Genomic DNA, 278330 nt, shown 5'->3' on the forward strand with positions numbered 1-278330 from the left:
GAGCCTGCTTGGGGCCAGACACAAACTCTTTGCACGAAACTACCTAACCCAATTTAAAGGCACTGCTGACTGAGGCAAACTTTAGTGAAAATGAATTACATGGAAAGAAAGAGAGGGTCCTGCCATCTATTACTGAACAACATCTATCCATCTGCCACTTGGAATCATAACCGCCTTTCCCAAGTTTCCTCTTCAACCAGGTTTCTGCCTTCCTTGCTTCACTCCAAACCCCACTCTCCTTCAACGGAGCTGGCTCTGCTCCTATCCTCCACCTCTCAGGAGCCATCCGGCTCACAGTACGCTCAGCAAAAGCCTCAACGCGAGCCCAAACGTCCGGAACGCTACAGATGGCCCCGCATCCAGCCACTCTCGTTTCCCAGGCCTGTAGGGGGTGGTTACCAGGGCCTGAATCACCCCCATCCTACAGATGAAGAGCCTGAGGTTCAGAGGTGGAGAGTCACAGAAAACTCGGAGATGCTCCCCGGCACCGGGGCCCCACTCCCTCAGTGACTCCTCTGGGTGGCTCCCAGACCGTGGGCCCACCCGAGCCTCCTGCGTGAGAGTATCCGTCACTCCAGCCCCCTTCTCATCAGGGCTCCACTCCTCCCCAGTGGTCTCCAAACTTTAGCCCAGAGGAAGCGTGTCTCGGCACACAGCAAAAGGGAAAGGCAGGCAAGCGACGAGCAGCAACAACTTGCTTTCAAAGGTACAAACATGCCTGCGTCGCTGGGTCACAATCGTAGCACCCAGGAAACACCTTCGTGAGACAAGATCCATGGAACATGGTTACTGTGTGGCAGAAGACGTGTGCATGCTGTCATCGCGACACCTGTGCACAGAATGGACTGTGATTTTGTCCCAATGTGATCTTTCAGCGTCTGGAATTTTATTATCAGTACATCTTTCTTACGTGGACCTTCTCAGGAAACAGTAAGGGGTCAGTGAGCTGTTCATTCACCAGTTGTGCCTGATGGTCTAGTGTTTAGATGGTTCCTTTCTCCTTCTACTCACAGAAGACAGCACTTCCCCACTCTTGCAGGTGGGAGGGGCAGTGGGCCTGAATGGCCAGTGGATGTCAGTGGGGGTGACAGTTGCCGAGGCAGGGAAAGCTGGGGCTCCGTTCTCTAGGCTCTGAGGCTCACTCGTCCTGCTGAGTCAGCCGAGGAAGCCACATGTTCCAGATGTGCAGGCAGAGAGCCTTCTCTGGTGGCCGGGCATGCCATGTCCCGCACAACCACGTTTTGCCTGAGTGAGAAATAAAACATTGGGTTAAACCTCCACCTCAAATATTTTCAACTTCTACTTAGGTATAATATACATATTGTAAAATGCTTAGATGTTAAGCGCATGGCTTAGTGAGTACTGATAAATGTATAAACCATGTAGCCACTATTCCAAGTTTTATTTTCCTGTCCCTTTCCAGCCCCCTTCCTAGACAACAGTGTTTTTTAGTTTCCGGGATACAAGCTTTGTACTTCTTTGGCTAAATCTATGCCTAAGGGTTCTATTGTTTTTGGTGCTATTGTAAGTGGAATTGTTTTCTTAATTTCATTTTTGGATTGCTCATTGTGAGTATATAGAAATAGAACTGATTTTTGTGTATTGTTATTATACCCTGCAACCTTGCTGAATTTGCTTACTAGCTCTGTTGAGTACGTGTGTGTGCGCACGCGTGTGAATTCCTTAGGATTTTTATATACAAGATCATGTCTTCCACAAATAGAGATCATTTTACTTCTTCCTTTCCAATCTTTTATTTCATTTTCTTGTGCAGTGTTGAATAGAAGTCGTGAAAGCAGACATCCTTGTCTCTTTCTTGATCTTACAGGAAAAGCTTCCTTTTGGCTTTTAACATGGACAAAGAAAATTCCTTTTCTGACTTTTCTACTCTATCAGCCCATTTCTTCTTTTCTGCTTCTGGAGGATCCAATTTAAGAGACGCCAGCTCACACAACTCCCCCTCCCCCACGCCCTATACTGGTTGCCAAGTTACTTAAAAAAAAAACAAACTCTCAATAATAATAGCTATTGCTGAATAAGTTCACTAAGTCCAAGCTCTGGGCAAGCACTCCATGTAATGGTAGCACCACTCTTATATCAGGAAACTGAGGGGCACAGGTCTAGCAGGAGGCAGAGCTCAGCCTTGCATCCCATCTCACTGCTCTCTTTAGCACTGACTGCACTGTTCTCCAGGTACCACACTGCTCAAGAGCCTTCTGACCAGATCTAGGTCACACGGTCACCTCCAGCTACAAAGGAGAAGGGAGTCCAGAGAGGGAAGTATTTTTTATTTCCCCAAGTGCAGGATTTTATTTCCTGATTATTATTCCAAAAAATTTCAAACCCATAGAAACAGTGGAAGATATAATGGATTCCAATATACATATTTCACCTAGATTCACCTATTGTTAACATTTTTCCCTGAACCATCTGAGTGCAGGTTGTAGACACTATGACACTCCCCCAATACTTCCAAATGCATCTCCCTAAAACAAGAAAATTAACTTTAATTCAATAACGTCACCTAGGACACTATTCCATATATAAAACTTTCCCAATTGTTCCAAGTACCTTTTTATAGCTTTGTTGCTGTTACTATCATTTTAATCCAGGATATAATCAAGATTCACGGCTGTGTCTCATTGTTATGCTTCTTTCATGTTCTGAAACTTGTTTTTTCACGATGTTAGCCTTCTGGAAGAGTCCAGGACAGCTGTCTTGTAGGAGCTCACATTCTGGATTCGTCTGATTGTTTCCTCACGATTGGATTCAGGTCACGCATTTTTGGCCACAACACTCCAAAGGGGACACTGTGTGTCCCTTACATCTCCTGGGGAGGGGCATCACGTCATGCTGTCCCACTCTCTGTGATGCTAAGTCCAGCCACTTAGTTAAGTAAGTGACCTCCAGGCCTCATCAATGTGATGGTTTTCTCTTTATGAGTGTTCAGAAATCTGTGGGAGACTTGGGAGTTGTCACTCAGCAGCTTAGGATCCACTGATTTCTGTGATTCAGTTAATTCACTGAGGGTCACAAAGTGGCGATTTTTAAATCTCACACTGATTTGCTGTCATTCTTTTGTAAAGAAGACCCCCCCCCTTTTTTACATCCCCTCTCTTTTAACGCATGGAGTATTGCATTTTTTAAAAAGTTAAATATGTTACAGGTTCAAACTGTCAAACTGCTATAATGCTCAAGTTGTCCCAAGTTTGGCCAGTGGGAACTTAGGCAGCAATTCTTCTAACCAGACACATTGTTACACCTAAGGAAGCTGGGTTGTGTCATAAGGAAGGAGAGAATGGGTACTGGGCAGCAAATAGTGGGCCTGTCTTAACACCTTACCTCCCCAGAGTCTCCATTTCCTGGGCCTTAGACCGGGGTAATACTCTCTCAGGATGGTTTCCAGGACTAAATGAGTTGGTCATGGATTAACTGCATGCAAAGCATGTATGCCTGCATCATAGAGCCCAGTGCCACGAAGGTGCTCAAAAACCATGAACTTCTCTTCCCTTTCTCTCCTCTGCCACTGCTTTTATTAAAATCCTCACCCTTGGGCTTCCCTGGTGGTGCAGTGGTTGGGAGTCCGCCTGCTGATGCAGGGGACGCAGGTTTGTGCCCCGGTCCAGGAGGATCCCGCATGCCGCAGAGCAGCTGGGCCCGTGAGCCATGGCCGCTGGGCCTGAGTGTCCGGAGCCTGTGCTCCGCAGCAAGAGAGGCCGCGGCAGTGGGAGGCCTGCGTTCCGCAAAAAAAAAAAAAAAAAAAAAAAAATCCGCACCCTTGTTTGGATTTATAACGTCATTATCTTCACCTTTTTGCACTTTGGTTTTCTTTTCAGGGAAGTAGGGACTTGCTGGGTTGTCATAAGGCTTAGCTATGCTGGTGTCAGTGTAACCCCACTCTCAGTCTTGTGGGATTCCAATTCTCTCCCAGGAGTTTGCACATGGTGGGAGCAGGGGAGACCACACACAGTCTCATAGTCACCTGTGGCCCTGACTCTTGTTTTGATGAATTAGTCCAGTGGTTAATTATTTCATCAACTCAGAAGTGAAATCCATCCCTTTCCTCAATTTTTATAACCCCTTCCACAGTCATAGGGTATTCAGGAGACCTTGAAAAACGTGAGGAACGTGAAGTAGATGCTAAAATTGCCCCGTCCAGCTCGTGAGGCCATCCCCTGGCTGCTGTGGGTGTGGACTGCTGAGAGCTCACAGATGCCCGCTTCACTGGGCTGCCAATGACCGAATGCTGTGGGGAACAGAAGGCCAGTCCCCTTGCCTTCGAGCCGGGCCCACTCTAGACATAATTTGTGCTCCAGAGCCCAGTTCTGACGGCATCTCAGCTTTCTCCTGAGGCACTCCCCCAGTAAACCATTTGCACCAGAATCCCCTACTCAGGCTCTACTTATAGGGAAGAGATGGAGGAAGATCTCCAAATCTAAGTATTTTGAAGGAATCTGGCAGATGTTCTTGTTATCCTAGAGGATAAAAATCCTCTAGCGCCCCCCCTGCCATCCTCCCCCCCCACTCCCGGTGTCCACCGTCTTCTTCACCCAAGCTGGTCTCATCTCAGAGCATCTCACTTTCTCTTCCACCCTCTGCTCCTCCCCGCTTCCCTTCCAGGTTCGAAAAGGCTCCAAATGACCCTTACTATTTCATGGAGCAGCCGGGGGTTCCCCAGTTCCAGATCCCAAACTCAGCTCCGGGCCTACTGTGGCAGATCAACGCGAGTCAGCAGCTCAGAGAACAAAAGGGGGCTGGGTTCAGGTGGCCGAGGCTGTGAGCCGCAGTCACCGCGTCCATCACACGTGTGAGCCCGCGAGACAGGCGTGAACACGACGCTGGATACACGGTGCGTGTCTCCTCAACGCCGAGGGCCGTTCACTGTCCTCCCCGGACCTTTAGAACAAGCTCTGGCCCCGCCGACAAGCCCTCTCCACTCTGACCTTCAGCCCGCCTCCGGGTCTGCTCTGCACCCTCCCGCACTCGGGGCCCGCGCTGGGCCCTCGCTCTCCTCCTGCCTCAGGGCCTTTGCACGAAGTTCTTCCTCCACCGCCTCCCCCACAGAGGGGCGCCTCCCGCCAGCTTCTCTCCTGGCACCGCGACGTCGCTGTCTTCCTCAGCGCCTTCACGCTCTCCGTCTTTTCACCGCAAACCTGCAGCGCCTCCGCCCGCCCAGCGCGGCCTCCTCGATGGTGGTGTCGCGGTCACCGCGGCTACGCTCCTCGGCCAGCCATCTGGCCACGCGCCGTCTGGGCGCTGCGCCTCGTGCTCCTGGTCCAGTGGGCGGCCACCGCGAGACTACAGCCCCCACAATGCCGCGCGGCCCGCGCCGCGATTGGCTGAGCCTCGAGCTTCGGCCAATAGGACGCGGCCTTGTTGGCAGGTGGCGCCGGTCCCGTAAACGCCGGCGCACCGGAGCCCCCTCCCGCCATGGGCATCACCGAGAGCCGCGAGGGCCGAAGGGCGTCCCTCGGGATGGACCAGGAGGAGCGGGTCCGGGTGCTGCAGGGCATCCGGGTGAGCGGGCGGCCGGCGGGCGGGCGTGGAGGCGTCTGCCGGCGCTCGCCGCGAGAGGGCCGCGAGTTCGGAGGGCGCCGCAGGCCTGGCCTCCTCAGGGTGGGAGGACGGACGGAGACCGGGGGGCGGGGCCTCGTTACCTGGACCCCTGCCCGGGTGCGCTTTGGACGTTTGATCCTGTGCCCTCGCCGCCCGCGGACGCCCAAGCGTGTACGAGGACAACGAGCCGCCCCCCCTTGGGTTCCGGAGCCGCGCTGCTGACCTGACTGACCACCTCCCGTGCCAGTCGCCCCCAAGCCCCCGCTCCCTGTTCGCTGGCCTCAGGGCCTCCTTGTCCCTCGAGGTGCCGGCCTGCTCGGCTCGCGATCTCCGCACGGGTTGTGTTCGCGCCCCCAGTTTGCCTTATATCCGCTCTTGCGTTCTTGTAGTTCAGGTCTCACGTGAGGGTCCTTTCCTGATGACCATTCAGTCCGCAGTGCCTGCCCATCCCCGCGGTCGCACACTGGTTTTTGCCGTAGCGCTCGCTCATCTCCATTTGAAACCTCTGTTGATGCTTTACTTCTTCGTGTGTTTCCGACCGCAGTGTAAGCTGCTTGAGGCCAAGGCTCTTGTGTGACTGCAGACTCTATCCCCAGACTCTAGAGGAAGAATAAAAGCAGCTCACGCTTGAGTGTTTAGTGGGGGCCATGGGTTGTGCTAAACCCTTGACGGGTACCCTGTTGTTCAGTTCTCAGCAGCTCTCCGAGAGGTCGGATTCTGTTCGCCCATTTTATGGATGGGGGACAGGGTAGGCATTGAGACATGAGGTACTTATCCAGGGTCACCTAGGTAACAAGCCGGCGAGCTGGGATTGCGCTCAGCGGGACTCCAGGGACTCTTCATTGAGTGCTCTGCTTGCTCCTGCACCTCTGCCTTGCACGTAGTGGGTGCTTTGTAAACCTTTGCTGAGTGATTAAATGGACGAACCCCAGTGAAGCAGGCACCAGGTGTCCATGGGATGCACAGAGCCGGGCATAGGTGAATTAGTTAATTAGGGAGCTGGCTCAGAAAAGGACATCAGGGCACTTCCCTGGCGGTCCAGTGGTTAAGACTCTGTGCTTCCACTGCAGGGGGCAAGGGTTCGATCCCTGCTTGGGGAAGTTCCACATGCCACGTGGTGTGGCCAAAAAGAAAAAAAAGAAATGGACATCAGGAGGTGTGACTTCTAGATAGTTGCTCATTAGCTGTGTGACCTGGGGTGAACAGCTTATCTGCTGAGTCTATCACCACATCTTTTACAAAACGGGGGCAGGCTGTGATAATCCTAGGTGCTGCCTTGGATAAGATGATGTGTGTGCACGTGTTTACAAAAAGTACAGAGTGTTTTGTGGGAGCCTCTATTCTTAGCATGCCCACGTAGCATATTTGGTACTTGCTAGGTGTTATCCAGTCTTGACCTGGCTTGGGGCAAAGTCAAAATGGAGAGAAGACGGCTCCGCTCCCGTTGGAAGGTGAGAGGCCGTAGCCGAATCGGAATTTAGGAAGATGCCCCAAGCTCTGTGTGGGCGCTCTCCCGCTGTTGTCACCTGCCTTGGAGAGTGTTGGAAAGTTCAGTCAGTCAGGGTCTTCTAAGGGAACGTCTTCTTTTTTTTTTTTTTTAACATCTTTATTGGAGTAGAATTGCTTTACAATGGTGGGAACGTCTTCTAAGTGGACAGAGGAGCATCATCTCTTTTGGGTTTTATATCAGACAGACACGTTTTATTTCTAGTTCTCTTAGCAGTTCTGCAAAGTACAAATTCTCTTTAAAAATGGAGAATCAGGCTTAGAGAGGTTAAGGAGTTTGCCCAAGGTGTTACTTCTGGGACTTTAACCCAGATCTTTTTGGGTACAAGAAATAGCCTTTTCTCACGGCTCCAACCTACCCTGCATGCTCCCAGTGATATGCAAGGCAGTGTGAAAATTCTGTGACAGCCTCTAGCTGTCCTGACAGGGTGCTTAGTTCTACCAGAGATAGTTAAAACTAGAGGGCGCTTTGGGCAAACTCATCAGAGAGAATAAAGAACTTGTCTAGAGGCATACAGTTGGGGGCACTGCCCCATGTTCTGAGACCCCTTCCTTCCTTCCTTCCTTCCATCCTTCCATCCTTTCACCCTTTCATCCTTCCATCCTTCTTTCCATCCACTCGTGTGCCTGTTTTGAGACAGGGAGACCAGAGAAAGGAGGTGATGGCAGTGCAGTGTTTGATGTAAGGTTTTTCCTGCTAGCAAAGTGACTCGAGGGTTGGGAAGTCCACCTTGTCTTTAAGCAGGTGAGTGAAAATCACTAGAAAAGATCATTGGTTGAACCAAACGAGAAGTTAATTTAATAGAAGGTATAGGAGGTGTGTGCCAAAGAAGAACATCTGCCTGCTCCTTCAGAGAAAGTTAAATATTCTTTTTTATTTTTTAAAAATAAATTTATTTATTTATGGCTGCGTTGGGTCTTTGTTACTGCGTACGGGCTTTCTCTAGTTGTGGAGAGCGGGGGCTATTCTTCATTGCGGTACATGGACTTCTCATTGTGGTGGCTTCTCTTGATGCAGAGCATGGGCTCTAGGAGCCCTGGCTTCGGTAGTTGTGGCTCGTGGGCTCTAGAGCACAGACTCAGTAGTTGTGGCGCACGGGCTTAGTCGCTCCGCGGCATGTGGGATCTTCCCGGACCAGGGATCGAACCCGTGACCCTGCATTGGCAGGCGGATTCTTAACCACTGTGCCACCAGGGAAGTCCAAAAGTTAAATATTCTTAAAGACCTCTTGTATTTAATCCCCCCGACCTGGTCCTGGAAAGCATTCTAGTTTCCTTAAAATGAAACGCCAGGACCTTGCTAGTTTGCACACTCATTTGCATAAGTTTACATGGTGAGTTCAAGCCCTAATTCCGAGGAAGGTAAAAGAAATTTAATTAATGCAAAAAGCTGCAATTATATTCACCTCTGTTTTTCAGAGCAAGCATGTGTGAAATACATAAAGATTTCATTTCAACCAGTGTGTTTCATTTCATCCTCCAGTAAGAGGAGGTACACACGTAGCCACAACATCCCGTGTGTGACTGTCCCCTCTGCCCCTGCACAGCCATCTTTGGTGACTCAGCTGAAGTTGGTTGCATGTCAACCTGCAGACCCCTGGCTGTTCTCCAGCCTTTGCCTCTTCCATCCACTCGGTTCCCGCTCCCCTTCCCAGGTCGCTTCCCGAGGCTGCTGCTCTAGCTGTGTCCCCAGGCTCGTTTCACCCTCAGGGCTATACCACCTTTACCATCATTCATTGCCACGGGAGGCAAGTCGGGACCACTGCTGAAGGGAAGATCTCGGAGGAGGTCGAGGGACACAAGGGACAGCTCCCCGTGTGCCCACACCAGAGAGGCCAGGCGTCCCCGACGTGTGGGTACCGCTTCACCGCCACCTCAGCAAGCGCTCACTGTGAACTGGGCCTGGCCTGGCAGAGACTACAGGGGACAATGCACAGGGCCCTGCCTCACGGAAGCCTCATCCCAGGAGGGGGAACTGACCAAGAGAAAGAAAGACGAGGCAGAGGAATAAGAATTGCAAGCGCCACGAAGAAAACAAAAAGGATGCGGAGAGTGATGGGGCTTCTTGTGCAGGTGGGCTGGTCAGACACTGCTGCTTGGATGAGCTGACGGTGACGACGGGCCTGGGCCAGCGGGGAAAGGCTGCTCTGCTCTGGGCTGAGTAGTTTCAGGGCACTGTGTCACCTGGGCCCCAGGCTGACCTTGGGAGATTTCATCCTCATGCAGAGGTGAGGAAGCAGGTTCCTCACCCGGTCACAGCGAGTTGGTGGTAGAGCAGGAAGCTCAAACTTTCCGGCTCCATAGCTGTGTGCTTGGCAGCTGCACAGAGGTTGGGATGGTGGAGGAAGTTGGCCAGGTGATGAGACTAGACGGGTGATGCAGGGCTGTTCACACGTTTCTCTGGAGGCGACATTGTGGTTCTCTATTCAGGGGTGGAGCTTTGGAAAGATTTTATCTGATGATAGTGACTTTTTAAAAAATGGCTTTATTGAAAAGTATTTTACATGTAAAATTCACCATTTCAGGGTTTTTTTAAAGCAAATTTACAGAGTTGCTGTAAATCTTTTAAAGCAAATTTACAGAGTTGAGCACAGTGGGATTTTAGAACATTTACGAGGCCTGAAAAGTTCCCTTGTTCCTATTTGCAGTCACTCCCCACTCCCACTCCCGGCCCCAGGTAACCACTAAGCCCTCTGCCTCTGTGTGGTTTGCCTTTTCTGGGCATTTCATGGAAGTACGTCGTGCGTCTTTCATGTCCAGTTCCCTTCACTTAGCACCATGTTCTTGGCGTTGGCTCCTGGACGTTGTGGTCTGTATCAGGAGTTCCTTTTTATTGCCGAATAGCATCTCATCGTAAGGCTATTCTGCACTTCGTGTATTCAGTCAGACTGATGGGTATTGGAGTTGTTTCCAGTTCTTGACTATTATGAGTAATGCTGCTGTGAGCATTTGTACATAAGGTTTTTTGTGGTCATTTGTTTTCATTTCTCTCGGGTAGATAACGTAAGAGTAGCATTGATGGGTCATTCTGCTTATGACTTCGGTGAATTATTAGGTTTAACTTTTTGAGACGCTGCCAAACTGTTTTCTGAAGTGGCTGTACCGTTTTACATCCCCCTCAGCAGGATAGGAGGCTTCCGGTTTCTCCACACCCTCACCAACACTTGTTATCATCTTTTTGACTATAGCAATTCCAGTGAGTGTGAAGTGGTACCTCATTGTGGTTTGAATTTGTGTTTCCCTAATAACTATTCATGTTGAATGTTTTTTCATGTGCTTATTTCCTGCCCAGATATATTTGTTTTTTGGTGAAATGCGTATTCAAATCTCTTGCCCACTTTTAGTAGCTTTTGATGGGGTTGTTTGTCCTTTTTATTGAGTTATCAGCCCTTTACCGTATTACGATTTGCAGATATTTTCTCCCAATCTGTGGCTTGTCTTTTCATTTTCTTAATGGTGTCTTTGAAGTGCAAACATTTGTCATTTTGATGATGTTTAACTTATTTTTTTTCTTTTAGTGTTTGGGCTTTGGCATCATATCCCAGTAATCTTTGCCTAACCCAAGGTTATAGAAATTTTCTCATATGTTTTCATCTAAGAGTTTTGGCTTTTATACTTAAGTCTGTGATCCATTTTTAGTTAATTTTTGTGTATGATGTGAAGTAAGGCTCTAAATCGGGTTGGCAAATCACTCTGCCATTTTTGGGTGAAAGCAGCCGTAGACAATATGTAAATGAATGGGTGTGGCTATGTTCCAGTAAAACTTTATTTATAAAATCAAGTGTTGAGTTGGATTTGGCTCGAGCACTAGAGCTTGGTGAAGTCTGCTCTAAATCCATCTTTTTTGTGTGAAATATTTAATTTTCTCAAACTACATTTGTTGAAAAGACCGTCCTTTCCCCATTTGAATTACCTTGGGACCTTGGTGAACATCAGTTGATCATAAACATAAGGGTCTTGGACCCGGTGGGTTCCACCCTGGAGAGAGGTCACCGCATGTCTTCCACAGCAGCCCTGGTCTCCAGGATCCCACCTGCCGTCTCTGCAAAAGCGTTGCCTGGTTCCACCCTCTTGCCCTCCTGCACTCCACCCCGGTCATCTCTTTTGTCCTCATTTGTGAGCTGTTGACCTCCGGGTTTTAAACACCCAGACCATAGGTGTCCCCATGCTGCTGGCCATGTCCCCCTGCAAGTCTCCTGGGCGCCTGTGATTCACTGCATCCCCGCACTGCCTCTCCCACTCTCCCTGTTCCTGACGTGTGAAGGTCCATCCAGCTGGTCCCCACGCAGGAAGCTGATCCCACGTGCCCTTTTTCTCTGCATCTAATGTCAACTCTTGTGTCTTCCCTTCCAGCTGCTTCTGTTTCATCCTCTCCTTTTTACCCTCAGGAACTCTTGATCTCAGCCAGGCCCGCCCCACCTTCCCCTTGCCCATCTGACAAGTTGTTCTTTCTCCCAACATGCTTGCCTGCCACAAATCTGTACTTCCTGGCACTAGCAGGGTAATGTGTTTTTAAAAGGTACATTTTACTTTTGAGCAGCTCTCAGGCAGTGGAGATAAAATCCAGACAGTCCCAGTGGAGGTCCCTCCCTTCCAGGCCCAGCGGCCTCGCTCTCAGAGACGGCCCCCCCAGCTGGTGGTGTCAGTGATCGTTCAGGGTTAGAGCTGAGGTGCGACCCGCTTACTTCCCACCCATCCGCGCTTCCCGCTGTCTCCAGGTTCAATGCAGATCCCTGGGCCTGGCCCCCGAGGCCCTCTGTGTGCTGGTGCCACCTTCTCCTGTCGCCGCCCGTCTCCCGGGGAGGACACATGCTGCCGTGCTGTTTCGAGCTGTGCGCCTCTGTCTGCAGGGCTCTCTCTCCCTTCCTTGGCTAAATTCCTCCTTGGCCTTGCGACCAGTGCAGGGGTTCCCTCTGTGCTGTCGCTGGTCACCGTCCTGGGTGGGGGGAGCTCTGCCCTGTGAGCAGGACCTCGTCTCCTGGTCTGTGGCCCCAGCATGTGACCCGGAACCGGGCTCAAGTCAGCAAGATCCTCGCTGGGCAGAGGTTTAAGCTACTGGCTCCATATTTCTTGGATGAAACCATCAGCTCAGAAACTTTGTGGTATTAATCGACAACATTTAAAACTTGGAGGCGTTAACATCAGTTCAATTTTCAGTTTTTTGGGGAAGAATTGAAAGTCTGGTCCACGTTTCCAGGGGGCGCCCCTTGGCTGGAGCTATGAAGTAGCCACCCTCTGCGGGGCTGTGCTGTCTCCTGTCCTCGCCACGTTGTCCTGGCACTCCCGCTTTGCTGCCAGGCCCGCCTCGTTTGTTTGTCACCTGCCTGGCCCCGTGGGCGTCGGTGGTTGCCACCTTTCTAGGGGGGCCTCCAGGACTCTTCTCGTCCAGATACTCGGATTTAAATCTGTGGATCTAATTTCAGCTCACAGAAAACTGGAGGACTAGCCAGCAAAATCTCCACAGCAACAGCCGCAGGCAAAGCAGAGGAATCTTCTTAGAGTCACAGGAGGGCAGCGCCTCCCCGGGGTCAGTGTCTGGGCCCCAGGGGCCGCTGACAGACCCAGCTCGTCTGGAACATGCCGGTGCTCAGCCTGCGCGGGGGAGCCGTGGGCCAGGAAGCGCGAGAGCAGCAGGGTGCGCTCAGAGGGTGCTCGGAAGGCGGTGCGTGAGTGGCCGCAGCGGTGGCCGTGGAGGGCTAGCTGGCTGCTGACTCGGGCCAGCGCCTTCCGTCGCCCTTGGGTCACGTTTGGGCGTGAGATCTCGGTGTGCCTCTCCGGCCTGGTCATCTGGTGCAGCCTCTCTCACACACGCCCTTGTCAGGCCCTCGGACAGGCCAGACTCGGCCCCTCTCAGAGGCTGTGCACTCATCCTCCCCTCTGCTCGGAACCAGATCCTTTTTTCTTGGATCTCAAGATGGGATTGTGGCGGGGCCTCCTCCCTGCAGGGCGGTGGTCTCCTGTTAGTGCCATCTCCTCTGAGGGGTCTTCCTGCCACCCCGTGTGCACCCGGCCCTGCCGGACTGTGTTTTATTCTCTCCCAGCGCTTAACCACTAACATGCCTCACAGATTTTGAAGACACATATTTTTGAAATAGAGATCCCCTGTAATATTGATAGGTGGAGAAATCCACCTCTCACCCTTTGCCGTTAGTCCCCGTTTCCCCCCTCCCCCAAACCCCAGGCAGCCCATCTAGTGTCTGTCTCTAGAGATTTGCCTGTTCTGGGCGTTTCACACATGTATGCGGCCTTTTGTGTCTGGCTTCCTTCACTGAGCACGATGGTGTGGCCTGTGTTAGTAGTTCATCCCTTTCTATGGCTAATGTTCCATTATTTTCATTCACCTGCCCATCAGTTGATGGTTATTTGGGTTGTTTCCACCTTTGGCCATCACAGATAATGCTGACGTGAATGTGCACGTGCAACCCGCTGTGAATGTGTATTTGCATTTGTCTTGAGTGGGTACCCGGGAGTGGGATTGCTGGGCCTAATGGTGACTCTGTGTTGAACTTCTGAGGAACTCCCAGGCTCTTCTCCACTGTGGCTGCACCATTTATTTGCCACCAGCAGTGTATCAGGGTTCCAGCTTCTCCGTGTCCTTGCCGGCACTTGTCCCTATCTGACTTCTTGGTTATAGACATTCTAGTGGGTGTGAAGTGGTATCTCATTGTGGTTTGAATTTGCATTTCTCTCATGAGAATGAGAGCATCTTTTCATTTGCTTATGGGCCATTTGTGTATCTTCTTTGGGGAAATGACTATTCTGATTCTTTGCCCATTTTTAAATTCGGTTGTTTTTCTTTGTATTATCGAGTTGTGGGAGTTCTTTGTATATTCTAGATACATGTCCCTTGTCAGATATATGATTTGCAGATTCTGTGGGCTGTCTTTTCAGCTTACTTGATTGTGTCTTTTGAAAAACGAAACTCTAATTTTGATGAAGTTCAGTATATGTTTTCTCTTTGATTGCTCATGCTGTTGGTGGCATATCTACAAATTCACTGCCAAAGCCAAGGTCAAGAAGATTTACGCCTGTGTTTTCTTCCAAGAGTTTCATTGTTTTCACTCCTGCATTTAGGCCTCTGATCCCTTTTGAGTCAGATTTTGTATATGGTGTGAAGTAGGGGTCTAACTTCATCCTTTTGCACATGGATGTCCAGCTCTCCCAGCACCCTTTGCTGACGAGACTATTCTTTCCCCATTAAATGGTCCTGGCACCCTTGTCAGTCAGTTGAGCACAGATGTATAGGTTTATTTGTGGGTTCTCAATGCTCTTCCACTGCTGTGTGTGCTTGGTCTTCTTTTGTTCTATAATCATTAATTAGCTATTTGATTTGTATCTGTCTTAAATACTAGAGGGACTCAGTTATTATTATTATAATCTTTACTTGCTGAAAGAAACGTTCATGGTAAAAAACTGAAACACAGAAGTGCCGAAGGTGAACGTCCTGGCCCGGCCGCTCCTGTCCCGTGTGCAGGACACGCCCCGGGACGTCTGGTGTGTGCCCCGAGTGGATGCGTACATGGGGAATGTGTGTGTGCCAAGGTCAACGTGTATATATCGCAGGTCTGCGTCTTTATAATTGTGTATCTGTTTTACAAAGTGTCCTCTGACTCCCGGGTCAGCGGTGGCATCCTTCCATGGCAGGCACATGTCTCTCCTGTCCTTTCTTGACAAGTCCGCGGTGTTTCATAGGAGGCGGACCATCATTTCTCTCACCACTGCCCGTCGTTGCTAGTATGTTGTTTCCTTTTCCTGTGCGAGTCCAGCGCTGCTGTGCACACGTGGGAGCACTTTCCTCGCCTGGATCCCTGAAGTGGAGCTGCGGATGGTGGACTCGGTCCTCAAGTCATCTTAACGTCTCCCCTCGCTGTGCTTTGCGATGCCTTGCACATACTGGGCACTTAATAAATATTTATTGATGTCAACTCTTAGGGGCTTTTATTCTGGATTCATCCCTCGCTGGCTGTTTCATTTCAGTCAAGTGTTTTATGACACCCTCGTACCCATTTCACTTCCTCTACAATGAGGGAAAGATTTGATCATCCGGTCGTCACTGGGGGAGCCAGGGTGAAATGAGCCAGGCCGTGCTGGATTTTCTGCTGTGACGGTGGCCCTGGTGGGACTCAAGACGGGAGGGAGAGGCGGCCCCGGCCCTCAGGGTGTTTACAGGCCATTAGACGAGGCCCATAGAATGTGAGACGCTTCCTAAGAGGTGCGCCTGTTATAACAGGCAAAGGATTGGGAGAAATGGTCCTTAACTCGGGTGCTGTCTGGAAGAGCCCACCGTAGAGGCACCCTGGGACGCCCACAGGGAAGGGTGAGGTTTGCACAGCTGGAGGCGTCCACCCTCTGTACAGGGTGGGGCTGCAGTGGTTCTCAGCAGAACGGATTCAGGGCAGGAGAGAAGAAGGGGAACTCGGGGTCCCCTGAGTGTGTGGGAGCAGAAGGTGCAGCCGGGAAGCCAGTGGGGGACACGCTGTGGCCCGTGGAGCCCAGGCTGGGCGTGGCGTTGACCTGGCGGGTGCCAGGCCAGCACGAGAGGTTTCTGTGTGGAATTCCTTACGTTATTGGAGTTGGTCTTGCAGAATTAGTCTGCTCAGAAATCTGGGGCATGGGTAGAGGGGAGTCTTCACTTCCAGAGGGTTCTGTCATTTAACTGTTCCCCTCGATCCTTCCCACAGCTCTCTGAAAACGTGGTCAACCGCATGAAAGATCCTGGCCAGCCTTCCAGAGTGGGGCCGCTGACCCCTGCAGCTGCCGCCCTTGTCTCCTCTGAAGGCCGGGAGAAAGGTAGGCCGGGTGGCAGTTCTGCGTGGGGACGGAGTGGGCGCTCCTACTGGAGATGAGCTGCCGGCTGAGCCCGCGGGTGGTGCATGACGTGAGCGCTTCCCACGAGAGAGTGGCCCCCGAACCGGGTGCTGTCCTGTTCAAGGACTGCAGCGCCGTGTAGTCAGAGCCTCTGTGACCATGACCAGGGCTGGAAGTTCCCCACTGTTCCAGCTTCTCCGCACGTAAGCAGTGAGTGGGTGACCTTGGCGCCAGCCCCAGAGCTCTGACCTGCCCTCACGCTCCGGGGTCCTGGCCCAGCTCCTGGGACGGTGCTCGTGGGGCTTCCAGGAGGGTCGCCACCCCATGCCCCCGGCTCCTTCCCCAGCTCGCTGTGGAGCTGCTGCCTGAGCCGGACCGGAAGCGCTTTTGTTCCCCACGGTCGTGTCCGTCACAGGTGAAGAAACCTGTGCTTTTCTCCAAGTGACTCCTGTTAACAAACACCAAGGAACACTAGCGTTTGAGTGGAGAACGTGTGGTGCGGAAATATTAAGATACTACAAACAGGAAAAGTCCTCGTGACAGCTGATTAATGAGAAGAGCTCGTTGATGAGAATCTGGGTCCCCCTGCTGTAACCTGAGGTGTGAGCTGTACGCTGATGGGCTGGAGGGGCCTGGCCGTGTGGGGCATGGATGCCGTCCCGACCCACAGTGAGTGACTGCGGCCTCACGTTGGAGCTGTCTTCTCCGCCCATCGGCCCCGTTCGGGTGCAAGCGCATAGGAGGCCGCACCTTGCTTGTCCACCCGGCATGTCCTGAGCGCCGGCCAGGGATGCGGTCACGAGGCACACGCTGGTACACGTAGGCAGGGAGACAGGGACCCTCCCCCGGGCAGCCCAGCCCCCGTCAGGAGCCGCGTGCGCACGCCTGTGGCTTACAGTGTCGCGCGACAGTGCGACACGCCGCAGAAGCCCACAGAAGACGCCCTCGTCCTTTTCTGGGGGGTCATCCTCACCGTCTCTCCGGCCGGCTGGAGAGAGGGTTGAAGAGGCCTCACGTGCGTGAGTGAGCTGTAGGAAGGGGAGAGGCAGAGGGCGAGAATGGCTGCAATATGTCAGGCCACGTCAGGTTCAGCCTTGGAAGAGAAAAGAAGCATTTGTTTCAGTCTTGCTACATTTGAGCAGTTTAAAAAGCAAGGAGAGTGGTTCATCTATCATTCGGTTTTGGTTTAACAAAGTATTTTGCTGTTTGAGGGTGAGTGAGTTTGGAGGTTCTGAGGGCTGGATTTGTCAGCATGGGCGGAATGCCCTGAAGTGGATGAATTTTAAAACACTTTTACTTTTAAAATCCAGTGTCTGCTTTTACTTTAGTGATAGAACAAGATAGAAAAAGAAGTTAAAATTAAACCCTTGTGCCAAACCATACGCCAAATGCGTGTCAGAGGAAGTCACAAGTTGAACTGGGAGAGGTGCAGTCATACAGCGAGAGCGGCAGGCAGCCTCTTAACCCCGTGTCAGGCGAAGAGACCTTAAATGAAGAGGAGGAGTGGGGGCTGTGACTGAACGATTGGAGACAGTTTAGAAGAAATGAATGAACAAAGGGTGACAAACTAGGGAGTAGAACCAACAGGGAGGGGGCAGTGTTCATATGTAAAGAGTCCTTGAAGCCCTCTGACGGCTGCATGGAGAATGTGTACAAACGGTCAGAGAGGTGACGAGAGCCAGCTCCATGGAGGGTTGACACACTTGAACCTGCAGGCTGCCGCGGAGCGTGGGCGCGGGGGTCCGGCCACAGGCTCTGCGGTGGGTGCACGCATTACTTTTGTAGTCGTGAAAAAGGAAAACTGTATAGAAAGCAGAAATAAATGTGATAGACCTTACGTCAGTAGAGTTGTTGTAAGTCAGGCCCTAAGCCCAGGAGCGTTCACGTCACATCCACACCAGGCAGCGGTGCCTCCTGCACGTTCCCGGCCGAGGACCTGGTGCGGCCCCGAGGGCTGCCCTCCCCGGCCCAGCGCGCCTGCCTGGCCTTCCGGGAGAGGCGTGGGCCTGGGTGAGTCCCGGGGCGCTGCGCGGCTGAGCCCCCCAGCCTCCGAGGTCAGCAGCTGAAAAGGTCTTGGGAGAAGCACCCCCTCCCGTCTGCCTCCCAAAGCCTGGTTCCCCGGCCGGGTCTCGTGTGGCCCGAGTGGCTGAGCGTGGAGGCCTGCGATGGGGTGGAGGGCATGTGACCGAGGCCTCAGCGGAGCGGGGACGCCGAAGCCTGGGGCAGTGGGAAGGAACAGAACCTCAGTGTCACCGCGTGGTGGGAGAGGAGAGTGAATTGGGTTTGCTCGGAGATCCCCACGTTCTCGGCCATGGGAAGGTAGACCTACTGCGACAGCTTAAAGGGCCCAGTGACACTAGAGGTGAAGCAGGTGAAAGGTGACATAGATGTCCTTAAGTGGGGTGTTGGCCACATTCAGGATCGGAACCCTTTAGAAAGGGGTCTGAGAGAAACCAGGCACGAGGAGTCTCCCCCCATGGCCCCCGCCCTGCCAAGCCAGCCGACACCCCGGGGCTGTGCTCTCAGCTCGGACAGAGCAGAGCTTCCCTCAGCCAGTCTGGCCTCTGGGGAAGGTGACCTGGATTCCCAGTGGCCGCAGAGGGAGGAAGGGGGATTTGGACCACCGCACTCAGGTGTCCACGCTGACCCAGCGACCAAGCCGTCCTATGCGGGAGACGGGCAGAGGGGCCTTCGGGCCACCCCCTCCTAACCACAGAGTAAGGCTGTGTTCTGTGTCTGCCTGGGGCACATCCGTCCCTGGGGTGACGTCCTGGGCCCTTTCCTGGGTGACACTGTGCCTCTGTCCGTCCATGGGTTGCTGCTGATGGACTGACCTTCTCTTCTCCCCCTTTGCAGAGTCTAAGTCGCCCAGGCCGGAGAGTGGCGGTGGCCGGCGGCCCTCGGGGGCGGAGGTGGATGTCCTCAAGAGGTGAGCCGAGGGCCCACTCACCCCGGCCCTGCGCCCCGGCCCAACGCGCCTTCCTCGCCGGGTACCTTCTCCTCCTAAAGGCCGGAGTGTTTGCGTCACAAATGCCATCTTATTTAGGTGGGATGCCAAGCCTGTGATTTAGGTGGCACTAGTCCCAGTGTTCAGATGAAGACACTCCCGGGTGTGGGAGGGCCAGGACTAAATGGCGAGTGGCCGCGCTGCTAGCCTGTGCGTGCCGCTGTGTTTGCAGGAGCTGCCTCCATGGACTGGCTCCAGGGTGTGGGTGGCCTCTCCCAGCACAGGCCACAGCCCAAGAGCTTCCCTGCCCGGGGGCTGGTAGGCCAGTGGCCGGGCCCAGAGGTCCCCAGAGTGTACCGTGAGACTCCAGGCCTCGGGGAAGGCGGAGCTGAGCGCCCCTCTCCCTGGGGTGTGGTCCGCGGGGCCCACGCGGGGCGTGGAGTTGTCACAGCACTGACTCAGTGAGCTGTGGGCTGGTACTGAGGGACCTCGTCTGCAGCCTCCAGGCCGTGGCCTCTGTAACAGGGACTCAGAGTTAGCTTAGGGGCCCCCGGTCAACCACGGCTGGACGGCTCCCTCTGCAGGTCAGCCCAGCCATGGCTGTTCCGTGGTCAGGAGTCAAGACCCCACCTTCTGAGAATTTCCAGTCCTTAATCCCAAGAGACCTCCCGAAAATAAACGACCAGAACCTTTTTTAAAAAATGCTTTTAAACATTTTAAAAATGTTGAAGTAACACATGCTAATGGAAGACTTAGGATAATATATATGAAAGGAAAAAACCGCCCATAGAGTCATCATCCCTTGTTAGTATTTTGGACTATTTCTTTCAAATGTCTTCTTTCCTCTAGTTTAGGGTTATTTTTTCAAAGTCATGTAAACTTTTGTATCTTGCTGTTTTTACCAGTCTTCTAATTATCTTCCATTTGTTGCACCTCGTCGTAAGCGTTTTTATTGCTGAAGGCGCCGTATGTGGGTGCTCAGTTTTAAAGCCACACATGGCATGGTGGGCAGCGTGGCGCGGAGGGCCTCACGTCTGTCACGTGCCCCCAGGCCGACCTGCTGCGGCCCCTTCACTGTCTGTGTTTTCTACACCCTAATAAATAACACTTCTGAGAACATCTCAGGGCCAGTGACTTTTTTCTTTCTCTAAGATGATTTTATTAGGAAGACTGGAAACAGGCCCAAGGATAGGGACGCGTTCAGGATGGAGAGTTGAATGTTCAAAAGCAAGGCTGCTGCTTCTGAACCTTTCCGCCCGCAGGTGGGGGAGGTGGGCTCCCCCCCTGCCCCGCCCCTCTAAAGGAGCGGCTCGAGTGAGGGTTGATCCCGTGCCCCGAGGATCTCTCACTTGGCGTTTGGCTGTCTGATTCCTCAGCTGGTTGTCAGGCCTTCTGCTCCCAATCTGTATTGTTCTGGCTGAGAAAGTGTCACACTGTCCCTGCACATGCCACTCCCAGGGGACTGTCACTGGTGCCTGATCCTCTCTGGCGCCGCAGCGTTCCACCAGCCTTCACGTCCCTGGCCCCTGGCAGATGAAGCGAGCTGCGTCTGCATCTGCGTCTCCTGTCTCTCCCTGGCCCAGGTGTGACAGGGGGCAGGCCGTGGTCCAGGACGAGCTGCTCCAGGTGGTGACGAGGGACACAGAGGCGGCTGCCAAGCCCCGGAGCGCGTCCCTGCGGCAGGGGGAGGGCGGCATGGACCCGGAGACGCATCGGTCCGCCCAGCTGGTGAGTGTGGGTCCCTGGCTGGCCTCCTGGCTCAGTGGCTCTGGGAAGCAGAGGTTGGCCCTGGAACCTGATGGGTCCGAAGTCCCAGCTTCTCCTCTGTGGAAAGGGTGTCTTTCTAGGGACCAGGAGCAGGGGGGGTTCTTATAGCCCCGGCTCTGTCATTGATTTGCTTTGTGGCCTGTGGCCTCAGGTCTGCACAGTGAGAGCTGGATCATTGGGTGCTGGGTCCCGGAACCTCATAGGTGTAAGTGCTGTGAGGACATGTGTTCCAGGAGGCTGCAGAGGGAGAGTACTGTGGGCTTGGGGCCTTGCAACAAGCCAGAAACAGAAGGAGAAGTCACCCTGGGTGCGGAGCCGAGCTGTCTGCCCACTGGCTGGGGCGCATCCTCCGGCCCCAGGGAGCGTCTCGGACTGTCCTGGTGGTCACACTTGGGCTTGCGCGCGGCTCGAGAGGAGGTGGTGAGTCCGGGCCCAGCAGTGCTGGCAGATCGCGGAAGCACACCGCGTTGGCTGTTGCCATTCTGGGTACATTTAACCGATGGGAGGTACCATCAGGTCTTTCTGCTGTGGGTGCAGGCTGCGTGTCACAGCAAGAGAGGTCACAGTGCCCCAGGGGCCACCACGTCATCACGGCCCGGGTACCCTCTCCTGCAGACCCAGTCACACTTAGCAGCAGGAGAAGGATGTTCCGGAAGCCCCAGCACAAGTCCTCTGACATCCCTCTGCCTGGACAGCACCAGGGCCTGTGGCTGGGCCAGCCCTCGGCACAGGGAACCGGGAGCACTCCCTTGGCTGGACCTGGGGCTCTTTTCTAATCACGTTTGCGGGGAGGTGGGGGTGGGCGTCCGGAGAGAGCTAGGACTGTCAGGAAGTATTAATTCTCTCAGTGGTGGAGTGTGGGGTGTTCCCACACGTCCAAGGAATTCTCCACACCAGCCGCGTGTCCTACAGTTCAGCTCAGTTGTGACACTGTCTACCCGCGGTGGCATCAGATCCCCAGGTTAAGGGCTTGGTTCCATTGGGCTGCCCCCCCCACCTCTCCCCCAACTTCAGATGCCAGTTGAAGCCAGGTTGTCACGTGTGCTTCTGACCCACCGGCTGTAGATGAGAGGTTCCCACGGCCCCCTCCTCAGGTTGGATTAACTTGCTAGAGCAGCTCAGAGAACTCACAGGAACACTTGACTTACTAGATCTTGGCTTCTGATAAGAGGCGTGGCTCAGGGGCAACCAGATGGAAGAGACGCTCTGGGGAGGGTGTGGGGAAGGCCCCCGAGCTTCCACGCCCCTCCCCGCACCCCCCCCACCCCCGCCAGCCTCCACGCCTTCCCAGCCTGGGCGCTCTCTGAACCCGCTCCTTCGGGGTTTCTATGGAGGGTTCCTTACGCGGGCGTGATTGACTACATCACGGCCACTGGCGACTGATTCCGCCTCCAGCCCCCCCGCCCTCCCGGAAGGTCAGGGGCTGGGACCCACGTTCCAGGCCTCTGATCACACGGCGGCTCCACTGGCATCCATCCTTGGGTGGTTTCCCAGAGTCAGCTCATCAGCATAAGGAAAGACACCTTCATCCCTCTCAGCAGAGGAATTTCCAAGGGTTTTGGGAGCTCCGTGCCAGGAACGGTGGGCAAAGACCAAATACGTCTTTCTTGTTGTAAACCGTGATGTCATGTCACGAATGGGGGCGGGAACAGCTGTAGCAGCGTCTGACACCATGTGCTCCCGGGGCCACGGCCGGGACACCAGGAGCTCCCCGAGCTCCACAGAAGGAAGCTGGATGGTGTGAGGGCTCTGCTTGGACGCCCCTCCCGGGAGGGGGGCCTCTGCCCAGGTGTGCGGATCACGCAGCAAGCATGTGAGACAACGCAGGTTGAACTGGGCCCTCGGGAAGGAGCAGCCACGTAGGATCCTCGCCCCTGGGACACGTCCAGTCTAGTGGGAAGACAGACTGGAACCAGAAACTGAAAACGGCCAAACCGTTACAGTGAATGTGAGACGGAGGCAAAGAGAATGTGCCTGGGATGCAGAGGCCGTGGTGTCGGCCGAGGGAGCAGCTGGGCTGAGCCGGGCGGGCGGGAGGCGGCACTGGACGTGGTGAGGATGAGCGAGCCGCGTGCACGCGCCGCAGGAGGCCGTGGACCAGGGGCCTGCCCAGCGACGCCGAAACTGAGACGGAGCCCCAGGAGCTGTAGGGATGGGTGCTGTGCTCTGACCTGTGGCCGTCTGGTGGAGCATCGTGACTCAGGGAGACCCCTGGTGAGGACAGGCAGGCAGCCCGACAACCTGGTGGGAAGGACCCTGGCTGGCGACGTGCAGGGTTAATCGGTGTGGATGGAGCAAAAGCGTTGGCGCCTGGGACAGTTACCCAGTAGGCACGGCAGCCTGCAGGGGTGGACTGTCACCTGGAATGTGGTCACCACAGCGAAAGGGATTCACAGCCTCCCTCCCTCCTGCCTCCGGTCCCGGTGGGTTTCTTGGCAGGAAGGGTATCTTTAGAGGGAAGCAGACACATCCTGCCTGGATTTGCCCGGACGTCTGGGGGGACGGTGCCCCCTGCCAGAGCTCTGAGGACCCACGGGGCCCGTGGCTGCCTTCACATTGCAGGTGTCCATGACTCCTTGTTGGGGCCCTGCTTTTGATCAGTGCCCACTTGCTCGTGCAGTTGGCGCCGCCATTCCCTTTTAGGAACTCACCTGCTTCCTGTTGTGTGTCCCTGGGTGGGATTGCAGTGGCCTCTTTCCCTGCTCTGGTCCAGGCAGGGTCTGGGCACGTGGCCCAGGCAGCCAGTCGCGCCCTGGCGCAGGACCTGCAGTGCTGGGTGAGTGGGAGGCCGCTGACCGGGAGAACCGCGCCCCACACCTCCACGTGCCCTGGGCATGGGCTGAGCAGACACAGACAGACACGTGGCTGGTGTGGAAGGCGAGGTGAGGCCGATCGGGCCTGCTCTGCGCGTTGCCCGGGCAGAGGTGAGCGAGGCCGCCGCCGTCACCTTCGCTTGGTCGGTGTGGTCGCAGCTTCTTTAGTGGAGGTAGCCTCAGAACTGTGCTTTGGAGGGTTTAAAGTAAGAGCAGAAAGACGGCGAGAAGAACCTGAGGGGAGCAGAGCGGCTTCTCCCTCCTCCCCTGAGTGCCCGCCAGGCGGGACGAGGGAGCCTGCTGGGCGGAGTGCTGAGGCTGGGTCCAGCCTGGGCCCCGGGCTCGTGCCCCGACCCTGCACCTGCAGCCTCGTCTAGAGGGTGCTGAGCGCGCTGACATTTAGCACGCTCTTTGCTCTGACGTTTACAGTATGGACTTTTCAGTCCTCTTCTGCACGAGGGAATAATTGAGCTCATTACTGGGAAAAGTTCATAAAACTAATAACAAGGAAAGGTAATAATTTTTATAACCTACTCCTGAGGACCGAAGCGTTCCCGTTGCCTGCCCAGCGGCGCTGCGGTGAGCTGCCGAGTGTTGATGCGTGTTCCTGCGCGTGCGTGTGTCTGACCCCGAGTTCCTGTGCCCGAGCACAGTGAGGCCGAGCAAACAGCGGAGCTGGGAGCGGAGAAAGGTTTCTTGCAAGGAGACAGATGGCTCAACCACAATCTCCTGAACTCCCCGAAGGGTTTCAGCAAAGTGCTTTTCAAGGCCAGGTGAGGGAGGGGAGTCGCAGGGTGTGTGATCAGCGGGTGCGCAGTTCTCTGATGGAACACTGGCTGATGGTGGGTAGCAGGGTGGGGTCACGGGCTAATATCGTCAGTCCTCAGGCTCCAGGAGGCCTGGGGGCTGCTCGTCATCAAGTAGTTACCGTGTTCCATTTGGTGGGGATTTTCACATCTGTAAAACAACTCAGGAGTGTGCAATAGACACTGTTTTCTGGGTGCTTCTGAGAGGAACTAGAGCAGAGGAAGGGGAGGGCCTGCCCTGGGAAGGCCCCGTAGAGTCCTGCTCGGGTGCAGGAGGGCTGCGGAGCCTCAGGTGTAGTTGGAGGTGGAGGCCTGGGTGTCAGCGGGGCCTGTGTGACGTGTGCTTCCCTCTGAATCGGGGAGGACATTTGGAGCCCAGATCCCACGTTCCAGAGAGGAATATGAAAGAACAGAGCGGTTTCTTGGCCTCGGTCTTCTGGTGCGAGAGCTTTACAAACCCAGGGGATGGAGCAGCGAAGGCCTGGCACAGCCTTCCTTTAGGGAGAGTGAGACTTACGACCCTGCCTGTTGGATTCCTGACCGTATTATTAGGAGTGTGAAACTGCAGTACACCTGATAGAAAGTAAAAACTTCCATCTCTTTTCTTTTCCAGTGAGCGATTCTTTTATGACGTTATATATATGTTCTCTGGGTGCCTGTCGTATGTCAGGCATTGGGTTAGTTTATTGATACAGCTGCTGTCCCCGAGAGGCTCTGTGCTTAGGGTAGTTCAGTGTTCTCACGAGTGGCCACACAGAAGACCACGTGATCCCAGCACAGTGCCTCCCCTTCGGGAGCTGATCATCTAAGGAACAAGACGCACAGAGGTGCAGGAGGGGAGAAGTAGAAAGAAAGGCTGCTGCTGAGGTCAGACCAAAAGGAATCTGCCCAGGCCCAGGGGGCTCCTGGTGTTCAGGGCCGTCCCTCCGCAGGCAGGCGGGGCCTCCACAGGCCTGGTGTAAGGGCCGCCCCGCCCTGCCCCTGGCCACCCCCGCCCCTCCCACAGTCACATCTGCTCAGAGGGCGGTGGCTGAGCTGGTGTGGGGGGGGTGGCGGTGCACTTCATTCTTTTAGGGAATTGGAGCAGTCAGTTAGAAGGGGTAGCGTGAGGCCTCCTGGGTTCCTACTTTCCTTGTTCAGGTCGAAGTTAAAATCACTCGGCCTGTGGTTAAAGGATGTGACAATTTTTAGAGAAAGGAAAACTATAGGTAGGCTCCTGTGAAAACTGGTTCAACCATATTTTAAGCTGGTTACACACCAAAAAAAACCTTTGGTTTTATTTCTCATATACTTTATACAAACTGGGGGTGGAGGGAGGGCGTGAACCCAGACGCGGGCTAAGAGCTGGCGCCAGGTTCATGGCTGGCCCTCGGCACATCAGGCCTGTGTCATGACGCTGCAGGGGTCGCGGGGACTGAGGAGGGAGCCTGGCACGAGTGGGGGCCCGTCTGGGCTCCCCCGATCCCCGGGCACTCTGTGCGTTGCTGGAAAAGTTAAAATTTATTCTTCTCTGCTTCACCTCCACCCGGGGACCAGGACACGGAGTCCACGGAACTGACCTTAGGACAGACCTGCGCATTTCCTGCCTTCCATACGTCCATTTATTTGGGGGCAGATGCCTTGGGCCTTCCGAACGGGTGGTGTGGGCGTGGCGGGCGGGGCGCGGAACGAGGGAGGGCTCCCGGTTCAGCCTGGCCTTGGGCAGATGCCCACCCGCACCCTCTGCTCTCTGCGCCTTTGGCCCGGCTGCCCAATGCTGTGTGCCAGGACCACCTGGGGACTCAGTAAAAAGATACGTACTTGGAGCTTCGGCTGGAAACAGTGGATTTGACGCCAGAATCCACATTGCTAACAGCCCCCGTGGTGCTGGTGCAGCAGGCCTGGAGCCGGCTCCTGGACCGGCGTTGGGAGCCCGGGCACCCCCTAGTTCTCGGCCCTTTTTGCTGCTGTGCCCCGCGAGATGTGGTGTATCCCACGGGTGACGCGGCTCCCGTGGTCCTAGAGGGCAGGGGCTGTGCTGTGTGACACGAGCTCCAGGTGACCGGTCCTGATGCAGCTCCTGCCCAGATGGACGCCTTGGTCAGACTTCCCGGCCTCAAAGGGAATCGGGAGCCCCTCGCTAAGGAGAGCAAGGAAAGAGGCCGCTCTGTGCTGGAGCCAGGCCTGGAGGAGCTGGGCGAGCAGGGCTCCGCGCTGGGGGGCGGGCGAGCGTAGACTGTGGCCGGAGCCGGGCAGAGATGGCCAGGTGCACCCCCGGGCCCCCGCAGGGACCTGACATGTGTGCAGCCGGACCCTGGGGCCTGGCCGTGTGAGGTTGGAGGCACGTGGCGGGAGCGGAAGGAAACCCCGTCCAGGCACGTTGGACTCACTGTCCGGCCCGAGCGTGGAGGCTGCTGCCCGTCTAGGCGCCTCCCCATCGCCGGGAGCCCCGTGGGCCCTGCAGAGCTGAGGGCGGGCCAGCGGCGTCACCCGGGAAGCTCGTTGGGCTCTTGTTTCCTGTCCGGCTGTCCAGCCCACAGGGGCACCGTGGTGCGTCCTTAGGTGGAAAAGTCCTGTTTTCCCTCAGCTGTTGTGCACATTTTCACCACCTGGAAGGCGAGGTGGCGGGCGGGGCACGAGCAGGGAGGAGGGGGCACCTGTGGCGAGTGGACAGCGGGTGGCCCTTCCCTCTGAAGTGGGGCCGACGCTCTGGGTGCCCAGCAAGGTGCCTTTGGGTGAGAGGCTGGGGCTCCAGGGGCTTCATAGCCCGGCCATCTACCGGGTCTGAGGGGCCTCTGCTTGTGACGCCAGAGGCTGGAGACCCTCCTTAGTGCTGACCTCGTGGGGCAGATGGCTGACGCGGTGCCTTCCTGGTGCCACTGCTTCTTAGTAGCAGGGCATGCATCGCCGGGCACGTCCGTTAGCGCCGGGGATGAGCGCCGAGCCAGTGGTGGGCTGGATCCAGGGCGCTGAGGGCAGGCTTCCCTCCTAGGCCTCTCCAGGGACTCGGCTGCTGGCCTCAGCCAGGCTCCTGGGCACCTGCGTGCCTGATGGGCCCCCAGGGCCCGGGACGCAGCCTCCCTTGGGGAAACGCAGCCCTGGAGGCTGACCTGGGCCGTCTGATGGGCACTGGGGCTGAGGTGGCAACTTACTGACCTCCCGCGTCGTCCCTCGTGAGGCCCAGGGCCTGGCTGAGTCTGGGGCCTCCCTGTCTTGAGTGGGTCTCTTGCGGCCTGGGCGAGCCTGACAGCGGGGGAGACCCGGCACCCCTGCGTGCACTCCGTGCCCGTGGGTTCTGAGGGGCCGGCCCTCCACCTGAGCCCCGTGGGTCCTGAGGGGCCGTCCGTCCGCCTGGCCTGTGGGTCCTGAGGGGCCGGCCCTCCACCTGGCCCATCCTGGCAGCAGCCTGTGTCCCTTTTCTGCCCCTGGGGTGGAGCTGGGCCGGCGCCTGCCTGCTTCTACGCCTGCTCCAGGATGCCAGCAGGCTGGGGAGAGGGGAAGGCCATGGGTTATTTTCAGTGTATTGATGTGGTTTTTTCACATAGTCTTTGGGGAGCTACCATTCTGCCTGCTCCTTTCTGTTTCAGATTTGTCAATTAGCAGACCGTGTTTGCCTCGCGGGTAGATGCCATTGCTGGCTACTGGCAGGGTAAAGAATGGGAAAGAGGTTACTTGGCTGACAAACCCAGCAGTGGGACAGGGGAGAGTCCCAGGTCTTCACTAACCCCCATGTCTGCTCAGTGGCCAAGCCAGGTCCCCGTCTTGTATGAGTGTCTGGGTCAGCACGGCATGTGCGCCCATCGGGACAAGTTTGGCTGTAACAGAAGCCCGGGTGCGGTGGGGGTGTGTTTATTTCAAGGACAAGTCGTTGGGCAGAAGGCCTGGCAGGCGCTGTGGCTCGGAGCAGGGTCCCTGTCCTCCTTCCCTCTTGATCCGGCGACCTCCTCAGGGCTGCAGGGTGGCTACTGTGCCTCCAGGCATCACGGCAGTTTTCCAGTTGGGAAGAAGGAAGGGCCCAAAGCCTTTCCTAGTGAGGTTTGGTTGTTTTATGTGGGAGGGGCAGCCTCCCTAGGGGCCTCGTCGGCAGAACGGGGTCCTAGGGCCACCTCTGGCTGGAAGCGGGGTTGCGATGGTGATTTTAGGTGGACATTTGACACCCCCAGATCAAGGAAGGGGCTGGGCACTGGTCGGGCGGTGGGCTGGAAGGCCCCCTGCTGCGGGACCTGGGGGCCTGGGTGCAGAGTCTCTATGGACACGGCACAGCCTGCGCCAGCCTCATTTCCTCCCGTGTCCAGTGGGAGCGTCTGGAGCTGCTGGGAGCAGGCGCAGCGTCCAGCTCGCCGTCTGGCTGGTGGGGGCAGGGGTGCCCGCACCCTCTGCGTCCGGCCCGCCTCCCCCAGGATGAGGGGAGGAGGAGCTGCGTCTGGAGGCGGCAGTGGGGGTGATTCTGCGCGGAGGGGATGCTGCACGGGGGCTGAGGTCCCGTCCTCCGTCCCGAGGAGTTGGCACCCCTCACCTGGGCTCCTTCGTTCTGAAGCTGACCTAGGCTCCCACGGGGCCCTGCGCTCTCCTGACTGCCAAGGGTGTGGGGTGGGGGGGCCGTGCTCTCATCGAAGCCCAGGTGGGAGTGCTTCCTGGGCCCCAGGCTCTCGAGAGGCTGAGGGAGCCCGCCGCCTGCGTTCTTCCCCACGGCAGGCAGCGTCTCCCGCTGCTGGACGAGTCAGTAGGCTTTCTAAGGGAGGATTCCGGCGCCCTGTGCTTTGCTAGGACCGGGGGGTCGGGGGGGTGGTTACTGTGTGAGGCCTTTCCATGATGCCCCGGGGCCACCCGGCCTTGCCGCCCTCTAGCCTGGGCTTGGCCCCTTGTCCCTTTGCTCCTGCTAACTCTGCCCTCTGGGCCCTCCCCTGACGCACCTGGTGGCCCCTGCCCACAGGCCTGCACCCTTGCCGCACGGCCGCTCTGTCCTTCCCCTCCTGTCCCTGGGCTGTCGGTGTGCAGCCATGGATGGCGGCACGGATAGGCTCTGGGTGTCAGACGGTGTGCAGCACAGCCGTTTGTGGCCAGCCGGTGGGCTCAGGGCCGCCCTCGTCTTCCCACTGCCACGCTGGCCATAAATAGAAGCACATTGTGGGCGCCCTGGGCAATGTCAAGCAGCTGCGGGCTGGCACGGGGGCCCGTCGTGTGCTTACCCTCCTCGGGGAGGGTTCCTGAGCCTGGAGTAGCTGGTCTGTGGCGGGTGCCCCGCCTTCCTTTGTCCCTTAGACTGCCTGCGGGGCTGCCTTGGTGTTCGCTCCAGAGCGGAGGGCTTTGCACCTCAGGGTTCCCAGCCCCAGCCGCTGCTGGGCCCCTCGACTGGGGCCGGGCTGGCCTGGGGGCCGTCGGGGGCCAGGTACCTGCCCGAGAGCCTCACCTCAGGCCAGGTCGCTTGGCCCAGTTTCTGGCCCTGGTCCCAGCCCGAGTGGAAGCCCCTTCATGACTGCAGGGGGCCACTGGGACCACTGGCTCATCTTCTAAGGCGGTCTAAGCTTCCGGAGCCGTTTTCTTTTTTCGCTTTCACCTTGTCTCCTTCTTCTCCTTGAGACCAGCTGGTGCTGCCCCGGGTTTCATGACTGGGGTCTGAAGCCCGGGAGCAGATGACTCACCAGAAGGTCTGGGTCTTGCTCTGGTCAGGGGTGGTACTGCAGCAATCGCTGGAGGCTTGGGTCGGCTGCGTTCTCTGCTCCGTGTCTGGGGTCTTCCTGCACCTCAGTTTCCCCCCCATACGGTGGTGGTGAGGATGCCCGCAGCTCAGAGGTGTAGTGGGGATTAAACGAGGTGTATTTTAGCCTCTAGGAAGATGTCCGCGCTTAGTCGGTCCTCAGCAAAAACCACACCTGGCCGTTTCTCAGCCAGGCGTGAGCTGAAAGCCTTCCTCGCCGTCGGTGTGAGGCTTATGCTCCGCAGCTCCCCAGCCGTTGTTACTGCTCTGCTGTCTCGTGGCTCTCCTGACCTTGACCTTGACCCCAGGCGTCTGCCCGACCCGGAAGGATTCGGCCCCTCCTTCCCTTTGTCCTCCTGTCTGGCCCCACACCCGCTTCCTGTGCACCTGGGCCTGGGCTCCCAGGGCCACCGCAGGGGGTCACGCTGGGCCGGAGGGTCTTGGGCTCTGACTCCGTCACTGCTGCTGGCTCGCCCCTCTCTTCGCCCTGTTCCAGGGGCCCCTGTGCCCCCCACCCGGCGCTGTGCTGAGCCCTGTCCGCACCTGCTGGCCCAGTCCTGGCTGGGCTTTCTTCGTCCTGGCCTCGCCTCCCTCTCTTCCCCTTGGAGCTGCTCTGTCCCCTCCGCCTGCTGTCTGAAGTGCCCCCGCCCTCTGCTGCAGTGTCTTGAGATCAGAGTTTGCTTCTCAAACTCCTTGAAGTTTGCTTTTCACGGCCATTGATACTTCGTTCTCAGAAACAGCAGATCTGGTGACTCTCCTTCACGTTTCCTCTGTGGGGTCAGCGAGGGCTTCTCCGGGGGGCAGGCCTGGGAGTCAAGGCCTGGAGGAACAGGAGGGGCGGGGCCCGGGGCCTGGGGCCGGGGGTCGGTGAGCTGGGGCACTGCCAACGCAGTGTGGGGACGGGGCCGGGCCACCGTGGAGGGGCTTGTGGGCCTGGGGGGCGTGCAGCTTGGATGCAGTAGGGGCCCCCAGGAAGGTTTTCACAAGGTGCTGCTGTATGGGGAACAGTCCTGCTGAGAGGCCATGGCGGCCTGGACAACGGACGGCGGCCAGTGGGTGGGAGGAATGGTGGGGGGAGGAGTGGACAGGTGGGGGAGGGAGAGGAAGAAGGAAGGCTAGTGCGGGGGTCTCAGTGCTGCCAGGGGGGCCGGGGAGTGCGCCCTCTCTGGCCTCCTGCCTGTCCCCATTCCCAAATAGGCGAACTGTCCAGGGGGGTCCCGGTGTGCAGGAGGGCAGAGAGCAGCTACGTGAGGAGGAGGCCCCCAGGGGCATGTGCTCCTCCCGGTAACAGTGCAGGGTGGGGGGTGGTCTGGCGGTTCCTTGTCCCAGGAGGGGGAAGGGACCATAGTGCACGTGCCCACTCAGTAGTTTGAGGGCCAGATCCAGGCGCCCTCCTGGACGAGCCTTGTTGCCCAGGGTGGCCGCGTGGCCGTGCCTAGCTGCAGGCTGGGGACAGCGGGAGACCTTCTCTGGGGTCCCCACAGAGCTCCCCCTCATCTGCTTGTGCCCTGCCCTCTGCTCAGGGCCTAACGGCTGTGGGTACTGCCCAGACGGAGCCCTCCAGCAGAGCATGCGCAGAGCAGCCGTCTTCGCCTTGGCCCTGGGCCCTCGGTCACTCGCTGTCACTGTGCTGCTGTGACAGCACTCTGTTCTGCACATCCGGCAGCGCCTGCGGCAGGCCCGTGCCCCCAGCTCCGCCCGGACTCCACACGGCTGTGCGGGAGCAGAGGTGTCCCCGAAGAGTGCACTGTTTTTGGCTGTCCTTCCCAGTGGCCATTGGCCGTCCAGGCAGCTGCCTGGGGGCTTCTGCAGAGGCCTGTTGTGAAGAGGCCCCGTCGGGAGGCTGAGTGTGCTGTGGCCCGCGGCTGTTCCCGGGCCACCTGCCCACAGTTGGGCCCCGGCCAGGTCTCAAAGAGGAACGGTGATTTCCAGCAGGTCAGGTGGAGTCAGACAGGGGAAGTCCTCCTGGGCTGGAGTGGGATGCGAGGGGCGGGACTGAGGTCGCGTCCGAGCTGGCCTGGCTGAGGACGGCAGCCTCTGCAGTGCGAGGCCCTGGCTCAGCCCCTCGTTCCCTCCCAGGCCCTCTGCTGAGCGAGTAGAGCCGCGGGCTTTCGTGCTAACTCTCCTGCCCTACCCTGAGCCTCGTGCGCCCCGGTTAGCGCTGCCCCGCCTGTCGCCACAAGCGGAAAGCCCTGTGGCAGGTGCTCAGCCCCCTCCCATGCTCACGCGGGCTCTGGCGGCAGTGTCCAGGCCCAGGCTTCCCCCTCCTCCTGGGAAGACGCAGCTGACAGGGCGGCTGCTGCTCTGCTGACCCCAGCACAGCCCTCTTGACCTCCAGAGGCTCTGGAAGGCTGGCAGAGAGAGGTGGACATGGAGGGTGGCCTCGTCTTTCTTGCCCTCTGGTTTTCCCTGGAGCCCCCAGGACTGCAGAAGGGATCGTGGTTCTCCCTTTCGTCCACCCTGCGGCCCCGTGGGGCTGGTGTTTGCCCCCGGCCTGTCCTGGCACTCCCTTGCTCTTTCTCCCTGAGAAGAATTTGCCTGTGTTGCCCTAACTTGATTCCTGTCTCTGCTCCCTTGGGGGCGCTGGGGATTCTGCTCCTTTGCTGGGCTCTCTGGCCAGAACAGTCCTGAGCGTCTAGGATCTGAGTGTGGAGCATTTTTAATTGTTTGGTTACGTCCAGCAGCTGACATTGGAGGCTGTGGCCTGGCCTGGGCTCCGGCGCCAGACTGCCTGGGACAAGTCCTGCGTCCTGGCTGTGCTCCTTGGTCGTCACTTAATCTCTCGTGTCCCTTCTCTTAAAGGGGGGCAGTGGTCGTGCCTGGTCAGTCCCTAGGTTTTCTGCAGTCTCGAGATAATGCACGGAAGGTGCCGGGGGGTGCTTGGCACACAGCAGACTGAACGTTGCTCTCGCGCGGCTCAGTGGGGGCAGGGGTGGGGGCTCATGAGTTCCTGCTGTCCCCCCCGCCGCAGATGCGCCCCTCACGCCTCATGAAGCTCTCTCCTTTGAGGCCCTGGAAAGGGGTTTCTGTTCTGAAGAGTTCACGGCAGGCTTTGGACCAGACAGATCTGGTTCTTGGTACCTGGTACCTGCCGTCGCATTGCCTGTGCTGCTGGGGCTGGGGGTTCAGGTCGGTGCTGCTTGTGCGGGTTTGGTAAGGTGGGGAAGAACCCAGCGACCCCATTCTGCTTCTCATCCGTCACTGGAGCAGGCGGAATGACTGTGGTGGTTACCACAGCCAGCATCCTAGTGCCCTTGGTGATGGGAGCCCGAGGCCGAGTCCTGGAGCCTCTTCCTGTCGTGCATGTTCGGCCCACAAGGTGGCAGTCCTGGGCCGCGCTGGCTGGGAGGACGATTGCGGGGAGCAGGCCTGGGCAGGGGGAGGGCCTGGATCTAGCTGAGGGGCTTGAAAGGCCCCTCGTCCTGCCTGACCTTCCCCTGCCCCCTTCACCTTCTGCCAGGAGAGCTAGGCCTTGGCCTCTGTCCGTCCCCGGGCCTCCCTTTGTTGTGCTGCTCTGGGGGTGGGTCCCGATCCCCCAGTGGGGCTGCCCAGAGGGACAGGGGTGCAACCTGTCTTCCCTCCCAGTGGGGCTGCCCGGGGGAGGGCTCCCCTCTTCTCCTGCTGTATTCTCACCCAGAAAGTCGCTGGCGTCCTGTAGAGGAGGGACAGTGGGGACCAGATGAGGGATGGGAAGTGTTGGGGTTCCCCGCTGGGCTGAACTGTGCTCCAGCTCGCAGCTGCCCGCCGCTTTGCTCCTGGAGCAGCTGAGTCACTGCTTTCCTGGCCACATACTGAGGTTGGGGCTAGAGAAGAGTCTGCGGTCCTCGTCCCGGTGCTCTTCCCAGCCGGCATTCGGGGGCGACGTGGGGCTCCCTCCACAAGCGCCTCCTGCAGGGCCAGGCCACCGCACGTGCCTTCTTCTCAGCTCCCTTTTGCAAAACGAGCAGATTCTGACTTTGCTGTGGGTGGACAGATGCTGCGGTTTTGGCAGCCCTGGGATTTTTCAAGGCCCAGGGAAGTCAGCTAACAGCAACGACTGGAACTTCCCACGGCGAATAGCTGTTGGGTTTCAGGACCCTCCAGCTGGCCTCCGAACGTCGACTTCCCTGCTGAAACCAAGATCTTGATGGCTCCTGACGCCCTTTCCCAGAGGCCAAAGAGGAGGGGTCTGCAGGCGCTCAGCTGGGGGGCTGTGGCCCCTGCTCACCTGCCGTAGCTCCTTCCAGGCCACTGGCCGCCGGGGTGGGTCCTGGGCGAACACTGCAGAGCTTGTGAGTCGGGGCCTTGTCGGGCCTGGAGACCAGCAGCTCCTGCCTCTCTCCCACCTCCCCTGCCCCCCAGCAGGCAGGCACTCTGCCCAGAGCCTTCGTGGGCCGCCTTCCACACCGGTGCGGAATCAGGGCCTTTGGGCTTTCTTCTCTCCCCAGCACTCCAGCGTGCATCTCGAGTCTGAGCCCCCAGACCTGGGGCCACCCGAGAGACCCAGCGGGGAGTCTTCCCTGGGGGTGGGGGATGGTGTCCCCGTTCTGGGTGGGGAGTTCCTGGCAGCACAGACGTCCCTGTGGCCCTGGGCTTTAATCTCCATCTACAGGGACACGAAGACAGGGACCTAGGCCATGTCCGTCCGTAGAAGAGTCACAGCTGACACAGCGACAGGTCTCTGAGCCACAGTCTGCCCGGACCGGAGAGGGGGTGCTGAGCCACAGAAAAGCCCAGAACAGCCACCTGTGTTACTCAGACCAGCTGTGCGGCCTTGGTGCCGTGTCTGCGGGCGTCAGTGTCCCCACCTGTGCCGGGGCAGGGCGCCCCTTCAGAGCCTCCCTCAGGAGACGGGCCAGCAGCCGGCTCAGGGTCAGGCCCGCACAGCGTCTCCTTCGCGGCCCGTGGAGGGTGTTCAGACCCCTGTGCGCGTTGTGCCGGAACACCCCGTGGCCCCCCTGGGCTGAGCTCCTTCCGAGGTGCTGGCTGTTGGCGGAGGAGGGAGCTGGGGCAGGAGGCCAGCCCGTCCAGGAACATTCTTCCTGGCGTTTCCTCTCCAGAGTGGGCAGCTTCGAGCGGCTCAGCTGCCAGGTGACAATCCTGTGTGCTCTCCCTAATTGGTGTCCAGGGGAGATTGATTTTTGCCTGTGTCACTGCTGCTGGAGCCCCGATGCCTCTCTCCTCAGGGACTACGTACCTCCAGATGAATTTTGTTTTAAGCCACCGCAGCATCCGTCCTCCACTTTTCTAGAAGGACGCGTTTAGGAGAGATGAGGGTAGGTACCTTCTGCCAATTGATCTTGGAGGCTGTCCCTTGAAGGGGTCCCAGGAGAGAAGCTGACGGTGGACGAGCAGATGGCCACCGGGAGGAAGTGAGTCTGTGGCCAGCCTCCCTGGGTCTGACAAGTGGTCATCTTCTAGACTCCTGGGGAAGGGAGCCTGCAGGAAAGTGGAGCCCCTGAGCAGACGTACGACACCCTGCCAAAGGGGGAGCCAGGGCAAGCGCAGGCGGACGTCAGGCGCAGAGGGCACCAGGAGGGGACGGGGGAGGGGAAGGGTACAGGAAGCTCCAGCTCTCTGCACGGCCGCCCTGGCTGGCTCACGGTGGATGGACCTTGGCGGGGGTGTGTGTGCAACTGCAGACCATCGGAGCTGGGAGCAGGTTCCCAGCCTGTCACTGGGTAGGGGACTGAGGCCCAGACGAGGTGTTGCTCCTGTCCAAGGACCTGAGCTGGTGCCCGTGTCCGAAAGCCCCTGGCCTGTGTCTTGGGCTCTGGGCTGGCCACGCCGGCTGGGGTCATCTCTGAGGCTGGGCTGCACGCGTGGCCTCAGGAAGTGTCTCTCGCACCGTTCCTTGAAGTCTGGTAGTTTCCCTGAGCTCCCCAAGAACTCTGCAGTATATCTGTATTTGAGTCACTGTGGCTCTGTTTTTTGGCAGCCCGATCATTTAGACCTGACAGGTGGGCACAACTGTCTCATTAAATGCAGATGTATTTGTGTGGCTTGGGAAAAAAAGGAACATTCCATTAGTCTAAAGCAAGAATACCGGTCGTTCCTTTTATTCGTGAACTCAGCGTATTAGAATTTGCTGTCATTACATGTATGAAGTGGGAACGAAGCCTCTCTGGTCCCTTGTTGCTGTGATGTGCTCAGGTGCTGGGTGCTGTGGCGCGTCCCGGCGGGTGTGTGTGCAGACCCTCCTGTTGCCGGGGTAGGGACGGGCTCTGCAGACGCCCCAAGGCTCAAGGGCCCCTTGCGCAGAGCTCTGCAGCAGGGCTGGGCTCTAGGCGACATCCCCCTGGCCGTGTCACAAAGAAGGAGTGCAGGGCGTTGGGTTGGAGAGTGGAGGACAGGTGTGCTTTTCTCTCTTCTGAGGTGGAATTCAGGTCACACGTTTTAAAGTTAATTCACTGCATTTGCTGCCTTCACATTCTTGTGCGACCATCACCTCTACGTAGTTGCAGAACACTTCCGTCACCCTTGCGCGGCTCTTGGGTGTGCTGTTTCCTATGGGACGTAGCCTATGAGCAGGGGCGGGCACGAAGCGAGGAAGCCACCGGGGAGCACCTGGGGCAGAGCTTGCCCGGTGGAGGGGACAGCGAGTGGGGCGGAGCTGCTCTGGGGACTCAGAGGACTCACCGGGAGGCCAGGAGCTGGGCACCGAGCGGGGGAGGGGGCACTGGAGGCAGGGTGGGGGCCTGCTGCAGGCACTCAGTAGGTGCTGCGTCCTCCCCGGCTGCCCCGCTGGGTCCCATCATAGCTCCTTGTTTATCTCAGTCTGGTTACCTGCGTGCATCCTGTTAAGCGAGGCAAGAAGGCGTGACGTGTGTTTCGTTTGTGTCGTCCTGCTCCTGCAGACTGGCTAGTGGTTACACGTCTCTACTTCTTCCTCCCATTTGTTTCCTCATGGATAAAAATCTAAAAAAACATCAAACAGTATTTATGATTTCCTTGATAAAATTGCAGTTCTACTTTTCTTGAGGGCATTGCCTCAAGAAAAAAGAGATATGACCTATCTGGAGAAGATCCAGGGAAAGAGACCTAACTTAGTAAAGCAGGGCTGAGGTGGTGGGGTGAGAAGGAAGCAGGGCTTCTGTGGGGACAGTGCTGACAGTGGGGCAGGCAGGCCTGTGCCCTGGCAGGCCAAGGCTGCGTTGTTTACAACGCACGGACTCCTTCACCAAACTCAGACCAGGGCCAGAAGCGGTTTCTCCAAGATGGAATGGGAAATGCTGGTCTTACTGAGCACAGGGCATCTTGGGGGGGACACCATGAGGTGGCACACGCCAGAAACCTGAGCCAATTTTAAGGAAAGTTTAGATCAGAAGTGGCTGAGCAGGCTGCAGAAACAAGTGAGAATTGGCAACGGGACACAGCAGGGTGCGGTGAGGACTCCCAGGGCCCCTCCCAGCCGCCCGCTGCCCCGAGTGTGGGCCCAGGGGTGCCGAGCTGGAGATGCGGGACTTATGGGAACTTTTAAATGTCAGCAAGTATTCAGACTGAAAAAGAGAAGAGGAAGGAGTTGGAGGAGAAAGAAACTGTGGTATAAACAGGACCAGCCTAGAGGCTGATTATGGGCCAAGGCCCTCTGACTTCCCAACTCCGGTTCGGATGAGCCTCCCATCAGGTCTTTCGGGGGAAGACAGGCTGTCAGTAAGTTGAGGAGCTGCAGTGCAGGACTGGGTGGACTCTTCCAAAAGCCATCCGTGGCCCCGTTGTAACCTTAAGTTTGTCATCAGTAAAACAGGCCGCCAGCAGCTGCTGCTTCACGTCCACCAGGAGCCTTCTAACGTTGATTAAAAGGCGCGGTTAGATAGAGGAGACCCTCGGCGCGTTGCCAGATCGTCCTGTGGCCGTCCGTGCCCGTCAGCGGCGCCGCCCGGGGTCCCCTCCAGCCTGCAGCCGTCTGCTATCTTTAGCTCTTCTGTAGCTCCGTTAAACCACACTCACCTCCCCGGGCCACTGTATGTTTAATTATGTAAATGGCATCACAAATCACTGTGGTGTTGAACTGCATCTCATTTCTCAGAGCAAATCAAAGCACGTTCCACCGTGTCTTGTCGATCATCCCGCCCCGGAAGTAGGCGCAGGGCAGGGCGGCGGCTTTCTTCTCAGGAAACAAGTCGGGAAGAGGGTGGTGTGTGGGGAAGGGCCTCACGGGATGGATGCAGGATTGCTCTGATGGTGACTTTCCTCTCTTAACTCAAGGTGTGCGTTTCGTGTCTCTGTGAAGCCAGCTCCTGGCAGACATATTTACTTCACTTGGCTTTAATTCTCCAGCCACTGTGCAAGGTGGTGTCTGGGCGAGGAGGCGGCTGTCTGTGGAGGCGAGCTGGCGCGCTGTGCCCTGGAGGCCCCCGAGGGAGCCCGCTCCGACCCTGGCTCAGGTTGGGGCCGGGCGCCTTCTCCCGGCAAGGCCACCCTCTGTCTGGCCTGAGTCACTGACATTGGAGTTCAAGCTTCTTTTCTTGTGATGGGTCTTCAATAAAGAAGAAGGAGCAAGACAGGAATAAAGGCACAGACCTACTAGAGAACGGACTTGAGGACACGGGGAGGGGGAAGGGTGAGCTGTGACAAAGCGAGAGAGAGGCATGGACGTATATACGCTACCAAACGTAAGGTAGGTAGCTAGTGGGAAGCAGCCGCACAGCACAGGGAGATCAGCTCAGTGCTTTGTGACCGCCTGGAGGGGTGGGATAGGGAGGGTGGGAGGGAGGGAGACGCAAGAGGGAGGAGATACAGGAACATATGTATAACTGATTCACTTTGTTATAAAGCAGAAACTAACACACCATTGTAAAGCAATTATCCTCCAATAAAGATTTAAAAAAAAAAAAAAAGAAGAGCGAGCTCCCTTCTTGCCTCCGTCGTGGTCTCAGGTGCTCTGTGGAGTTCTCTGCTCATCCTCTTAGCTCTGCAGCTGCTTAGCTCCTCCGTCCCGCAGCCCAGCCCTGCTGCCGGCTCCCGCATCCTGCTTCTCCCTGGGCCAGGGCTTTGGTTCTGGCCGCTCCCTGCGGCGATTCTCTCGGGGGCCGTGTCTCACAACACGATTCTCTTCCTGCCGGGCTGGTGCTGGGTCTCCCTGCACCGCTGTGCTGACGGCTGAGCTGACCGCTGGGTCCTGTGAGGTCCTTGCAGGCACTGTCCTCTCATCCGTATCATCAGGGACCTCATCTCCCGAGAATGAGAACATTCTTCTCCCCAACAGCAGCGAGGTGACCGTGCTTCGTACCTGACACGGAAGCGGGGGGCATGTTTCCTGGGCAGCCCAGTCACGTCCTTGAAGACCGGCTCCTGAAACCCAGGGTCGGGTCAAGGGGCCTGCGTTACGTGTGCCTGTGCCTCCGCGGTGTCCCTCCATCTGTAGAACGGCCTCCAGGCACTGGGCAATCTCTCGTGACGCTGGCAGTGCCGAGGCATCCAAGCCGTGGTTTTCTAGCGCGTCCCTGAACTTGGTGCAACTGGTCATTGCCTCACGATTAGGTTCAGGTCAGAGCTCGTGTTCCTCTTGGCGAATCAGCTCAGGGGCACGTGATGCCACCTCGCCTCAACGTGTGGGTGATGTTAAGTTTGATTGTTGGTTGAGATGGGTGGACCAGATTTCTCTGTTTCACAGCACCTTCTCCCCTGAGGTGAGCTAGCAGTCTTGGGAGTCACGCTTTGGGACTCTGGAATATGCTGCTTCCAGCCTTTTATCCAGTGATTTTCTATCCATTCTATTCATAACATTCTTCACATTTTTAAATCATTCTTTTACTCTGGTAAAGTATACATAACATAAAATTTGCCATCGTAACCATTTTAAGTGTACAATTCAGTGACATTAAGATTATTCACAATACTATACAACTGTCACCACCATACGTCTGAAGAACTTTTTCATCTTTCTAAACAGAAACTCTGTCCCCATGAAACACCTGCTCCCCAGTCCCTCCCCCAGCCCCTGGCAACTCCCCCTCCACGTCCTGTGTCTATGAATCTCACTGCTCGAGGGGCCTCAGTGAGTGGAATCACACAGGATCTGTCCTTCTGTGACGGGCTCGCTTCATGTGGCGTAACGTCCTCAAGGTTCATCCATGTGGTAGCAGGTGTCAGAACTGTCTCCCTTTTAAAGGCAGAATCATATTCCATTGCATGCGTAGCCCACATTTTGTTTATTCATCCACCTGTCACAGGCACCTGGTCGCTTCCACCTTTCGGCTATTGTGAATAATGCTGCTGTGAACGTGGGTGTACAGATCTCTCTTCCAGACTCTGCTTTCAGTTCTTTTGGTATATACCCAGAAGTGGAATTGCTGGATCATATGGGAATTCTATTTTTAGTATTTTGAGCATGGAACTGCCATGCTGTTTTCTATAGCAGCTGCAGCATTTTCCATTCTTACCAGCAATGTATAAGGGTTCCAATTTCTCCGCTTCCTCACCAACATTTATTCTTTGCCGTTTCTGTTTTGTTTTGTTTTTTTATAGCCATCCTAGTAGGTGTGAAGTGGTATCTCGTCGTGGTTTTGAGTTGCATTTCTCTTATAACTAATGATGTTGAGCATCTTTTAATATACTTCTTGGGCATTTATATATTTTCTTTGGAGGAATATCTCTTTAGATTCTTTTGCCCATTTTTAAATTGGGTTTTTTAAAAATTATTATTGGGTTGTAGGAGTTCTTTATATATTTTAGATACAAGTTCCTAATCAGATATATGATTTGCAAACATTTTTTGTTTTTTGTTTGAAGCTTCTTGATAATGTCCTTTGATACAGAAAGTTTTTAATTTCAGTGAAGTTCAACTTATCATTTTTTCTTTTGTTGCTCATGCCTTTAGTGTTACATCTAAATCTGTTTCCACTTAAAAGGTCATGAAGTGTTACCCCTGTGTTTTCTTCTAAAAATTTTATGGTCTTGATCCTTGGTCCATTTTGAGTTAGTTTTTTATATGGTGTGAGGTAGGGGGTCCAACTTCATCCTTTTGCAGGTGGACGTCCAGCTGGCCCAGCACCATCTGTTGAAGGGACCGTTCTTTCTCCATTGGATGGTCTTTGCACCCTTGCCCAACATCAATGGCCACACGTATATGGGTTTATTTCTGGACTGTCAGTTCTCTTCCGTTGGCCTACCATCTATCCTTATGCCACTACCACACTCTTTTGATTGCAGTAGCTTTGTAGGAAGTTTTGAAATTGCAAAGTGTGAGTCTTTTTATGTTGTTCTTCTTTATCAAGATTGTTTTGGCTATTCAGTCCCCACTGCAATTCCATGTGAATTGAAGGATTGATTTTCCATTAATAGGCAATAAAAGATGTTAGAATTTTGGTAGGGATCGCATTGAATTCGAAGATTGCTTTGGGTGGTTTATTAGTTTCCTAATGCTGCCGTAACAAAGTACCACAAACTGGGATGGCTTAAAAAACAAATAAAGGAGTTCTCAGGGCCATGCTGTGTCTGAAAGAACTCCGGAGGAATCTGTTCCATGCCTTTCTCTTGCCTTCTGGTGTTTGCTAGAAATCCTTAATGTTCCGTGGCTTGCAGCTACATAACTTCAATCCCTGTCTCTCTCTTCACATGACAATCTTCTCTCTGTGTCTCTGTCTCGATGCCCATATTTCTCTCTTCTTGTAAGGACACCAGTCATACTCGATTTAGGTCCCACCCTGATCCATTGTGACTTCATCATAACTAATTACATCTTTCCAAGTAAGGCTGCATTCTAAAGTTTTGGTGAATGTTAATTTTTGGAGGATACTATTAAATTGTTAGTATTGATATCTTTTTCTTTTTCTTGATTTTTTTGATGTGGACCATTCTTTTAAAGTCTTTATTAAATTTGTTACAACACTGCCTCTTGTTCCATGTTTTGCTTTTTTAGCTGCGAGGCATACGGGATCCCAGCTCCCCGACCAGGGATTGAACCCCCTCACACACACACACACACATACACACACATTGGAAGCCAAAGTCCCAAGCACTGGACTGCCAGGGAAGTCCTGGTATTGACATCATAACGATATTAATTTTTTCTAACCATGAACATGAGGTGCTTTTCCGTTTATTGAAGTCATTTAAATTTCAGCACTGTTTTGTAGTTTTCAGTGTATAATTCTTTCATATTCTTGTTAAATTTATTCCTAGGTATTTTATTCTTTTATATGCTCTTGTAAATGAAATTGCTCTCAATTTTATTTTTGGATTGTTCATTCCTGGCCTATAGAAATACAGGTGATATTTGAGTGTTGGTCCTGTACCCTACAATTTTGCTGAAATCATTTTATTAGTTTTAATAGCTTTAGAACTAATAATAGCTTTAGCTATTGGAACTACTAGCAAATGGAAGTGTCCTTCTATTCCTAACTTAGGATTCTGAGAGTTTTTATTATGAAAAATACCTTTTCATAATAAAAACTGTTGGATTTTGTCAGATGCCTTTTCTGCATCAATTGAGATGATTACATGTTTTTTTCCCTTTTGTTCTATTATTATGATGTATTATATTGATTGATTTTTCTCATGTTGAACCATCCTTGCATTTCTGGTATAAATCCATTTGATCATGGTGTATAATCCTTAGACTGTGACGTTGGGTTTGGCTTGCTAGTGTTTTGTTGAGGATTTTGCCTCTGTGTTCATAAGGGATATTAGCCTATATCTTTCTGTGTGTGTGTGGTACACGGACCTCTCACTGTTGTGGCCTCTCCCGTTGCGGAGCACAGGCTCCGGACGCGCAGGCCCAGCAGCCATGGCTCACGGGCCCAGCTGCTCCGCTAGCCTATATCTTTTTTTGTGATGTTGTTATCTGGCTTTGGTGTCAGAGTTATGCTGGCCTCATAGAATGAGTTAGGAAGTGTTTCCTCCTCTTCAGTTTTTTGGAAGAGTTTGAGAAGGATTGGAGTTAATTCTTTCAATGTTTGGTAGAATTCACCTGTGAAGCTATCTGGCCCTGGCTTTTCTATGTTGGGAAGTTTTTGATTACTGACAGAATCTCTCTTCTTGTGATAGGTCTTTTGAGATTTTCTATTTATTTTTGACTCAGTTTAAGCAATTCGTGTGTTTCTAGGAATTTGTCCATTTCCTCTAGGTTATCTGAGTTGTTGGCATACAGTTGTTTATAATACTTTCTTATAATTCCTTTAAATTTTGTAGTCAGGCCCCACTTTCATTTCTTGTTTTAGTTATTTGTATCTACATCCTTTTTTCTTTGTCAGTGTAGCTAAAGGTTTGTCCATTTTGTTCATCTTTTCCAAGAACTGACTTTTAGTTAATTATCTATTTTTTTTTCCATTCTCCATTTTGTTTACCTCTACTTTTTTTTTTAATTGAAGTATAGTTGATTTACAGTGTCACGTTAGTTTCAGGTGTACAACACAGTGATTCAGTTATTTATGTATATATATGTGTGTGTGTGTGTGTGTGTGTGTGTCTGTATATATATGTGTGTATATGTGTATATAGATAGATAGATAGATATAAACACATATATATATAGAGAGAGAGAGAGGGAGGGGGGGAGAGAGAGAGAGAGAGAGAGAGAGAGAGAGAGAGAGAGGGAATCTTTTTCAGGTTTTTTTCCGTTATACGTTATTACAAAATATTGAATATAGTTCCCTGTGCTACACAGTAGGTCCTTGTTGGTTATCTGTCTTATATATAGTAGTGTGTATATGTTAATCCCATCTTCCTAATTTATCCCTCCCCCCTCTTCCCCTTTGGTAACCATAAGTTTATTTTCTATGTCTGTGGGTCTATTTCTGTTTTGTAAATAAGTTCATTTGTGTCTTCTTTTCCAGATTCTACATATAAACAATATCTTATCATATTTGGCTTTGGCTTTGGCTTACTTCTTTTTTATGGCTGAATAATATTCCATTATATATATATTATATACATATATATACACCCCACATTTTCTTTATCCATTCAACTGTTGATGGACATTTAAGTTGCTTGCATGTCTTGGCTATTGTAAATAGTTCTTTAATGAATATTGGCTGCATGTATCTTTTTTTAAATAACTTTATTTTTATTTATTTATGGCTGCATTGGATCTTCGTTGCTGTGTGCGGGCTTTCTCTAGTTACAGCGAGCGGGGGGCTACTCTTCTTTGCGGTGCACTGGCTTCTCATTGCAGTGGCTTCTCTTGTTGTGGAGCACGGGCTCTAGGCACGTGGGCTTCAGTAGTTGTGGCACGTGGGCTGAGTAGTTGTGGTTCGCGAGTTCTAGGGCGCAGGCTCAGTAGTTGTGGCTCATGGGCTTAGTTGCTCTGTGGCATGTGGGATCTTCCCGGACCAGGGCTTGAACCCATGTCCCCTGCATTGGCAAGTGGATTCTTAACCACTGCACCACCAGGGAAGTCCCATGCATGTATCTCTTTTGAATTATAGTTTTCTCCAGATATATGCCCAGGAGTGGGATTTCTGGATCATAGTAGTGTTTACCTCTCCTTCTAACCTTTACTGGTTCCTTCCTCCTGTTAGCTTTGGGTTTAGTTTGCTCTCCTATTTCTAGTTCCTCAAGGTGTAAAGTTGGATTATTGATTTGAGACCTTTCTTCTTTACTAATGTAAGCATGTATGCTATAAATCTCTCTCTGAGCAGTACCTTCACTACATTCCATAAGTTTTGGTGTGTTGTGTTTTTATTTTCATTCATATCAAAGTATTTTCTAATTTCCCTTCTTTTTTCTTCTTTGACCCATTGGTTAAGAGTGTGTTATTTAATTTCCACATATTTGGGCATTTTTTCAGTTTTCCTTCTCTTATAGATTTCTGGCTTCATTCCATTGTGGTCAGAGAAGATACTTTCTATGATTTCAGTCTTTCAGAATTTGTTGAGATTTGTTTTGTGGCCTAATATAAGGTCTGCAGTAGAGTGTTCTACATACATCTATAAGGTCTAATTGTTTTACAGTGTTGTTCAAACCCTCTATTGTCTTATTGATGTGCTGTCTAAATGTTCCATTCATTATTGAAAGTGAGGTGTTGAAATCTCCAACTATTACTATAGATCTTTGTATTTTTCCCTTTTATTTTGTTGATATTTGCTTCATATACTTTGGGCTTTTGTTATTTGATGCATATATGTTTATAATTGCTATCTATTCTTGATGGATTGACCCTTTTATCAATAAGGGTCAATTATTTATATCCTTCTTTGTTTCTTGTGACTATTTTTGACTCAAAGTCTATTTATTTCTGATATTATTATAGCCATCCAGTTTCTTACTTTTGCATGTTGTATCTTTTTTCATTCTTTCAGTTTCAACCCATGTGTCTTTGGATTTAAAGTAATTCTCTTGTATACAGTGTATAGTTGGATCGTGTTTTTCATCTATTTTGCCAGTCTCTGCCTTTCGACTGGAGTGTACATTTACATGTAAGGCAATTACCGAGAAGGAAGAAGTTAATTCTGCCACTTTGCTATTTGTTTTCTGTATGATTTATTGCTGTTTTTGATCCCGATTTCTTCCATTATTGCCTTTTTTGCGGTTTATTGATTTTTTAATGTAGTGAGCCATTTTGATTTCTTTCTCATTTCTTTTTATGTTTATTCTTTAGATATTTTCTTTGTTGTTTCCATGGAGATTGCATTTAACATCCTAAATTTATAACAGTCTAATTGAATTGATGCCAACTTAACTTCAATAGCATATAAAAACTCTGCTCCTACTCACGGAAAGTAAAACAGAGGTTACCAAGGCCTGGGGGAATGGAAGAGGAGGAGTTATCACTTAATCAATATAGAGCTTTTCTTTGGGATGGTGAAAAAGTTCTGGAAATGGATAGGATGATAGTTGTACACCATTTTGAATGTACTTACTGCCCCTGAAATTGTGCAGTTAAATCTGGTTAAAGGTTAAATATTATGTATATTTTATTGCAATAAAATAGTTTAAAAAAACTGCTCCTATACAGCTCTATCCCCCCTTTATATTATTGTTTTCACATTTATATTTTTATACGTTCTATACCCAATAACAGACTTATAATAATTTTTAAAGACATTTGCTTTTTAAATCACTTAGGAAACGGAATTACAAACCAGAAACATGATAGTACTGGCTTTTATATTCGCCCATGTATTTACCTTAATTGGAGGTCTTATTTCTTCATACAGCTTCAAGTTACCCTCTAGTGTCCCTCATTGTAACCTGAAGGGCTCCCTGCAGCATTTCTTGTAGGGTAAGTCTAGTGATAATGAACTGGCTCAGATTTTGTTAATCTAAGACCGTCTTAATTTCTCCTTCATTTTTGAAGGACAGTTTTGATGGATATAGAATTCTTGGTTGAAAGCTTTTTTCCCCCCCTAATACTTTGAATGTGTGTTTCACATTGTCTTTTGGCCTTTATGGTTTCTGATAAAAAATTAGCTGTGAATCTTTCTGAGGATCCCTTGTGTATAACAAGTCTCTTCTCTTTTGCTGCTTTCAAGATTTTCTCTTTGTTTCTTCAGTAGTTTTATTATAATGTAACTTGGTGTGGGTGTCTTTGAGTTTATCATACTTGAAGCTTTTTGGATTTGTAGATTCATGTATTTCATCAATTTTGGGGTGTTTTAGCCATTACTTTTTCACATATTCTTTCTGCCCCTTTGTCTGTTTCTTTTCCTACTGAGACTCACACAATGCAGATGTTAGCATTCAACAGGCTCCTCAGATTTTATTTACTTTTCTTCCTTCTTTTTTCTTCCTGCTTCCCAAACTCAGTACTTTCATTTGTCCTATCTTTACATTTGCTGATTCTTTCTTCTACTTGCTCAGACCTGCTGTTGAACCCTTCTCATGAATTTCATTTCAGCCCCAGAGTTTTTGGTTGGTTCTTTTTTATAGTTCCTGTATCTTTTATTGATATTCTCATTTTGTTTATATATCATCTTCCTGATTTCCTTTTTTAGATGTCCATGTTTTCCTTTATCTCTTTGAACATATTTAAATGATTTTTGTTTAATAAGTCTGATGTCTGGGTTTTCTTGGGGATGGTTTCTGTCAGTTAATTTTTTTCCTTTGAATGGGCTGTACTTTCTTATTTCTTTGTATGCCTTTTGACTTTTTTTTTGGACATTTGAATATGATAATCTCGTAACTCTGGAAATCAGATTCTTCCTCTTTCCTGGGGTTTGCATTATTTTTTTTATTTTTTTAAGGCCATAGTAATCTATTTGTTTAGTGACTTTTCTAAATTATTTTTGGAAGACTGTATCCTTGTGTGTAGTCACTGAAACCTTTATTCCTTTATTCCTTATTCCATTTGTTCAGCAAATGTTTTGATAGAAATTTCCTTTTATGACAAGGGATTAAAACAGAAACAAAATACACCAGAAAAAAAGAAAAGGAAAACAAAACCTAAGCCCTTTCCCACTCTTTGCAGATTGGCTCTGTGCCAGGGAACCCTTTCAGCAGTCAACCAACTTGTACTGAGCCTAGAGATCAGCCCAGGGTAAAAGGTTAGAGGCTTCTCAAGTCTTTCCTGAGCATGTGTCTTATCACTGGCCCAGATATTTCTGTGCACATGGTTGCTTTTAAACGTCCTAATGTTTCAAAGACTCTCCTCCAAGTCTTCCTCCCAGGTGGTGGTTGTCTGTCTGAACTGTACTCTTTTCCCCAGCAACGCCTTTCCCTTTCCAGCCTGAGTTCTGAGTTAGGCGAAGAGAGATGTGTCTCCCATCAGCCCTTCAGGCAGCCCCAGACAGGGTTAGAACAAATGTACCCAATAGTTTACAAATAAGATCTGCTCCCTCTGGAACCTGGGTCCAGGGCCCCATGTTGGAAACGTGGGCTGCTATACCTGCCACGGGAGGGGCAGGGAAGGGCACTTGAGAATGCCACAGAGCTTTGCTACTGTTTTCACATTGTCTTTTTCTTGATTCAGCGTTCACTTGGTTGCTGTCAACCTTTGGCTGTTTTTCAGAGTTCTGACAAAGCTGGTTCTGAGAGTTTCTGTGTATTTTTCAGAGTTTTTGTGGGAAGATGAGAGCTTGGAGTTGCTTACTCCACCACTGTCCTCGCCATTGACGATTCTTGTCTGAATCAATATGCTGGTGGTTGCAAAATTGTCATTTTGCATTTCTGCAATTTCCTCTACATTTATTAGTTGGCATTGTTCTAGAAAAAGAGCTTTATATTCTGTCTCTTCTGTTTATTTTATTAGTATTGATAGGGATTTAGATATTTAAATAGCTCGTTATTTTAGATAACTTTAGTGAGGTGTAATTTATATACAGTAAAGCCCATACACGTTAAGTATCAGCTTGATGACCTTGGCAAACGTAACATGTAACAACCACCTAACAGTCACCTCAGTCAGCTTATAGGACGTGTCCTTTTCCCCAGAAAGTTCTCCCATGCTTTTTTGCAGTGGCTTTTTTGTTTTTACCATTTATTTTGAAGTAATTATAGATTCACAGGAAGTTGCACAGATAATGGGGAGGTTCCCCATGTACCCTTCATGGAGTTTTCCCCGAAGATTACATCTTGTGTAGCTGTAGTGCGGTATCGACACTGGGAAGCGGATACATTGTGTAAGTGTAGTTCTGTGTCATTTTATCTGGATTCCTGCAACCAGGTCTCTGTGACAGCTGGCGGGGTGGGGGTGTGTGGAGATCAGCCTCCCCACCTGGTCTTCTCTGATCGCCTCCCCCCGCACCTCCTGCAGCTGGAGGTGGGGGGGCCCAGCCTGGCGAGGGTGGGGCTGGAGCTGGGCAGTTACCGTCGGAAAGTTTCTGTCTTGCCTGGCTGCTGCTTTCCTGGTCCTTTGGTAGAAAGAACAGGCTTTCCTGGGGGCTTTCGGACACTCCCACTGGCATCCCCTTGAGCACCAGTCCAGGATATGTGGGGCAGAAAGGACACAGGAGGGCTTCCCTGGTGGCGCGGTGGTTGAGAGTCCGCCTGCCGATGCAGGGGACACGGGTTCGTGCCCCGGTCCAGGAAGATCCCACATGCTGCGGAGCGGCTGGGCCCGTGAGCCATGGCCGCTGAGCCTGCGCGTCCGGAGCCTGTGCTCCGCAACGGGAGAGGCCACGACAGTGAGAGGCCCGCGTACCACAAAAAAAAAAAAAAAAAGGACACAGGAAACGCACTGCTGGGTGCGTGTGAGTGTCCTGAGGCCCCAGCCACATGCCCCCTTCTCTCCACCTCTCAGGGTCCTGTCATGTTTGTTTTGTGTGGAATGTTCAGAGTCCTTAGCTGTCTTACCAGAAGGAAGAGGAAGAACCCTGTCTCCTCCTGCAGTGTCTTACTTTTTAAGCTTCAGATGGTAAAAATTCTTGACGCCTGCTGTGAACTCCTGTCCACAGGGTGGTGGTGCCCGTCTGCATCCTGCCCGCGGTGTGGGAGGGTCACATGCCAGCCCTGGGGATTATCGGCCTGCGTAACACGTGTTGCTGTGAGACGCAGAAATGGGTGTCTTGTAGTGTTATTTTTTGTTTCTTTGGTTTCCAGTGGAGACTGAATATTCTTCACGTTTGTTGGCCTAAGTCTTTCTTCTCTCGTGATTTGCCTCTTCGTGTCCTCTGAGCGAGAGAGAACAGAAAACTGAGTGGGTGATCAGCTGCTGTGTTGGTCACGGTCCAGCCAGGAGACGGAAACCACAGGCCTCATTTGAACAGAGAACGGATATCAAGAATTGGTGTGTAGGTTATTGAAAGGGTGTGACGGCAACACGGAGGTGTAAGGAGGCAGCTCCTGCCGCTCGGGCTGGGGTCGGGGAGAGGCCTCTGTCACCAAAACGGGGCCCCGCGAGAACCCAGCGTTTCGGGGAGGGTGCTGCTCGGCTGGGGCTTCTGTGTCCGGCGGAGGGGGTGCGGGAAGTCTGTCCTGCAGGTTTGGGGAAAGCTGCAGACCAGCGTCAACTGCTGCTATAGGAAGTGCTGTGCTGCTGGTGGAGGGGCACAGTGATGGGGGAGGGGCAGGGCAGCGGAGAACAGAGCAGGGGGCGCGCCCTCCCCTCCGTACTTCCACGTATACTGGGATACTCCTCCTGGTGTCCCCCGATGGAGACGCGCGCAGCGGGCAGCTGGCCAGGCCTAGCATCAGAGGCGGGTGGGAGGGCGGGCTGGGACCTGAGACCCCTGTGGGCAGGGCCTCTGCTGAGTGTGGGTGGAAGACCCGGCTCTGCTGTGCCCGCCGTCTCAGTCCTTCTGCTCCGTCTGTAGTTCGAACATGTTGCGATAGTGACGAATTTTGGTGTTAACGCGTTTTGGTGTAGTGTGGCCCCCGCTCAGTTTTGGCATATGAACGCTGTACTGTGCGCCGCGCGTGTGCCACACGTGTGCTGTCATACAGGATCAGATGTGAAGACACGCATGCATCTCACAGGGGATGAAGGAGGTTTTCAAGGGTAATTTTAATCCCATTTGCTTCTCCCTTTGCTTTAGGACCTGTCTCCCCGTCACCTCCCAGTCCTGGAGGGTGAGACTTTATGTTCCGGTCAGACCGAGACGCCCGTGGCTGGAGCGGGCACACACGTCTCCTCCTGTCCCCACATCCGTGCATCCTACTTGGGTAGATTGTGAATTTGTAAGGACTGGACCATGTTGGTTACCCACAGGGCTGAGGCACTTGGTAGTGGCTCAGTAATTTGTGTTAAGTTAATGTTGATAGCAGCAGCAGCAGTATTTCTTTTATATATAATTACTCATTAAATCTCACATCAACTTTGTGAGAAGTTATCATTACCATCTGTCATCAATTCTGAGGTGAAAATTTGTTTCACATTTCATCTCTGAATTGGGGATGCATTTTATCATCAGTGATATCTTATCACTCCCCTTTTTTCTTGGCGATAATAGAATATGGTTCCTCTTACAGTTGCAGGTGTTTTAGGTTCAGTTAAATCTGGTATTATTCCCATTTTATGGATCAGGAAGCTGGCACTCCAGGAGGCTGGGCTTGGGAGCCTGGCTCTAGCCCATGGTCCTGGCCCCTCCTGGCCCTTCCTCTCTGAGCCTCCCCGCCACCCCCCTGCCTGGTCTGGAGCAGACTCTGCGGCCTGGCCGGCCTTCCCCTGCCCAGGCCCCTCGCAGGTCAGCTGAGGAATGTCTATGACTTCCATTTAGTGGAGCTGCATTTTCCAGTCTAGACTCCAACTCAGCTCACGGGGTGAAAACCACACATGGTCAAAAATCCCTCCGTGGGGAGGGCGGCCTGGGCTGGGCGTGGGGCTGCACTTGGGTTTCCTGCCACACGAGGCGAATCGCTGTTCTTTAGCTCCGCACCAGGTGAAATGGTGGCTGGGGTTTGGGGATCTTCTTGTCGGAAGGATACTGACCTTCAGCCCTAGACTTGCATTTGTGAGTGTAACGAGACAGTCATCCTCCAAGAGACACATGGCAGCTGAGGTGGCCTGACGGAGGTAGGTCTTCTGCTTACACAGGGCTACCCCACAGCTGGTGTCCACGGCAGGGCTCAGCCGTGTGGCGGATGTGGCGGCCCCACAGCAGGCTCGCCTGGCTCCTCTCCCAGGCGGTTGTGTGCTGGGGAGAGTGGCGATCTCAACACCTTTATTGAGATGCGACTCACATGCCATACAGTTCTCTCTTAAAGTGTCCAATTCTGTGATTTTCAGTATGTTCCTAGAGTTGGGTAACCACCGCCACAGTCAATTTCAGAACATTTTCATCACCCCCTAAAGAATCTCTTCCCATTAGCAGTCACTTCCTGCTTCCTGTCCGTGGGGTCTTCCTGTTCTGGGCATGTCAGGATGTGGGCGTAATGTCTGCCTTGGTTTCAGGGTTCACGTATGCCGAGGCACGTGTCGGTACTGCATTCCTTCTTATTGCTAAAAAATATTCTGTTTGTGGTTATGCCACATTTTATGTATCCATTAATCAGTTGCTGGACATTTGGGTTGTTTCTTAGCTTCTTGCCTAGCTGTTACGAGTAACGTACATTTGCGTACAAGTTCTTCTGTGGACGTGTTTTCATGTCTCTTGGGTGTGTACCTAGGGCTGGAATTGCTGAGTCAAAGGGTAACTCTGTGTTGAACCTTTTCAGGACTGGCCAGACTGTCTTCCGAAGTGGCCTCCTGCACTGTGTTACATCTCCCAGCAGTGTAGGAGGGTTCCAGTTTCTGCACATGCTCAGCAATACTTGTTGTCATGTTGTTTTGAGTACAGCCGTCCTGGTGGGTGTGAACTCGTATCTCATTGTGGTTTTGATTTGCATCTTCTTAATGGCTAATGGTGTTGAATATCTTTTCACATGCTTATTGGCTATTTGTGTGTCTTCTTTGGAGAAATGCCTATTCAGATCCTTTGCCCATTTTAAATTGGGCTCCTTGTTTTCTGTTGTCCAATTGTAGGAGTTCTTTGTATATTCTGAATAGTGATCTTTTATGAGATATATGATCTTCAGAATTTTTCTCCCATTCTGTGGATGTCATTTCACTTAGTTGATGGAGTCCTTTGAAGCACAGTAGTTTTAAATTTTGATGAAGTCCAGTTTGTCTATTTTTTTCTTCATTGCTTTTGATGTCACATCTAAGAAACCCCACTGCCTAATCCAAAGTCCCGAATATTCACACCAGTGTTTCTTCTAAGAGATTTATAATTTGAGTTCTTACATTTAGGTCTGTGATCCACTTGGGTGAGGAATGGGTCTAACTCCACTCTTCCCAGACAGGAGTCTGGGTGTCCAGTTGTCCCAGACCTTTTTTCAACCGTTTGTTGAAAAGAGTATTCTTTCCCTTGTTGAAGTGTCCTGGCATCTTGCTGAAAATAAAACGACTTAGTTTTTGCTGGGCATGTATAGTTGATTTCATACTAGATAAATGTGGGTATGAAGCACTTCTACGTTTATCTTATCTCTGCCCCACTAGGTTATAAACTCCTCAGGGCAAGAAGTCACATCTTCTTTATCTTTGATTCCTTCCACATCCAGGCGGTGTCTGATGTACGCTGGACTCCCATGGGAGGGGTGCAGGCAGTAAGGGCCTGATAATGAGAGTGCAAGGGAATATTCCTCTCTGTGCGGTCCGGTCCCGCCAGAGCCCACGGCGCTGAGGCTGCAGTCAGACAGCCACGTAGGGACTGGGATTTTCCTTTTCACTTTTATTTTAACGTCTGATTATTTAAAAAACAAAATCTTGATATGCTGCTCGTGTTGGTACACAGGTGCCCCTTTTCATGGTGTGCGTGTCAGGCCCGAGAACCCGAGGATGTCTCCTCATTCTGTCTGCGCTATGGCTTCCGTCCAGGGCGAGGGATCGTGATTTCCCATTTTTGCTAGTTACATAAAGTTTTAAAACCAACGTAAGCGAAAAACTGGAGGTAGATTTTAAGAAGAGCACTAAATAAGGTGCTGCGCAGATGTTGCAGGAATCACCAGGGAACACCTGAATGATGAGAGTTAGGGAAACAGTTAAGGGGGGGCTTTTATTTTTTCTATTCACTTTTTCACCTATAATTTTGGTTTTGAATAGATAATACAGTGACATAGCTCAAAAGTCAAAAAGTACAAAAGGCCCCTTCAGCCATTCCTCTGGCCGCCTGGTCCCCCGTCTTGGGGTAGAACTTACTGATTTCTTGTGGGGTCATTGACTAGTATACCGGAAGAAGCACCCGTGGTCCCCTACCTCTTGCCTGGTTCCTTCTTGCACTGGAGGGTCATCCTCGACCCAGACTGGCAGTCTAGACGTGCGGTGGCCTCACGTGCCGGGGCCCTTGACTGTCCTGTATCTGTGCGGACGTTTCAGCCCTTCTGGGCTCGTTAGGCACGTGGGGAGGCTGTGCTCCGGGGCACAGTCGTGCAGTCAGGGCTGCTGCTGGCTGCAGGGGACAGGTGACTGCGGGAGACTGGGCGGCCCAGGCGCGTGTTGTCGTCCCGCACAGAAGATGGGGCAGCTTCTGCACGGCTGTAGGCCGTGGCACCTCCGCGGTCACATGGGGCGCGAGTCCTCACGCCGCTGTCTCAAGCAGGACGGGGCAGGGGCATCGATCTGTCTCTTGATTCTGGCGGGACAGCTGTCCATCGATTTACGTGCGCATCTCCTTGGCTGGACCTGGGACCTGGGACCCCCTCAGACCATCACTGGCAGGGGACAGTGGGTGACCATGGCTGGTTGAGGTCGTCACAGTTGTCTCCAAGGCTGACAGAGGGCTTGCGTTTCCTGAGATCAGCTGCGGGCCTTTGCCGGGACGTGGGGGATGAAGCTGGGGCAGGTATTCCTGCTCTGAGACGTTTCCAGCTGGCGTGGCCACCTCTGAGCTCAGGGACGGGAAGCAGTAAGTTCTGATGTGGCCCGAGGCAGGCAGAGGTCGCTTCAGACACAAGTTCCGTGCAGTAGAGCTGGATCCCTGGGGCTTTTGCTTCAAAGATTCGTCCCCCAGGAGTGCGTCCTTTGGGAGAACTCCATGTCCCAGTCTGCCCGTGAGAAGAAAGCAGAAATGCCTCTGCCCGGGTCTGTGGAGTCTGCCTGAGCGTCTGGGCACCACGGAGGGTTGGGGCGGCCAGGGTGACTCGGGTGGACAGCAGGTGCCCCCTGCCCGGTGCTCCCCCTGCCTTCCGTCCTTGCCCCCATCCCCTGCTCTGCCCACGCCTGCCCTGGCCCCTTAGATCGCTGCGTGCAGGCTGGGAAAGGGCGTGCTTTTGTCTGCACGGGGATGGGGCGGCGGAGGGGGAGGGGGACTCGGGAGGCAGGTGTGGAGACCCCTCCTGGTCCGGCTGGGGCTGCCGGGAGGGGCCGGGGAGGCCGGCCGGGCCATGCTCATCTGCGTGTTGGTTCTCCCATGGCTGTGCCAGTGCCCACGAGCCAGCGGCTCCCGGCGAGGCAGGGAACAAGCCGGCGATTAACTGCCCTTTTTAAACTGTAATTATGTCACTCACCAGAACCCGTGAACATTAATTCTCGATCCACAGAGTGCGTAATTGAATAATGAAGGGGCTGCCTGCTTGCTGTGCTGTTCCTGCCCTTGCCTGCGGTGACGCCGGGCCCTCCGTCTCTCCTGGTCTTTGGACGGTGCCCACTCCCCTGGAGACCTGGTGCCACTTCTGCCTTCTGACTGCGGGCTGCTGGCCTCACCTTTCCTTGGCGTCGTCACCTGCTCTGGAGACGGGGACACCAGCCATTTCTGACTCCAGCCTGATGCTGCTTTTGACTCAGTCCTCTTCCAGCAACAGAAGGCTGCCTTGGCTAACTGCGGCAAGAGCCTGAATTTACTGGAAGGATCCTGGAAGGGTTTTGGGAGGCTCACAGAGGCAAAGGGGAAGCTGAAGAAGGGGGAGGCCTGAAAGAAGAGAGTGGACCCGGGGCGGGCGGGGCACCGTCAGGTGGTTAGTCCTGTGAGACGCAGGCAGGGGCTCTGCGCCCCCCGGCCAGGCTGCCCCCTCACGTTCCAGCAGCTCACATTCTGAGCCAGTGGCACCCTCGGCAGCGGAGGGCGGCGCCTTGGGCTGACTGTGTCCCCTCCTCCCCCGTCCTCATCCGCCAGCTCTTACCCAGGGCGGCAGCTGGGCAGGCCCATGCAGTAGAGGCCCGCCTTCAGCCCTGGGCTGTCACAGCAGGGAGTGCCCGAGCGGGCACCGCGTGTGTGCCCCTCCGGCCTCTGGCCTCCGTCCTCACAGAAACCACCGTGCATGTCCGTGTGGGGCTTCGCAGGCTCCGCGTCCCTGACACGGGCTGCTCCTGGGTGTCCCGTTACGTCACGCCGTTCGCAGCATTTGGCGCTCCTGGGCGGGCTCATTGCATTTTGGACGAGGAGTGTCAGAAAGACCTTGTGTTTTAAGAAACCCTTAGACCGGGTGCGCGCCTCCAACACCCCTGCCCCAGGACAGTCCCACGTCCTGTTGGTTTGGCTCTTCCAGTGAAGATGCGTCGTGTGGAGCCACGGCTTCCTTTCGGTCAACAAGTGTCACGTGTGAGATATCGGGGGGCTGGGGTGCAGGCTGGGGCCCCCGTCAGCTGTGCTGGCCGGCCTCTTGGGTACACACTGGGGTCAAATTCACAAGCTTGGCTGTGTCGTTGAGGAACCGAATCTGGGTTTGTGGTTCGCGGAGGGCGGGGCCCCGTGACTCAGCGCTCGCGTGCCCTCCCTTCCCACGCTGCCTGTGACTCTGCGCTCAGCCGGCCCCTTGACCTGTGATCTTTTTTTTTTTTCCTTTTTTTTTTTTTTTTGCCTCTCCCGTTGCGAAGCACAGGCTCCGGACGCTCAGGCTCAGCGGCCATGGCTCATGGGCCCAGCCGCTCCGCAGCATGTGGGATCTTCCCGGACCGGGGCACGAACCCGTGTCCCCTGCATCGGCAGGCGGACTCTCAACCACTGCGCCACCAGGGAAGCCCTGACCTGTGATCTTGATGGGCTCCTAGGGAAGGTCTCTCCTGGGACTTTCATCCGCCAGTGTCCTTATTCTTGCTTATATATATATATTTTTTTGAATTTTTAATTCAATTTTTAAAGGTTACTTTCCATTTACAGTTATTATGAAATATTGGCTCTCGTCCCCTGTTGTACAGCACGTCCTTGAGCCTGTCCTACACCCAATACTTTGTGCCTCAGCCTCCCCACCCTATACTGCCCCTCCCCCTCACCGCCAGTAACCTCTAGTCTGTTGTCTGGATCTGTGAGTCTGCTTCTTTTTTGTCTTATTCACTAGTTTGTTGTATTTTTTAGATTCCACATGTAAGTGAGATCGTACAGTATTTGTCTTTCTCTGTCTGATTTATTTCACTTAGCACAGTGCCCTCCAAGTCCATCCATTGCATCCATGTTGCAAATGGAAGAATTTTGTTCTGTTTTATGGCTGAGTAGTATTCTATTGGATATATACCACATCTTCTTTATCCGTCATCTGTTGATGGACACTTGGGTTGCTTCCATATCTGGCAATTGTAAATAATGCTGCTGTGAACGTGGGATGTGTGTATCTTTTCAAATCAGGGTCTTTTATATATATATATATATATATATGTACACACACACACACACACACACACACACACACACACACCCGTGAGTGGGATTGCTGGATCATATGGAAGTTCTATTTTTAGTTTTTTGAGAAGCCTCCATACTGTCTTCGCCAGTGGATGCACCAGTACATTTCCCATCAACAGTGTACAAGGTTTTCCCTTTCTCCACACCCCCTCCAACATTTGTTATTTGTGTTCTTTTTAATGATGGCCATTCTGACCAGTGTGAGGTGATAGCTCGTTGTCATTTTGATTTGCATTTCCCTGATTAGCGATGCTGAGCATCTTTTCACATGCCTGTTGGCCATGTGCATTTCCTCTTTGGAAACCTGTCTATTGAGTTCTGCCTATTTTTAAACCAGGTTGTTTGTTTTTTTGATGTTGAGTTGTATGAGCTGGTTATATATGTTGGATATTAATTCCTTATTGGTCATATCACTTGCAGATATCTTCTCCCATTCAGTAGGTTGTCTTTTTGTTTTGTCATTTTGTCGATGGTTCCCTTTGCTGTGCAAAAGGTTTTAAGTTTAATTAGGTCCCATTTGTTTATTTTTGCTTTTATTTCCTTTACTTTAGGAAACAGATCCAAAAAAATATTGCTTCGATTTATGTCAAAGAGTGCTCTGCCTATGTTTTCCTCTAGGAGTTTTAGAGTATCTGGTCTTATATTTAGGTCTCTAATCCATTTTGAGTTTATTTTTGTGTTTGGTGTTAGAGAATGTTCTAATTTCATTCTTTGACATGTACCTGTCCAGTTTTCCCAGCACCACTTATTGAAGAGACTGTCTTTTCTCCATTGTATATTCTTGCCCCCTTTGTGGTAGATTAACTGACCATGAGTGCATGGGTTTATTTCTGGGCTTTCTATCCTGTTCCATTGATCTATATGTCTGTTTTTGTGCCAGTACCATACTGTTTTGATTACTGTAGCTTTGTAGTATAGTTTGAAGTCAAGGAGCATGATTCCTTCAGCTCCGTTCTTCTTTCTCAAGATTGTTTTGGTTGTTCAGGGTCTTTTGTGTTTTTATACAAATTTTAAAATTATTTGTTCTAGTTCTGTGAAAAATGCCAATGGTATATTGATAGGGATTACATTGAATCTGTAGATTGCCTTGGGCAGTATGGTCATTTTAATAATATTGATTCTTGCAACCCAAGAACATGGTGTATCTCTCCATCTGTTTGTGTGGTCTTCAGTTTCTTTCATTAGTGTCTTGCTTATGTTTTTAATTTTTTCCTCTCTGTTGACTCCTTCCCCTTAGCTTATATTTGCCCAAGATTCCCAAAGCACTTTATTTTTTTACCTACTTCCAGTGGTGTGGAAGCTGTGCCTCCTTCTGTTGTCCTTGTGATTATGTCTATATTTAAGTTAAAAAATTTAAAATTTTGCAACAATTTTAGGCTCACACAGAAGTTGCAGAAACTGTGCAGAGATCCCCATGTACCCTCCCCCAGTGATGACACCTTACATGCATCACAGTACAGGGTCGGTCAACCTCAGCACAGTGACACTTGGGACTGGACATGCCTTTGTTGGGGAGGGGGTCTGTCCTGTGCCCTGTGTGATGTGTAGCAGCACCGCTGGCTTCTACTAGATGCCAGTGGCGCCCCCACAAGGTGTGACAAACAAAATTGTCTCTGGATGTTGCCAAAAGTCCCCAAAGCATCCCGGTTGAAAATCTCTGTATTGAGTTTTCTGTTACTGTTCTAAAAAGTCACCACTCACTTCCTGGCTGGAAACAGCACTGCTGCTCTGTTGCTCAGAAGTCCGACGTGGTGGCCAGACTCTCTGCTTCGAGTCCACTGGGCCAAAACCAAGGTGTCGTCCGGAGCCTTGGTGCTCGCTGGAGGCTCTGGGGAAGGAAAATGCTCCCAAGCTACTCTGGTTGTTGGCAGAATCCAGCTCCTCCCCACAAGGCCCGTTCTTCTCAAGCCAGCAGCAGACATCCACTTCTTCTCGTGCTTTGATCTCCGATCCTCTTTTCTACCACCAGCTGGTAAAAGTTGTCTGCTTTTCCTGAAAGCAGTGTCTCGTGTGGTGACACTGGGCCCACTGGATAATCCAGGATAATCTCATCTCATTCACAGACATCATTGATGGGCCCACCCGCTGGATACTGCCATAGTGCAGAGATCACAGCCGGGAAGTTACAGCGGCAGTAAAACCTCAGCCAACCGCAGACCTCCTTCAGAATCATCAGCTTTCATATGTACTCATTGTTTACCAGTATTACTGTTCTTTTGGTGTGTAGAGCTGTCAGATTTTATCATAAATTCTTATCATATACATACACGCATACACACATATATTTTTTCACGTAACCACCCCCACAGTCAAGGACACGGAGCTGTCCCATCAACCCCACAAAATCCCCCTTCCTTCAACCCTGACCTAGCAACCTTTGTCTCTTCTCTGTGAGCATAATTTTGTCATTTTGAGGCTGTTATGTAAGTGGAATTATATATGTGTCACCTTTTGAGATTGGCTTTTTATTTCACTCAGCATAACGCCTCTGAGATCCATCCAAGTTGCTGTCGTGCATCAATAACTTGGTCCGTTTTATTGCCGAGTAGTGGTCCATTTTATGGATATAGCAGATTGGGTACCTGTTCACCTGTTTGAAAGCCATCTGAGTTGTTTCCAGTTTTTGACTGTTACAGATAAAGCCACCATCTACATATATACATGCCCAGGCTTTTGTGTAAACCTGACTTTCACTTCTCTGCCATAAATACGCAGGAGGGGGATTGCTGGGTCATCTGGTGAGTGTATGTTTAACATTATAAAACACGGCCAAACTCTTTTGCGGAGTGGCTGTCCTATCTTACATTCCTAACAGCTGTGTGTGAGTGAGCCAGTCTCCATATATCTTTCCCATGTTTGGTACCGGCAGTATTTAAAATAAAAAATGTCAGTAAATAAAATGATTAGCTATTCTAGTCGATGTGAAGGGGTAGCTCACTGTGCTTTAACTGGAGCTTCTGTAATCGCTAATGACATTGTGTAGTTTTTCATGTGCTCCTTTAGCATTTGTAGATCCTCTTTGGTAAGGTGTGTTTTCAAGTCTTTTGTCTGTTTCCTAATTGGGTGGTTTGTTTCCTCACTGTTCAGTTTACAGAGTCCTCTGTATATTGTCCCTTATCAGATATGTGATTTGCAAATATTTCCTCGCAGTCTGTGCCTCACCTTTTCATTCTCTCACCAGTGTCTTTGCAGAACAAACTTTTTAACTTTGAGGAAGTTCAGTTCATCAGTTCTTTTCTTTTATGGATCATGCTTTTGATGTCATGTGTAAGAGCTCTTCGTCTAACTCTAGGCCATGAAGATTTTTCTCCTATATCTTCATTTAAAAGGTTTATGGTTTTACGTTTTACATTTAGATCTATAATCTGTTTTGAGTTCATTTTTGTATAAGGAATGGTTTCATTTGAGTTTCATTTCTTTGTTCTAACGCTGTTGAAAAGACTATTCTTTCTTTATCAAATTGTTTTTGAACCTTAATCAAAAGTCAGTTGATCGTATTTGCTTCAGCTGTTTCTTCAGTTCTATTGATCTGTGTTTATTCATCTGCCTATACGACACTGTCTTGATCACTTTAGCTATGTGGTGAATCTTCAACTTGGATACTTTGATTCAACTGTATTGTTCTTTTTCAAAATTACTTTAGCTCTTTGATTTGCTTTGCCTTTCCATAGACATTTTAGAATTTGTCTATATCTGCAAAAAGTTCTAGTGAGACTTTGATAGGAATTGCGTTAAGCTTATAGATAATTTTGGGGAGAGTTGGGATCTTTATAATGTTAGGTCTTCCAATCATGAACACAGAATATCTCTTTCAATTGTAAAATCATGTTTGATGTTTATCAGTGCCTTGAGGTTTTCAGCATACACATCCACATGCATTTTGTGTGTGGGGGGGTGTGTGTGTGTCTGTCGCGGGAAGGGGGGAGCTGTTGTAACTGCTATTGAGTTTGAAATTTTGGTCTCCAGTTGTTCATTGCTAGTATTTGGAAATAAGATTGTTTTTTTTTCTTTGTTTTTTTGGCTGTGTCGGGTCTTAGTTGCAGCATGTGGGATCTTCGTTGAGGCGTGTGGGATCTTTCACTGTAGCACGGGCTCTTTGTTGTGGTGTGCAGGCTTCTCTCTAGTTGCAGTGTGTGGACTTCTCTCTAGTTGCGGCGTTTGGGCTTCTCTCTAGTTGTGGCACAGAGGCTCCAGAGCATGTGGGCTCTCTAGTTGCAGCCCTTGGGCTCTCTAGTTGAGGCACATGAGCTCAGTAGTTGTGGCACGTGGGCTTAGTTGCCCCACGGCACGTGAGATCTTAGTTCCCCGACCAGGTATAGAACTGGGTGTCCCCTGCATTAGAAGGTGGATTCTTTACCACTGGACCACCAGGGAAGTCTCAAATAAGATTGATTTTTATGTGACGGCCTTGTATGTTATCCTGTGACCTTGCTAACCCAGGAGTTGTTCTGTTAAGTCCTTAGGTTTTTCTGCTTAGATGGGCATATCTGCAAATAGGCATAGCTTGTTATTTCTTCTTTTAACAATCTATTTGCTTTTAATTTTTCTTGCCTTGTTGCATTGGTTAAAGCTTCCAGTGCTATGATGAATAGGGGTGGTGAGAGTGGTGGACCCCCTTGCCTTGTTCCTGATCTTTGGGGGAAAGCATTCAGTCTTTTCATTATGACTTTAGCTGAAGATTTTTTATAGATGCTATTCATTAGATTGAGGAAGTTCCCTTTTATTCCTAGTTTGCTGAGAGTTTTTATGATGAAGGGGTATTGAATTTTGTCAAATGCTTTTTCATCAATTGATATGATCATGTGGTTTTTTTCCTTTAGACCTTTTTTTTTTTTTTTTTTTTTTTTTGTGGCACGCGGCCTCTCACTGTTGTGGCCTCTCCTGTTGCGGAGCACAGGCTCCGGATGCGCGGGCTCAGCGGCCATGGCTCACAGGCCCAGCCGCTCTGCGGCATGTGGGATCTTCCCAGACCGGGGCACGAACCCGTGTCCCCTGCATCGGCAGGCGGACTCTCAACCACTGTGCCACCAGGGAAGCCCTCCTTTAGACTTTTAATGTGGTTGTTTACATTGATTTTTGTGATTATTGAACCCGTATTGCATTTCTAGAATAAACCCCACTTGGTCATGCCGTGTGTGTGTGTGTGTGTGTGTGTGTGTGTGTGTGTGTGTGTGTGTACACATATATCTATGTACACACATGTGCTGAATTTGATATGCTAATATTTTGTTGAGGATTTTTACATCTGTTTTCATTGTTATTAATTATTGGTAGCCTTTCTTTCTTTTCTTTCTTCTTTTCTTTCTTTCTTTGTAAATTTTAATCTGGTTTTAGTATCAGGGTAATGGTGACCTCATAAAATGATTTAGGAAGTATGCCTCCTATTTTCTGGAAAAGAATTTATAGAATTGGTGATGTTTCTTTTTTTCAATGCTTGGAAGAATTTGCCAGTGAAACTATTCAGGCCTGAGATTTATTTTTCAAAAGGTTAACTATGAGTTCAATTCTTTAATAGTTCCTGGACTATTGAGATTATCTGTATCATCTTGGATGAATTTTGGTTGTTTGTAGTTTTTGAAGAATTGGTCCATTTCATCTAAGTTGTTGAATTTATATGTATAGAGCTGTTATTGTATTATTTTATCCTCTTAATGTCTCAGGGGTCTGTTGTGATATCTCCTCTTTGTTCTTCATATTGGTAATTTGTTCTTCTCTTTTTTCCTTTGTAGTTTTGTTAGAGGTTTATCAATTTTATTAATCTTTTCAAACATCAGCTTTTGGCTTGATGGTTTCTCAGTTTTCAATTCCACTGATTGCTGTTTTTAGTCTGTTTCTTTCTGTCCGCTTACTTTGAGCTTTTTTGTCTTTTTTTTCTACTTTTTGAAATTAGAGTATAGAGTATTGATTTGAGACCATTCCTCTATTTCAATATAAGCATTTAGTGCTGTGTTAGTTACAAATTATCCCCAAACTTAATGGATTAAAATGACATTTACTATTTCGGTTTCTGTGGTCAAGAAACTTGATGTAGTTTAGCTGGGTCCTTTGCTTCAGGATTTCTCCCAAGGCTGCATTTAGGGTGTTGGCTAGGGCTGTAGGCATCCCAAGACTAGCTTAGGAGGACCCACTTGCAGGCTCACTCATGCAGGAGTCAGTGCCTTGGTGGCTGCTGGCCAGAAGCTGCCCTCAGTTTCCTGGCACGTGGCCTCTCCACTGGGGTGGTGACAACACGGCAGCCTGCTTCAGGAGAGCGAGCGAGCGAGAAGAGCCAGAGTGAGTCACAGCTCTTGTAACCTGATCAGGAAAGTAACACTCGTCACTTTTGTTGTGTGCTCTTCGTGAGAAGCAAGCCACTCAGTCCAGCCCATGTCTAGCGAGGGGAGGGCCTTACACGATGCTGTGAATATCGTAAGACGGGGTCGCTGGGTGCTGCCTGTCGCAGAGGGTGTAGCTTTCTCCCTGAGCTCTACTTTAGCTGCAGCCCACAGAGTTTTAAAAAATATGGTAAAATATACATTTACCGTGTTAACCATTTTTTTAATAAATTTATTTTTAAATTTTATTCATTTATTGTTTTTTGCTGTGTTGGGTCTTCATTGCTGCGCATGGGCTTTCTCTAGTTGCAGGGAGCGGGGGTTACTCTTCCTTGCGGTGCATGGGCTTCTCATTGTGGTGGCTTCTCGTTGCGGACCACGGGCTCTAGGCGCGCGGGCTTCAATAGTTGTGGCACATGGGCTCAGTAGTTGTGGCTCGTGGGCTCTAGAGCGCAGACTCAGCAGTTGTGGCGCACGGGCTTAGTTGCTCCGCGGCATGTGGGATCTTCCCAGACCAGGGCTCAAACCTGTGTCCCCTGCATTGACAGGCGGATTCTTAACCACTGTGCCACCAGGGAAGCCCTGGTTAACCATTTTTGATTGTGTAATTCAATGGCATTAAGTATGTTTACCGTGTGGTACAACGATCACCAGTGTCCATTTCCAGATCTTCTCATCACCCCAAACAGAAACTCTGTTCCCATCAAATAGTAACTCTCCATTCCTCCTCCCCCAGCCCCTGGTAACCTCTATTCTACTTTCTGTCTCTATGAATTTGCATATTCTAGACACCTTATAAAGATGGAATCATACAATATCTGTCCTTTTTTATCTGACTTGTTTCACTAAACATAATGTTTTCAAAGTTTGTCCATGTTGTAGCAGGTGTCAGAGTTTCATTTTTTTTTAAAGGCTGAATGATACTCCATTGTATGTATTGAACACATTTCATTTATCCATCCTGGTGTTGGTGGACATGTGGGTTGTTTCTGTCTTTCGGCTACTGTAATGCTGTTACGAGCATTTGTGTGAAAGTGTCTCAGTCCCTGCTTTCAGATCTTTTGGGAGTATATCTAGAAGTGAAATTGCTGAATCATACGGTAGTTTTATGTTTAAGCTTTTGAGAAACCACAAGGCTGTTTTCCACAGTAGTTATACCATTTTTCGTTCTCACCAGAAATGCACAAGAGTTCTAACATCTTCATGTAGCCTACAGATTTTGATGTGTTGTCATTTTGTTTTTCTTAGGTTCTGTATAAACACTGCATCATTAAAAAATTTTTTTGTGTCCCATGGTTTTTTAGAAGTGTGGTGCTTAATTTCCAAGTTTTTGAAGATTTCCCTGTTATCTTCTATTATTGAAATCTGATGTAATATATTATGGTCAGAGAACATATTTTGTATGATATCAGTTAATTTGAATTTGTTAAGCTTAGTTTTATGATCTAAAGATGAAGGCTCCACGTATTCTTGAAACTAGTGTTTATTGTTTTGTTAGGTGAAGTGTTCGGTACATTTTAGATGGGTCCTGTTGGTTTGTGGTGTTGCTGACTCTTCTGTGTTGTTGCTCATTTTCTGCCTAGTGGTTGTTTTCAGTTTCTTAGAGAGTTGTGTTGAAGTCCCTGACTGTAATTCCAGAATCGGCTATTTCTGTGTTCAGTTCTGTTATATCTGCTTCATGTGTTTGGAGCTCTCTTTTGTGTACACACGTAGGATTGTTATGCCTTCTTAATGAATTGACCCTTTTATCATTATGTAATAACCGCTTTTTCTCTGGTAATGTTCTTTGCTCTGAAATCTCTTTGTTCAATGTTAATATAGCCTGTTTAGCTTTTTTGGATTACTATTTGCATGATACATCTTTTTCATGCTTGATCTTTTTCTTTAATATATAGTTTTTTTCATTGCTCTTTTTTTTAGTAAATGTATTTATTTTTGGCTGCGTTTGGTCTTCGTCTGCGCACAGGCTTTCTCTAGTTGCGGCGAGCAGGGGCTACTCTCTGTTGCGGTGCGCGGGTGTCTCATTGCGGTGGCTTCTCTTGTTGCGGAGCACGGGCTCTAGGTGCCCGGGCTTCAGTAGTTGTGGTGTGTGGGCTCAGTAGTTGTGGCTTGCGGGCTCTAGAGCGCAGGCTCAGTAGTTGTGGCGCACGGGCTTAGTTGCTCCACGGCATGTGGGATCTTCACGGAGCAGGGCTCGAACCCGTGTCCCCTGCATTGGCAGGCGAATTCTTAACCACTGAGCCACCAGGGAAGCCCCCGTACTTGAACTTTTAATCTACCTACACAAAATTCTTTGCTAGCATGTAGTTTGGTCATTTTTAAAGCTGTTCTGAATTCTCTTATTTTAATTGGTGTGTTTAGATCATTTAAATTTAATATAATTAATGATATATCAGGATTTAAGTTTATAGTTTTTTGTCTGTATCCGCCGTGTTTCATTTCCATGTTTTTCCTTTCCTATCTTCTTGTAGGTTACCTGAACATTTTATAGTACCTCATTGTAATTCGTCTAAAGCAGTTTTGAGTATGTCTTTTTCCTTTTTTGTTTTAGTGACTGCTCTATGGATTCCATAGACTCCTTGCCACAGTCTGTCTACTGGTATCAACATTGTAGCACTTCAAGCGGGATGTAGAGGCGTTACCACATTTATGTCCCTTCTCCCTCCCCCTTTAATGAAATGGTTGTCTTAAATATTACTTTTGTGTATACTGAGAACCACATCAGTGTTACAGTTTTTTACTCTCAAATGTCAAACATAAGAGGAGAAGCATCCCTGTCCTGTTTACTTTTCCATTACTCTTTCTTCATTCCTGAAGTTCCAAGTTTCTCCCAACTTTTCCTCCCTTCCGCCCTCACTCCCCTTCCCTTTCTCTCTTTCTTTCAAACTTATTTCTTTGCCTTTTGAAAAACTTCCTTTAACAATTAGAGCAGATGTGCTGGGAACAGATTCTTTTCATTTTTCTTTACTGATTAGGTCTGTTTTTCCTTTACTCAGAAGTTATTTTGATGTGGACTTTTGGGTTAACAGCTTCCTTTCTCTCGGCATTTGGAAAATATGCCACTCCTTTCTGGCCCCCACCGTTTCTGGTGAGAAACCCACTGTTGCTTGAATCATTCTCCTGTAGGTAACGTCATTTATCTGTGGCTACTTTCAAGATTTCTTTCTTTGTCGTCAGTCTTCAAAAATTTGGTTATGATTTATCTGGGAGGGGATTTTTTTAGGTTCACCCTGTTTGGGATTCACTCAGCTTCTTGAAACGATAGGTTTTTTCCCACAAACTTTGGCAAGTTTTTAACCATTATTTCTGCAAATCTTTTTCTGAATCACAAGTTTTCTCCTTTCTTTCTTGGACTCTAATGGTTTTTTGTGTTTTGTGTGTTTTTTCCCCAATTTTTACTCTAAACCATACTTTTAAAAGTTATAATTTTAAAACTTTTTCATGTGAAAGACTTGAAAGGATAAAGTTCATAGCATCCAGACTTTTCCTGAAAGAATTACTTGAGGAAGCATTCCAGCAAAATTAGTAATGAACCCCATAAGAAATAAACGGGGAAAAAATGGTAGTGATTCTTTAATAGATAATGTAAACTTATATGAATAATTTGTATATATATATACACGCGCGGCACCCACACACATATATATGCTGTGAAACTCTTTCTCCTCTGTGTTCTGGAATCACCAGTGAGATCTGACAGCTCTTATGCTTCCTACTATTGTAGTTTCCACAGCAAACTTGTTTTAGGCTAGCTGTGCTCACCTTTGGTTTCCCAACTGCAGTGTCATGGAAGAGGCGTTGTCCTGTTAACCTCCATAAATCTGGTCCCTATTGCAGTGCTTGGTGAATTAGACATCAGCGAGTCTGATTGGGTTGAAATGTGGAGAACAGGTAAGTCAGGAGAGGCACGTCAGCTAATGTATTTGGTCCTCTGGTCTTATTATTATTATTTTTCAACTGAAAGTATTCCAGTCGTGCTTAGCTCCAGAGCCGTGTGCCCATCCTGAGGGGCCGAGGGCCGTGGCCCCCACAGTGACCCTTGGCTGTGTGTCCTGCCCACCGGGAGCTCACAGTCCGGCGGGGCCTGCACGGGAATTACCGCAGCACAGGAGGACCTGGGTGTGAGCCCCGGTTCTGCCGCTTGTGAGGCGCCATCCCCGATGAAAGCATCAGCCAGGAAAGTGTGTGGAAAGCACTTGATGTGTACTCGGCACTCAGCGAACCTTCATCTTTTCAACTCGTGTTTCAGGAAGCTGGAGAACTTTCCCCCGGCTGGTTTAAGGATCGGGCATATCAAACGTGCTCATCTCTTGAGACCATTTCTGGAGTAGTTGCGCACAGAGGCAGGGGAGAATGGCAAAGCCTTGAAGATCCAGCTTGGTTCGGGAGTCCAGTGTTGGGAAGTTTCATTTCTGCTTTAGCTCTGGGAAAGCTGTGTCCTCTTTCAGGCAGAGGTTGGGGGTTCTTTGGTTTGAAGTCATCTTATCTTGAGGGGGGAGGGGAGGGGACTTGAGTCCCTTGAGGGATGAATAATGGTTCTCAGCCTGATGGGGTGAGTGGCAAGCAGGCGTGAGGCCTCCTGGGCCCAAGGGATTGGGTCCTGAGTTCTGTCCTGGGAGCAGACGGGTGGCATGTGGCCTCGGCTGCGTGCAGCCCCGGGGTGGACCCGGTGCCCCAGCTCAGGTCGCCCGCGCGCCCCCTCACCTGTCGGGTCAGTGGGCGAAAGCCAGAAGCGGCAGCTTCCGTGGAGAGCAGTTCTCTTTTCTCTTTGCAGTCCTGTACCTTGGGGTTTTGCCAGATAGATTTTCCTCTGGCTTTGTTTTTTTTTTTTTTTTTTTTTTTTCTTTGCGTTATGTGGGCCTCTCACCGCCGTGGCCTCTCCCGCTGCGGAGCACAGGCTCCGGACGCGCAGGCCCAGCGGCCATGGCCCACGGGCCCAGCCGCTCCGCGGCACGTGGGATCCTCCCAGACCGGGGCACGAACCCGTGGGCCCCGCACCGGCAGGCAGACTCCCAACCACTGCACCACCAGGGAAGCCCAATGGCTTTGTTTTTTTTTAATGAACAGTTTTCCAGGCAGATGTCGGAAAGCCACTTCTAGGGCATTGAGAATTACCAAAAAAGGCCCAGGCTTCCTCTCCCCGTCAGCTGACTGCGATTCCACATCTGTGCTGCTCGCAGAGGAGGAGAGCCTCCCGGCCTGGCCGCGTGCAGCCCCTCCCGCCCCGCACGCCCCCTCCCCTGGGCCGGGTCAGTGCCGCCAGGTGGCCGTGGCGCACGCTGAGGTTGGTCATCCAGGCCTGGGCTCTGTCCTTGGGCCGTTTGCCTCCTAGCGGGGCTTCCCCTGCCCAGCAGGTGGCCTGCGGAGCCCGGTGCCAGCCCTAACCCATGTCAGCGTGGGTGGGCCGGCCTGGGGAGCCCGGCTGGCAGAGGGCGGGGTTCCAGCTTGTGCTCCTCTTGTTTTCCATGGAGCCCTTTCCTGACCCTCCTGACTCAGGGATCTTCTCCCCTGGAGTCGTGTGCATGTGGGAGGCCCTTTGCCATGGGGATCATGGACGAGTTTCTCCTGTCCGCGAATAGGTGCTTTGGGGCGTTTGACACCGGCCCCTCTTGGGCTCCGTGGATGCCTGCCCAGGGCGTGTGCGTCCCTGGAGACTCCACGTCGGTCTTGCACAGGTGACCGGTACCCTCGGTACGGCTCGCCTGCCTTTCACCATGTTTATTACCTGTACTGGTTGTGACTCTATACTGAATGTAGTTTCTAAGAGGAAAAATACGAAGGCATATGAAGTGATAGCCTATCCATGTGGGCCCAGTGTTCTCGGATGCAAGTCACCATGGCAACCTGGTGGCCTTCACGTCTCACCAGTTAGGAAGATGAACTCTCCTGCCTGCAGATGTGAGCAGATTGGCCATTGTTGTTCAGTGCTCCGTGCCGGCAGGCCTCATGACCTGGAGCTTCCTGGACGGGGAGGGAGGGCAGCAGACGGAGGCCTGGCCCCACCGTCCCCCGTGCCTACCTGTTGTCTGAATCCGTTCTCTGTGACAGCCTGGCCCTCCTGCAGCGGGCTCGGCATCGCCAGTGGGTCTGAGGAGGCCTCTGTGAGTGCAGACTGGGATGCTGGCCTTGCGGCTGTGGTGTGTCTGCTCCCAGGCCCCTGGGGAGGCCGGGCAGGTGCGAGGATGGATTTTTAAGGTTCAGTTTGGCAGGTCAGCTTGCAGCTGCTGGTGTGGTCCAGGTAGCTCTGCTGTCTCTCAGCCTCCGTTTCCGCTGGCTCAGCCCTTTCTGTAAAGCCCGCCTGTCCTCTGAGCCACACCCCATCCCCCCACCCCGCCCCACCGCATCATAATGGGAAGGTGGGCTTGCAGGCTCCGGGTTTAGGCTCTTTTTCCAGAACACATTGAGATCAGGTGTGGGGACGTGGGCCTGGGCTCTGACAGCTGCCCAGAGGGTGATCTCTGAGCCCTTGTCTGAGAATAGGCCAGGCCCGTTCCTGGGCAGCTTGGCTTCCCTGGTCCACCGTCTGAGGCCAAAGGGCCAGGCTCTGTGTGCTGCCTGAGGGCGGTTCCAGCAGAGAACAAGGCATGCTCGCCCCTCAGGTCCCTCCTGTGAAGAGGCCATGCAGGCAGCAGCGACATGGTCTCGCCTGCCCCTGTGCCCCCGCCCAGGCTGCAGCCTGTAGCCAGGCGGTGACCGGCGGGGTCGCATGGAGGCCGGCTGGCCGTGCCTTCGCGGTCTGTGTTCCTCAGCCCTTGCCTCCGAGTGTCCTGAGATCACAGTGGCCACCCCTGATCGAGGCCTCTTGGGGCAGACACGTGTCTAAACGGACGCCCGCGTGCGTGTTGGAGGCCGCTTGCCTGTGAGTGTGTGCACAGGGCATGTGCGCTCCAGCAGCCCCAGAGCCCCACACAGGGAGCCCCTCAGGCCCAGACCCCGGCCGTGGCCCTGAGGGGCGTAAGGGCCTCGCGGGCCTGGCTCTGGAGGAGGACTCGCCGCCTAGAGGGAGACACGAGGAAAAGCCAATGGAAGGAGCCTTTCTAGGCCGGCCGCTGGCCTTCCTTCGTCACGAGAGGCCGTGTGGCTTAGTGGAAAGAGCCAGCTTGGAGGCCGGCCTGGGTTCCAGTCCCGGCCCTGCCACTTGCCAGCTGTGTTCTTGGGGTGGTGGGCAACCCTGGCAGCACCACTATCCTGTCTGTGCCTGGGACCCCTTCTCCAGGGAGCCGCCCTTCCTCTGCTGGAAGCTCTTACTTCTAATGAGCGGGCCGCCTTCTTACTTGGTCAGGGTATTTAAAAACATATATATATTTTATTGAGGCATAGTAAGAAGTGCAGCGGCCTTAAGTCAGCACACGTCTCTCCCCAGGTGTGGTAGCACCTGCATGAAGACCCGGCTCACTTCTGTATCACAGACGGCCCCTCGGCCCCCTCCCGGTCAGCTCTCCCCACAGATGACACTGGCCAGCCTCGGCCACCATGGGTCGGCCTGCCCTCCCTCCCTGGGTGCCCTTTCTCCCGTCTGCTGTGCTCAGCTGTGCTTTCCCTGTTCCGTGGCTGGGTAACATTTGTCTGTGGAAACCACAGCTCACTGACCAGGCTGCATGTGGACATTTAGTTGTTTCCAGTTTGGGACCTTGATGAGTGATGCATTTTCATACGTGTGCTTTGTGGACATAGGCACTCGTTTCTGTGGAGTCTTTAAGTGTAGTGGAGCTGCCACGCAGTTTTCTCAAGTGCTTCTGTGTATGGATTTCCGTTCCCTCCAACAGCGCCTGAGAGTTCCGGGGCTCCGGTCCCCACCCCCCTTTCTTACTGTCAGTTGTTTTAGTTTGAACTATTCTGGTGGAGAAGCAGTGGTTGTGATTTGCATTTCCCGACGATTGTGGAGGTTGAGTACCTTTTAAAATGTTTATTGGCCATATAGATAGCCTCTTTTGTGAAATGTCAGTCATATCTTTTACTTATTTTAAAGAAAATTGTTTTTTTTTCTATCAGTTTGTAGGAGTTCTTTATATATTTTGAATCTAGTCCTTTGTTGAAAATATATAATGTGCATATATCTTCTCCCAATCTGGGGCCTGCCTCTTCACTTTCTTAATAATCTCTTTTGTTAAGTCCCATTTGTCACACTTTTTTTTTTTTTTTTTTGCGGTATGTGGGCCTCTCACTGTTGCGGCCTCTCCCGTGGCGACGCACAGGCTCCAGATGCGCAGGCTCAGCAGCCATGGCTCACGGGCCCAACTGCTCCGTGGCATGTGGGATCCTCCCGGACCGGGGCACGAACCCGTGTCCCCTGCATCGGCAGGCGGACTCTCAACCACTGCACCACCAGGGAAGCCCCCCTTTGCCCTTTTTAAGTTAGGTTGTTTGCCTTCGTATTTTTGAGTTGTAAGAGTTCTGCGTACAAGCCACTTGTGAGATAAATGATTTGCAAATATTTCCATCCATTCTATGGGTATCTTTTCACTTTCTTGGTGATGTCCTTTGAAACACAAAAGTTTTAAATTTTGATGAAGCTCAACTGATCTATTTTTTCTTTAGTTATTTGTGTGTTTGCTGTCATATCTAAGAATCTGTTGCCAAATTCAAAGTCCTGAAGATTTATCCCTATATTTTCTTCTAAGAGTATAAAGTTTCAGCTCTTAAATGTAGGTCTTTGATCCATTTTAAGTTTTTCTGTATGGTGTGAGGTAGGAGTCCAGCTTCTTTCTTTTGCATGTGGATGTCCTGTTGTGTTAGCATCATCTGTTGAAGGACTGTTATTTCTCCATTGTATGGACTTGGCACCCTCATTGAAATCGGTTGACTGTAAATATAAGGGTTTATTTCTGGCCTCTGAATTCCTCCCATTAATTTACACATCTGTCCTCATGTCAGTAGCACACTGTCTTATTACTGAGCTTTGTGGTAAGTTTTGAAATCAAGAGGAGTGAATCCTCTACCTTTGTTCTTTTTCCTGACTCTTTTGACTGTTCAGGGTCCCTTGAGATTCTGTATGAATTTTAGGATGGATTTTTATGTTTCTGCAAAAGAAAGAAGTCAGCTGAGATCTTGGTAGGGATTGTACTGATGCTACCTTTCAATTTTTAAAAATCTTTCTCATTTAGGTCTCTAATCCAGTGTGAATTAAAGTTTGTATAAGGTACAGGTAGGGATATGCATTTATTACAAAGGTGACTCTTCCCTCCCTGGATTGCAAGAGAAACCTCTGTTATTCATCAGTTACCTTTCTGTGTGATGGCTGTTTCTGGACTCTGTTCAGTTCAATCAGTGTCTTTCCTTTTATAGTAGGTCTGATTATCTTGTGTATTAGTCCTACAGTTTTGTTGTTTTCAAGATTATTTGGCCTTTCTAGGTTCCTTGCATTTCTGTATCAGTTTCAGAATCAGTTTGTCAGATTAACATCTGCAGATTAATTTGGAGAGAGTTGAAATCTTAGCATTCTCGAGTCTTCAGTTTCTCCCCCCCACCATCTCTCTCTCTCTCTCTGTGTTTAGGCCTTCTCAGCAATGCTTCTTAGATTTCTGTGCAGTGATCTTAGATTCTCTTTTGTTAGATTTACTCCTGGGTGTTTTATATATTTGGATGCTAATGAAAATGGTATTGCTTTTCATTTTAATTATGTTTATTTATTACTAGTATATAGAAATGTGATTACTTTTTATTTAATTTTTATGACATCGTATCCTGCGACTTTGATACACTTACTTATTAGTCCACGTATTGTTGTGTAGTTTCCTTAGGTTTTTCTACATACAGTCATGTCATCTGAGTGTCATGGCAATTCTACTTTTTCCTTTCCAGTTCAAGGATGGGAATTTTTTAAAATTTCATTTATTTTCTTACCTTGTTGCACTGGCTGGACCTCCAGTACAATTTAGGATAGAAATTATTATCTGGGTGCTGTTCTCTTAGTTGTGGACATAGGCGGAGATGATCAGTATTTCACCGTTAAGTCTGGTGTTAGTGCAGGTTTTATAGATACTCTTTGTCAGATTTCTGGGCTAAGTTGCTGAGTTTATCATGGGTATGTGTTGAATTTTATCAAATACTTTTCTGAATCTGCTCAGGCCCATGTGTTTTTCCCCTTTGTTCCATTAATGTGGTGAATTATAACTGATCGTTTTAAAGGAGAGATTATTGAGGTATAATTTACATACAGTAGCCTCTGTCCTTGCTGTCCAGCTCGGTGACGCCCCGGCAGGGCGTGGCCCAGCTTCTGCTCCCACCCTGGGGCCAGTTTGTGCAGAAAAGCCCAGATGGGATCCAGTCAGTGAGTAACGGTGGGGGAATCCTGGAGTTCTTGGGAGTCCATAGGGAAGGACTCCTGGGCTCAGGGGATCAGGGAAGGATGGTACCCAGGCTGGGCTTGAACTTCTGCCGCCCTCTGCCTGCCTGATGATGAGAGATCCACCGTTCTCGTAGCTGAACGGCGGGCTTGTGAGCAGGGGTGTGGTTTATGCGCAGAGCACGGGCTTAGAGCCTGCAGAGGAGAAAGCAAGGAGGCTGCTGAGCCAGGAGTCAGGCCTGCCCTCCCCTTGAAGCCGAGGCTCCCTGTGCTGGCTCCCGTGAGACCCTCGGTTCCCCAGGCCGCCTGGGGATGGGCAAAGGCGGGAGCGCTCGCCTCCCCAGATGCTCCTTTTGGGAGAGCACCTCCTTGCCAGGAAGGGTTGCTGTGTCCAGCCCAGAGCCTCCGGGCAGCGCCTTGGCCCAAGAGATTTCTTGTTGCCGCCTCTCCTGTCATTTCTGGCTCTGGCCTGCCCGCCTCTCCGGATGCCTGGGCTCTGGGGGCTGAGGGGAAGGACTGGTCTGAGTTGGGGCGCAGGTGCCACTGCGTCAGGGCCGCCTCTGGCGTCGGCTCCTGGTGTCCCTCCTCCTGTCGGAGTTGCTGGTCCCTGTCCCCTGGCTGCCGTGTCATCCCCTGTGTCTTAACCGGGTGCCTGTGGCCCTGGTAACAGTCAGGATTCTTTGGTTGGAGACCAGCTCTGGCCTAAATAAAAGGATGTGTGTTGGAAGGGTGTGGTGGCCCCGGACCTGTCAGTCTGGAGCCTGGATGGGACATGACACCAGCGTCTTCTCCTTTGGGGCCTCTGCTCAGGGTGGTCCCCGCCGGGCCATGTGTGGTCCTTCCGAGAAGACGGAGTGTTCAGTCTTGGGGGGAGCCGGTGGGGGTCCGCCGGCCTGCTCTGCACCCTTGGCGACGCCCTCCTGCATCCCAGGGACCTGTCACCACACGCCCGCTTCTCGGGTTCCAGCCAGGAACTTACCAGTTTTATTGATCTTTTCCCAAAACCCACTCTTGACTTGGTTGATTTTCTCTACTGTTTGCTTTCTGTTTCCTCGATTTCCACTCCTGTTCTCTTATCTCCTCTCTTCTACTTACGTTGGGTCTGATTAGCTGGTTCGTGTTTGTTTTCCAGCTTTGTGGGCTGGACAGTGGACCGTGGACATTTCGGTCCCCCTTTGCTGAAACAGGTGTTTAAACCTCAAGTTCCCTCTAACGAGCGTTCGCTGCACAGCACGGGCAGGTCAGGGTCAACCTGAGCTCGGGCAGAGTTCATGTGCAGGGCTCGGGGCTCTCCTCACTCTCTAGCGCGGCCCCGCACTCAGATTCCTCGTTTTCTCTTCGGTTTCTCGGCTCCCAGTGTGGCACCAGTGGGACCAGTTCTTGAAAACTCGTGGGAATGGCGGCCCCTCCTGCCGTGTCCTCCTCCCACATGACGACGACCCTCCTCCCGCATGAAACCGTGTCCAGGCCCTCGTGTCCTTGTCTATTGAAGTAAATGCTGACTGAGGAGTGAATGATGGGAAATGTGAAAATGGAGAAACAAAGAGTAGCTGTTGGGCTGGGGAACTGGGAACAGCTGAGACTACAATCCTGCCACATCACAGAATCACCGAACTCCCAGTTCCCTGACGGATGCAGACAAAAAGGCCTGACGCACGTTCCTAAGTTGCTTTTGCAGGAAGCTGACCCACCAGATGAAAGATGCTGACCACAAGCACATAGACCCCCAGACGTGCTGAAAGCAGAAGGCTGATGACGCTTCATCAAGGTGAAACTTCACCTTGATGCCAGCCGACCCCAGGACTGTCCACGAGCGGAGCACGCCCTGCTCCTCGCTCCCGCTCCGGGAGGGGCACGCAGTCTTGAGGGCATCAGCCCGCTGTGGCCCCCTTTGCTCCTTCACCCAGAGCTCTGTCTCCACGTTTCTGTCTGGCACTGGTGCACAGAGGCAGAACTTCAGCAGCAGCCTCCTGGCTGTGCTTGCTCTTCTCCAGGCCCTTCAGACGGTTGCCTCTTCTGTTTGGTCCAGAGCTTGTCAGGGCGCTTGGTCCGGGAGGAGCAGTTCTGCCACGTGGGCCGTGGGCCGTCTGTGTCCGCAGACGCTGTAGGGCTCCCGCCGCAGGTGGGGACTGGAAGGGGGCCTGCCAAGACAGGCGTGCGGGCAGCTTTAGTCGGGCCCCCCCGACAGCTGCTCCCATGAGCTGAACCCCCATCTCCATCTTTGTGCAGGGGCCATCGCCCCAGCGACCTGGAGGCCGCGCGCCGGGCCCTCCCCTCCCCTCGCGGCCCCCGGATGAGACTTGTCCTTCCCTGTCTGTAGTCTTTTCTCACGGAGGCCAGGTCAGGGACACGCCCTGGGTCCCGGCCTCCTCACTGGTTGGCTAAACAGGATGTTGGCCACAGGGTTTTCCTCTTCTTTGCGATCGGCTTCCAGCACCGCCGGAGACTGGCCTTCGCAACGGGCGATTCTGAGTATTAATGTCCCTTGTTGAAACTCTCAGTGCCTCCCCATTGCCGAGACCCTCACCATGGCGCGGGCGGGGTCCCTTGGGCCCCATTCCTGGTCCCTCCTTCCCCTCCCCCTGCTGCTCCTTCGCTGAGAGGAGGGAACAGGACGACTGAGGGTCTCCGGCTCCTGGAGTCGCTGAGCTCCCCACAAGGGCACTGGCTTGTTCCCTCTGCTTCCCGGGTCCCTGGGAACAGGACTCGAGCGGCAGTCTGACCCGGTAGGGGGGCTGGTGTGGGACCAGGTGAGCAGAGCCACCGCAGGCCCGTGAGAGGATGATGGGCCGGGCGGGGCAGGCCCGCGGAGTGCGGTGCTGGGAGGGTGGGGGGCCCACGTCGTCACTGTGGGTCGAGCAGCTTACCGACCCAGCCCTCGAGTCACGCTTTCCCGGGCTTAGAGGTTAGTGGGACAGACAAGGCCCAGAGACACAGTCCCCATGGGGGAGCCGGGGGTGTGATGGGAGGCTCATGCACACAGGTGTACACGCGTGCACGTGTGGACACACACCGCACCCCTTCAGCACTCAGCGGGGCGGAAACCCCGCACTTGCCCCCGGAGCAGGGAGGTTCCCCCTGGGGTCGGGGTGCCCACTGCACACTCTGTGGCTGGGTCTGCCCCCACCTTGGGACAGCTCACCTCCGTCCTTGGCCCCGGTACCGAAACCTTCTGGCTCTTTCCAGAAACTCAGTACCTCTCTTAAGGAGGCCCAGAGCGTGGCTGTGCGACCAGAGGCCCTGGGCTCCAGGCCAGCCCTGCCGTCGGCATCCACGCGTGGACAGTGGCAATCATGGCATGAGCTGTTTGTTGGACAGCAAGTAGATAACCTCCCAGGAGATTCTTGAAGGTTTGGCCCTTGTGTAAGGGCCTGAGTTACGCTTCTGGTAATGTGAACGTGTAAGTTCAGTTCTGAGGACGAATGGCCAGTGCCTGCATGCTAGGTGCGCTGCCGGAGGGACAGAGGGGCTTGCGGCTTCCCCCACAAAGCGCGGATGTTTGCGGGGGTCAGTAGATCGCTTGGCGTAACGATAATTGGAATAACCATAAAATCTATTTAAGCGCCCCGGGAGCACGGATGGGAGAAGCCGTCGCGTTTGGATGCCGAGGGAAGAGAAGATACGACAGTCAGATCTTGACTGCAGCCACAGAAACCAGCCCCGCTGTTGTGAGCAGGGAGGGAGGCTGGGGGCCCGGATTCAGGGGACGGTGACTGTCGGGGCCCGATCCAGTGCCCGCCCCGACGAGTCATCCCCAGCACACCTGCCCCACGTAGAAGTAGGACGGCACACCCCTGCCCACACACCCCACGGCGGGAGTTTACGGGGGGCTGGGGAGTCCAAGAAGAAAGAGCATGTGGGCAGGGCCTGGAGAGTCGGCCAGGCTGGCAGGCAGGACGCAGAAAGAGGCGTTCTGGCGTGGAGCAGGAGGGCGAGAGCAGAGCCGTGGAAAGCCTGGCGCCGTGAAGGGGGCGCGCTTGCAGGTGGTCGAGTCGAGGTCACAGAAGAGTGGTCCTTCAGTGCCGCCTCCCCATCGTCCACGACGTGGCCAGGCAGAGGCTGTGGGCGGGACTGCAGGGTCTGAGCAGACCTCGGGTTGGCCCCGAACCATCGTGTGTCTCGAAGGCCATCCGGGTGGCCGCCGCCGTCCCCCGTAGCCTGGCCTCTGGGCTGTGCCACGGAGGCCCCACGCCAGCGCTGGGGCGGCTCTTCCAAGTTCTCGCGTCCTTGTGGCCTCAGCCCAGGTCGTGGGAGCCGCGGGGCTGGTGGGACAGTGCTGCACGGAGCCCGGATCCCTCTGGCGGGTTAGGAGCTTGGCCCGCCTGCCTGCTGACAGCCACGTGCTCAGGGTGTGACCAGGCCCCTGGCCACCCGTTCCTGGTGAGTCAGGGGCTGCTGCCCCCGACCCGTTCACCTCTGAGAATGTCTTCAGTTCACGTCAGGCCAGGAGGATGCTCTGGACACCTCGGCACGGGGTGGCCGGCTCTGCCCGGTGCACGCGGCGCCTCTGCCCGTGGCCTGGTTCTGTGCGAGAGCCATGGCCCAGGCACCGTTGTGTTGAGGCCGTGTCTCTGAGCTCTGATACCTGCAGCCGTGTGGAGCGGCGAATGCGGCCCCCTCCCCCCGCCAATCTTTTCAGCCTGCAGATCTGAGCGCAGGCACTCCTCTGCCCGACGGGCTTATTTCAAGCGGCGTGTTGTTACCCTGCGCTGAAAGACAGCCCCTGCCTCGCTCCCAGGCGGGGGTTTATTCTCCATCATTACTTTCTAAAAGGTGTTCGGCTAGAAGATTGCCTGTTATTTCCTCTGTGAGCCTCTCCTCACTGCCCTTGTGTGGCGACAGCTGACACAGCCGCAGGGGATGCTCTGTGCGCCTGCCCGCGAGTCACCATGCGCGACAAGAGGGAATCAGGACGTCTTCCTGGGCAGCAGCCTTCCGGTTCGGCTTTTATGAGCTGGGTTTAAAAAATAAATGTCAGATCGTATCGGTCTCCTGCTTAGAGCTCTTGGGTGCCCCCTTCCTTTCAGCACAGCTGACCTCTCTCCTCTCCCCGGGCCCGAGCGCAGCAGCCTGTTCCCCCGGGAAGCCTTCGCGTTTGTGTCGCCTCCTCAGAGGCCTGAGTGGTCACCACCCCCCTCTCTGGCTGCCCCTGTCCTCACAGCCCTTCCCCAGGTCCGTCCGGCATCCTAGCCGCTCATCAGCATGTCCTCAGCCTGCCATCCCCCTGGTGTGTGCCTCGCTCCGGGAGGGCTCCGGACACACGAGCCGCCGGGACGCTGTGGTGGCCGATAGTCTGAACAGGCAGAGACTGGGAAGCAGCGGGGCCTTGGTGTGGCGAGAAGCAAGGCCAGAGAGGGTCGTGCAGTGCCGGGGAGGGGAGGGCACCTGCAGACGGGCCCAGCGCTTGGCTCTGGGAAGGAGGACACACGGCCCCGGGCAGAACTGCTGTCCACGCTGCATTCATGACCTGTTTTCCAGTTTCTCGTAGGGAAGTCCAGATGTTTTTCTGTAAAAATCCCAGTTTGGTAAACGCTGGTGACCAATTCAATTGAAAACCAAACCAAACCAACACCACCCAGTAGACCAGAGGAGGACCAGGCAGTTCATGGCCATGAGCGGGCCTCTCCTTCCTTCCCTCCCTCCCTCCCATCTTTCATCCTCTCAGCAGTGACCCTCGCTGACTTCACAGCTTCAGTCCCGTCCTCCGTGCCGCGTGGAGAGGTCAGGACTGTGACCCAGTGGCCCCCGCTGGGCGGCCTTCCCGGAGGAGGCTGGGCAGTCCTGGGCTTTCCCCAGCAGGAGCCCCACGCGGCCTGTCGCTCTGCCCAGCCCCCTAGGCAGCCACCGTAAGCGGAGTCGTGCACGTGGTTACATTTAGTTTCCTGACCTTTCCCCTCCCAGGCCGGAGCCCTCCTAGAAACCTCGGGGATGGGAGCACCTTCCAGGACGGTTTGCGTGGAGACCCACGCGTGCTGGGACTCTGTCCCTCTGGGGACAGCTAAAGTCTTTGACTTCAGCATCTCAGCTCTGCGTGACCTCACTGTGTGGCTCTGGGTGACTGCATCACTCTGTGCCTCGGTTTTCTTGCCTTTTAAGTGGGTTTAATGGTTCCCTCCTCACCGGACGGTTGGGTGAGTTGAAGGAGCACTTGAGTCATTGTTTATAAACCATTGCTACGTGGTCACTGCTGTTCTTACTGACTCGGCCCTGTCGTTCAGGAGTCGTCTCTGATCGCTGTTTCTGCTACAATCGAGGTGGTACCTTCCGCCCAGCACCTGGGTGCTGCTGAGGGGAAGTGAGGGTGCAGAGCGCGGGGCCGACAGATCAGACGCGGTGGACGCGCAGGGACGCGGCGGCCTCGCCTTTTCCTGGTCATGTTCTCTTCTTACTCTGCTGCCTTGGAACCCACCTGCCCTGTGAGCCCTCCCTGTTTAGTTGTTCTGTCAGTATCTTGAGAGACGTTAAATTCTCTGACTATGTTCGTGGATCTATTTATGTTCTTCTTTAATCTGTCCAATTTGTTCTATGTATTTGGGATTTTTGTTACCAGGCGCATACACGTTTATAATTGTTATCTCTTCTTGACTAATTGTCTCTTATGATTGTGAGCTGCCCTTCTTTATATCTGGTAATATTTTTTGTCTTGAATTCTCCTTTATCTGATATTAATATAGCTATACCAGCTTTCTTATACAGCAAGTTCACTGCATGCAAATGAGTTCTGTTCCGAGAGCACATTCCTAAGTCCAATTTGTTCGTAAGTCCAACAAAGTTAGCCTTAGTTAGTTAGGTACCCAACTAACACAATCGGCTACATAATAATGTACTGTAATAGGTTTATAATACTTTTCACACAAATAATACATAAAAAAACACAAAAAGTAAAGAAAACATTTTTAATCTTGCAGTACCTTGAAAAGTACAGCAGTGCAGTACGACAGGTGGCACACAGGGGCTGGCATCAAGTGAACAGGCAAGAAAAGTTACTGACTGGAGGAGGGAGAGGAGGTGGAAGATGGTAGAGCTGAAGGATTGCTGGCAATAGGAGACAGAGGGCGAGCTGCAATTTCACTCAGGCCTGACGTTGATGGAAGGCACGTTCGCATCTTTGAAAGTTCGCAACTTGAAGGATCATGTGTAGGGGACTTACTGTGCTTGGTGTGCACGATACACCTTCTCCCATTTTTTAAAACCTGTTTGTATTATTTTTTATCAATAACATATAGCTGGGGTTTTGCCTTTGCATTGGTGTGTATGGTAAGCAGAATAACGGCCCCCCAGAGACGTCCACCTCCCAGCCCCCAGGACCTGTGAATGTACTCTCTTGCATGGTAAACAGGGCTCTTCAGATGTCACTAAGTTAAGAATATGTGGTGGGGAGACTATCCTGTATTATCCAAGGATGCCCGGTGTGATCTCAAGTGTCAGGGAGATTAGGAGAAAGGGGAATCAGGGAACGACCAGGGAAAGAAGGAGACAGGAGGGTCAGAGAAGGAGACGTGATGACAGTAGCAGAGGTCAGGGCGACGTGGGGCCGTGAGCCGAGAAATGCAGGCGACCCCTAGACGCTGGGAAGGGCGAGGAAACGGGTTCTTCTCCAGAGCTTCCAGAAGGACACAGCCCTGCTGACCCCACGCCTGTAGCCAAAGAAGACCCATTCGAGACTTCTGATCTCTAGAACTGTAAGAGAATAAATGTGTAGTATTTTAAGCCACTACGTTTTTGGTAAGTTCTTACAACAGCAAGAGGGAACTAATACAGGGGTAAGTCTGTTTCTATTCAATGTCATTGTTGGTGTGAGCGCATTTAAATTGACCGTTTGTTATTTGTTTGTTCCGTCTGTTCTTTGTTCCTCTGTTGCTGCTTTCTTGTAGATGTTTTTTGAGGGAGAGTGTGGAGACGAATCAGTACATTTTAGCATTTCGTTTTATCTCCTCTACTGACTCTTTACTTGTGCTTTCTTTGGTTACATTTTTAGTAGTTATTCTGGAAATTACTTTTAAAAAAATCTGTGCTCAAGAAGGATTCTTTTACTTCAGGAATTATTTAGGAACTTCACAAAAGCACCCTGCTTGGGAGTTTTCCGAGCTTCTCAGATCTATTTGTGGTCTTTAATTAATTTTGGAATATTCTTGGCCTTTATCTCTTGCCTTTTTTTGCCCCATCTTTCTCTTTTCCTACTAGGACTTCAGTTAAAGGTACGCTCTGTCGTTTAATATTGTCCTGTAGGTCTTGGGGGCCCTGTTTCGTTCTATTTTTCATGCTTCGTCTGCTTGGGTTTCAATGTGAGTAATCTCTAACCATCTGTTTCCAGGTGCATCGCCTCTTTCCTCTGCTCTGTCCCATTTGCTAAGGAGCCCACGATTCCTTGCGTCTTTGTTTGGTTCTGTTCTAGTTCGGGTGGTGTCAGTGAAGGTGGAGGAGGGACCTCTGAAGACCCTCTCTTCCATAAAAGCAATGAAAACGGACAGAGCCTATTTTTTCAGAACTGAAAGTTAACCAAAGACTGGGGCCATCCAGGGGCATTTGTTCAGGAAAATTGGGTGAATCTCAGTAAGGAGCGTGAGGTTTGTGGCATTTCAAATTGTCCTTATTCCCACCCTCCTTTCCCCAACCTAAGCAGTAACCTTGAAAGCCAGCAGACACAATCTTGGTAAAACCCAGCAGCCTGGCAACCAGTGCACGGGGTGGAAAAGGACTGGAGTCCTTCAAAGCCCCGTTCCCAGAGGTCGTCCTTCTTCTTCCTGTCTAGGGGTTCCCTGGAGGACCCCACTCGCAAGGCTGACTTCATTTCACATGACTCGTGACTCAGGGATGCCCTGGGGTCGTTTGCCGTAAACCATCAGAGGCCATTGTTGAACGTGTGGAGGACAGTTGGGTGCAGACAGTGGGGGAACCCAAGCGCTAGGCAAGCAGAGCTACAGAAAAGAGGAATGTGGGAGGCTTTGAAAACTCCGGCGTTTTGCTGGGAAGCTGGAGGCCACATTCTGGCTAGGGCTGTGCACGGGGAGATCTCCGGACACCCACACTGAGACGCGTCACAGCCAGACTGTCAGAGGCCACAGTCAAAGAGAGAATCTTGAAACCAGCAGGAGAAGCCACTCATCACATGCAAGGGACTCTGTGAGACTAGCGGCTGGCGTCTCCTCAGGAGTAATGTAGGAAGTCTCCACGACTTCCCATGCGGTGCCCACCCTTTCCTGCTAGAGTCTCCGCCGTGTTAACCCTGGTGACTTTGAAGTCCCTCTGGGCTAACTCCGGGCCTTTGTTGCATCTGGCTCTATTGAGTATTTCCTCTCTATGGTACATCTTTATTTTCGTGTGTGTGTGTGTGTGTGTGTGTGTTTAAATGTTTGATTGAATGCTGAACCTTTTGGGTAAACAAAACAGAACAATGGGCACTGCAGTATACATTTGTGCCAGGGAGGGTTTTCCTTTGTTCTGTGAGACCCTTAGTGTGGGGACTGGGTCCCTTGTGAGTGGCATGCAGTTGGATTTCCTTTTTCTTCCTTTTACCCAAAGTGGTAATCTTTTTCCTTTAAGGCTGAGGTTATTTGGTTCGTGGTCTATATTCATTATCTGTTGCTAAATAACAAGTTACGCATCTAGTGGTTTAAAGCAGTAACCACGTATGACCTCACGGTGTCCGCGGACACCTCACGCTGGACACCTCACGGGTCCTTGGGGCTGGGACTGGGCTTGGCTGGGCCTCTGCCCCTGGCTTCTCATGGCTGCGGTCCCGTCCCAAGGCCCTCGGGCCATTGGGCTGAGGCCCCTCAGCTCCGTGCCACAGGGGCATCTCCGGAGGGCAGCCCACAACACCAGGGAAGCTGGCTCCATGGGTGTGGACAAGCGGGTGGGCGCCAGACCGAAAGCACGACCTTTGCCCCTGGAACTGCCCCCTCTCGCTCCAGTCATAGCTGCTCATCAGGATCTGGGTGTCACTCCAGGGCCCGAGCCCGGGGACGTGGGATCCCGGGGGACCATCTCAAAAGCTGTGATCCCTGATTACTTATACTGATTCCCGCAACCTTGCCTGGTCTTTTCTGTTCTGTCCTCTCCTCCCCTCATTCTCCTCCGCCCCCGCCTCCTCCGCTCGGGCCTCTCCCTCCTCCCCCTGCCGTCCCTGTGCGTCCCCGTCCCCCAAGCAGCCACAAGGCAGTTGGACTCCGGCCCGTGCTCTGCCCTCGAGTTTTCTGGCTCCTCTGTTACTGTGCGTCCTTGTCCCCGTTGCAGGGCCAAATCTCTCTACTGCATCCCCATTTCCTAATTTCCCCCTGACTGCCCTCAGCTTGGGGCTTGTCTCATGCATTTGATTCCTTGTTCCTTGAAGAAATCGACATTTATAATATTTACCTACTTGGGGGCTTGCCTGTTTCAGGTTCATTGCTTCTTTTAAAATCAGAAGTTCATTTATCTTTTTGAGCACCTTAAACTTACGTGTTGAAAATCCTTTATCAATTGGAAATTTGAACACTGGCTGAATATTTGATGGTGTTAAGGAATTCATTTTTTTTGGTATGCAATGCTACTGGTTCTGATTAGGAAAATAAAAGTCTCTATCTTTTAGAGAAATATATTGAAGTACGTGCAGATGAAATGACCTGCTGTAAGGAATCTGGGGGGAGGGAGGGGTGGGCGCTGTAGGTGAAACAGAATTCCCGTTAATCATTTTTTAATATTTCCTTTTTTTTAAAGTTAATTAATTAATTAACTTTATTTTTGGCTACATCGGGTCTTAGTTGCAGTGTTACAGGATCTTCGTTGTGGCATGTGGGATCTTTCACTGTGGTGTGTGGACTTCTCTCTCTAGTTGTGGTGCACAGGCTCAGTAGTTGCAGCGTGCAGGCTTAGTTGCCCTGTGGCACGTGGGACCTTAGTTCCCCAACCAGGGATCGAACCCATGTCCCCTGCATTAGAAGGCGGATTCTTAACTGCTGGACCGCCAGGGAAGTCCTTAGTTTATCATTTTGAAGCTTAGTGATGGCTATCTGGGTTTTTTAAAATTTTATTATAAGTTTATATTTATTTCACATTATTTAATATATATTATAATATTATAATATCCATGTTTATTTAGTATTATTTTAGTACAGTAATACAATTTTGCATAATAAAGTTTTAAAAAGCCGTGTCATAACGTCCCATCGTGTGAATTTTGTCTGGAGCGAATTCGCATCAGCTGCTGGTTTGACGGGCAGCCTTTCTAAGCTTACGCTTCCTCGCCGTATTTGGTTTGCAGGCTTGTTTTGAGCACAAGTTTTGGTTTTGGTCTTGTTGGCTTTGTTTCTCTCCTATTTCCTTGTCTGCCTGCCGAGCATTTTCGTGGCAGCCTACAGCTGCCCCAAGTGCCAGCCAGTCCCCGCGCCACCCAGCTGTGGCCTGGGGTTCATGGCGCTGGAGCTGTGGCCTCTGGGCTGAACCCAGCTTCTGACAGATTGAGAACCACGGCCCGACATGGGGTCCTCAGGATTCTCAGGTTGGCTTCTTATTCTGGGGGAGCCCTGGGCTCCGGGGGCGAAGCTGGCCCCACGCCCGCCTCTGCCCAAGGCTGTGGCTTTGGCCTTACCTGCCTCTGTGCCCGTCTGTTCTGTTGGACGTTTGCATCTTGTTATCTGCCTTGTGTTTGGAGCAGGGCAGGTGCATCGAGCGTGCTCATCTGACAGTTCCCTTCACTTCCCCCTTCAAAGACTGTGACCCGAGAGCGGGCATGCATAATGGTGACATTTTACCTTTGTGTTGGAGACAGTGTGCTTTATGCAGTGTTTTTCCCCAGAAGGCCGCCTGGGAAATGTCTTAGGGAGAACGACGGTCGCTACCCTGCAAGCTGTCCGTCTGTGGTTCCCCAGCCCGTGTCCATCTGCAGTTGTCCTATTTTTATGTCTCTTCTGCTGGGATCTAAGCTCCATGAGGACAGGAGCTCCCCCTCACCCCCAGTGCCCCAGCCCCCTTACAGGCGTGTGTGTCATGTGGCAACACCCGCTAACGTCTGGCTCTGACCTGAGGGCCACCTGTCTGCTGTGTGCCAGGCAAGGGCCGGACGGTGGCCGCTCTGCAGAGTGGGTACCTCCGTCCGCCAAACCTGCGTCACCGGCACGGCCTCTGGTCCAGGCGCCAACACCGGGCGTTTGCGTTGCACGCACTTTCTACAGCTCCTGCGCCAGACCAGCCCTCCTTTTTCTCAGGCAGAGGCAGGCCAGGGGCCCTGACTCAGGGAGGTTCCAAGGGCTCCGGGGACATGGGCCTCCGCGTCAGGAGGACGTGAATTCCTGCTTCGTCTGATGCAGCATCATTGTGCGTGGGCCTACCGTGACCCTGGCTTTGCCGTTGGGGTTTCCTTTGACCCGTGCACAGCCCGTGGGGGGAGTCATTCCAGGTTTACGTGTCACACATGCGTGGGCTGGCGCTTGGGGTCAGGGACTTGTTGAAGGACCCCCGGCTGGTTGAGGGCGGGGAGGGGGCTGGCCCTCTGTGACCTTGTGGGGGTCCTCGGCCGTGTGCTCCCGTCAGGAGGCCGAGGGGCAGCTGTCCCGCGAGGCCTAGGATTCTGGGTTCCAAGGCTGCTCACCTTTCAGCTCCCTGGCCCTTGGAGACAGGTGGTCTGCTCAGCAGAAGGAGGACATCTGGGCGTGCCTGCCGCTCAGAGCTCAGGCAGTGAGTCGGCGGCGCGTGTGCTATGGGGACGGCGCAGGGCTTCTGGCCTGCGCGCCTTGAGGCTGCACAGCTTCCGTCCAGGCCCTTCTCTGCCCAGGCTCCACCCCAGCTCCGCTCGTGGCTTTGAGCTTCGGGGCCGTCACCTAAGCCGCCCTGTTTCTGCGTTGTGATGGGGCCCTAGTCATCCTGCCTGCCTTTGGAGACCGTGGGGCGCGTGTGCACACGCTTGCCCTGGTCAGTGCTGCAGGGTTCCCCCTTAACGGCGGTAGCGACGTGGCACTGCGTGGGCTTCCATTCGTAGGTCGCCAATGGCTGACTGGACTCTGCTCTCCTTGCAGGCCAGGGAGCTGGAGAGCCGAGAGGCGGAGCTGAGACGCCGCGACGCCTTATACAAGGAGCAGCTCGGGCGCCTGGAGAAGCAGGTGAGCGGTCCGGCGGGAGGGCGGCCGGGCCCCGAGCTCCGGGCGGGCTCAGGAAACTGACCCCGTGCGCTGGGAAGAGGTAGTGATAGTGCGACCATCGCAGTACCAATACACGAGCGCCGTTACTGATTTTCTCCTGGGGGTCAGGGATCAGAGGGCCCGTCTCAACTTTTCTGAAGATGAGCCTTTGAAACGAACGCGTTTCAGAGGCACATCATCTGCCCTTTTCCAGTCTGCAACAACGAAAATTCATTTGGTGACTTTGTAACTTGCTTCCTGTTTGGGGGGCTTAGTTTGTTGATCATGAAGGAGTTTTCAAAGAGACCCTGAAAACGTGGGAGGCGATGGTTGGCAGGTTAACACTGGCTCTCCCTATGCCTGAGACCGTGGCCAAGCCACCGAGTGCCTGCTGTCCCCGCGGGTCCTGGGGTCCCTTGTCTCGGTTTGGAGCTTTGAGGTTGGGGGTGTCTTGCAGGCTTGATGGCAGCCTGCCGTGGGGACAGAAGGGGGTCACCCGTTGGTGTCTGGGGGACGCCAGGCGTGTGAGGCGTGCAGCCCGGAGGGTGACTCTCCTCTGGTTCTCCGCCTTACGGCCCGTGCTCTGCTTCTTTCCCACCGCCCTCCCGCTCGTCCTGGGTCAGGTCCAGACTCCTCACATAGGCAGATGGGCCCCTTCTTTTAAGTGAGGTTTGCCTGCGTGCTTGTGAGCATTACTGAAAGCTTCCAGAAGAGGTGTGCAGATGCTTAAACGCTAGCATTTTGCAAAACAGGAGCTGGGTCCCTGGAGGGAGGTGGGGCAGAGGGGGAGAGAGGCTGGGCCGGCCCAGTGGGCCTTCTCCGGGGACAGATCTGCTCCTGTAATTGCTGGGACCACGGAGAATCTTCTCCAGCTGCCGTTGCTATTGTATTTTTATATAAATTCTGCCTCCGTTTTTGAATGCTCAGACTTTGACATTTTCAGCTTCTGCACCTTCCAATCATCAAGCTCCTTTTTCTTTTCTTTTTTTTTTTTGGTTTCCTTTTACGCTTGGAAATTGATGGTGGAAAGCTGTTCGGGGCAGACTTGGAACAGCGGCTGGATCATCCTCGACCCCTCAGCAGCTGGGAGCCAGTCGGGGTGGGGAAGGTCGGGGTGGGAGGCGCAGAGGCCCGTTGCCCGGAGGACGCCGTCTGGACCCAGCCGTGTGATCGGCGTCGACGGGCAGGAGAGCCCGCGGAGTCCAGACCAGTGTTCAGGGGCGGGGACTTCGTGACCCTTCTGTGCCCGTGACGGTTATTCCTGAGTGAGGGGAGCATTTTTGATTGGGCGCCTGTGCCTCGTGATCTTTCTGAGCAGCTGTTCCCGGTGCCCAGGTCGCCAGGCTGGAGCGAGGAGGGTTTTCCTTTTCCCGCGGAGAGAGGTGAGCTGCCGCGTTCACAGCGGCCTTGCCAGGGTCTTGGCCCAGGAAGCAAAGCTGGCGTGATGTCCGTTCAGGCGGCAGGCAGGGGGCGGCGTGCACTGACGGCGGGTGGCTGGACACCAGCTCCGCCGTCCTCTCCGTGTTCTCTCCCCTGCAGGATGCAGGCTGCGCTCCAGCAGCAGCGGGTGTGTCTGAGGCAGTCTCATCTCCAGGGATGGCCTCTTCTCCAGGCCTCGCTGGGCCCGGGGCCAGGCGGGTGGGGCGGGCATCTCTGGGGTCCAGCAGAGCTCAGCCCGGGTTCCGCCTCAGCAGCACAGCAGCCTGGGACTTGGAGCAAGTTGTCTGAATTCCGGAGCCTCCGTTTCCTCGTCTTTGAAATGGGAATTTCAAACCCGAGCTGCCAGCTGTCTGGGGGATGTGTGCTTGTTTGCGTAAAGCAGCCCCCGGAGCGCCTGGAGGACGCACCCGGTCATCCCGCGTTAGTTGGGCTGTGTTCAACGCTGGGCAGTGGTGCTTCCTGCCACACGGAGCCCACAGTCCAGGGTGGGAGGGGAGGGGACGCTGAGGGCTAGGGCCCCAGACGAGGGACGCCTGAGACCGTCCTGTGACCCGTGGGCCTGCCAGCTCCATCAGTAGAGTCTTACTTTTCCAGACTCAGCAGCTGCAAGTGGAGAGGGCACTTTTGGGGTGTAGTTTCAAAGAGTGGGGCAGGGAGAAAGGGAGGACCTCGGATTCCAGGCTCCCTCCCCTAGAGGTTCCCCCAGTCCCCGCCGTCCCAGCCCCTGCCTGTGAGCAGGTGGTGCTTCTCCTGGCTTCTGGGTTTTCTGCCTGGGCTTTGCTTTTCCTAAGGAGCGGCCGTGCCGTGACCCTGCCACGCCTGCAGCCTTCTCAGTGCGGCACGAAGCAGCCCCGCCTGGAGTCCCTGAGTCTCTCCAGGAAAACAGAGGGAAGTCCACTTCACAAGACAAGGTGGCTGCTGGTCAGGGCTGCAGGAAGAGGGCCCAGCCTCACGCTTTGGGGAACTGAGTTACAGCCCAAGGCGACCCTGTCACACACTCAGTGGAGCGGCCACCGTGGGGAGGATGGGTACCAAGGATGGTGGTTCAGCCTGTGCTCCCAGGGGGCCGCCTGGCCAGGCCGCCTTGGGAAGCTGTCACCCAGGGACCCTGGAGCTGAGCACAGCTATGCCCTGAGGCCTGGCCTTTCTTAGCAAGAATGGGCTGCTTATCCCTGGGCTCGTGGGACCACTGCCTCCGATAAGGCGAGACAGGAGGACCCTTGATCCAATCCGATGCTTTTCACGTGTAGGAAAGTGGCCCTAAGGCAGCTCAGTGGTTTGAGAGTCAACTGGTACAGCGGTGAGTGCTGTGCTCTTAGACCTAGAAGGACCTGGGCCCTGTCCCCGGCACTTACGACCGCAGTGGAGAAGTGGGTCAGCCTGCCTTGTGTTCCATCTGTGGCCACCCTGGTTGCCTGCGCTTCTGTTTCTAAGACTCAGACGTTAGAATCCCGTCGGGGGTGTGACTGGCCAGCAACCTTAGGTTTCCCCAAATCCACCTTTTCTCCCTTTGCTAAAGTGGACATGGTCTTGTCTGGTATCTTCCCATTTTCTCTGAATTCTGAGTTGCCAGAGCAACAGGAGTCTCCGTCAGGGAATTCAGAGCTAGCGGGACTCGCCTGGGTGGGGACGGGAATTCATCTCGCAGGCCGAGGCTGCCTGCGGCCGACCCCAGGTATCCGTGCTGGGTTCACTCTTTTCCGTCCCCTGGGTGGAGGCTGGGAGTTCAGGGCTCTTTCTCTCCGCCCTCTGCTGACTGCACACGTCCTCAGCAGCGCGGGCCTGTCCTCCTGGTCCCCGTCTCTCCTAATGAAATTCTAAAGCCCTGGCTTTGTGCTCGGCGTTTTCCAGCAGCTCAGCCCGCCGGGGTCTCAGCCCTCCTGGCCCTACTCCCCGGCCCTGGCCATCCGTCCCATGGCCCCTGTGCCCTGTCGGGAGCACAGGGCAGAGGTCGCCTTTGTGCCCTTCCCGGGAGATATGAGGATCGGTGTGACTGTAGCTCTCGGAAGAGTGTTTTTAGAGACCTTACCGCTGAAGCTGTCCTCCTGCCGTGGAGGTGTCTGGCGTCCTGGCCGGCCGCTGCAGTCGGTCCCCGGCCGCTGGCACTGCTCTCACCCTGGCTTTTCAGTGCCCGCGCACAGCTGCTACCTGTGCCCGGGGGGCAGGCGCCTCCCAAGGCTTTGTCTGTCTCCTGCAGGCCCCGTGTGTGGACGTGGCCCTTCCCGCTGCGTCTCAGGGACCACGTGCAGCTTGCACGCGGCCCCACGGCCTCCTAAGTGGTGGACGTGGGGTGTACGTCTGGGGCTGGCTGACTCCAGAACCCTGGTCCGGGCGCCCTGTTCATGCTTGCATTTATCTTTTTAACGGGCAGGCAGATATGCTCCAGAAAGGAAATGGCCACGTGGCCCTGCCTACTCTGCATCCAGACTGCGTCCTCCTGGACAGTCTGATGCCACGTCCTGCACGTGGAGGTGACTGTCCAAGGAGCTGTCCCCTCAAGGCAGCCTGTGGCGCTAAGTGCCCAGGTTGGTGTTACACCTGCTACAGTAGAGGGTCTGCCTGCACGTCGTCCTTCCGTCAGGGTCAGTGATGGCGGTCACAGTGCAGTCGAGCTGGGGGGAGCCTTAGGAAGGAGCGTGGTCACTGAGTCAGGGGGAAGCGGTCGCAGAGCTGAGTGGCAGGGACGGTGCAGTGGCCGAGCGCATAGGATGGCCAGGCACGCGAGGCGGTGGCGGGTGTGAGGGCCACGCGAGGCCACCGCAGCGGCTCTGTGTGCAGGGCTTAACGTCTCCACGTGGACCGTCTTCCTGTGAGCTCGCCCCCCAACTGGGAAAGCCGAGGTCTTCCGGGCTCTTTCCTCTCCCTGTCTGTGTGTTTCCTACACTCCATCCATCCCCACACTTCCCCTCCTCTGCATCCACGTCTCTGTCATCTGTCACCCACACGAGGGCATCGTCCCTGATGGTCTCCAGGCCTTAGTGACCGTCCCTCTGTCCCGTCCAGATTTCTCGTTGGCGTGTCTGCACCGTGCTTCCTCACCCGGCCCTGAACGTCACCTGGTCGGGCCCTGCACGCCCTTCAGACTCCACTCCACCATCTGCTGGCCCAGCTCAGCGTCCCCAGCCTCTGATGGGGGTCGGCCTCTTGCCCCAGCCTGAGCTCCAGGTCGGGAGGTGATTCTTACACATGCAGCAGCAAACCTGCAAATCCAGAGCAGAGAAAGCAGGGGAGGGAAGGGTCCTCTGTGGACACACGCCCAGCACAGGTCCTGGGGCTGTGGCCTGTGTGCCTACCCACCCGAAGCCAGCCCGCAGGTCCCTGCAGAGCGAAGGCCTTCCCACCTCCGTCAGCGGCAACTCGGGCCCATCGCCAGACACGGAGGACGTGGGGCTGGGCAGGCGCAGCTCCCACTGCAGGGCAGCCAGGCCGGGGCCATCCCGGGCACTCGGAACCCGGGGATCATGTGGGAAGGGTGTGGAATGTAAAGATTCTGGGGCTCTTGGTGGCCTCTTACCTGGTGCCTTCTGAAATACACCAGAGTCAGTTTGGAGGGGTCTTGGCGCTCTTAGGGTCTCACAATACCAGCCTCTAAACTCAAGCAGAGGGAGGTTAGGTTATTTACCCGAGTTAAATGGCTCAAGAAAGGACTTCATGTCTTACTTGAAATGCTTTGGGACGTAAAGATTCCGGCCCATCACTGTCTCCGCGAGGGCTGTCCGTGTGGACCCCGTGGAGCCGGGTTCCTGCCATCGTCCCAGGAGGAACACAGGCCGTCCCATCTCTTGTTCAGAGGGTCACACTTGGCAAGTGTTGTGGACGTGCTCATGGCCTCTGTCGAGAACGCCAGGCGTCACTGAAACAAACAGACGACGTTGCGGCACCTGGTTGTTGGTTACCAGCTGGCAGCTTTGCCTAGAACAGCGGTACCTGCGGACACCTGCCCCGGGCGTCCCTGGGGCACCTGCTCCCACGGCCCACTTCCCTGTCGACGCCCAGGAACACGTGTCATCTGGCTGAGAAGCCGATCGGAGGGCGCTGCCAGTGGTCCTGAGTGGAACCCCTTCCCATCAGGTTTCCGGTAACCCCTGGAGCCAGGAGCGGCGTTGCTGACCTTGTGGCTGGGGCGCTTGGGAGGGGCCTGGGGAGCTCTAGCGATACGAAGCAGCAGTAGGTGCTTGGGGGAGAGTTGGTGTGAAGCGTGAGTTTGGTGAGAAGCCGCTGAGCTGACCTGCCGGGACTGTGGGGCTCTGTGAGGCAGCGGGGCCCCCGCCAGATGACGTGCGGTCGCCAACGTTCCGTTTCATCAACAGCGTTGCCGACAACACCCCTCTGCCCTGAGCACGTGACCTTGAGCACACAGGCGGCTCTGTCCAGGCTGCTCTTGATACTCTCCTGTGACTCCCCTTCCCCAGGGCGCCCAAGGGGAGGGGCTTCCTGCGGAACAGGATTCGCTTGGCAGAAATCATCTCACTGCAAACTCCCATCAAGGCAGCGCCTTGTTTCTTTGAGATCGCCTCTCAGATGTGTTAATGAGGGAAGAAAGAATGAGAACTATGAGGAAAGTCTGGAGGAAAGTGGATCAGTAAGATGTGAAGAGGGAAAGTAGACAAATGACTCAACAGCTGGAGGAGCTGAGCAGAAAGGACGGAGGGGGTTTACGTGGAATCAGAGAGGCATCTGAAGGGGGTTTGAAAGGGAAGCACAGAGATTCCGAAGACTTTTTAAGTTGCTGGGCTCTGAATGATTAACTGCTGACTGAGGTTCTGAGGCCAAAATCATGCCTGTATTGAAATGAGAAGAAAAGACAGAAGTGTACGAATCTCCTTAGTTTTCAAAATGAACCTCAAGAAGGATAAACCAGAAACTAACGAGATTTTTACCTACAGCTGGGAGTGGGAGTGGGCTGGCAAGACAGGGAGGGTGTGGGACATCTCTGAGTATGTTCTTTATAAATAGTTTGACTTTTGAACCGTGTTAATGTTTTGCTTATTTGAAAAGTAAATCGACAGAGATGGTGTTAAAAATTAATACAAGCAGAAATAAATGAACCCAGCCATCTATCAGACAGATACCGCCCCACAGAGAGGGACTTCCAGAGGGAAGACGTCTGGGCTCCCCTCTCCCTGCTCTCCCCACCAAGCACAGCTGGGAACCCTGGAATAAGTTGAGAGGCACCACAGGTCTCTGAAAGGAAGGGAGAGGGAGAGCTGGCAAGGGACCCTGGGATGGAGGAACAGCGCGGTGGCCCACGTGCTCACAGCCCCCTCCCGGTGACAGAAGGCAAACAGGGCCAGTGTCTTTGGCCCCAGCCTGGTGGCAGATGGCTTCGCAGGTCGGCTCAGAGTCCTCCAGATTGAGACAGAGCCCCTCCCAGCCACACTGGGGGTCAGGTGAGAGCCCCTGGCATGCCTCCCCAACAAGTGTTCCTCATCCCTGGGGCCAGAGACTCCCTCCTTCCCCCGAGACCCCAAATGGCTCGACGGCACACCAGGGGGATCCTGCCACAGCAGGGCTGGGGGCAGCCAGGGAGCACTGGCCTGGGAAGAACACTTTGTCCTGTGGACCAGAGGGTCCTGGCTCCCACCCAGATCATTGGTGAGCTGCTGGCCGGCAGGAGATGTCCTGCCCACAAGTGGCTGGGGCAGTGCTCCTTGGGTCCTGTAGGCAAGAGATGCCTGACAGTGGCAGGGGGACCCCTCCCCAACAAGTGGCTGGCGGGGGAGCACAGCCTGGGGAAGCACTTCCTGCTCCGCAGGCAACCCCGCAGGGTCAGCAGGAGCCCCAGTGCCTTGGAGGAACCAAGTGGGCACGATAGTGCGGTAAAGGCTTTGAATCCAGATGCTGAGCAACTCCCAGAGGTAAAGCCACACTTAGACTCACAATCATGAAACTTCTGGAAACTGAAGACAAAACTGGAAAGCCGTCAGAGAAAACCAGCGTTATGTACGCGGTGATGCCGATTTTATCGACGGTGGAATCTCATCTAAAATCACGGAGGCCAGAGGAAGTGGCGTATTTCCTGAGTCCTGAAAGAAAAACTCTGTTAACCATGAATTCTACACCCAGCAAAACTATCCTTCAGGAACAAAGAGGAAATGAAGACGTTCTCGGATTACAGAGAGCTAAGAGAATTTGTGGCTGCCCAGTGTACCCGTAAGGAATGGCAAAGTAAGTTATTCAAACAGAAGGAAATGATAAAAGAAATAATTTGGGAATATGAACAAGAAAGAAAGAACAAAGGAGAAATAAAAATGCAGATAAATACAACAGATTATCCTTCTTCACATGAATTTTTAAAATCATATTTGATTGTTGAAACAAAAAATATAACATCGTATGATGTGAGGCAAATGCATGTGCAAAAAATGCTCAAAGTAGACTTTAAAAAGTGGAGAGGCTGGAGGAACCTAAGTGGAAGTGAGGCTTGCAGACTTGACCCTGAGCGGTAGAGCGTCAGCAGCAGCAGGTTGTACATAACATGTGTGTATTGTAATGCTCAGTGCAGCCACTGAGAAAGTTAGGTGAAGCAGTGACTCAGACACACTATTAATAAATCAACATGGAATCTGATGAAATGTTTAACTGACAGGAAGACAAGAAAAGAGAAATGGAGGAGCAACAGAGGGGACAAACAGAAAACATGTAACAAGATGGAAGACTTAAGCTCTAACTGTCAGTAATCACCTTAAAGGTAAATGGTCTAAATATACCAGTGAAAAGGCCGAGGTTGCCACACAAACACACACACACACACACCTCTGCTGTCTATAAGAAAATTCAAATACGGTGACATAGATGGAAAGTAAAAGGGTGAAAAAAAGATGTGTCGGGCTTCCCTGGTGGCGCAGTGGTTGAGAGTCCGCCTGCCGATGATGGGGACACGGGTTCGTGCCCCGGTTCGGGAATATCCCACATGCCGCAGAGAGGCTGGGCCTGTGAGCCATGGCCACTGAGCCTGTGCGTCCGGAGCCTGTGCTCCGCAACGGGAGAGGCCACAACGGTGAGAGGCCCGCGTACCGCAAAAAAAAAAAAGAAAAAAAAAAAATGTGTCATGTAAACATCGATCCAGAAAAACATAGGCGTGGTCATTAATATCAGATAAAGTACTTCAGAGCAAAGGAAATTACTAGACACAAAGAAGGGTGTTATATGATGATAAAAGGATCAGTCTACCAGGAAGGCATAGTAATCCTAAATGTGTATGCACCGAAGAAGAGAGGCCTAAAACATGTGAAGCCAAAACTGATGGGGCAGAAAGAAACACACAAACCTAAAATAATAGTTTGGGGACCTCAATATCCCCTTTTCTCAGCAACTGATAGAAGTACTAGACAGAAGGTTGTCGAGGATATAAAGGGTCTAAATGATACAACCAACCAGCAGGATCTAACTGACATATAAAGGATACTCCAACAATAGCAAAATGCATATATTTTTAAAGCACCTGTGGGACCAAGATAGTCTATATCCTGGGCCCTAAAACTAACCTTAACAAATTTGAAAGAATGGAAACCACATATCAAAATATATAGGATATAGCTTAAGCAGGGTTGAATGGGAAATTTATACCAGTGAATCCCTAAATTAGAAAAGAGGAAAAGTTTCAAATTAAAAGCTCAAGAAATTAGAAAAAGAACAGCAAAATAAACCCAAAGCAAGCAGAAGGAAGGAAATAATAAAAGATAAGAACAGAAAATATAATCATAATAGGAAAACACTGAAGAGAATTAATGAAACAAAATGCTGGTTCTCGGAACAATTGGATAAAATTGATAAACCTCCAGCAAGACTGACAAAGGTGTAGAGAAGACGCAGGTCACCCCCGTCACAGTGAAGCAGGCTGGACCCCCACAGATTCCATGGCCACTGGGAGGGAATGAAGTGACACCACTTTATGCTCATAAATTCCACAGCATAGAAGAAATGGACCAGTTCTTCGAAAACCACAAACTGCTAAAACTCAGCCAAGATGAAACTGATAAACAGAAAAGTCCTGTAACTACGGAAGAAATGGACTTCATGACTTTAAGACTCCAGGAGAAGAAATCTCGAGGCCCAAACGGTACCTCTGGAGATTTCTACCAAACAGTTAAAAAGAATTAAAACCAATTTTACGCAATCTCTTCTAGAAAATAGAAGCTCAGGGGAAACTTCCCAACTCATTTTATGAGGCCAGTATTATTCAGTACTTTGTCAGACAAGCAGTGTTACCAAACCAAAGACAAGAGAAAACTACAATGTCTCTCGTGAAGTTAGACACAAAAATCCTCAACAAAATATTTGCAAACCAAATCCAGCAATGTATGAAAAGAATTACACACTATGTGTGTATACACCATGTTATGCAAAGTGGGGTTTATTCTGGGTGTGCAAGGCTGGGTCAGTGTCTGAAAATCAATGAAATCCGTTATATCAACATGCTAAGGGAAAAAACATATGATCATACTAATTGATACAGAGAAGTATTTGACAGAAATCTCCTCCCATTCATGATAAACACTCTTGGAAAAACAGGAATAGAAGGGAACTACCTTAACTTGTTAAAGAGCATGTACCAGAACCGCCGACACCAGAGATACGGATGAGATTCTGAACGCCCCCCCGCCCCACCATGGCAACAAGGTGGCTGTCACCACTTTCACTTAAAGTAGGGTTAGAGTTACGCCACCAGTGAGACACTAGCCTCTGCAGTAAGAGAAGAAAGAGAAGTGAAAGGCTGTGGATTAGAAAGGAAGAAATAAAACCGTCCCTGTTTGCATAGGATACGATCATCTGCATAGATGACCTAAGGAATCCAAGAAAAAAGAAAAGGAAACCCTAGGACTAATAAAGACTTTTAGCAAGGTCACCAGACACGAGACCCGCACACGAAAATCAACTGCATTACAGATTGCTATGTACTAACAACATCTGGTACTGAGATTAAAAGCACCAAAAGCAGGATCCATAAAAGGAAAAAACGTTACAATGGACCTCGTCAAAATTAAAGACTTTCGTTCTGTGGACGGCCCTGTGAGGAAGATGAAAGGAGGAGCTACAGACGGGGAAAGAAATATCTACAAACCACACACCAAGCAAAGGACTGGTGTCTAGAACATAGAAAATACTGTCACAATGCACCAGCAAAACATAAGTAAGTAAAAACCGACAATCCAATTAGAAAAATCCACCAAGGGGATATACAGATGGCAGATAAGCACATGAGAAGACATTCACCATCATTAGCTATTGGATATGCAAATTAGACCTGCAGTTAGACGTCGCTGCGTACCTGCTGGGGTGGCTAACATCTTATCTTGTGAAAAAGTGAGGAGTGTTCAGAACATGGTGAGGGCATGTGCGTCTATACGGGACCCAGGAGACGGCCTGAAAGAGGTCCCACGAGCCGAGTTCGGACACCTTGTCTGCGCGACACAATATTGATGACAGAAACGGATTATAACACGTTGGATTTTAAAAAGAGAATCTAAATCCAAACTGACATAAAAACATACAGGGTCAAAAGGAGGAAAGGAGAGGAAAACTGTCTTTACGAAGGAACAACAACTAATAAATGTGGTGAGAACGATAGACAGTCACCCATTTGCCACTGTTGTAATAATAATCAATTCAGCAAAAACCGTGACTGTTGGGAAGCAGGGTAATCATGCTCTTACAGCATCGCTCTTCAGGTCACGTGTTTGTTGTCGAGGGAAAGGGTGTGGTCTCAGGTCTACGTTCCTACATAGCAAATCACCTCGAAACTCAGAGGCATCAAGCAGCCGTTGGTTAGGGTCACGGGCTCTGAGCGTCGGGGGCTCAGACAGGACACGGGAACAGCTCGGCTTTGTTTCCTGAAGTCAGGGGCCTTGCCGGGGCCATATGGTGGCTGGGGGCTGGAACCATCTGGAACCTTCTCCCCACCCCTGGCAGTTGATGTGGCCGTGCTGGGGCTTCGCTGGACTGTTGGCCGAATCTTTTTTTTTTTTTTTTTTTTTTTTTTGGCTGTACGCGGGCCTCTCCCGTTGCGGAGCACAGGCTCCGGACGCGCAGGCTCAGCGGCCATCGCTCACGGGCCCAGCTGCTCCGCGGCATGTGGGATCCTCCCGGACCGGGGCACGAACCTGTGTCCCCCGCATCGGCAGGCGGACTCTCAACCACTGCGCCACCAGGGAAGCCCTGGCCGAATCATTTACGTGTCCCTTCCGGGTGGGCCGTTCCAGGCTTCCTCCCAGAGAGCGAGGCACCAGTGTGCCAGGTGTTCACAATCCCACCTCCAAAGCCACGTGATGTCACTCTGAAGCAGCCGCAAAGTAACCAGGGTCAGAGGAGGAGTGTCGATGGGGGACACGGCTGCACGGCTGCCTCACCTCTGCCGTTTCTCCGCCAGGAATTTTAACCTGAATCTAATCATGACAAAACAAGTGTTCCAACTGAGGGACATTCTCTGAAACAACTGTCCTGGCTTCGTGAAACATATCAATGTCCTGAAAGGCCGAGCGAGGGTGGGAGCAGGTTAGACTGAAGGGCAGGCAGGGCCATGTCGGCCAGGCATGACCTGTGACCCTCGCCTGCGTCCCGGATTGGGGGCGTTTCCTGGGGCAGTTGGAAACAGTCAGATACAGATTATGTATTAGAAAATTATCCTGTTGATGTGAAGGGTCCCGACTGTGGTAGTTGTTTAGCGTTTACTCAGAGTATCAGAGTTAATTTGCTCTTGGGAGATGCAGCTGAAGTGTTCGGGAGCCAAAGGTCATGATGACTAAAATGTCGATAGGTCAAGTGGCTTCAGCCAGAAAGAGCGTGTGAGTGGGTGGATGGGCAGAGCCCCAGCGAGCGGTGAGTCCAGGTGATGCGCACCTGGTGACTGTCACACTCTTCTCCAAGGTGCGAGGTTTGAACGCAGGGCTGGAATAAGCCTGTGCCACACTCTCCCCCTGAGCAGCAGAAGTAAGGTTTCCAGGAGGATGGAAGGAAACAGGAGGATGTTAAAGGAAGAAGGGGAAGAAAAGGCAGCTGCAGGGCTGCTCTTTGCAGGAGGGTCGAGGTTCCTTCAGGTGCAAAACTTCACCCTTTCAGCAGAGCGGCCTGGGCGGGATCAGCGGGCGGGAAGGAGTGGCTGCGTGGCATCTTCCAGAAGGGCGGTCCTGGGGGAAGCAGAGGGCATCAGGCTGGACCGAAGGGCCCTGGGCATGGCCCCGGAGGCCGGGCATCAGTGCTGAGTCAGAGCAGAGAAGGAGGGCAGCGGGGCCTGCCCTGGGCTCCATGCCCCCCTGCTCCCCCCACGGTGCCTGCGGGTGGCGGGAAGGGACGTGACCTGGCTTGGCCACCCCAGCCCGAGGCTTGGGGTTGGTGGGGGGACAAGAGCCGCCCCTGCCGCCTGCCAGCCGCTGGCCTGGGGCCGTTCTACCTTCTGCGCCCGGAGCTCGTGCCGGGAGCTGCCGGCCCCCAGGGCTGTGGCCGGTGGACTCAGCTCCCTGGGAGAACAGAGTGCCTGGGGGTCCAGGTCCTGGAGCCCCCCCCATCAGCTGCCGCCGCCTTGGGGTCCTGCAGCCTTGGGGTCCCGCTGCCGTGAACACTGACCCCCCCCTTGCTCCCGATCCATGGTTCCAGAAGCTGGTAGGTTAATTTCCTCAACAGATCACTTGTTGGTAATAATAGTGGTCACGACAGCTCCCGTTCCCTCAGCACTGACTGCTGCCCCCGAGGGTGGCACGTCAGGAATTGTCCCCCCCGGTGGTTGTGAGGGGGTGTCGCTCCCCCCCACGCAGCAGCAAATGTCCCCAGTAGCTGTGCTGGCCTCTGTCCCTCCTCGTGCAGATGGCCCCCTGACCCCCGAGGGCGGCTGCCGCGTGCGGCTCAGGCCAGAGGACGATCTTTTTAAATGCACCTTACTTATTTCTGGTGTTTTTATTCGTTTATTCTTGGTCTTCTCCCACTCCTCCGAGCACAGCCCAGCACCACCCGACTCCAAGCCTGTTTCATTTAGGAGCTCGTGCTTACGAGCTGTCTCTACAGCCCATAAGCTGTTGGGCTCTATTTGCGGGTATGAGAATAGGACCTTTTAGAAAATACCCTTTTGCAGCCCCCAGACTTTAGGCTTCCGTGAGAACCTGTGTGGATTTCTTCGGTGCTGTGACATTTCCTGTCTGCATTTGCACAGCCCGGAGAGCAAACACATACCGGTGGTTCAGGTGTGTGTTCGTTCGTGTCTCAGCTCATCAAGGTATTCGTTCTGTAGAAGGACCAAAACCCTCATTTGCATCTGTTCGTCTCTTTGTGTCAAGCGCCTGGACTAATCCTTCCATGGAGGAGGCTCTGGGCAGACACGCCTGCTGGGTCCAGCTCCCAGCCTCAGACTCTGCCTGCAGAACAAACAACGTGAACTGTGTAACAGCACTTGGGGACTGGCGTGCAGTAGGGGCTCGTCACAGGCGAATTCCCTCTCCTGTAGGTGAAGTCAAAAAGAAAAGAACTCTCTTCCCAGAGTCTCTTAGAACCTTTAGTAAGCACTTAGCAAGAACCTTTACGGTACTTGAGTTGAGTTAGTCATTTTTGCAATAAAGGAGAGAATTATTTTTAACTTAGGTAATTTGTACCTCATATACATTGAGCTATATTATCCCCGCAAAGCCTGCTGTCTACCAACATTTTGAAACTGTTCTAAAATTAGAAGTTGGAATCAGAGGAGGTGACAACCATGAAGAAAAGTCACCTGTGTTTAGGAGAAGCAAAAGGTCTGGCGTTTCCGCAGGACTGACAACGGGGCCGAACGTGTTTCCAATTACTTTGGAAGCCAAGGGGGCCCGTGAGACGGGGGCGCGAAGGTCGCCAGACTTCCCCTTTTCCTCTTCCTTTTTCTCAGCCCTCTTTCCTCCTTTGATTTTCTTTGAAAACTTCTCAAACCACGAAGTATCAAGCAGCTAGGACACTTAATACGAAGGACCACGTTTGAGTGTCCCGCTGTAGTTTCTAATTTTGAAATAAAAGATTTCCCAGCTCTTTGTGGGGCAGGGGCCACAGGCGGAGGCACAGGCTGGTCAGTGACAAAGCAGGCGTAACCTCAGGGTTTCCGGGACCTGGAGCAGCGTTTCCCACCTTGGGTGCCCAGGGAACCCCCGGATCTTCCTTAAACACCGACGCTGGGGCCCCACCCCAGACCACCCAGCAGCCTACGGGCTGGGCTCAGGCGGCCCCGTGGCTCCAGGGTTGAGGGCCACAGCGAGCTGCCCGCGGGTGCGAGGCCTCGGGGACGGGTGAGGACAGCGGGAGCCGCGGAGGGATTTTAGGAGACGGCTGTGGTGCCCGTGGGGGCCCTGCTTCCGTGCACCTGCGCCCCCCAGGTGTCCCAGGCACTCAGGTCCCCCGGGAGCCTGTGCTCGGTGGCGCCGGTGAGGCCTGGAGCGGTCCGCCCGTGCCGGACGAGCCGGCGGTGCTGCCGCCGCGGGTCCCCAGATGGGCCGGGCCTCGTGGGCCGCACGCCCGACTGGCCAGAGGGCGGGGAGGCTTTCAGCTTTCGGGGGCGGGGGTGGGGGACGAGGTTCTGGGAAGCGGGGCGTCCAGCCTGTAGCTTCCTCCGGGAGCGCCCCCTGGTCCCAGGGCCGAGTCTCAGTGCTGAGGACCTGTGCGTGCGGAGCCTGCCTCCCGGGGGGCGCCTGGTCAGCACACCTGTGGCCTGAGTCACTGCCCGCGGGGGGCGGTCCTGAGACCTTGACTCTGGGGCCCTTTGCTCGGGATCGGGTTACCAGTAAGCCACAAAGGTGGAGTTAAAATTCATGTCCCTTCATTTTTAAAATTCCTTTCTGTTTTCTATTGTGCTCTGTATTTTGTTTTCACACTCTTTAGATATTCAAGTAGCCAAACGTGTGTCTGGAAGAGTAAACACCAGCTAACCAGCGCACAAGGCCTGGCTGGCTGCCTTGTGAGGGCTGTGCTGCCCACCTGGCCCCTTCCTCTGCACTCTCAGCAGCCCCCCCTCCCCCGCCCCCCCAGGAGCTGACCCCGGTCCTGACCCCCCGACTCTGAGGGCGCAGTCAGTGGTCCCTCCAGAATGGAGATCAGACCGCATTGTCCCCTGTCCAGCCCCCGGCTTCCTGCCAGCCCTGAAGCAGGCCCTGTGTGAGGTGGCCGGGCCCCGGTCCAGCCATCAGCTGACCGACTTCCAGCCACACTGCCCTGCTTTTCCAAGAGCGCGCCGCGGTGGTCCCAGCCTAAGCCTCCCCCGAACCTCGTTTCCCTCTTCATGTCCTTCAGGTATCCACCCACGCTGTCCGCAGCGCGGCCTCCCTGGCTGTGCCTTACCCCTACCCTGCCGTGTCTTTTTGGCACTGGTTCCTGAGTAGAATTGTTGTTTTGCCGGAACCTGGCGGCTAGCTCTGCGAAGGCCAGGACTGCACCTCTCTCGTTTACTGCTGTAAACAGTAGGCACTCATAAATGAGAGGAAGAAACAGAGGAGCCACGGCCTGCTGGTCACTGCCTCCTCGGAGCCCCAGAGATGGCCCATCGCTGCCCGAGGGACCCGGGGCCTGGCGGGGGTGGGCGAAGGCAGAGGCACCCTGGCCCTGGGGAAAGACTCCTGTTTGTGCCCGGCTGCAGCCTCCGACGTCTCTGGGGTCGAGAAGCGGCCATCTGCCCACGGCAGGAGCTCAGGCTGGGAAACAGGCCTGGTGGGGGTAGCTGTCCTGGAATTTCAAGAATTACAGGCTGTGGGGAAGGTTCACCTGAGGTTGGAGCCTAAGTTCGTTGTGGGGTCTCCTGGGCCTAGGGGCGGACACGGCAGGTGGGTTGGATCAGCCAGGCCTGGAGTGTGACCGGGTGCAGAGGTACCTGGGTGAGAGCTGAGGGTCGCAGGGTGTGATGGGAGGGGCTGGAAGCAGGGCCCAGGGAGGGCAAAGCAGGGGACCCGGGAGGGAGCGGAAGTGAGGACAGGAGGGTGTGGGAGGGGTGGAGGGTAAAGGCGTGGTCAGTGGGGTTAGAGGGCAGGCGTGCCACGTGGGGCCTTCCGGGGGGGTGGGGTAGAGGGGGGCTCACAGGCGGGACTGTCCTGGATGCTTGAGGACCCTAGGTAGGGCTGTCAGGTTGCAGTTGGGATCCCAGGTAAGGCTCTCCTGGAGGGTGGGAAGCCCTGGGCGTGGCCCTGGGGAAGGTGGCCGTGGATGAGTTTGGACGGTGTGCCTGGGGATGAGGAAACGGTGGAGGGAAGGGACCCCGGGGTTGAAAGGATCTCAGTGGGCATCCCTGAGGGCAGGCAGCGGGGGCAGGATTGACCCTTACCCATCCTGGGTGAGTGCCGGAGCAAGTCTGGAAAGGGGTGTCTTCTCCACTCAGCAGAGTAGGGCATAGCCGGCCAGCTTCACTTGGTCATTTTTAGCAATAACACTGGCTGAAAGGGCAGCGCCAGGGGGTCGGGGGAGGGAGCAGAGCGAGGGAGGAGTGGGGTCGGGGTGGGGTCTGGCGACTGGGGAGGGGGCCGGCACCAACGCGCGGGAGGGGCACAGATGCTGAACCGGCTTCACGAAGAGCCAGCTGTTCAGTCCCTCAACAAAATGGAATTTCTGTCCCTTCACCTACTGTGTCACCGACTGCACGCCCAGCAGCTTTCAAAGCTTTATGTTGACTGTTGGGACTTCTTACAATTCTCCACGTGCCCTTGCGTTCCCGTGGGCTTGGAGAGCCTTTGGTAACTAGGCTGGTGAGTGTTCCGTACCCCCGATGACTGCCTGGACGTGTTGAAGCGCCGCAGGGTCTGGGGTCTCCCGTCCTCACTCTGCTCCCTGCAGATTCTGGTGCTTCCTTGAGCCCCGGCCCCGGCTCCGACAGCTGCACTGATTTTGCTGGAACTCTCCCGGCTCTGGGCCTTCAGGTGCCTCTAGGCACAACCGTGTGTCTGCTCTGAGCCCGGTCTGCGTGGCCCTCGGTTCGTTGGATCCCTTGCCGGAGGCATGCGCCTATGGGAAGCTGATGGGTCGGCTCTGGGGCCTGCCTCTTTCCCTCGAGGTTCTGGCCCCTGGGCGGGATCGTCTGCCTCTGACCATCTGTCTGCACCCGGCAGAGGGATAGACATTCCTACCGGAAGCATAGCTCTGGGTGTGAAGGGCCAGTCTGGTGACTGGTCCCAGCCACAGCGCCTGGCATGGGGGTCCACTTGAACCCCGTGGGCCCTGGGTCCCCGGTTGATGGTTCAGTGCTCACGGCCGCAGAGCGCAACCAGTGACCGTCTCTCTCACACTCTCCCGAAGTGTTTGCTGAGCTGCTCTCACTTGGGGGAGGGGTCCAAGCTCGCGATCCTCACGTGGCCCCTGCGGCCTCTCTGGGCCTGGCCCCCAGCCTGCTCTTCGTCCCCGCCCGGTCTGCGAGCTCCCGGTGGGGCTGCGGCCACGGAGCGGCAGCTCAGAGACTTCCATTGACCAGACAGACGCCGCGTCCTGCTCACGCTTTTGATGTGCCCTAGCGGATCTGCGCCTGCCCCCCTTTTCAGCCACTCCTGGTGGCGGCTCTGTGCCGGCAGCGCCGGCGGCTCTGGGGATAGGTCAGGCAAAGGGGCTGAGAACCCCTCCCGTGGTGGAGCTCGCCTCTCTTTCCCTTGGCTGACGCGCATTTGGGCGTTAAGCTTTTAAGACATCTTTTGTTTCCTCTGTACCAGACCCCACCAGCTCTAAGCGTTTTATATGCGCCATTTCAGCGGCATTTTGTAGCAATTCCCACGACGCTGTATGGAGGACGCTCTGGGACCGTCTTTATTTCACACAGAAGCCAGGGAGCCAGACGCGCCCCCACGGCCTGCACCCACCCTCATGGCCCGGCGGCCTCTCACCGTTCCTGGGGCTCCCCTCCGGGCCGGCAGACCGAGCTCTGCCTTAGGGGCCCCCCGTCCTGGCTGCGGTGGGGACGGACAGCCCGCCTCGGTCCCCAGCCTCCCTCCTCCCCCTGCCCTCTCTTTTGATCTCCAGAATCCAGGCCCTTGGAGAAATCAGACAGTATGAAATATGAAAACTGCTGGGAAGTAATTGAAGAAACACTGGGACTCTTGAAGCCTGTTGAGATAAGGCTCACACCTTCTCGCTCACGTTATTTAATTTTTAATGGCAGGCTTAATTAATCGAGATCGGGTCTTCTGGTTTCAGACTCGCTCGCAGCAGCTGGAGGGGGAGGAGGGGCCCTGAAATCGTGGGGTCTGAATCTAGGGGAGGAGAGATCACCGGTTGGGGGGAGCAGGGGGCAGCGGGGCTGCGGGGGTCACTGTGTCGTCCACGCGGCCGCCCCACGACTCCTCACACCCTGAAGAGTGGAGCCTTGCTCGGCCCCATTGCCTGCGGCCGGGCTGCCGTGGGACCTTCAGCGCTCAGCAGGGTCTTGGTGGGGGGCCCCCGGTCCTTCCAGAAGCCCCTTGGTGGAGTCTGCGAGGGCCCTGCTCTCACTGGCTGAGGCCTTCCAACGGCCCCGGGAAGCCGGGTGGACGCGTGCGGGGGGCATTGGGGGCAGGGGGTCGCTGGCGGTGCCTGACCTGCTCAGCCTGGTTAGATGCGCAGAGGGCGCAGCGGGGGCTGTCCTCTGAGTCATCCTGAGGCTGTAGAGGAAGCCGCGCTGGGGTTACCACCACTTCTTGGCCCGCGGGCACTTCCTGCGACTAGCCTCACCGACCACAGGTTCAGGCTGAGGTCGCAGTCAGTGCAGCCACTGACGCAGGTCTCCCCAGCCGGGCGGTGCGTGGAGGTGCAGGGTCCCATCTGGGCTGCGGGTGCTCCCCGGGAAGGGACGCTCGGCTGCTCTCCCAGGAGGGCAGGCCTCAGCCGCGAGGCTGTCTGCGGGAGGGGACGGGCAGCGTGGCTGGGGGCTGTGACTTCAGAAGAGGCAGTGGTGGCGTGTGGGTGGTACGCTCGTCCCGTGAGCCCGCCCCTCTCGGCGCCCCGCGGGGAGGGCTGCCCGCCTGATGGCTAGGAGACAGGGTTCGAGGGAGGAAGTGACCCAAAGAGCAGACGCCGCGTGCAGAGAGCGTTAAAACATGGACATCCCAGGAGAGCGTCTGCTCAGCGGAGAGGGCCGGGCCTGATTCACCTGTGTCCTTACTCCCTCCCCAGGGTCAGTGTTGGTTGACCATCCACTGGTTGAGGTGGAGTTGGAATCTCTTGGCTGGATCGTCAGGGCTGGATGGCTGGGCGTCAGCACGTCCCTGTGGAGGGGGGCAGCCGGGCTGGGTGGGGAGAGCCCCCGTTTATTTCATGCCTGTTGTGCGCTGGGTGTTCGCAGCTCCCATTGACCATCAGAGGGGCGTCGGCTGTCTCCCTGGTTCAGGGGTGGGGAACATGCCAGGGAGCGGCGGGGTGGCCTCAGTCTGCAGCTGGGGGTGGCAGCCCGGCAGCGGGCTCACCCCAGCACAGCCCAGAGCAGAACCCCTGCCCTTCGTGGGCTGAGCTGCGCCTCGGAACACCCTTCCGCGTCCCTCCCAGCTGGCCCTTCCCAGAGGCTGTGGTACCAGGATAGGGCTGCTGGCCTGGTTCCGCCCCCCCAACCCGGGTACAGACTCCGCCTTCGATGCCCTGCAGGTGCTTCGGGGACGTGCTCCCCGCGCCTGCCGTGGTTACCTTCCCTGCAGGTGGATGATGGGGCCCATGGGGTACGGCGCTTGTCCCGCGCGGCTCTGATCTGGGCACCTGTCACCTGTTCTGGTCCGACTGGTTCGTTCCTTTTGGGCCAGGCTCCCTGTGTACTCAGTGGAGGTGGAGTGGGAGAGCCGGGCTTGGAGGCCGACAGGCCGTGGGGTCTCCACTTCCGCGGGTCCCTTCACCTGCCTCACTGGCTGCTTGCAGGGCCTGACTGACTGGCCCCCGCGGGAGCCCTGAAGCTGCGTTTGCCCATCTGTGGTGGGAAGGGGCTACCCCAGGCTTGTGTGGGCCCAGCAGCTCCACAGGGCATCTTGCTGGGGTGTCCGACGCCAGCCCCGTGTCGGGCTTCCTCTGGGCGGTTTCGTCCTCGAGCCTGCGTCCTTGGAGATGTTGGGTCCACCCGTGAGCCTCACGGGGCTCGGCCAGGAGCTGGTGTTGGGGGGCAGCTGTGTTTACGTTGGTCTCCTCTGGAGACGTGGCATGCGGGGTGCTGGGCCTGGGTGGCCTGAAGCCACTCGCCTTGGGGCACAAAGAAGTGGCGTGACTGACTGGAAGGATGCTGCGGTGGCCCCAGGCTCCAGCCCAGCTCTGTCCTGCTGCCGTCCCCACACTGCCGGCCCTGAGCACACACGGGGTGCCCTCGGAAGGAGGGCAGCACGTGCCTCTGGGACTGCCTGGCAGTGCTGGTGAGTGCGTGGGTCCTGGGCTGTGGTCCCGGCACCGCTGCCTGCTCTGTGGCTTCGGGCAAGTTGCTTCACATCTCTGGGCAGCAGAGTCCACGTAAAGATGGGGTTGGACCAGACGAAGGAACGGCAAACTTCTTCTTTAAGATAGTGAGTGTCTTAGGCTGTGTGGGCCTCGCTGCCTCTGTGGACACTGTCGTAGCCCAGGAGCTGCCACAGCCGTGCGGTCACAAATCGTGGGCCTGGCCGTGTGCCCGTAAACCTTTATTTACACGGTGGGCAGGCGGGCCGGGCCTCGCTCGCGGCGGGGGTGTGGCCCCTGAGCCAGGGGCTCCATGTGTCCTGGCGGCCGCGGCTGGTCCATGAGGAGCCGGGCCCTCCCTGCGATCCTGGTCAGGAAGTCGGCATGTGTGGACTCAGCACGGCTGTGGGTGGGGTTGCGGCCGGAGAGAAGCTTCCGTCTGGTAACCCGTCGGGTCCATTTTCTCGTTGCAGAATGTCGAGACGTACAGACAGTCTTCACAGCAGTTCCACAAGGCAGCCTCGAAGATGGAGGGTGCGATCAAGTAAGAGCTTCCTCCCCCTGAACTCCGCCTGCGTCTGTAAAATCTCCCTGCCCGAGGCCCGGCTGCAAGCTTCTCGAGGGGCTCAGAGCCCCGCGCCGGGGGTCGGGGCGGAGCCAGCCACTCCAGGACCAGGTCCTGCGTGTCCTGTGAGCGGGCTGGGCGCTGCGCCCAGGCCCCTGAGGGCGTCAAGAAGGGGTGCTGCTGGCCCCCCCGCCCCGGGCGGGTTCCGGAGTGGCCTGGCCCTGAGCCTAGAGCCTCTGCGTGACACTCGGTCGGGGGCTGTCTTGCCTCCGGAAGGACAGGGTCGGGCGGCACAGGGCTGAGCACCAGCGTTCTGTCCGCCTGTCCTGTTCCTGCGCTGGGGGCCTGGGAGCCGAGCGTCAGGAACAGGGGTGCGGCAGCCTGTCCGCTGCAGACGCGCCTGTTGCTTCGGATGCAGGTCCAGGAAGGTCTGCAGGGGCCCCGTGGGGAAGGGAGAGCCGGTCCCTTGTGTGCAGGTGTCCCTGGGGACCCGTCGGCCTTTGTCAATCAGCTGGGGCCCCCGTGCCTGCCCCTCCCCCCGCGGCCCAGTGCAGGAGGGACCAGCTTGGCTCTGCCACCTCGAGGTGACGGCGTATGGAGGTTTGGGGGACCAGGGGTGAGAGGCCGCTGCTGAAAGCCCTGGGGGCGCCCGGAGGGGGCACATCCCGTCCAGACCTGGCGCCGCAGGGACCCCCGAAGCCGGGGAGGTGCTGCGGGTCCTGGTCGAGCTGACTGAAGGGAGGGTGTGGGGAGGAGAATCTTCTCTTGCAGTTCAGCCCTGGGGCAGTGACGGGAGCTGGGGAGCGGGACCCTCCCACTCCCCGGGGAGCGACGGAGACCTGGGACCCCGAGGACGGAGCGTTCTCGCTGCCCCGGTGGGGTCCCCACCTCTCCCAGGTAAGATTCCGGCTCACCGGAATCACAGGCAGTGGGTGACAGGGAGAGGTTGGGTGACAGCCACCCAGGAATGTGACCCCCAGAAGTGGGCAGCGCCCGCCCTCTTTCCCTGGATCTCGACCTACCTGCAGGGGAAGGAGCTGGAGAGCTGCCAGGGCTCTGCCGTCAGTGCTGCCGCGTTGTGTCACCCACCATGTGGCCCCATCCTGAGGGGGGACTCGGGTGGATTTGACTGTCACCTCCTTTTTCATTCTCGTGCCCTCTGAAGGCAGAGGCGGGTGGCGTGTGTGGTGCAGGGGGGACTCTGTCTGCTCACGGCATCCTGGACGGCGCTCCCTGTAGAGCGTGTGACTGAAGGGTCGGTGCCCCTCGTCTGCTGTCGGTGGTTCCATGGCGTGTGTGGTGCAGGGGGGACTCTGTCTGCTCACGGCATCTTGGACGACGCTCCCTGTAGAGCGTGTGACTGAAGGGTCAGTGCCCCTCGTCTGCTGTCGGTTCTATGGCGTGTGTGGTGCAGGGGGGACTCTGTCTGCTCACGGCATCCTGGACGGCGCTCCCTGTAGAGCGTGTGACTGAAGGGTCGGTGCCCCTCGTCTGCTGTCGGGCGGCTCCCTCCCCTGCCCACAGCCGCGCCTGGACGTGGGGGGCCAAGCCCAGCTTGGACAGCTTCGGGGCCTCTGGGCCTCACTGTCTGTCTCAGCGGCTTTGCTGTCCCGTGGAGGCCCCTGTGGACACACCTGGACTCAGACCTCAGCCCTGCCTCCTGCTGGGTTTCCTGTCCGCAGGTGAGACCCCCGTGGACGGTGGACCTGGGGGTGGGCCCAGGTCCACGGTGGGCCGTCAGCGGCTGCTGCCGTGCCTGCGTGACAGTGGTTAGCGATGGTGGTCGTTTATTCAGTCGTCCCTTCACCACACCTAGCATGGCATGGCGTGGAACAGATTTAGTATGTAGATTGAGTTCACTAAGAAAGCTGTTGTGGGCTTCCCTGGGGGCACAGTGGTTGAGAGTCCGCCTGCCGATGCAGGGGATGCAGGTTCGTGCCCCGGTCCGGGAAGATCCCACATGCCGCGGAGCAGCTGGGCCCGTGAGCCATGGCCGCTGAGCCTGCGCGTCCGGAGCCTGTGCTCCGCAATGGGAGAGGCCACAACAGTGAGAGGCCCGCGCACCGCGATGAAGAGTGGCCCCCACCCACCACAACTAGAGAAAGCCCTCGCACAGAAACGAAGACCCAACACAGCCAAAAGTAAATAAATAAATTCATTTAAAAAAACAAAACAAAACAAAAAACTAACTGCACAGAAACCATTTGCCCAAACAATGGCTGATGACGGTGATGAGCCGTGAGAGACAGCGAGTGAAGAAGCCCAGTCTGAGGCCCCGACCCAGACCCCAGACCCGGGCGGGCATGGGGTGGGGGTGTCCTACACTGAAACTGACTCCTCAGGACCCGAGACGCGGGCCAGAGCAAGCAAGGCGGGAGAGAGGGCTTCTCCAAAGAAGGTCAGCAGGTGCGGAGGCCCCGGGCAGGAAGCGATTAGCATGTTCAGGGCCTTGACGCTGGGCTGCTGGAGGAGTGGATGAGGGGACTGGGCAGAAGCCAGAGCCCGGAACGTTGTAGCCAGGTCCAGCCTGCTCTCTCTCCCGATATATGCATTTGAACTATGAATTCTTGAACGTATTAATTGTAGCTATTTTGAAGTCATCTGCAGGTCTGTTTCTGTTGCCTGTTTTTTCTCGTGGTTCTGTTTCTCCGTGTGCCTGGTAATTCTTGATCGAATGCCAGGCATTATAGAGAAGGTACAGAGGCTTCCCCAGAGGTGCTCACCCCCTTCCTGGATGGGCCAGTGTCAAGGCAGGTCACGTAAACCCTGATGGACTGAGCTGACTGGGTCCTGCCTGCAGTCTTGGTGGAGCTCAGGCTTCTTGACTGACCCCTGTCCCTAGGGTCTGGCTGTCCAGGGCTCCTTGTTCTTGGCGAGCTCGAAAGCCCTATGTTTGCCTCCTCAACTCTATGAAACTTCTGAGAATTCTGCTCTGCCCTTCAGTGGCTTTTTACTTAGGTTCTGAGTTTCCTGCCATGAGGCATCCTGAGCTCAAGGATCTGAAGAATGCTTTAAAGGAGGAAGACCCCTGAGTGTGCCTCCCTTCTCCCTGGAGTCCCAGCCATGCTGTGCCTCTACCGTCCCGAGAGAGCTCCAGAGACCCTGCTGGCTTCTCTGCCTTTTAGCAGAAGCTGTTTGCCCAACATCAAGAATTGGCGAAAACTCAGGGGGATGGCGGGGCGGCAGCTCCAGGAATGAACGCTCACCTCCAGGTTCCCTTCTCCTCATAGCCTTGGCCATCGAGTCCTGCTTCGTCTTGTCCTTAGAAGCCTTCACACAGATGTTTAAAGTCCAACTTTAAATTTTTTTTCCTGGAGGAGAGCGTAGTTCTTCCACCAGCTACTCCCCCATGGCTGGGGGAGGAAGGGGTTAGAGTTTGCCAAGCAGCAAACAGCGCCGTGGGTCACATTGGCCGTGTTAGACGCTGATGGACGGTGACCCTCCCAACTTCACGCTGGCCTCTCGAGCTTTCCTGAGGCTGCCAGGCCCAGTGTACCCTCGGGGGTCAGCAAGCACTTGGCCTTAGGAGGAGCATATGGGCGGCGAGGCCAACACCACAGGCTGGGGCTCTGGCTTCGGAAGGATTCCATCGTTGGGGCAGAAGCAGGTAACCCAGGACGCACGCACGCACGCACGCACCCTCTACCTCACACAGCACGGAAGGCGGAATTGCTCAGGTTTCCTGAAGGAAGAGATTAAGACCCCGGGGAACATCCTGCATTTATTGTCACGTCTAGTTTTTATGATAACCTCTGTCCTCTTCCTGGGGGAGTCGTCCAGAGCTGCTCTCGGCTCGCCCCTGGCAGGAAACTCGTACGGCCCCCGGCCCCGCAGAGGGCGGCCCTCAAAGAGGCCAGCACAGGGGAGCCGAAAGACACAGGCTATTAACTGTTTCCTGGGACCGAGCCACCGTGCTGCAGGGACTGCGACCAGAGAGGTGTGGTCCGCGAGGACACAGCTGCTGGGCTGCCCACCTCACCTGGGCCGGGCTCCTGCCTGACGTGGGCCCAGCTGAGGGAGGGGCTGGTGTTCAGGTGTGTGAGCTTCCCCGTCTGCATCTGTCAGGGACCTAATGATGGAACGGTGATTGTCTATGGAGAGGGTGCTTGTGGGCTTGAATCCTGAATGAGACGGGTTCAAACATCCTCTAATGCAGGTGCTGCTGTAGTAGCCTGAATTCAGAGGATGCTTCTGTCTCTGACTTCCTTACCTTACCTAACCTGTCAAAAGGAGCGTTGCCTGTTCAGAAATTTACCAAAACACGTGGTTTAAACGGGTGTACCTGGCTCTTTGAGAGGTTGACAAATCAAAACCCATTGAATAATTCATTCACAAGACAAAGTGCAGGTAATCCGTTTCTTTAAGGGTATCACATGCGGCGGCTGTGCTGGAGCCTGTGTGGTTCAGGGTCTCCTGGTGTGAAGCGCGTGGCAGGGGCCGAAGCCGCGTCCGGCGCCTTGCGGGCTCGCTTCCTGGACTGGGAAACGGGGCGGGGATGGTGCCTCTTTTGCTCAGGCTCCTGCGAGGGCCGAGTGGTCCCCACGGGTGCTCAGGACCCACGGCAGGGGTAGCGTGGGATCCGAACCAGGTCCGATGGGGCCCAGACCTGCTCCTTCCTCCTGGGCCACGGTGCCCACTCACAGACGGCCGGCAGAGACGTCGCTGCAGGCTGGCAGCCTGACTGGCTCCCATGGCCCGCGGACAGTGGCCACCAGGCTTCTCCGGGCAGAGCCTCCTTGTGATCTGCTCGTGACTGGCCTCGAGCGGGGGGGCTCCCCCTTCAGGGCCTCTCCCCGTGGCCTGCCCCGGCCCGGGCCACGTCCACAGAGGCGGCTGGGTGTGTTTGCCATGTGACTCGCTGCCCCCGTAGGGCTCTCCGTCGTCCCTTCTCTCTACAGACAGGACTAGGTGGCGGTGACCTGGGCCCTCTCCCATGGCTGGTGCCACGTGGCAGGGCGCACGGACACATCTCCCCAGGCGGCACCGCCCTCTGGGATCGCCGGGGTGGACCTGGGGCCGAGACCCCTGCTGGGCGCCCCTTCTGTCCCTGCACCATGCTCCACTGGCCCTCAGGCTTCTGCGGACAGGAGCCGTGTTTGCCGCTTTGTGTCCCAGGCCCCGGACCGTAGCACCCGCGTGGTATATTCGGTGTGAGCATTGCTTTACCACCGCGTGAATGACGCCCTCCCGGGCAGAGGCCGCGGGGCTTCCCGGCTGATTCGGCTCTGCCGTCAGGGCCGTGTGGGCAGAGACCCGGGCGCGGTGCCGGAGAAAGCAGGGACCTGCGTGGGGGGAAGCAGGTGTCAAGGGGTGCGGCTGAAAGGGCGGCCTGGTCGCAGGTGTGAAGGGCCTTCTGTGCGTGTGAGAGAATTGGAATGCGTCCTGCAGGCAGCGGCAAGCCGTGAGAAAGCTTGTAAGGGATTCGTGTTTTAGAAAGATGCCTGGCAGCATCTGGGAGAGGCTGAGACGGCGCCAGTGCTGAGGTGGAGGTGGGGAGCCCATGTGGGACCCGCTTTGGCACCGCCAGCCGGTGACTCTCCCTCTTGGCAGACACACGAGGCCCCTGCACATGAGCTGGGCCCCCGGCCTGCAAACGGTCAGTTATGCAACGCGTTGCGAGGGGGACACAGTAGGACAGCGGGCGGAGGGGGGCTGAGACTCTGGGGACTGTCCCTGACTCTGGAGCAGAACCGAGAGATGAGAAGGGGCTGTGCAGACCCCCAGGCTAGGGCGCCACGTGGGAGGCCGGGGTCCAGCAGGAAGGAGGGAGGCTCCTGGCCGGGGACCCCGGCCAGGAGGGGCAGGGGAGCCTCCTGAGGACCGCAGGTGGTGGGCTCAGAGCCTGTCCTGCGGGGTGAGAGGTCCCTGGCGGACTCCACCCCACGTGGCCGCAGCCCCCAGGGGCCGCTGGCCTCCGCCCGGTGCCTTCTTACTGCTCAGAGACCTGTGGCTCAGGAAACTGGGCTCAGAGACGACGGTCTGTTAATCCCTCCCCTCGACAAAGACGAGACGGCCCTGCATCCCAGCTCTGTTAATGACTCGCTTCGGCACTAAAGCCACCGTCCCGAAAGGCTCCGTTCTTTGTGCCACGTTCGTTTTTCTCGGAGTGTCACGTTTTAGATCAGCTTCTGGGGATTAGATGCTGTTACAGTGGAGGAATCTTCCCTTTTCAGTCAGCGAAGGGGTTACCACTGAGCGGCGTCACCCTTGGGCTTATTCTTCCAATTGGGTCTGTTGCCTCCCTGTTCCGCCTCCCGACAGAAAGCCCTGCTTAGGGCCCCGCGTGGCCATCCGCGCCAGCACCGCACGCCCTGTCCTCGCGAGAGGCAGCCCTGCCGAGGGCTCGGGACAGTCGAGCGGGTATTGTGTAGGTCTCAGAGCCCCTCAGATCCGGGCCCCGTGGACCGGGCTCCCGTCCCTCGGCGGCGACAAGGGCAGGGCTCTGCTGACCTCCCGGGACGCCGCACCGTCTCCAGGTGCCAAGTGCTGCAGGACCAGGGCGGGGGCTCCAGGAAGGGTGATCTCTGCAGCCTCTGCCAGCACATCCGTGAGAGGTTCGTGGTTACGTGTTAGCATCCCGGCAGCCTCCAGACCCCTGGAGGAAAGGCTGCAGGGTCTGAAGGGGCGGGGGCTCCACCCACCCCACCCAGGAGCTCTCTGTCCTGAGGGTCCACCTCCGGAGAAGCGGCGTGTGTGGTACGGGCTGGCCACGTGCCACCCTGGGGCTTCCCTTGCCCTCACTGCACGGCTGTGGGTCCAGGCTGGAGTGGATCCTGGTTGTATCGTCCAGGACAGGCCCTGTGTTCCTGGTGGGGTCAGACCGCAGAGAATCGAGAGCCCTACCCCAAGGCTTCTTCACAGTCCAGTCTCCGGGAAGCTGAGGGTGCAGACCCTGGGCCGTGATTCCTAGGAACTCTTTAAAGTGTCCCCAAGCCGTCACTCCCGCTGTTGCCCCCTGCCCCCACCCAACACACGCACAAATGAGGGGAGGCCGTGAGCCACCGTGTGGAGGCACCCCCGAAACCACAGGGCCCGTGGGCAGCGCCTCGCTGGCCGCAGCGCCGTCCTAGCTCGCTGCCACCGCCTGGGCAGCTGGACCGCACTGACCGTCCATGCCGCGCTTCCGGCAGACCGAGCCCCAGCTCCTGCGAGGCGCTCCTGGCGGGGTCGTGGCGCTCTGACTCCGGCTGTCCCAGTCTTCTGTGAATTTCCCGCGGTGGATGGACCGCCTTTCAGGCGTCTCGTGAGGACATTGTCCCACTGCCCAGGAGTTTCGCTTGTGACACACGGCTTCCCTCCCCACCTGTCCTGCAGGCGGCCCGACCGGTGAATTGGCTCATAGCCGTCACCTCGGGGTCCTTGGCCCCGGCAGGGCTGGCGCTGTCCCCTAGGGCGTCACTGTCACAGCCCTGCTTTTGTCAGAGCTGCGCTGAGGGAGTGTGCTGCCCCCTTCTTTCCTTTGACATTGTCTCCTTCGTCAGGTGAACGAGCTTCTACCTCAGGCAGGTACAAATTTCTAAATATGGGTTAGAAATATAAAATGGTTTAAAAGTAAAAAATACGGTCACCTCGGTCCTAGATGAGAAAAATGTGTTTATGACACATGGTTCCTTGTTTGAAGGACACGACTGCTCAGATCTGGGAGTCGTTTTGGGAAGAGCGTGTATCTTGAACGTGGCTCTGGGGTTCCCAGGTGACTGCGTGTCCCCCACCGTGTCCTGGGTGATGCAGGATGCTAGCCGCAGCCGTCGGCGCTGTTTCCGCCTGGATCTTGGTTTCTGGTGGCAGGACGGCAGTGTTGGCGTGAAGCAGAGGGGCCCCTGGTCTCCCTGTGATGCCCCTTCCTCTGTGCCTCTCACTCTTCAGAGCCCACCTCCGTCCGTCCAGGGACCGGGCATCGAGGCCCAGCACAGCCTGTGCCACGCTGACCACTAGGTGATCTTGAGCCAGGTATGAGCACTCCCGGGCAGGCAGCCCCATCCGCCCTGACCCAGTCTCACGATGTCAAGTCCTCCAGACGCTGACCTACAGGGTAACTAGTCCTCAGGGCCCCGGCTGAGATCCCAGAAGGAGGGCAACACCGTGCGGTGAAACAAGGTGTGGCCACGTCTGGGGCCTGGCTGGAGGGTGTGGGGTGGGAACCATGGTGACAAAAGGCTCTTTGCTCTCAGGGTTTGTTGCTGTAGCTTCTGTGTATCAGCTCAAAACCATGTGCAGCTCAGTCCAAATGCCTATTTAAGCAAAGGCCAAACGTCTGGTTGAAGCTATAACAGGAAAAATAGGGTTTTTATAATACAAAGCTTGCCATTTGTCTTGGATATAAAATTTATGACCTTTCCGTATGGTACAAATGAGCAGGGAAGCTGTGTTCATTTCTTCAAAGGTAGCAGAACGCATCTTGAGGAATTGAGAAAAATTACGAAGGGTGATTGTGCAGCATAGCACATCTCTAACACAGATTAAACGGAGCTGTTTGGGAGGTCAAATGCATTCCAGAGAGGGCCAAGCAGTGCTGGGTCGGGTGGGGACACTGGGCTCCGGCTTTCGCTTGGGGCCGATGTGGCAGGAAGTTGCCGGTGCTAGGCCCGGGAGCCCACGTAGATTCCACATCAGGAAGGCCTGGGCCCCTCCCGTGCGGTGTGTGTGTGTGCTTGGCCTGTGCAGAGTGGGTCACACACGACACCTCGCACGGTGAGCCCAGCCGGAGCGGGGACCGCAGCTCCTGTGGGCTTGCGAGGCAGACGGGAGGGAGGCCCTGGCACTCAGCGGATGCTGCCTGTGGCCCAGGCACCTGGACGATGTCACCTCACTCGTTCTGTGGACAGGATCATGGGGAGTCGTGCTGTGAACGGGCTTCCCAAGGGGACAGCGTCAGTGGTCAGGAGAGGCCCGTTGCCCAGGCTGGTCCTGCCAGTCTCCCGCGTCCGCTGAGTCCACCCGAGGCGAGAGGGCATGGGTGCCGGGGTCTGGGCCCTTTCTGAAGGCTTGGGAAGCTCTGAACTGATGGGAGTGGACGTGCTTCAGGATGATGGCTCTGGCGGTAGCAGATGAAGTGTGCCGAGCTCAGGCTGCCGTCCTGTCCTTGTGCAGCTGATTGCTGTTACAGCCGAGTGTCTCTGCCCTGATTCACGCTCGTTTCAGCCTGTTGTACCAGCCTGTCTCTCAGTGTGTGTGCTTGCGTGTGCGCGGCGGGGCGGGTGCATGCGCCAGGGGCAAGGAGAGCGGGTGCCCGTGACACCTGTGAAGGCAAGGGTCCCATCCTTCCCATTCCTGAGCAGCGATGGGACAGGTGGGGAGCCGGAGCCCTACGGCTGGTCCCGTAGCAGACCCACCAGGACAGGCGTGCATTCCTTTGACGCTGTGAGCATCTTGATTTCTATTTCAGACTTTTCAGAGAGAAGCATTTCTTTATTTGCTCCTAATTCAACAAAGAGTTAGCTCCTACTCTGTGCACGTACCCATTTGCTGTGCACTCCACACCCACCTGTCTTCGTCCCCTCTGATTATGTGTGTGTGTGTTCAGATATACGTAATAACTTGCAGTGCACTTGTAGAGTCCATCCAGATCTATAACGTGTGGATGTGGTGTCTGCACATTGTTGGATTTGCTGTTTACTGTAGCATCTTGAAGTCATCAGTGATGAAAGTATCCAGACGATTATGTCTCTTTACAGTTTTTCAAAATGAAAAATAGTTTTGTCTTCTGCTTAGAAAAACGAGACGTGAATATTGTAAAAAATCAAACGAGGCAGAAAAGTATTAAAAAGTTAAAAAAGCCCAGATTTCGCCCTGCTTAAGTTGTGGGGACGTCGCTCTGAGCTGAGCACACACACAGTTGGACCTAAGTGGGCTCGCGGAAACACACGTCACCTCCCTCGTCCGCATTCTGTGGGCCTGTGTCCATGTCGGTAAATCTGCATTTACATGTTCACTTTTAATACCACATTGTTATTCTGGAGGGTCAGAATTTATGTAATCGATCACTTATTGATGAATCCTGGGGAGTTTTCTGATCTTTTTTTACCAATGTAATGATAACTGCCACAAATAGGTTTATCTGTCGTCGTGCACTTATTTAAATGCTTGTAGAGGGAATTGTTGGGTCAGAGAACACAAACACACACTCACACACACACACACACACACACACACACACACACACAGTGTATTTATATGTGTATATTTATGTGTTCACATTTTACTTACTGGCTCTCCAGAACAGTGGAGGTCCTGTACCAATTTTCACTCCGAACAGTGATGCTGGACGGTGTCCGTTTCCCCAAGCACAGGATTTTAACAATATTTCTAAAAAACATCTTTGCCAATCTCACAACCAAAACCAAACAAACAAAACCTCTTTTTTTTTTTTTTTTTTGCGGTACGCGGGCCTCTTACTGCTGTGGCCTCTCCCATTGCGGAGCACAGGCTCCAGACGCGCAGGCTCAGCGGCCATGGCTCACGGGCCCAGCCGCTCCGCGGCATGTGGGATCTTCCCGGACCAGGGCACAAACCCGTGTCCCCTGCATCGGCAGGTGGGCTCTCAACCACTGCACCACCAGGGAAGCCCCAAAACCTCTCTTTTTTAAACTTCCTCATTTCTTCCAGGATCAGTGAGGTTAAACCCTTCCAGAAATTACTAGCTGTTTGCATTTCTTCTTTTGTGAATTACTTACTTATGGCCTTCGCCCTTTTTTCCTTATTAATTCTTTTTAAAAGGTCTTTGTGTAACAGTGTTATTAACCTTTTATTTCTGTTGTGACTCTTTTTTGAGTTTAATTTTTGCCCTTTGGAAGTTGATGGGGGGATAGGGACCCAGTGCATTTTTGTTGTTGTTAATGTTTCTGTTTGTGACTTAGGTTATATCACAAAGGCCCTCCTTCCCACCATACCCATATTTTTAGGATGAGTACCGCTATGAGTTACTCCCCACTAAGGCGTGCTCCACATGACCCCACTGTGGTTTCTTAGGTGTGGGGTGTGACATACAGGTCCACCTTGGTTCTCTCCCAAATGGGGAGCCCTCCGTCCCATCAGCAGTGATGTAGAAGTCCACCCAATCCTGCGCTAACGTCCTCGGGCCTGTTTCTGGACTCTTTTCTGGGGCCAAGCCTGCACGTTTTAGATATGTATAAAACATATTATGCAGCTGCACTAATTTAAAATATTAAATATCCATCAGAGCAAGTTCTTCTACCTTGGTTGGTGATCATTTTCCAACTTGCTTTTTCAAATGAATTTAGAATCACTTTGTCAAACTTTCCCTCTCCTACTCCCAGCTAGAAAAAAAAAAGGAAAACCCGGTGGGCTCTTTTTTGGGATAAATACATCCTTTTGAATACATTCAGTCCTCTCAAACTGCCATCCTTATTTTGAAATAATTTCAAACCCATAGAAAGGTCACAAGAATAAGAACACTTGCCTTAAGCCAGGTACCCGATCGGCCACACTAGAGCCTGCCGCGTCCTCACTGCCTCCCTCTAGACAAAAACACTGTCTTTTCCTGACATGGTGACCTGCTGCCGCTAAGTATTCTAGACCACCGTGTACCTCCCAGGACCATGCTCCGTGACCACACACAGCTCTTCCGGTCGGGAAACCCTCGCTGACTCAGCCGCAGGCCACAGGCACCCCCCCCCCTCCCCGGCTGCCCGCCACAGCCCTTTCCTTTCTGGCCCAGGAGTTTGTGCTGCACCTCCGTGACCATCAGTCTCCAGTGGGGACAGTTCCTTTGTCTTTCTCTGTCTCTCGTGACCTTGACAGTCTAAAAGGGTACAGGCCTCTCCTTCTGAAGGGTGACCCCAGCTTGGGTCCGCCCGATGTTTCCTCATGGCCAGCCTCAGGCCGTGCGTTCCTGGCAGGAAGGCCCCCCAAATGGTGCCGTGCCCTTCCTGGTGGGTCCCATCCCTCCACTAGGGATGTGGACCGTGCCCCGGTCACGGTGGGCCTGCCTGGTCTCTCTGCACAGGCTGTGTCCCCTTGTGCTTGATCCCTGCTCTGTGGGAGCTTCTCCAGGGTGTGTCCAGATCCTGATGCCTCAGCCTCGGCCTCCAGGGACTACTGTCCCCTGAACCAGCCACCACAGTCGGGGTGGCCCATGACGGCTGTTCACTTCCATCGTTTCCTCTACGCTTATGAATCGAATTAAAGGGAGAGTTTCCCTTCTCCCCCGCTGAGGTGTTCGTGTGTTTGTTTGTCAGGAAAGAGTCAGGGAGTCACAGTGCCTTGTTGGGTTGTAATAAATTCCCGCGCTTATGTTGTTGTTCACGTGGCCCAGGATTCTGCCTCCGACGCGCTTCTGTCCTCCGAGGTGTGGCTTCACGCTCCGGGCGGCCTTCCCTCTCTGGTACAGGTGCTCCGGCCCCAGCCCTGGGATCAGCCGTCTCCACTCTGCTCTGTTTACTGCGGAGCGGTGCTTAGAAACCAAGGTCTGGGCGCTGGGCGTGCTCGCTGCTGGGCTGTCCGTGTTCCCAGGTGCTCCCGCACAGGCACGCACGTTTCCGTGTGTGAGTTCCCGCACGCTCGCGTACGTGTGTCTGAGCACGTGAAGTCCACACGGCTTCCCCGGGTTCCGGCACTCGGGTTCTTGCGGCTGCTCCATGTGTGGAGCTCCCTCCTCAGCGGGCCTGGCTCCCTTGTCCTCACGTGCTACACCCTCACTTGCTCAATCACCGACCTTTTGTGCTTAGTGTGAACCGCCCTCACCACTGCTCTGGCCGCCTCCCCGCCCTGGGCTGCACCGCCCACTCCCTGCGGCCCCTCCGGCAGGAGGGCAGGAGGGCAGGAGGGCGCCCACCCTCGTGCTCTGTGCTCGGTGACTCCAGGCTGACGGGCAGCACAGCCAGCCCAGCACTGCACGGCTGGGGGCCGCGTCCGCCGCCTCCTGGCTTTGTCTCCCTCTCCTCGGGTCTGGTGGCGCCAGGGTCTTGCTGGCCTCCGGGGACTGCAAGCGACTCTGATGCTGCTGAGGGTCAGCTGTGGTTGAGAGCGCAGATTGGGGTTAGGAGGGGGCTGACCGTCCCGGTGCTTCCTGCATGGAGACTCCGGCCCCTCCCCGCCCTCGGCGACGTGTGAGGTGCATGGATGGGTGACGCCCTGAGGCCCTTTGCACCTCTTGCGTCGGCGACAGTGGACGGGGGTGTGGTCCACAGAGCAAATCAGCCCCAGCGTCCGGAGACGCCCCTCAGAACACCCCGGGTCAGCCAGGAAGAGGCCCCTGCGGTTTCCAAATGTGCTGGGACACCGTAGCGTGGGGGACGGACCTGCGAAGACCGCACCGCGCCAGCTCTGCACTAATCTGTTTCTTCACTGAGATTACGTGTCAGGCTTCAGCCGAGGACACGTCTCTGCAGGCTGAGCGGGGGAAGCTGCGTGGGGCGGAGGGATAAGGTCTGCTGGGCCGGCGGCGGCCAGGACTTCGGGAAGGGTCTGAGTCAGTGGACGCAGGGGCCGGGTGGGAGGGGGCCCCGGGGAGGCAGTTCCCGTGAGGACAGGAGGCCTGTGGGGGCCGGACGCAAGGGCGGGGCAGGACCGGGGGGGGGGGGGGGAGTGCCCAGGGGCTCCAGGCTTCGGCTTCGGTCCCGTCACAGCAGGGACGAGGGACAGCCCAGCCTCAGAGTCACTGCAGGGAAGGCCCAGGGAGGAGCAGCCGTACCTGCTCACATCACCAGGGGGTATTTCTGCCTGAGTCTCACCCGACGGCATCGGAGCCCGACGGCGTCAGAGCCTGACGCGTTCCTGCCTCTGTCCCCATGTCCCCTGTCACCAGAGCACACCACACCACACGCAAACCTCTTCGGGGGGGAAATGCTCCCGTCCTGCACCGAGGCTCATGCCCTCCGCCAACCTAACTGCCGCGTGTGGAGGGCTGTGTGGTCCGGCCCAGCCCAGAGGGAAGCTCCTTGGTTTGTTGGTTTCCAGTCAACCCTGAGCTCCTGGCTGCTGTGAGGGCCCCACCCCCGGGGCTGGGCACGGGGAGGCTCCCCCAGGAAGTGGAGTCCAGAGGCAGCTGGAGAGCAGGCCCAGGGCCCACCCACAGGCCACAGAGGCAACAGGCTGGACCAGGCAGACATCTGGACGGTCAGGGGGACACGGTCTCCCTGGGCTGGGTCATCTGCTGAGCTCGGCGTCGGCGGGGACCCTGGACGCAGAGGTAGTAAGCTGGTCCCTGCCCGCGGGGCACTCCCAGTCCAATGGGGCCGCTCCGCGCAGGTTTGACCCCAGCCGCTGGGGTGGGCGCTGGGCGCCCTTGTAGGTGTGAGCCGTGCCAGCCCTTCGTGGGTGAGCAGAGGTGACAGTCGATCGGGGACACTTGGCTCCAGTCAGAGGGGCCGGGAGGACGGAGGCTGGCAGGGAGTGCACGCAGGACCTCGGCTCACGGTGCCGTTGATGGCAGCCTGCCACCGGGACACCAGCCAGCACCCCCCCAGAAGTGGCCCTGTGCGGCGCCTTGAAAGGCGGCCACATCCTGGGGGCTTGGGAGCCAAGGAGCAGCCTGGGGGGTTGCCCCTGCCGTGTCACCCCTGCCGCAGGCGAAGCCTCAGTGTGGTCTCGGCCGCTCCGTGTACTGTGGACCGACAGGCAGGCGTGGACAGGCAGGAGGCCTGAGCCAGTGTTTGTGGCACCGCGCTCTTCCTGGGGCCAGGGCTCTGCAGCAGAGGGACGTGGGCCGGGGTCCCTGCGGGGTCTGGGCCTCGGTGAGAACTTACATGAGAGCAGGAGGTGCCGGCCCGTCCCTGGGCAGCAGGCAAGCGGCCGGGGCTGCACGGGGAGGAGGGGGCACAGCAGGGCTTGGAGAGGCCCCCCAGGTGTGTCACAAGGAGGTAGGGGAGGCAGACCAGGGGGGACACCCGCCAGCAGGTGCTGTTGCCCAGGAGACAGGGAGGCCTCGGGGAAGGGAAACCAGAGGATGCCGGCAGACGGGGTCCTGGGGGTCCTCAGGCGCTGCGGCTGCCGCTCCCTCCCCGGAGCCTCCAGTGCCCCGGCCGCTGAGAGACTGTGAGGGGTGGCTCTGCGGCTCCAGTGGTCCTGGTGTGGATCCCCAAGACCCCCGCGACCCACGCCTCCTTGGGCTGCGTCCACCCCACACGTCTGGTGAACCGGGAGGCTCCTCGGGGGGGACGTGTGCTTCCCCTGTGGCTTTCTCACAAAGGACCAAAGCCAGGAGCAGCCTCCCTGTTCCGTGCACCTGTGCACGTGTGCACGTGTGCATGTGTGCGTGCAGTGGCAGTCCCAGGGAGGAATCCTGTCACTGGCTAAGCAGCCGTGGGGGCCAGTTTGCGCTTCGTTTCCTCGGGAGCAGAGCTCTGCTAGGCCTGGGCTCCCAGAATAGCTCCCCCCCCGGGGGGTCCCGTGTGGCCTCTAGCGACGGCATGTCTCTGGGCCCCACCCGCCCGGGCTGAGTGGCACGTGGTCGGCAGCGGCCAGCGAAGCGGGTCCTCAGCGAGCAGCTGGTCTCGTCAGCCCCTGGGCCCTGGCCAGGCCGCCGCGGAGCCCGCCCCATGGCTCAGCTGGTCCTGACAGAGACGGATGTGCAGCTCCGTGGCACCCGCGCACCTCGCCTCCGAGCCGTGATGGAAAGCCTGCTCTGTGCATTCACCCCGCCAGCGCGTCTCTGAGATGAAGTGTCAGGAAGATGTCTAATGGCCCAGTTCCACACCAGCGGTGGTAATGGGAGAAGGCTGAGGTGATGAGATGTCGGTCAGAAGCAGGGCCCACAGAGGGACGTGCTCGACGTCGCGCTCGGGCCTGTGCGCAGCCGGGCTTGCGTGAGCTCGGAGGGGGCCCGGCCCCGCGCTGGCCGGTGTCGGCCCTTCCAGTTGGCAGACTTCTGGCTCCCCTGGGAGCCTGAATCCCATGTGTCTTTTGCTTCTTTTCTGTACCCTTGGTGCTTTCTTCCTTGGAATTTTGGGGGAATTTTCCAAACTTGGCGTGGAGTTAAATGGACGCAGCGTGGAGCCAGATAACCGGGCTCTTATGCTGGCTCTGTGTCTCGCTGTGTGGCCTTGGGCAAGTCACCTAACCCCTCTGACACTGGTGTCCCCACCTGCAGGATGGGCTGCTGTGCCGGGTTAGGACCTGGCAGGGACTGGTCCTCAGAATGACCTGGACCTCAGGCCCGGCCTGAGATGCAACCTGGGACGAAAGGCCTCCCACCTGAGCCATTTACCGCGGAGCCTCTGTCACACAAGATGCGTGTTTCTGTCTGTCAGAAGGTGACTGGTGAGCCGTCTGCCTCCCACTAACTTCTGCCCGTCGGCACTGAGCGCTTTCCTGCATGACCAGCTGCCTGTTTCCTGGGGCTGCTGTGGCCCACAGCCGGCTCTCTCTGAAGCTGGAGGGCTCCCGGGCGTTCGCTCAGCTTCTGGTGTTGCCGGGAGGCTTGGCGTCCTTGGCCTGTAGGCGCATCACTGCAGCCTCTGCCTCCGGCGTCACGTGGCTTCTCCTCTGGTCTGTGTCCGTGGTCAGTGTCTCTCCTCCTCTTAGGAGGACACCAGCCACGTTGGATCAGGGGCCTCCCTGCCCGACCGTGACCCCATGCTGACTAACTGTACCTGCCAGGACCCCATCTCCAATCAAGGTCACATTCTGAGTCTCCAGGAAGGGCGTGTTTTGGGGGAGGTGCCCCTACCCGCTGGCCTTCACGTGCACAGCGGGTTCCCAGGGCCTTGTCTCCACACCTTGCCGCAGACGCCCCTTCTGGGCCGGCACAGACGAGCGTCTCAGCTCTGCCACAGGAGCGCTGAGAGCAGTTCCCAGCCGCGGACCGAGAACTTCAGACGGTGTGAGGGTCCGATTCCCTGGGGCCAGGGCCATGGCCGTGTCTTCCCTGCAGGGGTGTGGTTTCAGCCCTGTCCCTTTCACTGGGCTCCCCCGCCCCCGGGGGTAAGGAGGGCAGAGCCGGGAGCGAAGGGGAGATGCTGGGGGCTGCAGAGGGCAGGTCCCTCCCCAGTGGCCTTGGTGGCCTTGCTGTGTGACTCGGGTGAATGACGGGTGAGCCTGTGCAGTTGCTGTCTCACGAAGCTGTGTCCCCCTCCGTCCTGGTGCCCTCGCGGCAAGGTGGCAGGGTGGTCCTCCAGGCCACACCCATCATGGGCTCCCCTGCAGCTCCGAGCCGCCCCGGGCCCTGCGCCCTCGTGGGGACAGACTGGCCGCGGACAGGGGACCTCCCGAGTTCAGGATGGGGAGAGCAGGGCCGGAGAGAAGGGACAGACGCGGACAGGAGGGACTGCTTAGCACAGGGTCCAGCAAGCTGTAATCACCCCAGAAATGGGTTTGTTAACCTCCTTGGAGTTGCAGAAACCCGTGGGCTGCTTTATGTTCTAGGACAATCAGTGCTCGCAGTGGAGAGGGTGGGCTATGGGGATGTCGGGGACAACGTGCCCAGTGTACGAGGTGCAGGAGGATGAGGGTGTCGGGCCCCTGTGGGCACCCGCTGGGCCGCTCGTCCCGCAGTGACCACACCGGCCGTGAGTCTGGCGCAGAACTGTGGGAATAGTGGGGGCCCCACGTGGGGCTCGGGGGCACGCGTGGCGGGAGAGCGCTAGCGGAGCGGAGTCAGGACGAGGCCTCCAGCCTCCAGGGACAGGTGGGCTGCGATGGGCCCCTGAGCAGGAAGAACCTGTGAGGCTGGACCGGGCAGTGGGAGCAGAGCCCCGGGCAGGGCTTCCGGGAGAGGAGAGCGGGCTGGGGGTGGGAGGGCCATGAGTAGAAGTGGTTTGGGTTTGCGGTCTTCCTAGACTCTGCAGAGATGAGTGTGTCTTCAGCAGAGAGTGGAATAGCGAAGGTACGAGAGAGAAGGGCCACTGGGACAGACCACCCAGGTTCTGGGGGAGAGAAGGGGTGGCTGATGGGGGTGGCCTTGGCCCTGCAGAAGGACCCCTTCTCTAGGTAGGAGGCAGGGGTAGTGAGGCTGGGATGCCGAGGAGGGGTGTCTGTGCCCTTAGGGTGCTGGTGGCCCTTGGGGGGACAGGGGGACGAGGAAGCAGACCCCAGACTGAGTGGGGAGTGGCACGGAGAGCTCAGGAGAGCTGGGCCCCAAAGGCCTGAGCACCAGAGGGGGAGGGGGCCCTTCTGGAAGGGTCACTGTGGCCCGGGGGTGGCGCTCTGGGAACCACGCAGAGCTGCAGCCGGCAGGGGGGCAGAGGAGGCAGGACACGGGCGGGTTTGGCCTCCGCAGGCCTGAGCCAGGGGCCAAGAGGAGCGAGCGAGCGTCCGCGGGGACTGAAGGCCTCGGGGAGGGGGGACGCAGGAGGGGGAGGCAGGAGGACGAGCAGTGGCCTCGAGAGCCACCCAGGTGGGGTGGGTCAGGCCCAGGGGGAGAGAGGGCGACCGCCCTGCTGTTTGGGAGCTGCAGGGGATACATCTGCGGTTTTCGGTTAGATAGCAGGGAAGCAGGAACGTTATAGTTAGAAGGTAAGAGGGAGGCGTCTATGGGGGGGGGCGCGTCTAGAGCGGCCCCCGGTTTCTGGCTAGGCAGGTCACTGGAGTGACAGGGACTCCACTCACCAAGATGGAAACTAGGCGGGAAGTGGGTTCCCTGGCGCTTGCTGGTGAACGTGGTGAGGAATCGGCGGGTTGGGGGTGACGTGCTAGGCTGGAAGTCTCCAGGGAACCGGGGGTGGGGGGTCCAAGCGTTGGAGTTTGGGGTGTGTGTTGTTGGGATTGACTGGGGTTGGCCCTGGGGGAGAAGTTTAGGGTGTTTGGGACAAAGGAAAGGGAAGAGGGCCCTCTGTGCCCGCGCAGGTGGGGGGCCGGGTTCCCAGCGCGGGGTGCCTGTCAGTGAGAGCGGCATGGCCGGTCTCCCGAAGCTGGCAGGGGCAGGGGCAGTGGTCCGGAGCGCCCAGGCCAGCTCTTCCCTCTGCCTGGTTGCTGGGCAGTGCTGGTTCCTGGACGGACGGAGGAGAGGGTTGATTCCTGGCTCGTGTGAGCCTTTTATCACAACTCTCCTTCTGGAAACGTGTCACTCCCACCAGCGGGTAGAGCTCGGTTCACAGGTGGCACTGGGGTCACGGTTTCCATTCCCAGAGGTGGCCACGGTGCCAAGGCCAGCTGGCCCGTGTGAGACCCTCACTCCCCACAGCGCCTGATGGTCTCTGGGCCGTCGGAGAGGAGGGCCGGAAGCTGGGTCCCTGAGTACCTGTGACACCGCCAGATGGCGGCCGTGTGGGTGTTGAGAACTGACCCCACGAGCCGGTCCTGGTCTGCTGTGCACAGTGGGCCCCTCCTCGCCCCCAGACACTGAACTCGCAGCAGCACGTGACAAAGCCCCCCAAACCTGTGTGCCCCCCACTGGCCCCCAGGGCACCTGCTTGGGGTCTCTTGGCTCCTTGGAGAAGGGACCCCACGATGGGTGCCTTAAGGTTCCTGGGAAAGGAGCACCGTCGGGCCTGGGTGAGCCGTGAGCTGTGAAGCACCGCACCTGGGCCCAGCCCCAAAGCCTCCCGTCGTCACTCCTCTCTGCCAAAGGCCTGCCCCGCTCTCCGCCCCCCTCACCCTGCAGGCTCGTGTCTGGCGTCTCAGCCCCTCGTGCAGAGGAGGAGAGGCTGGCAAGCAAAGGGAGCTGACCTCTGAGTGGGCCAGAGCCTCCCAGCCGGGAATCCTAACATGTCCCTCAGCTGGGGGCGCGGGGGGGGGGGGGGGCGGGGCAGGGCTTCTCTCCCTCCCTGGAGAGGTCACTGCCCTGGGTACCTTCCAGGCAGCCGATGAAGCCTGAGCTGTTCTGCATGCAGTGGACGGGCTTGCCGCGGCCCCAGCTGTGTGACCCAGCCTCGCCTGCTCCCTGCCCCGTGCCGTTCACGGCCCGTCTGCAGGCAGACAGGTGAAATTTCTCGCGATTGACGTTTTCCTGACACCCTGTCTCCTCGTGTTGTGGCTGACAAACGCCAGCGCAGAGGCGTCCGCAGGCCCACGGGTGACCCTGGTGTGAGGGGCTGGATTCTGCTCGGCCCCTCCCTCTGTTTCTCCTGAACTGGGAGCCCCCTGGGTGCTCTGCGAGGTTTGCCCTCAGAACGCACAGGGGCCCTGGTCCAGGGACCTGAAGACAGAAGGTGGGGGGCAGAGTTAAGAAGCCGCTGCTCTGCCCACTTACAGCCAGCGGGTGAGTCGCTTCCGCCGTCGGTCTGGAGAGGGTGCGGCTCCAGGACGAGCCCCACATCACTGGCCAGGCTGCCGGCCGTCCTGCCCCCGGACGCCTCTTTCCATGAGATCTGCGGCTCCGACAGCTCTGCTGGCCGCACCCTCAAGGGGCGCGGGTGGGGGGCTGTTCGTCGGGAGCGGGGCTGGATGGGAGCTGCTGCTCCAGGGGCCCCAGGGCCGGGCGAGCAGGAGGTCTGTGTGGGAGGACGGCCGGCGGGTGCCAGGACAGAGCCCGAAAGATGCGGCCTCGGGGGCTCCCCGCCAAGGGCAGGTGGGACGGAGGAGCCCGGAGGGAAATGCAGAGGGAGCTATTTCCAGGCGAGGGCAGCAGAGAGGAGATGCCCGTCCAGAGGCATTTAGAAGGCCCACCATTGGACGTGTCCGTGGCAGAAGGGTCTTCAGTGCGGAGGGAGGGGCATCCTGCAAGCACTGGGCAGCCAGGAGGCCACCCCACTACAGCGGCAGACGGAACCCAGTGAGGGGACCCCAGGGCCCGGGAGGAGAGGGTGAGCCTGGGAGCCCGTCTGTTCTCCCGTGCGAAGGTCAGCGCCCAGGAGAGACACGTGTCCTCCTCAGGTAGGAAGCCTCCGAGCCCGTGTGCGCCGTGCAGACAGGAGCAGGGCCGTGTGGCGCTGTAGGGCCGTTGCGTCCCCTGGCTGTGCCCTCAGGACCCAGTGGAATCCTGGGTGGTGGGCAGGGCCTTCGGGGAAAGGGGCCGTTTCTCCCAGCACAGCCTTGACCTTTGGAGCCGTGGACCTGAGCGCGGGCGTGGCGGCTGCTCCCCACCCCGCCTCCTGCCTGTTCAGCTTGTAAACCCTCAGTTCCGTCCACGCCATGGATCTTGGCTGATCAGGGATTGTCTGGGCGTGGGGGGCGGCGGTGGGAAGGGAGGGGGCTGCAGTGTGTGGTCAGCAGGCCTGAGGACCAAGCCCACGCAGGGCCCGGAGTCCCGTGGGCATCGCTGCCTGGATGGTGGCGCTGGGCGTGTCAGCCGCAGCTGGCTAACGAGAGCCGCTGAGCCCTCTGTTCCTGGTCCTGACGGATGGATGTGGGAGGCTGAGCTGTGTTAAAACCAGCATTCCAGCCCAGCACCTGCTGCAAGGCTGGACTTTTGAAAGTAGATCCGGGGCCAGGGAGCTGTCGACCTGCAGGCCCCGGGTGACAGGAGCAGGGGTCCTTCCGCTGCCGAGGCCTCCCCGGCGCCCGAGCCTGGGAGGGCAACACGGGGCCCAGGCTTAGCCGCGGCTCCGAGGTTCCTGGTGGACCTGCCAGAAACCACGGAAACCCTGTGAGTGTGTGTCCCGGCACCTCTGCATCCTAGTGTGGGACCTGGGCCGGCCACCTGCCTCCTCGTCCTCTGCTGCCTGGTTTGGGGTCGGGGCGGGCGGTGAGAGACGGCAACCCCGCCCAGAGCCGCGGGGAGCAGGGGCCTGAACCCGTGAACGCAGGAGCTCGGGGGCGTGAGTGCATGTGCGTGTGTATATGTGCACGTGTATGAGTGAGTGTACAGCTGTGTGCACGCGTGTGAGTGTGAGAGGGTGCGTGTACAGGGGAGCATGTGTGAGGTCCGGAGAGAGGGGAGGGCGGGAGGGGCAGCGGGCGAGGCGTCAGGAAGAAGACCCTGGTGACCGATGAGAATAAGCTTTATTTCCCTTTTTCATCTTTGTTTCGTATTTTTAAAAAGAGAACATAAAATCATTCTTCAGATGAATACGTTTAGAGTCTAGCTTTAGGTTCTAAACCTACATTGATGAACAAAGAAAGAAAAAATAGTAAATTCCTCTAAAATGCTGCAGTGATATTCTCTAGGAAGTGAGAGTCTGAACACCTTAGTTTTTTTTTAAACATTTTGTGTTTTTCCAGTTTTCCTCATCGTGCATGTATTAGTTTTGAAATCAGAAAAACAGCTTTGGGGGAGACGATGGTGGCCCACACCCGGGCGGGAGGCGCCCTGGAGGCCTTGGGTGGGGGGGGGTCCCCCGAGGGCCACCTCGGCCCCTCTCTGGGGGGCGACCGGACGCCGCGGCCCCCGTGCCTGGCCCGTGGCGCTGCCCCAGACTGCCTCCTCCTCTCCGCAGGCCCCGCAGGGTGGAGCCCGTGTGCTCGGGGCTGCAGGCCCAGATCCTGCGCTGCTACCGTGAGCACCTGCAGGAGGTGCTGCTGTGTGCGGACCTGGCCAAGGCCTACCAGCACTGCGTCGGCTCAGCGCACAAGGTAGGCGTCAGCTGCGGCCTCCCACCCCCCTGGGCTCCGCGGCGGTGGGCGGGGAGGGGTCTGTGGGCGCCGCTAGGCCATGTCCGAGGTCAGCACTGGGTGAAGTCAGGCCCTGCTGTCCAGGGGGGCCACCCGTCCTGACCTCTGCTCAGTGAGGGGTGGAGAGGCCAGGGTGCAGGGTAGGGGTCGTGGAAAGGGCCGGGCTGCCCTGTGGAAGGGGGAGAGCTGAGGGGGCAGAGGGCAGCCACTCCTGTGCTGGCCTGACGGGGCCCGGCCTTTGGTGAGTGGAGGTGGTCATGGTGGTCCGGGTGCCACACGCTCCCCAGCCCCACGTTGGGGGCACTGCAGGCTGTCCTAGAGGCCCTGCCCTGAGGCGTGGACCTCCTTCCTGACCCTCCCTGCCAGCTCCCCAAGGTCCCAGGTCCCGCCAGTCTCACCTCAGGAGCCTCCGGCTTTAAAGGGTCCCTGAGAGCACTTTGCTCCTGGGAGCTGCCGGGCAGCAGGGAGGGAGCAGGTCTTAGATGCAAGGCTCCTCCCCAGGGCTGCGGGGCGAGCTCCAGCCCCACGAGGTGCTGTGTCCCACGGGCCAGCGCCTGGGTGTGAGGGCTCTCCAGGCGGTTTCACTCTGAGCTGAGAAGGGAACAGAGGGGAGACCTCGAGGGGTGGAGGAGAGCTGCGTCTCCGGGCAAGACCGTGTGCACAGGGTGCAGGCGGGAGGCCGGCGGGAGGCCACGGGCACGTGCAGTGTGGGCACCAGGCATGGAGGTGAGGAGGCCGCGTCCAGGCCTGGGGACCCACGGGGTAGGACCCTCTCCATGAAACGGGCCCTCGTGGAGCAGAGCCTGGGGGACACGCATGCTCCTGGGGGCCTGAACCCTGTTCTCCTTTGTAGGGTTGACGCAGGCCCACTCCGGGCCTGGCAGTGACTTGGGGCCTGAAGAGGGGACGCGCCGTGGGACGGCAGTGCAGAGACCGCAGGCGCCGGATGCCCCCGTGCTAGAGAAGTAGCGTGTGTGCCCCTGTCCGCAGACAAATAAAGCAGGCGTCCTCGTCTTCAGTTGTGTCTGGGCTGCCAGGCGGGCCTGCTGCCGCCTCCGTGCCCGGAGCGCGGCCCCAGGTCAGGCTGGAGGACGGGCACCCGCCGGCGCCAGTGGGGCAGGCGGGTGCGGGCCTGGCCGCGCCCAGAGCAGGCGGAGGTGCGCGAGGGGAGCAGGTCCTCGTCGGGACGCAGCAGGGGAGCGGGCCAGCTTCCTGACAGGCGGAGCTTGAGTCCAGCGCCGGGTGGAGGGCTCCGGGGCAGCCAGAGGCTGGGAGAGAGGGAGCCCAGATGGGGGCCGGGGGCGGGGCACAGACCGTGCACAGAGAGTACAGCTGGGGCGCAGGGCCGGGGGTGGGTGCCAGGCCGGGAGGAGGTGCTCCTGAGGGACCAGCGCAGTCCAGTCCCTCTGAGGGGTGTCGCCTTGGCCTTGGGGGTAGGTGGGCTCAAGTGGAGAGGCTTGCAGACACCTGGGGTCCTGAGTGACCCTCGGGGTCCGGCGGTGGGTCCGGGGCCAGAGCAGGCCGAGCCTCAGGCGCTGGAGCTGGCAGGACTGGACCTCACTGGGCAAGGGGAGGACCTGGGTGGTTTCTGGGTGTTTGGCTTGGGTGCTGGTGATTCTGCAGACTGAGCAAGGGATGCGGCTCGAGAAGGGCAGGTGACGGGATGCGGCTCGAGAAGGGCGGGTGACGGCGGGGCTGGGGTGCGCTCTGCTCGGTCAGCGCCCACCTGCCCGTCCTGAGGCGCCCTGCCCGCACGGCTGCACCCGCCCGCCCAGCGCTGTGTGGGCAGCAGGAGGGGGACGCCCGGCTGGTGAGCCTGGTTTCCTGCCGCAGTTCTCTGGAGCTGCGAGCCGGCGGTCCTGATGCCGGCCTTGCAGCCCCGGCGCATCCCCCGGTTCTCACGTGTGGAGCTGGAGGTCCGTGGGGCTTGTCGGTGTCCAGGGGCTGGACAAGCTGCCCACAGCCGAGTCAGCCCGACTGCACGTCGGCCAAGGAGATGCCCCCCCAGAGGTCCTGGTCAGCTTCCCCAGCACACCGGGGAACAGTCAGAAACACACAGCAGCCCGGTGGGTGGCAGGGCGCCCAGCGAGCGGCCCTCTGCGAGGTCATGGCTCATTGACCCTAAGTGACATCAGAGCCACCCTGCAGCCGGAAGCTGCCGAGGCCCTTCTGAGACTCGGTCGGAGCCCGTGGCGTCCAGGGCCGCGTCCAGCTTCCTAGTCTCAGGCCCTGTTCTCCCACCCAGGAGGCAGCCTCGGAGCGCCTGCGTGTGCACCTGTGCCTGTGTGTGTGTAGGTCCCTGTGTGTGGGCAGACGTGTGCGCTTGTGCCTGTGTCTCTCACAGGCAGCCAGCCGTGCTGTCCACTTGCTCGTGCCCCTGGCTCCCTCCTGGACCTCAGCTCGTTCCCCGGACTCCCCTGGCGCCGGAGCCAAGCTTCCGTGGCCTCCCCTACTGTGGCCGTAGGGCTGTGTGTCCGAGCGTCACTTTGGTGGGGGGTTGCGTGTGCTCAGGGTGCGGGCTCTGTGTGCACGTGTGTGGGCCTTCGTGCGCGACGTGCCCACGTGTGGGCCCGTGGTTCCAGCCCCTGCACGTGGCCATACGTGGCAGGAAGTGGGGCCTGAGAGAGCGTGGCACAGGTGAGGCTGTGTCCAGTGGGTGTGGACCTCGAGGCGGGCATTCTGGGCCCAGGCCCCGGCTGTGTGACTGTTGGGGAGTTATACCCATCCTACCCCGGGGCTGGGGATTAAATGTCATGACGTTGGCTGTGACATCCAGGGTCCAACCAGGAGCCAGAAAGCACTGAGTCTCTAAACAGAGGAGTTGAGTCCAGGGTGTTGGCCCCAGAAGAGGTAGAGGAGCTAAAACCTCGGCTGGGATGCTGTGATAACCCAGAACTTAGCAGAGCATGAGGCTCCCGTCGCCCAGGGCCGGAGGGACAGAGGGAGGGCACAGGCCACCCAGCGGAAGCGGCTCAGGGAGCTGGAACCACAGCGATGTGGCCGCGGCCCATGCCCCCTCCTCCCGCCCTGCAGCCTTCACAGGCGCTTCTCCCGGGGCCGTGTGGCAAGCGGCCCGCGGCCAGTGCTTAGCAAGTGTGAGAGCAGAGGGCCCGCCACCCAGAACCCCGCCGGCGCCGAGCCTTTGACCCGAGTCCGCTCCCCCTGGGAAGTCGCTGTGCTCAGGAACCACCTGGCCCGAGTCACACTGGAGGGCCAGAGCCGCATCCAGCGACCGCCTGGGGGAGCGGCCCGAAGGCCGGGCTGCCGCGCCGCGGCCCAGAGCAGCCCAGCTGCGCCTCCGCCCTCCGCTCCCTCCCCTGACGGGCAGGTGCCGACCCCAAGGTCAGTCCCTCATGGAAGTCCTGCAGGCTCCTCTCTGCCTGGGAGGCCCGAGGAGCTGACCCTGCCGTCCTCCCCACATCCGGGTGCTGGGAAGCGACGTCGACACCTGGTCGGTGCCCCAGGCCTTGGTGCAGCGGGAGAGCCGACCTCGGACGTCAGTTGGCGAGGCCCTCGGGAGAGGCCCGGGCAGCGGCCGGAGGGGGCTCCTCCGGGGAGCTGGGCCCCACTGGGTGTATCATAGTGTCAGTGACATCGGCAACACGCTGGAAGTAACGAGGTGCCTAGCAGCAGAGGACGTGTTAAATAAAACGTGCTCCGCCCGCCAGCTGCGTGGCCACTGACGGCGATTCAGCCTGGAGCGTGAGTCCGTTTCAAAACCCGGTCATGGCAGCTGCGTGAGCCCGCTGTCTGGAGGGACAAACACCACCTGTACACACGTGGAGATAAGGGGCGAGGCCAGGGCGTGCCCACCGAGACGTTCCCGTGCTTTCCTCGGGGGTTTAGGATCACGGTGTGTTTTGTTAGGGCTTTCGTAATCCACTGTATTTTCTGTTGTTCCACACGGACCAGAACGTTGTTCTAACACCACCGCCCCCCGCCCCGCCCCGCCGGCTCGGAGCCTCCCAAGGCAGGTGGCGGGTGCAGCCTCGCGCCTGGGCGTGGGTCCAGGGTGCCGGCCCTCGCTTCCCGCCGGCTGTCGGGCCCAGGGGCGACCCCTCAGCAGAGCCTGGATCTCCCTGAGCAAAGAGCTTCCCGCCTGCTAAGGGGGCAGTGGGGGTGTGAAGCCTGCCGGAGGGACGTGGGGAGACCAGGCAGGGTCCAGGGTACGTCGGGGTTGGGGGGCGGGGAACCGAGGCGGCAGGAGGGGTCTTGAAGCTACTCAGACGAGCGTTGGCCGCGAGTCATGGCCCTGGCACGGGAGGTGCAGCGCTGAGCAGACGGGAGACCCTCCCCCGGGGGGCCCGGAGGTCGCTGGGGAGACGGACCGGATGAAATCCAGGCTAGAGGGTGTCACGCAGTGGAGAAGACGTGGGGCCGGGGGGCCAGGAGCGAGGGCTGCCCGCACACACCCACGCCGCTGCCTGTCTGCCCGCACCCAGACCAGGAGCTCCGCGCGGCCCCGGCCCGGGACCCCGCCCTGCCAAGCCCGGGTCGCGCTTAAGGAAGACACTTCCGCTTCGTACCTGACAACCTGCCTCATTAAATTTAATGGGCCGGTTGTTCCCGTTAAATAAACATCAACTAATTAGGAAAAACATATTTGCTGAGGTTTGGCTGTGGAACGGATAAACCAATTACACGGTTATTCCGCCTCAAAACACACGCGGCCATGAGGAGGGTGCACACCACAGCAGGGAGGGCTGGTGGAGCCCGGGGACTCGGAGGCTCCCCACCGCAGTCCACCTCCTCCCCAGGGCTTGGTGGGCCCCCAGAACGTCACCCTGGAATGACACTCCAGGCTCCTGGAGCGCAGGGGTCCGGGCAGGGTGGACCCAGACGGGCGCCGACTCCTGCCCTGCACGAGCCAGGACCCTGCAGCACGAGGGACAAACCCCTACTCGACTTGACAAGCGAGAAGAGTGCTGGCTTGTGTGACAGAAGGGTCCAGAGGACGGTTCAGGCATAGCTGGATCAAGGAGCCTAGACAGAGGCACCAGGATCCGGCCGGTCTCCTTCCACCTCAGCCCTGCTCTCTGCCCTCGTCCTCGGGCTCCAGGAAGGGCCCAGGGACTCTTGCCTTCCAAAGAGTTTCTCTTTCCCTCTAGGTCCAGCTTGGGGGTTACGGGCAGACAACAGACCCCCCTCGAGCTGACACAGGAATGTCAGAAACCTCTGGGGAGCCCGGGAAACATGAAAAAGTGCCCCACAGCCTGGATGCATCAGGGAATTGCAGAGAAATACCCACGCGATGGCTGGAGTTGGAGGCCAGACAGCGCAGCTGTGGGTGCTTCTGCTGGGTCGACACCCCGAGATGAGGGCGTATGTCGCCGTGAGGGTGACGTAGGGTTGTTGGCACGGCGGCAGCCTCGGCGTTGGAACCACCCAGGTGTCCAGGGCCAGCGATGGGTGCCCTGAGGTCCGTGCTTCCACGAAGAAGCACAAACCGGAGCTCCCGGAACTGCCTGGACACACCTTAGGCATCTTGTCAGCACGAGAAGCCGGGTGGAGAGGACTTCCCACCTGACCCTGGCAGCTCGCAGCCAGGGCCTGGGTGCAGCCCAGCAGGTCCCCCGCTCAGCGTCCCACAAGGCTGCCGTCAGGCTGTGGCCAGGTGGGCTCCCCTCCCGCAGCAGGGCCAGCGGCGGAGCCTCTTGGAGACCTACAGGAGTCCAGCAGTATCCTCCCCCTCTGCTGTCCTATCAGAGTCACACAGCAGAGTGACTCACGGGGCACCTGGCGTGTCTGCCTCGGAACTGGGTGCTTCCACTTGTGTGACCTCCGAGAGGGAGAGGGAGGGGTCCCGAGGCGGCTCTTGTGGGATGGCCTGCAAACCCTGTTAGTGAGAAAAGAAGACGTGCAAAGGCGGTTCGGAGCAGGTGTACAGGTGCCTCTTTCAGCAGACAGAGAGGCGAGAATGTCCTTGTGCATGTTGCTGCCAGGACGCAGGAAACTGGGGACAATTTTCCCTCCCAGGAGGTGACCTGGGGGCCCAGCAGGGGGACATACCTTTTCACTAGGGGTCCTTTCGTGCACCACTTGGATTTTTCTTTTTACCATGAGCATAATATTTTAATAATTAAAAGGCCTGTTTTAATTGTTTAAAAACCCCGAAAGGCCAGACCTCTTGGAAGGTAAAGGACTCTGGAGCAGCTGTCGCACCAGAGGGCTTGCCCCCTCCTGGCCCTAACGTTACAGTGAGCAAGGGGGAGGGGCGTTCAGTCACACGACTCCAGGAGATCCAGCGAGCTGCCAGGGTTGTCTTGGCCAACAGGTAGGGAGAGCACACCTGAGAATTGCAGAGGCAGGCAGAGCTGAGAGAGATGCCTGGTGACGTGTCTGGGCCTGTGGATCCAACCATGCCTGAAGCTCAGACCTCCTTGGACCTTTCAGAGAAGCGAGTCAGTGAATGTGCTGCTGGATGAAGCAAAGCTAGGTTTTCATCAAGGCTTGTCCTGTCCTCTGTCTATGTCTGGTGTCCACTCTGGCTGTTAAACATTTTGAATGTCACCTCTGGTGTTTGTCCCAGAACAGCCCTGCCGGCCCTGGAGGAGGTTTCCAGTGAGCCAGCCTATTTGTTCAGGGCCCAGCCCCCGACCGGCCCCTCTCTGCTGCCCCCTGCTCCTTGCAAGGCCTGTGCCCAGGATGGGGAAGCAGCATGGCTGACTGTTGCCCTCCCCACCAAGGACACAGAAGATACGGGCTGGCTCTGTCACACTCCCTGCCAGGGGCCCTGTGACGGCTCTCTGTGGAGGAGACCCAGGCCCAGAAACAGATGGTGATGTCCACGCTGAGGTCCAGAGCCCACGAGCCCAGGGCTGCTGCCGACCAGGCGGTGGGCTGGTGCTTCAGGAAGGCTTCCCTAGAGAGGAGGGGCTGCCCCGGGGCCACGGGCAAGGTCAGCAGGGTGACCTCGTGGGCGCCGAGGAACAGCATCACATGCAGAGCTCGTGGTAGATTGGGGAAATCAGAGATTCCATCTGTGACAGAGCGGGGCGGGTGCAGGAAGGGGGTGCCCAGCGGGCTCAGCATGTCCCCTGGGCACGGGTTCCTGTGCCTGGGTTCCTCGCTGTGAAAAGGGACGGTAACAGCCCCCCCCCGGCCGGCGGGTTGGGCTGGGGATGGAAGAGCTGTCGGGAGAGCTCCCTGCCCCGTGTTTCTGTGGTTCCCACAGCGACCCTGGGGGCGATGCCATCTGCCCCGTGACCCAGAAAGCGCACTGAGGGGTGGGCACGTGATGGGAGCGGAGCCCGTGTCTCTGCCCCGGAAGGCTGTGCTCTTCTGAATGGGGCCCTAGTGGCACAGGGACGTCCTCCAGGGGAGGGTTTTGCCAGAAGGGGTGACACCGAGGGGACCGTGGGTGGTTTCAAAGCCTCCCCAGAAATTCCAACTTACCTCTCCATTGCTGTGCTCACCCCGAGGCCGACTGTGCCCACGGGGCAGGCAGCCACCGAGGGGCACGTGGGACGGGGCAGGAGGCGGGTCTGTGGCTGAATGCTGGGGAGGCTCTGTCCAGCCGACTGGAGGGCCGGGCCTGCCCTGCTGCATCCCCACGTCCCCGCAGAGACCCTCAGAGGCGGTACACGGTGCTGTTTGAAGCTACCGGATTCAGGGCGATCTGTCGTGCGGCAGAGTGAATACGCAGACTGGTACCTTGTGTCCCCACCCTGAGATGAGGCCCTGGCTTCCTGGGATCTCCCCGCCCCAGCCCACGCTGGAAATACCAGGGCGTTGGTGCTGTCGTGACTGAGTGGGTGGGGCCAGCCTACAGGGAGCCGGTAGTGTCCCTGAGGAGGTGACATGAGCTCTGAGCCTGGAGACCAGGAGACGAGGGCGGCTGGAGGCAGGGGGGCGGCGGCAGGGCAGCCCCAGGACACCTGCGGGGTCTCTGCCGGTGGGACATCTGCCGTCTAACCTGCTCGTCCACGGGGCCAGCTCTGCTTCCGGAGGTGGTGGCGGCAGCAGAGCTGGGCCTGGGTCAGAGCAACAGCAGGGGTACCCTCTTACCTTCTGATTGTGAAATCATCATCATCTACAGTAACAGTAGCTTCACGAGAAGTTGGGAAGATAGTGCGGAGGCCCCATACGCTCTCCTGGCCTCCAGCATTCACATCTCAGGAGGCTGTCGTACAACGTGGAAACCAGGACGCCGACGTCCACACCAGGTGTGTGTGAGCTCTGGGTCCCTCATCACAAGTGGATTCCTGGAACGGTCACCGCGAAGGAGATACAGAACCAGCCTTCCCCGCCCCCCAAGCCACGAATGTGTTCAGCACCACCAGTCTGTCGTTTCAGAGATATTCCAAAAGGGTGGATTGTGAAGCGTTGGGTCGACTCTGCCCTCTCATCTGTGTTGTTTGCTGCCTCCCGTGGCTGGAGCGCGTGCAGGGTGGCACGTAGGTCAGCGCGTGTCTGATGCTCAGCGGTAGCTGTGGGCTGTAGGCTCCGCTCCGCAGGAGAGGGGCCCAGTCCCGCGCGCAGCCTTTCCCTATTCCCCTGTCTGCACGTCTGCGCCCACGTCGCAGCTGTCCCAGGTGCGCCGTCTTCTGCGCTGGGACCTCCGATGGCGGGAGTGGCGGCGGCTTCAGCGCAGCCCCGGTTCTCCGACCCTCTCCCCCGTTGCTTCCTGGGGGGAGGGCTCCTGCCAGCCATTCCCTCTGCGTCACCTGCGCGTTGGCATCTGTCGGTCCTGCGGCCCCAGGCAGGCTCCATGGTGCTTGCTCTGACGGTGACTCTGGATGGGGTCCCGCACATTTGGGGGCCACGTGCTGAGCTCCTCAGCTGCATCTCCATCTGGGGTTCGCAGCTGGCCTCCTCTGACCCCGCGTGGGTGGGCAGACTGGGGGCTGCCCGTTACTTTGGGTGGGAGTCCAGCCTCCCGCTTCAGCCCACGGTGTTTCGCAGAGTGAGAAGGCCTGGGCTGCTTCCCCGTCCCCAGGTTCTCACTCCTGGGGCTGCGGGTCGCGAGGGCCACTGTGTCCCAGGGAGGGGGGAGGGGTGGCTTTTCCAGAGGCCACGGCCCTGCCGAGGGCATCCGTCCTCGGGAACATCTGTGAGCTGACTGTGAGCCCCAAGGCGACAAGCACCCACTCTGGACCTCCTGGGCGTGGCGTGCGCTGCACCAACTACAGACCCCTGGCCGGGCTCTTCCCGCTGGTGCACCTTGTTCCCTCCGCCCTGCCTGATAGCACGTCCACGCTGCTATCCGCGGGGCAGGTGCCCTCCAGCCAGCCCCTCGGTCCGGCCTGTCTCACTGTTTACATCCCTCACCTGATTGGCCCCTGAAGTCATCTCAGTTTGCAGCCCCGGGACAAGGTGAAGCTGAGGCCTCCAGGGCTCCGTGTAGTGGTGGGCAGGAGCTCTGCTACTGTCTTCTATACAGTGTAGTGCTGACAGTGACCTGGCTCTGTCCCCAGGGTCGGGACTCTCAGCCCAGGCTGGCCACCGCTGGTACTGAGTGGGGCAGAAAGCCCAAAGAGGGCTCACGGGTGGGGAGGGAGCTGTGGTCAGGGAGGCTTCCTGGAGGAGTGGGGGAGGGAACTTGGGCCTTGAGAGATGAAAGGTTGCAGTGGGGGCACTCCTGGTCAAGGGCACAGCATGGGCACAGGCCTGAGGCGTGAAGGCATCTTTGGAGCAAGAATGCTGGGCACGTGGGGGAGAAGGTAGGCAGGCGGTGGTCCGCTGACACCACGGGGTCCTGGGTGCCCTGCCTGTCCTGCTTTGGCCTACTTGTTTTAACACCTGCACCTGGACTTTCTCTGGGGGACCACCCCCGGCTCTGGAGAGCTCCCCGTGCCAGCCAGCCCAGCGTCAGGTTCTACCCCCAGCCAAGGTGACTGGCTCAGGGGGGCCCTGTGATCCAGCCCACTTCATGAGGGTCCATTCTGGGAATATTCTGGACCTATTGGAAAGAAGCACCTGGGGCTACAAAGGCCACTGGGCACAGAGGCTGGGTGGGGGGGGGCCCTGCAGAGCCCACAGACGGGGAGGCAGCACCATGACCACGCTTCCCTGCTACTCACCTGAGCGGCCCTGGGAGCTCGGGCCCAGGTGAGGCTTGTCTCCTGGACCACAGCACCCGCTGGGGAGGGCGGGGTGGGTGGGGATGCGCCTCCGGGCTGAGCCCCATCCTGCTCTAGGGGACCGCTCTGTGTACATCCCTCCATCGGCCTCACTGCGACGCCGGCCCCCGACAGACCCCCGCTCCCATCTCCACCCAGCGGCCGGCGTGGGCTTCCCAGAATGCGGCAGTGACTGCGGCCGCCCCGTATGCACGGCAGCTGCCGGGGGGCTGAGGCTGGCGGCACCCACCCCACGGGGTGGGCAAGGGTAGGCCACGGGGACCCAGGGCGCTGCACACGCAGGGCTAGCCCCGGGTGTGCATTCGCACACACGCACGTGTCCGTGCGTGCACACGCCATGGGTGCAGGGTGGCGGGCTCCGTGTGTGAAGCAAGCCCCTGGAGGGTCTGCCCAGGGGGGGCCCCACCCTGCGTCCTCCCTCCTCGCAGACCCTCCTCCAGCCGCATCCCTCTCCATTTGTGTGGAAAGCTGCGTGGGGAGGGGCGGGCGTGAGCCGGCGCATCTTCGGGGCAGGAGGTGACAGGTGGGGGTGAAGGCCAGGCAGGAGTCAGGGCCACCCCCAAGGGGCTGAGGCTACCCCGAGCCTCTTCCTCCTGCCACATCAGCGGTGGGGTTCTGCCTCGAGGAGGGGAGAGGCCCCCCAAGTCTACTTCTGCACAAAGCTCTGAGTCACAGAAACGCAGAAACGGCCCTGGCATGGCTCCAGAGGCAGGAACACTAGAGGTTCGGAAAGGCCCTCCTCCCCCGCCCTCCCCCCGCCCCCCCCATGTTTCTGGTTCTAGGAATTGTTTTCCCTGCCTCGCCACACACTGCCTGCCCTCCTGGAGGGTGACAGAAGCGAAACCCACACAGGAAACCCAAGGAGGAAGAGCCCAGTGCCCGCTGACTCATTTCCCTCCTTGTGAGGTGGGATGGGGGGGCGCCTGAGCTGCAGTCCCCACCCCCCATGAGCCCCCGCTGTGGTTCCCCCTCCATCTGCACCCGGCCGGCCTCCTCAGGGGCAGGGACCCACTGTGCAAGGCTTTTAGGAGCAACAATTTGCCATCTTTGCTCCAACCAACTGCGGTGCTGGGGTCTCAGCCCTGTGTCCCTGTTGGACTGTGGGCTTTCCTTGTCGATCCTTGGCAATTTCTCATAAATCCTGGATACGCAGCTTTTGTCAAGTGTACGTGTGTTGCAGATGTGTTTTCCTGAGTCCTGGCTTATCTTGATATTTCCTTTCCTAACTTTTAATGAACAAAAATAACCAACATTAAGGTAGTCAAATTGACCCGTATTCTCTTTTATATATCTTTGATCTGGGGTTGAAGAGCTCCTTCCCTGGCCCAGGGTCACGAAGACAGTCTGCTCCACTGTCTGGAGTGCCTTTGCAGGGCCCACCTGGATTGATAGTGCTGCGTGGTGCGGAGCGTTGCCTCATCAGGTCTCCTCTGGGGAGCGGACCACAGGTGAGGAGCAGGGGTGGAGGAAGCCGTGTAACCTGGGACGTCTTCAGAGACACTCCTGGGGCTGGAGCTGGCGGGTGCGGGCCCCGCGGAGGCTCTGAGAACCGGTGGGACTGCTGTGCTTAACCAGCCACGCTGGGATCCGCGCACCTTCGGGGGACGCCGCAGAGCAGAGCGAACGGCCCGCCTGCCCGTCGGCCACTCGGCCGCGTCCCCACGTCCCCACGTCCCCAGACGAGCGCGGCGTCCCGACAAGCCAGCCACGCCGGAGCCACAGGAAATGGAGAACGACCAGCTCAGAAACCGGGACGCGGCTGCGTGAGGCGGGGAGGGGCGGGGGCTCACCCGGGCCTGCGGGGGTCCCTCTCCTAAGGGGTGACCTCCCGGCTCGTGGCCACCCCCGCGGCCCTCGCTGCGCCCCAGCTCGTCCTCCCGCACGGGCCCCCGGCCCTTTGGTTGTTTCCATGGCTCCGGCCGCCTCGCCTCCCCTCGGCCAGGTGCCCCTGTGGCCTCACCTTCGGGCGGCTCTGGGGCGCGCGAACCGCTGCGGGAGCGCGGCCACGGGGATCGCGTCTGCCCAGCCGCCCAGGCGAGCTCGGACCCGCGCCTCCCGGACCCACTGTCCGCCCCGCGTCGCCCCGCCGCCCGGCCCCGTGCCAGCCCGCCGGCCTCGTCCCGGACCGCGCGCCCCACGCCCCGCCGCCCCCTGAGGACCCCGAGCCGTAACCGCCGTCCTCGGCCGTATCTGGACCAGGTTCCGGCAGCTCCTGGCAGCGGCGTTGCCCTTTGAAGCGAGCGATGGGCTAGGGCGGTCGGCGGGGATCGAGCGCCCCCTGGAGGCCCCCGAGAGCCCCGCCCCGCGCAGGCCCCGCCCCCGCGCAGGCCCCGCCCCGGCCCGGCCCGCCCGGGCGGCGCATGCGCGCGACGCTCCGCGGGCAGTGAGAGCGAGGCCGGTCCGCATCCGCGCGGCTGGCGCCCCATTCATGCTGGGCAGCGGCGGCGGCCACGCAGTGGATCCCGGGCGCGGCGGCCTCGGCCTGGGTGGCCTGCGAGGCTTCGGCGGCCCCGCGGCGGGGCGGGGCGGACGGCGGCGCGGGCGGCGGGCGGCGATGGCCGGCGGCGGGCGCGCCCCGGGGCAGCCCGTGAGTAGGGGTGCAACTTTCCCCGCAGCGGGGCGGGCGGGGGTCCGGCGGGGGTCCCACGGTGGTCTGGGCGCGGGGCGGCCTCGAGCCGGGGTCCGGGCGCGGGGCGGCCTCCGCGGGGTTGCGGGCGGGCGGGGGTCGCGCGGGGGGCGGCGGCGCGCGTGTCCGCGCCCCCGCGTGTCCGCGCCCCGCGTGTCCCTGCGTCTCTGGCCCGGTTCACGCGTGTCCGGGCGCGGCCGCGGCGCCGAGCCCGCGCGTCCCCGCCGGGCCGGGATGGGACCCTGCCCGCCGCGCTCGCGGGGCCGCGCCGCCTCCTCCGGGCCGGGCAGGGAGAAAGTTCGCGGCGGCGCCGCCGAGAGGGCTCTGCGGCCGGACCGGGCCGGCGGAGTGCGCTGGATCTCCGGCGCCGGCAGGCCCGCGCGGCCGGAGTGGGCTCCGGTCCGCCCAGGCCCGCAGGCCCGCGCCGGCTGGGAGGGGCGGTGCGCCAGCCGCGCGCCCGGCCTCCTCGCCGCCCCGCGCGGGGCCTCTCCAGGGTCAGCCGCTTCCCGCGGCCGCTCCGAGGGCTGCTGCGCAGCCCCGGGCCTGGTGGGCGGCGGGGCTGGCGGCGACGGGGCGCGATCGAGCGGCCTCGGGGTGGGGATTGCGGCTCCGGGTACCCCCGCCCGTTCCGAGACCCTAGGGGATCCCGGGAAGGGGGCGAGAGGGCCAGAGGGGCTCCGGTGGCTGCCTAGAGCCGGGAGCTGCCCCTGGCTCATCTGTGGGGTGCTGGGGCCACGCCCCTTGAAAGAAAGAGGGGTGTGTGTTGGGGGACGTGGACCGAGCCTCTGCCCGTGAGCCTGGGCTCCGGTAGCGCGGCCGTCCGCGCTGCTCCACCTCCTTCCGAGCTGAGGCTGGTTCTCTGGGTCTGCGCGGGGGTGGGCTCAGCCTTTGCTCCTCCGGCCCTCTGGAGGCCCTGGGCCCTCGGGAGCTCACCCCAGGCAGGTCCCCTGGCTCCCTGCTGGTTTGGGGTGTGCAGGAGAGACCAGGTGCTGCGCCAGGCAGCCCAGAGCATGCCCGGTCCTGTGCCAGAGGCGGACTTGGAAGCCAGTGATTCCCTTCAGGGCCGGGCAGCACGTGGGCCTGGGAGGGGGCCCTGGAGGCCCCAGAAGGGCATTTCAGGCAGGGGAGACAGCTCTGCCGAGGCCTGGCCCGCCCCGGTGTGGCTGAGGTGTGTGCTTGGGGGTGGGAGCGGATGAGGGCTCTGGACAAAGCAGACAGCCCTTTGCTGGCTCCTGGCTGTGGCTTGTGTGTTTTAAGCTCCCCCGCACCCCTGAAGGTCCCAGCGTCTAGAGTATGGCGTCAGGAGGAGAGGACCCTCAGGGAAACCCGAGGGCAGGTGCTTTTTCTGTGAAGCAGGACTCCAGTGGCCCTGGATCCTGGTCCTGTGCATGCTGGTCCCATAGGGCAGGCCTAGAGGGGGAGCGGGCGGCTGGGGACCACCTCCCGGGGCCTCTGCTGGGGGAGGTGGGGTGACTGGGCAGCTCTTGGTCCCAGTTGCTGACAAGGTACCTTTGGGTAGGAGGGCCGTGTCTTCTCGGTCCCCCACATCTCAACCTGTCCGTGCCCCGGAAGAATCCAGATCTGGTGGGGCGGGGGGCGGGGGGGGCGCAAGATTGGGGCCGCCCCTCCGTGAAGAGGCCTCTGAGGGCCTTTGTTTCTCAGGGCGAGGAGTGGTGGTGGCCGCTGGGCCCGGGAGAGAGCAGGGGATGACGCTCGCTCCACGCTCTGCTGGGCAGCTGAGCCCGTCCTGTGCAGGAGTGGAGGCCACTGTGCCGGCCCGTCTGGCCTTTCCCTGCCCTGCGCACCTCCAGTCGGCACACCCGGCACCAGGCCGCTTCTCCTTCCCGGTCTGCTTCTCACTGGCCAGGCCCAGCCCGCTTCCTGTGCCGGGCGCTGCGGTCACTCTCACCACCCTCTGCGTGGTCCAGCAGGTTCCACCCCCGGCCTCTGCTCTGGCTCCTCTGTGCCCAGGATGCCCCTCCCCCGCCAGCTCTGGGGCCTGGTCCTTCTGGGGCAGGTGGAAGGGGCTCCCCAGACCCCAGCGCTGCTGCTGCTTCACCACCCCCCCCACCCCAGCCCGGAGCGTGCATCTGTTGCTGCTCCCCTCCCCCAGCCCAGCATGGAGTGAATGCATTTTCTCCTGGGCAGACCGGAGGCCTGTGGGAGTCCAGGTCCCTGTAGGAGTGCTGAGAACTAGCTGGGTGACCTTGGGTGTATCTGAGCTGCGGGCCCGTCCCTCTTGGGTAGGGGCAGTCACCCAAAGTCTTCAGTGGCCCCTGTGAGGTGGTGGCCGGGAGGACTCAGCCCCAGGCCTGGTGCCCCTTTCCTGGCTGCAGCCCCGTGCCTCTGGCTGGTCCTTTCGGGCAGCTCTGTTGGGGGAGGGGCAGCAGGCCCCCGGCCAGGCTGGAGTTTGGATGGTGCTTCTTCAGCTGGGTTCCTCCCGTTTAATATAAAAAGTAGGGTCCGTAAATGCGTTAAGACGCATATAATTACCCCAGAGGAGGGGAGAGCCCAGCCCTTGGTAATTGCAGGCCTTCTTTGAACTGATAAACGGTGAGTGATTCATGCTTTCTTTGGAGTTCCCAGGCTGTCAGCCCAGGCCTCACCGCCACCGGGAGGAGCCACCAGGTCTGCCCTGGGCTCCTGAGCTGGGGGCAGGGGCCGCCTGCGAGGTACCGGGCGGCCATAGTTCCTGGGCGGCCATAGTTCCTGGGCTGTCTGGGCGGAGATCTGCAGGAAGGCAGCTGACAGCCTGCTGGGGGGGCCCCTGCGGGCAGCACAGCCCTGTCCCCCTACTGCGGGATCCTGGCCAAAGGCCCGCATTTCCTAAGCCTCAGCATCCCCCTCCCCACCACCTGAGCAGAGGTGTAGGTTTTCAGTGGCATCCGGTGAGTGGGGAGTGAGGACACAGGGAGGGAGCAGGTCCTGCTTTGCAGGACCCAGTCGTTCACTCTTTCATTCACAAGTGCTGGGTCCTGGGCCGGTCTCTGGGGTTCAGCGGGAAACCACAGAGCCAGGCCCTGCTCTCGTGGAGCTGCCACTCTGGTGGGGAGAGCATCGGGGAACAATACGTGACAAAACCGTTAGCAAGCACCATGTCACAAATTAAACTGGGTGACTGAGAGGGACGGCTGCTGCCTTCGGCCAGCAGGTCGAGGGCTGTGGGCAGGAGGCCAGAGGAGCCCTGTGCTGCAGGGGCAGACGTGGGGGCCCGGAGACCCACAGGCTCTGGGGCCAGTTCCCAGCCTGGACTTGGCAGGAGGCACCTATCCTTTGGGCCTCGGCTTCCCCACCTGTAAAACGAGAGGCGTTGTCTGGGGGCAAAGAGCATGTGCTGCGCGCGCCAGTGCCTGCCTGCAGTGGGGACCCGGCGTTGCTGTGGTCGGTTTCCATCCAGGAGTGGGGTGAGGCCCCTGCAAGCCCGTCTGGGGGTGTGACCAGCAGAGCCAGGGCGGGACCCCTGCTGGCCCTGAGCGGGCACCCCCCCTCATCCGGGAGAGGAGCTGTCGTCATTACCATTGCACGGATCGGGAGACCGAGGCTGGCAGAGAGGAGTGGCCCCCAGCGGGGCCACGTGGCCGCAGAGCAGCAGGGTCTAGGTTTACCCTGGTGCCCGACTGCCAACTTCCAGGCTGCGGGGAGCTGAGGCTTTCCGAGAGGAAGTAGGGCCAGGGCAGGATTCGGGGGCCTCACGCACGGGGCGGGGCGCCGGTGGGCTGGGGGTGGGGATGGTGGGTGGGAGGTGCAGGGCTGGGGGCTGGGCCGGGGTCAGCAGGGAGCGGCCCTGGGGTCAGTGTGACCGGCCCCCCCTTCTGCGGGCCCCGCCCGAGCGTCCTTGTCTAGCTGAGAGCAGGACTGCCCAGGGCCTCGGGCAGAGAGGTGGTCACCCACCTTGGGAGCTTGGGGCTGGGGGTCTTGTTCCCTAAGGCGTGGGGAGGCTTGAGTCAGGGGGTGATGGCCCCCAGGTTTGGGTGTCGGTGGGGCTCCCGATCTAGACCCTGAGCCCTTGTCACCCGCCTTCTTGTTCTGGGTTCATTTTTCTCCTCCACCCGGCCACGGTGGCCCAGGCAGCGATGGAGCGTGTGTGGCCCGTGCTGCCCGCAGGTCCTAGGCTCGGTGTAGCCGCTTGCAGGGTTCCAGGCGGGGAGGTGTGCTTCCTGCACCTCGGGCTTTTCCTGGAGGGGTGGGTCACGCCCCAGAAGTGGGATGTCCCAGGGGAGGACGGGCGCGTGGAGCTCGGTGACGGCACGTGTGTGCGTGTGGGGGGGCACGCGAGGGCTGCTACCGCTTACACACTTTGTCCCCCGTTCTCCCCGCAGGGCTGAGGCTCCCGGCCCCGTGATGCGCATCCCTGCAGGACCTGAGCGCCGCAGCCCGAGGCCGCAGCCCGTCATGCTGCCGCCACGTCTGAGCCCACGGGCGCTGCCGCCGCCACTGCTTCTGCTGCCGCTGCTGCTGCTGCTGGGGGCCGCGCCCCGGGCGGGCGGGGGTCCACAGCCCCCTTTCCGCAACTTCACGGCCGGTGAATGGGCCCTCACCCACCTGGTGGTCCACGAGCAGACGGGCGAGGTGTACGTGGGCGCCGTGAACCGCATCTACAAGCTGTCGGGGAACCTGACGCTGCTGCGGGCGCACGTGACGGGCCCCGTGGAAGACAACGAGAAGTGCTACCCTCCGCCCAGCGTGCAGTCCTGCCCGCACGGCTTGGGCAGCACCGACAACGTCAATAAGCTGCTGCTGCTGGACCAGGCCGCCAACCGCCTGCTGGCCTGCGGCAGCGCCTCGCAGGGCATCTGCCAGTTCCTGCGGCTGGACGACCTCTTCAAGCTGGGCGAGCCGCACCACCGCAAGGAGCACTACCTGTCGGGCGTGCGCGAGGCGGGCAGCATGGCGGGCGTGCTGATCGCCGGGCCTCCCGGCCAGGCGCAGGCCAAGCTCTTCGTGGGCACGCCCATCGACGGCAAGTCCGAGTACTTCCCCACGCTGTCCAGCCGCCGGCTCATGGCCAACGAGGAGGATGCCGAGATGTTCGGCTTCGTGTACCAGGACGAGTTCGTGTCCTCGCAGCTGAAGATCCCCTCGGACACGCTGTCCAAGTTCCCGGCCTTCGACATCTACTACGTGTACAGCTTCCGCAGCGAGCACTTCGTCTACTACCTCACCCTGCAGCTAGACACGCAGCTGACCTCGCCCGACGCCGCCGGCGAGCACTTCTTCACGTCCAAGATCGTGCGGCTGTGCGTGGACGACCCCAAGTTCTACTCCTACGTCGAGTTCCCCATCGGCTGCGAGCAGGCGGGCGTGGAGTACCGCCTGGTGCAGGACGCCTACCTGAGCCGGCCTGGCCGCGCCCTGGCCCGCCAGCTGGGCCTGGCCGAGGACGAGGATGTGCTGTTCACCGTGTTTGCCCAGGGCCAGAAGAACCGCGTGAAGCCGCCCCGGGAGTCGGTGCTGTGCCTGTTCACCCTCAGGGCCATCAAGGAGAAGATCAAGGAGCGCATCCAGTCCTGCTACCGCGGCGAGGGCAAGCTCTCGCTGCCCTGGCTGCTCAACAAGGAGCTGGGCTGCATCAACTCGGTGAGCGTCCCGCGGTCCCGGAACGAGGCGCCGACCGCTCGTTGCGTGGTGCTCACCCTGCGCTGGGGGCCGCTGTTGGCCCGTCTCCCAGGGTCAGGGCTGCACCTGGGCTGCGGCTGTCCTGCCTGTTAGAAGACGGGGTGGCGTGACCGCGTGCACGAGCCCACGAGCCCCCGCGGCCGTTGGACGGAGCCCCTCTGACCGCGCGCCTGGTGCCCTTGTGGGTGCTTTTGCGGGCCCCATCTTGTCTCCATTTCAGAGACAGGGTTGCCCGGGGCGGGGTGACTTGCCCAGGGTACACGGCCAGTAAGGGGCAAGCTGGGGCCACACCAGGGTCAGGTGGACACCAGACACCGTCCTCCTTCTGGGTCCTGTTGATAGGCTCTTCTGACTCTTGCGCTGGGCGCCTGGCCATGCACCTGACCTGGGAGCGGCCCGAATGCCCGGGGGCTGGGCGCTCAGGAGCCGGCAGTCCCATCTCTAGGCCCTGACGGGGTCCTCTAGGGGCCAGCTGCTTTTTGAGGGGTGTCTCTTGCACACCCCCAGGCAGTAGGACCCCTTGTTTCTCTGAGTAAGGTCCCAGGCTCAGAGGGGCTAAGGGACTTGTTCAGGGTCGCTGGGTAGAGGACCTCCAGTGCCAGGCCTTAGACCCTCTGATGCCGCTGCCTGGGACGCGCTGGTGGCCTGGGGACAGCCCGGCCCCTCCCTGGCCTCAGTTTTCCCATTTCCGTCCTGGTTTGTCTTCAGGGCAGTGTGGGTTGGCCCTTCTTTCTCACATCTGTTGCTGTGTGCGGCGGGGCCCCATCGTAGCAGGGCTGCCCTCCAGACCTCGGCCTCGGGTGCACAAGGCTGGTGCATCACCCATCCTCCCCTCGGCCTCTCGAGGAAGGTGTTTGATCTCCATCGTATAGGTGGAGAGACCGAGGCTCGGAGGGCCAGCGCTTGCCGAGATCGCCGTGTGCTCTGCGCGCCCTGTGCCACGGCTGGTCCCCCCTGCCTGGGCCTGGTCCCCACGGCCCCCCGCATCTCCCCTGGCCCCTCTTCCCCTGGCCCAGCCCTGACCCCGCCTCCTGTGCTCCTTCTGCATTGGTGACCTCGCGCACTGCAAACCTCAGACCCCCAGCCTGCTGCAGGGGAGCCGCGCAGACTCCCTCCCCCAGCCCCCGGCGTCCGCCCTGCCCTCCCAGGCCCTTCTCCGGAACCTCACTGCTATCGATTGTTTCCTCTCTGACCGTAGCCATCTCCTTTCAGCCAGCCCCTCCCTTTGTCTTTTAGGTGTAACGCTGTGTCCTGTCTTGAATAAGCCGTCCTAGTGCCCCACCAGTCCCCGGCCACTGCCTGTGCGGCCTCACTGTGCAGCAGGCCTGGCCCCTCCCTGCCCACACCCAAGGCTGCCTCTTGCCTGCTCCCCACTCAGCGGTGGACGCAGGGCCTGTGCCTGGTGTGTGTGAGAGGTGCCCACCCCCGGCGCCTGCTCCTGGGCCTCGAGCGGCTTCCAGGGCCTCAGTTTCCCCATCTGTCAAGTGGGTCCAGGAGTCCCTGACCCGTGCCCCCCCCCCCGCCCAGGCCGCTGCCCCACGTGTGGCCTGTGCAGGCCTTGGAGAGCGGCCCCTGAGCCCCCGCCCCAGCCTGGTGAGGGGAGCCGGCCGGTGCTGGCTGCGCCGCCCCGCAGGGCCCCAGGCGCCTGGCCTCACCCCTGACCCTCCCCCGCTCCCGCAGCCCCTCCAGATCGACGACGACTTCTGCGGGCAGGACTTCAACCAGCCGCTGGGCGGCACGGTCACCATCGAGGGGACGCCCCTGTTCGTGGACAAGGACGACGGCCTGACCGCGGTGGCCGCCTACGACTACCGGGGCCGCACCGTGGTGTTCGTGGGCACACGCAGCGGCCGCATCCGCAAGGTCAGCCCGGGCCGGCGAGCGAGCTGCCCCGCTCTGTGCCGTGGACGGGGCGGGGACCTCCAGGGGCTCACGGGTCCGGGCCTGAGCGCTCCCTGTGGGCTGCTTCCGCGTCCGGCCCGAGGCCCTGGCTGGGCGTCGGGGCCTGGTGACGCCGGAGCTGCCGGAGCTGCTGGCCTTGCTCCCCACGGGTGTGGGCGGCGGGGGCGGGGCAGGCCTGTGGGGCCCCCTCCCCTCCCGGATCCGGTGTCTGCTGAGGCAGCACTCTGCCCTGGAGGGAGGCCGCATCCTGCAGGGAGACGGCAGGGCCGAGGGCAGGGCAAGGGGGCGCCCCGCCCCCGCTGGAGCGCCAGTGTTGGGGTGCTCTGGGGTGGAGGTCAGCTCCTGGGCCCCTCGTGGGCCCCTGGGACGGGCCGGTCCCGTGCTTCCAGGTCTCTGTCCCCGCCGGCAGGTGCTGGGCTGAGCTGGGCAGGGGCGGGCTTCCTGGGGCAGCAGCCCCCCACGGCTCGGCTGCTACCTGGTGGGTGGTTAGGGACCAGGCCAGGGGAGGGCCGCCCGGCTGTGGAGGAAGTTCCTGGGGCCCAGCGGGGTGGGGGTGCCTGGGAGCCCCAAGGATCAGCGCAGGGGCGGGGCCTCGTGAATGAAATAACAGCCCTGCGGAGGCTGCTGCTGACACAGCTCCCCAGCCGGCGTGCGCCCGGGGGTGGGCCTGGGCCCGGGGCCAGCCAGAGCCTTGCCTGCTCGCAGAGCGTGCGGGGTGGGGTGTCTCCCGTCCCTGCCATGCTGGGTGCCCTGGGAATCACGTCCCACCGCCCGCTGGCTCTGTGGCCTCTGGGAAGGGCCCTGCCCGCAGCCTCAGCTTCTCCATCTGTGAAACAAGCCTGAAGCAAGGGCTTCGGGCAGTGGGGGCCGTGCTGACCGAGGGCCCCCCGGGCCGGGTGCTGCGGAGTTCTGCTCACAGGACTTGGGGCCCCTGGGGTGGTGGCAGCCCAGCTCGGGCCCCTGCCACCCTCCGGGCCAGCCCCTGTGCCCCCCGTCCCGGCCCTGGTGTCGCATCCTGCCTGCGCCCTGGCTGAAGGGCACTCTCCCTTCCTAGGGGTGGGGCCTCACCCAGCTCACAGCTCGCTGCTGCCGCCCCAGGGCTGGGGGAGCAGAGGAGAGGGACCGTGGACCCCCGTGGGTGTGCGCTGGTGGGCTGTGCCTGGCGGGGCCTGCCCCACTGCGGCAAGAGCCCCCGTGGGGTTCGGCTGTAGGTGAAACACTTGGAGACCTTCCTGCGGGGCCCTAGAGCCTGTCACCTGGCTGCAGGCCGGACTCCAGGGGCTGGGAGGGGCCCTCTTGATGGCGGGTGGGCTGGCGGGCAGCTGGCCGGGCACCGTCTTGTCCCACGGGAGCCAGCCACCCTGTGAGGCTGGGGGAAGGCGTGAGTCCAGCGCAGCCTCCCTCTGCTGCCTGCCGGTCTCGCTCCCTGCTGCAGTCCCACCGAGGGGAAACTGAGGCCCCGAGAGTGGACCACGGGGGTGGCCTGGGCCCGCCTGTGAGAAGAGGCTGCTTCGGGAGTGAGGAAGCCACAGCTGCGGTCCCCTCGCCCCTCCGCACCTCCCCCGCACCTGCCTACCAGGGCACCGTCCACCCTGGTGCGTCCAGCTGGGCACCACACACCGTGTGAGTGGACGGCGCCCTTTCCGGGTGTGTGGGGTCGGCCACGCCCGGGGCGGCGCTGGCTTGAGGCTCTGCCCCCTCGCCCGCAGACCGGCCCCCTGCACCCCTCCTCCCTGCGCGCCCCTGCCCCGTGGGCACCAGGTCTCGTGGGTGGCCCAGTCCTCTTCTCTCCGGGCCTCCCTGTCCCGCGCTGGGGCCTGGGGTGGTGTGAGGGCCGGGGGGAGGGGTGTCCCCTCTCTGCCCGTAGGCCTGGGCTCCCTTCCCCTCGGCCCACCGGTTTCTGGACCTCCTGAGGTCCCCAGGCGAGGCCTCTGGCCTTGGCCCGCTAGAAGGACGCTGCTCCCTGCGGGCGCCCACGTCTCCCTGGCCGGGCCTGGCCTTCGGCAGCAGAATTCCCACCCCTGCCTCGTCCCTCTCGTGTCATCCTGACCCAGCCCGGGGGTGGGTGCAGCCGTGGTCCGGGGGCCGGAGCCGGGGCAGGGGGCGCTGCAGCCGGCACGGTGCCCCCTCCCTGCTGGCCCGCCTGGCTGCCTCCTCCGAGCCTGGGGCGGGCTGGGCCCTCGGCTCTGTCTCCGGGGTTGAAATCCAGGCCCTTCCTGCCCGGGCCTGGCCCCACCACGTGAGCCGCGAGCCCTGGCTCCCTGTCTCGTGTCCTTTGTCTGCCCCGAGCGGGAGCCTGGGCCTGAGGGCTCGCCTGCACCCAGGGACAGGCCCGCTGCGCTGACACACCCCATCCTCCCCACGTCCGGTCTTTCCCGGGCTTTAAAAAGCGACTGGGCAGCCCTAGGGACGTGGCTGGCGCTGGGCCATCTCCAAACGGTGCTGTGTAAAATTGTAGCTGATTAATTTAAGCGCTGCCCGCTTGAGCCGCTGAGGGCTGGCTGGGGTGCCCCGAGTCCGCTGCCCTTCCCCAGAGGCCCCGCCCGCCACCTGCCCCTCCGACCCCAACCGAGGCCGTCATCCTCCTGTGCTGACACCCCCAGACCTCCGCCCTGCCTGTCCCCTCCTGCGCCTCCGCTGCCCGGTGGCCTCCGGGTCCTTGGGTGCCCGCGGGGGAGTGGGGGGTTGGAGAACAGTCTGTGGACTCCTGCCGGGGCGCCTGCCCCGCGACTCCACAGCTGGCGGCATGGGCCTGGTGAGAGCGGTTGTCCGGCCACTGCTGCGGGGCCGGACTGCGCTGGGGACACAGCTGGCCCTGCCGCTTGGTGGCCGTGCCAGGCAGGCACGTGGCCCCGTCCCCCCAGTTAGCCGTTTTCCGAGAGAACCTGAAGATCTGTGTTGTGTGACGTCTCGATGGTTAAGTGTCGGCAGCTAATCTACGTCTTAAGACAGCATCGTGGGCCGGCCTGAGCGGCGGGGGTGCATCACGGGCCCAGGGGGCACCGGGCCGCGGGGTGGGCCCCGGGGCCGCACAGCTGGACTCCCAGGCTGGGCCCACCAGTGGGTTCACAGTGCTTGCTGCCTGTGCGGTGATCCCGTAGGGAGGAGAGACCACGGGCTGCGGTCTCAGTGCTCTGTCCCCACAGCGGGCCTGGTCGGGCCTGGTCTCCGGCCCCTCGGGCATCAGTGCTCCGCGGGCCTGCCGAGTGCAGCGCTCTGGGCCTGGGTTGCCGGGAGGGGAACGTCCCTTACCCTCCAGAGATCTCGGTCTTAGAAGCTGCCTCCTGGCAGCCCCTCCCTTCACGCACCCCCCCGCCCCCGCCCCAGGATTCTGAAACTCAGAGGCCCTGGAAGCCGAGTGGCTGTGGGTAGGTCTCTGCGTCAGGGCGGCCAGGGCGGCCTGTCCACAGGGTCCCTGCTGCGCCCCCGTCCCGGGCCGACGTCCTGCTTGGTGCGTCTGTGGAGACCCCTGCTCCCCAAAGCCCAGGCCTGTGCGGGGGTGGGGGGTGGGGGAGGCCCCGCGGCGCTGGGGACGCTGACCTGTTGAGAGATGTTGGCAGGGCCTGGCTGGGCCGCCTCCCCGGCCTGCTGCCTGCACCCCCTTGGGGCTCGTCTCGGGGGTCTGGAGGACGCGTAGATTTCCAGCATCCGCTCTGAAGGTTACTCACCCTCAGGAAAGCGCCCGGCCCGGGAGGTGTCACAGGAGAGCACGGCGGGCGCCTACTCGGGCGCTGCCCTTCCCGTGGGTCCCCTCAAGGCCTGACCATCCGTCCCTGGGCCTGGCTGTGGCCTGAGTCCCCCGGGACGTCGTCTGTCTTCCTCTGCTCAGCACCCTGCGAGACTCACCTGTGCTGTGCAGTCAGTCCTGTGCCGTGGGGGCGTCCTGTGCTCCAGACACTCTTGACGACGTCGCCTTCTTCTGGGTGGACGTGACGTTGTTTCTGTCCGTGTTGCCGTTTCCAGCACCCGGCGGTGGGTGGGTCAGCGGTCAGCACGCAGCCCACCTTGTGGACAGTTTTTGGGTCCCTGCGGCGCTCCCTGCCCGAGGAGTCATCGGTGGGGAGTGGAGGGGCTTCAGCCGCCTGCTTCCTGCGTGTCTCAGCTGCTGTGCCCGTGGGGCCCCGTGGGTGCACTGCCCCTGCCCACCCAGGGCGGGGGTCCCCGGAACCCGCGGGTGGCATCGCATGGTGCCCCGCGATGTTGCTGTGTCCTGGGGGACGTGATGTGGTCTCTGGCTCTCGAGGCTGGCTGGCTGCGGCAGCCTGAGCCAGCGGGCACAGGGACCTGTTGGTCACCCTGTGGGTCTGTCCGACCCACCTCAGCCCTCACCCCAGAGCCAGTGTTGCACCAGGGCACATGCAGTGACGGCCAGCGGGGTTGCCCACAGGGGTCTTGCCCCAGGTCCACCTCCCTGCAGGGTCTGGCTGGTCAGGCTTAGGCCCGGCGTCAGCACCGGGGCACCTTTGGAAAGAACGATGCCCTTGGGTGCAGGCCGGCAGTGGCCTTCCTGTGCCCGGTCCCCCGAGTGCCCAGGCTCAGGGCCAGCCTGGTGGGGGTGGCCTCACACGGCCCAAGGTTACCACCCACAAAGTGCAGGACCCCTGCCCCCTGGGCAGACAGGGCTCTGCCCTCCAGGGCCCATCTGCAGTGGGGTGTGGGAGCCCCTGGCAGCCCAGGAGATGGGTACGGAGGCCGGAACAGGCCAAGGAGCTGTGCAGTGCGCGGGAAGGGTGTTCTGGGTGTGGTGGACACGTCACTGGTGACCCTGCAGTGGTCATCAGAGGCTGCAGAGGTCAGGCCTGGGGACGGAGCTGGAGGACAGTGGTGGTTTTGGGAAAGTGGAGGAGGTGCGTCAGCTGCTGGTGCAGGTGGGGTAGAGTGGATGGGGGGGGTCTCGGGTTTGAGACAAGGACGTCTGGCCGGGTGGTCACTGCTGCCTGCTGCGGCACCCTGGCCGTGTCACTGCCGTGTGACGGAAGGCTGTACGATTGCTGCTGCCTCCTGGCCCAACTTTCTGCAGCCTCCAGAAGCAGGGGGACAGACTCCCCAGGACAGCTGTCACCTCCTCCCCCCTGGCAGGGCTCAGCTGTGGGGGCCCCCCTCCAAGCACCTCCCAATTGGGCTGGCCCTTCTGTGTTTAGGAGCCGTGAGTTTCTTAATTCTCACAGCTCCGTGAGTGGGGTGTCTGTGGGCAAATGAGGAAACTGAGGGTCAGGGAGGACCACTGCTTGCGTTGGTTGGTCCCTGCTCTCCCGTCTGCGTGTTGAGGGTTGAGAATAGGAAGGATGAGATTCCTGGGCCCCCACGCCCCAACCTTACCAGGTGTATCTGGCCCAATTACAACCATCAGGCCTCCTGCAAATCATGTTTTAATTACCTAATTACTGCCAAGAGGAAATTGCTAATTGCTTTTCCAGTATCAAATTCTTCCTGGCCTTTCTGAGGACGGACCCAGGAAGGGGCCTGGAACCTGCCCCCCGTCAGAGAAGGGGGGATGCTGTGGTGGCCTGTGAGGGGGTGGGGAGGGGTCTGGGAGCTGGACCCATCGGGCGGCCTCAGCCCCGTCCGGGAAGGAAGGGGTGGCAGGGGCTCCCGTCCCTTGTAGCCCCTCCCGGGACCACGCTGTCTCCTGGGGGCTGGGAGCAGGTTTGGCCGCTGCATCTACAGGAGGAGGGGGTGCCCGTGAAGTCCCAGCACCGCGGTGGCCTGCTGGCCGCTGCCCGTTCTCTGCCTGTCCCCCCACCCAAGGGCCTGTCCTACTCCTACCCTCATCCTCGTCCAGAGACCAGGAGTCTCGCTCAGCCAGGGCAGCCCCACTTTGCAGATAGACAGGGGTGGGCAGGACAGGGAACTTGCCCTTCCCGGTAGGGGCCGAGCTGGGCAGCCCCCTGCCTCCGGGGGCTAGGGCGCGTGCCGGCCTTGGCATGCAGCCTGGACGGCCCAGACATCCTCCCTGGTGCCCACACCCGCCCTCGGCCCAGAGAATGGACCCTTTGTTGGCTCTGGGCTGGACAGACAGCTGACCTGGCCGGGCCATCAGCTGCCTGCCCGCAGCCGTTGGCCAGGGCTTCGCAGTGGTGGGCATGGGTCAGCCAGCTGGCCCAGCCTAGGGCTGGGGCCTCCAGGGCCAGGGGCCCCTGTGCAGAACTTCCTGTCTGCTGGGCCCTGGGCCCCAGGGTCCTGCTGGCCTGGGGATGCTGAGGGGAACCCATTCCCTGGCCTGTCTGTGGGGTGCAGTGGGCCCGTGGTGGCGGTAGGTACACAGCCCGTGGTCAGTGCCTTGCCTGACCCTGGCTCCCAGAGGCTGCTGGGGCCCAAACCCTTCGTGGGGGCACTGACAGCCCTTGTGCCTCAGCTCAGAATCCAGGGGACTCCCCCTTGTACAGAGAGATAGGGACGACCCCGGTGGAGAAGGGAGCAGGTCCAAGGGTCTGGGTCAGAGCCGGGCTGGGTGGGTTTCTGGGCCGGCAGGCATGCCAGGGCGGCTGGACGGCTCCGCTCAAGCCGGGGGACCGAGCTGGGTTTGGGGAGGGAGAGCTCTCAGCTGGTAGTGGAGAGTTCTGGTGGTCGTGGGGGGAAGGTTTGCAGAGCACAGAGGTGACAGCTGGAGGTCAGGGAGGACACCAGGGAATGAGGAGTCTCCTGCCCAGGGTGGGCCGCCCCAGGTGGGTGGCCCTCGAGTGACCGCTGTGGGCAGGGGTGTGGCGTCAGCACGCGCGCTGCCAGTGGTGTGTGTCCCGCTGTCCTGCCAGCTGCTGGGCCCCGTACCCGCCCTGCGCGCCCCTTCTCCCCGGAGTGCCCTCCTGCTGGCCTGCCGCATCCCTCCTCCCACTTTTGGAGCAGACTCCGCGTCCCCAGCTGCAGCGGGCGGTCTGGAGCCCGGGGTTTCTCTGGCAGGTCCTTGTGGGCCTTCGTTTACCTCGGTGCTGCCTGGGCCCTGCAGCCCGAAAACCAGGCTCCGTGGCAGGTGTGTCCCGAGGACTGGCCGAAAGCCGGTCTGTCATGTGTGTGTGCGGGGCTCCTGCGGAGCCTGGACGGGGCTGCACGGCGCACAGAACGGGGCATGTCCACCCACTGGCCTGTGGGCCGGGCCTCCTCCCCCCCCTTGTTCTGTGCCCTCCGGAAATGGGAGCCTTGCGAGTGTAAGGGCTGGGGCCGCCCAGTGGAGGGCAGGTGGGTGGTAGAGGGGTGCGTAGCGGATGGACAGCTGGACGAGCACACTCCTGCCGCAGCTGTTGGGAGCCACCTGTCGAGTCGCGGCACTTGGCGGGCCTGGGGGCGGGGGCACTCTAGAGACGGGCTGGCCGCCCTCCCACCTTGCCCGGGACTGTGCCTTCCCCTGGGTGCCCCCTTCCCTGAACTGTCCCCCTTGTCCCCTACGGGGTGGTGGGGGCACCGCTGATGCGGCGGCCACGCCCCAGCCTGCACCCTCGGCCCTGAGCGGGTGGGAGAGGCCGGGCCCCGGGGGGGTCAGGTCTGGGCTCCAGGGGGGCTGCAGCGGGTGGAGGCGCCTGCAGGGAAGAGGCGCAAAGGACCCTGGTTGGGGCCATTTGTGTTGAGATGAGTCTGGAGCTCTGGGTCCCCACTGGTGCCCTGCCCTGCCCTCTGGCCATCCAGTGCCCATTCCCTGGCTGTGGTCCAGCCTGGCCTTGCTGCGCCTCTGTGGCCGGCCCTTGGGTTTTGGGGGTTGCCTCGGGGCCTGGCCCCCCGGGCACCCTCTGCTGGGTCATTTAGTCCCCGCAGTGGCTCTGGTGTTGGGGGAGGCTCCCGTCGCCCGGGGTGCGTGGGGGACCCTGAGGCAGAGGCCCCGCAGCCGGGACGCGCCTGAACAGGGCTTGGGCCCAGGTGGTGTGGGTGCAGAGGCCAGCCTCCCGGCCTCCCGGCCTCTGTGGCCAGGGCCCAGTCAGCTCCCTGTGAGAGCAGGGCAGCAGGCTCTGGGGTTGGGGGGTGCAGGCTGGGTGCGTGGCGGATGGACAGCTGGACGGGCACACTCCTCCAGGCCCTACCCGGGGGGCTGAGGCTGGGCTGCTGCACGCCCCCTGCCCCCCTCCTCCCTCCCGGCCCAGTCCTGGCTTCCTCCCCTGCCGGCAGGCGCTGGACTCGGCTCTTCCGGGTCTGGTTTGACTTAAGCCTGCCTGCCCGGCGGGGCGGCAGCTGAGCGGAAGTGGGGGGGTGGCCGCGGGCGCTCAGGAATGCGGCCCTCCCCTCCCCCTCCCCCTGGCCTCCCCGGCCGGCCGCCCTCTCCCAGCCGCCATGGAGCTGGCCCGAGCCGGGGGTGTTCGCCTGGCCGGTCAGGCCTGCCCTGCCCTGTCCAGTCAGCGTGAGGCGCCAGGGAGGGGCGCTGGGCCGAGGTGGAGGTGGGCTGGCGGCCCCGGGAGCCTGCCTGCGGGCTGAGCCAGCCGCCCCACGAGTCCTGTCTCTGGAAAGCCCCCCGGCTCTCGCTGCTAATTAAATACTTTTGTTTGGTAAGAGCAGCTAAAGATACTTGCAGCGTGGCGCGCAGCGGGCGAGAGCTGGCTGAGTGAGCCCCCGCGTGTCTGGGACGTAGACCGTGTATTTCCTCATGCCTGCGCCGTCCGCCCCCCTCCCGCCTTCGTGCTGGCGGTGCCCGCTCTCTCGGCCCCGGCCCCCCCGCCTCCCACTTGGGAGGATCCTGGTCTCTCTCCTCAGTTGCACTGGACGTCCCTGCGGGCCCGCCGCCCCTCGTGCCCCCTCCCCTCTGCACAAACAGCCCCCCCTCGGCGATGGGGATGCCCAGCCTGGCCCCAGGGAAGGCCGCTCCGGGCTCCTGCCGCCTCTGCCCTGGACGTGGCTGTGCGGCTCGGGACGGGTGGTGGCTGGAGGGCTGTGGTTTTCTCCAGCCCCCAGAGACCCCCACGCCCGGCGAAGGGGCTGGGCCGGGACCAGCCTGCCAGCTGCAGTTGGTCCTGCACCGGCTCCTGGGCGTGGGGGGGGGGGGCTCGGCCTTATTCTTCAAGGGCTTGGGGGGGGTTGTTGGGGCGCTCCCAACCCCACACCTGGGCTGGGGGTGGGCAGCGGCTGGAAGGCACTGAGGCAGCACCACGTGGCTCTCGCTGCCACAGATGCTGGTGGACCTGGCGAACCCCGGCGTCTGGCCGGCCCTGGCCTACGAGAGCGTGGTGGCCCAGGAGGGCAGCCCCATCCTGCGTGACCTGGTCCTCAGCCCCGACCGCCAGTACCTGTACGCCATGACGGAGAAGCAGGTGGGTGCCCCGGAGAGCGGGCGGGGCCGTCACTGTGCAGTCAGCGTCCAGGCTTGCCCCTCGTCCCTGGACGACTGCACACCCGCGGGAGCAGATGCCCAGCGAGAGCGTTTTCAGGGGAGTGGTGTTGGGGGGTTTGGGGTGTCCGTTGGGGCCCCCGCGTTCCCGGTCTCTGGCCTGGCCGGCTCGTCAAGGTCGCGTACCGTGTTTCTGGTCCAGCCTGCTTGGAGCCAGCCTCTGCTCTTCTGCTCCACCTGGTGACCCCGTGGCTGCCGGAGGGGTGCAGGTGGGGCCGGGCCTCCCTTCTCTCCTGGTGGCTCCCTTCCCCTTTGCCCCCTCCCGCCATCGGGTTATTACTCAGTCGCACTGTGTCTCGGGCCAAGCCGGCGAGGTTGGGGTAAGCGGTGCCCTGCCGGCCTCCGGGCTCAGGATTGGGGCTCCCCTGGGAAGCTCGGGGTGCAGCAGAGCGAGAGGGACTGGCCAGAGCTGTCGCCCGCACCGACTCGCGCCCTGGAGACTGGTCCGGTCTGCTTGGCCTGGCTCGGCCGGGTCAGGGTCACCGAGGACTGGCCCTTGGATAGACAAAGCGTGAGGAAGGCCCGAGACGGGGCTGCCTGGTGTGGGGGACAGGGACAGGCCCGAGAGGACCTGATGCCGAGGCCCCTCCTGCCAGGTGACTCGGGTGCCCGTGGAGAGCTGTGTGCAGTACACGTCGTGTGAGCTGTGTCTGGGGTCACGGGACCCCCACTGCGGCTGGTGTGTCCTGCACAGCACGTGAGTCCGCGCAGGCCGTGGGGGTGGCAGGGGGCCCGGCGACCTCACTGGGAGCCTGGGGTCCCGGCTCCCGTGACCCGCTGAGTGACAGGAGCCCAGCTTCCCGGGTCTGGATGGGGTGCAGGGTGGGCCAGGGGCTCCGCTGGCCTCCCGCCCGAGCCCGCCCCACGCCTCTGCCCACAGCTGCTCCCGCCGGGACGCCTGCGAGCGGGCGGCTGAGCCCCAGCGCTTCGCCGCGGACCTGCTACAGTGCGTACAGCTGACAGTGCAGCCCCGCAACGTGTCCGTGACCACGTTTCAGGTTCCGGTGAGCGCGGCTGCTGGGGCCGGGGTGGGGCAGCGCGGGGGCGCAGGGGGATTGGCCAGTCACCCTTTTCCCCTGCCACCCAGCTCGTGCTGCAGGCCTGGAATGTGCCCGACCTCTCGGCCGGGGTCAACTGCTCCTTTGAGGACTTCACCGAGTCTGAGGGCGTCCTGGAGGATGGCCGGATTCACTGCCACTCCCCCTCCGCGCGGGAGGTGGCGCCCATCACGCGGGGCCAGGGTGAGGCCGAGTGGGCCGGCCTGGGCAGCGTGGGGGCCTCCTGTCGGGGGTAGACGGTCACTGGGACAGTGGGCGGGCGTCCCGTGGTGACCGCGGAGGGCGTCAGGGGAAGGCGGGGCGGGGGTGGGGGCGGGGGCGGTGCCCTTGGCCGTTGGGAGGGTCCTCGGCGAGGCCTTTTTTCTGCGCGGGCCTCCTGGGTTCGGCTGCCCCGGGGCCCTGGTGACGGAACCTGTGCCACTGTTACAGGAGACCAGCGGGTGGTCAAGCTCTACCTGAAGTCCAAGGAGACGGGCAAGAAGTTCGCGTCTGTGGACTTCGTTTTCTACAACTGCAGCGTCCACCAGTCGTGAGTGTCTCTGGCCTCCTGCACAGAGTCCCGCGGGGCAGCACTTGGTGGGGTCGCAGGAGCCAGGACGGGGCCTCGAGGGGGAGGCCTGAGGCCGGGTGGCGGGAGCGGCAGCTGGGGTGCGACATGTGCTGATTCCCCTCGAGTGGGGAATGGGCCGCGGGCACCAGAGCAAGGCAGGGAACTGGGGGCGCTGCCGCGTCGTCCAGGCAGGGCACGGCCAGCCGGGGCTCGGGCATTGGATACCTGCTGCTCTGGGGCAGGAGGGGTCCGGGTCCCCTCTGGGTCGGGCAGCCCCTGGGGCACGGACAGCTGGGTGTGGGCGCTCTCCCTGGGCCTCTGGTCTTCTGCGAGCGCGCCAGCCTCAGAGGAAGAGCAGGAATTGCTGAGGGCCCCCTGCCGTCCCGCAGCGGCCAGAGCCCTGGGCCGGGAGGGGGTCAGCCTCGAGCCGAGGCGCTTAATTTTTCAATCGTGTTTTCGTTTGTCAACCGACTTGCAGGCTGACGCACTCCTGGCTGTTCGTGGGGCGCCCACCGTGGGCCTGGGTGTTTTTGGCACTGGGGTCCAGCCCCCCCGTGCTGGGCGGGCTGGAATCCTTGGGGCAGGGGCTGTGCTCCGAGGCTTGGAGGGGTCGAAGGTCTCTGTAGAGGCAGGGCGGTGGGTTATGTGGAGCTACAGGGACGGTGAGGTGAGGTGAGGTGCGGGCTGTGCGGCCCGTCCAGGCCCTGGAGACACGTTGGAACGAATCAGGCCCTTGCCAGGCGAGCCTGCTTTCTGGTCGGGGAGGCGACGTCTACCACGGCCGTCCAGCCTGCAGCGCCACTCAACACCTACGTTTAAATGTTAGCGAATTAGAACAAGGTGGACTTTAAAACGTGCTCCTCGGCTGCACTAACGCGTTTCCAGCGCTGATGGTCACGCGTGGCCTGGCACCGGCTTTACACGTGTGCTTCTCTGAGAGGTTCTGTTGGCTGGCGCCGGGGTGGACTGTCAGGCAATGGAGGGAGGAGGGAGGGGAGCCCCGGCAGGCAGAAGCAGACCAGCTCTGAGCAGTGAGGAGCGGCCTGTGCAAAGGCCCTGGGGCGGCTCCCTGATCAGCAGCAAGGTGGGGGCCCGGGCTGCGGCCTCACCACGCGCCCTCTGCCTGCAGCTGCCTGTCCTGCGTCAGCGGCTCCTTCCCCTGCCACTGGTGCAAGTACCGCCACGTGTGCACACACAACGCCGCCGATTGTGCCTTCCTGGAGGGCCGCGTCAACGTGTCCGAGGTAAGGCGTCCCGTGGGCTGGGTTTGGAGGTGTGGAGGAGTTGGGTGCCGCCTGGGGTGGTGGGGATGCTGGCCGGAAGGTATAGGGGGATGCCCTCTGGGGCTGTATCGGCCTGGGGACCTCACACCCAGGGCACGTCCGGGGACGATGGGGGCAGGGACCGTCCTCCCAGTGCGCCGGGAGCTAGCTGGGAGCGTGTCTGGTTGGGTCCACGTGGACGGAGCTGGCTGGGCGAGGTGCAGGCGGCTGGTCTTTCCCGGAGTCGCTTGCAGGGCTGCGTGGTCGTCAGTAGCCATCAGGTAGCCGTTGCTTCGGAGCCGAGCGAGCAGTGGGGCTGAGCACCAGGCCTGAGCCAGGCCTGCCCGGCAGGGGGTGGGGGCAGGGCTCCCCGTGTCCAGCCTTCGGGTGCGGAGCCAGGCCTTGATGCCAGGCCTTGCCTCTCCGGTAGATAGCGCGTCTGTTGGCTGGATGGGGTAGGAGGGTGTGAGTCCCACCAGCCATGGGGCGCTTGGGGGCTGCATCTGGGCTGGACTTGCCCGTCACAGAACCTGCCCTGGCTGCCCCGCCCCCTTCCCTCGGGCCTTGGTTCTTCCACTCCCTGGTGACGACGTACGTACGGGACAGATATACGGGACAAGACGGCAATGGCGGGGGCGGGCCAAGAGCAGGCGGGGACATGGGGTGGGCAGGTGGGCTTCCCAGGTGTGCGGCCTGCTTGAGGAGCTGGCCCAGGGGTCCTGGGGGTGGGGCAGGGGGCGGGGGGGCAGCAGAATGGACGTGTGAGCTGGGGGCCCGGTCTTCCCTGGCCGTCTCTGAGCTCTGTGCCCATTCGAGCCGTTCCAGCGGAGCAGGCCGCCCGGCGGGACCCTCGGGGAGGGCTGGCGTGGGCGTCCCGGGAGCGGCAGGGGGGTGGACCCTGCTCAGGAGCTCGCCTGCGCCAGGCGGGGCCGGGGAGCTGGTCGGGGTCAAGGGGGGCTGTCTGGGGATGGGCTTCACAGACGGTCTCTCCTCAGCCAGTCCCAGGTCGCGTGGGGACGCCCCTAAGGAGCGTGGCGTTTCCACAGTCCCCCCATCCCTGGTTCAGGTTTGGTCCCCGGGGCGACCCCTCCCCAGCTCGTGCTCAGGCCGCAGGGTCCCAGTCCCAGCGTTTCTCTGCTTCCCGCCCGGGATGGGATGGGGTCCCTGTGCTCCCGCGTCTGCCCGGTCGGCTTTGGCTGGGGTGGCCACCAGAGCACGGTGGGGACGGGGTGGCCCAGCAGGGGTCCCGCGTGGAGCACCCCCAGAGCAGAGCAGCCCCGGGGGGTGGCCTGCACCCAGACCCGGCCTCCCCAGGATCAGGAGTGAGGGGTCGCGTGCTCCCCCTGGCAGCCTTGTCACCAGGAGGCTCTGGGCCTGAGGCCGGTGCCCCTGCGAGCGGAATGGAGGTCAGTCTTCCAGACACTTCCTTGAATTGTGTGAGAGGAGGGGTTCTAGGTTAGGAGAACCTAACTTGAGTTATGGAAACAGAGTCGCGGGCCCTCGTTCGCTCATAGGCCCCGAATTCTTGGACGGCGGAGCCTCTGCGTCCACACTGCTTATCAGCTCCCTGCTGCGTCTGGCTCAGCCTGGTCTCCAGCCACTCGAGGAGGCTGGGGCCAGGCCCGGGCTGACGCCCGTCCACGGCTGGGATCATGAGGTGCCGAGGCCCAGCCACAGGGAGGCTATGGCCCGACAGGGGCGTGGAGCCTGCACCCCGAGACCCACAGGGGGACAGACAGCGGTGCTGGCCTCCCGGCAGCAGAGCTGGTGTCAGTGGAGAGGGAAGGCGCGAGGTTGGGGGACAGTGGGAGCGGGGCCTGGTGGCCAGGACGAGTTGGGGCTGCTGAGGGATGTGGAGGGGCAGCAGGGGCGTCCCTGGGCTGGGGGCTGGCACGGGTGCCCTTTCAGGTGGCCACCGTCCACACCGGCAGCTCCCACAGGGCTGCAGCCTGAGCTCCAAACGCAGCCCACGTGCCGGTCAGTGCCCCGTGTGCAGGTGGCCGTCAGGGCAGCCGCAGACCCGGTGGTCAGTAGTCAGCCTGCCAGTCCTGCCCTGCTAGCTCTGCTCCCCCAGTGCCCCCAGGGGCCCCCAGAACCTCTGCAGAGCCGGCCCGTGGTGCCTCGGGAGCTGCCGTGGGGCGTGGGGATCGCAGTCTGTTTTCAGCGTCTCTATTTAAAGCACCTTTCGCAGGGTTCCCGCGGGCCGGCTCCTCCACGGTCGCTGCAGCCCTGCTGCAGGGAAGCCGGGCCGTTGCATCAGTTAGTGTTGCTGAAGCGCTGGGCCCGGGGGCCGGGCTGTTTCTGTGCTCGCTCCGGCTATTTTTACCTACTCCCCGGGCCCCCAGCTGAGAGCTTGCTCCTGCTTCTGCCTCAGGGGCCTCTCGGCTGCTTCCAGATGGGGCCCCTCTGGTGGGGTCCTAGGACCCTGGGGCAGGGCACTCGGGCCCCGGGGCGGGCCTGCCCAGCTCACAGTGTGCAGCCCGGAACCCGGGCCCGGCTGGCCGTCATCGACGTCCTCAGTGTGCCGGCGTGTAAAATGGGCGCAGGGCTCTTGTCTTGGAGGAGCTCGGGCTCCGCGCAGCCCGCCCGCCAGCCTCCACCCCGGCTCAGCTGAAGCCTTGTCCCCCAGGACTGCCCGCAGATCCTGCCCTCCACCCAGATCTACGTGCCGGTGGGTGTGGTGAAGCCCATCACCCTGGCCGCCCGGAACCTGCCGCAGCCGCAGTCGGGCCAGCGGGGCTATGAGTGCCTGTTCCACCTCCCGGCGGGCCCGGCCCGCGTCGCCGCCCTGCGCTTCAACAGCTCCAGCCTGCAGTGCCAGAACTCCTCGGTGGGTCCGTGTTTCCGCTTTAGCAGAAGGGCTGCGCGCGGCCGGGGCTGTGCGCGCGGCCGGGGCTGTGCGCGCGGCCGGGGCTGCGCGCGGCCGGGGCTGTGCGCGCGGCCGGGGCTGCGCGCGCGGCCGGGGCTGCGCGCGGCCGGGGCTGCGCGCGCGGCCGGGGCTGCGCGCGGCCGGGGCTGTGCGCGCGGCCGGGGCTGCGCGCGCGGCCGGGGCTGCCACGCCCTGTTCAGGGGGCACCTCTGGCCCCAGGCCATGCCAGCCCCTCAGCCGGGCCGGTGAGCAGGCTGCAGGGACCACGCCCAGAGCCACGCCCGCGTTTGGAGGGAGCGTGTGCGTGCCGTCTTGGGGACCTGGGTGCGGGGGCTGGGGTTGCGGGCGCGGGGGGGTGACCCTGGGGGCCGAGGTCAGGGTGACGGCACCGGCTCCTTTAAGGCGTACTGTGTCTGGACACAGAAGCCGTGCACGGTGGCCGGTGCATTCCCCCGACCCAGACGTGCCAAGAGGCAGTCACCGTCGGACCCTCAAATCTGATTCGTCCCACGAATTAGGGATGGTGGTCTTTGCAGGGCCAGAACCTCCTGGTGGGCGAGGGGAGAGGGCCCAGTTGGTGGTCCTGAGGCCGGCTTGTGTCTCGCTCCCCCGGCTTGCCCCGTGACTGCCAGCAGGCCTCAGTCTGCCTATCTGTCCAGGAGAGCAGTGGGTTTCCCGGGGCTAGCCAAGGCCCTGAGTGGGGAGTGGGTACCTCTGGGCCACCTGCAAGGCCCCCAGAACCCTGGGGAGGGGCATAAGGTTAGAGGTCAGGCTCCATTCCAGAGGCAGTGGACCCTTGGCCCACCAGCTCTGTGCTGGCGGGGGGGCTGGGGTCCAGCGGTCGCCACAGTCTCCCAGCACAGGTCGGCCCCTTGGCTGGGCCCGAGGCTCCCCGAGCCTGCCGGCCTGTCCAGTCCTGCCTCCTCTCCACTGCACCCTCCGCCTGCGCCTCACTCTGGCTCCCCTGGCCTGACTGCCTGCACCCTCTCCTTCCTTTCTGCGCGTCCCCGAGGCCAGCTGTCTCTCGGTTTCTCCCCCATCCCCGAGCCTCTGTCACCTCTGTCCCTGTGCCCCCGCCCCCCCCCCAGGCCCACATTTATCTTTCTTGCAGCCCTTGTGCAAAGGGAAAAGGGAGCGTCAGAGAGTTTGATAGGATCCAATTACATTCCTGCAGATAAGATGATGATGAATTGCCCTGGGGTGGAGCGCAAGTCTTCAACTGCAGAAAGTGGGACACAGCTGGGCGTCCGGGCCTGGGCTCTCCGGGGAGGGCTGAGACCCTGAGCCCAGCCCAGCCTGGGGTCAGGGGTGCCAGGGCACAGGGGACACACGTCTCGCACCTCAGGGCAGTCCCGGAGGAGGGCTCGTTGAGCCCGTTTGGAGACGAAGCCGAGGTTCACAGAGCAACCCTGACGTGTGTCCAAGGGGTACGGGGAGTCCTGGCTTCCTGGCGGGGGCTCACCCTGGAGGCTGTGCCCCTGTAGCCGCTGGAGGTTGAGGGCCGTGGCCGTCCTTGTGCAGAGGGGGACCCGGGTGGGGCCCCCTCCGCGGGCCCACAGGCGGGCAGCACTGTGGGGAGCCTGCCTCCAGACTGGCCCCCAGACCCCGCCCTGCTGAGCCCGGGCCCCCAGCGGCCAGTCCCACAGGTGGCCACACAGGACACACAGGTCCTGGGCAGCGGCCGGGGCTCGGCCCGTGTGGCCTGACCACTCCTCCTGCTGCCGCAGTACTCCTACGAGGGCAACGACGTCAGTGACCTGCCCGTGAACCTGTCCGTGGTGTGGAACGGCCACTTCGTCATCGACAACCCGCAGAACATCCAGGGTAAGCTGGGTGGGGCGGCTGGGGGGCGGAGCCGAGGGTGGCCGCTGATGCCCAGCCCCTCCCCCTCCCTGCAGCCCACCTGTACAAGTGCCCGGCCCTGCGGGAGAGCTGCGGTCTCTGCCTCAAGGCCGACCCTCGCTTCGAGTGCGGCTGGTGTGTGGCCGAGCGCCGCTGTTCCCTGCGCCCCCACTGCCCCGCGGACTCGCCCGCCGCCTGGATGCACGCCCGCCACGGCAGCAGCCGCTGCGCCGACCCCAAGATCCTCAAGGTGGGCAGGCTACCGGACCTGGGGGGCGTCGGGGGGCGCTCCGAGCGCCCGGCCCGCATCCCAGCCTCTGCCTCCACAGCTGTCCCCTGAGACGGGCCCGCGGCAGGGAGGCACGCGGCTCACCATCACGGGCGAGAACCTGGGGTTGCGCTTTGAGGACGTGCGGCTGGGCGTGCGCGTGGGCAAGGTGCTGTGCAGCCCCGTGGAGAGCGAGTACATCAGCGCCGAGCAGTGAGTGCGGCCGGCGGAGCGGCGGGGGGGGGGGGGGGGGCGGGGCTGGCCGGGGGGGCGGGGCTGGAGGTGGCCCGGCGCCCACGGCTGCTGAGGCCCCCTGTGCCCGCAGGATTGTCTGCGAGATCGGGGACGCCAGCGCGCTGCGGGCCCACGATGCCTTGGTGGAGGTGTGCGTGCGGGACTGCTCCCCCCACTACCGCGCCCTGTCGCCCAAGCGCTTCACCTTTGTGGTAAGCCCGCCCGCCTGGCCCTCTGCTCCCGCGGCCACGGGGGCCCTGAGGGCTCGCTTGTGGGGCTGGCCCGGGCCACGGGCAGCCTCGAGTGATGGGACCCCGCCCCCTCCCCCTCGCCCCCAGGCCTGATGCCGGCCCCCTGCGGCCGTGGCCCCGCCCATGGGCGGTGTCTCACACCCAGTGAGCGCGGGCCTGGGCTGGCTGGAGACCTCGCCCCCAGGCCTGATGCCGGCCCCCTTGCGCCGTGGCCCCGCCCATGGGCGATGTCTCGCACCCAGTGAGCGCGGAGATGCTGGAGATGCAGGCATTTCCCTGGGGCTCCAGAAGGTCCCTTCTCCCCCTAGACGCCGACCTTCTACCGTGTGAGCCCTGCGCGCGGGCCCCTTTCGGGGGGCACCTGGATCGGCATCGAGGGTAGCCACCTGAACGCAGGCAGCGATGTGGCTGTGTCTGTCGGCGGCCGGCCCTGCTCATTCTCTTGGTACGGGGTGTGGACGGACGGGCAGTGGGGACCCCAGGCACAGGCTGCCTTCCCCTTGTGGTCGTGGGTTCAGCTGGCTGGTGCCCCCTCCCATTGCCTGGGAAGCTGGAGGGCTGTGGAGAGCTGGGCTAGGGTGATCGCTATGGAAACCTAGAGGCGGAGAAGGTTACCATGGAGACAGGCAGGCTACCCCGGAGCGGGGAGGGCAGGGTGGTGGGTGGGGCCTGGGTCTGAGGGGCGGGCACAGCCGCTCTGTCCTGGGTTTTGGGGGAGTCCTGTGGACCGTGAGAAGGGCGTTTAGAAAAATTCTTAAGAGGGAAAGAGGAAAACTTGACAAAGGCTCGGAGCCCTGAAGTGGATAATTTTAGATTAGGGATGATAATGGAGCGGACCTTTAAATATTTTCCTGCGGTAATTACCTGTTATCAGACTAATTATTGGTGTTTGCAGCCTGCTGTGCGCGGGCCTGGCGGCTGTGGTGAAGGCACTGAGGGGATGGGGCAGGTGCCGGCGCTGACTGGCCGCTGCCCTGGGGGGGGACCCAGCGCCCCCAGCCCCGCCAGCTCGTTTCATCCACTCACGGCCCAGGCCCACGATTAGCCTGTTTTCAGATCAGGGATGATGGGGGCGGGGGGTGCGTGTGTCGTGTGCGTCCCTCCGCGGAGCGGCAGTTGGCGCCGAGCGTGGTACTCCAGCCCTCCCAGGACATGGAAGCCGTGGGCCCCGCCCGTGGAGGAGCCCCGCCCGTGGAGGGGCCCTGCGGCTGCCCGGGTGACTGATGGGGCCGCTGCGGGACTGCTGTGAGGCCCGCGAGCCCTTTCCCGCCCGGCAGGCCTGCTCTCGGCACCCGTGGGCCAGGCTCTCGCAAGCTGGGGCGTGGGCAGGCTTGCCGGTTGACGCTGCCGAGGAGGCGGAGCTGGGGGTGGGGCCACCTGGACAGCAAGCCGGTGAGGCAGGACCCGCCCCTCAGCCTGGGAGGCTGCCACGCTGAGCTTAGGACAGCCTCCCGCCCACGCAGGGCAGCATGGGGGAGAGGGCCAGGCTGCGGCCCAGGTAGGCACAGACAGCACCCGGCCCCTCGCAGGGGCTGACGGGAAGGGGCCCCGCCTGGAGACGGGCCCGCCGTGGCCTGTGCCATAGGTAGGCAGATGCAGCGGGCAGGCTGGTGACTCGCGCTCAGCCTGTTGGTGGTGGAGCCTGGACGCTCGGTGGCCTCGGAGGTGAGCTCCAGCACCTGCGTCCTCAGGAGGAATTCCCGGGAGATCCGATGCCTGACGCCCCCCGGGCAGAGCCCCGGCAGTGCCCCCATTGTCATCAACATCAACCGCGCTCAGCTCACCAACCCCGAGGTTAAATATAACTACACCGAGGACCCCACCATCCTGAGGATCGACCCCGAGTGGAGCATCAACAGGTGGGAGCCCGCCTGGGCCCCCGTCCTGCCCGCCCTGAACCCCACGACCCCCATCCGAGGTTTCCTGAGCCCCCCCGAACCCCGTCCCGCCCACCCTGAGCCCCACGCCCCTGTCCTGAGCCACCGAAGACCAGCACCAGGTGTGGGGCTCCTGCACCAGGCCCTCCGCTCCCCCCGCTGTGGCCCTGCCGCCAAACGTGGTGCTGAGAGACTAACCTGCTCGCTGTCTTGCCGCGAGCCGGGTGGTGTGTCCGGTCCCTCCCATTTGTGCCGGGCCGGGGCAGAGAGCCCCGGAACTTCCACCCCTGACTTCCATCTCCCTCATCTCTTAGCGGAGGGACCCTGCTAACGGTCACGGGCACCAACCTGGCCACCGTCCGGGAACCCCGCATCCGGGCCAAGTACGGAGGCGTCGAGAGGGAGAACGTGAGTCCCCCTGGGCCCTGCCCCCGCAGCTCCTGCCATCCCAGCTGCACTTGGAGGCCCTGGGAGGGGTGGGGACCGTGTGCGGGTGTGGCCGCAGCCCCGCGGTGTCACAGCCTGGATTTGCACGGGTCAGCCAGCCCAGTGTCCCTGTCTCGCATCCCCAGAGCTGCCAGGTGTACAACGACACCACCATGGTGTGCCGGGCCCCGTCGGTGGACAACCCTGCCCGCAGCCCGCCCGAGCTGGGCGAGCGGCCAGACGAGCTGGGCTTCGTCATGGACGACGTCCGGGCCTTGCTGGTGCTCAACACCTCGACCTTCCTCTACTACCCGGACCCTGTGCTCGAGCCGCTCAGCCCCACCGGCCTGCTGGAGCTGAAGCCCAGCTCCCCCCTCATCCTCAAGGTGGGCTGCTCGGCGGGGCGGGGCTTGTGCGGGGGGCCGGCATGGGGGCCGGCGAAGCCCCCGCTCACCCCACGCTGCCCCGCAGGGCCGCAACCTCCTGCCACCAGCGCCCGGCAACTCTCGGCTCAACTACACGGTGCTCATCGGCTCCACTCCCTGCGTCCTCACCGTGTCGGAGACGCAGCTGCTCTGCGAGTCGCCCAACCTCACCGGGCAGCACAAGGTCACGGTGCGTCCACGGGTCCTGGCAGCTCCAGCCTCCTGGGCCCCACGTAGGGCAGCCCCGCTCTGAGCAAGCCCCAGACTTGCCTCCCACCCGGAGGGAGCCCCTCCCTGGTGCCCCTGGCGGGCCTAGCGTCTGCCCTGGGTGCCCGCGCCCCCACCTCGCCGACCGTACCTGAGTGGCCTGCGCCCCCAGGTCCGGGCCGGCGGCTTCGAGTTCTCGCCGGGGGTGCTGCAGGTGTACTCGGACAGCCTGCTGACGCTGCCCGCCATCGTGGGCATCGGCGGGGGCGGGGGCCTCCTGCTGCTCGTCATCGTGGCCGTGCTCATCGCGTACAAGCGCAAGTCGCGGGACGCCGACCGCACCCTCAAGCGCCTGCAGCTGCAGATGGACAACCTGGAGTCCCGCGTGGCCCTCGAGTGCAAGGAAGGTGGGTGGGGGCCGCGGGGAGGGGGCGGGGTGGGCGCCGGGGGCTGGGCAGGGGCCCGACGGGGCGCGATCACGGGGCGCTGCTTGAAACGCAGGCTCTGTCCAGAGAGCCCCCTTTGCGTCCCAGCCTGTCCGTGGGACCCCGGATGGGCACACGGCGTTTCTGTGCCTCAGTCTCCTCTGTCGGACGGACGTACCACCGGGCGCGGGGACGCTGGGCCTGCCTGCTCCGGGCGGGGGGCCATTTCCCCAGGTGCTGTGGGCCGTGCTCGTGCACGTGCTGGCGTGGCTCGTTCCCTCCGGCGGCCGGTGGGGGCACTGAGGGAGGGGCCCTGTCTTCAGCCTCCCTGTGCGCACCTAGACCGGGCCTGGGCTGCCTCTGCCCTCGGGGTGCTTGCTCAGGCGTGTCTGTCTCACCCTGGGGTGCACGTGACGCAAACCAGCTCAGGCCGCTCCGGCGGGGAGGCTTCTCCGGGGTCTGGGGCCCAGCCAGGCCCCCACTCCGCTCTCAGGACCCCCTTCCTCTGTGGCTCCCCCTCCCCGTGGTGCTAGGACGGCCACGGGGACAGGCTCGGCGTCCCCACACCTGGTCACATGCCCCCTTCCCCAAAGCCTGCTCCCCCGGGAGCTCCCGACTGAGGGGGGACCCCAAGGGCAGGTAGGGGCGGCCCAGGGAGTGAGAAGGGCAGGGGCCGCAGGCGGCATCGGAAATCTGAACGGTGGGCCGGCGGGTCGGCGGGAAGGGCCAGGTTGGTGGCCTCCAGCTGGAACAGAGCTGTTCCCGGGGACCGATGTGTCCGGGAGACCCATAGGCCCAGGGCTGGTCCCCATGGAGCAGGTGCTGCTGTACCCGCCGGTACTGAGTACTGGGGTCGCGGCTGCTGGGAGGCCAGTGGGTAGGCACTGAGTGGTGGGCACCCAGGCCGGGGCCGCGGGGGCCCTGGGGGTTCAGCTCCTGTGTGCCCGTGTGGGCTCCAGGCAGCAGCCCGCGCCCGTGCTGGTCTCTGTCGAGCCCGGCTGGCCCTTCTGGCTGGCGTGAGATGGGCCTCAGGGCTGGGTGTCCCCAGCCAGCTGGAGGCAGGGGGCTCTAGTTGAGCCCCAGCTCACTTGTGCCTCTGGGAGCCCCGTCTGGGTCCAGGGCCGTCACGAGGGGTGAACAGGGCGGCGCGGGTGGTGCCTGGCGGTCTCTCGCGTGTCAGGAGCCGGGGTAGGGGAGGCCTTGAGTGTCCTGCAGGGTCCGTGAGTGAACGCTGGCAGCCCTGGGGCAGACGACAGGCATCGTCCCGCCCGGGGATGAGGGCAGGGGGCTGGGCAGGGTCGGAAACCTCGCCTGGGGGGCCTCATGCCTAACAGGCCTTGTTCTGGGTGGTCACTAATTCCACTGGCCTGGGGTGTCCGGTCTGCCCGGGACCCTGGCCCGTCTTAAGACAAAGGCCCGTGTCCCAGCGCCCCCTCAGTCCCTGGCAGACTGCCGCCCTGAGGGGCTCCGGCACGTGTTGGGGGCTTGGGTGGGAGGCGGCGGCCTGGGCCTTCCTGGGACAAGGACAACCGTCTGCCCGTCCTGTCTGGACCGACCTGTGATGCCCGTGTCTGGCAGCGTGTGTGCGGGCCCCCAGGGCCAGCCAGGTGGAGGTGACCAGACTCCAGGCAGCAGTGCCGGGGTTGGGGGGGGGAGGGGGAAGGGCCGGCTCCTGACCAGACAGCGCATCCTTGGGCTGCCGCAGGGCTCACGCCTCACGGCTCAGGAATGTTCTGAAGGCAGCGGGCGGGCGTGTCAGGGGCCCCTGGCCTGAGCCGGGAGGGCTTGCTTGTTGGCACGCAGGGCTCTACCCCTTCCCAGCCGGCCTCATCCCCGCTCGTCTCCTGTGGCTGGAGCCAGGGGGCCACAGTTGCTCTGCCCCATCGGGACGTGGAGGCCCCTTCCAGCCCCATCCCGGCACCGCCTCTGCTCTCGTCTTGGTGAATTCTGCAGCAGGTCAGGGGTGGAGGGCTCAGCCTCTGTGTCAGGACTGGGGAAACGGAGGCACAGGAACTTCCTCAAGTTCACCCAGCTGGCGAGTGGCAGAGTCAGGGGCTGGCCCAACCCTGAGTGTGTTGGGGGAGTGGGGGGTGCTGCGGGGGCCGGGGCAGCTGCCGTGACACCTCGTCTGGCCGCAGCCTTTGCGGAGCTGCAGACGGACATCCACGAGCTGACCAACGACCTGGACGGTGCCGGCATCCCGTTCCTTGACTACCGCACGTACGCCATGCGGGTCCTCTTCCCCGGCATCGAGGACCACCCAGTGCTCAAGGAGATGGAGGTGGGCTGCTGGCTGGGGTTCCAGAGGCGCTGCCTCTGCCTGCGGGGGCTCCTTGGGTGCTGGGGCGGCAGGGCCCTGAGGGCGGGCTCGAGACTGCTGGGAGGGGGGCCGGGTGTGGGGGGCCTCACCCCAGCAAACCACCCTTAGCCTGGGCTCCCCAGGGCCCAGCTCTGTTTCGTTGGGCCCCTAGCCTACTGTGTACCACCTGCAGCTCGTCCGGCCTGACTCCTGGGTGGGCCTGGGTGCCAAGCTTCACTGGGCCAGGGGGGCTGCTGCCATGAGTGTCGGGAGGTGCGGGCGCTCAGCTGGGCTCTGTGCGGCCGACGCGGCCCCCGAGCCTGCCGAGGGGAAGCCGCCTGGCACCCACGTCCTCCTGGGCTGCCCAGTAGCGGCCAGACGCCCAGGGCCCCCAGCTCGGAACGGCTAGGGGCTCAGCGAGCCTGCTCTGTTGCGCTCTGTGGGGGGCGTGTGTGTCGCGTCCTGCACCCCGCGGATGTTGGGGAGCCAGCCCCCTCACGTGGCTGTGTTGGTGGGACATTCCCTCTCGAGCTGCACCTCGGCGGGCCTTCCTGTCGCACTGGCTCGGGCCCAGGACGCCCTGGGCTGCTCACTGCCTGCTTGTCTGCTGGGGTGTCTGCCGTGCTGGGGGTTCCCCATCCGCCATCAGGTGTCCCTCCCGGCGTTGCCGTCTGCCGGGCCGGTCTGACGGTTCTCTTAGCTGTGACTGTGTGTCCTCTCTGGTACCTGTCACCTGTCTTGCCTGGGCTGGGCGCCTCGTGTCATGCTATGACAAGCCTCGGGGCAGATAAGAGTGAGCAGGGACCTGGAACCAGCCGTGCCTGGCATTCCATCGGCCCTTTCCCACCTCTATGCTGTGTGGCTGCAACGCGCTGCTCCCCTCTCTGGACTTGAGTGTCCTCTGTGAAGGGGGAGGGTGGTTTCTGCATTGGTGCCGGCTGGGAGGGACTGTCGGGCACTCCTGGTGCCCGGTGGACGAGCTGGGCCACACAGAGGGTGGCTGGAGCAGGCCTCCGTTCTGCCCCCGCACGCTGCTGTGCCCCGGGCCTCTGCCTGCTGTGGCTTCTCACGCAGCTGCCAGGCCCCGTCCATTCTGCTAGGACAGTTGCAGCTCAGGGACCCGCCCTTTGTACCGGGGCCTAGACGGGCCCTCGGCCAGCAGGGGCCGGTGCTCTCTGAGGTCTGAGCAGGCCCGCGGCCCCCCAGGTGCAGGCTAACGTGGAGAAGTCTCTGACCCTGTTCGGGCAGCTGCTGACCAAGAAGCACTTCCTGCTGACCTTCATCCGTACGCTGGAGGCCCAGCGCAGCTTCTCCATGCGGGACCGCGGCAACGTGGCCTCGCTCGTCATGACGGCCCTGCAGGGCGAGATGGAGTACGCCACGGGCGTGCTCAAGCAGCTGCTGTCCGACCTCATCGAGAAGAACCTGGAAAGCAAGAACCACCCGAAGTTGTTGCTGCGGCGGTGAGTCGGCGCCCTGTGCCTGCCCCCGCGGCAGCGCGCCCACCAGCGCAGCCCAGGCGCCGCCACTGCAGTTCCGGGGACCCACTCCGGGGCTTGCCTCGTCTGGGACCCCTCGGCGCAAGGCGACACCTGCTCTGAGGCCGAGGCCTGACCTTTGGCCCCAGGGAGGGTGGGGTGGCCTGGCGGTAGGACTGAGGTCGCCCCTGCATGTGTTCTGTTCCCAGGACTGAGTCGGTGGCAGAGAAGATGCTGACCAACTGGTTCACCTTCCTTCTGTACAAATTCCTCAAGGTGGGTGGGCCGCGGGGGGCCCCAGGTGGGGGTGGGAGGCCAGGGGTGACTGGTGGGCTCTCAGCCGAGACCCCAAGGGGCCAGGGCCTCGGCAGGACCCCCCCGGCTTGCGGCTGTCCCTTCGCTTCTTCCCTGCCCCTCCTGGAGGCCGTCCTGTCCTCACTCAGCCGCCGGGGCAGAAGTGGATGCCGGGGTCCGACGTGGGTCCCGCAGCTGCACGTGACTGAGCTGGGGCGTGCGTCCAGGCTCCGGTGGGGCTCACGCAGTGCCCGTGGCCCAGACCTGAGGTCGGAGGGAGCTCCCGGGCAGGGGCATGTGTGTGGGCCAGCCTGAGGAGGCGCCCGGGGGCGGCGGGTCCTGTTGGCCCTGCTGTGAGGAGGCGGGCAGCTGCCTGGGCTTCCGCTGTTGTTGCCCAGACAGTTCCCTCTCGGGCTGGGAGAGCCCCTACCCCAAGACAGACCCTGGGGAGCCAGGCTGTTCTTGGAACGGGTACAGCCTGCAGGCCGGCTAGACGTGGGTCCAGGTGGACTTTGTCAGGGCCGTGAGCAGCTAGCTGGGTCGCCTGCATTTTAGAACTGGGAGGTCATCAGACCCAGATGTCTGTCTGGCTTCCCTTGAAAAACCCGAAGGCTTGGCAGCCGGGCCCGGTGCTCGCATGGTGGCCCCTGGTTAGCGCTCCACGGTGGGTGAGGGAGCGGGCCGTGGAGCCTCGTGACGCAGGCGGCCTGGGTCTGCTCTCCGTGTGGCTCTGCAGGCTCCGCTCGCTGCAGTGCCCGAGGTGGGGATGGCGGTGGGGCTTTCCATCCTCCAGGGAGGATATGCTGAGCCCAGCTGCTGCGGCGCAGAGTGCTCAGGACAGAGTCCTGGCTGGGCTGAGGGACGCAGATGGCGAAAGGGGCGGGGTGTCCACAGGGGCGTGAAAGCGTGGATGGGGTGGTGAGATGTGAGCATGAGGAGGGGCAGGAGGTAGCCAGATGGGGACCAAAGGCCCTGAGGTGGGCGCGAGGTCCAGAGGGGAGGGGGTTGGGCTGGGTGGGGCTCGCCCGGTGGGTGGTGGCCCTGTGATGCCCAGAGTACGACGACGTTGTTGTCGTGTAGGACAGGTGGCAGTAACAGAGCTGTGCCTTTCCTGTAAAGCACACCTGTTTGCAGACCGCGTGACTTGGTCACGTGCTCATTAAGTCGTCTCTGGGAACCTGGAGGAGGGGGTTCAGAGGAGGCCCGCTTTCTTTGAAAAAAGAAGTTTAAAAGAAATTTTTTTACGAGAATTTTTTTTAAGTCATTGTTGAATTTGTTATAGAATTGTTTCTGTTTTATGTTTTGCTTTTTTGGCCTTGGGGCATGTGGGATCTTAGCTCCCCGACCAGGGATCGAACCCGCACCCCCTGCACTGGAAGGTGAAGTCTTAACCACTGGACCGCCAGGGAAGTCCCAAGAGAATGTTGAACTTTTCTGTCGTTTACAGCTCTCGTGTCACGCCGAGGAATGTTTTCTGTTAGTACATGGTGTGAGGCAGGGATCTCACTCGATTTTCTTTCCCGATTGGAGAAGGGCTTGTTCTAACATTTATCGAACAGCCTGTCCTCGTGTCACCTTTTCACTTGGAGACTCACTGGCAGTCTCTGCACATCTCTTCCGGCTGGGCCTGAGAGTCACCGAGGTCGCCCTCCTCCCTGGGCAGGAAGTGGGCCCAGCAGGGAAGGGCTGGGTTCTGGGCCTTCCCAGTCTCAGAGCCTTTCTGCTCCTTGGTTCCTGCTTCCCGGCATCTGGGCGGGCCTGTGGGAGTGGGTCAGAGCCTGCCAGCCAGGCTGGGAGTGAACACCCTGCTCAGCCTGCATGTTCTGTAAGGACGCTTGGCTTTTAAGGACCAGCTGCTTTAGCGGTAGATTGTCTGGGTTCGAATCCTGGCTTCTCGTGATTTGCTGTGTAACCTCACCCTCTGACCTCCTGAGGTGCCCCTTTTCTTCTGAGAGGAGTAAGTCTCGTGGCGTCTGCAGGGAGAGGCAGCTGTTAACGGCTGGGCCTCTGTCCTAGCTGATGTAATGCAGCCAAGTTTGCAGATGAAACGATTTCAGAGATGGGCGTGTGGCTGGAGGGTCTCCGGATGACCTGCGCTCACTGCCACTCCCTGGCAGCTGTCTCTTTAATCACCGCAGATGCTAACGAGCTGCCTGGAGCATCTGGTTCCGGGCAGAGCCACTCTTGGTGGGCCAGGGAGCAGGCCGGCAGCTGCCTGCTAGGGCCACACTCGCTCCCAGCTGCGTTGGGGGGGCCGAGACGCGAGGGGCCTGTGTCCGGCTGAGGTGGGGACTCAGCTGTGCAGGGCACGCAGCAGCTTGGTCACTGCAGTCGGGGCAGCCCTCTGGCAGGGGCGGGACGGGAGCCCTCCTTCCGCAGCTGTTCGTTAACGGTGTTTGTTGTCCATCAGCGTCCGTAGAGCCCCCCACGCGCCCGCTCCGTGCTGGGCACTGGGGATGTAGCGGGAGGGGCCAGGCACGCCCTGGGCTGCGGCAGGCAGCTTCCACTCCAGAGGGGAAATGGCAGGGAAGCAAACAAGACCATCGAAGAGGGCTGGCTCTGTGTGATGGCAGTGAGGGCCAGCGGGCTCGGCCCAGGGCCCGGGAGAGCCTTTCTGACAAAGGGATGTCGGGTGGGGTCTGGAAGGGGCAGTGAAGACCTGAGGGGGACAGTTCTGGTTGTAGGGGGAGCAGGTGCAAAGGCCCTGAGGTGGGGACACGCCCAGTGGCTGCAGTGGGGGCAGGAGGTGGCACGCGGTCAGAGATGGGCAGCGCAGACCTTCCCCGAGTGCCCGGACAGCCGCCCTGCCAGCCTCCTGCCCTGGGTTGGTGCGTTTGCACCTGAGTGCGTCGGCCACGTGCTCTGGAGGGAGGGGCGGCCCTCTCCTGCAGGCGAGTCCTAGCTGAGGGGGCCCCCCCCATCTGATAGATGATGGTCACACCTGTTGTAGTCCCCTGGGCCGAGGGGGCGGCGCCGGAGCCTGCGCCTCAACCACATGCAACACTGGCTGCTTTGGGCAGAGTGGCGCCGGGGCCGTGGTCCTGCCGAGGCCTGAACCGGGCGAGGCTTCAGCCGGGGTTGACTGGCCTTGGTCCTCCCCGCTTGGCCCCTTTGCTGAGGTCGTTTTCCGGGATTTTCATGCCCGTCTCCGCGGGGGGGGGGGGGGGGCCGGGGCAGCGGCTGGGGCGGAGCCTGACGCCGCCCGCCCGCCCACAGGAGTGCGCCGGGGAGCCGCTCTTCCTGCTGTTCTGCGCCATCAAGCAGCAGATGGAGAAGGGCCCCATCGACGCCATCACGGGCGAGGCGCGCTACTCCCTGAGCGAGGACAAGCTCATCCGCCAGCAGATCGACTACAAGACGCTGGTGAGCGCTGCCCACCCGCCAGGGAGGGGGAGGGGGCTGACTGGTGAGCGCCGCCCACCCGCCGGGGAGGGGGAGGGGGCTGACGCCCTGCGCTCCCACCTGCAGACCCTGAACTGCGTGAACCCCGAGAATGAGAACGCGCCCGAGGTGCCGGTGAAGGGTCTGAACTGCGACACGGTGACGCAGGTCAAGGAGAAGCTGCTGGACGCCGTGTACAAGGGCGTGCCCTATTCCCAGCGGCCCAAGGCCGGGGACATGGACCTGGGTGAGCCCGGCAGGGGCTCTGTCGCGTCGTCCAAGCACTGGGCGCTGGCCCGGAGGGTTGGAGGGAAGGGGTGTGTGACCCAGGCTGGGTCTATAGGCTGCTCCCCGGGGTGGTAGAAGCAGGGTGGCACTGCGAGGGCTGCGCCCCTGCTGGTGGGGGCAGGGGTGGGGTCCCCGTGTGCTCTAGGAAGCAGGTGGGCCCTTGGAGCTGGGTGGGGGCTCTCAAGATGGCTCACGAGCGGCGTGTGGGCAGGGGCACCTGCTAAGTGGGAAGGGCCTGGGGAGCAGAGCCGGGCTGGACCGGGCTGGTCCCTTGGTGGGTGAGGCTGGGGCCGCGATGGAGGGAGGCCTTGAGTGCCAGGCTAGGAGCTCCGGGAGGCTGGGCTGCCCAGGGTTGGGCGGGTGGGGGGCTGCCAGAGGGGCTGGGCAGCAGCAGGGGTGCGGGGCTTCTGCTCTGGGCTGGGCCTGTCCCTCTGCTGCCCAGCCTTCACTCAGGGCCCCTGGGACCCTGCCCCCGGGCCTGTCCTGATGGAGGGCGCAAGGAGCAGGGCAGCGCTCCAGCGTTCCCCTCCCCCGCAGAGTGGCGTCAGGGCCGCATGGCCCGCATCATCCTGCAGGATGAGGACGTCACCACCAAGATCGATAACGACTGGAAGAGGCTGAACACGCTGGCGCACTACCAGGTGACCCCCACCTGCGGCCCCGGCTCGGGCCCCTCTCTCCACGATGGGGCGCAGGGCTGGGGGCCACGCTCCAGGAGGAGAGGGCATGGTCACACGTGGGGGTCGCCCAGGGTTGGGGGGCAGGCTGAGGCCCAGGTGAGAGGCCAGCCGCGGGTGGTGGGTCATACATCACCCGGCCCCCTGCCCGTAGGTGACGGATGGGTCCTCGGTGGCCCTGGTGCCCAAGCAGACGTCTGCCTACAATATCTCCAACTCGTCCACCTTCACCAAGTCCCTCAGCAGATATGGTGAGCGCCGGCAGGGGCAGAGGGCCGGCGGGGGCAACGGGCAGACCACCGACCTGGACAGAATGCCGCTCTGGGCGCCGCTGCGGCAGCCTGGGACGGCTTGGTTACAGCCTGTCCCGGGGACCCTCGGCCTTTCCCCGGGCAGCACCGTCCCTAGAAACCCAGGGAGGTGGGGGCGGACGACCCCAGCTGTCAGGGGGGAGCTGAGGCTCACACAGGGGAGCCGCCTGCCCAGCAACCTGGTGCCAGGCGGGGGGGGGGGGCGGGACGCAGCAGCTGACGGCACGGTGCCCGCAGAGAGCATGCTGCGCACCGCCAGCAGCCCCGACAGCCTGCGCTCGCGCACGCCCATGATCACGCCCGACCTGGAGAGCGGCACCAAGCTGTGGCACCTGGTCAAGAACCACGACCACCTGGACCAGCGAGAGGGCGACCGGGGCAGCAAGATGGTTTCCGAGATCTACCTGACGCGGCTGCTGGCCACCAAGGTGGGCGGAGGGGGGGGGCCCGGGCGGGCCACACGGGGCCGGGGCAGCCGCTGGAGCTGTGCGCCGCCCCCCCACAGGGCACGCTGCAGAAGTTCGTGGATGACCTCTTCGAGACCATCTTCAGCACGGCGCACCGGGGCTCGGCCCTGCCGCTGGCCATCAAGTACATGTTCGACTTCCTGGACGAGCAGGCCGACCAGCACCAGATCCACGACGCGGACGTGCGCCACACCTGGAAGAGCAACTGGTACCGGCCTGGGGTGGGGGCGGGGCGGGGGCGGGGCCGAGGTCCCTGGTGGAGCAGGAAGCCTGGGACCTGGGGGCAGCCCGGCTCAGCTGGGGGCTGCAGTGCCAGGGGGCTGGTCCCTCCCCGTCTGGGCCTCTCTGACTCAGCCATCGGGGGCATCCGCTGACCCACCTGTGGGACCGGATGTGGGTGGGGCGGGTGTGTGTGCACAGGTGTATCTGTGCGTGTCTCTGGGCGTGCGCGGCTGCGTGCAGGTATGTAGGCTTCTGCGTGAGAAACGGGCTCAGTGGGACAGGCCCGTCCTATGCTGGCTACAGCGACGAGGGTGACAGTGACAGCAAACACTCCTGGGGCTCTCAGTCCCGTCGCCCCCTCGCTGCCGGTCTGGCTTTTGCCTCCAGAGCTGCCCGGGTCCCTGGCAGGGCCTGCCTGGTCCTCACAAGCGTTGTGCCTCTGGCCTCTTCCTCCCCGTGACCCGACTCCTCCCTGTGCACTGCTGCCCCCCCAGCCTGGGATGCAGCCCAGGTCCTCTCCAAGCAAACCCACCCTGGGCCTGCAGCTCCACCTGCGCTGCCCGCGGCCCTTGAGGGGGTCCACCGGGCACCAAGGGGAGGCAGTGTAGGTCAGCACTGTCCAGGGGACCTTTCTGGGGTGATAGAAAGTTCTAGGTCTGTGCCACGCACGTGGCCACGTGTGACCAGGGGTATCTGACGTAACCGGTGCAGCCGAGCCCCTGAATCTTTAACTTTATTTAAGTTTAAACAGCGACACGTGGCCAGAGGCTCTTGCTGGCCCAGCTGAGGGTGGTCGTAGAGGTGGCCTTCTGGGTCGGGGTCAGCTGTAGTGGGGCTGCGTCTGCTGGCCCCCTTCCCGGTCTTGTCACCAAGACTCGAGGGGAGCCGGCCCAGCCGTGAGCAGGCACTCAGGCCTGGAGGACTGCCGCCGGGCACAGTGGGTGCCCAAGGGCGAGAGAGCCTGTGGGTGTGCACACCCTCCCCTGGGCCCGTGGGGAGGGGCTGGCCAGCAGGAGCAGCCCTCGCTCACGGCCCAGCTCTCTGGGCCTGTCTCCCCGGCTGCATGGAAATCCACGGTCACCGTGAAGGCCAGAGCCGGGAGGACGGTGAGGCCACAGGTCAGCCGCCGAGGCCCGTCCGACCGTGCGCCCGCCTGCCCGCAGCCTGCCCCTGCGCTTCTGGGTGAACGTGATCAAGAACCCGCAGTTCGTCTTCGACATCCACAAGAGCAGCATCACGGACGCCTGCCTGTCGGTGGTGGCCCAGACCTTCATGGACTCCTGCTCGACGTCCGAGCACAAGCTGGGCAAGGACTCGCCCTCCAACAAGCTGCTCTATGCCAAGGACATCCCCAACTACAAGAGCTGGGTGGAGAGGTGGGGGCGTGGGCCCGGGGCTGGGCGGGGGAGGGGCCGGGACCCAGCTCATGCGCCCGCCCACCGCAGGTACTACGCGGACATCGCCAAGATGCCCGCCATCAGCGACCAGGACATGAGCGCGTACCTGGCTGAACAGTCGCGGCTGCACCTGAGCCAGTTCAACAGCATGAGTGCCCTGCACGAGATCTACTCCTACATCAGCAAGTACAAGGACGAGGTAAGCTCGCCAGCCTCACCGAGCGTGCTCCCGCCCCGGCCCGGGCTGCCTGATGGGTCTGGGCGCGTCTCCAGGGCAGGGCACGGGCCATCCTCGACCCACGGCACCCGATCTGCTTCTGGAGCCGGGCCTCCCTGAGACGTCAGGACGGGCGACTGACTCGTGGGCTGCACTGGATGGACGGAGCGCAGGGCCGGAGGGGCAGGGCGGGCCTGGCCAGAGCCCAGGCCCTGAGGCCAGAGCAGGCCGGATGCTGAACGGCAGAGGCCCTGCGAGGCTGAATCAGAATGTCCTGGGAGGAGGGGGAGGGGGAGGCGGGGCCGTCGCCGGTGTGCAGGCTGTAGGGTCTTGGGCTGCTCCCGAGGGAGACGGCCTTTGGGGTTCAGAGACGGAGCCTGACTGCCAGGTGCGGGGAGCGGGGGAGCAGGGGCTGTGGCCGGGCTGCCCGGCTGCAGGGACCACGTCAGGAGCTGGAGGGCTCAGGTGCCAGCTCCAAGTTTTGAGTGGGTTTGAGAGGATGGGGCGGTGAGCGCAGGGGACCTGGCGGCAGGTCAGAGGATGGGGGTGCGGGCTGCGGTGCTTCCCGAGGGGCTGTGCTATGAGGGGTGCAGAGACGCGGGGCGATGGGGCTGTGGAGGGAGACGGCAGCACGGCCACGTGCTGGGGGCTGACTGGCCGCCGCGGGAGACCGGGGTGTGAGCACAGAGCCCAGCAGGACCCGCGGGTGCAGGGGGCAGGCCCTGGGGCTCGGGGGCCTGGAGGGCTGGCAGGGACCCGAGCCCTGTTCGGGTGGTTTTGGGGGATGAGGGGCGGCTGGAGACCCCGGGGTCGCGGGGTCTGGGGGTCCCGGCTCCAGGCCCAGGTCCCTCAGCTGAGAGTGGGTGGGACAAAGTGGCCTCAGCCTGGAGCCCACTCTGGACACAGCCGCTGTGTGCTACCCCGAGCCCCGGACAGGCCTGATGCCCGCCTCCCACCTCCACAGATCCTGACGGCCCTGGAGAAGGACGAGCAGGCACGGCGGCAGCGGCTCCGGAGCAAGTTGGAGCAGGTGGTGGACACCATGGCCCTGAGCAGCTGAGCCATCGGCCGTGACTGCCTGGCCAGCAGGAGAGTGAGAGGGCCCTCGGGGGCGGCCCTGTGCAGCAGCCGGAGCTGGGAGGTCCACGGAGGCAGCCTCGCCCCAACCGTACCAGGTGCCCTGCGCTGGGGGCCGGGTGTGCAGTCCTGGCCCCCCTCGCCGCCCCCGTCCCCTTCCCGCCTGCGGGGGTCCCGGTTCTTAATTGGTGTTGGTGAGACAGTGCCCTGCAGCACCTTCCACGCCCAGAGCTGCTCGCCGTGGGGCTGGGGAGCCCAGGTGTGGCCGGGGGCCTTCTCAGGACAGTGGGTGACTGCTGCTGAGGCCCCGGGGGTGAGGCAGGAGTTCTCCTGTAGGGAGTGGTTGGGCTGCCGAGGCCAGGAGGGCCAGGCCCAGGGGCTGGGAGGGGGTCAGCTGTGCCCGGCTCCCTAGGCAGAGTCTGAGGGCTGGGGCGTGGCTGGCGGCCGGGCGGGGAGGCTGAATGCCCAGGGCCCAGCCACAGCGAGCTGAAGTCGGTCCAGACGTCACCACCCACCTGCCACGTTCCGGCAACACCACACGCACCAGTGCACCGCCGCCACCATCCTCCGATTCACCGCGTGCTCTCCGCGGCCGAGGCCAGAGCGCCACGTCGACCTCGCCCAGAGAGAGGCCCCCGGCTCCCTCCCATGGAGGGGCTGCAGGACGGCTCCACGCGGGGCCCAAGTGACTTCCAGAAGGACTCGGATCCCGTTCCGTCCTCAGGGCTGTTCCTCTGGGAGCCGCTGGGGCCTGGGGCTCCGGGTCATGCGTGCACGTTCCCCTTATTTATTCCCCCCACCGCGCCCGCCCCCGTCCCGGGCTGAGCTCTTGGCTGTGGAGGTCCCGGGAGCAGCCCCGAGCACCCTCCTCCCCCCTCCCCGGCCCCCACCCGCCTCCCAGCGGCGTCAGTCTGGCCCCTCAGCAGCATGCTGGTCCCTCGGAGTGGAGGGATATCTGGGGGCTGTTGCTCGTCTTTTGGGGGAGCAAGGGGGTCCTGCTGTGCTCTGCTTGGGCAGCGGGGCCACGGGGGCCTCGGACCACACCCCCTGGCCTGGCCGGGAGCAGGACGCAGTGACCGGGGGGCCTGCAGAGCCGGTCTGCCCGTCCTGCTCTCAGCGAGCAAAACAGCACGTTTTTAATTAAAAAATCTGTACATATATATCCATATATATATATACATATATATGTGGTTCTAGCCTGTCTCCAGCCCCAGTGGGGTCCTGTATAGTTACCTGGAGGAGGAGAAATTTTACACTTTAGAATAAGAGAATTAAGGTAGCGGGAAAGCGATACCAAATGGTCGTGGAGAACGTGGCCAGAGCTTCCCCGCTGCAGCACCCCCGAGGCCTCCGCCCTCGACCTGCGGGTCGTCCTGTTTTCGTTTTGACGTGAGAAGGAGAGGACTTCTCGGGCCGAGAGCTTCCCGGACGCGGGCCGTGGATTCCTGCATGACTGTGCTAGCGTTTAGTCTGACTTGATCTTTTTAAAACTGCAAGTGTTGAATACTAGAGGTGGTTAGGCCCTTTTTTCATGTTTTTTAATTAATCAGTCACTTGTGAAGGCAGTGGCCTGTCCCCTTTTCAATTCACTTTTTCGACGGTACTACAGATTCCCGCGGACTTTAAGGGACAGCTAGCTGTGGCCGGCCCCACGCCCCCGGCCGCCCGTCTTGGGTACCCCCCCAAGCAGCGTGAGCCAGACCGCACACCTCCGTCAGCTGAGGAGCTGCTCCCTCGCGGGAGGAGGGGTGAAATCCGCCCCCTCCTGACTCAGGAAGCTCCTGGAACCGGGGTGCAGGGGTCCCTGGGCCCCGTGGGCACTGAGCAGGGCTCGGGCCCCCCGCGTGGCGGGTGTCCAGCGGGAGCTCAGGCCGGGCGGGCGCTGGCCGGGGCCGGGTTCTGTCCGGGTGCGGGTCTCGCTCCCCCCGAGTCTTCCCTGAAGCTGCTTCTGATCGAAGCCCCCGTTCTTCCAGCCCCGCTCGGGTCAGGGGGCTCCTGGGCCGCTGCGCCGCCGTCCAGAATCCAATCCCAGCCCCCCTTCCTCGGGCCTCCCCGGCCCCGTGCTTGCCCCACGGGCGGCGGGCTGGGCGGTGGTGACGCAGGAGGGGAGCCGGCCCTGCGGGCGCGAGGCCTCATGGAGTGCGTGCGCAAGCACTTTAGCGCCGTCTGTTTACACACGAGCCGATCGCTGATCTACGCCTGCAGCCCACCCCGCAGCACGGCCGCACCTTCCTCTCCCGGGGCTGGAGTCGGGCCAAGTCCTCCTCCTGGCTCGTCTCCAGGGTCCTGCTGGCTCCACGGCGCCTTCGGCACTGGGCCCAGGCGCCTGCCGTCACATCCCCGTCCTCCTGCCGGGCACTCGGACCCCGAGCTCCGGCTCTGGCCTGAGGGTGGCTGGAGTGTGGCATGGGAGCGCTGCTCTGTGCAGGTGGGTGGCCCCCAAGGCCCCTCTGCAGCCCCAGGGCCGGGGCTCTGGACTGTGGTGTGGGGCGGTGTGCCAGGAAGCCTGCCCGCCCCGACACTGCTGCTACTGCCCGCCGCCCCGGGCCCCCTCCCGCCCTCGCTCACACGCGTCTCAGGAGCGCCAGGGACAGCTCGGCCTCGGTCGGGAGCCTGGCCTCTCCATATACCTCGAGCTTGCCCGCACTCCCCGACCCGGGCCCCAGGCCCCAGGCCCCAGGCCCACGGGAGAGGTCCCCCCGCCCTCCCCGCTTTGCCCTTGCTGAGCGAGCCCCGCCTGGCTCTGCCGCCAGTGCTGGAGCTGAGGGCTCACGCCGTTGGTGCTACACAAGCTAGAATAGATATATTTAGAGAGAGAGAGATATTTTTAAGACGAAGCCCACGATTAGCTGTCCTTTGACGCCGCAAACCCTCACCCAAAAGAAGAGCGATGGCTCGGCAGCCTGAGCGGCCCCTCTGCCGCTGCCTCTCCCGGGGGCGGCGTGGCTCGCAGGCTGTGTAAATACACGGCCGTTTCCTAGTTTACTGTCTCAGATTTAGTACTTGTAAAGACACACACATTAAGGAGAGAATAAACATTTTTGCTAAAACTCGTGGCTCTGGGCTCTCCTTACTCGGGTGGGGGAGGGGGAGTCCTGGGCTGGGGCCACGCGGCCAGCAGAGCTGCGGGCACAGCCCGGCCGCCCCCCACCCGCGGCCGCATTGCCCGAGATGCCGGGACTCCTGCCCTCGGGGCGTGGCCAGTGCAGCAGGGCCTCCCCAGGACCTGGCATCACAGAGCTCCTGTGCTCCGGGCCCCCGGCCCACCGGGGAACCATCAGCTGAGACTGAAAACACAGGGCCCGAGCCCCCCCAGGGGGTCCTGTTGACCTGGGCCCACACGGTGTTCTCAGGTCCCCTGGGTGTTCTGCCTCGGCTCAGAGCAGTCGGTCCCTGGAGACCGTGTTAAAGTCCAGAGGGCCTGGGGAAGCCTGGACATTGGCCTGGGTCCCCGCCCTGAGCAGCAGCGTTGGAGCTGCGCATGCCAGATTTTCTCAGCTGGGAGCACCCCACTCAGAACCTTGCAGCTGAGGGGCCCAGTTTGGGCAGTGCTGGCCCTCCCAGCACAGGCCCATCGATCCGTCCCATGAAGGTTCTGGTAGGTGGTTTCCTGCCCTGACGGAGAAGGTGTCGGTGCAGGCTCTCCCAGCGTGTGGCTCTGGGCAGCACCCCGTCTGTCCCTGGCTGTTTCCTCCAGGGCCCAGTAGGCTCAGCCGTTCCTGCCCGGGGTGGGGCGTGGCTATCAGAGGTGACACCTGGGAGAGGCAGGCCCGGGTGTGGACGGGAGGAGCGTGATGGATCCCGAAGGGCGACCTGCACGTTTGCTTGTGCCTGATCTGCAGGCGGACACAGGCGGCTACAGTGATGAGGCTGACGGCCCGCTCGTGGTTCAGCCACTCTTGTGGCCAGTGAACTTGTGTGGACCTCACAGTGACCCAGACAGACAGGAAGCTGAGGGGCATGGTGGGGAGTGGCCTCGCGGGACTGGAAGCCGGCCACCACCTCACAGGAGAGAGGTCCCCAGAGAAGCCCAGCGGCACTCCAGCCTGCCTTCCTGCAGTATCTCCGACCCAAGAGCTCTGACAGTGGGCCATAAATCATCGTCAGTACCTCCTGCTCCAGAGTGGGCCCATCCTGACAGCCGGGGCTGCAGGCGGTGAGCTCGGCACCAGGCTCAATCACTAAGGAAATCAGTGTAATCAGCATGACATTGCATCGGAAACAGATTTAGCAAACACGGACCTGTTTGGGGTGTGACGCAGCCTGTCCCCACAGCTCTGTCCCCTCCGGCTTTCCGGCACAATCAGCCCTGCCTCAATTACCCTCATTAGGCTGCCGAGGGCCCCAGCCCCACCAGCCTGAGAGCAGGCGCCGTCTCTGGGCGCAATCAGCACTCACGGTGATCAAGTGTGATTATGCAGGGAGCGCCACGCGGCAGGGCGGGTGGCGCCTTCTGATTGCCGTGCACGTGGGCTCCTCCCGGCTGTTAGTCATCGGCTGTCAAGGCCGGGGCTCGCCAGCCGCTCTGGGCAGGGCACGGGGTGGGAGTGTCCGGGCGGCAGCGGTGAGGCTGGCTGACGGTCCAGCATGTCGGGCTGAGCCCTTCTGGGTGCCAAGCTCTGCGCTAAGCCCTGGTGATGGGGTGGCTGGCGGAGCAGGGACTCTGAGCAAGGCTAGGTAGCACCCAGGTGACTGCAGAGGGGGCATGTGGTGGCAGCCAGCTGGACAGACAGGGAGAGCCATCTGGGGAGGGGCAGTAGCGTGGAGACCCGAGAGGGAACACTGTCCCCTGGGCGGGGGCGACCCAGGCGTGCTCCATCAGGCAGCAGAGCCTGGGGGGTGGGCAGCGTGCGAGGCCAAGGATCGTCCCCGCTGAGAGGGGGCCTCAGGCCCAAGAGGGGCAGAGGCTGTTCTAGGCTCTTTGGGAAGCAAGGAGGGCAGGCTCTGATTCGCATCTGGAGGCTGTGTGTCTCCGGGGGCCTTGGCCCTGCTGCACCCCTCCGGGTCCTCCTGGAGACCCCGTAGCCTGTCAGGTGATGTTGCTTCACGGCATGTGTGGCGTTTCTGAAAATGGCTGGGTGGGGCCTTGGGACTCGTTCTGACCATGGGGGTGTCAGTGGAAGATGCTCGGGTCACATCTGCGCCGGACATCTCTCTCCTGGAGTGAGGGTTCCAGAGAGCAGGGCCGCCAGCCAGCATGCATTGGGGGAATGGCGTGAGCTTGTGCAGGACATAGACATTTGGAGAACTGTTGTTTCTGCAGCACAGCCCAGACCACACCGACTATTATAAGCTGGTAGCATTCAGGACACAGGAGGACCTGGGGACAGAGCTGTCTGTCCACCGGCTTGCTTGGGGTCTAATTAGTTTCAGAAATCGGCTGTTAGGCATCATTGCTGCGCCCAGCTGAAGATCCCCCCACCCCCCAGCACGTGTTCCTTGACCTGTTTACTTTTAGTGGATAAACACTTTTTCCTTATATAACCCCGTGACATTGTCAAAATTAGTATTTGCATATTTGAATCTCCTCAGTTGTCTCAAAACTGAGTTTTCCCAGGTGGTGTGCTGAATGAGGCCCCATGGCTTTGTGTCCTCCTCATCTAAGGCCCTGGGTCCGAGGCTCCGGTTACCGCCCTCCTTGGCCCTCGAGGCCTCGGCTGGCGGCCCCGCCCCCACCCCGGCGGCCTCTCCCTTCGCGGGTCCTTCAAACCGCCTCCTCTAAACACACTTGTCCCGTTTTAACTCGAAGACATTTTTTAAACGGAAACTTTATGGCGCTGTCATCACTGGATGACCGGTATCGCCTGCCCTCGATAGAAAATGGCCATAAAAATAATACGATGAAAGTGAAACTAATATGAAATTCTAACAACCAGCAGCTGTCTGCGGGAAGTTACCACGTGCCGGCCCCGCCCTCCTCCGCCCCGCTCCCCGAGTCCCCACCCTGCACTTCCGCTTCCGGTCAGGTTCTGCGCCACGGCCCTCCGGCCTCTCGTTCCCGACAGGAGGACGGCGCAGCCTCCTGGATGGCAGGTCTGTGCCCCGAAGCCCCCTGCAACCTCCTCCCCGCCGCCCTCAGGCGTCCGCCCCGCGGCCCAAGGGCCTTTCCTGCCTCGTCCATCCCGTCCCCGCCCCTTGCCTGTATCTCCCTGTGGGCTGGTCTCTCCTGCGACATCACACACACAGGTGTGACACCGCGGAGGGGACGCGGGGGAGGGCGCGGAGCAGCTTTTAGGGCAAGAAAGAGCCTCTTTTCTCTTCCTTGAATGAATTTCTCAAATAGAGTTTCTCAGACACACATTCCTCTAAAATGATCAGTCCGCCCTCCTGGCTTGGAAGCCGGGTCTCCTACCGAGTGCCGTGCGACCGCGAGCAGGTGTGTGTCTCGGCCTCAGCCTCCTGGTCGGTAAAGGGGGAGAACAGCTCTAGCAGACCCTGCGGGCCGACGGTTCGAGTCGTTACCCTGGAGGGTGGAGGCCGCCTCGAGCCAAGGAATCCCCTCCTCGCTCCGCCGCAGCCTGAAGGGAGGGGCCCTAAACCCCGTAGGCCTCCTCACGTGCCACAAGCAGAGTTTCAGTGTGCAGAGGACTCAGGGTCCCTGCCGCAGGCGCGGGCCTGGGGGCCGGCCGACTGAGGCCCCTGCTCCACCCCGTGAGGAAAGGGTAGGATGAAGGTCTGAGGGACAGCGGCCTGGGTCACAGAGGTGCTGAGGGGCCCAGCAGCAGCAGCAGGAAGGAGCCTGCAGTCAGCAAGAGGAGGCTGCTGGGCGGGGGCGGGGACCAGAGCCACATCCGGAGCCACTACAGAGGAGCACCTGCCCGCAGGCCTCGGTGTTCAGTGAGGACTGAGGTCGAGGACCAGAGGTGAGCGGGATCAGGGCTGCTGCCCACACAATTACAGGAAGACCTGTATGCACTCTAGTCTGAGCTGACGGTTCCCCATGGAGTTGTGCAGTGCACAACCTGTGCAGCTGTACAGGGAGGCCCTGAGTGCGTGAGACACTTGCACTGGAGGCCGGCAGAGGAACAGACCTCCCCTTCCTAGTGTCAGGAAGCCCTGTCAGCTTTGCGTCAGACCCCACCACTCTCCTGGGAAGAAGCAAAAAGGAGGGAGGGCCTGTTAGGGAGTTGAACTGTGACCTGGACTTGCCATTTTCCCAAAAGACACCGTTTAAATACCACAGATTGAGATATTTGAACGTTTAAGGTTTGTTTCTATTTCTCAGTAGGGCAGAAGCTTGGGGGCAAGATTAGATAAGTTACGGACAATTAAGAAATTACATTAACAAAACAGCAGCAGAGCTGTGTGCGTTTTCAACCCCAGAGGCTGCACTGGGCTGCGATTCAGGGCGCGGGTGTTGGACTCTGCCTGTGGCCTGAGTCCTTGGTCTTTGGAGCTGCTCCTCGCTTCTCACCTGGGGGGATGCTCCAGTGGGGCTGCCACGCCTCTGATGGGCACATGACCCCGACTGGCCAGTAAGAGCATCCCTGCTGGTCAGGCTCAGCATGTCACCTGATAGGAATGACGTTTTTCCCTGAGACTGTTAAAAAGGGAGAATACTCCTTAATGTGGGGTGTTCTGGGGGCAGGGGGTGCAGAATTCATGAACTTGCCTAAGAGTGACACCAACTCAAAAACATGGACCCAAGAGACGAGGGAGAGGGAGACAAACCTCCTGGACCCAGCCCCACCTGTAGACAGATCTGCGTGGCCTTCAGTTACATTAGCCAACACGTTCTTTTTTACGGCTTTGCCCAAATGGATCTGTCACGTGGGATGTAGGGAACGAGCCCCACGCTGCTTGACGCTCTGCCGCTGGTCGTTCGGGAGAGTTAGACTGGCCGCCTGACCTGAGACGTGCTGCGGGTACACACCTAGTGTAAAATATCTCAGTAAACTGTTTATGTTGGTGATGTGTTGAAATGATAGGCTGTTGGAGAGACAGACTTAAATAAGATTAAATTAAGTTTTACTTGTTTCTGTTAACTTTTCAGATGTGGCCACTAGAAAATTTAAAATTACATTTCTGGCTTCTGTTCTGTTTCCACTGCACAGAGTAGGACTAGACCAGTTTTCTAGGGATTCTAGGGATGAAAGAGCATGGGTGTGTGTGTGTGTGTGTGTGTGTGTGTGTGTGTGTGTGTGTGTGTGTGTGTGTGTGTGTGTGTGTGTGTGTGTGTGTGTGTGTGTGTAGGTGTGTGTGTGTGTGTGTGTGTGTAGGTGTCCGTCTTAACTACTGCTGCTTCGGAGAGTGAGTTCTGCTAACCAGAGGGGTTCTTGGTTTTCTGGGCTGTGGTGGATCTCAGCAAGTTCGGGGAGAGAACTGGGCAGGAGAGGAAATGCTCATTTTTGTTTCCTAAACAGCTTTGCTGAGCTGCATGTCACATACCACACAGTTCACCATTCAGAGTATACAGCTCAGTGCTTCATGTTCACACAGCTGTGTGACCACTGTAATCCCTTTTAGAACCCGGTCGTTGCCCCAGAAGGGCCCCATACTCCTTAGCTTCCACTTCCTCCCTTTCTCCGCACTCCCAGCCCCTGCCCCACTCATCTGCTCTCTGTCTCCATCCATCTGCCTGTTCTGGACACTTCACATAAATGCAATCACACAACATGTGGCCTTTTGTGTCTGGTTTCTTTCCCCTAGTGTAATGTTTTCAGAGTTCCTCCCTGTGGTAGCCTGTGTCAGTGCTTCGTTCCTTTTTATGGCTGAATGATATTCCACTGCATGGATGGACCACACACTGTTCATCCGTTCATCAGTTGAAGGGCCTTTGAGTTGCCTCCAGTTCTTGACTTATGAACGATGCTGCTGTGCACATTTGTGCACACGTTTTCATGTGGATATACGTTCATTCTCTTAGGCTTGTACCTAGGAGTGGAATTGCTGGATCATATGGTAACTCTGTGTTTAGTTATTTAAGGAACTGCTGGACTAGTTTCCACCATGTCTGCACCATTTTACATGCCCACCATTAGTGCACGAGGGTCCCCATTCCTCCAGGTTCTCACCAACGCTGGTGATCGTATGCCTTTTTGACCATTGCCAGCCTAGTGGGTGTGAAGTCGTGTATCATCGTGGTTTCGATTTGCATTTCCCTGGTGGCTAGTGACACTGAGCATCTTTTCGTATGCTTATTGGCCACTTACTGGCTATATATTTTCTTTAGAGAAACATCTACTCAGATCCTTTGCCCATTTTTAAGTTTGGTTATTTGTCTTTTCATTATTAAATTGTAAGAGTTCTCTATATATTATAGATACAAGTTCACTATCAGATACATGATGTGCAAAATTTTTTCTCCCATTCTGAGTTTTCTTTTCTTTCTTTCTTTTTTCTTTTCTTTCTTTTTTTTTTTTTTTTTGGCTGTGCCATTTAGTTTGTTTGCAGGATCTTAGTTCCCAGACCAGGGACTGAACCAGGACCACGGCAGTGGAAATGCTGAATTCTGACCTCTAGACCACCAGGGAATTCCCTCTTTTCACTTTCTTTTTTTTTTTTTTTAATTTTTTTTCCACTTTCTTGGTGTATTTTAGATGCTTAACTTTTAATAAAAGAATGGGAAATCTGATGTTGGGTTCGGGGGGAAGGATGGAAGCCAGGAAGCAGATTAGAGCAAGCAGGCAGAGTGGTACCTGGGAAAGACAGGAGAATGAACTCAGGAAAACAGGATCCTGAGGCCTTCAAACCTGCCACTTCGTGATAAACTCTGTTTCTTTTAATTTTTTTAAAATTGTAAAATACATATAAGAAAACTTACCATCTTAACCATTTTTAAGTGTCCAGTTCAGTGGCCTTAAGCACATTCACACTGTTGTGCAGCCATCGGCACCGTCAGGTCCAGAGCTTTCTCATCTTCCCAAACTGAAGCTCTGTCCCCATCAGACACTAACCCGCCCCTCGCCTCCCCAGCCCCGGCCCCCACCATCTACTTTCTGTTTCTGTAATTTGACTCCTCTAGGGACCTCATCTAAGTGGATCACACAGTGTTTGTCCTTTGGTGACCAGCTCATATCACTGAGCATAACGTCCTCAAGGTTCATCCATGTTGTCACATGAGCCAGAATTTCTTTCCTTTGTAAGTCTGACTGATACTCCATTGTGTGTATGGACCATATTTTGTTTCTCCCTTCATCTGAGGATGGACGTGTGGGGTACTTTTACCTCTTAGCTGTTAACGAATAATGCCGTGAGAGAGCAAATACTACTTTTGAGACCCAGCTCTCAGTTCTTTGGGGTACCTGCCCGGAAGTGGAATTGCTGGGTCACATGGTGGTTCTGTGTTTCATTGTTTGAGGAACTGCTCTAATGGTGTCCACGGCGGCTGCACCACTTTACGTTCCCATCAGCAGCGTGCTGGGGTGCTGATTTCTCCACCTCCCTGTGAACACTTGTTATTTTCTGTGTGGTTGTTGTCCTCCTGATAGTCGCCTTTGTAACCAGGTAGTGTCTCATTATGGTTTTGATGTGCATTTCCCCAATGATTAGTGATGTTGAGCATCTCCATTTGCTTATTACCATGTGCGTATCTGCTTAGGACCTGTTCACGTCCTTTGCTCATTTCTCAACGGGACTTTTGTTGCTGAGTTTCAGGAGTTCTCTCTATACTATGGGTATTCATCCTTTATCAGCACGTGCTTTGTCAGTATTTTCTCCCGTTCTGTGAGTTGCCTGTTACTCTGTTGATACTGTCTTTTGATGCACAAAAATTTTTAATTTTCATGGGGTCCAGTTTGTCTATTTTCTCTTTTGTTGCCTGTGCAAAGAAAAAACTGTTTTATTTTCCCTGAAATTATCTTCATTTTAGTTCATCCTTTCCTTTGAAAGATAGTTTGACCAGGTACACAATTCTGTTGTTATTTTCTGCCATTGTCATGGCCTCCATCATTCCTCTCAAGAAGTTGGCTGTCTTTCCTTGAAGGTGACCTTCTTTAGTGGCTACTTCAGTGTCTGCTTTCCATCTTTGGTGTTCTGCACTTTCCATCCCATGTCTGCCTGATCGTCACACCACAGCTATGGCAGAATGTTCTGGATATCGACACTTCCAGTGGGGGCCATCCAGAGGCCGTTTCTTGGCCTTTCCAGCCATGGTGCTGGGGCTTTGTTCCCCTCATTCAACACCTTTCTCATGGCATTGCTGGAGTGTTTGTTTTGTGTAAGGAGCCTTCATGGCCATGGCGCCTCACCCGTGACCACACTGCCCTGAGCTGCATTTTGCCTTTCGTTTGAGTTGCACCAGCTCTGACCTGAGTGCCTCTGAGGAAGGTCGTGGGGGGCGGGGCTTATGGTTCCCAGGTCGGGGGTTGGGGAGCCTGCATCCCCCATGCGCTTCCAGTTCTCTCCTTCCCTTGTTCCTAGTAACCCCCTACTCGTGCAGCATGGTGGGGGAGGCCAGGGCGCTCCCTGTTGGCCACCCCACAGATCACCATTATTTCTCTGGGTGAGCCGCACCAAGGCACAGATGTTGTCCAGGAGTGTCACTGCCCAGCCCCAGCCTCTGACGGTTGCTTATAAACCACCAGGGCTCCACCCTGGCCTTTCCTGAAATCTGAGAGTCTTTTCCAGCAGTCCCTTCTCTGCCTGCAGCCCCTGGCCCATACGTGCGTGGTGTCGGGGGCATCTGTCCAGAGCCGCCGTGGCCACGAGCAGCTGAGAAGTTGGAGTGCCCCTCAGCTGAACTCCCCACTGGGTGAGACTGTCCCCTCTGCCTCCATGCACTGAGGTCAGCGGACAGCTGGGCATCCTGCTTGGACATCACTGAGAAGGCTGTGAAGCCTCGGACTACCTTATGGCAGGAGCTCCGGGTCAGGGAGCAGCTGCTAAGCCTCAGGGCCACGCCACTGCAGGGCGAGCTCCCAGCGTGCCTGATTAAGCCCCTGAATCTCCCGGGTGGGCCCTGAAGGCGGACAGGCAGCTGCTCTTCACTCAGATCCCTGCCAGTTGAAATAGTTCCATAGCAGCTGACTCTCAGAACCCCTCCTGCAGGAAGGCTGGCTTGGAGTCAGGAGAAGGAATGTCCCCGGCTCCGTGCACAGGGGCTCACAGACCCGCTGGGATGGCCGGCGTGCTGAGCAGATGGACTGTTGCCCTGGCGCGGGGTCCCGGGTTATGACCGCTGGATTCTAGAAACTGAACAAGCATCAAGTCTAGTTATTCTAAGGTTTGTGAGTCTGAATTCTCCATCCGTTTAATCAGGTGCCACCTTCTAGCGAGACCTCTGACCAACCGTATCCCCAGAGCTGTCTCAGCCTCTGCTCTGCTGTTTGTCTCCCAAGCATAGGTCATCATCATTTTCTTTGTCTTGTTGATGGCCCTGTGAGGCAGGGGCTTTGTCTGTCTTGGTCCCTGCTGGGTCTTCTGTACCTAGAACAGTGCCTGGCACACAGTAGGCCCTCAGGAAATGTCCGTGGAATGAGTGACGCGGGGATGCCCAGTCTCTGCACATGCACGGCTGCACTTCCGTGTGGACGCCTCACCCGTCTTCAGCCAGTGCATTGGCATCCGTTTCTCCTGCAGGTGAGCAGAGATGTCACCCATTCAGAGACAGGATTATCTGTTTCCACAGCCTGCTCCCATGGTTGTGCAGGACCCTGTACAGGCAGACCTTGTTTTACTGTGCTTCTCAGATATTGTGCTTTTTACAAATAAGGTTTGTGGCAACCCTGCCTGGAGCAAGTCTACCGGTGCCATTTTTCCAACAGCATTTGCTCACTTTGTGCCTCTGTGTCACATTTTGGTAATTCTTGCAATGTTTCAAAGTCTCCACCAGCAAAAGAATTACAAAACACTGAAGGCTCAGATGATGGCTAGCATTTTTTAGTAAGAAAGTATGTCTTCATTCAGGCAAGTACATTTCTTTAGACATAATGCTATTGCACACTTAATAGACTGTAGTATAGTGTAAGCATAACTTTCATATGCACGGGGAAACCAAAAAATTCACGCAACTTGATTTATTGAGATATTCGCTATATTGAGGTGGTCTGAAACCAAACTTGGAATAGCTCCAAGGTATGCCTGTTATTAATTGTGATTGATAACTTCCCATCTCAGAGCAGAAGCTCTGGGCTTTGGAGAAATCATGTGCCCTCCTACACTGAGGACCATTCCCCCAACCCCATGACTATGGCTCCCACTTAGCTCTGGGCCCGAGCTCCACCATCCCACGCGGAAGTCACCATGGAGTCAGTTCGGGCGGCTCCAAGGCTGCCAGGGTAGATTGAGTGCAGGAGTGTCCCTGTCCTACTCCCAAAGACGTTCTGTGAAGCCACCATCAGTCACCCTGATACTAAAACCAAAGACACTACCAAAAAAAGAAAAATTACGGACCAGTATCTTTGATGAATATAGATGTAAGAATTCTGAATTAGCAAACTGAATCCAACAACACATAAAGAAATGATACACTGTGACCAATCTGGATTCATCCAGGGTTACAAGGATGGTTCAGCGTACACACATCAGTGTGATACACCACGTCAACAAAAGAAGAGATTAAAAACCACGTGATCATCTCAATAGATGCAGAAAAAGCATTTGATAAATTTCAACATCCATTCGTGATAAAAACCCTTATAAAAGTGGGTAAAGAGGGAACACATCTCAACATAGTAAAAACTATTTATAACAAACCAACAGCTAATATAATACTCAATGGTGAAAGCCTTCCCACTAAAATCTGGAACAAGACAAGGATGCCCACTCCCACCACTTCTATTCAACATAGTATTGGAAGTCCTAGCTACAGCAATCAGACAAGAAAAAGAAGAAAAGGTATTCAAATTGGTAGGGAAGAGGTAAAATTGTCATTATATGCAGATGACATGATACTATATATAGAAAACCCTGAAGACTCCACACAAAAATTACTAGAACTGATAAATGAACTCAGCAAGGTAGCAGGATGCACAATTAAAATACAGAAATCGGTTCCATTTCTTTACATTAACAATGAAATATCAGAAAGGGAATGTAAACAAACAATCCCTTTTAAAATTACATCAGAAAAGTACTTAGGAATAAACCTCACCAAGGAGGTGAAAGACTTAATGCTGAGAACTACAAAACATTAATAAAGGAAACTGAAGATAATTCAAAGAAATGGAAAGATATCCCATGCTCTTGGATTGGAAGAATTAATATTGTTAAAATGGCCATACTACCCAAAGCAGTGTAGAGATTTAATGTGATCCCTACCAAATTACCCATGACATTTTTCACAGAACTAGAACAAATAATCCTAAAATTTACATGGAAACACAAAGGACCCAGAATTGCCAAAGCAATCCTGAGGAAAAAGAACAAAGCAGGAGGCACAACCCTCCCAGACTTCAGACAATACTACAAAGCTACAGTAATCAAAACAGTGTGGTATTGACACAAAACGGACATATGGATCAACAGAACAGAGAGCCCAGAAATAAACCCACACACCTACTGTCAATTAATCTTCAACAAAAGAGGCAAAAATATGCAATGGGGAAAGGAGTCCCTTCAGCAGGTGGTGTTGGGAAGGTTGGACAACCACATGTAAATCAATGAAGTTAGAACACTCCCTTACACTATACACAAAAATAAATTCAAAATGGCTTAAAGACTTAAATATAAGATAGGACACCATAAAGCCCCCAGAAGCGATCACGGCATAACATTCTCTGACATAAATCATACCCAAATTTTCTTAGGTCAGTCTCCCAAGGCAATAGAAATAAAAGCAAAAAATAAACAAATGGGACCTAATCAAACTTACAAGCTTTTGCACAGCAAAGGAAACCATAAACAAAACGAAAAGACAATCTACAGACTGGGAGAAAATACTTGCAAACGAAGTGACTGACAAGGGCTTAATTGCCAAAATATACAAACAGCTCACACAACTCAATAACAAACAACCCAATCAAAAAATGGGCAGAAGACCTAGATATTTCTCCAAAGAGACACACAGATGGCCAATAGGCACATGAAAAGATGCTCAACATCACTAATTATTAGAGAAATGCAAATCAAAACTACAATGAGGTAGCACCTCATACCAGTCAGAATGGCCATCATTAAAAATCTACAAACAACATGCTGGCGAGGATGTGGAGAAAAGGGAACCCTCCTACACTGTTAGTGGGAATGTAAGTTGGTGCAGCCACTATGGAGAACAGTATGGAGGTTCCTCAGAAAGCTAGAAATAGAGCCACCATATAATCCAGCAGTCCCACTCCTGGGCATATATCCATAGAAAACTCTAACTGAAAAAGATACATGCATTTATAGCAGCATTATTTACAGTAGCCGAGACACGGAAGCAACCTGGATGTCCATCGACAGATGAATGGACAAAGAAGATGTGGTACATGTACACAGTGGACTATTACTCAGCCATAAAAAAGAATGAAATAATGCCATTTGCAGCAACATGGAGGGACCTAGAGATCATCATACTAAGTGAAGTAAGTCAGACAAAAATATCATATATTGCTTATATTTGGAATATGAAATATGACACGGATGAACATATCTGTGAGACAGACTCAGACACAGAGAACAGACTTGTGGTTGCCTTGCCAAGCAGGGGGTGGGGGAGAGATGGATTGGGAGTTTGGGGTTAGCAGATGCAAGCTATTATATTTAGATGGATAAACAACAAGGTCTTACTGTATAGCACAGGGAACTATACCCTGTGATAAACCACAATGGAAAAGAACATAAAGGAGAGTGTATGTATATATATATATGTATGTGTGTATAACTGAGTCACTTTGCTGTGCAGCAGGAATGAACACAACATTCTAAACCAACTCTACTTCAATAAAATGGAAAAAAGAAAAAAGGGTCCCCCATCCTTATTCCTCCCTGTGACATGCTAGGCTGCCCCTCCCTTGAGGATGCAGGGTCCACGCCCCACCCCTGGAGTCTGGCTGCCCCGTGGCTTGTTCTGACCCAGAAAGTGTGGCTGAGGTGATGGCGTACCAGTCCTGAAGGCACGCCTCAGGGGCCTTCAGCGGCCGCTTCGTCCTGGTTCACGGGAACAGACGTGGGCCAAGCTGCTAGCGGATGGCAGACCATGTGGAGGAGAGGCTGCCTGCCCAGGCAAAGGCCAGCCAGGACCAGCCTGCAGCCAGCTGACCCCAGGCAGTTGGCCTGCCGGCCTGTGAACAATAATTAGTGCTTGTGATTTTAAGCCACAGAGTTTGGAGTGGTTTGTTAAGCGTAAGGTTGCCAGAGGAAACACAGGACCCTTAGTTAAATTTGAATCCCAGATAAACTACAGAAATGGGTTGCTTATCTGAAGTGCAAATTTAACTGGGTGCCGTGTGTTCTTATGTGCTAAATCTGGCACCCCTAGTTAGACAGCAGTGTTGTGGACTGAACTGTCTCCCCCAAATCCATACCTTAAAGCCCTAACCCTCTGTACTTTAGAATGGGACTGTATTTGGAGACTGGGCTTTGAAGAGATGATTAACTTAAAATAAGTTAATCAGCGTGGACCCTAATCCAGTCTGGTTGGTGTCCTTATAAGAGGAGATCGGGATACAGACACGTACACAGGGTGGCCCGTGTGGGGACACAGGGAGAAGACCATCTACACACCAAGGAGAGAGGGCTCGGGAGGAACCAGCCCTGCTGACACCTGCATCTCCGACATCCAGCCTCCAGGACTGAGAGGAATAAACGTCTGTTGCTTAAGCCGCCCCTCGTGTGGTATTTGTAACGACCACCCAGCTGACGCAGAGGCAGTAGCTGACTGAGCTGTGGGGCTGCCTTCTCGGGGCGGGCATGGTCCGCCGCATCTCCCTTCTGCGGCCCCTGCTCCACCCCAAGGATCACCCCCTCGCAGTCGAGGCTGGGTCTGCAGAGCCCGGGCGGCTGCACCGTTGGTTCTCAGCCTTTAACAGCAAACTGCTAAGTGGCCAGTTCTGTGCCAGTAATTGAAGAGGCCGATTTCTGCTCATGCTTGGAAGGTTCTGCTAAACCGAATCTACGTCTGCGCTGAGAGCTCGCGCTGGGGCCCCCCATGGGGGAGTGGATGAGCGTGTTCCTCAGGACCCCCCCAGCTGGGTCGCCAGATGCCGTGGGGACAGCTGGACCCTGAAAGCAGCTGCAGCGGTGTGAAATCCCAGCTGCCGGGGGCGGGAGGCCGGGCACCTGGCTGCGTGCGACCTCCTGCTGCCGCCGCGCGGCCCCGCCCCCGCGGCACAGCGCGCGCGCGCGCGCGCGCGCCCTCCCCCCCACCCCACCCCCCGTCCCGCCCCCGCCCCCGCGGCCGGGGCCTACAGTCACCCTGTCCGGAGTCGAGCCCGGCGCTCGCTGGGCCGCCCTGGCCGCCTACCCCGGCTCTGGGTGTGGCGCCCGCCCGCCGGCCACACCTCTTGTCCTCGCAGTTAGGGTTAGGGCTCCCAGAACCTTCCGGAGTCCGCGGAGCAAAGCCTGACAGAACGGAAGCAGGGCTCCCAGAACCTTCCAGAGTCCGCGGAGCAAAGCCTGACAGAACGGAAGCAGGGCTCCCAGAACCTTCCAGAGTCCGCGGAGCAAACTCTGAGTAAAAGGCAACCAGAGCTCCCCGGGAGGCTCTGGGCTCACAGAACCTTCTCGAGTGCGCCACGCAGTCCTGCCCCGCTGGCCCAGTGCTGGCGGCTGGACACGCGGTGCTGGGCCGTCGCCGCCCGTCCTCGCAGGAGGCTGCTCTGACCCTCCGTGGCGCGGGCTGCGGCCTTGCGGGGTGGCCGCCTGTTGTCGGTGGACCGCGGGCGCCCGGGGCAGCGCCTCCCGCACTGCCGACTCCTAGGCCTGGGGCAGCGGCCCGTGAGCGAGTGCGCCTTGGCCCTGGTTTCCCAGTTATCTGCTGCGCCACGACCAGTCACTCCAAGCCACAGGTGCTAAAGACGGAAACATCTCTGAGTCGCGCCGTTTCGGAGCGTCGCTGCTGGTGTGGCCGGAGGTGGGGCAGCTCCTGACTGCAGCGCCAGTCCACCCCATGGGATCTCTCGAGTGTCGTTACAACTCAGCGGGTGGTCCAGAGAGCCAGGACGAAGTCCCGGTGCCTCCAGAGTCCCCTGTGTCGTCACCCACTTCGGCCGCTCCGACCGGGAAGGATGACCGGGGCCGTGACACCGACGGACAGGATCCCGGGGCCGACTCGGGGCTGCCGGCCGCTCCCGGTCCAGGTGGAGAGGCACCAGCTCCCCGCGAGCTCGCACCGTGACGCCCGGGGGCTGGAAGGTAAGCCCCACTGTTCGGGGGGCTCTGCTCACGGGCAGGACGACCAGAAAAACCCGCCAGGGTCATTTTGTCCTTTCCTCACCTCTTAAGTGGGCTGGTGATACTGTGATTTATCGTAAGAAGTTTGTGTTTGCTCTTTGTTCCCATGCCTGGCCTGGAGCTCCTAGAACCCTTGGAGTTTCCTGAGTGAAGAGAGGGGTGAGGATGTCTTTCTGCCCCCGAGGTGACTTTTGGAACGTCTCATGGTCCCATAAGAGTGGGGGCTGATGATGAGAGGGGTGGAATTTTTTCAGTCCCCCCCCTCGCCGCCCCGCACCGTGGAGGGGAGGGCAGAGGGCTGGAGATGGAGTCCACTCACCAGGGGCCAATGGCTTAATGAGCCATGCCTGTGTCATGAGACCTCCATTAAACCCCCAACGAGAGGGTTCGGAGAGCTTCCTGGTGGGTGGGCGTGTGGTGATTCACGGACAGGTGTGGGTTTGGGGAGGGTCGTGAAGCCCGTGCCCTTTCCCTGTTAAAAAACAGAATTCAGCTGAGTCCATTTGAAAGCGTCGATTGGCTGTATTGTGGATTTGTGAGGCGGGCAGCGTGCAATTAGCAGACGGAAAGGAGCTGAGGGGCTGAGCAGGCAGGACTTTTATAGGCGGAAGGAATTACACAGGCAGAAAGCAGGCTGGTTATGGCGCGGTCGCTGCCCCTTAGGGGAGGCAGGGCCTCCCAGGCAGGTGCTGGTGGTCTGGCTTGAGACCCCATTGCTGGGCGAGCCGAGACCAGAGTGACGTCTAAGTTTGGTGACTGTTGTCTTTGCCTTGCCCTGTGCGTCCCTTCCGTCTGGCTGTTCCGGAGTCACCTCCTTCTACAGTAAATCCGTAATCTCATGGGTAACAGGTTTCTCTGAGTTCCGTGAGCCATGCCCCCAAATTAACCGAAGCCGGGCAGGGGGTCGTGGGAACCTCCAGTCTACAGCCGGCGGGACGGAAGCACAGGTGACAACCTGGACTTGCGTTTGGGGTCGGGGGCCCGGGGCATCTCATGGGGCTGAGCCCTTAACCTGACGTTCCCTCCAGGTAGAGAGTGTGGGAACTGAGTTGCATTGCAGGATCCCCAGCTGGTGTTGGAGATTGTTTGGTGTTGTGTTACAAAACACATACGTTGGAATTGGTATCAGAATTGTAGGGGTATTTAATTCAGTTATTTTCATTGCTTCTTGTTTATTAACATAAATATTTAAGGCTATGAATTTTCCTCTGAGGAACATTAGCTCCGAGGTACTGTTTGTAGTATATCTGGATATTCCAAATGTGGGTTTTGATTTCTTCTTTAATCCAAATGTTGCTTAAGAGAGAGCTTTCAAATTTCCAGGTAAAGGGCCTTTATATTGGTTTTACGTGATTGTATTGAACTGTGAGTAGAGACTTCTCCTGTACTTACTTTTAAACCTAATAAAATGGGTGTAGCTTAAAAATTCAGACTGTAGCGTATCAAGCTTAGAACAAAAGCCCTGTGCCCTGACCTACCCAGCCCCTCCCCTGCGGCAACTCTTCGCAGTCCTTTCAGATGTGTGTCCTCCTCGGTCTCAAGGACAGAACTGCTGGTTCTGGGCACTTGGGTGTTAGGCATAGTCCGCTGAGGTCATCTTTATAGGATCAGGTTGCCGCTTTTTATACCCTGCTGCCTCACGCACACGCCCCCTTCGTGTCCTGCATTTAACCTGAAACATCTCGGGTTAAGTCAATGTCCCGAGGTTCTACTGCTCTGGGTGTGGATGTGTTCACAGTCTCCCTGACCCCATTGTTTTCTTAGGCACTTTTCCCCTGGAATGGCCCTCCTTGCTTTTGTTGTATTATTATTCAAACACATCAGGTAATCCGCCAACTTAAATGATGACAGCCCCGGAGCCCGGGTGCTTACCTGGTGGCCGCCTCGGTCCTGGGTGCCTCCCGGGTCTGGGGTCCCCGCGCCTCTCCCTCCCCGGCTTGTGCCCTCATGTAGCCGAGTGCATTCTCAGGGCTCCTTCATAAGTGTGTATGTGGGAAGGCAGGATTTTTGAGACCTTGGTGTCCAGAAATACTGTACTTTACATACTCTTTAAAATGCGTATTTTCCACTTACCCTGAACTCCAGGTGGGAGTATGGTTTCCCTCAGTATTTGGGCATCGTCCAGCTTCCGTGTTGCTGCGGAGAAGGTGGACGCCCCTGGCCTCCTGAGCTTGTGGGCCCCGAGCTGGCCCGACGCACGCGTCTGTGGCATTGATGTGTCTTAGTTGGGGTCCTTTTTCATTCGTTGGCCCTTCGGGAGGCCTCTCAGTGTGGAAACTAATGTTACTCAGTTCTGGAATGTTCTCTTTTGTTGTTTTCTGGATAATTTTCTGTCCTTAGTTTTCTCTAGTCTCCCTCAATTCCTGTTATTCAGACGTTGGACGTCTTGGATCAACTATCTGATTTTCTTATGTTTTCTTCCCTTTTGTCCTTTGATCTTACTCCCTGGAAGGTTTCCTCAAGTTTGGCTTCCAGTCATCCTGTTTAATTTTAAAGTTTGTGCTCCCACAAATTTAACTTCTGAGAGCTCCTCAGAGGTTGTTCCCTGAATTTCCTTTGCTGTTTCCTTCATGGAGCTTCTCTCATTGCTCTGCAGGCATTCATTTTAGTTTTACTTTGCAGTTGTGCTCTGGTGCTTGCATCAGAGGCCCTCTGAGACCCTCTGTTTTGCTCTCTGTTTTCCATGTTTGAAACTTTCTCCCGGTGATCCTTGCCCGTCTATTCATATTTAGAAGGGAGGCACTCAAAGCTGATGAAACACATAACGAGTATTAGAGCTGAAACTGGAAGTTGCCCCAGTGCCCATCAACAGTAGGGTGGATGAAGCCGTGGATTCCACAACGGATACTGTGTTGCAGTGAGAGTGTGATCTGTACACACATCCATACAGGCAGTTCTCACAAATGTGATGTTCGACAGAAGCCGTGCACACACGATTCAACTTACAGAACCATAAAAACAGCAGAAGGAATCTGTGTCACCAGACGTCAGCACAGTGGTTGTCTTTGAACAGAGTGGGGCTGGCAGGGGATGAGGGGCTTCTGGGATGCTGGTGACAGGTGTGTTGGGTTAGCGAAAATCCATCCAGCCGGACACACGTGATGTGTGCACATCACCGTGCGTGGATTATACTTAAACACAGTTAAAAGCACATGAATGAAACTGTGTGTTTGGGGAGGGGCTTGTGGATGGGTGCCCCTCCTGGTGGTGACCCCACGCCCTCCCCCTGGCGCATGTGCTGTGAGTGCACCAGGCAGGGTTCTGGGGTTTTGTGACCCCGTGTGCAGACTTTCTCCTGCTCCCCACTTTCTCAGTAAGGAGGCTCCCGTCTGCCCCAGAGAGCTTCTGGTTCACCTTCTGCAGAGAGTACAGCTGCTGTCTTCTCTGGGGTGGGGAAGGGGGTCCCCTGGCTGCACAGGTCGGTGGGGACCGTGCCATCCTGCCGCCAGACCCGTCTCAGGGAACCCGGCATCTCCAGTTTGCAGCCTTCTGGGACTTGATTGTGAGCTGGGTTCTGTGTGGCTCCCCAGTCCTGGCATCCAAACAGTGTTCGTCTCCCTGTATCTTCTCTGTTGTTTTTCTGGGCCTCCGATTAGTGAGTGAGGGGCCATCTGGACTGATTCTCTGGGACTTCTTTTTTCTCTCATATTTTCATCTCCCTTTCCTTTTGTTCTACCTCCTATTAGATTTCTTCAACTTTATGTTCCAGTCCTCACGTAGATGTTTAAAAAACAGCTGTCATAGCTTTACATTTTTAATTAAACTGTTTATCTCGAGATAGTCCCATGCAATTATAAGAAATAATACAGAGGGATCTCATGTGCCCTCTACCCAGTTTCCCCCAGCGGTGACACAGGAAAGCATCAAAACCAAGGTACTGACATGAATGCAGCCACAATGCAGAACCTCCCACCACCAGGGTCCCTGTGCTCCCCGTTTACAGCGACACCCACCTCTCCCTCCATCCCTGGTCCCGGGCAGTCACTTGGCTGTGCTCCAGTTCTATCATTTTGTCATTTCAGGAGTGTATGTGAATGGAATCACGCAGTGTGAAGCCTTCTGTGATGGGCTTTTTTCCACTCAGCGTAATCCCCTGGAGAGTCACCCTGGTTGTCCCGTGTGTCCGTGGTCTGTTCCTTCATTGCTGAGCAGGGTTCCACGGTGCGGGTGGACCACAGTCTGTTTAACCATTTACCTGTTGAAGGACATCTGAGTTGGTTCAGTTTTTGACTGTTATAAATAAAGCCGTGGATGTTCCTATTCAGATTGTTGCAGGAACGTAAGTTTTCATTTCTCTGTGACAAATGCCCAAGAGTGCAATTGACGATAGTTTGGTTTTATGAGAAACAGCCGCTGTTTTCCGGAGAGGCTGCACCCATTCACAGAAATGTAAAAGCAATGCAGTTTCTCTGCATCCTCACCAGCATTTGATGTTCTCACCATTTAAATTTTAGCCATTGTGGTAGGTGTATCTCGTTGCAGTTTTAACTTGGATTTCCCTCCTGGCGATGATGTTGCACATCTTTCTGTGTCCTTATTTGCCATCTGTCTGTCTTCCTCAGTGAAATGTCTGTTCATGTCTTTTGCCCGTTTTCTAATTGGATTGTTTGTTTTTTTACTGCTAAGTTTTGAGAGTTCTTTATATATTCTAGAGACTAGTCCTTTGCTGGACTTGTGGTTTGCAAATATTTCTCCCAGTCTGTAGCCTTTCTTTTCATTCTGTTAATATGGTCCTTTGCAAGCAGAAATGTTTGATTTTGATGAATTCCAGTTTATCAGTTTCTCCTTTCATGGATCATGCTTTTGGTGACAGGTGTAAGCACTGGCTCTAGAGCATGAAAATTTTCTTCTGTTTTATTTTCTGAAAAGTTTAATGGTTTTACCTTTTACATAAATCCCATGATCCATTTTGAGTTAATTTTTATATAACAGGTGAGGTTGAAGTTCATTTTTTTTTGCAGCTGTCATCTGAAAAAGTTGATTATTAGATTTTTTTTTTTAGAACACTTTTAGATTTACAGAAACATCGAGTCAGTTGTTTGGAGAGTTCCCTTATCATCTGCCTCTGTCACACTTAGTTTCTCTTATTATAAGCATCTTACATTAACGTGGTGCAGGTGTTCCAATTAATGAACCCATATTAGTGCATTATTGTTAACTGAAGTCCATAGTTCACACTTACTGTTGTACATTCTGTGGGTTTTCACAATGCGTATCGTTGCGTGTCCACCATTACAGTCCCATGCAGAGCAGTTTCACTGCCCTAAAAACACCCGTGCTTAGTAATCACTGACCTTTGTACTGTCTCCGTAGTTTTGCCTTTTCCAAAATGTCATAGATTTGGGATCATGTGGTGTGTAGCCTCTTCATACTGGCATCTTTCAGTTAGCAAGAGGCATTTAAGTTTCCTCCATATATATACTTCTGTGTTTGTGGCTTGATAGCTCCTTTTTTTTTTTGCGGTACGCGGGCCTCTCACCGCTGTGTCCTCTCCCGTCACGGAGCACAGGCTCTGGACGCGCAGGCTCAGCGGCCATGGCTCACGGGCCCAGCCGCTCCGTGGCATGTGGGATCTTCCCGGACCAGGGCACGAACCCGTGTCCCCTGCATCGGCAGGCGGACTCTCAACCACTGCGCCACCAGGGAAGCCCACTCCTTTCTTTTTTACCACTGAATAATATTCTCTTGTATGCATGTATCACATTTGTTTAGCCACGCAACTGTTGACAAATACTTTGAATGCTTCCAATTTTGGGCAATTATAAATAAAGCTGCTATACACATAGCAGTAGGTTTTGTCTGGACGTAAGTTTTCAACGCCATTGGATAGATACCTAGAACCGTGGTTGCTGGCTTATATGGGAGGACTATGTTTAGCTTTGTAAGAAACCTCCAGTCTTCCAGAAGAGCTCTACAGTTGTGCGTTCCCACCAGCAGCGAATGAGCGTTCCTGTTGCTCCACACCGTCACCAGCTTTTGGTGGTGGTGTTTTTTAAAACGAGCATAGGGCTTCCCTGGTGGCGCAGCGGTTGAGAGTCTGCCTGCTGGTGCAGGGGACACGGGTTCGTGCCCCGGTCGGGGAAGATCCCACATGCCGCGGAGTGGCTGGGCCCGTGAGCCATGGCCGCTGAGCCTGCATGTCCGGAGCCTGTGCTCCGCAACGGGAGAGGCCACAGCAGTGAGAGGCCCACGTACCGCAAGGGAAAAAACAAAAAAACCGAGCATAGTGCTGTCGTTTTGTGGACTGGATGCAGCATTTCTTTTGTCTCCATTGCAATGCTAATTAGCCTTTCTTTGCGGGTGTCCTGTTTCCTACCTTACTTTGTGGGCTTCAGTTCTCTTTTCTATGGTCATTTTGTTCTCTGTCCTGTATCTTGGGGCTTTCTGCATATGTCTGGTCATCCCTGGCTTTCCATTCACAGTCGAGAGCTAATTGGATGCTCTGTGCTCTCGGGCTGGGCTTTTTGGTTGGTGAGCGGTCAGGAGCAGCTGTTTTATTGGGGGGAGGCCAGATGTCTGATCTTCTGCTGGGTGGAGGAGGTGGGCAGCCTCCTTCCTGCTGGTGTTGTGTGTGGGGTGGAGGGGCAGTCTGGTGGGGATGTCCACTCTGCATCAGCCCTGGGCCTCATCCTTGTGGCCTCATGCACTCACCTCCCCGTTCAGCACACCCACAGAGGGAGTCTGCAGTCCTGCCCGGTGGGGGGTGGGGGGTGGGGGGGGTTGGCGTCTGCCAGGTGTCGGGCGTGGGCCTCGCAAGGGACTTGCTGTAATGCATAGAGACTCCAGTCCAGCCTTGGTTTTCTTCCTAGCGCCCCTTCCCTTTCCTGCTGGGGCTCTTGCGCCTCTGTGGGGACATGGCTCAGTCTCAGCAGGTCTCTTCACTGTCCCTTGGGGTCGGGACTTTCCTGACCTGTTAAGTCAGGTGTCCTTTTCCACACCTTCCAAAGGGCGAGAAAATCTCTAGCCACTGATACTCCCTCTGATGTTTCTTATGTCTTTATGGGTTTAAATTTTTAGACCTCTGAAATTCTTTTAGTATGGTCTTGGGTGAAAGCAGAAAGAAACTCATCTCCTCTAACCCCAGTCCCTCAATTATTTTATAAATATAAATTAGTAGATAGAGAAATACTTCAAACATTCCAGCAGCATGTAAAGGAAAAGAAAAAAGGTGACATTTTCTCACTACCTTCTGCCACTTTTCCACGTCCCAGATGTCACACTGTCAGCTGTTAGGAATGTACCATGTCCGGCGTTCGTCGATGTACGTGGGTGATTACAGACTGAGAGAACACGCCTGTGTGGGCACATCCCCACAGACTGTGACCACAGCACGTGCGCCGACGTGTGGCGTGCCCCCTGGATTCCCGTTCTAGAAGGGGCTCCCTGGTGCTAAGGCAAGATGGTGCCTTCCTGGGGAGCCTGGGCCAGGAGCAGGAGCAGGGGGCACCGGCCCTGCCCATCTCGGCTCCGGAGCTCCCGCCGGGCGGCCGGACTGTGGGGCTGCGTGGAGGTGGGGGCCCCCGCCCAGCCCTGCGTCGCCCTTCCGTCCCCGGGGGGCCCTCCCGCCAGGCCTCGGCACCACCCTGCTGGTACAGCTGCTGCCTGTGGGGTCCAGCAGACCTGCTCTTGCCCCACCCTGACGTATTTCCACGTCAGTGCACGTGGGTCTGTCCCTGCCTATTTCTTTTTCTTTTCTTTTTAAAATTTTGGGCTGTGCTCCCAGGCACGTGGGATCTCAGTTCCCTGGCCAGGGGTGGAACCCATGTCCCCTGCAGTGGACGTGTGGAGTCTTAGCCACTGGAGCGCCAGGGAAGTCCAAGTCCCACCGCCCCATCCTTTTTAACATCCATAGAGTACTTTGTGGCACAGAAGTAGTGTCATTATTTCACCCTTCTCTTTTGGATGAACCTTTAGAGCTCTCTCCTTTTTACTAAAAATCTTGTGATATTTAAAATCTGTATGTTTCAACACAACAGACTAGTGCCCGAGCAGTGTGTGCATCTGTTGATGTTCTCTTAGCACCTCTCAGGATGCATGCACAACAGACCCCAAGACACCTCTCCCGTGGAGCAGCCCTTGTGCTCAGAGGGAGGGGAGCGGGCCGGGGACGGAGGCACACGAGGGCTGTCGCTCGCTGCGCCCACCTGGCTCTGCAGAGCTGTTTACACACAAACCAACGACCAGGTAATTACATGCCACTCCTGCCCACTCATTAAACCCGCCCCGAGAGGCCCCGGGGAAGACGCTGCTCTCTTAGCTCTGTTTGAATTTCTACACAAATCAGAGAATTTTAAAAATATGAATTTTATTCTCCTCAAATGTCGCTGCAGGATTTTGACAGGTATTTCTTACATTTTGATTCTTAAAAATAGTTTCCCTTTTCCTTGCTGGTCACCCACGGTTAAATTGGTCATCTGGTCTCTCCTTCCCTGCCTCCTATGACCCTGAGCCCCGCCCTTCCCCCCCCATAGCCCTGATTCTTCTCAGTGTCTGGAGGGGGGCTCCCCTTTCTCATCCCGCCCCTTCCAGCAGGGGTACCCGTCCCTGGGGACCCTTTCATGGACTCTCCCCTTCCTCCCCAACATAGCCAGGAGTGGACACTGGACAGTGTTTCTTTTAGCAGTCCAGCACCGGCCCTCCCCCCCTACTTTTAGTTTAGTGGGTGTTGTGTGGAAAGTTACCTGATGCAATGGGACTACACTGTCTGTAGGGTGGGCGTGCATACCCAGAGGTTACCAGCAGAGGTTCATGGACCATAGCAGATGCCCAAAGCGCACGGCTTGTTCAATAAATAAAAACCACACAACAAGAAGCAACTAGAGGTGGGAGGGATGCCCACACTCCCTGCATCTGCTCTGTGATGTCCCGATGTCCAGGCTCCCTCCCCGCTCATGGTGCCGTAGGAGGACCAGAGTTGAGGATGGGTCAGGGGGCCGAGGACACGTGCTGGCCCTCCTGGCGATGCAAGAGCAGGGATGCCAGCCCGGAGCTGTCGCAGCCACTCTGCAGCCAGCAGCAGCTGCAGGCTTTCTCTGGAAGAGGCGCAGAGGGGCCCCGATGGGTGAAACCAGTGAGTGGCCGACGTAGTGCCTCATGAAACTTTTCTCAAACTGTAGAGTAGCAAATGCGCATTACAGTCATCTTTGTTCTGAATTGTTTTATGAAATTATGTGACGTTACATCAGAGTGTGTGTACAGCGCATATGTGTATCTACGTTTGTAACAGAACAAATACCTGTGCGTCACTCTCAGGCTAACACAGGGGCGTAGATGGTCCTGCAGAGGCCCTGTGAGCCCCCAGCCCCCAAAGCAACGGCCTGTTCTATAATTTGTGCCGAAGTTTACAGCTTTTATCAGTAGTTTCATCGCAAAACAACACATCCTAGAGAGGCCTTGGGCGTCTCCCTGCTGCAGACGCCCGGCCCACACCTCGGCTCACCGGCTGCCGACACGGGGGCTCTTTGCGCAGCACGGCGGCCGTCGCGCACCATCGTCTTCCAGGGGCCGAGGCAGCTGCTCTCCCACCAGCACCTCCGGTGTTCCACGTCCAGCGCACTTGGGTTTTGTCCAGTTTCTATTGTTTACCCGTTTGATGGGTGTGAAATGGATCTGTAGTTTTCATGTGAATTTCCAAGGTTACTAATAAGGCTGGTTGGACATTGAGATTTCCTTTGTGTGAAAGGCCCGTTTTTCTACGACCCTGTTTCTTTCTTGACCTCTGGCCTCCTTTATATATTTTGGATATTAATCCTTTGCAGTTGCCCATGTTACAAATATCTTCTCTTAGTTTGTGGCTAGTGATTTCACTTTCTGTGGGGTTTTGTGAACAGAAACTCGTCATTTTGATACAGTTGACTTTGTCTTTCCTGTTTTCTGTTCCTTGGAGGAGCGGCTGTAACCTGAAGTCCTGATACACTCCTGGCCAGCCTCCTGGAAGTTCTGCATTTCTGCCTCTCACCGCCTGGAGCTGATTCCTGCTCAGGGTATGAGGCAGGCTCTGATGTATTCTGAGTTTCGTGTGGATCACCCATGAGCACATCCTGTGTTTTGACCAGTTGGTCTTTTCCTGCTGACCTGCAGCATCACCCGGGTTATAAAACGAGGTTCCACAGACATGTGGGTCTGTTTCTGGGTGCTCCTCTGTTTTCAGTGAACAGCTTTCCTCCTACACCTGCCGTCCTTTTGGCAGAATCTTACTCGGGGTTGTCTTGGCGGGAGGGGAGGCTGCCTCACAAGCGGAGGTGCACCTGGGCCAGGATGCCAACTGCTCCTCACTCCCTGCGGGGTTTCCTGAGCTCTGTCTACAGATGCCCTAGCACAGCGTGTTCCGGGCAGGTCTGCCTCCTGCTTGCAGGGCACATGTGCCTCAGGGCCTTTGCACCAGCTGGTCCCTCTGCCTGGACACTGTTTCTCCAGGTGCCTGCACTGCATGTTTGCTCCCTCACCTCTGTCTGGTCTTTACTCAAAGCTCCCTCTTTGAGGGAGACCTTCCTTGACCACTCTTTTGAGAATTACAGCCCCATGTACCCCTGATAACTCCCTCTCCCCGCCACCAGCTTTAATTATCTTCGCTGAACCTCTACCGACTGACATACTATATAATTACTTATTTTGTCCATTGTTTCCCCTCCCCTAAAAGAGACTGTGCCCTAATGCCGGACACAGGGTAGGTGCTTAGTCACGAGTCACTGAATGAGTAAGTGAGAGAATGAGGGATCACTGGGGCCCAGGGCCCAGCACAGAGCAGGTGCTGAGCGAGTGTCGAAGAAAGAACATTCATGCTGGGACCAGTCATTCTCTTGATGCACTTGGGGACCCTCGGGGCCCCTCCCACGTGCAGCCGTGGCTCTGCCTTTATCCCGTCTTGGCTTCCCCGCATCCTTTCAAGTAAGACAGTTCAGACGTGATCCCAGTTTGACAGATGAGAACCTGACCTCCAGAGCCAGTAATGGGCATTTCTCAAGGCAGCCCAGCCTGGCCAGAGACCTGCCCACATGCAGGCCGGCCCAGCACCCGGTGACGCTCATTTCCTCATCCCGACCATGGAGCAACCACCAGATTCTTCCAGCGTTTCTTTCTGAAGAGTTGTTGCTTGGCAATGGTTGCTAGGCAAAAATTCATAATTAATGAAGAGTTCAGGGCTGTTGATCGTAAGCCCTCAGGAATGCCGAGATACCTGCAGGCTGCGGCGGGCAGAATTCTGAGACGGCCCGAGATGCCTGTCCCCACGGGCACACCCCCTGTGTGATCTCCTTCCCTTGCAAATGGGCAGAGCCTGTGATTCAGTGGGATAGCTGCTCCCTGGGTTAGGTTACATTACGTGGCAGAGGGGTGTGTAGGATGGTCACTCCCCGACCATGCTGAGTCCAGTAGGCTCGTCCCAGCAGCTGGAGAGCGTTCTCCTGGGCCGTGAGGAAGTGCGGCTGTGCCGTGGCGGTGCCCACTGACAGCCAGCAAGGAGCCGGGACCTCGGTCCCACACCTGCAAGGAATGAATCTTGCCAACAACAAGTGAACCTGGAGGAGGACCCGGCCAGCACCTTGATCCTGCCTGGGAAGCCCTCGGGCAGAGGACGAGCTAACCCAGGCCGGTACCTGACCCACAGAAGCTGAGGGATCGTACTGGGTGTTAAGTCGCTACATTCGTGGTGATTCGTGCAACATAGGAAACCAACACGCACGCCTTGGGGCATGGGGTGGGGATCAGCTTTTAGGACTGGCCTTGCTGCAGTTGGCCGCCAGGACCATGAGGAGAGGAAGGAAGGACCCAAGACGACTGTGCACTGACGCGCAGACCTTTCCCACGTTAACTCAGGTGGGCCGACCTCGCTCTGCAAGGCTGCATCGTCCTCCTCTGGACGCATGTGCTCAGTGATGGAATTTAGATGTCCCCCCCTTTTCTGTCTTACTGACCCAGATACTTTAAAAATGAAGCCTGGGGATGTTGCATTTTGAGAAAATCTTGCTCTGAGCCTTTAAAGAAGATCCACTCCGAGGTCAGGGCGTGGGCAGGCTGGGCTGGGTCCCCCGTGGGCTCAGGCTCCTTTCCACCGGCTGTCTGTCAAGGACTCGGCACATCCGCCTCCCTGCCCCACAGCCACATCTGAACGATGGATGGGCGGGCGAGCCTGGGCTTGAGGATGTGCACCCAGGTGTGTCCTCTGGGCGTGGTGGTGGAGGCCCCTCAGTCCTAGAAAACCATGGGGGCCTCTTCCCAGAGAGAGGGGCCCAGGCCGCAGGTGCTGCTGGTAGAGGGGAAGGAGCCGTGGCCCCTCAGTGCTGGTGCAGCCCACAGCCCCGCCCACCTGCCGTGCTGGCTCCGCCCACCGCCCTGCTTCCCTGCCAGTTCCGTCCTGGTCCCAGGTGGACCTGCGGTTGTGAGGAAGCCCCTGAGGCACAGAGTGGGAAGCGGGGATGCAGATTAGGTGACTGGGAGGGAGGCTGGCGAGGGTAAAACAAAGAATTAAGCGAAACAGTAGAAGAATGGATCTTGCTGTAACGTGTAACAGAAGATTTTGAAACAAGGGGTTTAAGGAAAGATGAGACCTTTAGAACGTAAAAAATCACAAAAGATATGAAAATGAGATTCAAGGTAGAGAGATGAAGGAAGAAACCGGCGAGGTGCTGGAGCAACGATGAATGAGGCTGGAGTTAACACCCACGACATGATGTTTTAAGTAGATGAAACTGTAGATTGAACATGAGAATTAAGGGCTGAGTTGTTATGACTGGAAATGAACATAAAAATACAATAAAAGAACAATACTTTAGACGATCCCCCCCAACCCACCATCGTAACACAAAAGCAACCCAGCCATCCTCAAATAAAACCAGGAAGGAAGTTGGAAGAGGGCAGATTAAGTAAGAATGCAAGTAAGGTCAGTTCATACCACAGACATCAATAAAGTGACATACAGATAATGAGCTTAAAAGTTGTAAAATCCTATTTTCTTCCTCCAAAAGCCCACAGCCCCAAAGGGGGGGATTTCCAGAAGCATTCAAAGCCCTCCACTCCGGCCCAGTGCTCTACCTGCCCTGCTGCCACCCTGGCCATCTTGTCGCCCCTGCAACCCGTCCCCCTCCCTGAGTGTGGACCCTGCGGAACTCCCCGAACGACAGCCACTGGGTCGTCCTGGTTATGTCACGGATGGACGGATGGACGGACAGAGGACCGGGTGAGAGGGGCTCCCGGCTGCGAGCCTGTGGCAGAACTGCCTGGAGGCGCGTGGAGCCCGGCCCCAGGAGATGGGAGGGTCCCGCGCTGAGGCCTGCGGGTGAGCAGGTCGCTGCTGCTGGACCCACGTCGGGAGCACCTCTCGGGACACGGCACCCGCGAGCTGGCCCTCTGCCTGCCCACTGCCCGTGCCATGGCCAGCGCCCTTGACCACTACAGGGTGGAGGCCTGAAGGTCAGGGGGCTGGTCTGCCTGGCTGGTGCGCCCCCTTCCCCCGCCGGCGCCCCGACTTTGCAGGGAGTGTCCCCGAAGCCTCCCACTCCACACCCAACTCCCCCCATCCTGGTCCTCTTCCTGAAAGGAGCGTGGGGTTTGACAATTTCATCAAAGCTGCGTGCTTCCCGGGCTCACAGGCAGGAGGGCGGTGCTGGGAGCCCCGGGGGGCCTAGGGCCTCTCGCTGCCTGGCTAGCACTAGACTGCTGCTCTGGGTTTTCACAGGACTCAGGTGAGGAGCCCCTGGTGTGCAGACATGCGCAGTGGCGGGGCTGAGGAGCGGGGTGGGCAGGAGTAGGGGTCAGTGAGTGGGCAGCGGTGTCCCCTGGCACTGGACAGCACACGTCCACTCTCTTGTCCTCTGCAGCTTTTTTCTTTGTTATTCAAAAACAGATAATGCATTTACACAGTTTAAAAACAAGGGTGGACATGCTGGACTGTTCCTGTTCCTTTGCTGCCACGAACGCTGCGGGGACACCTTCGCCCAGGTGCCATTGCAGGCGGGCAGGTGTGTCCGCAGGGCGCTCTGGAGGTGGGGTCGCGGGGTCCGTTTGATGGCATCCCCCGGCTTCCCTCACGCAGGGTGCTCCGTGGGGCGCCCCCAGCAGCAGTGTAGGCAGTGTGTGATTCCCGTGTTCTCGCCAACAGAGCGCGTTGCAGACACCTGGAGATTTGCCAGTTTGATGGGCAAAGAAGCTGCTTTTCCCTGTCCTCTTCAAGCCACGTTCTTAGCAGACAGTGGCAGGACGAGCTGTCCTGAGACCGGAGGATGACAAGCTTGTCTAACCTTGTTGGTGTATGTGCCCGCACACGTGTGTGCGTGTCTTACTCAGACGTGCCCACCTCTGAATCTGCAGGGCCAGTCACGGAGCAGAAGGAGGCTTAATGTGAACGCAGAGCCTATCGCCTCCTGTGGGGAGGGAACGTGTGCCCTCAGCCCTGCTCCCCGAGATACGTTAGGGGGACCTGGCTGGCGCGTCTGCGTGACGAGGGGCCCGCCCCAGTGAGGGCTGGGCCGTGGGGTTGGCTTGGCCCTGGTGGGCGGAGAGTGTCCGGAGCGCTTACCGTTTCTCCAAGTGGAGGAGGGTGGGCTGAGCTGGGCTGGTGTGGGCCGGTGTGGACTGGTCTAGGCTGGTCGTGGGCTGAGCGAGGCTGGTGTGGGCCGGTGTGGACTGGTCTGGGCTGGCCTTGGGCTGGGCTGAGCTTGCTTGAGCACCAGTGATGAGTTGCAGGCCTGCTGGGGCTGGCTGGTCCAGGTCAGCTCTGCGGGGACAGCTGGCTGTCTTCCACGGAACCTCCCACTCCATAGGCTGGCTGGGCTTGTCCTCGGGCAGAGGCTGGCCCTGGGACAGAGGCTGTGGGCTTAGCACGGGCACAGTGTCATCTCCACTCCCCCCCGCCCCCCATCTAGTGGCCAGAGTGAGTCACAGGCCAGACTCTCAGGTGGAGACGTGGACTCCACTCCTTGATGGACACTCTATGCCGTTACATGGCCCAGGCTGTGGACACAGGGAGGGGGAGCCGTGCGGCCACACTGGGACCCATCTCCTGCAGCAGGACAGGCGTGCTTGGGCCCTCTGTGCAGAGCTGACCACCAGCACTCAGCGCACAGGACACAGCACACGGTGATGGGCACGATGCGGCCGTGGCTCCTGGGGATGGGGAGAGCACGTGGATCTGATGGAAGATGTGGGGAGGACCCCTGGGGAGAGGTTTGGGCAGGGGATTGAAGCATGTGTAGGAGTTCACCTGTGACAGTAGGGTGGGGCAGGGGCCTCCTGACTCCTGGGTCCCCCTCCTGAGCCTGGAGTCAGAAGGCAGAGGACACCCAGCCTAGAGCTGAGGAAGGGGGAGCCTGTGTGCACGTGGCAGGCGCTCCGGAGCCCCCGGTCCCGTACTGGCTGCTCCTGACCAGGCAGCCCAAGGATTAAACAGACTTCATTAGGATTACTGCTGCCAGTCAAGTTCAAGTGCATTTTTAAGAGCTTAATTTGCGGCCCTGGGTTTCAAATAAAATCATCAAGTCCAGTCGATTAAACTCATTAAGGCGGGTGGACTGGCTGGCGTTGGCGCTGCCATCAGATTCGGAGAATTAATTAGGGGCCTGTTATCCTTCGTGGGATTAGCGGAGCCAGCCCAGAGGCCCGGGGTTTCACTGAAAGACAGGCCAGTAATCTCTTTAGCAGGGTCCCAGGAGACAGAGCTCTGGGCAGCTCCTGCGAAGCAGGAAGCACCGTGCTGGGTGTCTCTGATCCTGCCCTGCAAACCTGGGAGCCCGTGGGTGGGGGTGGGAGGCTCCAGGGACCCCTGGAGCATTTCGGGTCAGGTGGCCTGCACACCATCCTGACCTCACAGTCACCTAGGAGGAGGGGGGCCTGTGTGGAGGGCGTCTGTGGGCACCTTTGCGTCTCAAAAGTGTCCCCCACCCCAGCTGGTGGGGTTTCAAGCCCCCATCTTCTTGTTAGCCTGGCCATGTGACCAAGCTGGCTGCCAAGAGCATCCTCGTCTCTGGGGGTGGGTGGGGGTGGGTGGGTGTTGGTTGGTTTCTGTGAGCCATGCAGAGCCAGTCAGCATGCAAGGGGTCTGGCGTAGCCCAGGGTTAAACAGTAGCCTGGAGCTGCCGAGCCAGGCATGCACTGCCTGAAATGTGAGCCAACCCTGAGGAGGATGCAGACAAGAGACATGAGCTTCTAATGACACTGGGTGAGCGCCTGGATCAAGCCGTACCTGAAGCTTTTCCTTGGACTTTTCAGTTTCATGAGCCAACCTGTTCCTCCTTTTTCTGCTTATGCCAGGTGAAACCAAAAGGGTCCTGATAAGTCAAGCTGGATCTCAGGTCTTCTGCCTTCCATGCATTGGAGCTGGGGAGGGCTTTAGAGGATCTCTGTCCCTCCCATTTTATATGTGGGAAAACTGAGACCCAGAGCATCGGAGACGACTCTGGGTGGAACTCTTGGTTCCAGGGACAGTAGGGATGGTAACCTAACTCAGTGGCCCAAGAAAAGCATATATGGGGTCCCAGGGCAGAACAGGGGGGGCCTTTGGAGGTGGCTGGGGCAGCTGCTTCTGTAGGGGTCCCAGGCCTCTCTCCATCGCTCGGCTCTTCTCTGGGGCAGCTCCCCCCAGGTCAGGCCAGGGCTTGACTGTGGTCTCTTCACCCCCTCCAGCAAAAAAAGAGAAGGTGGGAAACTTTCGCTTTACGTCCCGGGATTGTGCCTGATTGGCTCTGACAGGGTCACGTGCCCGTGACCAAATGCCAACGCAAGGAAGCGCAGCGCCCCCACCGGCCAGAGCACGTCACACGTGGGAGCTGGGGATAAAGGCCGCTCCAGGAAACCATGTGGCCTGGGAGCTGGGGGGACCCCACGAACGCCTGGGGCAGTTACTGTGCACGTCAGGCAGGCAAAGACCACGGAAACTGAGTAAGAGTGCATGGCAGGAAGAAGGGATGCACTTGAGGAGGGGGAGGGGCAAAGGTGCGGGCCCTGAGGCAGGCGGCAGGTGCAAGAGCCTGAGGCCCTGACGACCCTGCAAGCCTTGAGGTCCTCCTGCAGCCTGCAGTCAGGATGCCCCTGGGGAGGGGTGGGTGCCCTGGGGTCCTCCCTGTCTGCCAGGCACCGGGTCAGAACACGTGGTTCCTGGCTGCAGTGACCGGCTCAGAGGGGGGCAGGCAGGTGTGCGAAGGACTCTTTCCACACGTGACGTTGGAGACTCCGGGCCTGGGGCAGGTAGGGGCCCCGTCCGCCACGAGGAGAAGCCGGCAGGAGGGACAGGCTGGCCCGGGAGGTGGGAGGTTGAGGTGGGTGCCGAGGGTGCTGCTGAGCCGCGCCTGAAGCTTGTACCCCCCTGGGGCCCCCAAACCTGTGGGCCGACAGCAGAGGAGGCCAGGTGTGATCGGGCCCCGGGTCCCAGCTCCCTGTGCCCAGAGGAGGCCTGTTCTGTGCTCAGCAGTGCAGACGCCCCCCCTCCTCCGCAGGGCCCGCCCATTCTCTCCCCAGGCCTCCCGCCGGCTCCCTCTTGCAAAGCGGGGTGAGAACCCTGCACAGGGATGCTGCCTGCGCGCATGCGTGCGTATGGTCCAATGCTGTTCGCTGATTCGGCACCTCCCTCACCTGGGAGCCCCGGGCGCAGTCAGCCTGGCTTAGTGAGGCCCTTGACCAACGCCCAAGTTTGGGCTCCGCTCTAAGCGTGTTCCCATCGCTGGCTCGGGCCGTCCTCACCGCAGCCGGGGGTAGGTGTGGTCGGTATCCCGGCGGAGGCCACCCCTGAGCTACACTGCTGCTGCCCGAACGCCACCACCTCTGGCGCAGCCTCTCCTTGCACCCCTCCCCAGTTCTACCCGGGAAGCTCCCCCAGGTCCTTTCCTCTCCGCTGATGAATAGGCCTGGCAAGTCTCCTCTGATGGTTTCCTTACCAACCAGCCCACAGGCAGCTGCCCTCCGCCAGCTTGCTTTCTGATCCGAAACCCAGCTCAAAGGCCCTGCCAGCACCTCCTGTGCCCGGATGAGGGCTGCAGGGTCCCAAGCCATTCTCTTGTCAAGTGGGCAATACTGACGCAGTGCCTGGGGAGCCCAGGACTGTGGGTGGGCCCGCAGAGGGAGTCTGGGTTCACAGGCTGGGTGTGGGGGGGGACGCCGACCTGAGTTGACCATCTGCTGTGGGCCAGAGCGGGGAGATGGCCCCAGTGTGTGACAGCTGGTGACCTGGGCGCTGGCCAGTCACCATAGGCCCCAGCACCTGCCACCTCGGGGAGCGAGGGCTCCCTTCCCCTGCTGTAGAGGAAGCAGCAGACTGAGGTGGGGCAGTCCGTGAAATGGGCCTTGACGGCACTCCCCCCAGTGGGGAGCCGACCCAGCGCCCAGCTCAGACTCGGGCCAGCTCCCCCTGCCGGTGCTGACCATCACCAGAGCTGTGTGCTGGGGCTGCAGCTCAGCCGCCTGGGCCTGTCCCCCCGCTTACGACAGCCTCCCTGAGCCACGGGTCCCCTCCCCGCAGTGGGTTGCCGTCCCTGGTTCACCCTCTGAGCCCTCCCCATCCTGGACGGTTATCCTTCCTGAGCTTGGGGCTGGGAACTGGTGGCTAGATACCACGTCTTTCCTCCCAAGATTTGTCTGTGTTAATCTGGGGCTGACAGACTTCCGTGTAGTTCGCATAAAATCCTGATTTCCGGCTTCCCTTAAACCATGGGAGCCACTCAGCTGGCTCGGCACTTGGGACACGGGCCCGGGTTGAGCGGGCTGGCCCTGTGGGCATGAGGCCAGCAGTGCTTCACCCTGAGGGGACAGAGGCCTCTTAATACTTCTGTGAGCTGGGGGAGGCCCAGGACGGGGAGGCCCGGGGCCCAGGAGAGGAAGGCCCAGAGCCCAGGATGGGGAAGCCCAGGGCCTGGGACGGGGAGGTCCGGGGCCCAGGGTGGGAGGCCTGGAGCTGAGGAGGAGGAGGCACGGGCACCTGGCATGGCTATCACTTTTCCTGACCCCCAGCCTCTGGGAAAGCCTCCTGCCCCCGCACTGAGTACCCAGCCAGGTGGGCTCTGGAAACGCACAGTTCCTTTCTTCCTACCTGCACTGGGGAAAGGTGATCTCTAAACTCACTCCCTGTCGCCCACTTGGCCTCTGACCTCAGGAGCCTGACCTGCACTGCAGTGACCACCATCCTGGACACCCCAGGCCGAGGCCAAGGGGTGTGTGTCCCCCCGGCCCCCCTGCCAACATAGCGGGCCCCAGCCCTCCCTCTGGGAAGTCCCTGGCTGGGTTAAGGCCAGGAGTGGGGAGGCCCCCACTTCTGAAGGCTGAGGTCTACCCTTGTTGCCAAACCATATCTGCTGACCCCAGGTTGCGGTGAAGGAAAGTACAGCATTTATCGTACGGCAGACAAGGAGATCGGGCAGCTCCTGCTCAGAAGACCCGAACTTCCTGCTGGTTTTCAGGGGAGAGTTTTTAAAGGCTGTGTGAGGGAGGGGCTGCAGGTGTGTGGGCAGCTCGTGGACAGTTCCCAGACCGGCTGGCATCAAGGTGAAGTTTCGAGCATCACCAGCCTTCTGGCGTGAAGTGGTCTGGGGTCTGCGTGCGTGCGGTCAGCAGCTGTCATCTGGGGGCCGGCTTTCTGTAAAGACAGCTTAGGAAGGGGTCTCGGGCCTTTGTCTGTACTTCTCAGGGAACTGGGAGTTTGGGGACTCTACTGCGTGGCTGGTCCAGAGTCTACATTGTTCCTAGTTGCCCGGTCCAACAGCTATGCTTTGTCTCTGCATCTTTACATTTCCTTAATCACTAACTCTCGAGCCAGCTGTTTTGAGGCCCAGAGGAGGCCTGGGAGACTGAAGTGAAAGCCTTTCGTTTCAAAGGACAGGGACACGGGCTTCAGCCTCCCGCCAGACCCCCAGACCCTTTGCACGCCCACCTCCCACCCCAGAAACCACCACCACTCCCCTGGGTATTGGGGCCCAACAGCTCAGCCCCACCATGGGTGGGAGTGGGTGACACTGGGCTGCACCCTACCTGTCCCTCATGCCACTGCCCCCCTCAGTGGAAGGAAGGCCACCTCCTAGCACTGCTGTGTGGGTCTCTCCTCGTCAGGAGCTTCCGAATGGCAGGAGAGAGGTTTAATTACAGCCCGCTCAGGAGCCCCCGGGGCACTGACCCGCCCTGGCTACCCCCTAGCCGCGGCTCGCTTTAATTAAGAACAAAGGACTGCTCCCAGGAGCCCCACTCAGCCTGTCTGCCTCCCGCTGCTGGGCAGGGCTGGGCTGGCATGACCACCACGGGATGGCCAGCTGACTGTCCAGGGGCGGGAGTGGGTCTGTGCCTTCACACTGAGGGACAGAGGGTAGCAGTTGGCACACGGGGGTGGTTTGGGCCAAGTTGCTGGGGTGTTATTTTCTGATCTGTTGACTGCAAACAGAGCAAGACATGAGCCCTGGAGCTGCCCTTTCCTGGAAACACACCTGCTTGTGGATGGCCCACCTTTGTTTCATCCTTGGCGCACCTGTGAGCCACGCCAGTGGGGTCCTTCTCCCAAACGCCAGAGTCTTATCCACTGGGCACCACAGAGTGGAGGCTGAGCCCACGAGCTCCTGGCCGTGTGGCCTTGGGCAAGTCACCCAATCTCCCTGATCAGGGGTCCTCATCTGAACAGTGGGAGAAGCACGGCAGCCTCTCTCGAGGACTGACGGATGGGCAGTACGGTAACCCCAGGGGCGTCCTCGCCCCACCTCTGCGGCCCCAGGGCTGGGCTGCACTGGGACTGCGTCCCTCTACGTCCCTCTGCGTCCCACCCGCCCACGTGCCTGCGTCCCTCTGCTCCTGCGCTCCTGTGTCACAGCGGCTTAACAGCCTGGGGACAGGGTGGCCTGGAAGGTTAGCCCTCAGTCAAGGCAGGACGGGAGGTGGGAGATGAGCGCCCAGCTCCCCGCCCTGCAGTCCACTGCGGCAGTTCTTTTTTTAAATCTGTTATTTTTATTTTTTCTTGTATAGCTCTCCCTTACTTCCTCATGTAGTTCTTAGGTTTATTTCATTAAGGATATACTGTCTGATCACTGTTTGCTTATTAGAAATTTTAATCGTAGTTAAATACACATAACGTAAAATTTACCAAATCTAGCCAATTTTAAGTGGACAGCTCAGTAATGTTAAGTACATTCATATTATCGTGTAACCAGTCTCCAGAACTCTTCATCTTGCAAAACTGAAACTCTGTCCCCATTAAACAGTCACGCCCCATGTCCTCCCCCAGCCCCTGGCCCCACCGTCTACTTCCTGTCTCTGTGGATGTGACTCCTCTAGGGACCTCCTGTAAGTGGAATCAGACAGGATTTGTCCTTTCTGTGGCAGGATCGTTTCACAGAGCACAATGTACTCAAGGTTCATCCATGTTGTCACACGTGTCAGAATGTCCTTCCTCTTTAAGGCTGAATAATATTCCGTTGTGTGAATGGACCACCTTTGCTTATCCATTCATCCCTCCATGGTCACTTGGCTTTTGTGAATAATGCTGCTGTAAACGTGGGTGTAGAGATATCTGAATCCCAGTTATCGAGTCTTCTGGGTTTGCACTCAGAACTGCTGGGTCATATTGTAACCCTGGGTTTAACTAACTTTTTGAGGACCCTTCACACTGTTATCCACAGTGGCTGCACCATTTTACATCCGCATCAGTAGTGCGCAAAGCTTCCAATTTCTCCAGATCCTTACCAACATTTATTTTATCCCTCCCTCCCTTCCTTCTTCTCCTTCCTTCCTTTCTTGTTGACAGTGGCCCCTTAATGGTTCTGAGGTGACGTCTCTTTATGGCTGTAATTTGCATTTCTCTAATAACGAGTGACGTGGAGCATCTCTCATTTGCTCATTGGCCATTTGTGTGTCTTCTTTGGAGAAACATCTATTCAAGTCCTTTTCCCATTTTTTAGTCAGGTTGTTGGTTATTCTTGTTGCTGAGCTGTAGACACTCTTTATGTACTTTGGGATATTAACCCTTTATCAGATATATGATTTGCAAACATTCTCTCCTGTCCCGTCGGTTACCTTACCTTTTCACTCGGTTGTGTCCTTTTTTTTAAAACTTTTTTAAAAAAATTTATTTATTTATGGCTGTGTTGGGTCTTCGTTTCTGTGCGAGGGCTTTCTCTAGTTGTGCCAAGCGGGGGCCACTCTTCATCGTGGTGTGCGGGCCTCTTACTGTCGCGGCCTCTCGTTGCGGAACATGGGCTCCAGACGCACAGGCTCAGTAGCTGTGGCTCACGGGCCCAGTTGCTCCGCGGCATGTGGGATCCTCCCAGACCAGGGCTCGAACCCGCGTCCCCTGCATTGGTAGGCAGGTTCTCAACCGCTGCGCCACTGGCTGTGTCCTGTGATGCGCCGAGGGTCCTACTTCTGAAGCAGTCCGCGCTACTTATTTTTACTTTCGTTGACTGTGCTTTTGGTGTCACATCTAGGAGTCTGTCACCAGATCCAATGTCGTGAAGCTTTCCCTGGCGTTTTCTTCTAGGAGATTTACAGTTTCAGCTCTTCCGTTTAGGTCTTAGATCCATTTTGAGTTAATATTTGTAGATGATGTGAGGGTATGGGCCCAGCTTCATCCTTTCCCTTGTGGACAACCAGTCTTCCCAGCACCAGTTGTGGAGAAGACAGCCCTTCCCACGCATGGCCTTGGCCCCTCGTCAAAGCCCAGCTGGCCGTGTACCCGAGTGGTTACCCCCATGGCGGGCACTGAGGCATGCTCTCCACGGGCTCTCGGAGGGCCCCTGCCCGCGGTCACACCCTGTACCAGTCCCCCCTCTTGCTCTCACCGCCTCTCCCTCTTGTATTTTCTGGGTCATTTTCCAAGAACCTGCCTGCACCCAAGTCCTTGTCTCAGGTCTGCTTTGGGAAACCACGCAGACACCCGGCACATAGTAAATGCTCAGCAAACGTTTGCTGTATTGTCAGTCTTTCTACGAGAGCTTGTTTCTCTGAAGCCTCAAATGAGCTGCTTTACACTTTCCATCCTTCAGTCACCAGGGCAACCCCGAGAGGTGCTTCTTATAACCCTTGTCTGACAAAAGGGGCGGGGCTCCCAAGGGTGAGTGCTGGGCCCGAGATGACAGCTGCAGGAGGCTGGCCTGGGGTCACGTCTGGGTTCCGTGCCTGCCTTCCCCTGGACCTGGAAGCAGGACAGAGGTTGCTCAGAGCCTGGCCCCGTGCTGGGCTCGGGCGCATCGCAGCCTCCATAACGCCTTCCCTTCTTGGTGCTGGAGCCAGGCCGTGCCTGTGGCCTGAAGCAACCAGTGGGGCCAGTGTCAGAGCCTTCACCCCGGCTGACACCGCTGCAGCCAGGGAGGCTGGGAAGCGGGTGTTTAAAATCCCCATTTGGAAAACTGGATGTGTACTCCAGGGAGCTGATGGTAGATGAACGGATGGATGGATAGTGAACATAAGAGAGAGCGCAGAAGGTTGGGGCAGCCATGAGTGGTAGGTGTCCACTGCCCTTGGCAGCGCTGTTCCTCGTCCAGTGGCCCTGAGGGGTCAGTAAGGAGGAGGCTGTGATTCTTTCCTGCCGGGCGAGGCACAGAGAGGGGAAGTCACCTGCCAAGGTCACACAGCTCCTGAGAGGAGGGACAGAGGTTCAAATTCAGGTCTGTCCACCTGCACACTCTGCACTCTGCTGGGAGCTTGGGAGCATGACAGAGACAGAAGCCCAGGCGCACAGTGAGCCTCCAAAGGACAGGTGGCATGGGGAGAAGCCACGAGCATGTCGTGCCCTCGCCCCGCCCCCCCCCCCCCCACGCAGCCCAGGGGCTGAGAGGAGGAGGGGATGCCCATTCACTGACCTCTCATCCAGAACCAACAGGCGGGGCAGGCCTCTCCACCAGAGTTGGAGATGCAGAGCGGGGGCCACTGCCTCTTTTGGTGAACGAAGTGTTGTTGGAACGCAGCCACACCCCTTCACACCGCTTCCACGAGACCGTAAATGGCAGAGCTGAGTAACTGTGACAGAGGCTGTGTGGCCTCCCTGCGAAGCCAAAAATATTTACTGTCTGGTCCTTTGCTGAAAAGTTCGCCAACCCCTGATCTATACCAACGACCACCTGTCCTTATGCCTAAAACACCATCATTAAGATTCCTTTGAATTTTGACAGCATTTCATCCCTCTGGAGTCCTTCAGGACCGTGTAAATCATCCATAATAGCACCTGTGTTCTTTCAGGCTCTTTGGGTTGTAAGTGACAAAATACTCAAACCAGCTCTAACAAAACTGGAAACGCACTGGCACGTGTAACTAGAAGTCCAGGATGACTGGCTTCAGGCATGGCTGGATCCAGGTGCTCAAATGACATCTCTCTGCCTCTCAGTTCTGGTTTCCTCTGGGTCATATTCATTCTCAGGCAGGCTTTCCCCGTGTGGTAGCCAAGGGGACCAGTGGTAACTTCAGGCCAGTAGCCTTCCTCGAGAAAGAAAGTGTCTCATTCCCAGTAGTTGCTGTAAAGTCCTGAAGACGGTTCACAGTGGGCTATGTGCTGAAACCCTCAACTGGTCACTGTGGCCATGGGCTGAGTAGGTGTGGGTCAGGAACTGGGCTGGGTCAGTTCCACCTGGGCCATGAGCACTGAGAGTTGGGGGGCAGGGGTTCCTGAAAGAACAGAAGGGGACAGGGCCTGGAGGGCACACAGAGCAGCCCTGCACTGCTGGCATCACCCCGGGGCGGCCCTCCCTGTGGCTGCTTTCCTGGGGGCCCCGCCTTGCCATGCAGTCTTCACCTCGTCCTGGTTCCCCGCTCCTGACCCCCACCCTCCTGTCAGGGCCACCTTAACCCTGAGTCTCCCAGCACAGCTCCTCAGCTGCTGGCAGGATTCTGCGAACTCAGAGGTGGCCAGCAGTGGGCGACGTGGGGTTGCCCAGGCAAGATCTCGAGGGTGAGCTGTGGGGCCATCTAAGAGGGTTCATGCTGGACTCTGGGGTCACGGAGACACCAGCCACCTTGAGGGGGTCCACTGTGCTGGGATGACAGTTAACAGGTAACCGGGAAGGCTTCCTGGAGAGGGAACCCCTGAGATGAGTATTGGAGGGCACTCTGGGGACACGTACATACACACACACGCACACACATACATGCACGCACACACTGGGCTAATCGTGGATGACACCTGAGTCCAGGACTTACACTGTCTGATGCCTACAGAGGCCAGTAGATAACACTGATGGGGAGGTGGGCAGAGATGAGACTACAGGGAACGGTGGGGCCTGGGGCAGCCTGGGAAGCACCCCCACTAGATGGGGACCATGCTCATGTCCAGGCACCTGTTCCCACACAGGAGTGCTACCCAGGGGGGTAAATCTTTAGATATTTCAAAAGAAATTGGTAATTCTGATTTTTAAACAAAGACTTCCCATTTTTAAATGTTGGCAACTTACTCAGATTTTTATAAGACACTAAGTGCGTCCTACGAAAATAGGCCTGTGGGCTCCCTTCACCTGTGATGGTGATGAGGTCACCGAGTGGAGGGGGAGGGGGGCGAGAATAAGCCTGTTCGTATCTGTCAGTTATCCGTCAAGCTCGTGGAGGCCCTGGACACAGGGCTTATGTTCTAGTAGGGAGGTCACACACGGTGCGGGCACAGCCCTTCAAGGAACCAGGCCCCACGCAGGGTGATGTCACGCCCCGATCTCACTAACCCCTGTGGCGCCCCGTGGTGTCCCTACTGGGGAAGCTGAGGAGACACCTGCTGGTGGGCTTCTTGGTGACCAGGAGGTGAGAGAACTGGACGGGAGGGTGTGAGTGGTGCTGTGTCGTCCGCCCCCCTGCGGCACCGGCCTCCATGCACACACCCTCCGGGCCCACGGACGCGATTTCCACAGACGCTGGAGCTCACCTGGGTCAGGACCGGCAAGCCGTGCAGCCCGAGCTCCATCCGACACACGCTCCTGTGTCCTCCCTTCTGAAGGCTTAAGCCGCTGGTCCCCTGGAGCAGTGCGAGTCCCTGGTCCTGGCTGGGGGCCTGTTCACGTGAGGCCTGGTGGGCTTGTCACTGCCATCTTGAGCACTCTCTGCCTGTCCCTTCCCTTTCTCTGTGGCTGTAAAGGGGGCAGCATGTTTTTCTGTAACGCCCACCACGCTGGGCGTGGTTGGTACGGGGCGGGTCCTCAGCCTGAGCCTGGCCCCCCCCCCCCCCCCCCCGAGGGCTTCCCTGGGACGTGTCAGGACTGGAACTCAGCAGGAATGGCAGACCTCTGCAGCCACATGTCCACATGGAGGAAGCTGGTCGCCGGGGAGAGAGGACCATCCCGGGGGGGGGCAGGCACAGGTCCCATGGCTGGTGACCCCCTCTTCCTGATGTTTCCCACCCCCCTTTGCGTGAGATACCTGGATCTTTCTAAGAACTATCCTTTTTTTGTCTATTTTTAAAAAAACGTTTATTTTTTAGCTAAAAAAAGTTGTGGTAAAATTTACCGTTTTTAAGTGCCCAGTTCAGTGGCCTTAAGCACGTTCACATTGTTGTGCAGCCCTCAGCACCATCATGTCCAGGACTTTCGTCTTCCCAACCTGAAACTGTCCCCATCAGACACTAACCCTCCCCTGCCCTCCCCTGCCCTCCCCTCCCCCTCCCTCCCCTCCCCTCCCCTCTCCTCCCCCCCGCCCTCCCCTCCCCCTCCCCTCCCCTCCCCTCCCCCTCCCCTCCCCTCCCCTCCCCTCCCCTGCCCTGCCCTCCCCTCCCCTCCCCTCCCCTCCCCTCCCCTCCCCTCCCCCTCCCCCTCCCCTCCCCACCATCTACTTTCTGTCTATGAATCTGAGGGCTTTGGGAGCCTCGTATTAGTGGATCACACGGTGTTTGTCTTCTGTGTCTGCCTCATCTCACTGAGCACAATGTCCTCAATCTAATAACCATCCTTTTGTCCAAGCAAGTTCAAGTGGGGATTTTGTCACTTGCACCCAGAATGACACTGACTAACTCAGTCATTAAGACTAATTTTTAGCAACTTAATTTAAACTGTAATATAGAAGAACATTGAAAGAAACAGAAATACCTGCGCGTAAAGTACGTACCTTTTTTTCCACGAAACTCAGCCGCTTCAGTCACTGCCTGATGAGATGCTGACTTTTCTTGCATTTTCTAGCGGTCGCGTGTCAGGACTCTCAGATCTTGTACGTGGTCCTGCGGTCCCATGCTTTGCTTTGCTCTCCCCACGGACGTCGGCCGGATGAGGGCTCTCGGTCGGGGTGCACGGCAGGGCCTGCGGTCTTTGCCACTCGGCCTCGTCCTGTGTTGGGGTAACTTGTGGGTCCAGGTGCTCGGTCTGGACGGTGCTGGACTGTTCTCAGGATGGTCTCAGTGTTTCCTCTGGGCCCTTAGCCATCCTCAAAGCCACATAACTCTGTGCTGGATCTCTGCAGCCCTCCTGCTTTTCACCACCTGGCTTCCTGCTGACATGACGGTTTCCCCACCTGACGAAACCCAGTTTCCAGGGTCAGATCCTTAACCATTAGTTGCTCAGCTGCCACAGTGTCTGCTGCCCAGGCCGGGCTGGCCCAGGCCTGTCCTGAGTCCTCCTGTCTGTCTGGGCTTTGTCCCCCGCCTGCCTGTCCTCAGTAGCAAACAGAAGCTAGTGTTCAGCGGACCACACGTTAGGCTTGGAGTCCAGGACATGTCCAGGGGATGTCTGGGCCAAGGTCCTGTTTGCACTCTGTGAGGGTGGGCTCAGCTGTGCAGGGGACCAGGTGGGGCGGGTAATGAGGCGCCTGGGGGTCAGCTGCTGGGAGGCCTGATGACTCTGGGCAGCCCCCTGCCTTGGGAAGATGGCCTTCAGCCTCAGGGCAGCTGCTTGGTGGGGGTCGCCTCCCCCTCCCCTGCTCCGAAGCCCCACTGCCAGTGATGATGGATGTCGGGGGGCAGAGGGCCAGCCCTCTGCCTGGGGACTGCTCCGTGTGCTGCGGTTCCACTCGTTCCGAGCACACTGGGATGCGGCTCCTGCTGGGACGGTGTTCTGGCCCGTGTCTTCCTGGCCCAGCCCTGCCCTGGCCCTGGCCCTCACTGCCTCCGAGGCCCTGCTCAGCCTCTGCTTCTAGGAAACCCTGGGGTGGGTCCGGGCTGGAGGAATAGATAGCAGACAGGAACCAAGTGAGGAGTTCCGAATCTGAGGGGAGCTGGGACTGGAAGGGGCTGGGTGGAGGGCGAGGCCTGAGCCAGGAGGGGCTGGTAAGCTGGTCCTCTGCGAGCAGTGGGCGGGGCTCCATGTCGAGCAGTGGGCGGGGCTCCGTGTCCAGCAGCAGCCAGAGCCCTCCTCCCGGCTCTGCCCTTGACGCACGGCGGTTTGGAGCGTCACTGCAGAGTGTGCTTCTCGGGAACCGGGAAGCTTTGGGTGGTTGCCGAAGAGCATCTGTTTTCAGTAGCTGTGCCTTTACCTGCGTAGAGTTTCGTAAAGGATGCCCAACAGCCGAAGTCAGGATTTCAGGGCTTAGGAAGTATCGAGGTGATGTTAAGAAAAAAATATTCAGGGGCTTCCCTGGCGGCGCAGTGGTTGGGAGTCCGCCTGCCGATGAAGGGGACGCGGGTTCGTGCCCCGGTCTGGGAAGATCCCACGTGCCGCGGAGCGCCTGGGCCCGTGAGCCATGGCCGCTGAGCCTGCGCGTCCGGAGCCTGTGCTCCACAACGGGAGAGGCCATGACAGTGAGAGGCCCGCCTACCGCAAAAAAAAAAAAAAAAAAATTCAGTGACACTTGTTAAAGATGGTACGGCAGGCTGTATCCAGCCCGTTGCGATGGGTGTAGGGATTTTACGGTGGGAAAGGAGACTGGGCTGAACTCTGAATGCGTGGACCACTGGGGGTTCACAGCCAAGGAGCAGGGTGGGTGCAGCTTGGGGGTGAGGAAACTCAGGGTGGGGAGTTCTGGCTGAACTGTTCAAGTCAGGTGATCAGACACCCCCTGGGAGCAGCGGAAGGTGGAGCCCAGTCAGATCCCAGGGCCGGCAGATATCGAGGGTGGGGGTCCCTGGTTAAACTGACTTAGCAGTTTTCTTGCTAAAAATGGGTTTTACAAGGAGGTGCAGGACGGGTCCAGGTGGTCTCAGGAGCCTGACTGAAGTTTGGCCAAGCAGAGCCTTTGTCGGTGAGTGAGAACGAGAATAAGCAGCTCTGGCAGTGCCGTGCGGCTCTGCGGGCATCTCACTGGCAGCGGCCCACAGCATCCCTGCCCCGGGAACGGGTGGGCTTGCCTCCCTCTCCACCTGTGTGGAGGGAGGGGCTGGCCCCATCCCAAGGCACGTGAGGCCTTGCTGCTTCTGGGGCTCTGGTCCCCAATACTGAATTCCCTGTCCTTGTGTCCTTGTCCTGGGCTGCAGGCAGACATCCACAGTGGGCATTGCTTGTGGGGGGAAAAGAAGGGGGTTGTCCCACTGCAACAAAGCCAGGCAGACTCCGCCTCGCCCTCAATAGGGCAGTTTTGAAAGAAAAGACCAGGGGTGGCCCAGATTCCTGGTCACTTCTCCAGCCGCTCCGAGCCCCTGAGGAAATCACCCCGTCCTTTTGCAAAAACAAAATGCAGACCGCCTCCATGTAACTTCAGGCGTTAGGGAGGACATCTGTGTTGCTGCTTTAAGAAAAGGAACAGCTCCTGTCAGCAGAAAGCAGGTTGCTTAGAGCCAGGTAGAAAGGAGCTCAACTGTGTGCAAATGGAGGAGCAGAGTCGCTGCTGAGGGCACCAGGGAAAAGCCGCTGATCAGGGCCTGACAGCCGCAGAGTCATCAGTTCTTACAATCAAGACGCCCTAGAAGAGCAGCAGGAAGGGAAGCAGGAGGAACACAATCGCCTAGGCCTCTGTGAGCCAGGCCGCGCAGGGGCTTTGCTTGCTGCCGCGAAGCCTGCAGCACACGGCGGGCTCTGGGTCCAGACTGGCCTCCAGCGGCCCCTGAGCACGGGAGATGCAGCGGATCTGCATACAGGTGCACCAGGGTTCAAAGACTCAGTGTGACAAAGAGGATGTAGGATATCTCATTGGGAATTTCTGCATTGATGACATATTGAGGCAGTGGTTTTCAGACGCATTCAGTAAAATCAAATACATCACGAAAAGTGACTTTGCTAGTCTTTTTGTTTTTTGCAAGTGTGACCTGTTCCTGTTGGTCTTTGCGGGTGAGGACGGGTGGCCCCTTAATGGGAGAGCCCTTGAAGGGGAGAAGGAACTAATCTCAGAACAAGCTCAGCCCCTGTGGGACCCCTGTGCCCCTGGGGCGACCAGGCCTCTTTGTGGCTGGGTCCCCGGAGACTTACCTCCAATGTCCGAGGCTCAGTTTTCACATCTGCTCACGGGATGGTGGCAGCTCCTGTCCTCGGTGTGGTTGTGAGGATTAAATGAGACTCTTGTCACCAACTGGGCCAAGAAATAATGAGACAGGTACGCCGGAGGCTTTCCCCGTGGCTGCGTGATGGGTGGCTGTGATGCCGAAGGCCCGGGGTGACGTGACAGCTCTCGGGTACGAGGAACAGGGCGCCTGTCAGCGGGTACAGTGAAGGGCTTCAGTCGGGAGGGGGGCAGGGGGTCAGAGGCTGGGGCTGGAGCCGGGGGGGCCTGGCACGCTTTTCCCACCAAAAAGCCCCCGACGCACACGGTGACCATAGCGCGTGTCAGGGAGGAGACGGAGCTTGGGTGAGCAGGCAGGGTCACATGTGGGAGAAGTGGGGCTGGCTCCAGGGAGGACTGGCATGAGCCATTTGATGGAGTGACAGCCCGCCGGCCACTGTCGGGTGAAAGCCCCACTTCGTCCGTCCCCCCAGCTCCTTGGCTTGCTCTGGGAGAAGCAGGAATCTCTACTTCTGAGCAGAGAAGGGTGGGGTGTGTGGGCACACCCTTGCAGCAGGCGACCTGGCCTCATGTCTCTGGGACTGGGCACGTGGACTCTAGGGTGCTGGGCTGGCCTGGAGAAGCTCCCAAGCCCCAAGGACGTGCACTTTCGTGCTTGGCTTGTTGTGTCCCACCTGCATTGTCCACCTCGCAGTGGGAAAGGCAGCGTTTCTGGAGGGGTTGAAAGGACCAGCAGGCAGAAGTGAGTGACCAGGACCCTCATTCATACTTTGATTTCAGCAGGACGCACCATCTTACGTGGAGTACCGAGTGGGTTGGAGGTTTCGAGACAGCTGGGAACAATGGGAAAAATCATAAAGTTTCAGCTGGCCTGAAATGGAGATTGTGGCCCACACAGCTGAGAGCCATGAGACCCACAGAGAAAACTGCTGGGTATATATATTTGAAGAAATGTCTCTTCAAATCCTTTGCCCATTTTAAATTGAGCTATTTATCTTCCTATTGTTGAATTGTAATAGCTCTTTATATATTCTGGGTACTAGAACACTATCAGATATATGATTTGCAAACATTTTTCCAATTTTGTGGGTTGTCTTTTCACTTTCCTCTTTTGAAGCACAAACTTTAAATTTTTGGTGAAGTCCAATTCATCTGTTTGTCTTGGGTTGCTTGTACCGTAAGTATCATATCTAAGAAACCATTGCCTAATCCAAGGTCACCAAGATTTATCCCTGTGTTTTCTTCTAATTGTTTTATAGTTTTAGCTCTGTCTCAGAACCTCTGACTCAGTTGGTATTCTGAATTAATTTTTCTATGTATTGTGAAGTAGGGGTTCTCATTCTTTTACTTTCAACCTATTTGTGTCTTTGAATGTAAAGTGTGTCTCTTGTAGACATCATGTTTTTTAAAAACATCCATTCTGCCAATCTCTGTCTCTTAATTGGAGGGTTTAATCCATTTATATTTAATATAATTACCGGTTAGGTAAGATTTATTTCTGCCATTTTGCTCTTTGTTTTTTATTCCTCTATTCCTCCACTAATGCCTTTTTTTGTGTCAAATAGATATTTTCTCGTGTGTCATTTTAGTTCCCTTGTTTCTTTTCCTTTATATTTTTCTGAGTTATTTTCTGAGTGGCTTGTCTGGAGAACACAGTATATTAATTTACCACAATCTAGTTTGGATTAATACCAACTCATTTCAATAGTATACAAAATCTTTGCTCAATATAGCTTTATTTCCTCTCCCTCCTTCGTGCCATTACTGTTATACAGATGATGTCTGTATACACTTTGAGTCCATCAACATATAATTATTGCTTTATGCAGTTGTCTTTTAAGTCAGCTAAGAGAAAAAAATACTACAGATGGAAAACTGATATTTTATACTGACATTTACACCGTCTTGTGTATTTACCTATGTACAGCAGTTACCTTTATTGACACTCTTTGTTTCTTCATGTGGATTCAAATTTCTGTCTTTTCATTTCAGTCTGAAGGAGTCCTTTTAGTATTTTTGTGGGATAATGAATTCTCTGTTTGTGTTTAACTGGGAATGTCTCAATTTCTCCTTCACTTTTGAAGAATAATTATAGGCCTCTGGGTGGAAGTCTCTTTTAACACTTGGAATATGTCACCTCACTGCCTTCTGGTCTGCATGGCTTTTGATGAGTTGTTAATAATATTAAGAATTCCTTGTACATGGAGAGTTGCTTCTTTCATGCTGCTTTCCAGATTCTCTTTGTCTGTGACTTCTGACACTTTGATTATGATGTGTCTAGGAGTAGATCTTTTTGAGTTAATCCTACTTGGAATTTGTGGAACTTCTGGGAGATGTAGGTTAGCATTTTAAAATCAGATTTGGGAATGTTTCAATCATTTTTCTCTTTGCCTATTCCTTCTGCTCCTTTCTTTCTCCCCTTCTTCTTCTTCTTCCATTCTATTTATGGTGATGTGCCTGAGGGCGCCCCACAGGCTGCTGGGGCTTTTTCTTCATTCTTTTTCCTCTCTCTTTCCCAGATTAGATGATCTCAATTGATTACCAAATAGGAAGTTCATCGTTGCAGATTCTTTCTTCTGCCTGTTCATATCTGCTCTTGAGCCCTTTTAGTGAATTTCTCATTTCTGTTATTGTTATTTGAATTTCCATTTGGTTCTTTTTTCTGTCTCTTTATTTTTATTCCCTATTTGGTGAGATATTGTTCTCATACTTTCCGTCAGTTCTTCAAACATGGTTTCCTTTATCTCTTTGAACGTAACAAAAATAGCTTACTTAAAGCCATTGTCAAGTAAGCCTACTGTGGGTTTCCTCAGGGATATTTCTATTGACTTGTTTTCTTTCTGCTTTCTTCTTTCTTTGCATGTCTCCTCATTTTTTGTTGAAAAATGGACATTTAAAATAATCTAATGTATCAGCTCTGGAAATCATATTCTCCCGCCATCACAGAAGTTGTTTTGGTCGTGGCTTTAAAAAAATTATTTGTGACTTTTCTGAACTAATTCTGTAATGTGTGTATTCTTTGTCATGTGTGGTTACTGAATTCTCCATTTTGTTAGCTTAGTGCTCAGCCTGTGTTTGGACAGAGACTTTCTATTCACGGAACCAGTGCGTCTCCCAATGCCTGCTGAGGGCTGTGTGTGTGCTTTAGGGCCTCAGCTCTTGGCCGGGCAGTATTCAACTCCGTCTTAGTGTTCACCTCCTGCCCCTGCAGATTCTCCGAGTCAGCCAGAGGTGAGAGCTTAGGGACTCCTCAGGACTTTTCTGCACAAGTGCACGGCGCTGCACATCCACACAGTCCTACACACCTGCATGGTCATCTAGAATCCCAGGACTCTGTAGGTTCAGTGTCCCTGTGGACATGTCACTCCCTAGCTTTTCCTTTTAAGCTTTTTGGTTAACCTGTTGTTTGCCTCAGCTGTTACTCAGGCATCTGCGACATTCAACAATTGCCTTTGACGTTTTCTGCAAATAACTCCAGGAGATAGGCTGTTTGCTCGGGGTGGGCTCTGAGTCAGTTCAAATGAAGACAGTTTTGATAGTGGGGTTTTCAGGGTAGCCACTGGACAGGCCAAATGACGATGGGGCCTTAAAGGAGCACCCACACCGTGCTGCCACCCCCCGCCTGCCTGGCTGCTGGGTTTCACCACAGTGGTGGGCTGTTGGTTTCCAAGGTATCGTGGAGCTACAGGCAGGGAGGGATGGACTAGGACCAGCTAGGAGGCACAAAGCTCCTTCTGCTCTTACTGAGAGTCAGTGAAAACCACTCTTTAGGTTGCTGCACACCTTTGGTTAAACCCCAGAATTCTGAGATGTTGATTCTGACCATATTTGCCAGGATTCTCATCGCTATTATGCAGGAGAGAAATGTTGGCGGTCCTTAGCCATTTTTGCTGCTGTAACATCTCTGAGTGGTTTTTGACTCTTACTTCACATACAGTTATAATCAGTTTGGTTTCCCACCCCCAGTAGCTAGGCAGCAGCACGTTGGAGGGCGAGAAAGTGGATGCTGTAGTGATGCACTAGTGCTAAAGTGGTGCATTAGTGCTGTAGCGATGCATTAGTGCTATAGTGGTGCATCCGTGCTGTAGTGAGGTATCAGTGCTGTAGAGATGCATTGGTGCTATAGTGGTGCATCTGTGCTGTAGTGAGGTATCAGTGCTATAGAGATGCATTGGTGCTATAGTGGTGCATCTGTGCAATAGTGAGGTATCCGTGCTGTAGAGATGCATTGGTGCTATAGTGGTGCATCTGTGCTGTAGTGAGGTATCAGTGCTGTAGCGATGCATTGGTGCTATAGTGGTGCATCCGTGCTGTAGTGAGGTATCAGTGCTGTAGAGATGCATTAGTGCTGTAGAGATGCATTGGTGCTGTAGTGATGCATTAGTGCTGTAGAGATGCATTGGTGCTATAGTGGTGCATCTGTGCTGTAGTGACGTATCAGTGCTGCAGAGATGCATTGGTGCTATAGTGGTGCATCTGTGCTGTAGTGACGTATCAGTGCTGCAGAGATGCATTGGTGCCATAGTGGTGCATCCGAGCTGTAGTGAGGTATCAGTGCTGCAGAGATGCATTGGTGCTATAGTGGTGCATCCGTGCTGTAGTGAGGTATCAGTGCTGTAGAGATGCATTGGTGCTATAGTGGTGCATCTGTGCTGTAGTGAGGTATCAGTGCTGTAGCAATGCATTGGTGCTATAGTGGTGCATCCGTGCTGTAGTGAGGTATCAGTGCTGTAGCGATGCATTGGTGCTATAGTGGTGCATCCGTGCTGTAGTGAGGTATCAGTGCTGTAGAGATGCATTAGTGCTGTAGAGATGCATTAGTGCTGTAGAGATGCATTGGTGCTGTAGTGCATCCGTGCTGTAGTGAGGTATCAGTGCTGTAGAGATGCATTAGTGCTGTAGAGATGCATTGGTGCTGTAGTGATGCATTAGTGCTGTAGAGATGCATTGGTGCTATAGTAGTGCATTAGTGCTGTAGTGAGGTATCAGTGCTGTAGAGATGCATTGGTGCTATAGTGGTGCATCCATGCTGTAGTGAGGTATCAGTGCTGTAGAGATGCATTGGTGCTATAGTGGTGCATCTGTGCTGTAGTGAGGTATCAGTGCTGTAGAGATGCATTGGTGCTATAGTGGTGCATCTGTGCTGTAGTGAGGTATCAGTGCTGTAGAGATGCATTGGTGCTATAGTGGTGCATCTGTGCAATAGTGAGGTATCCGTGCTGTAGAGATGCATTGGTGCTGTAGTGGTGCATCTGTGCTGTAGTGAGGTATCAGTGCTGTAGCGATGCATTGGTGCTATAGTGGTGCATCCATGCTGTAGTGAGGTATCAGTGCTGTAGAGATGCATTAGTGCTGTAGAGATGCATTGGTGCTGTAGTGATGCATTAGTGCTGTAGAGATGCATTGGTGCTATAGTGGTGCATCTGTGCTGTAGTGAGGTATCAGTGCTGTAGAGATGCATTGGTGCTGTAGTGGTGCATCTGTGCTGTAGTGAGGTATCAGTGCTGTAGAGATGCATTGGTGCTATAGTGGTGCATCTGTGCTGTAGTGAGGTATCAGTGCTGTAGAGATGCATTGGTGCTATAGTGGTGCATCTGAGTTGTAGTGAGGTATCAGTGCTGTAGAGATGCATTGGTGCTATAGTGGTGCATCTGTGCTGTAGTGACGTATCAGTGCTGCAGAGATGCATTGGTGCTATAGTGGTGCATCTGTGCTGTAGTGAGGTATCAGTGCTGTAGAGATGCATTGGTGCTATAGTGGTGCATCCGTGCTGTAGTGAGGTATCAGTGCTGTAGAGATGCATTGGTGCTATAGTGGTGCATCTGTGCTGTAGTGAGGTATCAGTGCTGTAGAGATGCATTGGTGCTATAGTGGTGCATCTGAGTTGTAGTGAGGTATCAGTGCTGTAGAGATGCATTGGTGCTATAGTGGTGCATCTGTGCTGTAGTGACGTATCAGTGCTGCAGAGATGCATTGGTGCTATAGTGGTGCATCTGTGCTGTAGTGACGTATCAGTGCTGCAGAGATGCATTGGTGCCATAGTGGTGCATCCGAGTTGTAGTGAGGTATCAGTGCTGCAGAGATGCATTGGTGCTATAGTGGTGCATCCGTGCTGTAGTGAGGTATCAGTGCTGTAGAGATTCATTGGTGCTGTAGTGGTGCATCCGTGCTGTAGTGAGGTATCAGTGCTGTAGAGATGCATTGGTGCTATAGTGGTGCATCTGTGCTGTAGTGGTGCATCTGTGCTGTAGAGATGCGTTGGTGTTATAGTGGTGCATTCTTTACCACCGTGAGTGTTCCTTCTTCCCATTTCTGTTCAAGCCAGAGAGACCTGCTTGGATATCAGAACAGGAGTCTAGCTGTATTGAGTGGGGAAAGTCAGGAAAGACCTGCTTCCCAGCTCCTCGTTTTCTGTACCTGCTCCAGTCAATGAGTCCTGTGCTCTGCAGACCCCTGTCTGCAGGCCCGGGCCCTGTTCTGTTTGAGGTTTGAGGAGTCTGTGGCTCTGGCAACTAGCTGTCCTGCTCTGGAGACCTCCTAGCATAAACCCCCGCTTCTCCCTGTCATCTTCCTATCCTGCACAGCTGGTGGCAGAATGACTTTATTAAGTACATCCTGCACTTAATTCCCCAAGGATGTCAGTCCATCAGGAAAGACTAAATCTGCTACCTGCAGCCACACAGCTGGTTTGGTCGCATCTGCGCAGACCTGGGGGGGGTCCAGGAAAGGTTCCCAGTGGCTGCTCTCCAGGCCCACCTGATTCTCGGGTCTGGGGGCTGACCTGGAGGGAGGCCACGTCCTCTGCGTGGAGTCGAGGGAGCCCTGTGGGTCTGCCTGCCTGGTGGGATGAGCCCACCTCTGAGTGGGCGTCTGGGGTCTGGGCATGCGTCAGCATCCAGAGGCCTGGGAGGGGTCTAGGATAAGGACCCACGTTCCCCTGAAGCTTCCCCACAGGGGCCGTGGGGGTCTGAGCACACTCCCGAGTGCTGTCGGGAAGGGCAGAGGGAGAATTCAGAGATTCGAGGAGGTTCCGAGAGGGGCCGGCGGGCCCAGACTGCAGAGGTCGTGTCTCAGCAGAGGTCGTGGGAGAAGCTGCCTGGGGGACGCCTGCCACCTTGGATGGGAGCAAGGAGTTTACACCCTCAGCCTGAACTTGTGTTGTTTCTCTGGGCCTTAACCTTCTCGTCTCTGATAGTGGTTCTTCACTTTTACGAAGCCCAAGGTCAGAGAGAAGCAGGGGTTGCACTCTGCACACTGCTCCAAGGCAGCTCACCATGCGGCATCGTCTTGCACTGGCCAGAGCGTCCTGTGTCTGTCAGGACCCCTCCGGCTGCGAGCGAAGGAAACCTTACTTTGCTTAACAGAGGGCAGGCGTGATAGCACACGTGGCTGAAAGTCTTGAGATTCTGGTGAGGCTGTTTGGTCCAGGCTGTCACCGTCAGGAGTGGATCCCGCCACACCCCGTCTTTCTCCTTCCTTCTACGTGGCTTCATTCCCGGGCAGGCTCTCCTCACTCTGGGTCCCGATGGCCACAGCCTCCATTCCACCAGCTCCCAAACCCGGGGAGGTGGGCCCTCAAATCCCAGCCTGACCCACTGGTCGACCCAGGGTCTTGTGTCCATCATGGAGCCAGTTGTCTGACTCTGAAAGTTCAGGCCTAGACTACAGTGCCTCTTCTTGGAAGGAAGAGGGGACAGGGCTGAGGGTGGATGGGAGAATCTCGGCTCTTTTCATACTACATGAAGTGAAAGCAGGGTGTGGTTTTCCCCCAAGAGATTGGGGTACCGTTACCAGAAGGGTGCTGGGTGGGCAAAGCCACCAGGTGCTGTATCCGTCTGCTCGGGCTGCCAGAGCAGAGTACCCTAGACTGGGGGCGTAAGCGACAGACATTCATCTCTCACAGGGTGGAGGCGGGTGAGTCCAAGGTCAAGGAGCTGGCAAATTCAGTTTCTGGTGAGGATTCTTCCCAGTGTGCGGAAGGCCACCTCTGCCTGTGTCCCCCCCATGGAGGAGATAGAGTGAACACGTATCTCCTCTGAGGACACTAATCCCACCAAGAGGGCCCCACCCTCATGCCTCATCTGACCCTCATGACTCCCAAAGGACCCCACCTCCAAATCCGTCACATTGGAGGTTAGGGCTTCAGCATGTGAGTTTGGGGGACACATGACAGGTCCCCGCGTGGCATAACCAGGCCCACCACCCGGGGCTATGTCCAGTCAGCTTTGCACCCTCCTGGCCTCCAGAAGGCTCTTGGCTTTCCTTGGGGGTCTGAGCTTGTCCTCGCTCGTTGCTCCCTCAGCTGAGAGCCGTCTGCCGTTGCTGATTCAGGCCGGGGCTAATCCGCTTGTTCATTGTGTATTCCTTTGTGTGTCCGTCCATTCGTTCAGCCACTCCTCACTGAGTGACTGAGTGAGGCGCCATCCTAGGGAATGGAGAAGCTTAGACAAATTGGTCTTTCACGGCCCCAAATCAAGGGGACCCCCCTCCTTGCCAGACCCTAAATCAGCTGATCCATTAAAGATAGTTCTATTGAAATGTTATTGTCATACAGTGAAGTATGTGTAATTGAAGTGTACAGTTTGATGTTTTGACCTAGTACCTACCCGTGAAACCACCACCCCATCAAGACCATAGCCACATCCACTTCCCAGAGCTTCCATGTGTCCGTCCCTTTGTCAGTTTGCCCTCCTTCCCTCCTGCCCCTCCCCCGTCCACAGGCCGTAGCCGTGGTCTGCTTTCAGCCACTACAGGTTGGTTTGAATTTCCTGAAATTGTTACAAGTAGAGCAGACGGTCTGTACTCCTTTTTGTCTCGTTCTCTCACTTAGCACAGTTCCCTTGAGGTTCATGCCCTGGGTTGCCGAGTGGCCCCCATCGTACAGATACACTCATTATCTGTTGATTGACTTTGGATTTGCTGGGAATGTTCATGTAAGGTCAGCACCGTGAAGGGACTGGAGGGAAACCTGACAGCCTTGGGGTTTGTGATGTAGGAATCCCAGCACACAGAAGACTGGGTGTTTTGGGAAATGTGGGAACACGCTTGTCCTCGGACTGGCGTTTTCCACACTATTCTGCAGGAAGTGGGTCCCCATTCTTGGAGAGCCACCGTCTATATTGGCTTGTTAAAGGCTCTGAGAAGTCCTGCAGTGAGGAAAGTCCAGTGTCTGGTGAGCTGCTCTGGCCACACAACCTCCAGCCCCTTTTTGTCCTGTGATGACAGTAGAGCCCTCATGGAGGTGGGTTGATAAGCTCAGCCCTGGACCGCGGCGCTGCCAGCACATGAGGGACAGGCGTCCACTCTCAGATTCGTCACCCCAGTGTCCTGGGACTTCACCCACCGGGTCCCACATGTGTTCACAACGGACTTAAATGTTTTAAATTGTAAATGTTGCAGGCACACAAAAAACGTTGAGAATAAAATGACAAACACTGGTAAACAAAATACAGTTTGTCGGCACTCTGCCTCTGTGTGTTTCAGAGTGTGTGCATGCGTGTGTGCGTGTGTGATTTGAAGCAGCGGAACCTCGCCAAAAGCCGCCTGAGTCTCTTTCCCACCCTCCTCCCTCTGTACTGAGTTCAGTATTTCTCTTGTCCACGCGTACCCTTATTCTCTGACTGCCTGGGTTCTTGCATTGCTAAATAATGTGTAGTTCCGCCTTTCGCGTCTTACGCTTTCTGCTCTAAGCATGAGTCTAGGTTTGACCCCTGAGCTGCTGCATGATATTCCACCCAGTGAAAGACCGCAGTTCGCGCTCCGTTACCTGGTTGGTGGGCGTCTGGGTCGCTCCCCACTTTTCTCTGTATTAACGAAGCTGCAGCGACAGTTTCTGTGGGTGTCTCCTTGTTACACGTGTGAGAATTAGGGTGGAGTTGCTGGGTCGTGGGCTCAGGGTCTCTCTCCCTGGTATCACAAAAGGGCGGACCCGCAGATGCTCTGTCTGCAGTGCAGGAGAGCTCCACTTTCTCTGCACTCTCACCAGTGGCCGATGTTTCCAGACATTCATTTAATTGTATGGGGCAGGAGCCCCAGGCCTGGACCCATGGGGGCCTGCGTCCCAGCTGTCCTCCCACTGCGTGGGTGATTTGGGAGAGAGCCTGCACCCCTGCCCAGCTGAGCGCAGCCGTGGCCTTCCCGCTTCCAGGGAGGAAGGCTCTGGAGCGTTGAGGAGCTGAGCCCTGCACATTACTCTAGGGAAGTGCCAGGGCCCCCGCAGCCCCCAGAGGACTGGCGACCCCGCCCCCGAAGTCCAGGCCTTTACTGGAAGCCATAGCAGCTCCGACCTGAACTCAGCAGTCCCCGGTACTGAAGTCTCGGTGCTGGGGTCATAGTTCAAAGGTTTGCCAAGGTCATAGCACTGCCTGCCCCATCCCTTCATGCAGAGAGGCCCCAAGCTCACACTCGAAGGTCTGGATTTGGGGTGTGGTAGCGGTCACCCCACCCAATCTAAAAGCTCACAAGGCCTCCTCTGCTTCCTTAGGTCCACAGACCTGTGATCTTGAGGCTCACGTACGCGGGGGGTGAGTTCCCACATCCGGCCTGGGTTTGCATAGCAGGTGGGACTGTCTGGGAATCCCAGACTTCCAGTGGCAGGAAAATGCCTGGCCCGTTGTAGGTGCTCAGTAAACATTCAGAGAATGGCACGAGATGCTCTTTTTTTTTTTTTTTTTTTTGGCTGCGTTGGGTTTTCGTTGCTGCGCGCGGGCTTTCTCTAGTTGCGGCAGGCAGGGGCTACTCTTTGTTGCGGTGCACGGGCTTCTCATTGCAGTGGCTTCTCTTGTTGCGGAGCACGGGCTCTAGGCGTGTGGGCTTCAGTAGTTGCGGCACGTGGGCTCAGTAGTTGTGGCGCACGGGCTTAGTTGCTCCGCGGCATGTGGGATCTTCCGGGACCAGGGCTCGAACCCATGTCCCCTGTGTCGGCAGGCGGACTCTCAACCACCACGCCACCAGGGAAGCCCCACGAAATGCTCTTTAGCTCCCCCCTCCTTGGTTCCTGCAGCCCCACTGCCTTTCCTCCTGTTCACTGGCCACCCCCTTCCCTCTTCCGTGAACTACGTGTTTCTGTCTTTTTCCTGTCCTCTGGCTGGGCTGTTAGGCGTCTTCTTTATGATTTGTAGCAGTTCCTTACATATTCTGAACAGTAATCTTTTGTCAGTTATGTGCATAGCACATATCTTTCCCAGTTTGGGGCTTGTGTTTTCATTTTGTTTATTGTGCCTTTTGTCTTACAGCAGCTTTGAATTTTAATGTACACAAAGTTCTCAGTCTTTTCTTTGGTAGTTTGTGATTTTGTGTCTTATTCAATAAATCTCCACCAGAAAACATAAAGATATTTTCATGGTTTTTAATAAGCCTTAAAGTTCTTCTTTGCAGTTTAATTCTGTAATGTATCTTTTTAAAATATTGCGTGATTTGGATTAAAGTTTCCTTCTTTTCCTGCAGGGATAACCGTGTCTGTTTTCTGTCACCTACCCCACTGTCTGCAGGTCTTTTCCTTCTGTGTGATCTGCGTCTGGGTTCCCTGCTCTGTCCCTTTGGTGTCCTCTTACTGTGCCGACGTCTCCCCATTTTAGGTACTAAAGCTTTGTGGTCGATCTTAATAGCCATCTTGGCAGATCCCTACCCCTTTGTTCAGGATGTCATAGCTATTCTTAAGTCCTTCGTTCATCCACATAAATTTTAGGATTAGTTTGTCATGTTCTATAAAATTCCCTAGTGAGATTTAACTGAGATTAAATAGGGACTTCCCTGGTGGCACAGTGGCTAAGAATCCGCCTGCCAATGTAGGGGACATGGGTTTGATCCCTGGTGTGGGAAGATCCCACATGCCGCGGAGCAACTAAGCCCATGCGTCACAACTACTGAGCCTGCGCTCTAGAGCCCACAAGCCACAACTACTAAGCCCACATGCCACAACTACTGAAGCCCGCACTCCTAGAGCCCATGCTCTGCAGCAAGAGAAGCCACCGCAATGAGAAGCCCACTCACCGCAATGAAGAGTAGCCCCCGCTCGCCGCAACTAGAGAAAGCCCGCGCGCAGCAGTGAAGACCCAGCACAGCCAAAAATAAATAAATAAAATAATGGAGATTAAATTAAATTTATAGATCAACATGGGAGACTTGTCATTTTTACGATGCTGAGTCCTGTCATCCGTGCACGTGGCCTATCTGCCTAATTTACTTTGGTCTTTTATGTTTTTCGATAAAGTCTTACAGTTTTCTTTACAAAGATCATACACATCTTTTGTTAGAGTTCTTTCCAATCGTATAAATGTGTTGTTACTGTTCTTGGTGCCTTTTTGAGTTAAGCGTTCTGACCGGCGGCTGCTGTGGTCTGGAGATACGCTTTATGTCTGTGCTTTGGCCTTGTGTCCTTCATCAGCTGCACCAGGTGGTTGTAGGTTCCCTGGGACTTTCAGTGGAGCTGATCTTGCAATCTGTGCACGATGAAAGCTTTCATTGCTTCCTTTCCAATCCTTACGCATTTAATTTCTTTTTCTTGTCTTACTGCACAAGCTGAGACTTTCCGTGCAGCGTTGAGTAGCTGTGGTGATAGTGGGTGTCCTTGCCACATTCCTGGCTCTTACTGGGTCATGCTCCTAATACTTCATCATCAATCGTGACTCTGTAGCGGGTTTTTCGTATATACTTTGTATCACTCTAAGGAGTTCTATTTTATTCCTCTTTTCTTAAGAGTTTTTGTTGTGAATGGACGTTAAATCATATTAAAGTGTTTATTCTACATATATGAAGATGATCTTATGGTTTTTCCTTTAGTCTCTTGAGAATAAATGTGGTAATAGTGGTTTTTCATGTGAGCACCCTTACATTGCTGGAAGAGAGTTATTTGGGTCACATATCTGGACACGATTGTCTGGAAGTGGTCCGGCCTGTGGGGCAGTTTTTTCTTCCGTGGAAATAAATGAAGGCCGTCTGAATGAGAAGAAGCAAAGGCTGTTTACACAGAGGTTTCTGTAGCGGGGGAGTCGGCCACCATCCGTTGCGTTTGGCCGAGACGCAGAGGCAGCGGAGGGGTGGGAGCCTCACCCAGGAGAAGGGACGGCTCCAGGCGTGCTGCTGGCCCGGGAAGCTGGAGATGGCACCCTCGGGGTCAGGCAGGTCCTCCGGCTGGGGCTCGGTTGGAAGCAGGGACAAGGTCAGGGAAGCTGTGCGTGACTGATGCAGTCCTGGCTCTTTGGGGCCGGTCATGACAGGCTCTTGTTTGGCTTCCTGGACTGGCTGCTGGAGCTTGTGGTCTGACTTGCAGGTGGCAGGCTGGCCACCTGGGCCCGTGTCTGTAGGTGGTGGTCCGTTCCCCTGGGCTGGTTGCTGCGGACGGTGGGTCCGAGTTCTGTCTCCGTATGTGGTCTGGCCGTGGTCTGTTTGTACATTCAGTCTCTGCCCTGTGAGGGGTCTCAGTTTCCACCCACATCTGCCCAAGGCCAAGGGTTCCCCTGCAGGAGCCTTGGCACCTGAGCCCTGCTCCTGCGAGAGCAGGTCGCCCCTCGTACAGCCGCGCCTCCCCACCGACGCTTCTCGTGCGGCTGCCGCTCGCCCCGTGTTTGTGGCTGCTTCGCTTTTCTCCTGGGTCTGCATCCTGGCGCTCTCCCCATCCCCCGTTTTCTACCAGTTCCTCTTGCCTTTAGAGGAATCTTTGTTGGATTTTATCTCCTCTTTCTGTGTGTTTGCAGAAGGGGATTGTCAGGCTTTGCAGTCTGCCAAGTTGCTGGTACCAGAAGTCTCCAAGCATCTTTTAAAGTGGGAAGCATTTTCATTCATTTTTTTTTGCTAAAAAACACTCATTAGCTGTGTCTTGCAGAGGGCTCGAGCTGGCAGCCCTGAGTAGGATCTGGCCCTCAGTCATGTTTTTGTGCAAAATGGAACCGAAATCGGTTTGTTAGAGCCCTGATGCAGGTGCTCTGCAGAAAGCACACCCTTGATGCTCGCCAGGTATTTGGAATTTGTGGTCGACTGCTCACAGAAAGATCCCAGTCCCTCTGCACCCTTGCTCCCCTGCCCTGTGGTGCTGCCCTTCCCATAGGGCCCCCCTCCCCCGCCTCTGGGCCGCTGGACCCGCGTTGGTCAGCGGATGTGGCGGAAGTGGCGGTGTTCTGGTTCCCAGCCCAGGTCTCAGGAGGCCTGTACTTGCCACCGCGGCTCCTGCACTGCCCACTGCCGCGTGCACCGGCCAGGGTGGCCTGTGGAGGACGGGACACGCGTGGAGAGCAAGGCTGTGTCGGGAGGGCTTCCTGCTCGGGCTGCCCTCGGCCGCCGGGCGCCGAGGGGGCGAGCCCACATCACGAGCTCAGTAAGTGGCCGTCTACGCGTGTACAGGCCTCTCCGTTTGGGTGGCTTATTCTGCCGCGAAAGCCAGCTGGCCCAGGGCCCCGGGCCGCCCCTGTGCCTGGGTTTGCAGTCGAGGCCGCTTGTGTCCCAGACCTGGTGCTGGGTACCCAGCCTGGATGAGCAGAAGGGAACAGCCAGGTCAAGCCCCTGTGCCCAGTGTTCCTGGGGGCCCAGAGCTGCTGCCCTGGACATGGGATCTGCAGTGTGAAAAGGGGACGAGGGGTGGGGGATGGGAGCGGGAGTCCTTGCAGAGAGAGGGAGGAAGGCCCTCAGCTTGCCTCAGAGGAGCGGGGGGCAGGGCTGGGGCCAGGAGTGGGGACAGAAAGGTGTAGGGTTGGGACCCAGCTTCCAGCCACAGGTCTGACGCTAACTTGCCGTGTGACTTGGGAAGTCCTGTCTCTCCTTTGAGCCCAACGTTTCTCATCTGACTGCAGGGGGCCTGGGGTGAGATGCTGGTCTCCGCTCCCCGAAGAGGCCCAGAAAGCCCAGTGGCTGGGGGCCCTGCTGAGCTGGGTGTCCTGCGTTCTGGGCTTCTCGTCTGGTGAAGGGCAGACTCCTCCTTCCCTCCTGCTGCCCTCCTTCCTCCTCTGCTGTGACCTGGTCCCTGAAGCTTGCTCCCAGCTGGCCCACAGCCAGCCCCCACGTGGAGTCCCTGGGCTGCATAGAAATCCGCACTGTTGGGGGCCCAGGCCCCTCTCCTCTTTTTGTAAGTGATCGGGAAGACCGAGCGTCCTCAGGACCGCAGGGACGGAGCGGACGCTCTGACATTCAGGTTTCGGGAGGCTGGTCCAGAGCAGTTGCTTGGGAGCACGATCTGTCGGAGGCACGTGGCAGCAGGCGGCAGAAACCCACCACAAAACCGCCTGAGCAGAGAGTGATTTTATGTTGGTCTGAGTTGCTTAAAGGCCAAGGGTGGATGTCGTCAGGCTTCAGGCTGCAGGGATGCTCTGCTGCTCAGAAGGTGCTGATCTCACGCCCCCTCCCCCAGCTTGGCTCTGCTCATCCTCTTCCAGGTTGGCTGAGTTGGCCGTCGGCCGCTCCAGGCTCACAGCGGAGCAGGGAGACAGCGTCTCCTGCGCAGCGGAGGGCCGAAGGCGCTGAGGGTCAGCTGCACCTGAGCCACTGGCTGGCGGAGGGAAAGGGGGTTTTGAAGGGAAGTGCGGGCTGGTGCCACGGGAAGGGGGAAGGGTGCTGGGCAGGTGAAGATGACAGGTGTCTGCTCCTCGGGACCCTGGACGCTTCCAAGTCCTCCTGGGTTAGTCCTGTGTCAGGTGGGAAGCGAGGAGGGCCAGGGCGCAGTGTGTAGCTAAGGACACAAGTCAAGAGAGACGGCACCCCAGGGGCACTGGAGAGGCCTCCTGGGTGGGACCAGGGCTACCCGGGAGTGGGGGAACCAGACCGCAAGCCCCCTCAGACACCCCCCACCCCCACCGGAGGGATCTCGGGAAAGCACACAGCTCACCTCCTGCTTAAACCCCTGGGGGCAGCCCGCTGCCGCCTGCACCTCCAGGTGAAGGTCAGACCCCCGTGACCTGCCCTGGGCCCCGCCCTTGGCCTCCTTGCTTACTAGCCCTCCACTGGGTAGGTCAGGTTTGCGCTCCAGCCTGCACGTCTCCACGCCGCGTCCCTTGCCCGGCCACGCCTGCACGGAGCAAGCACATAAGAGGGGCGCGTCCAGGTGCCAGGTGTGTGCCCCCATGGCCACGCCCGGCAGAAGCCGCAGTCCTGTCTTCTGCTGTGGTCCGTCTTAAGAGCAGGAAGAGGCCCACTGGCTTGCTTTCAGCAGGAAGAATAGCAAACCCAGAGCTCTGTGGTGTCAGAAGAAACGTGCCCTGCTCCCTTGGCCAATCCTGGCTGACAGAAGTGGGTTATGGGGAGACGGGAGGCCCGCGGGGCAGGCCGAGGCGCGAAGGCGGGGGCCCCGCACCTGGAAGCCCACGTCAGCTTTAAACCAGAGCTGAACGCTGCTCACCGCGCCAGGTCGAGCGGTGGAGAAGGGTTAGGGCGAGCCCGGAAGCCCTCGCAACCCCCGCTCTGACGTTTTGTACCGCCCTCCCTGCGGTGATCACTCTTAAAGGATCTGTTTTTGTCCTGACCTTTTTAAAAATGCGCATACATATGCATGTATAATTGTAGTTTAAAAAATAAACGGGATCACGTTATATTATTACTCTATAATTTGATTTTTTCAGTTGACAGTATGCTTCTGAGATCTCTCTAAATCTGTGTACCTTTATCACAGTCTTTTTAAGAATATACTATAGTTTTTTAGCAGTTCCTTAATCAATGAGTAAATTGTTTCCAGTTCTTCCTTTCTGTGTGTGTATGTGTGCCCCTGTGCACGTGTGTGGTGAGTGTGTGCGCGTGCACATGTGTGCCCAGTACCTCCTCTTCCCTTCTCCTCATTTAGCAGGTGGCCCTCCTTGGGAGCTGCTCACCGTCACAGCCCGTCAGGTTCTGTGGGACCCCAGCCCTGGCCTCCAAGGTGGTGGGCCTGGGACTCGACCCCGTGTGCCACTTAAGTGTGGGCTCCCGGAGGGTCTTGGGCTCAAGCCGGGCCCATCAGGGTCCCTCTGGAAATTTCCATACAGAAGCGAGTTCACCACCTGTCGGGAGGACCCCAGGGCCCCTGCAGGCTGCCGCCGTGTCAGCAGCAGAGGCCAGCGAGGTAGTCACAGGGAGCTCCCTGCGCTTCTTGGTCTCTGGCCCAGGCCGCCCTCCCAGTTACGTGAGCCCAGATGGGCCAGCTCAGGTTGGGTTTCTGCACTTATTTAGTGCCTACTGTGTACCTGGTACAGGTTTCGGGCGGAAGTGAAGGCAGGGTCTCTGCTCTCGTGGAACTTACACTCTGTCCCCACATCAACTCGTGGGCCATCGTGTTCCTTCCAAAGATGGATGCGGTTCCTGGGATAATGCCCCAGCTTTGGGAGGCGAGACGGTTGTAGTGACGGGCTATATGGGGAGTGACGGCAGGAACTCTGCAATCGGCTGGCTGCTTCTGATGGTTCAGGGGCGTTTACAGGAAAAAGTGGAAAAGCTCAGGGCTTTAAAATCTCAGCTGAAGGCACGTCAAGGAGTTAGAGAGCTGCCACCATGTTCCGAAAGCAGTCCCTTCTCCTTTGGAGTGACAGGGCTGATAGAGCCGAAACGAGACTCTAGCTTCGATCGTGGGGTCGCAGAATTACAGCCTACATCGAATTAGCAGCCACAACAGACCTGCTACGTAAATGCCAGGCGCTGGTTGGAAAGGAGGGGAGCCCTGAGGAGGAGAACAGGGCCCCTTGTCTGAAAACAGCCTCTTCTCCCCATCTGAAGAGACCAAAGACCCCGGAATGACCTCCTGTGAGCCAGTGTCTTTGCAGTAGGGTGCCAGTTCTCCCCAAGAAGTCCCCCTCGGGGCTCCCCTGGGGGCGCAGTGGTTGCGAGTCCGCCTGCCGATGCGGGGGACACGGGTTCGTGCCCCGGTCCGGGAGGATCCCACATGCCGCGGAGCGGCTGGGCCCGTGAGCCATGGCCGCTGAGCCTGCGCGTCCGGAGCCTGTGCTCCGCAACGGGAGAGGCCACAACAGTGAGGGGCCCGCGTACCGCAAAAAGAAAAAAAAAAAAAGAAGTACCCCAGCACCCCTGCTGCCCGCGGAGCCCCGTGTGCGCCAGGAAGCAAGCCCAGCATCCGGCCGGCTGATGCCAGGTGCTGGGTGTTGCAGCTTCACGCTCAGAGCCAGGTTGTGACGGGTCAAGAGTTATTACCGTCTGTCTTCTCACCGTCTCTCCCAGTCAGCCCCCAAAGAGCAGAGACCTCCTTCCTCTGCCCCTCCACGCCAGCCACCTCCAAGCCACCGGTGTGCACAGCTCACCAGAAACTGTTTTCTGAGCACCGCAGCCCTGACATTTGTACATGTATGTGTGAGTTATGTGCACATTCTAAAGTCAGTGCATACAATAAATATTAGCAAAGTTTAGTTTCTTCCTTATTCATTAGGTTATATGTCTCCAGGTACTTTATTTGGCCCTCCTGCACCCAGGTAGAAAAACTATTGTCTCTGCCTCCCTGACCTGCCTCTGTGTGTCTGCATGGTACAGGGTCCAGAGGCTGAGCGGAAGCGGGTAGAGTCAGAGGCTGGAGAAAGGGGGACCCTTAGGCGGAGAGCTGCGGGGATGAGTGGAGAGCCCCGGGGGAGGGGCTGGCTGTGCAGGCTGCTGGTTGGTGCGGCTGAGAAGCGTCCCCGGATTACAAGCCAGCCGTCGAGGCTTCTTCGTGGGCGGAGGACCAGTTTGCACACCCCTTTCAAGTGCCTTTAGCTTCTGGGCTTTTCTGAGTATGACCATCTGCAGAGACGCAGGGCTGCGTGGGGGAATGTTTTGTCCTTTAAGTAGTAAAAGAAGAAATGATGGTTGAAGGCAGGTCTCGACCTCAGCACTGACGTTGGCGCCGGATCATTGTCTGCTGTGGGGACCATCCTGCGTATCGTGGGATGTTCAGCAGCGTCTAGCCAGTCAATGCCAGAGCGCTCTCATCCCCAGGGTGACAACCAGAAGCTCCCAGGCATTGCCAGCTCCCGGGGACACCGTCCTCCCGAGTGACGATGGCTGGTTTAAGGAAACTAGTACGGGGAGGGGTCATTTCCTCGGCACAAAAACCTTAGAATTATGGGATGCAAGGATGCAAATATTTTCTTAGAAGTAAGTATAATTTTTAATTATAAAATTAATACACTGTAGCTGCAGAAAACTTGGAAAATGCAGAAATGCACAAAGAAAACAAAAAGCCCATCACACCCTCCAGAGGTACTCATTCCCAATATTTCATTTTATGATCTCCTGTCATTGTCTATGCATATAAATAGACATATTTTCTGTTTTTAAACAAAAGGAGATTATAGTGCACACACCGTTCTGTAACAGACTGTTTCCGTTTAACGATGGATGTTGACCATCTTTTCATGTCAATGAATGTGATCCTACAGCCCAGACTTTCCTGGCTGTGGGTGTGACTGTGATTGTGTGATAATTTAGTCATTCACCATTCCTCCTGAAAACATGTATTCTTATTACACGATTGATGTATATTTATGGTAGGAACATTTTTAAATGGAAATAACCGCCATGTAGCCAGTATACGGCTCACCCACAGCCTCACCAGCAGTGGGTGATCGATGTTCATAGCATACAGCCTTTCTTACTTTTCTTACAGAAACGGATGTGGGGGGCATGTCCTAGTTCACCTCTTGTTCTTTTCACGTAACAATACTACACCGATGTACCTACTCATACGACAGCATTATCGCTGGCTGCGTAGAATGCCGTTGTGAGAAAATATGTGATTTTATATAACCAGCGATTGCCTCTTACTTGAGATTTAGGCTTCTTATTTGCCACTCAAAAGAGGACCTCGATAAAGAGACTTGTAGCGAATTATTTGTTTAGGACGAATTTCTACCAGAAGCATGGGTGGGTCGAAAGGGACACAAAGTGGGTATGGATATGGGAGGCGAAATCACAATCTGAAAAGCTACACCACTTTGTTTCCACCAAGAAGGAATAAATGCCCGTGTGCCCACACTCTTGCTAACACTGAATATAATAATAGCAATGATAAAGTGCTGATTTTACAGGTGAAGGCGTTAGCTGGCTTTAATTTGCATGTGCTTGAATGCTAAGTAGGGTGAACGGGTTTTCAGATGCCTTTTGGTGTTTGTATTTCTTCTGTTGGAAATTGTTCATGTTCTTTGCTCATTTTTCTATTTTGTATGTTAATATTTCCTTGATTATTTACATGTTAAGGATATTAACCCTTTCCCTGGACACATATATTACGATTATTTCCTCAAATAATCTTCTCTTTTTCATTTCGTTTTGTTTTCCATTTTGTTTGCTTCATCCGTTTGATAGAAGTTTAAGATGCTGACGTAGTCACACCTGGTGCTCTTTTGTGATCTTTGCTTTTCGTGTTGTGCTCAGGGAAGCTTTCCCCATCTCGTACGCTCCACTATATTTTATGGCTTATTTTTAAGTTAATTTTTCATTTTTTTCCTGGAGCTTAGTTCCTTGTGGTTAGATGACGTTATGGAACAGCACCACGTTATCTTGCCCCCCTGACTGGTACTCCTCAGCCAGGAGGTGGTGGAGGGCCGTGACCTCCCACGTTCCCCCCAGCGGGGTCTGCAGCTCAGCGTCCCCAGCACGCGTGTCCTCGGGGCCTCGTAAGGAGCTGCGACACCGGAGACACCCAGCGTCTCCTCAGTGACCGTCTTTTCAGCAGTTCCCCGTCCATCCGTGAACTGAATCTTCCCGGGCCACTTTTCAATGTCAAAAAGATAAAAAAAAAGAGAGATAAAAAAAAAAGATAAAAAAAAAGATAAAAATCCCAACTGGGTCTCGAGTTGAATTGTGTCATCTTCAGAGGTCAGTTTGGGTTGAATTTATACAAATGCCACATTAAGATTAAACCTTCCAAACAAGGAAGAGGGCACGTCTCGATAAGTACTCAACTCTTCCTTGAACTTTTCTGAAGGCTCTTTCTGAAAGTTTTTGTAGTAAAGAATGAACTCTTCAGTTGTATGGCCTTGAGGACAGAGAAGTGGACAGCTTCTCCATTTTTGTTTTTTTGTTGGCAGGGTTGATTGAGGCATTTTGATGGTCCGAACAGTCTATTCCAGGGGTGTTGCAAAGGACGGCGAGTTTTCTGTTTGCAAGGTTCAAAGTTTTCTACGCCCGTCCCTCTGCCCCACCCCTGATGACCCTCCATATTCACACAGCCCCCCCACGCGATGTTATTACTAATATTACTCAGAACCTTTGTTGCTTTCTTTTGCCTGTGTGGTCTCTGAAGATTGGACGAAGGGAATTGCAGTTCTCAATCAGTGGAGTACTTTTGCCAAGGCTTCTCATGTTTCTGGGAGTTTTTACTCCCTATACTTGACTGTGCTGTGAATTGCGTTGCAGCTCATGACGGTTTGGCCCTCTTGTCTGTGGAGCGCTTTTTCCCTTATGTGTGGCCGTGTCTGAAGTTGGTATTCGACCCGCGCTCTCCTTCTGATTTTACATCCTGGTGTATTTTGATCTGTTGTAACTTCGCTTTGCACATGTCTGCCGTGAACAGGGTTTAGTTTGATTCTGTTTCACTCAGTGTGAGAAGGTGGACTCTGAAGTTGGGTTTGCTTTGTACCTGTTGTGAAACACTAAGTTCAGCGCGTGTTGTAATGAATAATGTCAGGCTGACTTCTGTCATCTTCTTTTCTGGTCTCTGCTTTTTAGCCACTTAAGAGTCTGCTGCTATTTTATTTGCTTTTTATGTATGTCAAGGTTTGGGAAGTTCACATGTTCTGTTGTTAGCTGAACTCATTTCAGCTTTTCAGACACATTCTTTAGCCCTTATTTTTCTAGATGTCAGAGACAACAGTCAAGCGCAGCATCTTTGGGGGTTTCCCTACTTAAGACAACTATTAGGGACTTTTTTGCTTGCAAGAGACAGAAATCCAGCTGAAATTGCCTTAGTTTCCAGCGGGGGCGTTGGCCCCCAGGGGTGTGGCAGCTTCGCCGAGGCCAGGGCGGGCACCTTGGGCCCCGCGCACATTTACTTTGTAATTATCTGTTTGGAGGTCTGGCTGAGGCACTAACGGGGGTTCTGTTAGGACCGCTCCCAGCACGTGTGTTTGGCGGTCTCCCGGGCAGCGAGCTGTGTGGTCTGAATGAAAGGACTGTCCCCAGGCCCCACGGTTGCTCTCTGTCCCCAGCGATGCTCTGCGTCCCCTGGGGTTGGTAAGTGGGGTCGGGGCGTGTTCTCGCGTGTAAGCTGCTCTCACCAAGGTGGTTCTGAGATGTACCGCAGTGTGCTGAGCGGTTTCCGCTGCGTGGACGCACCACACCCCGCCGACCCACGCGTTCCCCCTTGAAGCACCTTCTCCACTTGGTCTCAGGAGAAAGGCCCCCCTCAGCCTTGTCTGGTGTCTTTCTCTCTCTGACTCTCCACGTGGGGCCCCGGGTCAGGCTGTGGCCTCTTCTTGTATCTGTTACACAGGCTCCTTCGGGGGCTTCCAGCACCTCCCAGAGCCCCGCAGCTCCCCAGTCTGTGTCCCCTGCTCCTCCTGGGACCCGCCCTGTGCACGCAGCATTCCCTCAGCAGCCCCGCTGCACAGGTGTGTCTGCATTAGCCACGCGGTAAGCTGCCCACGGACCTGGTGGGTCGAGCAGTAGAACGCTCTCACGGTTCTGGGGCTCAGGCTCCCGGCATCGAGGTGCCCGGAGGCCCCATAGGATCTGTTTCCTGGCCTTTGCCAGCTCCCTGGGCTCGTAGCCCCACCGCCTCTTCACGGCAGCTTCAACCCCTCTGTTTCCTTCTGTGAGTCTGAGCCGCTGCCCCCGTGTGAGGACGTGACCCCATGGGCCACCCCGATACTCCAGAATCACCTCCTGGAGCTCTCGCGTCCCCCCAACCCACTCTTCAATCTCCCTCATCTCGGATGGTGGTGAGGTCAGCCCTGCCCCTCCCTCCCCTCCGCTTCTCCCACCAGCCCATCGGCACCATCTCACGGCCCCCCCGAGGTACACCGGCACCCGGCCACCTCCCAGCTGCCCTGGGTTAATGCCACGGCCTCCTGCTGGGCTCGGCCGGCAGGTCCTCAGTGGCCACGCGCCGAGGGCCGTCTGCTCCTTTGGGGTCTTACTTCCTGCCCCCCGCCCCGCCCCAGCTCTCTCTGCCCGGAGCCCCCGCCGCCTCCTCCCTGAGGCCTTTCAGGACCACCATTGACCCCCCACCCGCTCCGCTCTGCTCTTCTGTGGCCTTTATCCCCTCTCACGTGCCACACGCGTGTGCTCCACTCACTGCGGCTCCTGAGGGGGCCTTGGCCTCGCTGCTTATGAGTGACCCCGGGTGGAGCTCGGTCCTGGAACGTTCAGGACATGTTGCTGAGCGGGTGACCGGGGAGTGGACATGGGCGGGCCCAGGGCCGGGGGCCCGGGTGAGGCTGCCTGGGGCCGCAGAGCTTCGGTGAACGGGATGGTGGGCGTGAGGGCAGAGCCGTGTTGAGGATGGTCCTCCCATCCGCCAGGGTGAGATGGGGTCTATCCCAGACAGGGCAGGGAGGGGCGGCATTGCACGGCTGGGATACTGGGGGCCGGGGGGGCCCTGCAGGGCCATCGTGGGCCCCGTGAAGAGGGCTGTGTTCCGGGGGCATAGTGTGTGGCTGTGTGGACGTGCCCCGAGTGGGAGGGGTCTGGTCACCATGTCCATGTGTGCAGGACCTGTCAGGAGTGTGTCCCGGTGTGACTTGTGTGCGTGTGTGTCCTCATGTGTTTATGAGTGGTGTGTGTCTGTGAGCACGAGCGTGTGTGTGTGACATGTCCCGTGTGTTCATGTGTGTCTGCGGGTGCATCTCGTGGGCGTGTGTGTCTGTGCACGAGCGTGTCTAGGTGTGTTTTGTGAGCGTGTGTGTGCTGGTGTCTGGGTGCTTAGTGAGTGCCTGGGAGTGAGCGTGTGAGCGTGTCTTTGGGTCTGGGTGTCCAGGGTCCTGTGCGCCGGAGCGTGCGTGTATAAGCGTGCGTGTACAAGCGTGCGTGTAGCCCGGGCAGTGCTCTGGTTGGCTGTCCGGGGATCCAGTTGTGGCCTGGGCGGGGCCTGGGCCTGTCGCTGTCACAGGCGCGCGTGCAGGGCATGGGGCCCTCGCTGTCAGCCGCGCCACGAGCGTGGGTAACTGACTGCAGGGGACCGATGACGCACCCCCTCTCCCGCCGTCTGTCATTGGCTCATCCGCTGTCTTCCCACTGCCTTCACGTAATTGAAGAAAGTTTCCCCATTACCACTGTCTCTGCCGTCACACGGTTTCTCGTTTCTTTCCTGCTCCGAAGAAGCTGACCTAATTTCCACCCTGTCATTTTCTCCCAAACTCCCACCGCATCAGGTGGGGAGGTGGCCTCAGGCAGGGCTGCTCCCCTCTGGGCGGGTCTGGGGGGACCTGGGGGCCACGAGCCACTTCTCGGCCACGTGCCTGGGTGCTGTGTCCCCGCCTGAGCCTGACAGGCTGAGCTGAGGTGCACCGGGACAGACGTCTCTCCTGCGCTTGTCCAGGTGGACCCAGGGCTGACCTGGGCATCCTGACAAGTACAGCCACCAACAAAAGCTCTTTGTTCTCTGGGCAGCTCCTCCCGGGGGAACTTGGACACTTACCGGCCCCCAGGGATGGCCTGGCCAGAGGCTTTCTCTTCCTGCTGGGGTCTGAGGTCTCCCCAGCACCTGCTGCAGCCCCTAGCTCCCCACCCTCACATTGGCCTCTGAGCCTCTTCCTTCCCCAGGACCCGCTGTGCCCAGCAATGTGGGCAGGAAACAGGGGCCGGCATTGTCCTGGCAGGCCCCCAGGAGGTCCTGGTGGGCAAGACCCCAGGGAGCAGCTTGCCAGTGGTTTGGGGGCATTTCTGGTGTTTAATTCAGCCTTTCCCTGACCTTCTGACCCCCGGACCCTTGGACCGCCTGCCCCCAGGGTCTCAGGTGGCTGCTGGTGCGGGCTCTGTCCTGCAGACCTCCAGCCCCTGCCTCTTCCCGTGCCTGTGCCCCACACTGTCAGAACGATGCTCCTAGCCCCCGGGGGTCAGCAGCTACAAGGGGACCAGCTCGGGCCATGTCCACTCCACTCGTGTCCCTCTGGTGCCTGGACTTCGGTCACTCTGGGAAGCACAGAGTCTGGGCCTCTGGCTCCTGCCAGGCCCAAGAGTGCCGTCCTGCGGTCCCGGACCCGGGGCCGCTGGGCCTGATGTCGCGACCAGCCTGCATCTGGCCAAGGCCAGCTTTCCAGAGAAGCGACATCTGCACCCGCGGGTCCCTCCTGCCCCTGGTCCCCCCACGGCCCTGGAGGAGGTGGAGGCGGCTGGACTGGGCAGGGTACTCCTCTCCCCGTTCACCGCCAGGCCGAGGTCACCGCAGCCGCCGCACACGTGAGCCGGCCAGACAGGGCCCTCCAGCCCCACCCCTGGGACATCTGTGCCCCCAGATGCCCCCCACCCCCACCACTGGGCTTCATTTTGTCCTTGTCATCCCCTGACGACGGCTCTTGTCAGCCACACGTCAGCCATAGGTCTGGAGGGGCCGTCTCATTTCCACATCTGTTTCCTCCAGTGTGGCCCATTGATGGATGGATTGATTGCAAAACTGGCCACAAACCCCGCCCTGCCCTGCACGCTCGCCGCTTCACAGTGGGGCTCTGCGGTTCCCCCCATGCAGCCGGGGTCTCTGTCCCAGCTCTGCATGGGACTCGCTGAGGGGGCTGGACCAGCTGCTCTCCTGGGCTCTGACCAGCTGGCTCTACTCCTTGGGCGCTTTCTTCCCGCAGTGCCGCTGCGTGCCTTGGTGCTGCTGGTCTCTGGGCCTCAGTTTCCACTTCCCTGCAGTGGGTCTCCTGGCTCAAAATCTCCGTCCCGGTTTGCAGAGCTGGCATGCAGCCTCCTGGGCCTCAAAGCACCAGAGCTGTGAGCCTGAGCACGAGGGCCCCCGAGAGCAGGTGGGGACGGATAGAGCCTGCCCCACCTGCAGCTCTGGGAGGGATTGTCTCACGCCCTGCAGACCAGCTGGGGCTTTCGACCTGCCTTAGCCCCTTCTTGAATCCTCCTCCCCCCACCTCACTCAGATCAAGATGCTTCAGGCCTGGAAAGGTCCCCAAACTCCCAGAGCTGGTCAGAGGCCCTCCTGGGGCTCCCACAGGGCCGTGTCCCTCCCAGGGTGGCGCTCGGGGATTATTTTCGTGCTGGTTTGCCAAGCGCGTGTCTTGCACTGGACCATCAGCTCCGCGAGTGCTGGGCTGTCCGCTCACCACGGTGCCACCCCTGGACCTGGTGAGTGCCGGCAGGGCAGCGTTGGAGGTGCCCAGGAGATAGTTGCCAGATGGACAAATGCACTTCCAAGTGCTTCTGGTGTGGGGAGGAGCGGGGAAGGGCCGTGTCCCCGGGGCTGCTCCGGCGATCGATCGTGGCTGGGCCGCGCCAGGGGCGGAGACGTCAGCCAGCTGAGAGGGGTCCTCGGAGTGACAGGTGCTTCTCAGCTGCAGTCGCCCCCCGGCCCGGGCTGAACTGGCTGTTCCCGCAGCCCCTGCTTCCTGGGCTAACTGGGGAAGCGGAGCAGGGGCCAGAGAGGGGTGCGCTGTATTCTGGGCCCAGACTCCTGACGGTGGTGAGACACGGCGATGCAGGGAGATTGTACACGTGTGCGCGTGGTGTGGGTCTGTGTGTCGGGTCCACCTGGCCTTGTGACTGAGCTCTACACGTGCATTTGCACGTGTGTGTGTGCTCTTCCGTCTCTGTGTGAATGCAGGCCTGTGCCTGTGTATGTGTTTATTTCTGTGAGCACGAGTACATATGTGCCTTGTGTGTGTCAGTGTGTCTGTGTCTGAATTTGTGTGTCTCTCAGGACTTGCTTTTGTGACATGTCTACTTGTTCCAGTGTGTATGCTTATTCGCGCGGGTGGTGTTGGTGCCTTGTAGGTGTGTTTGTGTGTGTGTGTGTGTATCTGGAACCGTGTGTGTGTGAGTGAGGCATACCTAGTGAGCAGTGATTGAAGTGTGTGTGTTTGCTTACGCCCCGCCCCCCCGGTGCAGAGGCCCCGTTTCCACATGGGGATGGGGGACTGTCCCCTGGAGCCGCAGCCCAGCGACAGCCTGCACCCCTCCAGCTCCCTTGGCCCCCTCCACCCGTGGCCTCCTGATTGCCCTGCCCCTTCTCTGGGCTCCGGCCTCATCCTGGCTCACCTCCATGGGTCCCTGGCAGCCCAAGCCCACACCTCCACCCTGGGCGTGCTCGCGGTTTCTGCAGACACCGTCAGACTGGATGGCAGGGTCCCTAGCAGACCCTTCGCTGGGGGCTTCAGGCAGCCCCTGGTCCTCGTGCCCGTGTGGGCCTGCAGGACCTGGTCTTAAAGGGTCGTCCTGCCATGGGACTCGGCCACTTTTGTGAATGAAAGAAGTCACCGCTGATGGTCACACAGGGCAACAGGCACCAACCAGGACTGTCCCAAGAAATCGGGGACAGCCACCTGCTTCGATTGCCCACGCAGACCCCTGCCCCACCCCGCAGGGGCCATCCTGGGGCCACGCTGACCCAGCTGGGCGGCTCTGGCCACACCTTGCCCCCTGGGGAGCCCGCTTCCCCCTCTGCACACAGTGGCCAGGAGGGGATGTGGGAGGGTGCTCTGTCCACGGAGGGCGCCCCCGCCCCTCCCACTTGCTCACTTTGGAGCAGCTGCTCCACATCAGGTGGGATGCTGGGCACTGGGGGAGCCGTAGGGACACCCCCGCCCCGGTGCTGCCCTCCTGGAGCTTGTGTTCCGGCGGGACATCGAGAGGCAGAAGGCAGACGCGAAACAGATAACACAGACAGACACAAAATCCCACCCGTGGGGATGCCACCAAGGGAACCCGGCGCCGTAGGTGCCAGGAGGCTTCTGGGAGGGCCCAGAGCAGGGGCGGCACGTGTTCAGGCCCAGTGAGGGGAGTCGTGGGGGAAGGTGGGCTTTGGGGGGGGGATGGGGCCCCTTGCGGGGCTTAGTGGGGCTCGGTGAGGCCCCTTTTCTCTTCCCGCTGTGTTGAGGAGGATGCTGTGGGGGGGGGCGAGGGGTCAGTGCAGGGGCAGGTCCTGGGGCCGGAGGGGTCGGGGGAGCACCTGGACGCCTGGCTGATGGCGCTGGGCCCAGCCACACTCTGGCTCTTTGGAGTATCCCTGGCCTGGTGTGGGGACAGGCAAGCTGGGTCCTGTCTGGGGCGGGCAGGAGATGGCCCTCGTCCAGAGGGAGAGAGAGGTGCCCCAAGGGGTCAGACTCGCTTGGCCATGAGCTGCCGGGCCGGCCCCGGGCCACGTTGTCAGCGAGGGTTGAGGGTCGGTCTCCGCAGTCTTCTCCCCAGGTGTCCTTGGCGTCTTCTCGCCAGAGGTGTCATGGGAGTGGGAGGGTCCTCGCTCCCTGGGGCAGCCCAAGCCCAGGCCCAGGCACATGGGGGGCAGCTGGGCTGGCTCCCAGCTCCGCAGAGGGGAGCTCCGCCTCCAGGACAGGAGGGCCAGGCCTTCTCCGCAGCCTCAGTCCCTGGAGGCTTTGTCCGCTGGGGCCTGGGGTCTTCCGGTGGTTTGGACCGAGTGCCTTAATTAGGCTGGTGGGAAGCCCGGGCCTGAGGATGGCAGCAGCGGGCACAGGACGGGCGCTGCAGAGAACGCAGGTGGCGCTGTCAGTGGTGGGCCTTCTCCCATGGCTCTGGGCTGATGGCCCCCTTGCTGAGAGGCCTCTGGGGGTTGTGACTCCCCCTTCCCTGTGGGATGGATGGCGTGCAGCCAATGGTTGACTGACATGGGGCTCGGGGTTCAAAACTCCAGTCCCCTGGCCTCAGGGTGGGACGGCCGTGGGGCGATTCAGGCTCCATCACCCCTACCGGATCGGCAGAGGCAGATGAGCTGGAACCCGTCCCTCTGTGTCTTTCTCCGGCCCCTCCCTTCCCTCACTCCCCTCCTCTAGAGGCCCCGCCCACCCCAGCAAATGGCCAACACAAGACCCCGTGAGGTCGGCTCCCAGGAAAACTGCTAGCCAGCCCAATGCTGCTGTCGCGGAGAAGGAATGAGGAGCGAGCGCACAGGAGGCTTTCCCTGCCCCGCCTCTCCGTGAGCCGCTGGCGGTGGTCTGGGGAGGCCGCAGTGTGGGTTTCTGTAGAGCGGGGTCTTCTGAGCATTACGTGTAGCCTGGGCCTGGGCTTCCTCTTCCTGTGGGGTAGAGTGATAACTAGGGACTCAACACAAAGGGTGCTAGCTTAGGGTCCCTTAGGAAACTGAGGCCCAGGTGGGAGGCCTTCTCCAAGGGCCCAGGCCCCCACCCCAAACACAGGCGCCTGCTGGCAGCTCCCGGGAGAAGGACAATCCGGCCTTGAACCCAGATGGGAACTGTCCTTCCTTGAGAAACCCCACCAGGATGCTGCAGGTACCGCAGGTGTGCTGAGGCCGTCAGCACGCGGGCCTGCGGGACACACCTCAGGCAGGAGCAGAGCAGACGGGGCCCTTCGGTGCGTTTGCGCACAGCTGTCCTCTGCTCACAGCCACAGGCCAAGCAGGGCCCCCACTCACGGGGCGGCACGCTGCCTGCTCCCCACCTGCCACTGTCCTGCTGGGCCGTCCTGGGCAAGGAGCTGGCCTCTGTGAGTGGATGTGAGCACGTGCAGCGTGTGCATGTGTGGGAACCACAGCCTCGACTGGGGGAGGCCAACCGTCTAGCACAGGGTTTTAAACGTGCTTATTAATGTGCTTGTTCATTGGCTTGTTTGCTGCTTTCATGAATATTTATCAGTGTTGCTGCAGTGACATTTCCTGGGAGGAGGTGAGAATGGGAGGGGAGGACGGGACGTCAGAGGGGAGCTGACAGGCAGAGGGAGCAGAAGTGGGGGCCCCAGCCCCAGCGGGGGGCAAAGAGGGAGCTGGGGTGCGGACCCCAGGAGAAGGGACAGGAGACCTGGTCCAGGACCCACCAGCATGATTCAGGAGTGGGCAAGGATGCGTCGGGACTGTCATGTGCCTTCTGTGGAGTGACAGGTCCTTCACCATTCACGTGGGTGTTTATTAAACACCAGCAGTTAGCACTAGCTTGCTGTGTGCCAGGCCCTGTTCTGAACATCCACTTTTTTAATCCTTACAGACAACTCAATACGAAGGGACTAGTCTCCCCATTTTACAAACAAGGAAACCAAGGCACTGGGATTGAGTTACATGCCCAAGTCATGCAGTTGTGCACAGAGCTGGGATCTGAGCACAGTCAGCTGGTTGCAGAGCCCCAGCCCTTAACCACTGCACCATCCTTGGTGCATGCAGTGGACACTCAACAAATATCTGCTGAATGAATGAATGGATGGATGGATGGGTGGATGGGTGGATAATGTATGTGTGGGTGATGGATGGATAATGGGTGGATGTATGGATGGATGAATGGATGGATGATGGATGGGATAGATAATGGATGATGGATGGGTGGATGGATGGATAATGGATGAATGATGGATGGATGATGGATGGATGGATGGATGATGGATGGATAATGGGTGGATGTATGGATGGATGAATGGGTGGATGGATGATGGATGGATGGATAGATAGATGGATGGATGGATGATGGATGGATAATGGGTGGATGTATGGATGGATGAATGGGTGGATGGATGATGGATGGATGGATAGATAGATGGATGGATGGATGATGATGGATAAAGGAGGATGGATGGATGGCTGGATGGATGATGGATGGATGATGTATGGGATAGATAATGGATGATGGATGGATGGGTGGGTGGGTACTGGCTGGATGATGGATGGGTGGATGGATGATGGATGGATGGATGGATGGATGGATGGATAGATGGATGGATGATGTATGGGATAGATAATGGATGATGGATGGATGGGTGGGTGGGTACTGGCTGGATGATGGATGGGTGGATGGATGATGGATGGATGGATGGATGGATGATGTATGGGATAGATAATGGATGATGGATGGATGGATGGGTAATGGATGGGTGGATGGATGGATAGATAGATGGATGGATGATGATGGATAATGGATGGGTGGATAGATGGATGATGGATGGATGGGTGGATGGATGGATGATGATGATGGATAAAGGATGGATGGATGGATGGATGGATGGATGATGGATGGATGGATGGATGGATGATGGATGGATGGATGGATGGATGATGATGGATAAAGGATGATGGATGGAAGGCTGGATGATGGATGGCTTTGAGGTCCCACGCATCCACTGCCTAATTTGCTCACTGTGTAACCCTGGCCAAGTTGACCAGCCTCTCTGTCTGCCCCTTGTTACATGAGGGTGGTGGAGACATGTTTTGACATGGCAGGCTGGTAGCCCAGGCATGAGTTTCGTGTGGCTCACACAGTGTTTTAAGCAATTTCAGTGGCTTGTCAAAATGGAAAAATATGAAGGTTTCATGGAAAGTTCCAGATTCCAGCTGTATGTGAAACAGATGGTTCTCTTGCTCTGGGGGCTGCTTTCTGTCACCTGGGGCCCTACCTCGCTGCAGCGAGGGGGGCTGCACCTGCCAGCTCTCCCCTGTCACGCCTGGCCTGGGTAAGCGAGTGAGACTCTGCTGTAAAGCATGTGTACCTGAGGCCTTTTCTGGAAGAAGAAAGAGCGGACGTTCATTGAGTGCTTCCCGTGAGGCCGACACTTGGTTTCTTCACGCCTTTGGCATGTCTGTGAGCTGGTTCCCTGTGGTCACCCAGGATGCCTGTGACACGGGTCCAGGGAACAGCGAGGGGCGTGGCCTGCCGGCACCACCCATTTTGTGGATGGAGACACTGAGGCCCCAGGGCTTACACGGCTTCCCCAGGATCACACTCGTGAGTGGCAGAGCTGAGTCTGGGGTCCAGGGCGGCCTGACTCCCCCACCCCCAGTATCAGCTGCCTCTGGTTAGGATGCCGTAACCCTTGGCAATCCCAGGCCGTCTCTGGCTCTGCATGCAGGAGTCTCTGTTCCACCGTCTCCTGGAAGGCTCTGCTTTGTCCCCTGTCCTGACCCTTCATGGCGGGAGCTCGGAAACGTTTAATTGAGGTATTACACACAGGTAGCAAGTGCACACGTCTAAGTGTGCAGCTCAGAGGCTGCTCACACACATAGACTCCGGAACACGCCGGGGTCAGCATGCAAAGCACAGCTTACAATGACCTTTGTGTTGTTTTTAAACACTGTCTCCCGTCCACGGCCCAGCTAGCTCCTTGTCCCCACGATGTCCCCATCACCTTGGGGACATCCTCCAAGATACACCGTCACTCCTGTTTGAGCAAAGGTGTGAGGACCTGCCTCAGGGTGAGTGCAGGTCTCCTGGCCTCAGCGGGGCTGTCCAGGGCAGGGGGTGAACAGGACCTGTGGTCTCTGACGGGGTGGCTGCAGGATCATTCATCCCTTCAGTAACTTCAGCTAAACGTGGTTGGCGTTTATCTGGACTTTCAGCATGGATGTGGTCACCTAACATTGAAGAGTATCAGTTGTCCTCAAAACTGTGTTCAAACCCTTCTGGGTAAGTGTCTGTGTGACTAGGGGCTGGATGTGTCTTCTGGAACTTAATTCCAGACGAACAGGCTGTAAGATAACAAAAGGTGTGAGTGTGTTGACATCAGTATAAGGCCTTCTTTGCTTTGAAGGTCACTGAAGAAGGTTCGCAGACAGGTGGCTGGTTGGGGAGGATCTTTGCGACGTCTACCCTGATGGGACTTGGATCTGTGCTGGTCGCTACGCGCGTTGACCGCATAGTGTCTGCGGGGCAAGTCCTGCAAATGAACTAGAGCAGCAGAGGAAAATAGGCAAAGGCCCAGTCGGGAACCACAGGAAACCAGACTCACCACCACTCAGAGGAACACGGGTTCAGACGACAGGAGAACCTGTCAGTTTCCCCTGCTCAACCGATGAAAACGGGAGCCAGTGGATGTGTGGCGTGTGCTGGGGGGCTGCAGGGACCTCAGGTGCGAAGCAGGTGGGCCCAGCACCAGGAGGGAGCTCTCACGGCACCTGGTCGGGGCGAGCGCTCACCCATGGCCTGAGCCAGCCGGCCACTCCCGGTTGGTCCGCGTCCATCCCTGAGACCTCACGCCCTGCGGGCAGACAAGTGCCTGCAGGGTCCTGCGGGGATGGGGGTGGTTAGGAGAGAGTCGCACTGACAGGCCGGTCCCCTGACAACATGGAACAATCCTAAAACCAGCTGTTGGTGGGGAAAAACACACAGCGTGAGGCTCAAACGTAATACTGGTTACATAAATTAAAATACCCACGGGAGAGCAGCGCTCACTTTAAAAGCACACGTACAGAGCACACCCGTCCAGCACAGGCCGGTCACCTTGAGTGGCAGGGGGAGGGGACAATTACTAATAGCCAGAAAGGGAGGAACCTTCTGGGGCCCGACCATGCTAATCAGCTACAGAGTGAGGACGGTGGTTAATGCAGCCCTCCACCCCTGAGGTCCAGTTTCCAAAACAAACACACGAAAATTACAGAATTGCCTCAGGATTTTATATATATATATCACATCTTTCTTATCCATTCATCCATTGATGGACACTTGGGTTGTTTCCATATCTTGGCAATTGTAAATAACGCTACAGTAGACCTAGGGATGCATGTATCTTTATGAATTAGTGTTTTGTTTCCTTTGAATAAATGCTCAGAAGTGGGATTGCTGGATCATATGGTGGTTCTAGTTTTAATTTTTTGAGGAAGCTGCCCACTGTTTTCCACAGCGGCTGTGCCCGTTTACGTTCCCACCAGCGGTGCATGCGTAGGGTTCCCTTTTCTTCACATCCTCGCCAGCTTTATTTCCTGTCCTTTTGATAATAGCTATCCTTTTGTTTTGGCCGTGCCATGCAACCTGCAGGATCTTAGTTCCCCGACCAGGGATCGAACCTGTGCCCCCTGCGTTGCGAGCGTGGAGTCTTAACCACTGGATTGCCAGGGAAGTTTCTGCCGCAGGATTTCAAAGAACTTAAACTTGTTCTAAAATGTGCGTGTAAGACTACAGTAGTTCAGATAGTGACGTTCATTTTGAAGAAGCGGAGCAAAGAGGCTCAGTTCGCTCCAGCAGGTTTTAACACATCCTGCAAAGCCAGGGTCAGAGACAGGATGGCAGGAGTGGACACGGTCTGTAGATGCTCCAGGCCGGCTGGGGAGGCAGCAGGATGCCTCTGAGCTGGGGTCCACGTCCCCTTCCCAGCAGGAAGGCCAGGTAGCAGCCAGGAGGATGGGGCCCAGGCCGGCCTGACAGACCCCTCCCCCACACCTCGCTTCTCCACGGTGAGCTGCACGCCCACCCCATCGTTCGTGCTTGGACCAAGCAAAGATTTCAGGGAACTTCCACGCATCTTACAATCGGCATGAAGTCGCCGCTGCTTCCGTCACCCGCTCCGTCACTGGCCATCACAATCCACCTGTCACTGAGCGTTTGCTCTGTGCCTGGTGCCACTCTGAGCACTTGATACAGGCTCACCCGTTTTGTCCTCCCCACCGAGCTGCGTGGCAGGAACCATTTCAGGGGTGGGCAGCATTCTTAGTCCTGCCTTCCAGTTAAGGAGCCTGGTGAGTGGCTGTGGCTGGACCCTGGCCTGAGCAACCCAAGTCCATGCGGCCACACACCTCGGGAGGGCAGCCCACGTGACAGGGTTGGGATGGTTCCACAGTCCCTCTCCACTGCCGGGAGCTCCGCGTCCCTCAGGAAGGGTCCCAGTGGGCCATGCCATTGGCACAGTACCAGTCAGAGGCCCCAGAGAGGGGTGCATCCACCCTGGGAGCACCCCGACAAGCCATGAGGGTGCAGGAAGATAACACTGGAATTGCCTCAGAAAAAGCAACCTGAATTAGACATTACATAGACACTAGAACACATACTGGTGTGCATATACTGAGGTGCATGCTCCAGTGTTTTGTCTGATGGGGAAGTGAAACAAAATGTCATAGACATCAAGGAAATGTAAATTAAAACTAGTGAGATACTGCCACGCCCCGGGAGGATGGTTAGAACTAAAAGGATGTATCTGTCTGCTCTCACCACTTCTATGCAGCTTTGTGTTGGAGGTTCTAGCCAGGGAAATTAGGCAAGAAACACAATAAAAGGCATCTGGTTTGTAAAGAAAAAAGTAAAACAATTCCTCTTCATAGACAACATGATCTTGCATGTAGAAAACCCCAAGGAATGCCCCACATGACTATTTGAGCTAAAAAAGAAGTTCAGCAGGGTTACAGGATACAAGATCGAATGTAGTTTTCTTCACTAGCAGCGAGCGATCCAAAATGAAATTAGGAAAACACGTTGTTTACAGTAGCATCAAAAAGAATAAAACGCTTAGGAATAAATTTAAAGAAGTGCAAGTCCTGTGCACTGGAAACTACAAAGCATTGTTGAAAGAAATTTAAAAAGACCAAAGGAAACGGAAAGACATCCCATGTTCATGGATTGGAAGACTTCATATTGTGCAGATGTCAGTCCCCCCTAATTGGTTCTGCAGATTGAACACAGTCCCTGTGAAAATCCTAGCTGCCTTTTTTGAAGAAGTTTACAAGCTGGTCCTAAAATTCTGTATTAGTCTGGGTTCTCCAGAGCAGTAGAAACAGTAGGGTGGATAGCTAGCTACCTATCTATCTGTTTGTCTATCTAGAGATTTATGTGAGTGAATTGGCTCACGCGATCGTGCGGGCTAGCAAGTCTGCCTCCCGCAGGGCAGGCCCTCAGGCTGGAGACCCAGAGAAGAGCTGATGTTGCACGTGGAGTCCAGAGGCGTCTGCAAACAGACTTCCTTCTTCCTCAGGGGACCTCCCTCCATCTTTTTTCCTTGAGGCCTTAAACCCCTGGGATGAGACCCACCCACATCATGGAGGGTCATCCGCTTCGCTCAGAGCCTACTGATTTGAATGTTAACCACGTCTAAGAAACACCTTCACAGCAACATCTAGTCTGGTGTTTGGCCAAAACCTGGGTACCATGGCTACCATAGCTTGGTCAAGTTGATGCATAAAATTAACCACCACAAGCTCTTATGGAAATGCAAGAGACCCGTAATAGGCAAAACAATCTTGAAAAAGAAAATGTTGGAAGGCTCACACTTCCCAGTTTCAAAACTTACTACAAAGCTACAGTAATCAAGGGCTTCCCTGGTAGAGTCCGCCTGTCGATGCAGGGGACACGGGTTCGTGCCCCAGTCCGGGAAGATCCCACATGCCGCGGAGCGGCTGGGCCCGTGAGCCATGGCTTCTGAGCCTGCGCGTCCAGAGCCTGTGCTCCGCAACGGGAGAGGCCACAACAGTGAGAGGCCTGTGTACCGCAAAAAAAAAAAAAAAAAAGCTACAGTAATCAAGACAGTGTGGCACTGGCATAAGGACAGATGTATAGACTGGAATTGGAAGTCCAGAAATTAATCCTTACATCTACAACCAACTGCCTGTCAACAGAGGTGCAAGTGCATCTTTTCCCAAACTATCCTGGGACAATGGGAGGTCCAAATGCAAAACAATGAAGCTGGACCCCTACCTTACAGCACGTACAAAAAGTATCTCAAAATGCATCAAAGATCTAAATGTAAGAGCTGAAACTATGAAAATAGAAGAGAACATAGGTGTAAATCTTTGTGGCCTTAGATTTGGCAGTGGTTTTTTATATATGACACCTAAAGCAAAAACAACCAGTCAAAAAAGTAGATAAATTGGCCTTCATTGAAATTTAAAACTTTTGTGCTTCAAAGGACATTATAAAGAAAGTGGAAAGACAGCCCACATAATAGAAGAAAATATTTTGAAATCACACGTCTTCTAAGGGACATGTATCTAAAATACATTTTTTAAATTCTTATAACTCAACAGTAAAAAAAAAGTACAAATAAGTCAATTTTAAAATGGGCAAAGGACTTGAATAGACATTTCTTCAAAAGAGATATACAAACGGCTAATAAGCACATGAAAACATGCTCACATAATTAGCCATCAGGGAAATGCAAATCAAAGCCACCGTGAAATACCTCTTCATGCTCACGATGATGACTATAGTTCAAAAGATAAGAAATAACACGTGTTGGTGGAAATGTGGAGAAATCAGAACCTTCATCACTGCTGGTGGGCACGGAAAATGGTGCAGCCGCTGTGGAGAACAGTCTGGTGGTTTTCAGTCTTCAAGAAGTTAAACATAGAGTCACCATACGACCCAGCATTTCCACTCCCAGATACATAGCAACACTTGAGAGAATTGAAAACAAACGTCACACAAAGACTTGTGCATGAATGTTCATAGCAGCGTTATTCATTACAGCCGAGAAGTGGGAACGACCCAAGTGTACATCAACTTGGGGCCTTCCCTGGCGGTCCAGGGGTTAAGACTCTGTGCTCCCAGTGCAGGGGGCATGGGTTCGACCCCTGGTCAGGGAACTAAGATCCCGCATGCCAGATGGCGTGGCCAAAAAAAAAAAAATGTCCATCAACTTACAAATGGACAGAGTGTGGTAAATCTACACAGTGGAATATCATGCAGCCCACAAAAAGGAACGAGCACTGATTTGTGCTACAGCACCGGCAGACCTACAGACACTAAGTGAAAGAAGTCGGTGAAGAAAGGCCACATTGGGGCTTCCCTGGTGGCACAGTGGTTAAGAATCTGCCTGCCAACACAGGGGACACGGGTTCGAGCCCTGGTCTGGGAGGATCCCACACGCCACAGAGCAGCTAAGCGCACGTGCCTAGAGCCGGTGCTCTGCAATAAGAGAAGAGAAGCCGACACAACGAGAAGCCTGCGCACCGCAGCGGAGAGTAGCCCCCGCTCGCCGCAACTAGAGAAAGCCCGTACGCAGCAACAACGAAGACCCAACGTGGCCAATAAATAAATAAATAAATTTATAAAAAATAAAGGCAGGCCACATTTGTATAAAATCTCCAGGATTGGGCTTCCCTGGTGGCGCAGTGGTTGAGAGTCCGCCTGCCGATGCAGGGGACGCAGGTTCGTGCCCCGGTCCGGGAAGATCCCACATGCCGTGGAGTGGCTGGGCCCGTGAACCATGGCCGCTGAGCCTGCGCGTCCAGAGCCTGTGCTCTGCAACGGGAGAGGCCACAGCAGTGAGAGGCCTGCGTACCGCAAAAAAAAAAAAAAAAAAAAAAATCCAGGATTGAGACAGAGGAATGAGTGGCTGACCAGGCTGGGGAAGGAGGCAACTGGTGTCACTGCTGGGTGGGGTGGTGGTGGGCGGGAGTGGGCAGGGTTCCTTCTGGAAGGGGATGGAAATGTTTGCCGTGGTGATGGTGATGATGGTGACTGTGCAACGTTGTGAATATTCTGAAAACCAGGGAACTGTGTACTTCCTAAGGGTGAATTGTGTGGGATGTGAATTACATCTCAGTCCCTGAAAACGAGGAGTGACAAGTACGGGTGAGAATGAGGAGTGACCGGAGCTCTTTCATGGTTGGTGACAGTGCGAAACCGTGCGGCCACTTTGGAAAGCTGACCGTTTCTTGTAAAATTGCGTATAGGGGTATCTACCCATAGGACTGTGCCCACGGGTGGGTTTTTTTTCACCAAAATACCATGGACAGTAGTATTCTTAGCAGCATTACTCATAATAGCCCCCCAGTGGAAGCAGCCCAGATGTTCAAAAACAGCAAAAGGGGAAGATCATTGTGATCTAATACTGCGACGGTGTCTACACAGCGATGGCAGAGTGAGCTGCTGTCCCACGCGGCCCAGAGGCATCTCAGACAGACCATGACGCAGAAGAGCACGGCTGCGGAGGAGCACACGGGGGGACTCCATCCACACAGCGCTGCGAGGCAGGCACAGCGGCGGGAGTGATGCCTGGAGCAGACGGCACAGAAGTGTTGTCTTGAAGTGTTGGTCCGGGCAGCAGTGACAAGGGTGACACACACGTAACGTTTCTCTTTGAGCAGTGCCTTCAGGTCTGTGGACTTAAGCCTGTTGTAGTTCGGTAGTTTTTCAAGTGTCGGGGTCACTGGGTGCTGGGCAGGTCCTCACAGAAGCAGGCAAGAGGCAGAAGGCCCCAGATTCTGCCCTGAAGCTGCCGTCCCCGGCCCTGAAGGGGGGTGGGGTGGGGGTCAACCCCTGAGAGGGCACGGTCTCTGTCACACACGGTCGAGTCCAGCCTGGCAGCACAGGCCCTGAGCGCTGGGAGGGGCCGTCCTCCCAGTGGCCAATCCCCAGTGGTCCCTTGACCGGGGCATCCTGGGATGGGGGCTGACCAGCCTGCAGGGCCCCCTTGACAGGAGCTTCGGGCCGCGTGGGGGCGGCTGGCGGCCGAGTGGAGTCGGGATGCCTTGGGCTGGCAGCTGCCCACTCCCCGAGGGTGTGCACCAGCCAGTGTCCTCCTCCTGCCTGTTCCCTGGGTCCCAGTCTGGGCCACATGCTGATCTGGTGCAGAGCAGAGGCAGCCGGAGGCTGGCTGGGCCACACTCACGTCATGTCAGCACGTGACTGTGACCCAGACCTCGCCAGCCTGGCGCCTCTGCCTGCGGCCTGAGGGCCGTGGGCAGGTGCGGGCAGAGGGGAGGGCAGTAGCGAGAGTGACCCAGGTTCTGGGGGCCCCGGGCTGGCTGGCTGAGCTGGGGGGGCGGCTCTGGCCTCCTGCCTTCAGCCTGGTCTTTGAAGGCTCCCCTCCTTGCTGGGGGTTGGCTCTGAAGCGGGCACCGTGGGAGGCTCCAGTCCCCGTCCAGGTGCGTTGTCTGTGGGTCGTGTGGCTTCAGAGGCACCACCGGTGACTTGCTGGGGCTCCCGGGAGAGTTGTTTCATCTTCTGGTGACACCAGCCATCGGCAAGGTGCTGTGAGGAGGGCAGAAGGCGTTCCTTCCACGCTGCTGAGTGTGCCGTCGCCGGGATGCTGGCCGGGTGTGCGTGCAGCGCGGGCCCGGCCAGGGCGGGCATCCACAGCTCAAGGGCATCACGCCGGAGAAGGTGCAGGGCACCGCGGGAGCTCACACAGGGCCCTGGCAGGGAGCAGGCCGCGGCAGCAGCAGGGGAGGGGACGGTGACTGTGGGGCTCGGGCAGCGGGGCGGGAGAAGAGGGCCGGGCCTGGCTCAGCTGCTCCGGCTGCCAGCTGTGTCTGCGTGTGTGTGTCTGCCTGGCGGGTCTCGTCTCCTCTCCTCTTCCTTAAACCGCCCCCCGATTTTACATTTTTGTCTTAAAACAATTTTATTGTGGAGCACGTCACACGTTCAAAAGTGTGTAAAATGTATGTGTGTGTTGTCGATCAGTAAACGAGCCTGTAGTGAACAGAACGTTTCCAGATTGTGGGGGCCTCCGTGTGCCCTCCCCATCACACCTCCCACCCCCAAACCGTGCCGACCGTCGTCGAGTTTGCGCTAACGCCCTCCGTGCACCGCGCAGCCTACCCCCGCGGAGCACCCGGGCAGTGTGTCGTTTAGGCTCTCTGGCTGATTTTAACTTCATGTAAATGGAATTGGGCCTGTGTGCTCTTCTGTGGCCTGGTTCTCCTGGGTGCCGTTGTTTCTGAGGGTCCTTCGCAGTGACGTGTGTACCCAAGATCCGTCACTTTCAGCGCTGTCTGCAATCCCATTGTGTGAAGGTGCCCCGTTTCCTTGTCGGCTCTGTTGTGAGTAGACGTATGGATTGCTTCCAGGAGTTTTTTTCTGTTCGAGAACAATGCTGCTGGGAGCATCCTCACACACGTTTTCTGGGGCACATAACTTTCCGGGGTGTGGGAATGAGTTTCAGGGTCATGGGGATGAGAACAGTGCAGGGTTCGAAGCGGTTCCCCAGCGTTCCGTGCTCTCCTGGCTTCCCCTCCCCCACCCCCCTCGCGGCCCCCCTTCCTGATACACGCGGGGGTCAGACCTGTGCTCACATGCTTGCTGAGTTTGATCAGAGCAGCCTGGCGCTGAGCGTGGGCCACGTCCTGTAAACGTGGCCGTGATGGGATCTGGTGGGGGTGGTGTCCTGGGCCCGGCTCAGTGGCCCCCGTGTGCCTGCCGCTACGGCTCTGCCCCTCCTCCGCAGCTGAACCGGGCGAGCTCCTTTTTTCTGTCTCAGCCAAACCGTCCTCCACAGTGCAGCCCCCGGGGAGGCAATCAAGGTGCTCTTGTCCTCAGGGCAGCGGCCGCCCCTCTTGGGGGAGCAGAAAGCCTCCCAGCCCCGCGTCAGCTTCTCCTCCGCCTGCCTGGGGTCCGTGGCTCTGACTTCTGTGGGAAGCTGCTTGGAGAACGTGGGGAGCGGGTTCTTTGTCACCGGTTTCCGGGTGGTTTGTAAGCGCTCCGAGGAGATGCTTCTCGGGGACGAGCGAGACCCGTGCAAGCTGAGTGTGTGGGCAGTTAACCCCCGGCCCAGTGCACAGCACAGCGTTGATGCCTGGCGGTTTCTGAGGTTGCACAGCTCCCCTTGCAGTGCCCACCGCTGGGTATCCCTCCCACGTCGGCATCTGTGGGGATGAGTGGGGGGGGGGCAGGCGGCTCACGCTGAGGTGTGTGGGACAGTCACAGGCACTGTTCAGCACAGCACTCAGATGCATCTGTGCCCGGCCGAGAACCATAGGCGGGGTGCAGGGGCACGCCTTCCCTTGAGACTCTTTTATGGGGAGGGCACACTCGCCAGGGGTCTCCACCCCCAGGACTAGCCTGTGTCCCCCTCAGCTGCCACAGAGGCTGGGAAATGAATATCCAGCTTGTTCCAGCCCCACGGTGGAAGGCAGAGTCTGCGTTCAGGGGAGAAGGGGTGGGATGACTGCGGGTAGGTGGAGTTGGGCCTTGAAGGTTGAGTAGGAGTTCACCGGTATAGAAAAAGGGAGGAGGGAACAGCACGTGGAGGGCAAGATGCCTTCCAGGAACAGCACAGGGCTGGGGGATTAGCATGAAGTGGCGAGAGGAGGGACTGGGGGGGCCGGAGTCGGATTCCCTGCTGTGAATCACAGAGAACCATCCGTTTTCCCAGGGGGCATAAAACTCCTTGGTTTGCCCTCTTGAACTTTTCTGGGATCTCGGGAATGTTTACTTAGGCCATCTGCCTGAAGTCCCCTTTGGCCATCAGGCCTGTGAAGGTCTGAGCTGGGGGAGGACAGAGCAGGGGCCAGGGCACAGGTTCTGGGCTGACAGCTGGCCGAGAGGCACTGGGGACATGGCCCTGCGGAGCCCTCGCTCCCCGGTCCGTAGAGCGGCAGCAGGACCTGTGTCCCGAGACCCTGTGTTCATGCAGTGGGTTAAATCTCTTCAGGGTTTGCACGTGGAAGCAGACCCACATGCTCGATATTCACACTGTGGCTACTACCAGCTGGCTCCTGCCAGGCCCGGGCACATGGCCGAGAACGGGCAGACGGGGGCCCTCCTTCTGGGGTGAGACCGTTCCAGAGAGAACTCGGGGAAAGTCAGCAGGAGAGTGTGTCAGCAGCCAGTGTGGGCTGTGTGTCTACTCTCAGGCGGTCAGGGAGGGCTTCTCATAGGAGGTGACAAGGGGCTGAGACCCGAGTGACAAGGAGGAGCCAGCGGGGCAAAGCCCTGGGGAAGAGGGAGCAGCAGAACAGAGGCCCCGAGGCAGGAGCCTGCCGGCACGCTGCAGAAGAGCAGGGAGGTGGACGTGGCCGGAGCAGGGTGCGTGTGAGTGGGGTGCGCCGCTGCCCTCCTGACGGCCTGCTTCTGCTGGGCTTGGTGGGGTCTCCGCTGCGGGGCCAGGCCCAGCCCTGTCCAAGGTGCTGAAAGGTCCGCTCTGCGCTTTCCCCTCCGCAGCGTGGGGTGACGGCTCCCCCGACCCGGGCTGTTAGGGAAGAGGCAGGCCCAAAGCACAGGTCGGCGGCTGCGTTTGGTTCCCTGCTCCGCCCTTCCCGGCTGTGCCACCTGGACAAGGCTCTCGCCCTGAGCGCCCTGGTTCTACCGCCCATCACGGAGGTGGGCACCGAGGTGCGTCCTGAGCACGGTGCTGGCAGGACAAGGTGAGGGGCAGGTGCCACAGCTGGGCCCCTCCCCCAAGGGCAGGGAACACGGGCCCCTGGGCTCTTAGTTGGGGCGGGGCGGTGAGGGGAACAGCCAGGAGCTCTGGCCTTGTGGTGGGGCCTCCCCGCTCCCGGATAGCATGTCCCTCAGAGACTGGGGCTGCCCTGCAACCCAAGGCTGGACTTTAGGGCACAGGTGGGGCTCTCCTGGGGCCAGCTGCTCCCCCGACGGGGGCTCCAAGAGTGGGCGTCTGGGAGCAAGCGGCAGCAGCAGGAGAAGGGGTTATAAAAAGCTGGCGAGTGAAGTGTGAGGCCTGCTCTCTCCTGTTAAGAGCTCGCACAAGAGCCTCTCTGCCGTCGGATTCAATTTATTCCCATCGGGGCCCTGCTGTCTGCATCAATTCGGCTAATAAAGAGAGGGGGACGGCTGTGACCTGGGCTGCCGAGGAGGCCTCTTCTGAGCTAATTAACCGGCCTGAACAATCCCTTTTAATACTTCTGTGCTTAATGCCCTAAAAGGAAAAAATGAACTGGAGGCAGGGGAGGGGGAGGGGCCGGGAGGCCGCAGCTGGCTGTGGTGGGAGGCGGCGGGAGGCTGGTCACTCAGCGCACTGCTGCGGAAGTGGGGGCTGCCAGGGCCCGGTCCCCAGACCCCGCTCTGCACCCTGAGTGGGCACCCTTTCTGTCTGAACCCCGGTTTTCTCACTTACAAGGTTGGGGGCGGACTGGTGTGAACGCCAGTCTCCCTTCTCGTGGGACGGACCCAGAGGAGGGTGCGGTGTGCCGCCCTGTGCACAGAGGTGGGCCGTCCACCGGGGCTCACACGTCCCAGCCGAGGCAGCCTGGGCGAGGTTCTTGCCCACCCTCCCCTCATCCGTAGCGTGGGAATAAGAGCAGGGCTGCTCCGGGGCTGCACGAAACAACGTTGGCAAAGCGCTTAGCGGTTCCTCAGTAAGTATTTGCTGTAGTCATAATCGCTGCAACGGGAATTTTTACCTTGCACGTCTGGTGGCTATGAAGAGGCAACCATTTACTTAGAAAGCACAGACTAGACCCCATTGTCCTGGGAATCACCCCGCAGACCTCCCAGGCCATGGTGCCCGGTGCTGGCCGCTCAGCAGCTGCAGGGCCCTGTGCTCAGGACCCGCTCGTGGTTTCCCGTCTCATTCAAGGTGGGGGCAGGAGTCCCTCCCTGGCCCCTGAGACCCTGCGGACCCGGCCCGCTGACCTCCATCTCCTGCCCGCGCCACCCACTGCCCCCGCCACTGATACATGTCTTGTCTGAACGGGGATGTGCCGTCAGTGTAAGAGACGCACCAGATTTTGAAGACATAGTAGAAAAAAAAATAAAAAGGAAGTCGTATATAGCTCATTAGTAATTCTTGTGCTAACTATATGTTAAGATGATAATATTTCCAATATATGTATATTATTAAAACTAATTTTGCCTGTTCCATGTTCCATTTTTTAATGTGGCTGCTAGAAAGTTCTATTTCTGTTGGGCACAACTGTTTGAGAGTGGAGTCTAACATGGCCTGGGTTTTCTTTCTTTTTTGTTTTTTTTGCGGTACGCGGGCCTCTCACTGCTGTGGCCTCTCCCGTTGCAGAGCACAGGCTCCGGATGCGCAGGCTCAGCGGCCATGGCTCACGGGCCCAGCCGCTCCGCCGCATGTGGGATCTTCCCGGACCGGGGCACGAACCCGTGTCCCCTGCTTCGGCAGGCGGACTCTCAACCACTGCACCACCAGGGAAGCCCGGCCTGGGTTTTCTTTTTGTTTGTTTGTTTTTATTTTTATAAATTTACTTATTTAATTTATTTATTTAGTTAGTTATTTTTGGCTGCGTTGGGTCTTTGTTGCTGCGCGCAGGCTTTCTCCCCAGTTGCGACGAGTGGGGGCTACTCTCCATTGCAATGCATGGGCTTCTCGTTGCAGAGCACGGGCTCTAGGTGCGCGGGCTTCAGTAGTTGTGGCTTGCAGGCTCAGCAGTTGTGGCTCACAGGCTTAGTTGCTCTGCGGCATGTGGGATCTTCCCAGACCAGGGCTCGAACCTGTGTCCCCTGCATTGGCAGGCGGATTCTTAACCACTGTGCCTCCAGGGAAGCCCAAGCCTGGGTTTTCTTTATCTTGGTTTCCCTTGCTAGGGGCCTGGTCTGTCCCTCTGATGAGCTGACCCCTGCCCAGGCCTGGACTGGGGGTGGGACGCAGGGGGTGGGACGCAGGGGGTGGGCATTAGCCATGGAGCTGTCCATTCCACGGTGCTGAAAATTCCCTGTCCTGCAGCTGGGCAGAGACCTCACTGACAGGTGCTAACCCAGCAGTCGAGCCGCTGACCTGTTGAGCGGCCCTGGGGCCCTCGAGGATGCCCTTGCACTGTCGACAAGTCCGTTCCGAGTCCTGGCCTCGTGCTTTGAGCCAGGCACAAGAGGAGCATCGTGTCCTAAAGACGCGCTGCTCTCCCTGGGGAGGGCACGGCTTTTACAAGGGACACTTGGGAAGACAGCCTGTCATTACAGCAGTAAATTGTGGGGCCCTGATGGCAGGCGTGGGGGAAGGTGGGGAGGAGGGAGCTCGTGGCAGGCTGGCGGGGTCAGTACGTTCGTCTCTGCGGAGGACTGGACGGGCCCTGAACACAGCAGGGTTCAGATGGGCGAGCCTCCACTCCGCTTGTTCTGTTACACACCCATGCGCTGCTCTGAGGGCCGGGGACCATGGGCACGAGACATGAGGCCCTGCCCCTTGGGGCTGGCATCATGGGAACCGCCGGGCCCCTTCCAGGGTAAGCACGGCCTCCCTTCCTGCCTGGGGCCAGTCCCAGCCGGTTCCTTCCTAGCCTCAGCCTGCTCCCTCAGCTGGGACTCCTGAGGGGTGAGTGAGAAAGGAGGTGAGGGTCCAGGTGGGAGACAGGGCTCCGTAGATGTAAAACTCCAAACTAAATCCTTCAACCTTCCTTGATTGTGATTTGCTAAAATATTTTAAAACATTTGACATTTTTATCAAAGTAAAACAGTTAAAACTTCAAATTGTTGGAGGAATTATGAGCAGCTAGCCCCCACCCTGGCCCACCCTCTCCCTCCCTGGAAGCATCCTCTTGACCCCGAGCTGTGGGAATGTCCTAAGCTGACTTAACCCACTGCATCCTGGCAGGTCCCGTGCCCTGAGGAGGGGTCTGCTCTCCCCTGCGCCCACCTCCCTCACCCCCTGACGGCTGGTCCCTCTCCTGCCCCGCTTCCGGAGCCGGCTTTGCTTCCCATTGCAGAAGCACAAGCTGGGGACAGGAGGGGGCTTCTTCTCTGAGCCTCAGTTCTGCCCCCAAAGCCCCAGATCTGCTGGGGCAGAGCCCTGGTTCCTTCCTGTCTACCCAGAGAGCCCGCCAGCACTCACCTGTGCGACGCTCCAGCCCGGCCCCATCCCTGCAGTTAGGCAACCGGGCAGGAGAGGTGAAGGGCTTAACCCTGTAGGAGGGAGAGGATGAGGCCGGTTCACTGGGTGTTCAGCCAGAGCGTCAAACGCAGCGCATCTGTCGGGACGACTAGCGCAGCAGAGAAGGTGGGACTAGGTAGGGTCTCGTTTAACTCCTGAGAAGGTGTTGTCAGCTCCGTGTTCAGGTGAGGGAGGTGGGGCAC

At 57.5% G+C, this 278330-nt stretch overlaps 3 protein-coding genes across 4 annotated transcripts; all 3 read left to right on the forward strand.

The window, feature by feature from the left end:
* The first annotated feature begins 5386 nt into the window (after positions 1 to 5386).
* On the forward strand, positions 5387 to 131160 carry CHCHD6 (coiled-coil-helix-coiled-coil-helix domain containing 6). Of its 2 annotated transcripts, XM_060163852.1 has the most exons (9): positions 5387 to 5517; positions 15744 to 15852; positions 18727 to 18799; positions 20401 to 20545; positions 47213 to 47281; positions 86363 to 86446; positions 107665 to 107735; positions 129968 to 130103; positions 130996 to 131160. In XM_060163852.1, exons 1-9 carry the CDS (start codon positions 5431 to 5433, stop codon positions 130999 to 131001), a joined length of 780 nt encoding a protein of 259 aa, XP_060019835.1. In that variant the 5' UTR covers positions 5387 to 5430; the 3' UTR covers positions 131002 to 131160. The 2 variants fall into 2 exon arrangements, with proteins under 2 accessions (XP_060019835.1, XP_060019836.1); XM_060163853.1 differs by lacking the exon at positions 47213 to 47281.
* Positions 131161 to 131805: 645 nt separating this feature from the next.
* LOC132527427 (uncharacterized) lies at positions 131806 to 142459 on the forward strand. The gene is made up of 8 exons (XM_060163079.1): positions 131806 to 131825; positions 131976 to 132158; positions 133176 to 133484; positions 133579 to 133753; positions 138668 to 138824; positions 140282 to 140471; positions 141904 to 141987; positions 142093 to 142459. Exons 1-8 carry the CDS (start codon positions 131806 to 131808, stop codon positions 142457 to 142459), a joined length of 1485 nt encoding a protein of 494 aa, XP_060019062.1.
* Positions 141547 to 186521, forward strand: PLXNA1 (plexin A1). Its single transcript, XM_060160963.1, has 32 exons — positions 141547 to 141672; positions 147170 to 148427; positions 150147 to 150329; positions 159452 to 159592; positions 160266 to 160366; positions 160550 to 160673; positions 160757 to 160910; positions 161157 to 161256; positions 162407 to 162521; positions 165169 to 165369; positions 167136 to 167232; positions 167307 to 167500; positions 167580 to 167731; positions 167844 to 167964; positions 168312 to 168448; positions 169695 to 169862; positions 170195 to 170288; positions 170453 to 170692; positions 170778 to 170921; positions 171111 to 171345; positions 173502 to 173644; positions 174869 to 175125; positions 175350 to 175416; positions 178651 to 178797; positions 178903 to 179062; positions 179641 to 179744; positions 179935 to 180031; positions 180329 to 180519; positions 180597 to 180766; positions 181944 to 182156; positions 182226 to 182376; positions 183359 to 186521. The coding sequence occupies exons 2-32, from the start codon at positions 147192 to 147194 to the stop codon at positions 183452 to 183454; spliced, it is 5733 nt and encodes a 1910-aa protein (XP_060016946.1). The 5' UTR covers positions 141547 to 141672; positions 147170 to 147191; the 3' UTR covers positions 183455 to 186521.
* The last annotated feature ends 91809 nt before the right edge of the window (positions 186522 to 278330 follow it).

The sequence above is a fragment of the Lagenorhynchus albirostris genome, chromosome 10 (genome assembly GCF_949774975.1).
Source record: "Lagenorhynchus albirostris chromosome 10, mLagAlb1.1, whole genome shotgun sequence".
In the NCBI taxonomy this organism is placed as follows: domain Eukaryota; kingdom Metazoa; phylum Chordata; class Mammalia; order Artiodactyla; family Delphinidae; genus Lagenorhynchus; species Lagenorhynchus albirostris.

What these genes read in the sequence shown, in the direction of transcription:
- CHCHD6 (XM_060163852.1), top strand. Translation starts at nt 5,431, where the DNA reads ATGGGCATCACCGAGAGCCGCGAGGGCCGAAGGGCGTCCCTCGGGATG. An exon ending in CTCTGAAGGCCGGGAGAAAG is followed by an intron (nt 15,853 to 18,726) that starts GTAGGCCGGGTG and finishes CCCCCTTTGCAG; the next exon opens with AGTCTAAGTCGCCCAGGCCG. An exon ending in AGCCTAGAGATCAGCCCAGG is followed by an intron (nt 47,282 to 86,362) that starts GTAAAAGGTTAG and finishes CTCTCCTTGCAG; the next exon opens with GCCAGGGAGCTGGAGAGCCG.
- LOC132527427 (XM_060163079.1), top strand. Translation starts at nt 131,806, where the DNA reads ATGCGGCTCGAGAAGGGCGG. An exon ending in ACATCGGCAACACGCTGGAA is followed by an intron (nt 133,754 to 138,667) that starts GTAACGAGGTGC and finishes CCCACGTCGCAG; the next exon opens with CTGTCCCAGGTGCGCCGTCT. An exon ending in ACCCCACGGGGTGGGCAAGG is followed by an intron (nt 140,472 to 141,903) that starts GTAGGCCACGGG and finishes CCACGTCCCCAG; the next exon opens with ACGAGCGCGGCGTCCCGACA.
- PLXNA1 (XM_060160963.1), top strand. Translation starts at nt 147,192, where the DNA reads ATGCGCATCCCTGCAGGACCTGAGCGCCGCAGCCCGAGGCCGCAGCCC. An exon ending in TGACCACGTTTCAGGTTCCG is followed by an intron (nt 160,674 to 160,756) that starts GTGAGCGCGGCT and finishes CCTGCCACCCAG; the next exon opens with CTCGTGCTGCAGGCCTGGAA. An exon ending in CAGTGCTCAAGGAGATGGAG is followed by an intron (nt 173,645 to 174,868) that starts GTGGGCTGCTGG and finishes GCGGCCCCCCAG; the next exon opens with GTGCAGGCTAACGTGGAGAA.